This window comes from Lepidochelys olivacea (genome assembly GCF_965140295.1).
Source record: "Lepidochelys olivacea isolate rLepOli2 genome assembly, chromosome: 7".
Taxonomy (NCBI): Eukaryota; Metazoa; Chordata; order Testudines; family Cheloniidae; genus Lepidochelys; species Lepidochelys olivacea.
In genome coordinates this window covers 105520191-105757638 of record NC_140417.1, presented here as the reverse complement: position 1 = coordinate 105757638, position 237448 = coordinate 105520191, and the positions used below count along the sequence as shown (strand labels likewise).

The window sequence follows — 237448 nt, the reverse complement described above, 5'->3', positions numbered from 1 at the left end:
CTGCACAATGTTGTTGTGGATTAAAGCAAAACTTCACATCTCAGCACCCATAAACCTTTGTAAGTTTGCTTTCCAGATCTATCCACTGAGACTTAAGTGGATCCTTACACTTTTTATCCACTATTTTACACTTTTTATCCACTACTTTAAACTTAATCATCACCGTAGTTTTCTTATTCTCCTCCCTCAGCAATTTCTTGACAACAGCTGTGATCCTCACTTCTGCTGCACACAGAGTTAGAGCTGGTAGGAAATTATTTACAAAAAAAAAAAAAGTCAACAGAAATGAAACAAAAATAATTTTCATTCATTTTGAAAATAATAATCCTATTTGAAAATTTGTATGTTTTCAGAGGAAAAAAAGTCTGAAAACCAATTGTTTTCATCCAAAAATGTGGCTTTTAGTTGCCAAAACCCAAAAGTTTTTCAGGTTTGAGTTTTCATGTGTTTAAGTGAAATATAAATTGGAAGCAATTGAAATTGCTTCATTTCACTGAAAAGGAATTGTCCATCACATAAAAGTTTTGAGGCAAAAATATTTAACCAGCTCGTCACAGGATGTATTTTTTTAACCAATCTGTTTGTCCCTAAAGCCATGATGATAAAAGGGCAGGTTGTGGGAGCTAACACCCCTGTACTTGGAAATGGTTATTTACATAGTAATTCCTGATTATCCTTCTTAATAACACCTTTTGTATCCAAAGGATGATCAACATCTGGATATCCCTCTTACTCCTGACTGATTTCACAGATGTTCTTACCTTGTTTTCTATTTCTAGTGTATCTACTACTCTACTCCCTTGGGCCTACACATCAGTTGGTGCAGATCTTTAGTCACAGAAAATGTGCATAATTTTACCACCATGAATTTCCTAACCTTTCTTGTAGAAGTTTCAGAGGTGTCCATAAATCTAATACAGGACAGAAATAGAGACACTTTCAGTTGTTGTACAATAGGGACAAATTTAATTGTTTTTTCCGTGTCAGCAATAAGGACCTCATTATTTCACTAACTAAATAAGTTTGAACTGCAATTATTTAATCACTGCAATTGACCAAAAAAAAAAAAAGATACTTTTACTGTATGTAAAAACTGAAGTGGATTTATACTTCCAGACATAACAAGATGGGAGTATTTTCTCAATATTTGGAGTCAAGGGTCTATTAAAGACCTGGATAATAGAATTTTTGGAATTTTACATTAGTAGCATTTAACAGCTTGAAAGGTGTACATTTCAGTACATTAGCTTCTCCCTCACATCATGAAGCACCCTTTTCTTATTTAAAAACTATTTTACTACAACATAAGTTTACTGATTTATTAATTCACCAAATATGTATTACAATGTGTAAATTTGAAAGAGGACCTGAATTTCAAAGCTGAGTGCATGTAATTGCATGTGTTCAATTGTATGCACCTAATTTGTACCTGCAAATACCATGTTTGTGTATACAAATACTCAATTTGCATATACACATCTATATCTACCTACCTTACGGTTTACCACAGTGCCCTTCTGTCATAAACATACAGCTAAGAGTAGCATAGAATCCCTCCTTTACCTGTAAGGGTTAAGAAACTCAAATAACCTGGTTGGCACCTGACCAAAAGGACCAATAAGGAAAGAAGATACTTTCAAATCTGTGGGGGGAGGTTTTGTGTGTGCTCTCTTTATTTGTTCTCTCTCTGGACGAGAGATGGACCAGGCAGGAAAAAACATCTCCTAAAAACCTACCTGAAATGAGCATCTAAGATTACAAAAATTGTAAGTAAAGGCAAGGAAAGGCATTAGATTATCTTTTGGTTTAGCTTGTGAATTTTCCCTATGCTAAGAGGGAGGTTTATTCCCGTTTTTGTAACTTTGAAGTTGAGCTAGAGGGGAATCCTCTGTGTTTTAAATCTTTTTATTATCCTGTAAAATTACCTACCATCCTGATTTTACAGAGGTGCTTCTTTTACTTTTTTCTTTATAATAAAGTTCTTCTTTTAAGAACCTGATTGATTTTCAGTGTCCTAAAAATAAAGAGTCTGGTCTGTACATTTATTAAAGGCAATTGGCTGGTATATTATTCTCAAGCTCCCACAGGACAGGGGGTGAAAGGGCCTGGAGGGATATTTTGGGAAAATAGGAATTTCAAGTGGTCCTTTTCCTGAATCTTTGTCTAAATCACTTGGTGATAGCAGCAATACATCCAAGGACAAGGAAAGGATTTGTGCCTTGGGGAAATTTTTAACCTAAGCTAGTAGAAATAAGCTTAGGGGAGCTTTCATGCGGGTTCCCACATCTGTACTCCAGAGTTCAGAGTGGGGAGGGAACCCTGACACCTTCACAGTGGTGTATATACATATATATATATATATATATATATATATATATATATATATATTCATGTACTTAACTGTCCATTAGTAAGTGCAAACATCTGATTTGAGCAGGCTATCACAGTACTTGCCTATGCAAATTAGGCACACTTAATAGTACACCGGTAATTGTGCTTACCTGGCTTTGAAAAAGACAGACCCAGACAGTGTTTTTTCCCCCAAATTCCTCAGTTTTTTTCTTATGCCCCACTGTTTCAGCTATTAATGGGATATTGCAGACTCCCAAATGGTACAGGCACCATCCACATTTCCTCATAGTAACGAACAACTGTTTTCCTTTTCATGTGCACACGCCTATCTCCCACTAACATTAATCACTGGATCTTATCTGCATGGAGAGGCTCATTTACCCAAACATCTATATCTCTTGTGTATTTTTATTTACTTTTTCTCATAGTTCAAATATTTCCTGTTATTCCATATATCCCATCTGGGAGAGAATAATCAAAAGGCGCAGTCCTAGTAATTCCATTCCTTTTAGAAATTGCTGTCACCCCCTAACTGCGTGCATACAGACATGTTGTCAGTTCCCTTTAGACCAAATTCTGCTTCTGAATATACACATACGGTTCTCATTGCAGTCAGATGGAGCTGTGCATGCACATCTCTGGGCAGAATGTATCCCTCTAACAGTATAGGGTGGTTGCAACTTGTTTAACAGGCAGGTTTTGTTTCAAAACAGAGTCCTAGGACCACACAATTTGCAGAACTTGAGCCAAATTTTGCTCCATAAAACCAGTCTGATTCTAGTGACATCAGTGAACTCACAATAGTGTAATTAAGAATGGAATGTACCTAAGACAGTTTCTACCTGTTTTACTTATAAAATGCCAGGACAATTTAAAATAATTGCAATTAATAAGAAATTAATATTTCCTTAAACCAACTACAACTAGCATGATCTTTACTATTGGAATGGAATTATTCCTCTTAATGATATGTAGATCACGCTAGACTGTATTTAAATCCTGGACCCACTGAAGTCAAATGCAAAAATCAGTTGAAAAGGTGCCGGGATATATTTGTAACAAGTATACGTTTAGAGATTATGGGCCTGCTTCTGATTTCACTAACACCAGTTTTACATCAGTGTAACTCAGATGTCCTCAGTGGAACTACTCTTGATTTACATCTTCTGTGGAGAACTGGATCCTATATGTTGCTGAGAGAGACAGAATGAATAGCTTTGCTTCTTCATAGCTAGTGTTCTGACAAACAGTTTTCTTTGGTCCTGATTCAGGAAAGTATCTCCCTATTCAGGAAGGCACATAAGCACATACTTATGCTTAAAGCTAAGCACATGTTCAGTGCTTTCCTGATTCTGGACCTTAATTTTTGTTTATATCAGACACTGTATGCTCCTATTTTTGGTATCACTTAATTATATTTTAAACCTCCGGGTGACCTTTATAACTTTTCTTTCTAATTATTTGTATTTTTTTTAAATTCACTAAAAAAAATAATCTTGTAATCGAAAAAAAAAAGCAGCCTTATTTTGCAAAAAGAAAAGGAGTACTTGTGGCACCTTAGAGACTAACCAATTTATTTGAGCATGAGCTTTCGTGAGCTACAGCTCACTTCATCGGATGCTGTAGCTCACGAAAGCTCATGCTCAAATAAATTGGTTAGTCTCTAAGGTGCCACAAGTACTCCTTTTCTTTTTGCGAATACAGACTAACACGGCTGTTACTCTGAAACCAGCCTTATTTCGTTACTATTCCACAGTAACTTTCTGAGATAGCACATAAGGTTTCTATATGCTTTGGAAACAAAACAATAACTGTTCTTCCATGCAGCAGGAAAGTGTGTGTCCCTTTACACTTAAGATGTGTAGTAAATCATGGACCATAAAATGAAGTAAATGGAAGTAATTCCCCCTTCCTCCCCCACCCACCCACACATATATAAACCATTTTACTCCTACTGTCAACAGGGGCAAAATATATCACCATAGGAAAGGGAAACCTTAAAGTGCTATTGGAAAATACAAAGTAAGCTGCATCAGGGCCAGCTCTAGGTTTTTTGCCGCCCCAAGCAAAACATTTGCCACCCCAAGCTCAGGTGGGGCTGGGGCTCGCAGGGGGCGCTGGAAGCAGAGGGAGTGATGTCACCTTCTCCCAGAGCCTGCAGGGGCTTTACCCCCTCCCCCGCCCGGCCACGCAGAGAAGCCTTGGTATAAGGGGTGGCACAAGGCAGCGCAGCAGCCAGTGCGCAGATGAGGTGGCACAGCCCCGGCTCCCCGGCAGGACTCGCCCTCTCCTCCCCAGGTAGCGGCTGGGCCCTGGCAGCTCAGCATCCTGGGGCTGGGGCTTCCCCTTTCCGCTGCAGCCCTGTCTAAGTGGCGCAGCTCCAAGAGCACAACTTCCCTTAAAAGAAAAGGACGGCCGGAATGCCGCCCCTGGAAATGTGCTGCCCCATGCACGTGCTTGCTTTGCTGGTGCCTAGAGCCGGTCCTGAGCTGCATTTAAATTTTGGAACCATGCCTCTTACAAGCCTGTCTTCAAACGGTGGCTGGACATTGAAAATGACCTCATATTAGCCCATTTTATTCATTTAAAGTGGGTTCTTAGTATAAACAGAATTTCATGGTTTTGCCAAGTGGAGGCTGCCAAAAATATTAGACACCTTCTCTTTATACCTTGAGCACATCAGAAGCTGTTGCAAATCTGAACTACAACTAAGAATAGCCATTAATGCTCCCTTTGCTCAAGAAAAGTTGCTATTTCCTCTAGGAAAGCAATGTCTAAAATAGTCAGATGACATTAATTAAGACAATTTCCTTTAGAAATCACTTATTTGAATCATTTAAGAAATGGAGCACAACTCTCAAGTAGAGCAAATAGCACTGTGCTTTCTCTATCTTTTCTGGTAAAAAATAACATGACCTTCACAAGATCATTCTTTGTACTTGTGTGAATGAGTAAGGAGCTCAAATTGCCATGGAAACTAAAGGTTCCTCATTATCTAATACTTCCCCCAGGCTATGATTTCATGATCATCACATGAACCCATTTTTGGCTAGAGATGGTCCTGAGCTGCACAGTTTAGATCTGGATTTTGTGCCCTCAAAATTGTCTGGGCTTTTGGCTCAGTCCACAATAGAAATATTTTGGAATTGAATCAGAGTTTGGATCCCAGAACTCCCTACCCCTCCAGCGCAGGGGTGTTTGTACTGGACATCTTTGGTCAGTCCCATCTCTATTCTTGAGGGTGTATATTCTTCCTTTTTTTTTTTTTTTTTTTAATGCTCCATTCCTTAAGGGGAGACAGATCAGGAGAAATGGAATGGAAAGGAAGCAGGTTAGACAGTATCAACCAATGTCTCTGTGACATGTTCAGAAAGCTGTAAACATGGTGAAAAGTATTTTCTGGTACTTTTAAAAACAATACTGATGGCAACCAAATTCCTCCAGGCCCCAGCATGACTGGTAGTTTTAATGCTGACACCACACTGGCTTGGCATTTGGCAATCACATTCCAGGATTCATACTAGTAGGAGCCTAACTAGGAAGGAGGACTGAAGAGATTCACAGGTGCTCCAAACATTTGTAAAACTGGCTGGCTGAAGGAAGAGGAGCTACTTACTAAGATTAATTTATTGACATTTTTGCATTTGAAAGACTGTAGCTCTGACTTAATGATTGGTTTAAGTGATGTGATTTTGACATTTGCATTAATCAAAACAGATAAATATGTTGCAAATTGGGGGAATAGGCTGGACAACACAGATCCTACATAACTTTGAGAAACAACGGGACAGAATGGTCTCACTATCTATAAACAAAACCTGAAAATGGTGTGTAAATAAAACGCCCTTCAAATTCTAAATTCAATGTCCCTCTAATTTGTTGCAAACAAAAAACACCTGCTTCCAGCAAGTTCCCAATAAACTCACCAATTTACACTTACACTGTCCAGTTATTCCCAGCGCCATACAGATTATAGGGCTGTTTTTATAGCAAGAGAAGGAAATAGTGTTTCCCTCAGATATACTAGAGTATTAGTTGAACAGCTGACTGTCACATGGGTTAAAGTGCACCTTATGGTAATACTTTTATTGGGATCCTTATGCCTTTGTATGCCTGGCACACAAAGAAGAGAAGCTTTGTCCAAATATGAACTGACATAATTTATGGAGGCTGCATTATTTACAGCCAATTCATTTGTTTGAAGGTGGAAATACCTGATTTTGTTAACCTTCATAATCATGTAATTTTGGACAATAATACTCCACTAAACTTAATATATACTAAATTCCATCAATAACAACATTTCACTTATAAAAACAGTGAAGAACCTGAATGATTCATAAAGAACATAGTCAGTAAAATGAATTCTAACTTGTCATACAGCAAGCATCAAAGACTCATGACAGATTTTTACCTTACTCATTATGACAATATAGTTTCACAGGTATGTAATAAACTTGTTTCTACCTGACTTGTAGTCATTAAACATGGGTTTGTGCTGGCATGTTAGATAATGCTGTTTAAAAGGTGAAGTGATAAAATCTCTTTGCATCTTTAGCGTCTAAAGATAGGAGATGATTATTAATATGTAGTTTAATGCACATTATGTAGCTCTGGAATTTCTGCAATACAATATCACCGTTTCGATCTATGCAAAATGCATGTGTGACGGGGAGTGGGGGGCACACTGAGATTACTCAATTAGGGCAAACTGCAAAGAATGGGGCAGACAATCCCCAAAGCTGGTGGATAGCCCAATACTTAGATTTACCAAGCCTTCTACAGGATTCAGAGTAGCAGCCCTGTTAGTCTGTATCCGCAAAAAGAAAAGGAGGACTTGTGGCACCTTAGAGATTAACAAATTTATTTGAGCATAAGCTTCTACAATACCTTTGACCAGAAGCCAAAACACAGTTCCCTTATAGCAACCCAGCCTTGGGCTTCTACCCAGTCACTCAAGTCAGATATGATGAAGATTACGGAAAATCTTATTCATCATATAAGAAAGTTCTACCAATCCCAAGGGATCAGACACATTACCTCCCAAGTTAATGAATATTTCAGATCTTACCCAAATACATGCATACAGCCAATTCTTATTAACTAAATTAAAATGTATTAAAAAAGAAAAGAGAGAAGGTATTGGTTAAAAGATCAGTATACATGCAGACATGAGTACAGTTCTCAGATGAGCTTTGTAGTAGAGGTGAGCTTTGTATTTGCAAAGCTCAGAATTAGACCATAGGTTATAGTCCAATGTTCATATTCAGGGTGATCCAGGTGGGACTGGAGATCTCAAGTCTTACAACTCAAAAGTTCCCCTGCATAAAGCATCTAGCAGATCTGAGATAAAAATGATCAGGACCGAAGGGTTTTTTATACAGTTTCAGGCCTTCTCTTGACAGCTCGGTGTTCTTAGGTGAACAACAGGCAATAATTGAAACTCTGAAGCAGACCTATTTCCTAATCATCATGGGTAATTAGCGACATAGATGCATCCGATTAAGTGAGCTGTAGCTCACGAAAGCTTATGCTCAAATAAATTGGTTAGTCTCTAAGGTGCCACAAGTCCTCCTTTTCTTTTTGCAAATACAGACTAACACGGCTGCTACTCTGAAACCACAGATTAACATAAGGCAAATTGCCTGTTTTCCACCATTTGCAGACAATCAATATGAAGACAGTGATATCACTATATTTAGAGTTCATTTAAATATTAAGATCTCCTTTTGACCTCTGAATTAAAAAAATACAGCATAGACAGGAAATGTTTGATTACATTGTTAACCTCTAACAATATATATGTAAACACACAAAAACACAAACGTTATCTACCAATGTGTCCCTCAAGGTTGAATTGGGTAATTTATCCTGCAGGATGCTTAACCCTTTCTGGTCATGACTCACAACATGCAATTAACAGATTTGGACAAATTGAAGGCTTAGTGCTAACTGTAATGTGAGAGAGCATGGTTTAGGACAGGGGTGGGCAAACTTTTTGGGCCGAAGGCCACATCTGGGTGGGGAAATTGTACGCAGGGCCGGGGCAGGGGGTTGGGGCGCCGGAGGGAGTGCGGGGTGTGGGAAGGGGTGAGGTGTGCAGGAACAGGCTCAGGGCAAGGGATTGGGGCAGAAGAGGGGTGTGGGGTATATGAGGGGGCTCAGGGCAGCAGGTTGGGGCGCAGGAAGTGTGCAGGATGCGACATGGGGCTCAGGTCAGGGGGCTGGGGTGCAGGAGTGGTGCAGAGTACAGCAGAGGCACAGAGCAGGGGTTGGGGTGCAAGAGGGGTGCAGGAGGGGTTCAGGCTGCAGCCCAGCGCCGCCTACCTAAAGCAGCGCTGCTTACCTAAAGCAGCTCCGGGGTGGCAGCGGCATGCACTGGGGCCAGGGCAGGCTCCCTCCCTGCCTGCCCTGGCCCCATACCACGTCGCTCCAGGAAGTGGCCGGAACCACGTTCCTGTGCGGCCCCTGGAGTAGGGGGGGCACAGGGCTTGGCGCACTGCCTTTGCCACGCCTCCAGGTGCCTTCCCCGAAGCTCTCATTGGTTCCCTGTTCCCGATCAATGGGAGCTGCTGGGGGGGGGAGGCGGAGCCTGGAGGCAAGGGCAATGCATGGAGCCCTCTCCCCTCCTCCCCCCAGGCCACAGGCACCAGGGAGGGCAATCCCGGGGGTCGGCTCCAAAGCCCTGAGGGGTCGGATTCACCCTGTGAGCCATAGTTTGCCCACCCCTGATTTAGGAGACAGAGCACTGGACTGGGAATCAGGAAACCTGGGCTCTGCCACTGATCGGCTATGTGTTTTTAGGTGATTCTCTTCATCTGTTTCTTCTCTCATCTTCCTTTTGACTTGTCTATTTAGATTGTGAGCTCTTAAAGGAAGGGTCTGTTTCTTACTACCTTTGTGTTCAGTGACAAGCACAATGGGACCCTGATCTCAGCTGGGGCTTCTAGGCACCACTGTAATGAAAATAATACGAATATTGACTTTAGTGGAGTTATATTAAGGCGGTAATGGAACAAGATAACACTCATAATAGACTCAGCTGAAGCAGCAGCAAGATTTATTCCAAGAACACAACACAGCACCTTGCGGGTAAGGAGCCAGGCAGCCACTGTGTTGAGCAGACTGACTGGCACTTGCTGAGTTCTTAAACAGCCGGCATTGGGTGGCTTCCAGTGGGCATCAACCAGTGGTGGGGGTAAGCTATACTAAATCAATTACAAGCCTTGCATAGGCTGCATGAGTTCCTTACAAAAGATGAGTTTGGCCCCCTGAGTCTGAATGTTTGGAAACACTAAAGCTTAGACAAAAACACACACAGAAGTATATTTGAATAGTTTTTCTTGAAGTTTTCTGCTAATTTAACCCAAGCAAAATCTCACTAACTCTTCTAACGAAGAAAAGGAATGTGAAAAATGTTTTCAGAGGCCCTGTCCTGAGAATATAAACAGTTTATCCCACCCTTAGAAACATTAAATAATATTAAAGTGATACGTAAATCACTTGTTTGACTCCAAAAAAGGAAATGTTGGTTCTTTTTGAACATAGTCCAATCAGGCAGTTTTCTTTTTTACCATTGTCATTTAAATTGATAAACAAAACCTGTATAAAGAAAGATCTAATTTTTCCTGTCATTTTGTAATGGTGTTATGTAATATTATTACCTAGGACCTCTGCTACCATCCCACCCATCCACCCACGCCTCTGGATCTGCTTCCCTTTTCTTGGATTTGACATCAGGGTATCCAGATGTCTAACAGAATGAAGCATCAACTTTTATGTTGTTTCCTCAGATACCTAGCTAAACAGGCTCCCTATTCTTCAGTGTCACTTTCACAGCTTTAAGACCTATGTTCATATTGAGACTTGCTTTCGCACCTGTGATTGTACCATGCTTCATTGCTCCACAGTCTCATGGTTCTGTTTCATAAGAATTCTCATAAGATTTGTGATGATGGATGAATCAGGTCATTAGAACTTCTGTCTGAAATAAACAAGAACAGGTGGTAATCCCACTGGAAATCAGAGAGGGAAACTCAGAAAAAATGATGTAAAATATGCTGTACTGATGCAAGCTAGGAGTCAGAACTTATGTCAAGGTCAAGAATCAGGCTCAGGGTCAGAGAGAGACAGAGTCAAAATCAGGCCAAGGGTTAGTAGGAGGGTCAGTGTTGGTGTTCCAGGAGTTGATTGGGGTTCAGTATCCAAGTGAGAGCTGAGGTAAATACTAGGAATTCAGAAGCAGAACAGTCACAGCAGCTACTTAGAAATCCATATGGTTGCCTGGACACTTCCTTATATGCCCTATGGGTTTATATAGGATCAAGGAGCCAATCATCAATCACCAAGACAACTGTCAGCCAGATCAGTCAAGGTGGAACTTTCTGTAGTGTGCATCTTCCACAGATTGTGGGTTTCAGGGAGCAGCCAGGTTACCACTTATTGTGTGGAGATGTTGGCTGCCTAGGAGCCCTGCAAGGCTCTGACTTGCTCTCTCGGTATCTTTTGAATCTGCTTGTGCCGAATGGTAGAACATAAGAGAATTGTAGTTAAGTGACAGGTTAAAAAAAGGCCAACATTCAGAGAGAAATAAATAAATACTCAGAGGGCTTGCACTATGTAGTGAATAAAACGGGACAAGGCACATTCCTTCTTCCTGTAAGGATTTCCCAAGGGATCAATAAGTGATTATATTACACAATTCCAAGAAATGTAAATAAGTTTAAAAAAGGATGTTTCTATTCAGCCTTTGGAGATTTTGAATTTGTCATTTATAGCCTGGTTGTGTATACAATGGTGACTTTTTGGCATGATTATGACTTTCAAATGGATGTTTAGAAATACAAAAAAATGACCTCATTTTAACCGTAGATCTCAGTTAAAATATACATCAAGTGTCCTTGGAACCAACAGACAGCCCTCAACATTAATAAGTAATCAAAATCTCTGGCTGCTTTGCACAGTTCTCTGGAGTGGAAGAAAATGCATCTCCACCCTTGCCCTGTTAGCTGGGTAAGAACCACTAAGTGAGATTCCCTGTGAGTTCTGTTGGAAGTTTGTCCAGAATGTGTAAATTAGAGATGGTGAATGGGTCTGAATATGCTTATTTGTATTCAGAAATGGCATAATTTTTATACAGTATCAAATCCATGAATCATAGAAATGTAGGGCTGGAAGGGCCCTTGAGAGGTCACTAGTCCAGTCCCCTGGTCTGAAATAGAACCAAATCAACCTCGATCATCCCCGATAGTTGTTTGTCTAACCTGTTCTTAAAAATCACTGATGGGATTTCACAACTTCCCTTGGAAACCTGTTCCAGTGCTTAACTATCCCCTGTGACAAAGTCAGACCTAACAGCTATAAAAGAGTGGGGAATGCCAGATATGTAAGTCCTAGGATGGTGAAGGCCCTTTTACCTTTGAACTGAAAAGAGGTTACCTCAGATTAATTAGAGACACCTGAGTCCAATTAAGGGCTGCCAGTGACCTTTAAAAATCCCTCCTCTGTTGAGACAGTTGGAGCTATGAGAAGAAACAAATTGCAATAGGGTTAGAACCACCATGGAGTAAAGGCTTCTAAGTGGAGGCTGTTCTCCCTCTAGGGGCAACATTGAGTTTACTTCGGTTTTCGGGGAGGGCTGATAACCCGAAACCAGCATAATAAATCAGTGCTCTGGTGGGAGTAGGGAGATCTATTTATTTTGCATTGCAGGTTATTTTGATTCAGAGAACTACTTGGGCCTACCCTGAGGCCCACTTATAATAGTATAAATAAACCAAAGTTAAGAATTAAAAACCTCCAGAGTAGGACTGATTTCATTCAACCCTCCCCCTTGCCCCACCACCAGAGGGGAAAACACAGAGGCTGATGTGGCAAGAAGAGGTGCCTTTCCACACCTCGTAGTCAGAAAGTTTTTTGATACCTAACCTAAATCTAATTTGCTGCAGATTAAACCAATTACTACTTGTCCTATCTTTAGTGGACATGGAGAACTGTCTTCTTTATAACAGCCCTTAACATATTTGAACACTGTATCATGTCCCCCCTCAGTCTTCTTTTCTTTTTCTTTTTTCAAGACTAAACATGGAATAATACATCAGTCATCTTAACTTCAGTTCCAGGAAAGACAATAGGGCAAAAAAATCAACCAACCAGTTTTTAAGCATCTAGAAGATAAGGTGATAAGTAACAGTCAAGATGGATTTGTCAAGAACTAATATCCTTTTTTGACAGGGTAACAAGCCATGTGGATAGGGGGGAAGCAGTAGATAGGATATCTTAACTTTAGTAAGGCTTTTGTTATTGTTTCACATGTCCTTCTCATAAATAAACTAGGGAAATATAGCCAGATGAAACTACTATAAGGTGGGTGCACAACTGGTTGGAAAACCTACTCAGAGTAGTTACAATGGTTTACAGCCAAACTGGAAGGGTATATTGAGTGAGGTCCCACAGGGATCTGTCTTGGGTCCAATCCTATTCAATATAGTCATAAATTATTTGGATGATTGCATAGTTTGTGAATGATACCAAGCTGGGAGGGGTTACAGACACTTTGAATGACAGGATTAGACTTCAAAAGGATCTTGACAAACTGGAGAAATGGTGTGAAATAAATAGGATGAAATTCAATAAGGACAAATGTCAAGCTCTACCCTTAAAAAGGAATAATCAATTGCACAAATACAAAGTGGAAAATGACAGCCTAGGAAGGAGTACTGCAGAAAAGGTTCGGAAGGTTAGACTGGATCACAAACTAAATATGAGTCAACAATGTAATACTGTTGCAAAAAAAGCAAACATCATTCTGCAATGTATGAGCAGTGTTGGTAAGCAAGACACAAGAAGTAATTCTTCCACTCTACTCAGCACGGATAAGACCTCAGCTGGAGTACTGAGTCCAGTTCCGAGCACCACACTTCAGGAAAGATGTGGAAAAATTGGAGAAAGTCCAGAGTCCAAAAACAAAAACAAAACAAAAAAAAGATTAAAGGTCTAGAAAACATGACCTACAAGGAAAGATTGAAAAAAGTGGTTTTGTTTAGCCTAGAGAAGAGAAGACGAGGGGTGAGGGGGAACATAAGTCTTCAAGTACTTAAAAAGTTCTTATAAAGAGGAGGGTGATCATTTGTTGTCCTTATCCACTGAGAACAGGACAAGATATAATGGGCTTAAATTGCAGCAAGGGAGATTTAGGTTAGACATTATGAAAGTCTTCTTAATTGTCAGGGCAGTTAAGCACTGAAACAAATTACCGAGGGAGGTTGTGGAATTTTCATCATTGGAGGATTTTAAGAACAGGTTAGACAAACATCTGTCAGGGATGGTCTAGATAATACTTAGTCCTGCATCAGTGCAGGGATCTGGCCAAGATGATCTATCAAGGTACCTTCCAGTCCTACATTTCTGTGCCCATTTTTTTTTAACCTTTCCTTGTAGATCAGGTTTTATAAACTCTTATTTTTGTTGCTCTCCTCTGGACTCTCTGCAGTTTGTCGACATCTTTTCTCAAGTGTGGTGCCCAGAACTGGACATAGTACTCTATAAGTATTGGTAGGATTTGTAATGGCCACTGAATTTGCCATACATGGATTTTAAATCACAGCTAAGAACCTCAATGCTTTTTAAAGGCAGTTCATGTGTGCATTGGTCAGTTTTACAAACTAATACAGACATGACCTTAGGGAACTGATTCTCTCTCCTGAGTTCTTATAATGAACTAAACTACTGAGAGAGCTGTTTCTTCCTTTGAAACTACAGTTGTAACTATATGACTGCTTTCTTTTGCAAGATCTCTATGTATGGAACTCTCAGTGACTTCTATTTTGGGACTGCAGAACATTCTTCTGCTTTCATGCACTTTGTCTTCAATTTGCAAATGTAAGGGAAGAGATTTGAACCAGGAGAAAAAGGGAAAGGCATTCAATTATGCAAAAAGAGTGGCTCTGTAAGTGAGTTATGTGTTAGATTATGATTTCTTTAAATGGCTGAGAAAAGAATTGTGCTGAATAGAATAACTATTTCTGTCTGTGTATCTTTTTTGTAATTTAAGGTTTTGCCTAGAGGGGTTCTCTATGTTTTGGAATCTAATTACCCTGTAAGATATCTACCATCCTGATTTTACAGGGGGGATTTCTTTATTTCTATTTACTTCTATTTTTTATTAAAAGTCTTCTTGTAAAAAACTGAATGCTTTTTCATTGTTCTCAGATCCAAGGGTTTGGGTCTGTGGTCACCTATGCAAATTGGTGAGGCTTTTTACCAAACCTTGTCCAGGAAGTGGGGTGCAAGGTTTTGGGAAGTATTTTGGGGGGAAGGACGCGTCCAAACAGCTCTTCCCCAGTAACCAGTATTAGTTTGGTGGTGGTAGCGGCCAGTCCAAGGACAACGGGTGGAATATTTTGTACCTTGGGGAAGTTTTGACCTAAGCTGGTAAAGATAAGCTTAGGAGGTTTTTCATGCAGGTCCCCACATCTGTACCCTAGAGTTCAGAGTGAGGGAGGAACCTTGACAACATCTCTCCCTATGGTTCACTGGATGTCAGTATTAGTTATTCAAAGTATCCATGAATAGAAGGTGAAGTAAGCCCTTTTAAAGGTACATTTTTACAGATAAGCTGAACCTAGCAGTTGCGCTGTGTGTAGTCACACCAAATTGGAATACGTATAGTCAGTCACATTGGAGCCAGCTGGAATTCAACCCAGTTTGGTAGCTGTCAAGGCTCCTTCCCCACTCTGAACTCTAGGGTACAGATGTGGGGACCTGCATGAAAAACCCCCTAAGCTTATTTTTTACCAGCTTAAGTTAAAACTTCCCCAAGGTACAAACTATTTTACCTTTTGCCCGTGGACTTTATTGCTGCCATCTCCAAGCATCTAACAAATATATAACAGGGAAAGAGCCAGCTTGGAAACATCTTTCCCCCCAAAATCCTCCCCAAACCTTACACCCCCTTTCCTGGGGAAGGCTTGATAAAAATCCTCACCAATTTGCATAGGTGAACACAGACCCAAACCCTTGGATCTTAAGAACAATGAAAAAGCAATCAGGTTCTTAAAAGAAGAATTTTAATTGAAGAAAAAGTAAAAGAATCACCTCTGTAAAATCAGGATGGTAAATACCTTACAGGGTAATCAGATTCAAAACATAGAGAATCCCTCTAGGCAAAACCTTAAGCTACAAAAATACACAAAAACAGGAATATACATTCCATTCAGCACAGCTTATTTTATCCGCCATTTAAACAAAACAGAATCTAATGCATATCTAACTAGATTGCTTATTAGCCCTTTACAGGAGTTCTGACCTGCATTCCTGCTCTGGTCCTGGCAAAAAAAAACCACACACACACACACACACACACACACACAGTATCCTCCCCCGCCCCCCAGCTTTGAAAGTATCTTGTTTCCTCATTGGTCCTTTTTGTCAGATGCCAGCAAGGTTGTCTTAGCTTCTTAACCCTTTACAGGTGAAAGGGTTTTTCCTCTGGCCAGGAGGGATTTAAAGGTGTTTACCCTTCCCTTTATAGTTATGACATTAGTGATGGGCAAAATCACTACATCTGACAGCTATTCAGTGTGCAGTGAATTGGTATTCTCTGTCCATTTTTTAGGGTGAGATTGTGCCATTTAAGCATAGCACATGGAAAGGGGTGTGGAAAAGCTTTCCTTCCTCAGCAGGAGCACCAGGGGATATGTTACCTCAGAGAGACAGTATGACTCATGGGGCTGAAGGGCATGGCTGCTAATGCACCTCTTTGTAGTTTGTCCATGTCAAGGTTCCTCCCCCACTCTGAACTCTAGGATACAGATGTGGGGACCTGCATGAAAAACCTCCTAAGCTTATCTTTACCAGCTTAGGTCAAAACTTCCCCAAGGTACAAAATATTCCACCCGTTGTCCTGGGATTGGCCGCTACCACCACCAAACTAATACTGGTTACTGGGGAAGAGCTGTTTGGAAATGTCTTTCCCCCCAAAATACTTCCCAAAACCTTGCACCCCACTTCCTGGACAAGGTTTGGTAAAAAGCCTCACCAATTTGCCTAGGTGACTACAGACCCAGACTCTTGGATCTTAAGAGCAATGAACAATCCTCCCAACACTTGCACCCCCCCTTTCCTGGGAAATGTTGGATAAAAAGCCTCACCAATTTGCATAGGTGACCACAGACCCAAACCCTTGGATCTGAGAACAATGAAAAAGCATTCAGTTTTCTTACAAGAAGACTTTTAATAAAAATAGAAGTAAATAGAAATAAAGAAATCCCCCCTGTAAAATCAGGATGGTAGATATCTTACAGGGTAATTAGATTCAAAACATAGAGAACCCCTCTAGGCAAAACCTTAAGTTACAAAAAAGATACACAGACAGAAATAGTTATTCTATTCAGCACCAGTTCTTTTCTCAGCCATTTAAAGAAATCATAATCTAACACGTACCTAGCTAGATTACTTACTAAAAGTTCTAAGACTCCATTCCTGGTCTATCCCCAGTAAAGACCAGCATATAGACAGACACAGACCCTTTGTTTCTCTCCCTCCTCCCAGCTTTTGAAAGTATCTTGTCTCCTCATTGGTCATTTTGGTCAGGTGCCAGCGAGGTTACCTTTAGCTTCTTAACCCTTTACAGGTGAGAGGAGCTTTCCCCTGGCCAGGAGGGATTTCAAAGGGGTTTACCCTTCCCTTTATATTTATGACACGCCCCCCAAATCTCAGCTAGGGTGAAACACTGGCTGGGATTTCTTCCTGGAGCTCTAGGAAAAACAGAGTTAATAAGACACATGCATCTCTAAATATACTACCAAGTACGTGAAGACTAACAATATTTTCTACATCTCAAGGACAATTTTAACCAGTTAATTCTGGGAAACCTTCACGGGAGAGTGCATCAGCCACTTTGTTAGAAGCTCCTGAGATGTGTTGGATGTCGAAATCAAAATCTTGGAGAGCTAAACTCCACCGAAGAAGTTTTTTGTTAGTTTCTTTGACGGTGTGAAGCCACTTTAGTGCAGCATGGTCGGTTTGCAGGTGGAAACGCCGTCCCCAAACATATGGGCGTAGCTTTTCCAGAGTGTAGACAATGGCGTAACATTCTTTTTCAGTGACTGACCAGTGGCTTTCCCTCTCAGACAGTTTTTTGCTGAGAAACACTACAGGGTGGAATTCTTGATCAGGTCCTTTCTGCATTAAAACTGCTCCCACACCACGCTCGGACGCATCTGTGGTTACTAGGAACGGTTTGTCAAAGTCTGGGGCCCTTAGTACAGGGTCAGACATGAGTGTCGCTTTAAGCTTGTTAAAGGCCTTCTGACACTTTTCTGTCCACTGAACAGCATTTGGCTGTTTCTTTTTGGTTAGGTCTGTCAGTGGGGCGGCAATTTGGCTGTAGTGTGGTACAAATCGCGTGTAATAACCGGCCAAGCCTAAGAAGGATTGAACCTGTTTCTTTGACTTTCGGACGGGCCACTTTTGGATGGCATCCACTTTGGCCTGTAGGGGGCTGATAGTTCCTTGACCCACCTGGTGTCCAAGGTAAGTCACTCTGTTTAGGCCTATTTGACACTTCTTAGCCTTAACAGTTAGTCCTGCCTCCCTTATGCGCTCAAGGACATTTTGTAGATGTTCCAGGTGGTCTGCCCAGGAATCTGAAAATATGGCCACATCATCAAGGTAGGCGACTGCATATTCTCCTAATCCCGCTAGGAGACCATCTACAAGTCTTTGGAAAGTGGCGGGTGCATTTCGCAGCCCGAAAGGGAGTACATTAAATTCATACAGCCCGAGATGTGTGGTGAAGGCTGACCTTTCCTTGGCAGAGTCATCTAGCGGTACCTGCCAGTACCCCTTGGTTAAGTCCAAGGTAGAGATGAACTGGGCCCGTCCCAGTTTCTCTAATAGTTCATTTGTGCGTGGCATTGGATAGTTGTCTGGGTGAGTTACAGCATTTAGCTTACGGTAGTCCACGCAAAAACGTATTTCCCCATCTGGTTTGGGAACTTGAACCACTGGAGATGCCCATGCACTTTCAGAGGGGCGGATTACACCCATCTGTAACATATCCTGGATCTCTCGTTCTATAGCAGTTTTAGCTTGAGGAGACACCCAGTAAGGTTGGACCCTAATTGGGTGAGCATTACCTGTGTCAATGGAGTGGTATGCCTGTTCAGTCAGTCCTGGGGTGGCTGAGAACGTTGGCGCGTAGCTAGTGCACAGCTCCTGGATCTGCTGTCGCTGCATACGTCCAAGGGTCATGGAGAGGTTCACTTCTTCCACACCACCAGCACATTTCCCTTCATAGGAGACACCTTCAGGCCACTCAGCGTCGTCTCCTCCCTGGGCTGTAAACTGACAAACCTTTAATTCTCTGGAATAAAAGGGCTTTAGAGAATTAATATGGTACACCTTAGGCTTTCGGTTGGAGGTGGGGAATGCTATGAGATAATTAACAGCTCCCAGGCGCTCCTGGACCGTGAATGGCCCTTCCCACGATGCTTCCATTTTATGGTTCTGGAGCGCCTTTAAGACCATGACCTGGTCCCCTACTTTGAAGGAACGCTCTCTGGCATGTTTATCATACCAGGCTTTTTGCTCTTTTTGAGCATCCTGTAAGTTTTCTTTAGCAAGGGCTAAAGAGGTTCGGAGGGTGTTTTGTAGGTTGGTTACAAAGTCCAGAATGTTAGTTCCTGGAGAAGGTGTAAATCCCTCACCAACTGCAATGGCCCCTTAACCTCACGGCCATATACAAGTTCAAATGGGGAAAACCCTAAACTGGGGTGTGGTACAGCTCTGTAGGCAAAGAGCAACTGCTGCAACACTAGGTCCCAATCATTGGAGTGCTCATTTACGAATTTACGTATCATGGCCCCCAAAGTTCCATTAAACTTCTCCACCATGCCATTTGTTTGATGGTGGTAAGGAGTGGCAACCAAGTGATTTACCCCATGAGCTTCCCAAAGGTATTCCATAGTTCCTGCCAGGAAATTAGTCCCTGCATCTGTGAGGATGTCAGAGGGCCAACCTACCCTGGCAAAAATGTCCGCTAGTTCCTGGCACACACTTTTAGCCCTGGTGTTGCTTAGAGCTACTGCTTCCGGCCATCAGGTGGCAAAATCCATGAAAGTTAGTATGTACTGCTTTCCTCTGGGTGTCTTTTTCGGAAAAGGGCCCAGAATATCCACAGCTACTCGCTGAAATGGAACTTCAATGACGGGGAGTGGCTGGAGAGGGGCTTTGACCTGGTCTTGGGGTTTTCCCACTCTTTGGCACACCTCACAAGACTGGACATAGGTAGAAACATCCTTGCCCATTCCCTCCCAGTGGAATGACCCCCCCAAATGGTCTTTGGTCCTGTTCACCCCAGCGTGGCCACTAGGGTGATCATGGGCTAAGCTCAAGAGCTTGGCCCGGTATTTAGTTGGAACTACCAACTGTCTCTGAGGATGCCAGTCTTCCTGGTGTCCCTCAGAAAGAGTTTCCTTGTATAAAAGTCCTCTTTCTACAACAAACCTGGATCGATTAGAAGAGCTGAGAGGTGGTGGGTTGCTCCGTGCCGCTGTCCAAGCTCTCTGGAGGCTTTCATCTGCTTCCTGTTCGGTCTGGAACTGTTCCCTTGATGCTGGAGACATCAGTTCCTCACTGGATTGGGGACATAGGCTTGGTCCCTCTGGAAGCGATATAGGGGATGGAGCTGTTTCTGTTGACTGAACCGCTCTCTGCTGGTGCACTATGTTGGGATTCAGGCTCCGGCTGAGCCTCTTGTGTAGGGTTATCGGCTGCTGCCAGTTCAGGTTCGGTGGGGCCCTCTGGTGTTGAGGTTGCAAGTACTGGATTCAGTGGTGACACTGGGTCTGGTGTTGGTTGTTCGGCTGGTTCCGGTTCTGGGACTGGTTCCATCTGGGTCTCTGGGACTGGATCCACTACTGCTGTTGCAGACATTGGCCTGGGGTCCGGGTCCATCACCTCTGACCGGGTCCTGATAGAAGTTTCCGGAACAGAGCTAGGCCTCACGGCTTGTTTAGCCTGGCTGTGGGTGACCGTTCCCACCCTCTTGGCCTGCTTCACATGATTGGCCAAGTCTTCCCCCAACAGCATGGGGATGGGATAATCATCATAGACTGCAAAAGTCCACGTTCCTGACCAGCCCTTGTACTGGACAGGCAACTTGGCTGTAGGCAAATTGAAAGAGTTGGACTTGAAGGGTTGAATCGTCACTTGGATCTCTGGGTTGATTAAATTGGGGTCCACTAAGGAAGCATGGATAGCTGACACTTGTGCTCCGGTGTCCCTCCACTCTCACAGTTTCCCTCTGCTCCAAGGGTATCTGGGCCTGCGGACCTCTGGTGTGATTCCGGTGCAATGAACTGTAATCTGTTGGGGTTCTTGGGGCAGTTGGCCTTTACATGCCCAGCTCGTTACATTTAAAACATCGTCCAGCTGACGGGTCACTGGGGCGAGGTGGGTTGCTGGAGAATGGGGTGGTGGGACGATAAGGGGTCTGGAGGGTTCTTTGCGAGGTAGGTGGGGCCTTGGGCGGCCCCCGGTAATAGGGTGTGGTCTGGGGTTGTCCCTTCTGGTCTCCGTTCCAACTGTGACCAGTTTTCTTCTTTTCTGCCACCTCCACTCATCTGGCTCCAATCTCTCCTGCCTCGATTACAGTTTTGGGCTTCCCATCTAGGATGTATCTTTCTATTTCCTCAGGAACACCCTCTAAGAATTGTTCCATTTGCATTAGGAAGGGCAAATTTACTGGAGATTCAACGCTTGCTCCTGATATCCAGGCTTCCCAATGTTTCACAATGTGGTAGGCATGTCGGGTAAATGACACATCTGGTTTCCACCTTAGGGCTCTGAACCTCCGACGAGACTGCTCGGGTGTTATCCCCATTCTGACTCTCGCCTTGGATTTAAACAGTTCATACTTGTTCATGTGTTCTTTAGGCATTTCAGCTGCCACCTCAGCTAAGGGTCCACTGAGCTGCAGCCTCAGCTCTACCATGTATTGGTCAGTAGAGATGTTGTACCCAAGGCAGGCCCTTTCGAAGTTTTCTAGGAAGGCCTCAGTATCATCGCCTCCCTTGTAGGTGGGGAACTTTCTGGGATGGGAAGTGGTACTTGGAGAAGGATTACTAGGGTTTGTTGGGATATTCTGCTGAGCCTTTATCTTCTCCATCTCCTCCACATACTTCCTCTCTTTTTCCTTCTCCTCCAGTTCTTTGTCCCTTGCTTCCATAGCTCTCCTGTGAGCAGCCGCTTGGTGTTGTTCTGCCTCTCTCGCTGCCTCCCTTTCTTGTTCCTTCTCCTCCTTCTTCAGCCGCATGAGTTCTATCTGTCTTTCATGTTCCCTTTGTCTTTCCTCAGCCTGAAATCTGGCTAATTCCAGCTTTAGTCGAGCCGTGGATTTTGTCATTCTAACCTCTCCGTTTTTAACTAACTTTACACCCGAGGTTTAGAAATAAACAAACAAAACTTGGCTGTAAAATTTTGCTGTGCTGGAATAGAATACCTATTCTCTGATAGTGATTGTCAGCCTACAGAAAAAGACAATTCCCTTGTCTCTGCTCTGGGCCCAAATCAAAGCAAAAAACCTCCAACTACTTGGAAATCTGCTTACCAGCAGCCCAAAGGGAAAAAAAAATCCTTTTTAAACTTGTGCTCCTTGTAAAAAATCAAAATCCTAAAAAAAAAAACCCCCCAAAAAAAACCCTGACCTTTTTGTCTCCAGGCAAATGGGTAGAACACCCCCCTCCCTATTTACTTTTAGGGAAAAAAAAAAAAAAAACCTCTGGGTTGGAAGACTGTGAATTTCCCTGCAGGAGTTAAGTTCCCTGCCTCCAGGCAAAGAAAACCTGCAATTCACAAAGATTTTGTCTCAGCTCTGGCTCCAAAGCAGAGAGAAAACAAGCTGCTTTTCTAGCAGCTACAAAGGAAAAAAAATTCCTTTTTAAAATCTGTATTTCTAGTTCAAAAAATCTCAACTGGATCTCAAAATGATTTCAGGTTAATCCCACCACTCTGCCACGATGTCAAGGTTCCTCCCCAACTCTGAACTCTAGGGTACAGATGTGGGGACCTCCATGAAAAACCTCCTAAGCTTATCTTTACCAGCTTAGGTCAAAACTTCCCCAAGGTACAAAATATTCCACCCTTTGTCCTTGGATTGGCCGCTACCACCACCAAACTAATACTGGTTACTGGGGAAGAGCTGTTTGGAAACGTCTTTTCCCCCAAAATACTTCCCAAAACCTTGCACCCCACTTCCTGGACAAGGTTTGGTAAAAAGCCTCCCCAATTTGCCTAGGTGACTACAGACCCAGACTCTTGGATCTTAAGAGCAATGAACAATCCTCCCAACACTTGCACCCCCCCTTTCCTGGGAAATGTTGGATAAAAAGCCTCACCAATTTGCATAGGTGACCACAAACCCAAACCCTTGGATCTGAGAACAATGAAAAAGCATTCAGTTTTCTTACAAGAAGACTTTTAATAAAAATAGAAGTAAATAGAAATAAAGAAATCCCCCCTGTAAAATCAGGATGGTAGATATCTTACAGGGTAATTAGATTCAAAACATAGAGAACCCCTCTAGGCAAAACCTTAAGTTACAAAAAAGATACACAGACAGAAATAGTTATTCTATTCAGCACCAGTTCTTTTCTCAGCCATTTAAAGAAATCATAATCTAACACGTACCTAGCTAGATTACTTACTAAAAGTTCTAAGACTCCATTCCTGGTCTATCCCCGGCAAAGACAGAATATAGACAGACCCACTGACCCTTTGTTTCTCTCCCTCCTCCCAGCTTTTGAAAGTATCTTGTTTCCTCATTGGTCATTTTGGTCAGGTGCCAGTGAGGTTACCTTTAGCTTCTTAACCCTTTACAGGTGAGAGGAGCTTTCCCCTGGCCAGGAGGGATTTCAAAGGGGTTTACCCTTCCCTTTATATTTATGACAGTCCAGTAGATGTCTCCATTCTCACTGAACATCCTCCTCTTTGTTCCTTCCATCCCTCTCTGGGACACTGTGCATTGGGATGGAGCAGCCTCTAAACTCCCCAGAATACGGGGGCTGCAATTTTGCTGGATCCTCACAAAGCCTATACAATGGGGAAGGTTCTTTACACCCTCCTCCTTCTTCAACATAAGCTCCAGGCAGAATCTGGTCCTTAGTGGACTAGTATCCATACCATCGTTGCCGGCACCCAGTGCCGAGAGGCTGAACAACAGCTTGAGTTGGTTCGTTACCCGGTGTGCTGCACCCAATAATCACAACGGGGTGGAGAAGCAGAAAAGTTTATTTGAAGCTTCAAAAAGGTACAGGGAGATTTGAATCTCAAATCCTGTACAACAGAGCAGGAAGTTACACAGGCTTTTATACATCCTTTTTCCCAGCATACTTATCCAATAGCAAGCTGCTCCAAGTATCCATATAGCCAGCCAATCCAGTTCCCAGCTAGTTCCCTGATTCTCTGTATCATTTGTTAAACTATACATAAAGCTGCTTTATTCAGCATTGTTCTTCCATATCTCCCCTGTTTGGCCTTGCTTAGTTTCAGGCAGTCTGACTCTGCAACATACTGTTGCAGATTCTCAGCATAACTGCTGTGTGTGCCTCCAGGCGGGGGGGCCAAGGACACTTGGGCCTAGCACGCAGAGCTGCTGCGAGTGCCTCCAGGCGGGGGGGGGGGCAAGGACACCGGGGCCTAGTGCGAGGGGGCTTCATCAACACTCGTGGTCTTCCATCCCCTCGAGTTACCTAGGGGCCATGCCCCAGTGTTCCCAACAACTCTCCCCTTTGAGAACACTCAACAGCCTTGGCTCTGAGTTTTCTCACTTGGCCTACTTATTTTTTACAATATGACTTTGCATAAGCACTTTGTGATAGCCCTGAAGAGAATGACTTATTAACTTTTGCAAAAGGGCCCTGACACATGATACCGCACAGCATAATACCAGTAATACAAGCAGTACAGGAAAGAGAAATTTCAATAGCAGGCTAAATAAACCACCAAGCCAAGACGACAAACCCCAGCCCGCTATTTGTGTCTTTTAAACAGTAGCTTTAGCCTGAGATCGTCACTAGATGAGGAGTCAGCAGGTTGGACGGTCCACTGTTCTGCTGACGAGGGGGCAGGTACGGCCTTCAGACGAGAGTGATGGATCCAGTTCTTGTGTCCCTCTATCTTTGCCGCTGTATGGGAGATCAGCAGGACGGTATAGGGTCCTTTCCACTTTTCCTGGAGAGGCTCGTCTTTCCAGGTGTGAACAAGCACAGAGTCACCGGGCTGTAAGGAGTGAACGGGAGAGTCCAAGGGGAGAGGCTGGGAATCCTTGGTATACCTGTGAAGAGACAAGAGAACAGCAGACAGGGAACACATATACTGTGACAAAAAAACATTACCCAACTCCCATTCCTCTGACAGAACCGGGGTGCCATTCATGGGCCATGCCCTTCCAAACATAATTTCAAAGGGACTGAGCCCTAATCTACCCTTTGGGAGAACGCGGATACGGAGTAGGACGAGGGGCAAAGCATCAGGCCATCGCAGTGAGGCTTCTTGGCACACTTTTGAGAGATGCCGTTTAAGGGTCTGATTGGTACGCTCCACTACCCCACTGGCTTGCGGTCTCCAGGGCGTATGGAGTTTCCAGGGGATCTGTAAGGCATGTGAGATGCTTTGAATGATTTTTGACGTGAAGTGTGTCCCATTGTCAGATTCCATCCACAGGGGGAGTCCAAAGCGAGGAATGAGCTCCTTAACAAACTTGAGGGCCACTGTCCTGGCAGTGCAGTTACGGCATGGGAAGGCTTCTGGCCATCCGCTGAACCGATCCACTATAACAAGGAGATATTTGAACCCTTGGGTCCGGGGAAACTTAGTAAAGTCTATTTGCCACACTTGTCCAGGGCCCGGAGTGGGTTCTAGGGCAGCTGGTGGCACAGGATGTCCCGGTCGGGGGTTATTCTTTTGGCAGACTAAGCAGTCCGCTTGTACCTGGGCAGCCAGGGGTTGGAGTCCGGAAGTGATAAAGTATTTTCCCATTAGCTGGATAAGTGCTTCCCTGCCAGCATGAGTGGTTTGATGTAGTTTCTGCAGCACTGGCCGGATTAGGCCCTTTGGTAAGAGGACCTTCCCTTCTGGGGAATGGAGCCATCCCTCCTTTTCCCAGAGACCGAGTTTGTCAGTTAGCTGTCTCTCCTCCCCAGAGTACTGAGGGGTTGGAAGCTCCCCTACTGATGGGATAAGGGCATGCATATGGGCGTTCTCAGCCTGAGGGGATGGCAGGGTGGCAGCATGCTTAGCCTCTCTATCTGCCTGGGCGTTACCTCTGGCCACATCTTGATCCTCCCTTTGATGGGCTTTACAGTGTACCACCGCCACTTCCGAGGGGAGTTGTACAGCTTCTAGGAGCCGGAGGATTTGGGGCCCGTACTTGACTGGGGAGCCTTGGGCTGTCAGCATTCCCCTTTGCTTCCATAGGCCAGCATGAGCATGCAGCACACCAAAAGCAAAAGCATCAGTAAAAATGTTGACCCGCTTTCCTTTTGACAGTTCAAGTGCACGGGTCAGGGCTATTAGTTCGGCAAGCTGGGCAGAGGTCCCCGCAGGCAAACCTTCAGCTTCCACAGTGTCATGGAGGGTCACAACAGCATAACCCGCCCTCCTTTGCCCATCTATTACAGTACTGCTACCATCAGTGTACCACTCATAATCTGCATTTGGGAGAGGTACATTCTTTAAATCCGGACGGCTGGAGTACTGGACATCTGTGATCTCTAAACAGTCATGTTTCTGTTCCTCTGTTTCTGGCAAGAGAGTGGCTGGGTTAAGGGAGGGGCAAGGCTGTAAGGTGACTTCAGAGTTCTCTAACAGCTTAGCCTGGTACCGAGCAATCCGAGCCTGGGTGAGCCAAAGCCCTCCCTTTGCATCCAATAAGGCTTGGACCATATGGGGAGTATAGATTTGCATAACCCCTCCCAATGTTAGCTTCTCGGCTTCCTCAAGCAATAGGGCAGTAGCTGCGACCGCCCGTAAACATGCCGGCCAACCCTTTGCAACCTGATCCAATTGCTTAGAAAAATAAGCCACAGGACGCTTCCATGCTCCTAACAGCTGTGTAAGCACTCCTAGGACCACCCCCCTTCGTTCATGTACATACAACTGAAACGGCTTAGAGAGATCTGGCAGGCCCAGAGCCGGGGCTTCCATCAATTTTCTTTTCAGGATTTTAAATGCCCTGTCAGCCTCTGGGGTCCAATAGAAGGGGTCATGATCTGCTCCTTTTACACAGTCGTACAGGGGTTTAGCCCACTGTCCAAACTCTGGGATCCATATCCTGCAAAAGCCTGCCATACCCAGAAATGCCCTGAGCCGCTCACAATTATTTGGAGAGGAACTTGACAGATAGATTCCTTTCGCTTGAACGCTGACGCTCCCCTTGCCTTAGCTGTAACCTGATCCCTCTCCACCTCAGACAACAGGGTTCTCAGGAGGATATTACAGTCGTCTCAATCGGCTTGTGACTACTGAGGCACCCCTTAAAGACTGAAATAAACCTGCTTGGGTTTGTTGAGAATTCCCAAGCCTGTGTTTTAAAAGCTGCTAAGTCTATTGGATTGAATGGCACATGGGTTTAAACGTGCATAGTGGTAGCCTGACGTCCATCTGCCCCTGGGCAGGCCACAACCGTCTCGGTAAGCAAAGGATAGAGTACCACCGAGGGGGCAATCTCTGTAACCCGAGGCATCCTACCCTTATACGGTGGAGGTGTGGGGGCCGAAGGGGACACCAGCTCTGCCATTACAGTGGGGGTGGGAGTCTGGGGACTAACATTAGCTGCTACCGAACCAGTTGGAGTCAGATTACAGCGCTGTAAAATATCTGGTCGAGTACATAAAGTCAGAAACAAATGCGCATACATATGTTCATTCCATTTCCTTGTTCTCTGACAGAACAGGAGTAACTGAAGGAACGTGTTGTAATTAATTGACCCTCCTGGTGGCCACCACTCCTGGTCCTCTAGTTGATATTGAGGCCAGTCAACTGTACAGAATCATTTTAATTGGCTCTTAGTCATCGGATCCGCACCAAATACCTTCCAGTTTGCTAGAATGCACTCTAGGGGCGTACACCGTGCCCTAACCTCTGAGCTCTGTCCCTGTCCCATACCTACAGGGTAACTCTGGGCGTCCCCAGGTTCCAACAGAGCATATAATCCGGATTTTAAAAGGTTCCTACCTTATCCAAGGGACCGGTTCTTCACCGCCGTCCTGTAGCTGCTCCTCCCCCACGTCTAAGGGACCGGTTCTTCACCGCCGTCCACAACAGCTTCTCCACTATATGAGTGCGTTGCACCGTTGTGCCCTCTGGGGTCGATCAAATCGCGTCTCCTCCGAGGCCCCCGATGAACTCACCGGTGCGCGCTGGGCGTCGGTTCTCGCCGCAATCCTCGACCTCCAGGAGGGGTCCGGGCAAGGCTAAATTGCAGCCTCGTCGCCCACCCAGGGACGCCAAAAGCTGTTGCCGGCACCCAGTGCCGAGAGGCTGAACAACAGCTTGAGTTGGTTCGTTACCCGGTGTGCTGCACCCAATAATCACAACGGGGTGGAGAAGCAGAAAAGTTTATTTGAAGCTTCAAAAAGGTACAGGGAGATTTGAATCTCAAATCCTGTACAGCAGAGCAGGAAGTTACACAGGCTTTTATACATCCTTTTTCCCAGCATACTTATCCAATAGCAAGCTGCTCCAAGTATCCATATAGCCAGCCAATCCAGTTCCCAGCTAGTTCCCTGATTCTCTGTATCATTTGTTAAACTATACATAAAGCTGCTTTATTCAGCATTGTTCTTCCATATCTCCCCTGTTTGGCCTTGCTTAGTTTCAGGCAATCTGACTCTGCAACATACTGTTGCAGATTCTCAGCATAACTGCTGTGTGTGCCTCCAGGCGGGGGGGCCAAGGACACTTGGGCCTAGCACGCAGAGCTGCTGCGAGTGCCTCCAGGCAGGAGGGGGGGGGGCAAGGACACCGGGGCCTAGTGCGAGGGGGCTTCATCGACACTCGTGGTCTTCCATCCCCTCGAGTTACCTAGTGGCCATGCCCCAGTGTTCCCAACACCATTAAACCTTAATAAGCATCCTTGATGAAAGTCTGAGCAGAGGCACCAAGGACAGGATGATCCCAGAAAGTGAACTACCCTTTCAGTCCTAATCATAGTCCTGCTACCTCAGGCCTGAGGCACCTGTGGGGAAATGCAAACAGCTGCAATCTGTTCTATGGATTAATAGAGAATGTCACTCTCCAGGATCGTTAATTCTGCATCTTTTGTGATTAGTAAATTTACTGCTAAAATATAAGAACATTTTGTGAGTTCCTCAAACAAATGTGGACACCTACACATATGTTAATACTTCTCAAAGCAGCATTAACTTCACATGTGCATCTACAACCCCTGAATAATGTGTGGGGGGGATTCCAGACACTGGCTGCAAAGTGACTTCATTGAATGATTCTGCCTGATGGGGGGGAGGAGGGGCACATAGATACCAGTAATAGGGCCTTGAGATACACAGCGATGGACTTGACTATCCTCATAGATCTGCACTCTACACAGGGTTTCTCAGCCACACCCTGTGCCCCCTCCTAATGCTACAAATCCCTCTGCTTTGAGAAGAAAATGCTGGTAAAACTCCATTAGGTCAAACTCATGGAGTTATTATTTTTTGTATAACTGCAGTGCCTAGGAGCCCAAGTCATAGACCAGGTCCCTGTTGCCCTAGGTGCTGTACAAATTCAGAACAAAAAGATAGTCCCTGCCCCAAGGACCTTGCAATCCAAGTATAAGACAAGAGACAACAGAATGATACAGACAAATGGGGTAGTACAAAAAAACAATGAGACCACATCAGTCAGCATGATAGGCAGTGGTGTCAGCTCACCAGCGGTCTAAATGTTGTCAGGTTTTTGTAGGCCTCACCACAGAATAGATATTTAAGGAGGGTTTTGAAGGAGGATAATGAGCTAGTTTCACAAATATTTACAGGGAGATCCTCCCAAGCATGAGGGACATGGGGAAAAGCATGAAGGTACTTGTTTGAAAATTTCATAAGTGAGTGACAGGCTGACATTGGAGGGGGTGAATATAGGCCATAACGCTTATTCAATATAGAAACATCTCTTTACTTCTCACAATATGTATCTTTGTATAGTATGTGTAACATGGTCCCTGTTATTCTCCTGTAGCTATTACACCTGCATAACTCCCACCAAATTCTGGACTGGGCCCTAAATAAGCTTTAAACAAACTGAGGGACAATATAACAAAGATAAAAGTGATATCCCTTAAGAGTTTACTACTATCACAGCTCTTATATTCACTTTTATAATGGAAAAAATCTGCTACTAAACTTAGGATCAAATATGGCAGATCACTTACAGCTGTTTTCTCCTCAGTTCATTTTTAATTACAATCTATCATACACGCCAGATTAATGGAACAAAGTGCAGTCACTTTACCATTAATCTTCCTTAAACTAGAAAAATTTGGTGATAATACTAAAATCATATTTCATACGTGATTTATTTGAGGAGGTCAAGCTTGGAATCGCAACAGGAACAATATTTCTTGTTATTATACCCAATCATGTGTAAACTCCTCTCTGCCTGCTTGTCTGTGGCTGTTACAGGCATGAAAAATACATATAAGGCCATGCTGAAATAGAATTGGAAAGCACTGGTAGCTCAGAACAGAAGTGTACTGAAGAAGCAAAGCAGGATTAACTAAATTCCACAAAACTAGCCAAATTCCACAGATAATCCTTAATATACTGGAAAATAATTAAAACCTTGCAGTTTCTGAGTAGATTATTGGACTTTGTTTTTTACCATGCTAAGTAACGCTCTTACTTTTCAAAACTTCAACCATGGGCCAATCTGGGTAAAAACACAAAATGCCTGTTAAAAAATAGCTCTGTGTGTGCATGGGAGGGTCAAATAGGCTATCACTTCAAGTTATATGCCTGGTCTTAAATGAACATATCCCTACTGCTCTCTACAACTGTGACCATGAAGAGATCAGCACTGAAGGCTGACCAAGAGTCTGACTTGCAAGGCTTAACAATCCAATTTATAACCCTACGTGGAATGTAAAGTCCACTCATTGTAAACTTTGTGCAAACAGAATTCTCAGCCCTAATTTATAAAGGTTTACTTTTGAAAAGCCTAATGGAACAGTGTTTACAGTATTTTTTACAAATGTGTACATACATTTTTCATGTCCGGTTGGATTTTAGGCCTAGATTCTCAGCTGCACCGAATGTGTGCTAAAGCTGTTAAAAGAGCGTGCCACAAAGTCATTATTTGTGGCTTCCCTTATCTTGGCTCCTGCTCTATGCCTGCCCAGGCTCTGGTCTCCTGTCTCTATGGGCACATTCCTCATGCAGATGTCGACCACAAGGGGGGAATGTCCAGCTCTGGGACTCCCCAGGCTCGGGAAGATCTGCAAGTGGTTGAATAAGCCTGGGTAGCAGAAGCAATGGCCAGTATCCTGGGCCAAAGTTTACAGATGTGCCTTGTAGCTTTTTCTGACAGAGCAACCCATAATGTCAACACAGGACACCATAGGAGGAACTCCACAAGGGGAGCCACGCAGAGAGCTCTTCCCATAGCACTCATCCTATGGATTTTTCCATGGGATGAGCTGATCCAGGCCAGCATTTGCAATATTTATCCAAACCAAACTTCCAGACTTTCTGAGGTGCTATTACAAGTTATAGTGTTACAGTGGAAGCCTCGTAGTGCAACAACATGGGACTAGATATCTTATACTTACTGTCTCCTAAATTAGGTTTGAATTAAAACAATGTACTTTGGGCTAGATCTGCAAAGGGATTTAGGTGCCTAAGTGCCACATTATGCTCCAGGTCCAAAAATTACATCTTCAAAATCCCTACTCCGCTGCTACCTAAATTTGCACCAGTGGTCCTATAGGTACCTACATTTTAGCTGGTTGGCATGTTCTAAGCCAGCTAATTCAGAAGAGCCCTCACCCCCACCCCCACCCCCCGATAGCCAGTATCTCAGGTGTTAGAGCACTCAAATTGCATGTAGGAAACACAATCCAGCTCTACTTTTTGCCTGATTTGGGTATAGACTTGAACCCAGATCTTCCATAGCCTAAGTGAAGGCCCTAACCATCAGGCTAGCAATGGGGTATTCTGGCACAAGATTCCCACTCTCACCTGTTCTCCTTTGGAACAAATATTTAAATATTCATTATACTGGAATTGGTCTCTAGGTGAGTGTCCTAACCACTGGTCATTCTGACTCTCTCTCTCTGCCCCAATAAATATTAAAGTATGTTATACAATGTAGAACCGCTTCAGCAGTAAAGCTGATGGAGACCCATGCCCAAGGTCCCCCACCAGGGAGGCAGGCAAGCTGGGTTCAGGTCACTGGTCTGAATTAGGTAGAGAGAAGACTAAAACCTGGGTTTCCCCACATCCTCCATGAGTGCTCTAACCACTAGGATATGTGGTGACACTACTACCACTATTTGTTAAGAAAGGGCTGACCTGGCTTAGGTGTCTAACTTCAGGAGAGGGTTTGGAGGTAGGCGTCTAACTCTGCCCCTCATTATTTTCTACTGGCTATCTTAAGCAGCTCCCTGCTCACCTTGCCGGCTTCCGTGAATCCCATTCTTTGGGCTTGTTTGCACAAACACTTACTATGCGGCAAACTGGGGTGTAAATCTACCCAATACTAGCTGCTATGCACTAAGTGTCTGGGTGGACTCTGGTATCTTTTAATAATCCCAGATTGAAACAGGATAGAGTAAAGCACACTCTGGAACTTTTTTAGTGTTCGGCACTTAGTACGCAGCAGGATAGCATGGGTTCATAGATTTAGACTTCAGCTTAGTGCAAGCAAATTATTTGTGTAGACAAGCCCTTAGATGCCTAACTCTCCCCCTGCAGTGTATAAGAAGTCTGAGCACCTAACTCAGGGTGAGGCATCCACTGGGTAGCAGGGTGTCAAAAGTTTGGTATTGCTACGCTCAGCCTGAGTCCCCTTTCTGTGATCTATCCCTTTGTGGTGTGATTTCTTCAGTACTAGCTCCAGAAGAGTTTTACTACCAGTGCAAGAGTTTCAAATGGCCCGTTAGCTGTCCAGCTTCTGCAGCTTTTGATTTTTCAAGTATATGATCGTGACAGAGCTTGTCCCCATTTGAAATACATTTTATTATCAGCTTAATCATCTTCTAGTGGGGTAGTCTCATTGTTACACCCCAATCTTTGCTGAGTATTTGGTTTGTCACTCTCTTTAGTTTAGCTGCCTGATACTGCGTATCAGTGATGCAAATAAAGGTTTAAAAATTCATGTTTATTATTTTGATTATTAGGGGATAGGGACTTTGATTGTGGTTCTAGAAATAAAATAGAAAACGTTACAGGTTTTGATCCTGCAGAGACAGAATCCCATGCTCAACTTTAGTATCACTGAGTTATTTCAGGGTCAGATGTAGGATTTCAGTGGTAAGAAGCCTCTATCCCTTAAGTTTCTCACTCAGCCACCCACTTTCTCCTTTTCCCCTTCCTAGCTATTTTCTTTCACAACAGACATGAGACAGTATGAGAGAGACAAGATAGGTGGTAATATTTTTATTGGACCAACTTCTGTTGATGAGAGAGACAACTCTCAAGCCACACAGAGCTCTTCTTACCTCAACTACCTTGTCTCTCTGATATCCTGTGACTGACACACCTACTACTACGCTACATGAGACAGTCTGGCTCAGAACAAAGGGCTAGAAAATAAAAGCCCTGTGTTTTACTTCTGGCGCTGTCACTGACTTGCTGTGTGAACTTGGCCCATCACTTAATCTTTCTGTGACTCAATTGCTTCATCTGCCAATGGGACCATGATTTATTCTCCTTTGTAAAAGTGCTTATCAAAGCACTAAGTATTATTTAAAGAAACTTCTCATCTCACAACTGGAACTGTACATTTCACATTATTAGATAGCTTTGCTCCAAAAACTTGGACCAGGCAGATTCATTAATATGTTCACTGACAGCAGCAACAATGATGGAAGTGTGTTGACAGCTGCTAAACGTGTGTCAACCTCCGATGAAGTGAGCTGTAGCTCACGAAAGCTTATGCTCAAATAAATTGGTTAGTCTCTAAGGTGCCACAAGTACTCCTTTTCTTTTTATGAATAACACGGCTGCTACTCTGAAACCTGTGATTCTGGTTGGTCAGTTCTCTACACCATTCTTCATCATGAACTTACAACTTATAAACTGCTAGCCAATCTTCTGACGATGCTTCTTATAAAGTGGATCCTGTTAGCATCCTTTCTGTTACCACCACCTTTTCTGTTGAAATGTATAAGCTGCACAATTGTCTTGAGGTCTTTTAACTCTGAAATTCCAGATAGGGTGTGGATTATCTGTTATCAAAACTGCAAATGACACATGGGACTCTCAAAAACACCTAAGGGAGGAAAGCCTAAGAAAAATCTCAGCCTGTGTCGACTAAGAAGCTTTGAATCTATTTCCTGAAAATTAGGGTATTTACTAAATTTGCACCAATTAAAGTAGAGTTACATCCAGAATAAATTTGACCCATTCTCTGTTTGCCTGTAATTTGAGTACAAACTATTTGTACCTATTTAATATAAAGGACATGGAATTTGTTTAGTAATCCAGTAATATTAGTATGGAATTTACTGGGGTTATACGGCTGTCAAAACTTTATGGCTAATTGTTATGTAATTGGTCATTGGCTACATTTGTGATTCAGGCTAATAGGAAATGCATTCAGCAATAGAACGTAGCTTGAGAGAGCAAGATGTTCCATATTTGCTAGGAAAACCACAGCCTAAAGGCTGCAGATTTAAAACAGTATTTACTAGGGGTCAAGAGACTAATGAAGAAGCCTTTTCTTGTGTAGTATAAAAACTTAAAGTTCTCATGCCTAAATAAATGGGATACCTCACAGAAAAGTAGTGACTGAGTTAGTGAAAAGTCCACAATGGAGCACTACCATTTCAGACACAAAATAGATCACTAAAAAGCTGCCCAGCAGTAGGAAGAAGTGTTTTCGTTGGCAAAACTGGCTTCCTATACCTTAATGACAGTTTTGTTTTAATGCAGTATTTTCCCATTAGATAGAGATGCTAATGCTCTCCCCTGTTTGGATTCAGACTAGGCTGACAGTACTGCTAATGAGAGTGGGTTTTTTTAAATGGGATCAGTGATGTGTTTGTGTATAGATAATGATATGTAACTTTCCCTTATAAAGGTCCAACGTGTTGCCACACTTCCTTGCAATATGTGCCATTTCTGAGGAATAGACCTATGATTTGGATAGTAAGAATTGATATTATTGAATATTTAGCCCTCTCTAGGTATACTCAGGGGAAACAAGTGTATTAAGACCAAAACGGCAATAATTCCCAGCGATGCCTTGTGACATTCGCTAAACAAAAACTTTTATGGAGTTTTTTTAATAAGTGTGACATGTAGGAGTGCTTGTAAGAGATTAATTAATCTTTATTTCCTAGTTGCCTGACATGCATTATGGTTGCAAAAGGTTAATACTACTAATACATACGGGGGTCACTCACCACTGGCGTAAGTAGCTACCATTCTATCTTTACCCACACCTGTTTTTTTTTTTTAAGCTAACTGCAAATAAAATACAATACCACTTAAAAAAAATCACACACAGCTGATCTAGCCATTTACTATTACACACAAACAGACACACACAGGGTAGAGTTTCTGAAGCCCTTGATATGAGATTATTCTCTGTCTTTGTGGGCATAAATCAGTAACTATAGTCTCTAGCCCTCAGTAGCTTTCTGGTCACATGGCCATTCATTGTTCTCAAAACAGTCCTTTCTGACCACAGAGCTGGATTCACCGCCAGGAGCCTGTGTTTTGTGAAATCCATGAGTTCTGTGCCTGCCCACAATGTTCTAGGATGGATAAGGATTTATTTAAAGTTTGGAGGCAATTGAGATGGGATTCCTATCAAAATCGACAGTATCCCTACCACTGATAAATGGATCACCCATGTGATAATAAATAGCTTTAAAAAAAAAGTTAGATTTCCTAGCCATAGGGGTATGATTTTTTTTTCAAATCTCCCATCACTGTTAAGCAGGAGTACTGCAATGACTGCTAGTTACACCAACATAAGAAAAGTCAGAACCAGGCCATAGGCTATAGTTTAGGTAGCAATATACAGAATACTTGGCTGTTATTTTGTAACTGCCCAGTGTATTGTATCATTTAAACAGGCAGTTAAGATTATAATTTGGGACTTATAGTAATGATTATGAATTTTTCATCTTTTTTTTCATCACCTTACGCACGATATACTAATGTGTTTTCGGACTATTGTATTATTTCTTTTATCAAACTATTTTGTGCGGGTGATCATGCAAACACTGCTGGCATAGAGCTTACACTCCAGCTGGTGTCCTACTGACATCAGTGGGACTATGCCCAGGTGCATGCAGTCAGATACCGCAATGATGAGTGTCCCTCTTCGATAGATATATTTGCATGATCAGGCCTATGGCTGCCACAAAACCAGGAAAACTAGAACAGAGACATTTAACATGACAACTCATGGCAAAGATTAAGGCAAGTCATTTTGCTGTTCAAGTGACATATATAATGAAAAAGGGAGAGAACACTGGGTGATTGTAACAGACTCAGGATGACAGTAGAACTACTCACATGCATAAAGTTAAGAATGTGCTTATGTGGTGGCAAGATTTGGGCCACAGATTGTAGTCCTGGGATCCTTTTTGGGTGTCAAGGGAAGGGGAGTATTTTGTTGCTATAAATCAGTGGTTCTCATACTTTTGTACTGGGGACCCCTTTCTCACAGCAAGCCTCTGAGTGTGACCCCTCTTATAAATTAAAAATACTTTAAAATATATGTAACACCATTATAAATGCTGAAGGCAAAGCAGGGTTTGGGATGGAGGCTGACAGCTTGCGACCCCCCATATAATAACCTCGCGACCCCCTAAGGGGTCATGACCCCCAGTTTGAGAACCCCTGCTATAAGTGATCATTATGCAGGTGAAATGACAGACATAAGTTAACTCAACTCACATTGTAACTGTAGATCCATGTAAAGAATTCTGTAATGATGCCATTGGTAATACAGGCTGAACCAAGGCCAGCTCTGTTCCTCTGTATGGCCTGAAGAAACCCTATTAGTTTGGGAATCTCAAATATTCTCTTAAAAAGCCACTCTTAATGTTTTGGATCAAATAAAAAATTACAGAAATTCCAGTTATAATTAATTAAGAATGCAGCTGCAAGAAACGTATGTGTTTAGTTACCCAGCCTTCAGTATACTTCATGCTGAGAACCACTGGTGCTGAGATATCTAAGTGTAGAGGGCATGCTGTTTTAAACGGATTAGTTAAATACGTGATGCACATCCACCAGTATATTGATATAAATCCAACACAGTAAAAATTAGTATTTCATTCTGGATGCCTATGTTTATCTGGAATGGGTAGAGGGCCAAATCCTGCTCCGATAGAGATCAATCACAAAATTCCTTGGGTTCAATGTTCAGCTGCACAAAGTTCATACTGGGTGTAGTCTGGAGGGAGAAAACCTGCTCTTTATCCTATCTGCAGCCAGCCACAGCTTCAGCACCAGCTCCTCTTTTCTGTCCCTATGTGCCCCTTACATGGAGAGGAGGAGGGACAGCACAGTGGACAGTGGGTGTGGCAAGCTCAGTCACCTAAGGTGTTTCCCTGTGTCAGGAGGAAACCTCACTTGCCTCTTTTGAGCAGCTTTATGGCTGCTCTGCACTGCAAAGTTATCAGAGCACCTGGAATGGGCCCCAAAGATTAAATCTCCTTACTCCAATGAAAGTAGGAGAGGGCCCAGATTCTGTTGTCTGAGTAAGAGTACAATAATACCAGGCAGGGGTGGCTCTACCCATTTTGCCACCCCAAGCAGTCACCGCCAAATCACCACCGCTGCAACAGTGGCGGAGCTGCCGCCGAATTGCCGCCGCGGGACACGGACTGCCGCCCCACTCTAAATGCCGCCCCTGAAAGCTGGTGCCTGGAGCCGGCCCTGCTACCAGGAGCTGGAACATAAATATCTTTCTTCGCTAATTTCCAAAGAATGTAATTAGGGAGTCTCAGCAAGTAACCAAATTTATTCCATAGAAGCTCTCTCCCCATATGAATGATTCTTCTCTGTAAAAGACATTTCCAAGTTTCCTTTTAGACAGAATCATTTTTTAAATTAGTGCTATAAAAATAGAGCTTTTGGAGTGTTTCAACCTTTTTACTGTTTTCCCAGTTTTCTATGAGTTCAGATAAAGGTTTGGTTCAGTTTTCCAACACTACAACCTTACTGCTATTTTTAACTTTGTTTCATTTCTCTCTTGTGGTCTGAATGTAGCGTGTGTGTCATGACATACCATCCAAGGAAATACATCACATAGTGTCCTCTCAAATAAAAGTGAAAGCTGCCACTTATATACTGCTGTTGCTGGCACTTTCCTGGTTTTGTCTAAGCAGAATGTAATACTCGGGGTAAGTATTTCTCCGGTCTGTAAATGTTTCAGACTGAAAACTGAGACTCTATGTTAAATCTGAAAGAGTGAGAAGTCATTTTAATTTCACCAGAGCTGAAATAGCAGTGTTTCAAACCACAACCCACACAATTGTTGTCAAATTGGAAAGGGTCCAGCTACAAGAAGGATTCCAGGCCTGGAAAAGCAACCAAGAGAAAATAAAGCAGCTCAATCTATTTAAGTTTATCCAAGAGGAGGTTAACAGGTGACCTGATCACAGCCCATAAGTACCCACACTGGGAGTAGATTTCTTACAGTAGAGAGCTCTTTAATTTACCAAACAAAGGCATAAAAAGATCCAATGGCTAGAACCTGAAGCTAGACAAATTCAGACTAGGAGTAAGCAGCACTGCTAAAAAATTGCACCTAATTAACGATTGGAACAATTTACCTAGGGATATGGTGGGTTCTCCATCACCTGAAGCCTGTAAGTCAAGTTTGGATGTCTTAGAATCAGAAGTGAAGGGCTGAGGGTGACCTCTTAGTCCACCCTCCCAAGTATACCTAGACCATCCCTGACAGGAGTTTGTTTAACCTGCTCTTCAAAACCTCCAAGGACAGGGAGTCCACCACCTCCCTTGGTAACCTATTCCAGTTAAAGAAAAGGAGTACTTGTGGCACCTGAGAGACTAACAAATTTATTTGAGCATTTAGTCTCTCAGGTGCCACAAGTACTCCTTTTCTTTTTGCGAATACAGACTAACATGGCTGCTACTCTGAAACCTATTCCAGTTAGTAATTATATAGTTAGAAAGATTTTCCTAATATTTAACCTAAATCTCCCTTGCTGAAGGTATATCCCTAGCTCAACACAAATGTATGGGCTTCAAGAAAGAATCATGCAGTGAAATTCTATGGGCTGTGTTATGCACGGTGCCAGACTAGAGGATTATAATAATTCCTTCTGGCCTAAAGTCTATGTAAACTTTCTACTCAAACCATGCAAGATGTCCTGAGCTCAGGACACAGGAGTGAGTGGGATTCTGATGATCATTCTGATTTGCATCTCTTTGCACTCCAACAGTTTCAGTTTGAATACAGTCATGAACATTTGGATATGCAGACATATCCTGCCATGACAATCCAAGCACCAAACCCCCATGACACTGAGAAAGCATTAACTGAGGACCTCTAATCTATAGAGCAATACTTCCAGAAATGGAGCCTCAAACCAAACCCTGGAAAAACAATAGTAAATTAATTTCATCTTGAAAACAGGAGTGCCCAAAACACATGGAAAGTAGCTTTCTGTGGTACAAATGTGTAATGTGACTACACCCCAACATACCTCAGAATTAAACTCAACCGCACCCTCATCTTCTATGATCACCTTGAGAAGGAAGCTGCAAAGATAAAAATGAGAGCCAACATAATCCAGAAACTAGCAGATACACCGTGGGGTGCATTGGCATCAGTGTTGTGAACATCTGCAATAGCACTTGTATATTCGGCAGATGAATATTGTACACCACTATGGAACAGATGCAGCCACATGCCCTTTTTGACACCCAGCTGAATACAGTGAAGTGGTGCATCACTAGAACCCTTAATGACAGGTTTCAGAGTAGCAGCTGTGTTAGTCTGTATTCGTAAAAAGAAAAGGAGTACTTGTGGCACCTTAGAGACTAACCAATTTATTTAAATGAGAGTATCCAGTTTTGAGAGCTCATTCTTAATCTTGGTTCTTAATTCAATTCTTAATTGGTTAGTCTCTAAGGTGCCTCTAGAACCCTTAAGTCGCCTCCAATACCATGGCTACCTGTTCTAACATCGTTCCCACACTGATACGCCAAACTGCCGTAACACTCCAAACCCCAGCAAATCCAGGAAAATAGAGGTCTTTCTATCCACCAATACCTTGACAACATCCCCTTCACCCTCACCCCCTCAGTGTCTTAAGTCCCACAAGACTTTCTGGGAACATTCGCTTAGCCTCATGCAATCAGTCTACATTCAGAAGGAGGCTTGGAAAGCAGATTGAGCTAAATAAGACTTTAAAAATAAGCACCTTGTGCCAGATCCCATGCAGAAGGTTCCTGGGTTTGACCTTCCACAGTCATCTTGGTTAACTCTGAACCAACCATGGTAGATGTGGACATCTAATGCACAAATGGAAAAATCAAGGACTCCTCGGCGTGTGACTCTGGCTCCCCATGACAGACCATCTAACATATCGCCACCTACTACCCAATTTATAAATACAAAGGAGGCATTTCTGCTACTCCTGATGTACCCATTTGGCTCAATCAACTTCTGGTGAAATTACAGTTGCTGCTCTACACCAGGCATACAAAGGAAGAAGTTTGAATACAGAAGTTTGTCCATAACTGCCGTGGTTTTGCCTGGTTTTAGATCAAAACCATGCAAGCCCACCAGTTTGTGCATGATTTCCAATCGAAGCCATAAGCTAACGCACATTGCTGAAATATTTCAGCAAGTCTATCCCAAGATTTGGGTTTGAAATAAAACTTACATTTAGGTGGAAGTATTGACTGTTTTGAGATTTTTAATGTGAAAGTTTTGCACTAGTAAGAACAGAAGAATGGCCATCCTGGGTCAGACCAAAGGTCCACCTAGCCCAGTATCCTGTCTTCTGACAGCGGCCAATGCCAGGTGTTTCAGAGGGAAGGAACAGAATAGTTAATCATCAAGTGATCCATCCCCTGTTGCCCATTCTCAGCTTCTGGGACTGCCAAGCCCAGATATAATCCTTTCTATGGATAACTTCATGAGTCTTGGGCTTTGGTTATTGACAATTTATAACAGAGTTGACTAGCTCGGGATAGGCAGAGTGAGCAATAGCTTCCCTGATTTTCACTGGTCTGTTCACACCTCAGTGTGACTCAAATGACCGAAGAAAAGGGGTCTGGCCCAGAGATCATAGTAATATATTCTGTCAGTAGCACTGGTCACAACATTTTAAATTTCAAAATTTGATGCAAAGTAATTATAAAGAAGAAAAACCACCAACTTTATTGCTCAGCATGTCCCTGACCTGGCTGAAGATTGTAGATGCTACCACATTTTAAATAATACAGAACATCGCCCCATTCTCATCACTGGGACCCTACTGAGAGTTGCAGGTCTGCTGGTGGATTAAGGTGGAGTGAACAAAGAGGGTGAAGGGTTTACTAACTGAAGCCTCATACTGTTGCTCAGAGCATTGTGATGGTGTCCAAATGGTTGGGGTGAGACCTCCCCTATGCTATCAGGCATACTAGCCTTCTTCCACTCCAAAATTCTACTGGGACCAAAATTTTTGGTACACGCTCTGTCTAAACTATAAGCGACAAGAGTCAGAGTGAAATTTTAGAAACTGAGTTGCCACATCAATCCCAGCTCAAAACCTGAAATTAACATTTGCTATTTAATGTTATGAGAAAAATGCTCCTAAAATGAGTGAATAGTCTATTTTTAGTGTGTAACATGGCTTGTAAAATGGGAATACTGTTTTCTAATAATTTCTGCTATGCTAACAAGAAGAGATTATTATACGTGACACCACCATATGGAAATGGTACTTAATCTATGCACAATTGGAGTTCTGGCAATTAGAGGTTACTTTATTTATGATATTTTCATATCTGAGAACCCACCAAAAATGTCTGGTAGAAGCATGACTGTCACAGGCTCACCGGGCAATGCTCTGGAACTACTCCATATGAAGCCAGTCAGGACTCTGGGGGAGCATGCCTCCTCTCTGTGAGCAGGGCAAGAAGCTTACACAGCTTCCACCTTCCTGGGTCTGACCTCAGAGCATTCAGCATCTCCTTCCACACCATGCACTTCCCACAGCATGTCCACTCAGGTGGGGCTCCTGTGGAAGCCAAAGAGCCCTGCACCCCAGTTCTGCAGTCAGATGTGACTCTCTGCCAGCCAGTAAAACAGAACGTTTATTAGACGACAGGAACGCAGTCTAAAACAGAGCTTGTAGGTACCAAGAACAGGTCCCCTCAGTCAGGTCCATCTTGGGGGGCAGGGAGGCTAGAGCCCCATCTGGGCCTCCCTCCATTTCCCCAGCCAGCTCCAAACTAAAACTCTTCAGCCCCTCCTCCAGCCTTTGTCTCTTTCCTGGGCCAAGAGGCCACCTGATCTCTTTGTTCTCCAACACCTTCAGCTGGCATCTTTGCAGAGGAGAGGCCCAGGCCATCAGTTGCCAGGAGACAGGGTGTTGGACATTCTCTGTGCAGATGGCATCACACTGGCCCTCTTAGACTCTGCAACAATCACACAGCTTATCCCACCACCTAGATACTTAATAACTGCATAGAGGAAACTGAGGCACTCACACAGTATTCAGAGAAAACATTAAGAACATTCCCACTTCGTCACAAGGACATATACAGTGTCTCTTCATGAGACATGGAACACTTTAGCAGAAAAAAAATTGATAATACAGACATCTCTTCCAAATTCACGGACATATGTAAGATGTTAAGCCTCCTGACATACGCTTGCATCAATCACATGTTCTCGTGCACCATATAGCAAGATATTAGACATCATATCTTACCTCTCAGCATGGGGGGAAGCTTATTTTTAAGGGCTGTGGAGGACATATACAGCCAGAAAGAAAAGCGGTGACTTTCTTCTCAGTTAAGCCCATATTACACCAGTCTAACAGAATTGATTCGGAGCTGCCTTCAGTGAAAGAAGAATCTGGAACTGTGTATTTAATAAGCATTGCCTGCGAATTTGGATTAGACTTTTAGACCAATGATTCTCATCCTTTTGGATATTATCACCCTCTTTTCCATTCTGGAATCGACGTAGGTCCCCTCTTCCACTGAGCAGAGATCTAGCTAATCAAGTCACCGGTAACTTGCATGAGTGTAGAGCTTGCAAACTTGTTGTATAAATTTCGGCTAGTGTCTTCCAGCCTCTGATTCCTTCGCTACTTCTACCTACTCATTTCTCTTCTCCAGACCCTCATGTTTCTAAGTCTCACCTACCTTATTTTGCTTCTCTTATCGTTCCCCCCCTCCAAATACTGAAGAAAAGCTAAATTCCTTTGCTATTTAAAATCAAAGACACCATTATGTATCCTCACTGACAGATGACCCTAGAACCTTTTGTTTCAGTTCCTTTCCAGAAAACCTCACAGAACACAAAGGAAAAGGCAACTGAATTTCAAAATGCACCATTCAGACCTGTCTGCTCTTGTAATCCCTCTTTTGAATCCACAGTCTAAAGCAGTATCCATACTGATTGGTTAAAGATGTTAATGTGGTCAATAAACTTGGTCTGGTGTAACAGAGCACAACTTGGCTAACAGAATGGGTAAAATCATCAGTAGTGGCCATCTTTTAAACACTGGAGAACATGCTACATATATTCCAAACCTTAGCTTTTCCTAAAGTTTTCCCTGCCACTACATTAATACAGAATCAGAAAGAAGAAAAATATTAATGTAAGTTATCGTTTACAAGTGTAAGCATCACTGCTTTTCTCAAGGTACCTTCTTAGCCAGTTTGGGGTGAGAATAAAATTGCTTACAAATTGTGATTGACTGTAAGCAGAGTTGACTTGAATCATTCATGCTGTCTGGGTGATTAAAATTCTCCTGATGGATCTTTGAAATATAAAGGTCATATAATTGGTTTCCCTTTAACGAAGAAATTCTTTCTTCAGGGTCTACAGACTACATGCTATATGTGTAGAGAGAGACACACACTGTGTAGTTCAGTCTGGAGACTTTGTGCTGTAATTGTTCCCAGGTTAGAAGAGGTAGTCGAAGCCTGAACCACAACAGTCCATTCACTTTGTACTTACTACTGTATGATATTATTGCATTTCCCTGTCATTTCTTATGACCTGCATAAGAGCAGCAAAGGCCTTTATTATTAAGTTGCTAAATAAAAAGCTTAATGCTCTATGCTTAATTTCATTTTGTCTGCTCCTTTAATTCACTCTTTAAAGGGATCACGACCACCTCTAAGTTTTGGTTTATATTAACTACAGATGTATCGAGGGGAATAGAAAATATTCCTTTAAGAAGATGCCAGAGTGCACATTTTTAAAAAAAGATAAATAATGGAAAAACACTTTTGACAATAATGTTTAAAAAAATAAGGACAAATTAGAAAAGTAAAGGGTCCATTCTATTTTAAAACTTTATTTTTAACAGACATATTAAGTTATTTGGATTAGCTTGCTAGATGTTAGTCATCTGGTTTCTCCTTTTCCCTACTTCCACCCCCAATTGCCTCTCATATAATCACAGATGGTGAAGTTCACCCTGCACAGAGAACAAGCACAAGCCCGCAAAACAGACCTTAAGTGCAATTTCAGAGATGCATACTTGTGCGTGGCCATCTGCACAGGAGATGAATTTAATCTACAAACTGGAGACGTGATTAACCTGGCTTTGCTGCATTGTGAATGGAAGAGCGGTTGGGAAGAAAACAAGCACAGAAATATGCATCTGAAGCTTTGAAGAGAACTTGAGGGCAATAAGTCTGATACAGTCACTTCTCCCAGTGAGTCCTTAACTTCCCTGGGCTGGGCTCTCCTGTCTGAACGCAGCTCTTCCTAGTCTTCATCTGCCTTTGCAATGGGCTTCTCTAACTTTTCCAGCAATTTTCCCAGCTGAGCTGAAAAATTATTCCCAGCCACACTGAAAGACCAACTAGTCTCTACACCCCCTCAGCGGGCTGGATATTGCTCTTCTATTGAAATCTCTCTGCCCTCTGCTGGGGGCCCCAATGAACAGCCCTCCCTAGTGGTCCAATTTGGAACTAAATCTCCCATTTGAAGACTTCCCCTTTGAACAAAGCACTCAATTCAACATTGCTTTAAACATTCTAGAATATGAATATCACTATAAATATCAGTAGCAAAAATATGGCCCTATGGATCATTCTTACAGTGCAAAAAGTTGGTCCCTTACAGTACAGCATGTTCTCCAGTGCTTTGTCCAACCTAGCTATAAGTTAGTCATGGGACAGCTTAAAAAACTTGATTTTGGTGAACTAATCTACTGTTTAATGCTTCTCCATTAGATTGTTTCCATAAGGCTCAGACTAAATTGTCCTTTGCTCAAAGTCACCACTTAGTCCTAGCACCACCTCAAATTACTCTGACCCTTCAAATACTGGTAGATAATCATCGCTTTTTCCTCTCCACATTAGTCATAATCTTTTACCTTACAAATATTTATATTTTTCTTCATAGGTCGGCCACTCCAATCCTCTTTTTAGTTCCTCCTCTCTAAACTCCCCCAATTTGTTTACCTCTTACAGATAATGAAGTGCCTAGAATGGACTGCAATATCCTAGGTGAAACCTCACAAAAGCCACACACAAAAGGACTCCCAGTTCCATGACATGATGCCTTGGTATACACAGCCCCAAATCACATAAGCTTCTTTACTATCATATTCCATAGCAAGACTGTATGTTCTTCAGTCTCTCATCTATCATCTACTGTTGGGACATTAATGCTTGACAAGCAGCTCCTTCATATTGCATATCCATAATAGCATTGGTGATCCCCCTCTAGAGCCCCCCTTTTTAACAACACTAACATTGTCCCACATACCTACTAGCAGCTCAGTATGGAGCAACAGGTGTGTTCCTGCCCTAGTATGCTTTATTGGACATTAGTAAGTTCAGTGAGGTTTGTATATAGCCAATAGTACCCTTTCTAGTTTATTTAAGAAAGTCTTTTCCTGCAGTATCCTGGCAGGGTGTGTGTGTGGGGGGGTGATAATATTCCCCGCTCAGTCCAACAGACTCCTCTGTCCAGGCTGTTCACCAACAAGACCCGCCTGAGCAGGGATGCTCTTATGGAATCAGGTCTCCTGCCACCATCTGGGGAAGGGATCCTTCTCTAGATACTGAGCCCCTGCAAAAGTCAAACTGCTGCAGGTCTTCCCTAGAACAGCGTATTGCTCCTCCACTATGTGAACCTCTTGTTGCCTTCTAGTGAGGTCTTTTTGCAGAGACTGGGCCTTCCTAGCACTTTGCCACTACCAGCCCTTTTGGAATCTGTTCCCTCCAGGATCATCTTTTCTAGGTCCCCTTTTTCTGGTGACCTCATGAACGAGCTCAGCTGAAAAGTCTTTCCTCAAGAGCACTGTCTTCCTGATTGAACCCGTATGAGCTGTTATTGGGCCCAGGTGTTCCTTAACCAATTAACTGCTGCACAGCCACATAGGTAATTAGCTCCTCACTGGTGGATCTGGGTTAATTCATTCTCCTTTGCGGACTCAGGGGCCAGCTATCCTGTCTTATGTTTCAGATTATTTCCCACCCCGCACCTCCACCAATAATACTATTCTAAGTCATTAATAAAGATACCAAATAAAATCAACTACTGAGGCACCACACTGGGCACATCCCAGTATCTTGATCCATTAGCCATCTACCATAATCCTTTGTAATTCTTCAGCCAGTTTTCAATCCATTTGCCAGTGTTCACAACATGAATTTCTTTCTCCTATAAGATTTTGTGAGAAAATGGATCAAAAGCTTTATAAAAAGCCAGCTGTATTACATGACTGCATGCTCATCACCACTTAACTGTAAAAATGATCAAGATTGTCCAGCATGATTTGTTACATAAAAACTCCCCCAAAACACTTCTATTTGTTTATGGTTCTGATAGTCTATGATTTTTCCCCCTGGGCTGTCCCTTATTCATTTATTTCTCTAGAGTTTCTCACTTACCAAAATATCTTCATTCTCTTCTCCTGTTCCATGCTTTGCTTCTTGTGATTCTTTCTCATGTTTTCTTGGTGGAGAAAGAAGACTTGCAATGGAATTATCAAACTCCATCTAGAAGTGTCAGTGCTGGACAGAATCAGATACCACAGTCTACTTTCTTCCTTTTGTCCAATGTAAAGGTGTCAAGACCTACAGGCCTTGAACCTGGGTCCAGGGGAGCAGCCTGTTGGGAATTATGGACCCAGGACCCCCTGAAGCCCAGCCCCAGTTTGAAGCTCTTTCCCGATACCCTATTGGTAGAGTCCCAGAGCAGCCCATTGGCCTGCTAGCCCTATTTAAACCAGCAGTAGGGCCAGGAAGATGTCTGAACAACTGGGATCCATCAAGTGTATCTTGTGCCTGCTCCTTTACTTCCTAGCATCTTTTTGGCTTTGCTCTTAACCTCTGACTTGATCTGATCTCCACCTTGTCTCCTGCCTCTGATCCCCTGGTATCCTGACCCAGCCTGACTCTGGTTATTAGCTTGTGGGGTTCTGATCTCCTGGTATCCTCACTGTTGACTCTGGCTCTGACCATTAGGTTTGGCTGCCCACAATCTAGCCATGACAAAAGGAAAGATTTGAAGACATCCAAGTTTCCACTCTCTATTTTTCTTTAATGAATAGCAGGTCTCTACCATATGCCCTAAGCCTTTATAATCTTTGACTTTCAAGAATCATAGAATCATAGAATCATAGAATATCAGGGTTGGAAGGGACCCCAGAAGGTCATCTAGTCCAACCCCCTGCTCAAAGCAGGACCAATTCCCAGTTAAATCATCCCAGCCAGGGCTTTGTCAAGCCTGACCTTAAAAACCTCTAAGGAAGGAGATTCTACCACCTCCCTAGGTAACGCATTCCAGTGTTTCACCACCCTCTTAGTGAAAAAGTTTTTCCTAATATCCAATCTAAACCTCCCCCACTGCAACTTGAGACCATTACTCCTCGTTCTGTCATCTGCTACCATTGAGAACAGTCTAGAGCCATCCTCTTTGGAACCCCCTTTCAGGTAGTTGAAAGCAGCTATCAAATCCCCCCTCATTCTTCTCTTCTGCAGGCTAAACAATCCCAGCTCCCTCAGCCTCTCCTCATAACTCATGTGTTCCAGTCCCCTAATCATTTTTGTTGCCCTTCGCTGGACTCTCTCCAATTTATCCACATCCTTCTTGAAGTGTGGGGCCCAAAACTGGACACAGTACTCCAGATGAGGCCTCACCAATGTCGAATAGAGGGGAACGATCACGTCCCTCGATCTGCTCGCTATGCCCCTACTTATACATCCCAAAATGCCATTGGCCTTCTTGGCAACAAGGGCACACTGCTGACTCATATCCAGCTTCTCGTCCACTGTCACCCCTAGGTCCTTTTCTGCAGAACTGCTGCCTAGCCATTCGGTCCCTAGTCTGTAGCTGTGCATTGGGTTCTTCTGTCCTAAGTGCAGGACCCTGCACTTATCCTTATTGAACCTCATCAGATTCCTTTTGGCCCAATCTTCCAATTTGTCTAGGTCCTTCTGTATCCTATCCCTCCCCTCCAGCGTATCTACCACTCCTCCCAGTTTAGTATCATCCGCAAATTTGCTGAGAGTGCAATCCACACCATCCTCCAGATCATTTATGAAGATATTGAATAAAACCGGCCCCAGGACCAACCCTTGGGGCACTCCACTTGATACCGGCTGCCAACTAGACATGGAGCCATTGATCACTACCCGTTGACCCCGACAATTTAGCCAGCTTTCTACCCACCTTATAGTGCATTCATCCAGCCCATACTTCCTTAACTTGCTGACAAGAATACTATGGGAGACCGTGTCAAAAGCTTTGCTAAAGTCAAGAAACAATACATCCACTGCTTTCCCTTCATCCACAGAACTAGTAATCTCATCATAAAAGGCGATTAGATTAGTCAGGCATGACCTTCCCTTGGTGAATCCATGCTGGCTGTTCCTGATCACTTTCCTCTCATGCAAGTGCTTCAGGATTGATTCTTTGAGGACCTGCTCCATGATTTTTCCAGGGACTGAGGTGAGGCTGACTGGCCTGTAGTTCCCAGGATCTTCCTTCTTCCCTTTTTTAAAGATTGGCACTACATTAGCCTTTTTCCAGTCATCCGGGACTTCCCCGGTTCGCCACGAGTTTTCAAAGATAATGGCCAGTGGCTCTGCAATCACAGCCGCCAATTCCTTCAGCACACTCGGATGCAACTCGTCTGGCCCCATGGACTTGTGCACGTCCAGCTTTTCTAAATAGCCCCTAACCGCCTCTATCTCCACAGAGGGCTGGCCATCTCTTCCGCATTTTGTGATGCCCAGCGCAGCAGTCTGGGAGCTGACCTTGTTAGTGAAAACAGAGGCAAAAAAAGCATTGAGTACATTAGCTTTTTCCACATCCTCTGTCACTAGGTTGCCTCCCTCATTCAGTAAGGGGCCCACACATTCCTTGGCTTTCTTCTTGTTGCCAACATACCTGAAGAAACCCTTCTTGTTACTCTTGACATCTCTGGCTAGCTGCAGCTCCAGGTGCGATTTGGCCCTCCTGATAACATTCCTACATGCCCGAGCAATATTTTTATACTCTTCCCTGGTCATATGTCCAACCTTCCACTTCTTGTAAGCTTCTTTTTTATGTTTAAGATCCGCTAGGATTTCACCATTAAGCCAAGCTGGTCGCCTGCCATATTTACTATTTTTTCGACTCATCGGGATGGTTTGTCCCTGTAACCTCAACAGGGATTCCTTGAAATACAGCCAGCTCTCCTGGACTCCTTTCCCCTTCAAGTTAGTCCCCCAGGGGATCCTGGCCATCTGTTCCCTGAGGGAGTCGAAGTCTGCTTTCCTGAAGTCCAGGGTCTGTATCCTGCTGCTTACCTTTGTTCCCTGCGTCAGGATCCTGAACTCAACCAACTCATGGTCACTGCCTCCCAGATTCCCATCCACTTTTGCTTCCCCCACTAATTCTACCCGGTTTGTGAGCAGCAGGTCAAGAAAAGCACCCCCTAAAAGAACAGCCTTTAGAATCAGTACCTAGTGTTATATAACTTAATTAAAAATTCTGCTTAAGGAAACAGAAAAAATTGGGGCCAGATTCATCCTTGAGAGCACTCCAATCACTTCAGTGGAGTTCCATCAAGGATGAATTGGACCCCTTGTGTTTGGAAATTATTGCATTATATACTTTAATCTAATTGTACAGCCAAATACTAGGGGATATTTAGGGAAAGTGAAGTATTTCTTTATTCCACAAGACACAATGGAAGAATAAACATCTATGTAGAAAGTCAAAGGAATACGAGAGAACAAGCAGCCAGCTTCATATCATGAAAAGTTACGGGGAAGGTTATGCTGGCAAAGAAAACCAAAAATAAGCTCTTGGTCTTTTAAAATAAAAATAAAATTTCATGCAGCATTTCAGTCCACTATTCCCTACTGCAAACACCTAAGACTTACTTTAGAAGAGAGAGAATGAACTAAAGAGTGTCAATGTGCGGTAAAATATGAACAGTATTTTTATAAGCTAAATCGATCATTTTGCCAATTTCCTACCATATGCATAGTTTGTGAGATGCTTTTATGTAGAGCTAGAGTGTAATGTGCATGCTTGCTGTATTCATGATTGTGTCACAGGAAGGAGGAAGCCATCCCATAATGGGCAATTATGGAAGAATGTGCCTTTAGAAGTTTCTTTCCAAGGTGAGACTAGCCCACAGAGATGCTAAGAAATCTCCCATGTGGCCTCATGCCCCAGCCAGCCACTAATAAAAAAAAAATATTTTTCCTCTGTGCATTTAATGAAAGGCCAAGGGATCCTCCCCAGCACTCTGGAGAATTAGAAGTTCATCTAGATGTCTCATAAGATCAGCCCCCTCAAGTGGCTGCATGGTTCTCAGTATCCCCACTGTCAAGGTTCCTCCCCCACTCTGAACTCTAGGGTACAGATGTGGGGACCTGCATGAAAAAACCTCCTAAGCTTATCTTTACCAGCTTAGGTCAAAACTTCCCCAAGGTACAAAATATTCCCCCCGTTGTCCTTGGACTGGCCGCTACCACCACCAAACTAATACTGGTTACTGGGGAAGAGCTGTTTGGACGCGTCTTTCCCCCCAAAATACTTCCCAAAACCCTGCACCCCACTTCCTGGGGAAGGTTTGGTAAAAAGCCTCACCAATTTGCCTAGGTGACTACAGACCCAGACCCTTGGATCTGAGAACAATGAAAAAAGCATTCAGTTTTTACAAGAAGACTTTTAATAAAAAATAGAAGTAAATAGAAATAAAGAAATCCCCCCTGTAAAATCAGGATGGTAGATATCTTACAGGGTAATTAGATTCAAAAACATAGAGAACCCCTCTAGGCAAAACCTTAAGTTACAAAAAAGATACACAGACAGAAATAGTTATTCTATTCAGCACAGTTCTTTTCTCAGCCATTTAAAGAAATCATAATCTAACACATACCTAGCTAGATTACTTACTAAAAGTTCTAAGACTCCATTCCTGTTCTGTCCCTGGCAAGAGCAGCATACAGACAGACACAGACCCTTTGTTTCTCTCCCTCCTCCCAGCTTTTGAAAGTATCTTGTCTCCTCATTGGTCATTTTGGTCAGGTGCCAGCGAGGTTACCTTTAGCTTCTTAACCCTTTACAGGTGAGAGGAGCTTTCCCCTGGCCAGGAGGGATTTCAAAGGGGTTTACCCTTCCCTTTATATTTATGACACCCACTGATCACTGTTTCTAGTGCTCTAAGTCTATCCCCTATCCCCACTGTCTGTCAAAACTATAATCCCGAACCAGGAGTGGCCTCCTGTGTCTATGAAGAATGAGCCAACTCCTCTACCTCTCGGCTATCACTTCTTGTATTTGCCTCTGCAAAATACAGGCTCAGTCTTACACCTGCACATACACTAGTGAAGGCAGTGAAAACCCGGCTTCAGCTGTGTATTGCCTCTCTTCTCCCTGAGAAGCAAGCTAAAAATTGCTTCCCACTAATCATCTGCACTAACATAACCCTGGGCCGCCTTTGGAATATACTCATAAATTTAAACAGATACCAAAGCTGGAGTCTTGACTCCTGGAGAAAAACACATTTTTCATATTGCTAGTTTAGGGGCTGAATCACTGTCTGCTGACTAACATCTGGAGTATCAGAATTTTGTTAAGGAGAAGCATTCTAGAGGACTGTAAACTAATCCCCCTTGTTTTAATTTTACATTTCTAAAATGAATAATGGCTCGTATTGGATTTGCTCTGTCCCATGTTATGGCATTTAATGCAGTGGCTTATTTTTGATTGAATTACTATTGCTCCTCAGCCTGCTTTTGTTACTAATATTTCATATAAACGCATTTTAAGAATATTTTTAAACCTACCTACAAAAATAGGATACACAGCCACCAAGTCCCTTTTAATTTAAAGACCAGTTATCGGGAGACCCCAGGGGATAAATAGCAAACACCATAGTTGAGGAAGCAATGAGTTTAATAGGAATGTCCAAGTGCAAGAAGCCCTAGAAACCAGTGCTTTGAAAAGGGACCGGTGCCCACAAAAGAAAATCCCCTACAGGGATGTGGTAGGGGGAAGGAAGAGAGTACGAGGAGCCTCCCACACTCCAGGCCTGGGTATATGAGCTGGCCAAAACCCATAGGTGATCACACATCCTACTCTCTCTTAGTAGAGCCATGAGCTCCAGGTGTCAGAAATGGGGAGGGAAGGGATAGGCTGAGCCCTCATCTACACTCCAAACTTATGTCACAATAACTACATCGCTAAAGCGATAATCCACACCTCTGAGTGACATACCGGGGTAGACAGCACTTTGTTGATGGAAGGGCTTCTTCCGTCCATGTAGATCCTGCCTGTCGGGGAGGTGGAGTACCTACACTGATGAGAGAAGCCCTCCCACTGGCGTAGGTAGGGTCTTCACTAAGCACAACAGCTGCGCTGCTGCAGCGCTGTCAGGGTAGACAAGCCTTGAGTGTTGGGCCATTGCTTTGCCTCCCCTCCATGTAGCCTCCGCAGAGCTGATGGGAGGCGTAACCTGAAGGGTGGTATAACTGTCGTGTCAGTGGGCACAGCCTGGAAGCCCCCAGGGGGAATTTTGGCTGACTCAGCCGAAGTTACCCCCAGGCATTCCAGCTGCTGTGTCTGGTGGTGCCTGGGGCACTATCTATTCTAGCCTGTAGCAATCAGAGATCTGACGCATATAAAGCTAAAAAACACTTACAATTAAGCCAGTACAAATATAGAAAATAACATGAAGAATGAGATTCATTAATCTCACTATTAAACTCATTTTAACAGAAATGCTTAGCTAAGGTCTAGGCTCATTTCCTGAAAATGTCTAGTTTGTTTCCACTTCAGTTTCTCAGTTTGGTTCTGATCCTGCACAATGCTGGGCAGCCCCTTGGAGGGCTGGAGCATTCACAATTCCTATGGACTTCAGTGGGAGAAGAAGGAACTCAGCACCTTACCAGATGAATCCCTTAGTCCTGTGTTATGCTTTCACTGCAGTTTTTACCCTGCAGGCAGATTCTGACAATCTGTCTGTCAGCCCATCCAGTTGGGAATAATATATAATTATTAACACTGTAAGTATCATGAGCTCATCGGATACAACACCAGAAGGCCCCAGGGACCCTCCTGGAGTCAGCCAGTACAGTAGAAACTAGCAACTATTGTCACAGGAGCATTATATTCATACTAGTCATGTATATCAGGCTTTGTTCATTGCTAGCCTTAATGCCACTGTAATAATTCACAACTGGCAACACTTTAAAAACGCTTTGGAAACTTTCTGCAAAATTAAGAAAAAAAAGTAGCTCTTCCAAAACCCTCCCCCGACTTATAAAAGTCCCCACAGTTGTAAGGGCCAGAATCTGAGCAGATGTAGACACAGAAGACAGAGGGTGAAGGCTGTTATTCTCAACCGGTCCTGGGGTAACTTAGAGCAGCCTAAGGGCTATTGTAACTTACACAGCTGGGGTCACTAAGGAAAGTTGGTGGCCTGTAACTATCCTCTGCCGTGCACCCTCAGTATCCCTCTTAATGCTCCAAATAGTACCCTGTGACATCAGGCTGAAGGGGCAGTTAGTGAAGAAGCCAGCTCTGCCCACTTTATATCCCCTGAGAGCCCCCCTTCCCGCCCCCAACAGAGGAATTTTCAAACTGGTAGCTGCCGCCAGATTCTAGCCCCACTCAAATGGGGCAAAAGAGGATGGAGTCAGTGTAGAGAATCTCAGATAGCTGTCTCCTTTTTGCTGTTCCTCCAACAGTGACGTAGTCTAATAGTAGTACTGTGGCTGATGTAGAAAAGCTATTACCCTCTCACAAAGAGATTTCTCATCATAATCTGCCTTGTTGTGAGAGCTCAGTGCAGATTCCACTGGTGAATGGAAGGGAAATACTGATTGTACTAATGTTCTTTTATTTATGCATACTTTGGTTTGGTTTATGGGGCAGATTATACCTTAGCTATAAAATCTTGCATGACAGTCTGATAATATGAGGTCCTCTTAATAAATTAATGACTGAACAGGGACTTTTTATTTTCTTCCCCATTCCCCTCCACCCAAACTAAAATGCCCTTTCAACAAATTGAAGACTTCCATTTTGTTCTGTTTTTCAGACTCCTGTTAATGGCTTATAGGTATAGTAACATATTTACCAGTGGGCTGGATGAGCCAACATCTTGCAAACAATAGTTCTCTTTACAGGAGACTACATTGTAATTTGTAGGTACACCTGATCAAAATTTCAAGTATGATTGAACTTTTTTAATCAAAATTCAATTTTTCAATGGAAAACCCTCAAATTTTCAATACAAACATTAATAAAAATGTTAACTAGCTAAAAACCTTGTTGGAAGGTTTTGACCATTAAAAATTGACATACATACACACACACACAAAAGTAAAAACTTTCAAAAAATTTCCAGGAAATGTTTTACTGTGGGTTTGTTTTTGTGACAGTGCAAAAATAAAATAACACATGAAATTACATTGCTGATATATCTCATACACATGTACTATTGTGACTCAAAAGAAACAGAGAAAAATATCAATTCTGTTCTCATTGCTTATGATCTCAGTTATAACAGAGCAGCAAACCTGCTATAGTTAAGATTAAGATCAGGTTTCTGTTTAAAAGTCAACTCTTCTAAGTGCTGTAAAAGCTACATGGTTAAGGATTGCCTTGAAATTTGGTGTGCTTCCTGGGGGTGCAATGTTCTGCCAATGATCCAAATTTGGTGCCATTTGACCAAGAAGTTTCCAAGATACAGCCCCCAGAAAAAAACAGCTTTTCTAAAAGTTGAGAGATTCTGGCAACCTTTTTTTTTTTTGCTCATTAATAGAGAGCAAACAAGAGCTCAGATCACTGCACCTGAGGGCCAGCATTCAAGAGTTACCTCAACCAGCCCTTTGGGGGAAATCAAATTAAAATGTTATTTGAATAAGATTTTGCTTCTCCCTCATTTAGAGTGTCAGAAGCCTCATGCACTAAGTGACGTGCTAAAGGATTATACTGAGCATGTGGAGGGAGAGACATTAACTATGTGGTAAAAAACCTTTTTATTAAAGGAGCGCAGTGGTTTTGATGAACTGACATAGTCAGGCATTCTGAGCTTCTCACTAGGCACTCTGAGTTCAAATCCAATGCAGGGCAGAAATCTGAAGTTTAAAAAAAAAAAGAAAAAAAGCATGTTGCTTCAAATCTGTCTTTATTAAGGTAGGACTCCTATTGTGGGGAAATGTAATCTGAGTGAAGCAGAATATTCAGAAGGGTCTGGTGCTATTTTTTTTTAAAGAAAAATAAACTACACATGCAAACACTTACTGGGAAGGGAGGGTGATTGGGGTGGAAGAATAGGTGGGAATCAGGGGGAGGGGTTGGGGATTGGGACGGGCCCTGGGAATAGGAACATAGCGGTGAGTGACAGCAGAACTTGGGGGGAGAACAGTGGCAGGGGCACATAGCCCCACATTCCCCTCTCATGTGTGTGCCATGATCTGGGGCTCCCAGCCTACTTACAGGGATGTGATGCCCCCTGCTTCCCTGCCCCACCTCATATAAGGCAGGTTCTTGAGGAGGTTTTTAAAGCTGGGAAGCTATGAGCCCCACCCTCTACCCCCTTGCGTGAGCAGGGATCTGGGGTCCCTGCCCACCAGTGATGTCTGAACCCCACTCCTTACCCTGCCCCCTGTGTGTGTGCCAAGCTCTAGGGGGCCCTGCCAATCTGTGGGGTGTGACCCCCCCTTCCCTGCCCCACGTCATATGAGTCAGGTTCTGGAGGGGGCCTTGCCTATCTATCGGTGTCTGAGCCCCACTCCCTAACACCTTCACGTGAACTGGGACAGTGCTTGAGCCCTCAAGAAAAAAAGTGCCAGAACTCACTCCTCTCTTGGAGCCCTGTTGACACTGTGCCCAGTCTACAGGCTCAGGAAAAGAAAAAGAGGAGGCAGGGCAACTCATTCTCCACCATTCAATACAGATACTCTGAATGCAGTGTCTGCAGCTGGAATGCATGCAGATAATTCCCAGTGGCTAGTACCAGCTCCAGAGGGGAGGAGTTGAGGTTGTGCAGGTGTTTACCTGACCTCTGTATTTCTTGGTTTTCAGAAGGCTGAGTTTTGCTGAACTCGATGTTCCTGAAGGGCACGAACTATCATCGGGCAACCTTAACTCTGCATTGGTGACATTTTCTTTGCCATTAAATAGTCATTTAATATTTGCTAATGGGAGAAAAAGAAGAATAGTCCCAGGAGAAATAGCACATGTACCTTTGTGACAGATGTTCAGGCTTCTCAGAAATGGAAACTATATTCTGGCATGAGGCTGTGTATAACAATAGACCAATACCGATACTGTTTATATCATAGCAGGTAATAAGCCCCAGAGCTTAAATAACTATTGTAAGAATCATTAACCATCCCAATACAGAGCAACTATAACCAAATTAAAACTCAGAGTCCTTATTTGTTCTCTTATAAAGAATCCTCTTCCTGTTTAGATGCCAAAAATGTGTTCGCTTCATTATCGTGAAAAAACATATTACCCTCAAGTGACTCAGAGCTTTGCTGGGGAAAAAAAATGTTTTGTCTCCCTCATGTTAGTAAGATGACATCTCAATAAATTACACCATCTGGACTGTGCCTTACATGACTTATTGGGGAGCAAGTTTCGGGATATCAAAATCTTTCTTTAAAAAAACCAAACATGATAGAACCTGCTCTTTGTCTCCAGACGATAAGAAGGAAATACTGAAAGCTTTCAACCATGTAAGCATTGGTTTTTTTGGATTCTTGTTTCTAATTCCCAGACTAACACCTCCGGGGGAACCACATGGACATGAAAGGCTCTAGCCACCTGTGGGGGAAGAACAAATTCAGCTTCTAAAATTACTTCCAAGAACTACCAGATGCAGTTAATCAAGTCCATGACTTCCAAGCTTTCCTGTACTCATAAGATCAAAAGTTGTTTTAAACCCTAGAATTATTCTCTATTACGAGGTAGAATAGCATTGATGCTAATAAGCAGCCCAACAGAGCCATAAAGCTTTCCACTTCAAATGGCAGGACAGCAGCAACTTATGCAGAACGACACTCTCATAAGTTTCAGCAGACCTATCCCATTTGGATTTCTCTCTTTCCTGCCTCCACTCGATTCTCCTCTCACACTAATTTTGTACCAATGTAATGTCAGTGGAGTTACTCCTCATTTCTACTAGTGTGAGTGAAATCAAACTCAAGACGCATATGGACAAAAATATATTTCTAAAGAGTTCTCCCCCAATCTGAGACATTATCCCAAAGACAGCTTCTCTGGCTTGCTAAACAGCAATAGATTCACCAAGATCTGCAGATCCTTGACAGACATTCAAATGTGTTTTGTTGGTGGCAGCTGCCACTTTCTCTATGGGGGCGTTGGTGACATAACTTACCCAGGGAAATTCTCCAAATGAAGTGTAGAAACACAAGAAAGACCAGCTTGGTGAAGAAGTTGCTGGAGCACACACCCAAGCCAGAAGAATTCTGAACCATGATCACTGCTTATTCTCAAATCCCACATAAAGCTTGAGTAATCAGGCTTTATGAGACTGTCCTGCCTGGGGTCGGGGAGTGATGAGATCCACATACCCCTATTCTATTCCCACTTCACCCCACCCCATGCTTCAAACTTGGCGATAAACCCATCTAAGATCCTCTGCAGCAGAGACTTCTGTCTGTGGGCAGGAGAAGCAGCCACTGCCCCTCTTCATACCTGCCCCCTGCATTGTCATAAGCAAGGTTTTACACTTTCTTCTGGACCAGTGCACAGAAGATTCAACCCCTCTTCCTACCCCATTCCAGGGATCCTGCAAGGATTCTGCAGCATAGATGGCATTCCCCTGACCCTACAACAATGGGTGAATTTCACCCACAGCCCAAACATTTCTTTTAATGTTGGGTTTGCAGCCACATAGCACTACCTGCTAGCAAGGTGACTTTGGATCTAAGACATCTCATAATTAGATAAAGATGAAAGAGAATTTCTGGGCTGCCCTAGGATCTCCTCTGACTCAGAGCCAATTATTTTGTCTGTTCTCCCCAGAGAATGCAAGCTTACTGAGTCAGAGAAGCTACCATTTATTTAAGGAGAGAAGAATTGCTGCTGAGCTGTAAATTACACAATCAAAGAGAACATAAGGGTACTGCTCTGTACAGACTTATTGTTATCAAATCCTACACCAACTCCCCCCTCCCCCACACACATAGATCCATGATTACTCTTCCTTTTAAGGTCTATAGATTATGAACCAAATTCAGAAGTGACATTTAAAGTGGTGTCGGTGAAGACTCCATTACACTAAAATTAGATTCTCGTATACTTGGACTTCCTTATGTTTTTTGTAGAGTAGTTGTAAGCAGGTCTACGGGAGTCTGTGTGGGTATAAATTACATGCTGAGGAATCAAAAGAATATGTAAGAGGTGTAAATGAAAGCAGGTTGGTGATTCCTTTACCCCTTCTTCCAGCTCCTCAGTCTCTAAATTATACCGAGTTAGACTACCTTACAGCAGAGTGGATCTAAGTAGAGCTAAGAGAGTTTGAATGTAAAGGAGTCTAGTGTATGGGAGTCTATATTACATCACCTGGCCCTTTGGCTATAACAGCACAGTAATCTACAGTGTAAGAATAAGGTGCAATGGGTGAAACCTGGCCCCAGTGAAGTCAATGATAAAACGTCTGCTGACTTCACTGGACCAGGGTTTCACCCAATTTCACTCATTCTGCTACAAAAAAGTCATAATTCATTGTTCTGATCACTGAAAAATAGATTGATGATTAACCTTAGATTATGGTTCCTCAGTAAAATCAAATCACAACAGCACAAGATCTTCATCTCTCTCCAGGGGGGCTGTAACAAATCATTTTATTTTTTTCAAGAAAATACCTCCAAGGCTTTCAGTGGTAGTTAAAAGATTTTTTTAATGGATTTTCTTTTTTTAATTCTGACAATCACATGTTTTTCAAAAATAAGCAGCAGTGGGAAAAAGAAGGAAAAAATTGTATTATATTTCTAGTGTCTTAATGAGCCTCAATGGAATTATTGTCTTCGCAGGTGAGAGTATTAACAAGAATGTAATTTTATACTTGGCTACGTGTCAAGAGCAGCAGATTTATCTTCCTTTTTAAAATAATTACTACTTCAGTAATACTGTAATTAATAGAACAGTAAGTATTGTAGTACTTCACAAAGACAGTTTCCTTATCACTTCACTGATATATTTAACTAACCAACATCTGTGGGGCTAATAGGATATTGGCAACAAATGGGAAATTTTAACTTTGCATTTGTTAGTAGTAGTGGACACAGTCCTGCTCCAAAAGGTTGCACATCCTTAACCCCGGAAGCAGCAAACACTTACCACTGTGCATTTGCTTCAATACGCTGATTCCCTGCACAGTAGTATTGACAGGATCAAGCCCTAAGTGCCAAGAGCTCAGACAACAAAAGCCATCCTCACATAGCAGCTTTTTGGACCAGATTGTTATATTCTTACTCCTACTCAATAGCACTTTACTCAAGTGACGGCACTGAAATTAATTGAACCAATTGCAGTGCTAGCTACTTAGCATGAGTAAGGGCCCCACAGTCTTTCCCTTTGTTTTTAAATAGGATCAAAACCTAGGAGACGGACCAAAAGAAAGCCAATTTTATTTATTTTTAAAATCTCCTGTTTTTATGGATGGGTAACTCGTGTTTGATTTTTTTCACATTTGGGGTTGGCGACATGGCACACACAGTAGATGTTAGCACTCCCTTTCACTGAAACCTCAATTCACTGAAAATAGAGGTCTATCTATGACTTATGTCCCATAGAGCTTTTCTGGATTTTCACCATAGTCCAGGTTTTCCTGGAAATTTCCTCTCTTTTGATCTTCCATCCTCTGTCTGGGTGGATTTTTCAAATAAGAGGAAATGTCCGGAATTTGTGTGGATCAAACATTGCAGCTCAGAAAGAGCTCACTCTGCGTCCCAGTTGGTCCCTCCGCTGCAGCCACAGCTGACAGATACCACCCACCCAGGCCCCGGCTCCCAGCCCTGGGGAGAGGGAGAGCCAGGGAGGCACTGACAGATGGCAAGCGCTGTGTCTTGGGCCTGTGTCTGCCCCCCAACCACCATGACAGGAAGTGACACTGCCCCCTACCTCAGCAGTGAGGCCCCAGGTCCCCCTCCCAGTACACGCCCCTCCATCACCTCCCAAATACCCCTCCCAGTACACACACACCTCCCACACCTGCCAAATACCCTTCCTGCGCCCCCCAAATACCTCCTCCCAGTACAACCCCCTCCAGCACTCCCCAAATACTCCCTCCCACACACCTGCAAATACCCCCTCCCAGCACACACACTTTCCTCCAGCATCCCCCAAATACTCCTAGTAGACACACACCCCTCCTGCACCCCCCAAATACCCCCTCACCTGCCAAATACCCACTCCCAGTACACACACCCCTCTAGAACCCCCCAAATATTCCCTCTGAGTACACACCTTCCACTCCAACACTCCCCAAATACCCCATTCCAGCACCTCCCAACTGTACCTCCACCTCCCCCACTCTCTGGCAGTGCCCTTTGGGGGGGGGGCGGGATCTGAAAGATGGTAACCCAGATGATCAGCAAATCACCTCGACCTGCTCCAGAGTGGAGAACTTGAGTCTAAGGTTTTCAATGTGGGTAAGCAGCTTTCTAGCTAGTGTTTTCTTCATCACACTGTGTGGGTGAGACTTGATCTGGGGCCAGCTAGACGCTCTTCACTATGCTTCTGTGTTGGAGACCTGGAGCACAGTTCTTTCTGAACTGGCTGGCCAACTCTTCAGTTCATCTAAAATGCCAGCTTAAATGTTCCTTGAATCTGCAAATGAACCTATATTTAGTGTATGACAAATAGGATTGCTCAAGAACAGAGTATTACTTAGTAAAGGGTAGGTAGATGTTAATCTGCTTTGTGATAAAAAGAATAAAGCCCAGTTCAGATAGAGGAAATTAAACTGTCAAGTTTAAAGAACATTAAACTAATTTTAAACTGCATAAATTACCTGAGTGCAGTCCCCTAAAGATCAGCATAATAGGATCATATTTGCTTAATCTAGTTAATATCCTGGAAGTATTTTCTCCCATGTTTAACTCATCAAGATGGATTTTTGATCAGCCACTCAGCGTGAAGTTACAGTGTACAACAGGTCTATCCTTGAAAATACAAGGGTATGTGTCATACTGGCAGCAACACAGTCCTCCAAACAAGAAACAAAATGTGAATACAGCTCTTTCCTAGTTGATAGGAGACAGCTCTCACTGCAAGAGAAACACGATTATTAAATGAAGAAGCTGAATTTATAAATATCGCAAGATGTGGAGCCACATGGTTTTGGCGTAATGCTCTTCATTTCAAAAAAGAGAAATCATGTATTCTAATAATGTCCTGCAGAGGCCTGGAAATTAGCACTTTGATTATGCTGTGCTACGTTTTGTTCATAGATAGTTTGAAGACAACTATTCTTCGATAGCTGAGAAATACCTGCTCAATATCATAACCATGTATCCTTCATTGTACTCATGAAAAATACACCTGAGTATAATTATTTTGGAGATAATGATAATGATGTAAACCATATTTGAAAACAGTATCACCGTACCAATCAAAATTAAATTAAAAAAACACAATTGGTCTCATGCCGCATTGGTCCCAGGCCATTAGAGAGACATGGTGGGTGAGGTAAGATCCTTTATTGGACCAACTTATGTTGGCGAGAGAGACAAGCTTTCGAGACACACAGAGCTCTTCTTCAGATCTGGGAAAGATACTCCCCAGCATCCCAGCAACATGCAAGGAGGAATACATTGTTTAGCCTAAGCAGTTAGCACCTATTGTAAGGGACCATTCAAGGTAGAGTGGCCCATTAACACCTCTGCAGTCAGAGGATAAAAAGAGAGGCTTAGTGGGTTAGCAAAAAGAAAAGGAGGACTTGTGGCACCTTAGAGACTAACCAATTTATTAGAGCATAAGCTTTCGTGAGCTACAGCTCACTTCCTCAGATGCATATCGTGGAAACTGCAGCAGGCTTTATATATACACAGAGAATATGAAACAATACCTATTCCCACCCCACTGTCCTGCTGGTAATAGCTTATCTAAAGTGATTTCCAGCACAAATCCAGGTTTTCTCACCCTCCACCCCCCCACACAAATTCACTCTCCTGCTGGTGATAGCCCATCCAAAGTGACAACTCTTTACACAATGTGCATGACAATCAAGCTGGGCTATTTCCTGCATAAATCCTGGTTCTCACCCCCCCCCCACCCCCATACACACACAGACTCACTCTCCTGCTGGTAATAGCTCATCCAAACTGACCACTCTTCAAGTTAAAATCCAAGTTAGTGGGTTAGGCTATGCCTATATTAGCACTTTTGTCAGTTGGGGTGTGAAAAAAACACACCCCAATCAACATAAGTTTCACCAGACTTGCCAGTGTGGACAGCACTATGTCGGTGGGAGACACTCTCCCATTGATGCTCATTGGGGGTGGTTCTCTCCTGTCCGCATATAGCAGCTACACGAGAGACCTTACAGCGGTATAGTTGCAGCCGTACAGCTGTGCCACTGTTAGGTCTCTAGTGTAGACATAGCCTTACAGATTGTTGTAATAAGCCATAAATCCAGTATCTCTGTTCAGTCCATGATTTTTAGTGTCTAGCAGAGTTATGAATTTAAGCTCAGAGGCTCATCTTTTGAAAATGTTATGCAGGTTTCCTTTGAGGATGAGGACTAATAGAACTGGGAGCTTAAGTTAATTACACTGCTAGACACTAAAAATCATAGACTGAACAGAGATAGTGGCTTCTTACAACAATCTATAACCTACTAACCTCCTCTTTTTATCCTTTGACTGCAGAGTTAATAGGCCATAGCGAGGTGGCGTGGCCTCCCTCTGAGACTGACAGGAGGGACTACACACCGCTCCCCCAGTAGGTTGAGCCGAACCAATCATGCCCCCTCCCCACACCGGAAGCAGATGGGTGGGACAGGAAACTTAGAAGACAGGCTCAGTTTTGTGAGAGCTGTGGAAGGAAGCAGATGTCTCTCACCTGCGGCTGAGTCCTGTACCCGAGACTGAGCACTACAGTGCCAAAGACCCAGCAGAGTTGCCGGGAATGCCGACCGATGAGGACTCAGAGGAGTTGCTGGGACTACTGCTGGCCATGTACCCCGGAGACCAAGGAACCTCAGGGGCCAGAGGTACACCTAGAAAGGGTAGTAGGAAGTGGCCCAGGGAAACCAGGCAGTAGTCTGGTTGAGGTGTCAAAGTCTTCGTCAGTCTCAGTTTCGGTGGGACCCCCGCTGACCTAGTGGCAGAACCAGGGTTTAAATTCAACTGGAGCTGTCCAGGGTGAAGCTCTGGTAAATATTTTCAAACCCAGGGAGTTTTCATAGCATGTTGGGGGTGGGGACATACAGGGCTATGGGAAATACTCTATGAGAATTTAAGCCCTGGGCAGAACCCTCTGCCACTTTTAGGGCCCTGGACTGGGACCGAGTGAGTAGGGCGGGCCCGGGTCCCTCTATCCCCATGACCAACCCCACCCCTGGAGTGTCTGCCTACCTACCTTAGGCCAAGAGGCCTGTGTTTGCCTGATGTCTGCCTGAGTTAGGAGACTAGGCGAAGAACTATTGATTGCTCTGCCCCACCCACAGTGTCAGAGCCCTTAGACTGACAATTGCTGTCTGCCCAAGCTGGGAGGCCTTGGACTAAAGCCTGCTCATTGCTCTACCTCACCCAGAGGGTCAGGACACTAGACTGTGGATTGTTGCCTTCCTCAGCTAGGAGGCCAGGCCATAGACTGTGTGCGGCTCTGTTGACGGTGAATGGAGTGACCAGAGTCATGATGGTGGGGCCAGCCCTAGGCTAGCCTATCCTGACATTCTGGGATGAGACCAGCAGGGATTTGCCAGGGTCCTGTGTGCCGTGACCCTTTGGGCTCTCCCTGTGAGAATTTCACAACTACATCTATAAAGACATAAGTGTTTCCCAGCTGTGTCTATTGATAAGTGAGTTCCTACTGAACAGAAAACTATCAAACTAAACTTCCTTTTACATCCTCTAGGCTCTTCCCTTCCTCTGGAGGTGATAGATCAGATCACCTTTCTAACAGCCCCAGATTGCCTTATTTCAGTGTGACTAGTTTGGAATGTGAGGATGTGACCGTACGCTTCCCAGCTTATGGCTGCCTCTGCTGCTTGGCCAGAGATCTTAGCCTAAGAACAGGGCCTCAGACTGTCACAATAAGAGAAGACCCTTACACTGGCAGACAGTGATTTTGATTCTTTCTTTTATACCTCTATAACTAGCTAAGTGATAAAGAATACACCTAAATTCTTAGAGTATAGGCCTTTACAGACAGGCCTGAATATCTATATCCTAACAGAACTCCACCGGAGGGATCAGCTAATTCCAATGCTGTTGCTAGCCATCCGGGAACTTCCACAGTCTTCAACCAAATAGTTATTATATGGTCACCAGCCTTGGCAATTGCTAGACCTTATGCGAGAGACCTGGCAGCAAACACCATCTCCGTCCCAGGGCCTCTTGCAGTATCGCTTACCTATGCTGGTGACTTGGCAAAAGAAAACCTTCAAGCCACTCAGGGAATTCAGGGGTACACCTACAACAAAGGGACACCTATTGAAGTCCCAGGGGTTGAGCGGGCACAAGACCACCTACATCTGAAGGCCCCTATGCCAGCCTAAGAGGAGGAGCTACTAAACCCAGGCCTCAAGCAAGTTTGGGGGGCAACAAAGGATAAAACAGAGACAGGAGTGAGGCTCACAGGGTCATAAGCAGGGAGCCAGAGGGGGACACCGAGCACAGAACCCTGGACAACGTGCACTGCTCCTCAAAGGTACCTAGGGAGCTAGCAGATGTGGCCCAGAGGAACTCTGCCTGGATGCGTGATCGAAGGGAGTATCAGAAATAGGCCCCACAGTCGCAGAGCACCTTCTCATCCAACACCCTTCTCCTAGTATGATAGATGGCCACCTTGGCCAGCGCCAGAAGGAGGTTGCTGAGGAGATCTCGCCATTTCAAGGAGCCATGGATGGGATGTGCATAAAGTGTAGCCAAAACCTAAGGAGAAGGTTCTGGAGGAGCCAGAAAAGGAGCTGCAACCTCGTGCACTCAAGATATATGTGTGCCAGGATCTTCCTCTGGGCGGGGCAGAGCAATCTCTAGCCCAGCCTCCTGGCTAGGACAGACAGCAGATAGTCTATAGAGGGCTCTGACCCTCAAGGTGGCACTTAGCAATCAGTAGTCCTTCACCTGGTCTCCTCGCTCAGGAAGACAGCAGGCAAACACAGGCCTCTTGGTCTAAGATAGGTAGGTGGCCACTCCAGAGTGGGGTTGGTTGCAGGGAGAAGGGAGACCCGGGCCCATCCTACTCCACCGGGTCCCAGCCCAGAGTCCTAACAGTAACAGAGGGTTCCACCACTGGGTCAGCAGGGGTCCCACTGAAACATGCTGACCTAGACTCTGAGTACCCAACTGGACTACTATCTGGTTTCCAAGGGCTACTTCCTACTACCCCTTCTAACTCTGACCAGTCTTTAGCACTCAGCCCCTTATACAGCCCAGGTGCCCTCCTTTTAATCAATCAGTTAATAAATCTAGATGTACTGGCCCAAGTTCCCTTTTGAGGGGCCAGTCACCCTATGACAACCCTATATAAAACTCTTTCCACAGTAACTTGGATCCCAAAACCTAATTGCAGTTATATGAAACAAGTGACAAGAATGGCCACAAATTTCTCCAAAAGCTCAAATTCAAATGGCAGAGAACTTGTAGCTCTGAAATTAGGCAAGCTCCAAATATCCAAAGATAGTTTCATAAACAAAGAGATGACTGCAGCCATTTTTAGCTCTTGTATAAAAGCTGTCTAGTCTGAAGCCAAAAACAGGATATATGAAAGAAAAAAATTCTAGCTTAAATTTTGTAGAAATGCCAAAAATGAGCACTAGGAATTGATGTGGAAATAACATCCTGTACATCTGAAACAAACATTTCAAAAAAGATTTTAACTAGCAAATTGACCAGTTAAACAAAACAATTTGAAAACATTTGGAAAATCTCTGTCTCTCAAGCAGTCATGTATGGTACTAAAAATAAAAAGAAAGAATTGTAAGAGGAAGAAAAGGTGTACCACAGGACTAGAGGGCCATAGGATTCTGTTCATGAACATTCCTATGAAATGATGCTTTTCTATTCTCCATACATAGGGCTGGTCCTGGATAGCAAGAGAGCCTCAGGTTACTTCTACCCAGCAATGCAGGGGGTGGGAGTAACTTAAATGGGCAGACCTCCCAAAGCCGTTCAATCACAGGTACCAAGTGGGCACACACACAAAAAAAGGCGCTCTTTTGAAAAATTGGGCCTTACTCTCAAACTCGTATACATGTGACACATACATGAATTAGAGATGACCTCTATTACACTACTTCTTTGAGTTAGGGCAACTGCCGTTCACTGTACCCACATATCATACACGTACCCGGATTGACAGCCCAGTTTGGCACACTCACATTGCCAGCCCAACACTATTCAATTCACTGAGAAACATATGATGTTTCTTCCCAACATCAGTCTAAAATAAAAGGGTTTTCGGTCTTCCTTTGACTGACTTCCTCTGGACATTTCTCACCCCTCGCAAAATAAGCCATCAGTGGCAGCTACGTGGACAGTGAAGACTTTTTTGCTCTATCAAAAGGACTTGTATAAAAATATAGGTGTGTACGATTATAAATATGTTCTATATGGTGGGAATGATGTAAATGCATTTAAAGGTTGTAAATGCCATGGTCTCTTCGATTGGATAACAAATCAAGGTGTATAAAAGATCCTGCATGATGAAGTCACAATACCACTGGGTAAGTTACTTCTTTGCTAGCTGAATTCTTCCTCCTTCTTTCCACTACATTCCAGCCAGTCTTCAGCCAGATGCATCTGTGTCCTCTTGGCATGTTGTACAGGATACAGATACACAGGAAAACATTGTGCACTTTCCGTGGCTCCATCAGAACAGTTCCACAACTAGTGCCCAGTCACCACATCCTGCCTATCTGTCTGTCGGTCCGTCTGTTAATCTGTTTGTGTAGACACTTGTATCTAGCACATTACAGCATTATCTGAGCATCCTACAGAAATATATGGGTCCATGTTATACTTTGGGTGGAATTTTCAAAAGTGCCTATTGGCCAGATTTTCAAAGGCATTTAGGTGCCTAAAGTTGCAGATAGCTTCCTAGTGGGAGTAAGGCATCTAACCTGCTTAGGTGATCTTGAAAATCCCTCGATGTGCCTACGAATGCAGGAAGGCACATATCTGAATCTTAAGGCACCTAAATACCTTGGAAAATCTGGCCCAAAGTGACCTAGAAGCACAAATCCTATTTAAAATCAATGGGACGTGTGCTCCTAAATTACTTAGCTGCTTTTGAAAATTCCCATTCTTTCTCTAATCAATGACAATTGCTTGATTTTCCTGGCTCATCCTAGGTCACCTCTGTAAAAATCCCAAGTATCTGCTCTGTTATTACTCATAGTTTTGTGAAGGCCTCCTTATAAATCATTTCGAGGAAACACATATGGTATGCAGTATGGGGGTAATCACTTATAACAGTTATCTAGGCATTAAATACCCAACACATCTGATAAGAAATGAGACTCCCATTGACTTATGTGGACTTTGGAGCAAGTCTAAGAACTAAATAATTCCTTTATCTAATAAGATAATATAGAACACTACATTGTAAAGAAACTGAAGCTACATCCAAGATAGGTACCCTATATTTTAGAAAAAATTTACCACTTCAGGATCTTCGGTGCCACATGCAGATCCAGCATACACTGCATTGCCCAAGTCCATGCATTCCCCTATGTACTATCCTTTCCAGATTTCTGCATCTGCTCATTCAGCTCCACTTTTCTTCCAGAGGGGTTTGGTGTTTTAAGCTCAGGCAATAGCCGAATTCCAAGATGAGCCAATAGCTCTGTAAATGATATGCATCAGGACCCAAAAGGAAATGTAGAATGGTAAGTAGCATTCGTGCTTATAACAGATACACTTTAGTTTAGGAGGAGCTAACACATTAGACCAAACACATTATAAACGCCATTATAAATTATAAACATTAGACCAAACACATTATAAATGCCAGCCTTTCCCGTGTTTCCATTTTGTAAACTCTCAATGCTGATGAAACATGCATCAGTTCCCAGCAGCTTAGGACCACCTGGAGCAAATTAGCATCAGAGTGATTTAACAATTAGATCAGAATTTTTTCAATAACTAGTGAGATTTGAAACAGAAGATAATCTTGCCAAACCTTTTTAAGTACATGAGTTTCTGAAGAGACACCGTTTTCTGCACTCCAGCATTTCTAGATTTATGAGTACATTGGGTGCAATATATCTCATTCGTTTTGACCAGCAGCTCTGAAAAGTGTCACTAATCATAATGCTATTGTAAGAAGAGCACCTGTTTGTTGCCAAATTGTGTCTGAACTGAATCAAAGGAAGGGGCATACCATTTGCAGGAGGCCATGGGAGTATCCCATCCTAGGGAATTTAGGGCCTGATCCAAACCTTGTGAAACCTTAATTCAACCTCCTTGTGAGTATGCCTTATGATACAATCTTTAATTACATGATTAACAAGCTATGGTCACCTTGATGCAGAAATTATCAGTGAGGTTCTTTGGACTATGTTATGCCGGAGGTCAGACTAGATCATCATAATGGTCACTTCTGTCCTTAAAATCTATTTATCTGTGATCACATATTTTTTTTCCATAGGACCATCCCTCCTACCCCCTCTCTCTCCTCCTGGCTCTAGCTCATAGTCCCCTCCACCCCAGTCTATGGCCCCTGTGCTACCACCTTGCAGCTAGCTCTTCCCCACTCACATTTGTTACTGTTCTGCAGTGGTTCATAAAGTATGCCTCATGCCCCCCTAAGGGTCGCAGACAAACATTCAGAGGGGCACGTGGCAGGGCTGGGGCCAGCCCCCATGGGGAGGGAGCGCCATGCTTCCAACCCTGCTCCGCCCCCATGCCTGCTTCGCCTCCAACCCCATGCAGCCCCCAGTCCTGCTCCACCACCATGCCCAGCTCCACCCTCACTCCCTCTCCACCCCCAAACCAGCTCCAAGCCCAGTTGCAGCTTCGCCCCATCCCCAGACCAGCTCTTCCCTCTCTGTCCCCACCCAAAGCTCCACTTCGCCCCTTGCCCGACTCTGCCCCAGACTAGCTCTGCCTCTCGCCCCAGCTCCACTTTCAGCCAAGCTCCTCTGCTGAGGAAGCTTTGGTTGCGCAGTAATGGACAGGGGGCATGGACAGATTCCGTTACTGGCAAGAGAGGGCGTGACTGGAAAAGTTTGAGCACCACTGCCCTTGTGCATTACAGTAAGGCAGCTTCCTCCTTCACCTCCAGGCTGCTTGGGCAGCAGGTCGGAGAACATTAAGTCTACAGGAGAGAGAGTGTCCTAGTTCTCAGTTCCTGTGCCTGGTGCCACAGTGGCCTCTGGCACATGGGAGAAGCAACTACAGAGAAAAACCCTTTCAGCCCCTGCAGCCCTGGGACAGAGACTGCTCAGTTGGGCTGGAGGATGGCACATGCACAAGCCAGTTGGCACACAGGTGTTGTGAGGCGATGGAGCATGCTCAGTGCAGACAGAACCTCTGGATAATTTAGCTGCCAATGTCATGCTATCTGGAATGGCCCACAACTGTCATCCTCATGGCAGACTGTCAAAAAGCAGCGCAGACATCCCAATCTGGTGGCATGCTCTATAATTAGATTTCACCAACCCAGGAACAAGGGTGAACTCCTGAAGCACTATACCAGCCTTACTATGGACTCACAGACAGTCCCCTTGGGCACTCCAATATAGCTTACCACACAGGCAAAGTGGACTACATGATAGTCGATCGCCATATACAAAATATACAAAGATAACAAAAGAATCAAGTTGCTTCCAGTCCCAAGAGATCAGCCCACTTACCCCAGGTTAATTTGTACATCAGATCTCACATGATAACTAACACTTGTAGGCAATCCTATAATTAACTAACTAAGGATTTATTAACTAGAAAAAAGAAATGAATGAAATGAGGCATTTTAAAATGTTGCAACCAGTCCAAACACCTTATATCTGTACTTTAATCCGTATCTCAAAGATTTGAATCAAACTTTTAGTTCCTAAAAGCATTACTTTTTCTGTGTAGACAGACTGGCAAAATCTGCAAATTTGGCTCTCAACCCAGACTAAAGGCATATTTTTCTTTTCTTTTTTAGTTGAAAGGAAATATTATTTAATTTATCTAACAATTTTTTCTCCCAGAAAGAAAGTAGATAGGTCACACCAAGGGATCACACTTAATGGTATGATTTGTAATAATTGTTTCTGGAGATTTTGTTTGCTTGCAGTATCTGGACCCCAGGAATGAAGGAGGATTCCTTTGGAACCATAGAATAAAAATCTCACATTTCTGAGATTAGCAAATAGATAATATATATTTCCCCTCATCCTTTAATTACATTTCTGAGCTCTTATTTCTTTCCCTCATGTTTTTTTCTGTTAGACATCATTTCTGATGTCTTAAGCCATTTATGTGCCTGCAACAGTCTACAATTCTTGTTATAAGCACCAACATCCTACGGCTATATTAAAATTTGATGAGGCCTTATCTCATATGGGTTAAAAGATTCAGCATTTCACCTAAAAAAACCCAACCCTCTATTTAAATTAGTTTAGATCAGTCAGCCGTACAGTTCAGACAGTCTCCCCACAAGCTGTACTTTAGCTTTGAATTTGTTTGCTACTGAAAACCAGATTCCTACTCTGAAAAATGACTATGTAAAAATGAGAGACAAGATGGGCAGAGCGCTATCTTTTATTGCTTCTTGGTGAAAGAGACCAGCTTTCAAACTTATACAGAGCTCTTCTTCAGGTCTGGGAAAGGTACTCGGATTATCACAGCTAAATATAAGGTAGAACAGATTGTTAAACATAAGGAGATAACATACGTTGCAAAAGACCAGTCAGAGTGAAGTGGGCAGTTAACACTTCTGCAATCCAGGGACAAAGGAGGGTTAGTAGGTTATAGATTGTTGTAATGAGCTGTAACTCCAATGTAAAAATGACATCTTCTTACTTAGGAGAGCAGTTCCTGCTGTGTATTCAGAGTCAAAGCGGTATGTGTTCACTTAGGCCCAGTTTGTGCTTCGCCAGTGCCAAGTGGAATAGAGGGTGTAAGAAGCCTTCCCCTGCCCTGGCACATCCTCCATAAGGGCCAAGTAAAATTACAGTCACTGTGCGCTGGGAAGCACAAGAACTGCTCCATCCCTACTCCAGCGCAGTGAATGGTGTTCCAAAGGCATAGGAAGCAGCTACCCCTTTGCCCCACTCTACACACTGTCCATACAGGGGGAAGACAATTGTGTTCCACATACAGAGACTGCACACCTAGGAGCTCTGGGAGCCATTCTGCCTTCTTGAGGGATTATGCCTCCTGCTACTCCCTCTGGGGCACTATAGCTCTGCATCCCTTTTTCCTATGGGTTCTGTGCAAATGCAAATAAGACTTGACTACTTTTTACTCCTGTTAGCCATGCAGAGCCCATACACCTACAAAAGACTGAGCTGGATTCAGTTCCTTCTTGTGCATCATCAACAGAATTGTTCACTGAATTCTAATTAAATTTAGGGACAGAGGAAGGTAGGGGAAGCCTGAGAGAGAGAGATGGAGAGAAACAGAGTCTGTGAGTAAACCAAGAGAAACAGGGTGAGGGGAGAGGCCAGCCAGAGGAATGGAGGAAAACCAGGACTGTGTAAAACCAAGAATAAGTTAGAGACTGAGGCTGAACAGGACAGACAGACATGCAGAACACGGTCTCTTCAGTTTACAGCTGAGTGGTCACATCAGTCCATCTTTGAGGGCGTGTTCCGGAGCATCAATTCCTGCTTGTTCCTGATCATCGGTTCTGGTGGTCTCCTACGACTGATACATGTGGTCCCAGAGATCCGGAACAGTAGAACCAAAGGTCATTCATATCCAGTGAGTCTGGTCTACTGTGCCCCGTTTCAAGCAAGCATCACTAGAGTCGAGTCCATCTCTTCAGGAAATCATAAGAAGCACTTGTGACTCAAAAGACTGACTTGGGCATTTGACAGTACCCAGTGAGATATTTGGGGAGAGGAACCTTGAACTAAAATAATAATAATAATAACAACAACCTATAAGATAATAGCCTGTGCTTACAGAGATAGATATCTATATTTCTTTATGTAGAGGGTTACCTATTGGGTAAATTATACCACCGATGTGATGGACCATTACTAAGATTCTGTCTACACTACGAACCTTAAAGTGGCACAACGGCTCTTCCAGGGGCATAATTAAACCACACCCAACAAGCGCAGGTAGCTATGTCAGCGGGAGAGCATCTCCCACTGACATAGTGCTGTCCACACTGGTGCTTTTGTCAGCAAAACTTATGTTGGTCAGGGGGTGTTTTTTTTCCAACACTCCTGACCGACAAAAGTTTTGCCAACAAAAGTACTAGTGTAGACAAAGCCTTAATCTTGGCTGGTAGTTTTGGGACAGGATGACCCTCAGATGTATTTCAAATTATAACACAATAACCTTATTCTGAGAGGTCTGTTTACAACTACCCCGAGAAGATAAACCAGCTGAAGACTGGAACATAAGCCTGTGGTCCAGAATTTCATTGGTTAAAATTATTACAATTCAAGATGGGTTGGACCATTTGGGTGGGCCCCAGAGTTCTCTGTAACAATTACACTTTCCTGTAAGACTATTGTGAAGCTGAACCATCCATTACATAAGTACCATAGATACTGCAAGTGAAAAAGAATGATAAACAAACAGCAGCAGCTCTTGGGAAATGACGCCAGCTAAATGGATTTTCCCATGGCTCAGAATAAAAGCATAACTAAGGGATTGTTTGGATTAGACAGCCTGCTTGACATTAATGGTTCTTATCACATTTTCAGTCACTCTTTCGGAAAGGCATGGTAGCATCTCACTGAAACGTACAAGATGGTTTTATGTTTATATTTTAAAGTATATGCCTCACAGAACCTTACAGTGCCCCATGCAGACCAGCTTAAATGGATATACATAGCTAAAGTACAATATTTTGTCTCAAAAGAATATCTACTGCAGTACATGATTGTTTCTGTAATTCCTGTTTCCAAAAAAAACTTGCAAATAATTTGTATTGGTTTCAATATGCAGTAAATTATCATAAAAACAAGATGTTTGACAAGTAAAAATCCATTACTTCTGTTACTATACATTTTAAATAGATTTTGAATATTTGAAGGAATTTTTAAACTGCAGTAAATGTTACTCCACATATCTTTTCAGGATTTAATTTTTCTCTTATGACGAATTCACAGAACTTGTTACTGAGCAATAATTCCTGGGTTTGTATCTCAGTGTATACATTCTAAGCATGCAATAACTGAAGGACATCAATGCTAAAATATGATATTGTTTTGGTCTGTAATTTTGTTGATGTGTTATACAGTGCTACCAAGGGTCTAAGGATCATACCATATGAAATTAAATGCTACTTTAACCTTCATTTGTAATTCTGAAAGTCTAAACTCATTCTTCTTCTTGACTTTTAGAAACACTGGACTGTGATCTCATAATTTACCATAGGCTAAGCACATTGGGTCTGATCAGTAAAAGGCCAGGAGGCCTCTATGAAAAACAATGGCACAGCAGGAAATGGAACTGGTGATTCAGTAGATGACATTCTCCCTCTGAGTCAGTGTTGAACCAATGTCCCATCATGGCATTATCTGGCTCAGTGCACCTGGAGACATCAGTGCGCGGTGAGATGGGCAGTGGTATAGAGGCAGATGAGATGCTCCAGTTCCCCTCCCAGCCTTGGAACAGAGCAAGTTAGAGCATCCTCAAGACTGTTCTAGCTTGCACCTGGCTTCAGTGGCCTCCAAGGAGCTTGTCTGGCAGTCAGGAATCACTGGAGCACAATGAGACGCTGGCCACACCTCCCTTATTCAACTGGCGTCTGCAAGTACAATAGAACCATCTATGCCAGCCCTACAATATCTGGGCATTCCCCTAGATCAGTGTTTCTCAAACTATCTGATGTGGCGAACCGGCAATTTTTTTTCCAATGTGCTAGGGTCCGGTACCATATTTGCCAGGGACTGGTACCATATTTGTGCCATATTATTATCATATTCGCATAGGCACGCAGCACATCAGATCAGAAAATCTAACATTCTTCACTGTATTAATTGGAATGGGAGTGTGGCGTACTCGCAGAGATTTTCCCATTTAAATACATTGAAGATGGACTGAAAGGCTGTGCGTCTGTGCAGATAGTATAAAATGACTATTATTCGTTTACGATCCAAGAAAATATTATTTGAACATTCGTAGTAATATTAATTTATTATACTCATTATATTGTTTCCGATATAAAAGTTGGCAGACATTTTTAAGGGGGCTTATCCGCTCCCACCCGACAACCTGCTGCAGTGTCTTTTTCCTCCACCAGCTCCACTGATCAGTGCAGATGCCGTCAAATTTCACGGAGCAACACCACCAACAATAATAATTAATCTGCCTCTCCCCAAACCTGCGCTAAACTATCTTCCAACATCACGGGGCTCCTTTTTTTTTTTTTGGAGTGGGGTGGAGGGGTGAGGAAAGGAGAGGGGGTGGCAGCCAAGCCCAAGAAATTGCCAGAGATTAATGAGTCTTCTCCTTATGAGTGTGTCCATGGGCTCTGTCTGCTCGGGGCTGGGCGGGGGGCAGCATGAATGGATGGCATAATGTGCAGGAAACACACACATACATTACACATGCTGCAGCTCGGGCAGCGCCTCTCCCACTCTGAGGCGTAAGGGTGGGGGTCGGGGGAGGCGACCCGGCCAATGGCAGCGGCCGCAGCAGAGTCGCTGGCAGCTGTTGCTGCGGTGGCCGGGGTCGAGCCAGCATGAGCCGGGTCAGCGCGCGTGGCCCACCACTTTGAGTAGCACGGCCCTAAAGTAGGCGAGATTAGGGATCACGGTTAAAACATAACATGCAGTACACAGAAGATTTTATTAAAGCATTAGTAAACCACATGGGGAAATGGCTCCCATTTAATTAGTTTCAGAGATGCACAGATTGGTGTAGAACTTGCTCACAGGGTTTTTGTGGATATATTATGTCTATTCATTGTCTAAATTACATTCTGCAGTGTCAGTCTGGGTCAAATTTATCATTGCTCTTCATGCAATATATCTTGCAGAGCTTGATACACATATATCTGTAGATACTAACTGAAAATTGAATTTAAGAGGATAATTCGGAATTGTTTGGTATTTTACTCAACTACCCTAAGTTATTATTGAGATATTTATTATTTATTGTTCTTTGCAAACATTTATAAGGCTGCCAAACCAGGGTATTTGGACACATTTTAAATGGTAGCCTTTCTCGTTATATTTGGGTAAAGTTTAAATACATCACTACCCATACCCCACTCTTGTCCCCTGCTCCAGCAGGACAATGTATCAAAAGCAATGATTCAAACAAACCTAGGAGGTTTAAGTTTACACTGGATATGCTCAGAAACTTAATATAGTCACTCCCTCATTAACATTACATCATCTCTTTAAGCGTATTCACTCCCACACTAGTAACGTAATACTGTTTCTTACATCTTTCAGAGTGCAAAGCATAGCCCTGCTCTTTTCTCAAATATTTCCCTGCAGCGTATGAGGAAGCATGGTTACAGAAAGAATCATGTATCTGTAGAGACAGAAGGGATGATTAGCTTTTTTGGTTCACTTTTCAAACATATGGAGTAATACATAATTGTGTGTTTATTTAATTTTCTACATACTCAGCACAGCTAATATTAACAGCAAGGGGTAGGAATGCAAGCCAAAATAGGGAAAGAACAGCTTAAAGAATATTTAAATAAGTTAGATGTACTCAAGTTGGCAGGACTTGATGAAATTCATCCTAGGGTACAAAAGGATCTAGCTGAAGCAATCTCAGAACCATTTGCAATTATCTTTAAGAACTACTGGAGGAAGAGTAAGGTCCCAGAGGACTGGAGAAGAGCAAACATAGTACCTACCTTTAAAGGGGGGAACAAAGAGGACACCAGGAATTATAGACCAGTCAGCCTAACTTTGATTCCTGGAAAGATACCGGAACAAATTATTAATCAATCAGTTTGTAAGCACCTAGAGGATAACAGGGCTACAAGGAATAGACAGCATGTGTAATGCCGACAGACCCTGGTCATTGGCGGGATCGAACCGGACACCTCTGGAGCTTCGCGCATGAGCCTCTAGAGCATGAACTAAAAGCTAACTAGCTGTTAGCTAGGGCTGTAGAGCAGACTTACTTAACTCTCTCTAAGGGTATGTCTACACTACCTGCAGGATCAGTGGGCAGCAATCGATCCAGTGGGGATCGATTTATTGCGTCTAGTCTAGACACGATAAATCGACCCCCGAGCTCTCTTCCGTCGACTCCTGTACTCCAGCTCAGCGAGAGGCGCAGGCAGAGTCAACGGGGGAGCGGCAGCGGTCGACTCACCATAGTGAAGACACCGTGGTAAGTCAATCTAAGTACGTCGACTTCAGCTACATCATTCACGTAGTTGAAGTTCTGTAACTTAGATCCAACCCCCCGCCCGACCCCCACAATGTAGACTAGGCATGAGTGGTCTCGGTGCTACTAGATGGGGCAAAACACCACACACTGGGTTACACATGGATGTGTCAAGAACAAATCATGCCAAACCAACCTAATTTCCTTCTTTGACCGAGTTACTGGCCTAGTGGATGAGGGAAATCTGTAGACATGATATATCTTGATTTTAGTATGGCTTTTTACACAGTCTCTTGTGACAGTCTCATAAGCAAATGTGGGAAATGCAGTCGAGATGAAATTTCTATAAGGTGGGTGCACAACTGGTTGAAAATGTAATTATCAGTGGTTCACTGTCAAACTGGGGGGATGTAACTAGTGGCATCCCACAGGGGTCAGTTCTGGGCCTGGCACTATTAGATATTTTCACTAATGACTTGGATGAAGTGGCAAGTATGCTTATAAAATTTGTGGATAACACCAACCTAGGAGAACAGCACTTTGGAGGACAGGATTAAAATTCAGAATAATCTTGACAAGTTGTAGAATCAGTCTGAATGCAACATGATGCAATTCAATAAAAGATAAGTTCAAAGTATTTCACTTAGGAAGGAAAAAACAAATGTACAACTACAGGATGGGGAATAACTAGCTAAGTGGTTTTACTTCTGAAAAGCATCTGTGGTTATAGTGGATCACAAATTGAATGAGAGTCAACAATGTCAGGCAGTTGTGAAAAAGGCTAATATCACTCTGGGGTGTATTAGCAGGAATTTTTCCATGTAAGATATGGGAACTAACTGTCCCATGCTACTTGGCACTAGTAAGGCCTCAGCTGGAGTACTGGGTCCAGTTTTGGGTTCCACCCTTTAGCAAAGATGTGGACAAATTGGAAAGAGTCTAGAAGCGAGCAACAGAATTAAAAAAAGTTTAGAAAAACCTGATCTATGAGGAAATGTTTTAAAAAAAAACCCTGGATATATTTAGTCTTGAGAAAAAAAAGACTGAGGTAGGACCTGATGCCAGGCTTCAAATAGAGCTGTTAGAAAGAAGAGGGTGATCAATGGTTCTTGAGGTCCACTGAAGGTAGAACAAGAAGTAATGGGTTTAATCACAGCAAGGGAGATTTAGGTAAGATATTAGGCAAAACTTTCTAACTATAAGGATAGTTAAGCATTGGACTAGATTTCCAAGGGAGGTTGTGGAATCCCCATCACTGGAGACTGGGTTGGACAAACATCTGACAGGGATGGTTCAGGTTTACGTGCTCCTGCCTCAGTAGAGGGGGCTAGACTTGATTACTTCTTAAGGTCCCCTCGTGATGTCCTGTACCTTTAAATGTTTGAGCACTCTTCCCCTCCCCAGTGAAATGCATCAGTTTCCTGCTGGCTTCAATTGTGAACAATTAACATTTCCACAGCAGGTAGCTGTGCTTAAATGAGCTCCTCTGTGTCTGAATCACCTTCTCTACTGGGTCCAGAGAGAACACCTTCTATCCCTACCTTTCTATGCTTGTATGATTTACATGGAGCTTCACGGAAGTGACTCATTATATAGTGGAATAATGTTCTTATGGTGGAGCACTCAGTTTGGACTTAGGAGAGGTGTGTTCAAAGCCTGACTCCACTATGGAGTTCCTGTGTGAATTTGGGCAAGTCATTTAATCCCTTGGTGACTAATTTTCCCTGTATATCATGGGGATATGTTAATATCCCCATCCTCTGTCTTGTATATTCAGACTGTAACTTCTTTGGGAGAGGGATTGTCCTCCTATGCGTATGTACAGTACCTGGTATACTAGGGATCCAATCTTGACCTCTACGCACTACAATAATAATTATTCTTATATATCTTATAAATAAAACATATAGATGTAGTGACTGATACACATGATGAACAGAGGGGTAAATATTGATTGCACCCACAGGAAATCGCACAGCTAAATCGGACATTAAGAATCTCCTACAGTCATGAAAAGCTAAATTTTCAGCTGGGTTTCACTAAAGTCACCATTGGCAGCCTCCATTTCAAGAAAACGTTTCGCAACCCCCTAATTTTGTTGCTACGTGTGTGTGTGTGTGTGTGTGTGTGTGTGTGTGCATGCAAATGAATTCCAAGCACAAACCCTAAGCATTAAATAGAGAAGTACACTACGTATTTAGCTAATACTTGTGTTTGTAAATTTTGTGGGTGGCAAAAAGTACGGGTTGAAATCGTGGTTACAAAAGAAAGGCCATTAAAACTAGTAGAAAAATTCTAAATTTAAAAATTCTTTAACAAATAAAAGGACTTATCTTTGGGCAAAATTTCACAACTAGCTCTGGAAGCTAACCTTTTGAAAACATAGGCTGAGATGTCATATTAGGGTGAAAGTGAGCAAAAAATTACAATAACCCTCTGTGCACAAAGCATGAGGACTTACTGTGGTCATCTAGACTCTATAAATAACTAAATATAAGGAAAGCAAAGGAAACTCTGAGCCCAACTGCGAAGATTATTCATGATGATTTATTCATTTCAGATGTAGCTTCCACATGCACCTACATCAGTCTAACCTGCAAACCTGATGCTTTGTTATCTGTATCAGTTCTGCTCATTAAAACAAGGCTAGTGTGAAAGATGCTTTGAAGATCACAAGGAACAAAAGTCTGCTTATCATGGTGGACTCAGGTGGGCTGCAGAAATGAAAATCTATAGAACTCGTCCAGGTTTCAGTCACTTTGAGGAAAACTAGGACAAAAGTATAACGGCAAAATGGGACTAAGTGCAAATTAATAAAATACAATACTTTCTTTGTAGTTGAAATACCTTAGACTAACAATAAATTCTATACAGCCTAAATAAATTAGAAATTTTGCTCGTTAGATACTCCCATAGACATAGTACCAAACAGAAGTTAAACAAGGCCTCCTAAAAGAGCAATAGCACACAAAAGAAAGTTCATAGGCCTTTGTTAATCTTGCTGACATGCTCTAGGGAAAATGTGAGGTACTGCACTGGTAACCTGTGCTGTTAATTGAAACATTCTAAGCCCTGAAAGCAGGGAAGTTGATATCTGCTATGGACATTGCTCCATTGCGTTGAGTACTGTTACTGCTTTCTGACTGTTTGAAGCATTAGTACAGAAGACTCATATCTTCGGAGGGGAGGGATAGCTCAGTGGTTTGAGCATTGGCCTGCTAAACCCAGGATTGTGAGTTCAATCCTTGAGGGGGCCATTTAGAGATCTGGGGCAAAAATTGGGGATTGGTCCTGCTTTGAGCAGGGGGTTGGACTAGATGACCTCCTGAGGTCCCTTCCAACTCTGATAGTCTATGATTCTGTTTGCAATTATTCCATACAAGATAAATAATGGATATATAATAAAAAATATTCAGTAAGAAACTAGGCTCAATTGCATGTCTATCAACCACATGACTCCTTTGGGAGAGGGAAAAACTGTGTGTAAAATGACAGTTAAGAAAAGAAAAGTATGTTTATCTTCTCTGGACAGAAATTTGATAAAGCAGCCAAAATGGTTTCATTACCCTTAGCTTCAAAGACACACAGTAGCTGGCTGCTTTCAGATTGTTATACTGTTGTACCCCTACTGTGTGAAAAAGTCTAATTTTAAAAGGACATGGTGAAGTATTTGAAGCCCAGCTTGAATATATTTTTCAAGTTGCATAGTTTAAAGGGTTTTTCTGTTCGTCATATTACACTGCAATATTGTTGGTTTTAAGTCCATTGATCCAGCAGGAAACAAGCTGGTCATTTGCAGCAGTAAAATTTCTCCCGACATTACCCCATACCACAGGCCTTACAAAGCTAGGCTAGGCTCTCTGAAAGCAGACTTTGCTTTTCTCTGAGGCATCTGACTTTGTGCTTGTACAGCCCCCTATTAGAGCAGAATCTCAACACCTGAAAAATGGTCATGAATTCTGCCTCACAACACCCCATGTGTGGGAGGGAACTTTTATTGTCTCTGCAGATGGGGAACCAGGGCACAGAGAGAATTCCTGGCATGCCCAAGATCCCATAGGAAGTGTGTGACAGAAGCAGGAATTGAACCTCCCTCTCCTGAGTCCTAATGTAGTGTGTCAGCTGCAAGACCCTCTTTCCCCTGCGTTAGTTACTGGCTACTGCCTACACAGTTGATTCGCTGGAGCAAATCTCTGATCTAACAAGGCACTTAATAAAAATTAAGAAAATTTAAACAAAAACATGTGCATATAGCACCACATGTTCAATAGAGCTCAGGGCCACATTTTCAAGCACTCGGCATTCACCACTGGGGACACCGTCAGCTTCACTATTATATATTATAAAATAGTTTAAATTAAAAATCATCAGTTAAAGCGACATAGCTTTAGATCGAAGCTAATTTACCTTGGACTATAGCAGGTCTTGTGGGGATACCATGTAAATGCCCCTGGTTGGCACACTTACAGTTTCAACCATTCTAATCTCTGAGTCTCAACCCAGGATCATTTCTTAATTCCCTGAAGCCAAGTGAGGACAAGCAGCAGCCCATATTTTTCGAATGAAGAATTTTTCAGTTCTCTTTACAACACAGCCAAACTATTCCGGCGTGCTGGTGGAATCCCACTGGAACAAAGTGGCCTCTGCTGCATACTAGAGCTGTATCTGGCCCTTTCATGGGTCTGGATCTTAAATCTTCTACTCCTTCAAGTTCCTGAACCTCACTACTAAAACCGTAAACTTCCTGCCTCCTACAGCTCCTGTCTCCTAAAAGTTTTATCACACCCAAATTCTTAATGCTCAGAGTCTTCTGGATGCAGAAGCTTCTGATTTTGATTGATTGCTGAGTTGTTCTCTTTCAAACACCCTTCTTAGTTCATGTTGTGTTTCTTTCAGCCCCCACCTCAGCTTACATAAAAATGCTCCCTTACAGGTATGTTAATTTCTGTTTAAGTAATACAGACTTCTATACTCATAAGAATAAAGACCTTTTAAAAACATTTCAGATGAATGCAAGCACATGAAAACATTCCATCACAAATACAATAATCATAAATCATTACAAAAGTTATATTGTCCTTAAACCAAAGTTAAACTGCTCAGGACTGCCATCTAGTGACACTAAGGGGTACATTTAACATACAATCAAACTTCCAGAGCTGCCATAATAAGAGTTATAATTATCCTTGTAGACAGCATGGCTACTTAGCTTTGTGTTTGGAATAAAAGCTTGGGGAACGATCCTGTTCTGTGATACACAGCGCTAACCAAATCTTTCCTGGTACATGCCTATGCAAGGATGGGGACCTTAAGTGTCTTTTGGGGAATTATTTAAGTTGGTTTTTAAAGTGTATTTACTTCTGCGGCATGGTAAAACTGAAACCTGCAAAAGATAAACAATCATTTCTTATTTTAATGTACAAATGTAAAGCCAAAATATGTTTGGGACCTTAATACCAGACACATTTGGTATATGACTTTGCTGGAAAATAAAAATTTTAAATACCTTTAAATAATTCTGTAAAGTCATAAGCTGATGGCTTTATATAAACACCAATGTGTTACAGAATAAATGCATCTGTGAAGTAGATATATATAACAGATGTGTCAGTAGGGATGATGTGTATGTCTTTTTTCTGTTATACGATGCTGTGGGATATATAAATAATGCATCTGAATAATAAACTGACAGAAGTAAGGCTGTCAGATTTAGGTTTGCCTCCAATATTGCCTGGCATCATAGGAAAATGAAGTTGTCACTTAGTGCCATCTAAATACTGTAATTTATTGTGTACAGATTTGGGGCCAGATTCTTCAGTGCACTGGATTGGAGTTATGTTTAATTTATACTGGTGTAGTTGAATGGCCAGAATGTGGCTGTTGCTCTGTATATCAATTTGCCTTTCAAGTGATCGACGAGTGTATGTGTTATGTATGAGAGAAACAGGGGAAAAATCATAGCTAATGTAAATATCTATGTTTGGATACAGTCAATACTAGGTCAAGTCTCTCAGGCCTTACACTAAAAACCCAGAGACTAATGCTGTTCAAGTTCTTTTGTTTTTGTCTTTTCCACAACTCTCCCAAGGAACTTTTTATGTTGGTGAAATTGAATCTTCAAGTCGAGGAAAGGAAAGTAATAAATGTAACTGAAGTTGCCCCTCATGCTTTCCTTTGGGGCTTTCAGTCAAAACCAAAAGAATGTGAATTCACAACACTCTCATCTCATTTTTGTGGCCCAGGTTGTCTTCCAACATTACCCTCATGGAGAATCCCCCTCCCCACCGCTATCCAAGGATCCCATTTTTCCACACAGAATATATTTGGTGGGGAAGAGAGTCCCCTATAGCACCATTCCCTTTCCCAGGATGTCACAGAGCTAACAGTGTGACGGAGGAATGGGTGGGGCATAAAGTGGAAGGCTGGGGTGGGCAACTGGACTTCAGAAAAGCAGACTTTGACTCCCTCAGGGAACTGATGGGCAGGATCCCCTGGGAGAATAACATAAGGGGGAAAGGAGTCCAGCAGAGCTGGCTGTATTTTAAAGAATCCTTCTTGAGGTTACAGGGACAAACCATCCCGATGTGTAGAAAGAATAGTAAATATGGCAGGCGACCAGCTTGGCTTAACAGTGAAATCCTTGATGATCTTAAACACAAAAAAGAAGTTTACAAGAAGTGGAAGATTGGACAAATGACCAGGGATGAGTATAAAAATATTGCTCGGGCATGCAGGAGTGAAATCAGGAAGGCCAAATCACACCTGGAGTTGCAGTTAGCAAGAGATGTTAAGAGTAACAAGAAGGGTTTCTTCAGGTATGTTAGCAACAAGAAGAAAGTCATGGAAAGTGTGGGCCCCTTACTGAATGAGGGAGGCAACCTAGTGACAGAGGATGTGGAAAAAGCTAATGTACTCAATGCTTTTTTTGCCTCTGTCTTCATGAACAAGGTCAGCTCCCAGACTACTGCACTGGGCAGCACAGCATGGGGAGGAGGTGACCAGCCCTCTGTGGAGAAAGAAGTGGTTCGGGACTATTTAGAAATGCTGGACGAGCACAAGTCCATGGGGCCAGATGCGCTGCATCCGAGAGTGCTAAAGGAGTTGGCGGATGTGATTGCAGAGCCATTGTCCATTATCTTTGAAAACTCATGGCGATCGGGGGAAGTCCCGGATGACTGGAAAAAGGCTAATGTAGTGCCCATCTTTAAAAAAAGGGAAGGAGGAGGATCCTGGGAACTACAGGCCAGTCAGCCTCACCTCAGTCCCTAGAAAAATCATGGAGCAGGTACTCAAGGAATCAATTCTGAAGCACTTAGAGGAGAGGAAAGTGATCAGGAACAGTCAGCATGGATTCACCAAGGGCAAGTCATGCCTGACTAATCTAATTGCTTGCTATGATGAGATAACTGGTTCTGTGGACGTGTTGTTCCTGACTTTAGCAAAGCTTTTGACACTGTCTCCCACAGTATTCTTGCCAGCAAGTTAAAGAAGTATGGGCTGGATGAATGGACTATAAGGTGGGTAGAAAGTTGGCTAGATTGTCGGGCTCAACGGGTAGTGATCAATGGCTCCATGTCTAGTTGACAGCCGGTATCAAATGGAGTGCCCCAAGGGTCGGTCCTCGGGCTGGTTTTGTTCAATATCTTCATTAATGATCTGGAGGATGGTGTGGATTGCACCCTCAGCAAGTTTGCAGATGACACTAAACTGGGAGGAGAGGTAGATACGCTGGAGGGTAGGGATAGGATACAGAGGGCCCGAGACAAATTAGAAGATTGGGCCAAAAGAAATCTGATGAGGTTCAACAAGGACAAGTGCAGAGTCCTGCACTTAGGATGGAAGAATCCTATGCACTGCTACAGACTAGGGACCGAATGGCTAGGCAGCAGTTCTGCAGAAAAGGACCTAGGGGTTACAGTGGACGAGAAGCTGGATATGAGTCAACAGTGTGCCGTTGTTGCCAAGGCAGCCAATGGCATTTTGGGATGTATAAGTAGGGGCATTGCCAGCAGATCGAGGAACGTGATCGTTCCCCTCTATTCGACACTGGTGAGGCCTCATCTGGAGTACTGTGTCCAGTTTGGGGCCCCACAGTACAAGAAGGATGTGGAAAAATTGGAAAGAGTCCAGCGGAGGGCAACAGAAATGATTAGGGGACTGGAACACATGACTTATGAGGAGAGGCTGAGGGAACTGGGATTGTTTAGTCTGCGGAAGAGAAGAATGAGGGGGGATTTGATAGCTGCTTTCAACTACCTGAAAGGGGGTTCCAAAGAGGATGGATCTAGACTGTTCTCAGTGGTAGCTGATGACACAACAAAGAGTAATGGTCTCAAGTTGCAGTGGGGGAGGTTTAGGTTGGATATTAGGAAAAACTTTTTCACTAGGAGGGTGTTGAAACACTGGAATGCGTTACCTAGGGAGGTGGTGGAATCTCCTTCCTAGACATTTTTAAGGTCAGGCTTGACAAAGCTTTGGCTGGGATGATTTAGTTGGGGATTGGTCCTGCTTTGAGCAGGGGGTTGGACTGGATGACCTCCTGAGGTCCCTTCCAATCCTGATAGTCTATGATTCTATGATAATAGAACATGCATTCCCAAGGCCCTCAGAAAAGTCAGCAGAGATTCAGTGCTGCTTGGGGGTTCATTAAAAGATCCACCACAGTCCTCTGCACTGGGGAAACCTTTACAGAGGTGTGTGTGTCCTGCATGGTGGCAGCTGGGGGAAGGACTAGAAGTTCAGTGCCACTGGAACTATGCTCTTAGGGTGCCAAGGAGAGCTACATGGGGTCTTGGAGACAGTGGGGAAAGCCCCTGTAATGTGCAACAGAACCACTGCTCATTTTTTAGAAGGGAGGAGCAGAACCCATCCTCAACCCTCTCCAGAAGAAATGACTCAAGGCAAATTCCATGATGGAATCTTCCCAGAGATTTCTTCTCCCATGCATACTTCCATGTCAGGTTATGACCAGTTCAGTTTGATTAGCCATGAACTCATAGTAAAGTAACTTTCCAAATGCCATTCCTTTCCCTCACATTCCTTCCATCAGAAAGGGACCCAATGAAATCCACCAGCAGCAGCATCACTCTGGTATTAGCCTGTGCTGAACTTTCTCTAGTTCTTCCATTAATGAGTCATTTCTGATACTGCTAAATTTCCAGGTGTATCCTGCCCTTTTGTGGTACTTTGTTTTGTTAATCCTACACAAGTCCTCAATGATACTGTAAAGGTACCAGAAGTTTTAAAACTCTAAGCTATATTTGTGTGCATAGGGGAGATGGATCATTGACCATCCTTGCTGTCAATTAAGAACATTGCTTTGAAAGGCCCTGTAAGATGCAGCAGGCTGTTAGAAATTACATTTTTGTAATTTCCGCCTCCAGGCCCAGCATCCCATCATTTCCATCAACAGCTTCAAATTGGGAAATCCAAAATTGTGAGGATAGCCTTTAAAATAAAAATTAAAACCTTCTTTTTGGCATCTGAAAATCCACAGTGTTCCAACTTCCCCCAATCAGAACCTGCTTCTCTTGAACAGCTACATCACTGAAATGTCTCTATCTATGAGTCAGGACAGAGAGTCACCTGAAAAAACTACCGGCATGGACCATAAAACAATGCCAATCTGAGTAAGGTCATACAATCTAGCCCTTCCATGTGGAGTAGGGTGGTACCAACCCTACAACAGTCACAGGACAAAACCATCCTTCTGGTGCTGGGCAGAATGGCTCAAGATGGACAGCAGCAGCAGCACTCGCTGCTGGTAGAGCTGGGAGAGAAATAGTTTTCCCATCCCACAAAACTTTTCAAGATTTCAACAATTTTCCCATTGCACATCAAGACAAAGCCAACACCTTCCAAAGTTCTCCACCAACACGCGCACGCACACACACACACACAGAATAGCCAGCAACCCATTGGTCATGCACTCCATTAAATATTCATTGGGCCAAAGAGCTAGGATGACTGACTCTATAGCCCAGTGGGTAGGTCACTCATTTAGGATGTAGGAGACCTAGGGTCAAGTTCCTGCTCCAATGAACATTTATTTATACAAAGTGGAATAGCTCCACCAGGGAAGACTGAGAAAGCACCCACTCCATAATAGCCAATAGTCTGGTGGTTAGGGAACTGTGACCCAAAGACCTCTTGGCACCAGAGGGCAAAGCAGGGCAGTGAAAGGGTGACAGGGATCCCCTGGGTCTGGCATCTACATACTAGTTCACCAAAGGATGTCATATAAGGTCTGTACTGAAAGCCTGTGTCACACTGGTCCTCATAATCATTGTGAAATGTACATATAAACATGAGCGAGCAGTTATGAATATATAAGACAAATTATGTTCTCTATGTCTGAGAGCTAAGGCAAGTCACCAAAAGGTGATCCACATACTCCTGTCAGGCAGGGGGGATGCTTCTCTCTCTCTGGCTGTTCCTGGACAAATAAAGTACAGTAGAATCTCAGAGTTACAAACACTTCGGGAATGGAGGTTTTTCATTATTCTGAAATGTTCATAACTCTGAACAAAACGTTATGGTTGTTCTTTCAAAAGTTTACAACTGAACATTGACTTACTACAGCTTTGAAACTTTACTATGCAAAAGAAGAATGCTGCTTTTAAGAATCTTCATTTAAATGAAACACTCACAGAAGCAGTTTCCTTACCTTGTCAAATCTTTTTTATAAACTTTCCCTTTTTTTAGTAGTTTACATTTAAGACAGTACTGTACTATATTTGCTTTTGTGTGTGTGTGTCCCTGCTGCTTCCTGATTGCATACTTCTGGTTCCAAATGAGGTATGTGGTTGACCCGTCAGTTTGTAATTCTGGTGTTCATAACTCTCTGAGGTTCACAGTAGATGCTTATTTACCAGCAGGCTACTGGCTATTCTGGTCTCTCTCTGTTTTTGACCAGACATTCCATCCTGTGCCTGAGAATTCTTTCCTGACAAAGTTTCGTAAAAACTGGCACATTCCCGCAAAAAGTTTTGATTTTGATAAATCGGCATTTTCCAATGAAAAAATGGTTTGTCAAGAAACTCGCTACCAGCTGTAACTACTGGTCTTCTGTAACAGTGCGCCCTGTGCTCCAACTAGCTTGATGGAAGCTTGCTTACAAACTGGTTGGCTAACTGGCTATGCTCCCTGAGCTGGACAACTGCACTCCTATAATGGCTTCTGACGTCTCAAGGAGTCCAGCTACATGGCAACATTTCACACCTGGTTTTCCAGTAGCTGTGGAGCTGCAGGGTGCTAAGAACAGCATGAGTACTAGTGCAGAGAGGGACCAGGTGTTTTTGTCATCATGTCATGGAATTCTGTGTCCTGTCTCCTCTGGCAGGAACACTGTGGCTAGCACTTTCAACCACCATAAGATCTGCCACATTATACGCCTTCACGGGGATCTTTCATGTAATCTCAATGAAGTGTCCACCATCACCACCAATGCCAAACACTGCCATTCAGTAAATATCTCCTCCAATGTTGTTGCAGCTGTGTTGGCCCCAGGATACAAGCATCCTGAAATAAATCTTTCCCAACTCCCCTCTTCTGGCCTTCAAACAAACCCTGAATCTCACTAAGCCCATCATCCAAAGCAAGTTCCCCACAGACCAGGACACTCCAACTCAAAGCAGCACCAGACCCCACCAGAAAAGCAGATGCAAAACCTGTAGACAATCTCCACTGCTACAATGATCAACACCCCCCACGACACACCTTTCAAGATTCATGGTTCTTACACATACCTATCAGACCATGTAGCATACCTCATGCAGTGCATCAAATGCCCCAATAACAACTGTGTTGGTGAAACCAAACAATCACTACATCCTTGAATGAACTCACTCAGAAAAATTATAAAAGACACCATATCATTTGTGGGTAAACATTTTTCACAAAGTGATCACTTCGTATTTGGTTGTTCAATACTCGTCCTCAAAGGAAACCAGCACAACACCTTCAAAATACAAGCCAGGAACTTAAATTCATAACTCTTCTAGACACCAAAAACCATGGACTTAACAGGAACACTGGTTTAATTTCTCATTATAACAATTTGTAACTCACCCCACTGCTTGACTCTTAATTGCTTACTTCATTTTAAATGGTTTCCTACAATGTTTCAACTCCTTATGCATAATCATCTAAATTATAATCCTCAGTTGCCCACTTCAACAAAGTGATTTATGCTTAACAATTTGTTCCAACTTGTATTTAGCTCAGACACGCTGATTTCCTTCCCCAGACCTGTAGAAGAGCTCTGTGCAGCCCAAAGTCTTGTCCCTTCCATCAAAAGAAGTTGGTCCAATAAAAGATATTACCTGACCCACCTTGTCTCTTCATCATAAATGGTAATACAGAAATACGAGAGAGAGGCCATGGCCTATTCTTTGAGTTAATAGCTTTACCCCTGCAATATTTGTTACCCAAATATTTGTCAGGCTCTTTACAATGATTTATAATAGTGACTTGTCTAGCTGACACTGTCCTTGATAGTTTTAAACTATATATTAAATAACTTGTGTAACAGTCACACAGAATATCTCTAACACCCACTCTTTCCTCTTCTTAAATTCATATGTAGATTTAGCCTCTCTCCAGAATTCTTAATACTACAGAATATCCCTTAATTGTGTTTTCCCACAGAGAATACAGATCAGAACTTTCTAACTCTTCATAATTTGTTCTTTTCCCAACTTGAATGTATACAGTGCTTATTAAAGTAAGGACATGAAAGCACTTGCTGGAAGCAGCTGTAATGCAGTTAGACTGTGTGCAAGAATTTCTAGGGACCCCTTTCTATCATGCCTCATTCCAGACCTGCACCTCCTTTGGTATTGTGTGGCCAACTCTTATGATTTTGTCATAAATCTCATTATAATTATTGTTTTCCTTAAAGCCCCAGCTCCTGAAGTCAAGTGGATATGTGATGATTTCAGTCTTCATTCTTAAAGAAAAAGTAAGTTTCTAGCCCTCATGGCTTTGGAGAAAGCTTCATAATGTGACCCCAGTGCACCCTAAAGGCTCAAAAAGCAGAAGGCAAATAAAAATAACACCAAATTTATTATTTTTACATAATCTCATGATTTTAAAGCCAATATCATGATTTTTTTTTGTGAGCCGGACTCATGGTTTTTGAATATGTGGAGTTGGGAAAACTGTTTGGTAGTTATTTCTGGGGCATTTCTGCAGTAGAGAATGACAGTGGTTCTGTGCAATGAACTGCAGAATGGTTTTGATATTCTCTGGGGGTCTAAAATGAAACCTCCAGGGCCATGTTCACATTGAGACTGAGGACCCAATTCATCCTTAAGTTATTCTATTATCAATATTTATTTGTATTACCAAAGGAACTAGGAGCCCTAGTCATGGCCCAAGACTCCATTGTGCTAGGCACTGTACAAACGCAGAACAAATTGACAGTCCCTGCCCCAAGGAATTTACAATCTACGTATAAAACAGGAGACAACAGACTGACAGACTGTGAGCGATGAGAACAAACTGCTGAGTATGATAGGCAGTGGTATCCGTGTACCAACAGCTTAACCGCTGTCAAGTTTGTTCTGGCATCCCAGCAAAGGAGAGTTTTGAGGAGGGATTTGAAGGTGAATAATGAGGCAGTTTTGCCGATGTCCAGAGTGAGCATCTCTCAAGCTGTTGGGCAGCATGGGAGAAAGCACAAAGGTACTTGTATGAAATTTAACAAATGATCAGAAGTGAGCACTGACAGCTCAATCACGAATGAGAGATGATAGATAGGGTGGGGATTAACCATCAAGGGCCTTGAAAATGAATGCAAGCAGCTTATATTTTATTCAATAGACAGCGGGGAGCCCCTGGAGGGTTTCAAAGAGAGAGGTAGCATGATCAAAGTGATGGGTTAGGAAAGTGATCTTTGCAATAGCTTTCTCAATGGACCTGAATGGGGAAAATTGCATTTGTCAAGGCCAGAAAGAAGGATATTTACGATAACATAGATGCAAGAGGATGAGAGCTTGGATAAGAGTTTTAACTGTACGGATAGACAGAATGGGTGTCTCTTAAAGATTTTATGCCGAAAGAATCTGCAAAATGTAGACATAATGAGGATCTAGAGGGAAGTCCAAGTCAAAGATAATGCCCAGGTTACTGATCTGGGGGACAGACAGATGGTGGTGTTGGCCATAGTGATCAAGTCTATCCCTATTCAGAAAAATCCTTAAGAATATGCTTAACCTTAAGTATGTGCTCAAGTCCCACTAAAGTCTGGGATTTAAGCACTTGCCAAAGGTTAATCATGCACTTAAGTGCTTTGCGGAATAAGGATGGATGACTGACTAGTTGGCAATAATTATTCTTTACTTAATAACCTTGTTCTGTTACCCTTTCTCCTAAATTGATGTCACATAAACCCTGAGAACCATGACCATGTACATAAATAATGTCAATATTACCTTTTTCCTCTGATGAACTGCTCCTATTCCACGTGTCCCAAGCTAAAGGAAAATTTTTATTAATACAAGGTTAGAATCCCAAATAATCACTTGAAATAATAAATCACAATACACCTCACTAAAATGTTATAAACGTAGGACCAGTGCCACTAAGGGCATTCCAACTACATCCATTTACAACACCCAGAGATATGGCATGTTTGATGTTATAAGGTTTTTGTTAGTTTGTTTTTTCTTCTTTCTTGCAGCCATTTCAGCTTATCAAAAATTCCATTTTTCTTTTTCCCACTTCCCCCCCTACAAAAAATAGGTCTTTACTCTTTTTCTTATTTCTGTCTGATTTCTTCTTTCTTCTTCTTCTTCTTCTTCTTCTTCTTTTTTTTTTTTTTTTTTTTTTGGCTACATCTCCTGGTTTTATTTTCCTCAGTGCAATTTTGACCTATCAATTTCTCTTACCACTCCAAGTTTTTATTTGGCTCAAGTGCATTTTTATGAGCTTGCTTTCTTCATTTTCACTCCTTTATGCTATTTTGTAAACGTTATATGTTGCATCTTTTTATTGCTCTTTTATTTAGAATTACACTGTTATTCCGTATACTTCAGGAGAGTTATTCTGCACTGTGTCCTCTTTATGCATAGCTGATATAACGTTGGGTAGTGCTTAGGGTTTGATTTTATGGAGGCCCATAATTATTTCTAACTCTCAAGTCAAGTATTTCAATGTGTACTTCATTTTTTCAGGTTTCAGAGTGGTAGCCGTGTTAGTCTGTATCAGCAAAAAGAACGAGGAGTTCTTGTGGCACCTTAGAAACTAACAAATTTATTTGAGCATAAATAACACTGACCCCTTTTATGCTCCTTCCATATCAGAATTTCACAGGTTAGGTTGAAAACTAGAGAGAATTTTTAAAAAATAATTCTCAACATTATTGCAAATGTTGACTACTGTACAAACTGATAAAAACCAAAACCGAAAAAAAAAGTGTTATAAAATATTTTAAATTTTTCCCCACAAATCATTTGTTTGAAATTTCAAAATCTGAAAACTTTTGACCACTCAACTCTTTGCAAACAATAATCAATTGGGACTCACAGTACCCCAGGATATAGGTAACCCCAACTATCTGATGGTCTCTGGGGAAATCCAAACATTTTGCACAATGACGGGGACTGACCAACAGGTTTTAAGTCTGATCCCTTAGAGTTGCATTTCCCTGGAGCTCATCCTTCAAATCCTGTTTACTGGCTTCCTTGGTAATATATATTGTGAGACAACTTCTTCAAGGCCACAAATAGCTAGGCTGTGAGAGTCCCCCTAGCTTAGAGTTCAGTGAACAGGATCCTCTGCAGCAATCTAGCAATGCTGGTTGTCACGGCTGGAGGAGACTGGAGCTGTGCTGTGGAAGGTGTGGAGCACAGTTGAGAGAGGATATATTGGCTTGGGAAGTAAAACAACCACCAAGACGCATAATCACGCTCTGGTTCACCATGTTGGTATTGTATTAATTCCTTTTTCACGGTAAAGAGAGGTTAGGTAATTTACCCAATATCAAAGTCAAATCCATGACACAGGAATAGAAAATTTGAAAATCTTGAGAACTAGTCTTTAGCTCTAATCCCTAGATGATACTGCAGTATAAGCGAGGTGAGGGTTGGGGAGAGGGTGGTTTGGCAGAGAAGAATCATACGCAAATATGTGGGCAACACCTGAAATTCACACAGGCAGTATCCTCATGAGTCACCATTTCTGTGTGTTATTAAGGCCTGATCCAAAGCCACGGAAGTCAATGGAAAGATCCCAGTTGATTTTAAATGGGCTTTGATCAGGGGCAGATAGCTCTTCCAAATGCCATAGGAGCTATTGTCACATCACAGCACTGACTCCCTGACTCCAACCCCTTCCCATCCAACTTCAAATGCAACGCTTCCCCTTTCTTAACATAGAGGGGAATATTTTTCAAAGTGTGCAGCACCCCAAATGTATTTCATTTAAAGAGAACATGTGACTTAAACCATATTATTTTGTGACACTAAGAAGCAGTGTTCTCTGAGAGCACATCTGTATTTTTCTTTAAAAACGTGTCATGTACAGTAGCTCTCAGATGCCACAAGTGCCATGTGATGAGTTACCAAAGCAGCAGTTGCTGTGGTAACAAATAGCCGGCTGAAAGCTCTTGTAGTTTGTACATGCTCTTTCATCATTTTCACCCTTGGTTTTCCATGTCTGTTATGCATAACCAAAAGGTAGCCACATAGTGTACCATGTAAGGGGAAGGGGAAGGAATTGGTAAGCTTCAGGAAATAGTAAATTGTGCTTAGAGCACGTTCTGTGCTCTCTAAGCTTCCCCCCACCCATTTCTGCAATCTACATGGAAAATAAGTCTTTTTCCTGGGAGGGAGTTTGGTGCAGGAGGGGGCTGAGGCAGGGGATTGGGTTGCAGGAGGAGGTGTGGGGTCTGGGGCAGGAGAGGGGGTGGAGTTTGGGTGCAGGAGGGGATTCTGAGCTGGGGTAGGGGGTTGGGATGCAGGAGGGGGTGCGAGGTGCAGGCTCCGGCTGGGAGGCGCTTACCACAAATGGCTCCCGGCTGGCGGTGCAGCAGGGGTCAGGCTGCCTGCCTGCCCGCCATAGCCCCACACTGCTCCTGGAAGCGTCTGGCTGCTGGCACGTCTCTGTGTGCCCCTTGGGGGGAGGGGGACAGCTGGTCTCCATACGCTGTGCCCACAAGCTGCAGGGATGGTGCTGGGGGCAGGGGCAGTGCACACAGCAGCCTCCCCTGCACTTGCCAGGGGCCACAGAGACGTGCCAGCAGCCAGCTGATTCAAGGAGCAGCGTGGGACTATCCTATTGGGATCCAGGAAGTGGATGCTGCTAAAGGATCCCCCTCCAGCCTAAGAGGGGGATCCACAGGACCTGGAAGGCAAATGAGTACGGGGGACAACTAATGAAATAACAGGGACAGGAGTGCGGTCAAAGGGTCAAACGAAGGGGAACTAGATGGGGGACTATGGCAGGCAGGTAGCCTGCCTGAGCACCCTTTTTAGTGGCCCAGAGATCGCTTCCTGTAATTTATTTTTGCGCCCCCCCCCCCTTGAGCGAGGGTCCTGGGCTGCAGTCCTAAAGCCCCTGCCTTAATCCAGCCCTGGCAGGGGGCTAGAAGAGATGGCTACCTCCCACCCAGACTTCACTGCAAAGATTAAAGGAGCAAAAATGCCATACATTTCTTATTTCTCCTTCAGTATGGTTCTGCTTATTTTCTGTGGCCTGAATTCCTTCTCTGCCCCCACTCCCCAACCATTGCCTGCCTTCCTGGAGCAACTTTAAGACAACCCCACAAAGCTGAGTTGTCAGTTTCAGAATATTTGAAATGCTGCTTTTGCTGTGTGACAGTCTAGTAAGCTAGAAAATAGCTCTTGTGCATGACCGTTGGAAACGCATTACAAATGAGAAGGGTTTTTGTTGTTTTGTAAAGTGAGCTTTTCCAATGTCACTTGAAATGGGAGCTACTCACCATTTCTCACATAAGACACTAACCAGCGAGCTGGGGCATTTTAGAGTACTTACAACACTATGGACCTGTTTTAGAGCCCACTGGAGTCAATGAAAATTCCCGTTGACTTAAATGAGCTTTGGACCAACCTGTACAAACTCAGGTTTAAACACTGCAGCTTTGCACCCCATGCTGGGCTGCTGCCTCTATATAATTTAGGCCAAGGAGCCCAGCTAAGTTATGGTAACCTCCTTGGGCTGCCTTACGGACTGCAGCACTGCTTGGAATCGCTCCAGCACTGTGTTGTGGCTCTGCTCCAGATATGCTCCTGTGTCAAATCACCTGCCCTAGCCTGCTCCCCCTACACTTGGGCTCCTGAGAGGATCCTCTGAGGTTAGCCTTATGGCTGCCTTCTGCAGTGCCTATGCAGGAAGAATCCTGCCTTGCCAATTCCAGAACACTGAGAGCCCCTTTCTGCTATTCCAGCCCTTTTACCCAGAAGTATCCTCCAGCACCGCAAAGTACACAGATCACAAATATCCTTGCCCCAGAGGATTAGCCTGTGCCTTGTACCTCAGAATCTGAACTATTTTTATTTTGTTTTACTTTGCCATATCAAAAAAGCCTAGCCCCCAAGAGCAAGTCGTTACAGTGAAATATATGCTTGCCCTGGAAGCAAGAGGTTGAGGACTAAGGGCCTCCAGTGGTGCTGAAATGCATACAGCTCACTACAACTCCCTGCCAAAGGTGTACTAGTAAGAGCAGCACTTGTTCTTATGAAATGTTTTTGCAGTGCATTTAACTGACTGAGGCATTAAGAAAATTATATGTACTTTACACAAGCAATTGTTTTTATTGAGCATATGGATACTAAAATGGCAAAAAATATCTCCTTCCTGTGAAATGTAATGTGGTGATTACCGCTTGGATCTTTTAAAAAAATTATTTCTGTTAAATGCAGCTTAATATATACACTGCAGGATCCTAATGCTGTACCGCAAACTTGAGCCTGGCAGTCATTAGACCCCTGCCGTGCAGATTTGACCAATAATCATTTTAAATGCCTTTGTATTGATTGATGCAGAGCAGAGAGCAGAGTTTTTACGAAAGTTGATATTTAAGAACAGAGGTTCCCTGCAGAAGCTTACCAGTGCTGAAATCAACTGAGGCTAGTATCTGTCAAAGGATTGCACATGTGGGGCCTGATTCAACGCTCAAAGACTTATACTGTAGTCTTTAAGGCCAGAAGAGACCATCCTAATCATCTAGGCTGACCTGCCCATCGCAGGACATAGAACCTCACCACCCACTCCTGCAATAGGCTCATAACCTGGCTGAGTTACTGAAGCCCTCAAATCTTGATTTAAAGAATTCAGGTAACAGAGAATCCACCATTTACTCAAGTTCAAACCAGCTAGTGGCCTGTGCCACACTCTACAGAGAAAAGTGACCCCCCACCCCAGGTCTCTGATTGGGGAAAATTCCTTCTGACCCACAATATGGCATTGTTAGCCCCTGAGCATATGGGCAAGACTCACCGGCTAGACACCTGGAAAAAATTCTCTATAGTATCTCAGAGCCCACCCCATCTAGTGTCCCATCTCCAGCCGTTGGAGATATTTGCTAATAGCAGTCACAGATAGGCCATATGATATTGCAGGTAATGTCATCACACCAGCCCCTTCGTAAATGTATCAAGCTCAATCTTTAAACAAATGGAGTCTTTCCATGGGCTTCAATGGATGTTGAATCAGGGTGATAAAGAACAATGTAGATTGCCAGTGGAAGTGTGACAGTCTCCTCACCAGAGCTGGCTTTAGGATTTTACACCACCACCCCCATAGCCACAAGAATATTTTTGGCAGCTGCTCTGCCCCACTCATTCTCCTCTGCCTAAGGGTAAGCACATCTACAAGTACTGATTACTATTACTAAGCAACAGACTTCACAGTCCTATGTTGAATTAAGACTTTTGGGTCCCTGGCACAGGTTTGGCAATTGCCAGAAGTTGGCTCTACCTTTAACTAGATCTGTGCTAATGAACCCTTCCATACAGAAGCTGACATTTTATCATAGTCTGTTATTTGAGCTACAGTAAAAAAGGATCTTTCAGAATGAGGCAACGGGGTCTAGAGCGTCAGTTTCCCCACTTCTATAATGGGGATTGCAATACTTTTCCTCTAAGAAGCATTGTGAAGAATAATTAGTCAGTGGACATAATCCTGAAAGCCAGACATACACGGAACTCCCACTGACTGTACAGGGGAGCTCGGTGAGTGTCAATTGCTGCCAATGTCAAAACTCCCACTGACTTAACTGGCGCTGGAACAAAGTCATGGTATTCTTACGGGATCAGGTCCTATATGTGAACAGTCCTCCATAAATGGTTCGGCTTGGGCTCACAGTGGATTGTACCAATGGAATCTTGGGGACAAGGACCTCTGGTGGGGGAAAGCCCACTTGGAAGGCATTTGTTGCAGCACAATGTGCTTGCAGTGACTTCTCTGAAGGGAACCACCCATGGACAGAAACAGACTGAGCTCACCTCCCAGACAGTATCTCCTGGCAGGGCTCAGAAGGAGCCTGAACTAAAATGTAAAGCTATCCTCACCCACGGTGGAGCCCCCAGGGAAGAGCAGCTGTGCAAATGCTGCACGTCATTCTCCAGTGCATGGTCTCCATTACTGGAAGGCTGTGCAATTTAAATCTTTCTGCACCAGCAGGGATGAATTAAATGCCTGAAATGTTCATCATTATTGTATCAAAGACTGAAAATGTATCCATGGAGTGGACATTAGCAAATATGCATAAGACCTTATGACAGTAATTAAAAAAGGTTTCGCACCTCCTTTTCCATCCCCTGCAGACACAGGGTTGAGAAATAAATTCCTGTTTTATACAGTAGGACAAATATTTGTGTAACTGAAATATTCTTATTTTACTCCTTAGAAGAAATAGAAGTTGGTTTATTGGACAAATAATATTTCCCCACATTGACCATAAGATGGCACTGCAACATAAGCATTTTTTCGTAAAGGAGGCACCATAATATTTCAAAACCATGACGAAACACAGTCACTCACACAGTACAGCATGTTAATATTCCACATGCCTGTATTAGATTTACATGTTGTATCTACGTGAATCACTTTCTGCCACACAGTTTTGTCTTGCCTGTTATAGCAGACCCTTTGGCTTAGTTGGAAATTATATTAATTCTTGGCAGGAAGACATTTTCAAAGCTGTAACAACTTCATTGTTTATCGCCAGTTTATTAAGCTGAAGCATACAAGCCTATATAGTGGAATCAATAGACAACAATGTATCATTTTCTATGTAAATAAGAAAGTCTGTTTATCTTGGTAAGAGGCTTTTGTTGTTGTGTTTTTACTTCTTTTTTTCCACCTATCAAAAATACTAAGATTTAATGCCGAGGGTCTTACAGAAAGCACATTTTGCATTCTTCTGCCGTGATGCTGAACTTTACTACAGTGGAGACAACATTTGGAAATGGCCCTTCCCTTAGTGACTCTGGGACCAGGGTATCTCCAGCTTTCCTGATTAAGTGAAAACAGTGGGTGAGACACATGTATTCTATGTATTTCAGGTTGTAAAGAGCCACTGACACACTCTGGCAAGCCTTAAAACACACTATACTGAAAATATATACATATTTTAAAGTGAAGTACCATTATGGGGGTGCTGGATGGCTCTGGGCTAGAGCAAACAGCACTACTACTTTTGCCTCCCCCACCTGGTTTACCTCTTAGAATCCAACCCCCACCCATAGTGTCCAACAGCTACCATCACTGAATTATTGTCCCGCAGAGGAACAAAGGGTCTTGGGAACTGAACTATCCATCTTCTGACCCACAGAGAGCTTCTTGCCAAGTCAGGCTTCAAGTCCCTGGATAGGCAGCACTGGGAAGCTTGCATGATGCCGCCCATACTATACCTGTTCTCTGGCTAAACAGAGGGTTTGGATCTCGAGAACTGTCAGCGTGGCATCTTTGAAGACTACTAATTTACCAAACGCTATTCTACTGAGAGAGACACTAGTTTGATATTTTCTTTCCAATCCTGGGAATCAACAGTGATATCTGCACATAAATGGAAAAAGTCCCACCTTACCAACCTGCTCCTGCTGTTTTACCCAGTGATGTCATAAACCTGTGTTATGATGCCGCAATTTGTCAAATTGTGATGTCACTTTTAGGCAGCACCTGAAGAGATGGGGCAATAAAAGCAGCCTAGTTAGAAAGAAGGTCACTTCCATTTTCCTAATGACTACAGTAACCTGAGAAATCAGTAATGATAATTTGCATTTGATAAAGTACAGAGTTTGTTGGAGCGCAGCAATACATCTTAAATGCAACCTTAGGACACAAAACCATGTATAAATGCATGATGATAACCTTAAAACATCCTAGCTCTTCTCAGATATTTCTCTTTGTTTTTACATTCAATGAAGGCAAACTTAGACAGAGATCTAGCCTGTGTACATTTAGCAGCACTTCTTTTGAGCACAAGTGAAATCTGATCTTTCCAAATCTTCAATCAATCATTTTTTGGAGTATACTAGTTTCCCCCCCCCCCCCCCCCCGTTTTCCATTTTTGAATCCATAACCTTTGTACCAATTATCAGCTGGCATCCTTCCGATATGTTGCTGTACATGATCTGGTTGTGACCCAATGGTCTCTGGCTGTGGTCCCATTATTGTCCAAACTTGAGTAGGAATCCTCCAACACAAAGTCAGGGTGCTCTGGGCAATAATGTTGGTGAACAGGTAGGATGTGTTCTTCTGTACCATGAGTTAGAATTGAGTAATGTCCCAGCATGGTGCTGGGGGCAAATAAGTCTTAATACAAAAGTGTTGATCGCTAAAGGTTAGACTGTGATTCGGGCTATGCCCCATAGACTGGAACTAGGGCAGGAAGCCTGGAACGCAGCGTTCCCCAAGGACTGACGACGGCCAGCTGGAATACAGAAGGAGGCAGGAAGCGACCCAGGGAAGCTGACTTGAGGCTGACACAAGATACCACAGGGTGAGTGAAGGTAGAACCTGGTGGAGCGGGAGGGCCCGTGTTCCTCTTCCTTCACCAAGAATTGTACCCATTCGGTGGAGCTGCTGCCTGGAAACTGAACCCACTAGGTGGGGTTGCCGCCAAAAACTGTATCCATTAGGCAAAGCTGCTGTTTGTGGACTGCACTCACAAGGCGAGGTTGTCACCAGAGATGAACCACTGGGTGTAACAGCCACCTGGGGCCCTAACTGCCTCCCGCCCACAACCCTTTGCAACCACTGAATTCAATGGGACTATTTATGTGAGCTAGCGCTGCTCAACATGGATGAATGCTGTACAATTCTAGCTCAATGCAATTTGATCACAGTCATTCCTGATACAAAGTGCTAACAAAAATATCTTTAGCATTTATCACTGGTGAATCTGTACCACCAGTTCAGGATCTGTGCTATTGACAACTGAATGGAAACCAGAGAAAACGAGCCAGTACAGTGAACTCCCACAGAAAAATGTTTTTGGTAGTTTTCATCCACCTTTCCTGACTACTGATTCTGGTATACAATAGGGCTGACCACATTATTCAATGTAAATAATATTTGTTGAAAGTTTAAACCTTATTTCTGTTCACAGAATGTTTGAATCAATTCTGATTTCAGCAAATGTGTCAAATATCATAAGTATTAATTGAATAGTTCTCATGAACAATTTTGAATATAAAATGTTTGTGACCTAAAGAAGAGCTCTGTTTAAGCTGGTCTCTTTCACTAGCAGAAGTTGGTCCAATAGAAGATATTACTTCTCCCAACTTGTCTCTAAACTATTAACATTTGCGCTGTGAGAATGGGTCACCTGAATCCCATGGTATTTTTTCTGCTCTCAGATTGGATGACTGAATCTTTTTAAACAGGAGATTTGCAAATAGTGAATACCCAATGATGAACTTCTGACATGAATTTTCATTTGTGAAATGTTCAGAATTTGTGAACAATTTCCACACTATGTGTCAGTCAAGGGAGAGGTGGTAAATAATAAATATGACTGCAGAGACAGCAATGCAGTGAAGTCAGTATAATTATTTGCAAATATGTTTGCGCATCTGTTTTTTATTATTATTATTCAGCCAGCTCTACTATGGACACAGGCACAAGAGCAAAATAACAGTATCCAAAAGTAAGAGCACAATATACTAGTTAGAACTGGTTCTTTGGACTTTGGTGCATCAGCTTTAGTTGATCCAGTTTGGAGTCATTTCAGTGAAGATATCACGCAGTCCTTGAGAGAAACTATACTGAAATAAGTGTCTTTATCTGGCTATAATCCACTCAAATTTTTTTTTAAAAATCAACTTTACAGTTCATATATGCTGGGCCAAATTCCACCTTCAATGAGATTCTGTGGGTGTAACTATAAAAAGTGAATATAGCTTGCTGTATTTTAAATAAAAAACATGAAATATTGCACAGCTGAACTTACTCTGAACAGGGAAACAAAGAATGTTGTGCAACTTCATCAGTTTATCTGCACCTATCCTACTAGAATGAAAGGCATTATATTGTCATGCATGATACTGTATGATACCAGTGTATGAATTTAGTGATTAAGTTTTAAATGGTTTCAGAAAATCAACATGTTTCTTTATAATGGAATACTACACAATAATTCATGTAGGGCCTGATCCAAATCCCACTGAAATAAAAGACTTCCACTGATATCACTGGACTTAACATGAGACCCATTATTGGTTTCTTGGGAAAATAGGTAGATGAGTGGACTCTACATATGTGCATTTAAATAAATAAAATTAAAAAAAATCAAATAGAAACTTGTGTATTTCTGTTATTCTATATTATGCCAAAAAGTGAATAGCTTTTTCTTTAACTTAATACTTTCAAATTACTCATTCTTGCACTGAATATGCAATTCTTCTCTTACTACAAACTGTAGCATATTGGAGGAGTTAATTAGGTTTGGGAATTACTTAAATGCAGTAATATATAAAAACATAACCAAGTGACTTTTCAATGTATCAGATTAGTTAATTAACGTAAGGTAATACCATTAATCTGGGTGATTCTGCACTGTGTTGATGCACTGTAGTTATAAAAAAAGAATTTTGGATTTAATTCAAATAAAGATTTTAATGGCTAATGGATATTTTTTATTACTTTGGAATGAATGAGGGGAGAACATACCTTGAAAGTGATGACATAAGTGTAGTTCTAAGAGACCAATGCTAATTATGTATTGTACTGTTTTAGAGAAGATTAAACTTCAAAACCACAGTCAGACAGCGTAAAAGAACTCCTTCATTCCAAGGCTATTTCCATACTGCTCTGTTGCTGGGGGGAAAGAAATGGCAAGAGATTGATAAACAGGATGTTTTACATTCTCACGAGGAAAATGTGATCTAGCTTCAGTGAAATATCGTATGCTAATGGAAGAGAACTCTCATCTCATTAGTTTTGCTTCTCCTTGAATGGATAAAATGTAAATGTGCACGCAAAAATAGACTTTAAAAAATAAAAACTCCTTAAAGCACTGTATTTGTGGAAGTGAATTTACATATTATGTCTTTTTCCATAAAAAAGCATCATCAAAAAGAACCTGCGCCAGTTTTGTATTAAAAGGCCTATAGAAGTCTCTTAGAATCGCCTTTGTTGTTGGTAACATGGGTCCCAGATTTCGGTCTTCAGGACGTCTAGTGTTTGAAGCAGGACTCTTTGTAATTAGAGCTTCTTGTTTCTCACTTATAGGCCCTGCAGTCAACAGAAAATTATTTTAATGTATTTCTTCCCAAAATGTTCATGGTAAAGAATGTAAATGGCCAAGTAAATAGGTTTGTCAAGAAAAGATTAATGGAATTTTGGTAGCAGTGGTTATGTTCCAGAATATTGGCTACGGGTTTAGTTTCGTAAAATACATCACAGTTAGAATACATGGAAATACTTTGTTTTCCTTTCATATCAATTAATCATCCATGCAATAAGCAACATAAATCATTTCTAGAGGTAGAGATGTGTTTTCAGAAAACAAATAGGACAGTAAAAATAACCATTGATGTGCATTCTTCGGTAACAATTATTTCATTTTATTTCCTAATTTTTGTTATGTTATGAAGGAGCCACCTGATACCTGTCAGGGTGAACTTCACCCAGTCAAACAGTGCAGCACTTATTTCTGACTGCAGTCCTCTTTAAGGACTTTGGTGGGATAGGTGGTGTTATGACGACTCTCAGTATAGGAGCAAACTTTACCCCTCCTGAGTGGTACTTGTGCACCGCAGGCCTGATAGTGCTAGCACTGACCTCTTTCAATGCAACTTAGATGAGAGGCGCAGGGGCCAGACTCCTTATCTGTCCAATCTGCTAAATCTAATTACCTAGACCAATGTTTGGACTCAACCAGGTTAATGTGCAGCCACATCTCCATCCTCCTCCTCCTCCTGTCTTCCCACTATCAGGCATTGTTCTGTCTGCCAATGTTGTTCTGACAATCAGCAACTGATGTCTCAGTCAATGACAGTCAAAACATATTCCCCAAGACCCTAGAAATGCTGCCTTTTAAAATACTCAGATTCTGGATTTGCTGATTTGGCAACAAAACACATCATACCATTGAAGCATTTCACCTGGCTGTCTAGATCACTTGGGCCAGCTCTTGCTCCTGCTGCAGTTCATGACAAAAACTCCCACTGACATTAACAGAAGTAGGATCAGGCCCTACATGCTCAAACACATGAACGAAGTACCAGGTTTCTGATTTTATAACATCGTTATTAATTCTTTGTACACTTTCTTGCACTGTCCTTACTCAGACAAAACTCCCATTGAAAACAATGCACGCTTTGGAACCAATGGTAATTTTGTTTGAGTTAGGACAGCACAATTTGCCCCTCTGTGAACACAGATGCACATCTTGGATGTTGTGTCTCCGTAAGCATTAACAATCCAGAATGTAAGCATGACTTTTGCACTTCACTCAAACCAGCTAGATGATGCCTACCTAAATCCAGAAACTGGAACACAATATGCATGGTGTATTTAACATTGGACGCATGATCCTCTAAGCGGAGAACTAGTATCTGACCCTTGTCAAAAACAGTCAGCCAGTCCAAGAGATATACAACATAAAGGCCAACCTGTAGCCTCACCTACAAAAAACAAAACAAAAAAGTTGAGTTAATTCATTGATTCTATCTTGTATCAAAATTAATGAATATTCATCCCACTGTTCTCCATGGGAAGGAAAATCTATTTTGGATTTGATCTAGAAGATTTAAAAAATATGATGCCTAGAAAAAATTTAAACCTTGATCATGTAGCTCTTATGCATGAAGCAGTGCTATTGACTTCAGTTGGGCTACTTACATAATTAAATCCTTCAGAGTTGGATCCCTAGATTTGTAAAATTATATCTCAATTCAGTAAGGGCCTGAGCCCAGGTGCTTAGGGCCCTGTCTTGCTAAGTGCTGAGCACTCTGACCCTCAACCATTGAACTGAATAGGTATTCATGGAGATGTTTAAAGCTAAACATATGTACAAGTACACTCACCTTCATCAGGGCCAAAAGGTGCAGATCTGTGCACAATGGTAGCTGAAGGCACTCAGCACCTTTCAGAAATGTCTTACAAACCTTATGATGTATTGGGGTTGCAATTCATTCCTCTTATCTTATCAAACATGCATTCTGTAAGGATACTTTATACTCACAGAATATACCAAAGAGAAAATACTTCCATAAAACCTCTTCGGTTTTGATATGATCAAAGTATCTGCACCACCCTTCAGCTGTTGGACTATTCCGTAGAATGGCATGAATTACTATGGCACAAGCCTCATTTTTTCAAGCCAATTAGAATCTGTTATCTTTTGCTTGATGAAGAATGATCACCGGACAGTTGGGCCTGGCAGATTCAACCTCACAAATGTCCAGAAGGAAAAGGTCACCAACCTTATCTTAAAATGAAGATGGCGAAGGACTTGTGTACTATTAAACTATACTCCTGTTAGTCAATATTAGTAATTCCTAGAGAACCAAACTAAAGTTAGGGGCATGGCATAAATACCTAGATAGATTTAGTAGTACACCGGCTAACTGTTCAACAGAAGACTTATACTGTATTATACTGTAGAGGAAAATATGATCCTTCTCTTTTATGTGAAGGGACAAATTTTCAGTCTGACATTAACCTGGTCTCCATTTTTGCTCGATTTTGCACGAACATTTAAGGGTGCAGTTTAGGCTTCTTAAAACTCCAAGTTCCTGTTTGTACCTGTGTTTGTTTCTTTTTTACCCGTTCAGACACAGAAACAGAAAAGAGGATGTGAAAACCTGCCTTTGATAAAAGAAGCTTGGTACATCTTGGAGTCACAGTCAGCATAGAATTGACAAAAGCAGACAACTATGTCTTGTGCTCTTTTAGTTGACTTGAGTAATTGCAGTTATGACCTAAATACTGCTGAAAGAAGTCAAGTTTTGAATCATTACTACAGCAATGGAGAGATTATTATAATTAATCTATAAAACAACCTACACTTCCTGTTTATTGATGTGATTTGAAAAGAAACACTCTGCTTTCTGAATTGCCAGTAAAGCATAGAAGGAACATTAATCTGATCCAACTATTATCAGATCATTGTTATTAAATTACAATTACAAATCAAGAACATAAATGGAATATTTTGGTTTCTACTTTATGAGATGATGACAAGTAGAGAAACTAATCTATTCAACCTGACTCAAAATCTATTCAAACTTAAAGAGCCAATTTTCCAAAGCAATCTCTGCATATGCACTTTCAAAACTGCACATCTACATTTTTGGGCACTTAAGTTTTAATACCTGAGTTTTTGCAAGCCGAAAAACTTTTAATTTGCATTAGAGTAGCTGTTTGTACATACAAAACAGTCTTTGGGCACACAGATTTAGAAACTGACATTCAAAAGTTCTCTCAACAAATTCAGTCCTTACTCTTGGCTCAGATGTTATGTGGACTATTTCCTTTCTGAGTAAACAGTTCCCACAGTTTATTAACTCATTGTATTATTATTATTTATTTGTACCATATGTGACAAAGTTCCTCCTCTGCCTTGGTGGGTCCTGCGCTTATTGGTGGATTTGCTCGCCTCAGAGATTCATGGCAGCCCTCAGTTTGGCCACTTTTGCTATGGCTCAAACCTGCCGTCCACTCAGCTGACCTCATCACTGGCCAGCAGGGGAAAAAGGAAGGAGAACAATTTCTGCAGTCTCTGCTGGCCCACCTAGTGGGTCGGGGGGCAGGCCAGGGACCTTCCCCTCTGGTGGGACAGTCTAGGACAACTCCTCCTGTATCCAATAGGGAGTTGGGGGGATTGGGGGAACCTGGGTCCTCCCTCCACTCTGGGGTCCAGCCCAGGGTCCTGTGGATTGCAGCTGTCTACAGTGTTTTTTGTAACAGCTGTGTGACAGCTACAACTCCCTGGGCTACTTCCCCATGGCCTCTTCCCAATACCTTCTTTATCCTCACCACAGTACCTTCCTCCTGATATCTGATAATGCTTGTACTCCTCAGTCCTCCAGCAGTATGCTTTCTCGCTCTCAGCTCCTTGCGCCCTCTTGCGCACGCCTCACTAACTGAAGTGAGGTCCTTTTTAACCCAGGTGCTCTGATTAGCCTGCCTGTCCTAATTGATTCTAGTAGCTTCTTAATTGGTTCCAGGTGTCCTAATTAGCCTGCCTGCCATAATTGGTTCCAGCAACTTCCTGATTATTCTGGAACAGCCCATTATCTTACTCAGGGAAAAGGGACCTGCTTAACCTAGGGCTAATGTATCTACCTTCTATCACACTCCTGTAGCCATCTGACCTGACCCTGTCACAGACAGTAGTGCCCAGAGGTACAATCATGATCATTACAAACCATTATGCCAGGTACTGAACAAACATACAATAGAAGACAGTTCCTTTCCCCAAAATCTTACAATCTAATAATTATGGTTATCTTAGAAACTGTGACCTGACATTAGTTTTGGGCTGCTTGTGAGTTACAGGGTAACCTATGCAGCAAAATTCCTTAGGTACATATTGTATATAATGCAAAAATTTAGGAAAGTATCCCCACCACCACCATTACATGCCAGAGCTATAAGCTGTAAATAATTTATTTTAACTATTAGCCTCACATATTGCAGTATTACAGGATCAGAGCCACATTATTCTAGGCACTGTACAATCATACAGCAAATCATCTACGTGTATTCCTCATCTTTATTCCTCTTTCTCCCAACAGGATGGTACTGGGGCAAGTAAGAAACCAGTATCAGTTGTGTAATGTAGGTTGGGATACTGTATTTTATAGCATTACTGAGCTTCTACCCAAACAGAGAATTCTGGGATAGAATTAACACTCACTTAATCCAGTAAGAACTTCAAACATAAAGTCCCTTTGTTGCCCAGGATAGTCACCTTCACTTCTTTTTGGACATCTGAAAAAATGGCATGATATACAGGCCTGTGTTTTGCCACTGTTGTTCCAAAACAAAATCCCCTTTTCAGGAAAGTCATTTGCTTTCCCCCTATAAATTATGCAGTGCAACTGAGCATTTTCCAAAGAATCCTCCCTGACTGCAGTCTCTCCAATTTTAGTTTGACACCCCTGGCTCTCCTTCCCTTTCTTTGGTTAATATACTTTCTATTGATAGTAAGTGAAGATAAATTGACGAACGCCCCTTCTCTGTACAGAGGGTTACTTATCAGCAGTGGCAATCGCTATGCTACTTTTTCTTCTGGTCTCTTAGGAGTACTTTTTTTCTGCTGTAGTCACACAGCTACTGATCTAACATCCAAGGTCATAGAAAAAAAATCTAGTCTTTCAATATATAACAAATTACACATATATAGACTTTGCCAGCTATGCCTGAGAGGAAGCTGAAAAGTCCATTCAGGAGCCTAGCTGGCATTCCATGCTTTATTAAGGATACCCATTGGTAGCTTTCTGGAAATATAAATGATCTCAAAAGAAAGAACAATGAGTTAATTTTCAGAAGTACCTTCTTCAAGGTGCTGTCTAAGAAGAGGAATAAACTGTGGGACAAATGATGATGGTCTAGGCACCTGGGGGAATACGAGGGGTCTGAGCAAGTGTATTCATGCCACAATGCAACTACATTTGTGCAAGGGAGACAGTTGGCAAGCATTGCATTACAGTGATGCAATTCCCAGAGTGGGCATGATAGTCAGTCTCTGAGGAGGGAGGAGACTGTTGTAGCCAAAGATTTAAATTTTTTGTTCATTTATTGTGCGATGTTATGATTAACTAATATGTTATGTCATATATAATCATTGTATGCTAAATAGAGTTAAGTTGTAGGATTATAGAAGTACAAGATGGATCAGTAGTTAGAAGTGATAATTATGTATTAGGTATCTAAGTATGTAGGGCTGAAACACAAGGCCTACAGGCTGAGACCTGTAAGATGTCATCTTAGCCATACTAGGCCATAGGCTTAAGAAATGCTTGGCATAAGTAAGTGACCAAAGATACTGTGATACTGTGAAAAATTAACAGCAAAATGTTTTGCTTACAAGATACCCAGTAGTCATATTTTTCTAATACATGCCTTAGCTGCAGGGTACACTATGTGCATAAATACTAATGAGGTATAGTCAGAATCTCATTATAAAAAGAGGGTGTCCAGACCAGGAAAACTGAGCTCCCTATGGGAAAGCTCCAGCAGGAACCATCTCGCTACTAAATGATCAACTGGCAAGGCAGCCATCAGACCTTAAGAATATCATTAAGGATGTGAGTATAGCTATATTTATAACTTGTGCAGAGGTCTTTATAGAATTTTTATATGCATGAGTAATCATAACTTTAGTTTTAACTTGAATAAAATTTGTAAAACAGACTAGACCTTGTACTTGTAAATGTGGGAGTGGTCCAGATCCTTGGTCTTTATGTGTTCCTAGAGACTAAATCTGAAACAAGTAGCAGAGGTGACTTTCTTTCTGTTGAGCTTGAAACTGTAGCCACTAGAGCCGAACCCCTGCTGGTGTAATACCACATTACAAAATTCACTTTAGATAAAAAAAAAAAAAGGCTATTCTGTGTCTCTTTCAACTTCCATTTCTGGATGACGAGAACAGCAACAGTAAGGAACATGGGGCTTGATTCCCATTCCCAGTACTGGAAAGACTCTCACTGACTTCAATGGGCTTTGGCTTGGGCCTATGATACATGATTTCCTCTGAGGTTACTTTAGTAACGGGAGGAAATGATGATGAGATGAAATTTACTGTAATCTGGAGAGAGAGGAGGAGTAAAGTGTCCTTCCACCCAAATCAAGAAAATGGGAGGTAAAGGGCTAGATCACACACACCTGGTGCTTTACAAATGCATCCCATAGTAAACATGAGATACTGCTATGTATCTCTAGATAGATATAGATATTTGCAAAAACCCTTTTTTCACCCTCAAACAAAATATAGAAACAAATCAACACTAAAAATGTGGATTTTGGACCAAGCACACTGAGATTCAGCCCTTTTCTGCTGTGCACAGTTTTAAAAAAGCGTGAGAGAGAGCACATTTAATCTAGCTATCAATAGCCTTTTCCTGGGAAAAAAAAATCCAGCATAAATGATGTATTCTTACTTGCAGTTCGGAAATTGCCTTATCTTTGCCAGAGCTATTTTTTGGATAGGTTTGCAAGTGAAGATTAAACTGTAATCTTTGCTAAATGTGTTCTTCATGCTCCTGCCCACGAGAACCAATGTATTTTTACTGCTGGCGCTCATCAGGGAACAGACTGAAGAGACAGCTAAGCCAGCACATCAGTTTTTACATGTATGAATATATTTTTATGTCACCAACTTAAAAAAAAAAAAAAAAGGAGGAAAGTTTGTTGGTAGTCACAAACTGAACCACATCTTGATTATAATTATAATTATTATTAATAGTTTGCTAAGGATCCTGGTATTTTAATAATCCAGACAAAATGTTCTATTGTTAAGCAAGGAATCAAAATGTTACTGGAAATACATACAGGCATGGCATTGTTAAGAGTGTTGTTGTAGACACAGGCTCTCAGTGAGTAATCCAGCATGCAATTTTCAAACAGCTGCAGGGAATCTGCCACTTTTTCATGAAAGTCTTCTGCGGATTTATTCGCACTTGCAAAGTACAGATAATCCGAGTACAATCTGTGAATGAAATACATGTGTAAATGATGAATGAAATTCAAGAAAATCAATTTATATTATTGAAAATAAGATAGCAATGTTACTTGAGACAAGAGGGCCTGAATGTAACATTTACCCTTTAGTAGCTTATCCAAAACCTGCTGAAGTTGATTTCAGCGGGCTTCGGCTCAGACCTTAAGGGTCCAATCCTGTGAGTTGCTAAGCATCCTCCACTCTTATTAAAGTCAGCATCTAACAGGATTAGGCCCTAAGTAGTTAGGAGCCAATCCTTTTCTGAAGAGAAACTCTTGAAATATATCTTTGTTTATTTTGTATTAATTATTGTTATTCTGTATTGCAGTAATGCCTAGAAGCCCCAACTAAAAAGGGTCCTATTGTGCTAAGCTCTGAATGAACCCATAGTAAGAGACAGACCCTGCCTCAAAACAGCTTACTGTCTAAACAGACAAAATGGACAAAGAGTGGGAGAAGAAACTGAGGCAAAGAAAAGTAGAGTGACTTTTCCAAGACAGCGCGTAGGAGAGCTGGAAATAGAAACCAGGTTTCCTGAGTCCTAGTCCACACTGCCTCTCTGTATGCTTGGTATGCAACGTGATGAGGAGCTGTATCATGGCACAATCTGTGGTCTCACTCCTGCTGTCTCTATTCAGGCAAAGTTCCCATTTAGTTCAATAGGAGTTTTGCCTGAGTAAGAACTACAGCACCTACGGTCCACATATATACACAATACCAATATTATAAGCAACCATGCTGCAATACCTTGCTCTGCAGCTATTTACTAGCCATCTCGGCCATACAAATTTGAATTACGGTGCAAATGGCAGGGTGCACTGTGATTTCAAATATGAAATATTTGTGCAAATCATTTCAAACATTTATAGTTTCTTAAATATTACAAGACAAAGATGACAAATTCTGGTTCATTTGGATGGACATAAAAGTGTAAAATGAAATATTTATTTTATTTGTTTTTAATCCCTGGGACTCTGATTAGAATATCTAGATGTCAACATCATTTTAAAACCAAACATAAGGGAAATGCCAGGATGTGACAAACAAAAGATAGTTTATCACCCTTTGAATGAGATACATATGTCATTTTCACCTGTTTGGGGCTCATAAGATATATCCAGAGTCCTGAAAATTCTGCACCACTTCAGAGCCAATCTCTGCAGCAAGGGTGAGAGTACAGAAGTATTAGGAGCCCAAAGAATCCATTCTTGGACACAGAATTCGAGAGATCCTGAATACACTTCACTCTCCGTAAGAGCATACGTTTATGTAAATCATGATCTAAATGTAAAAGTGGATTTTATTTCACAGCTATAATGCCGGAGGAACACTGAATCCACTTCCATCTTCGATGCCCTTCCCATTTTTATTAAACCAAAAATATCAGGCTGGCCAGAGATTTCCACAGAAGCTTTAAAATACTACTTTTTATTTAGAGAGGTTAGGCCCTGTTTCAGCAAAGCACTCCGTACACGAGCACTCCCACTGGAGTCAAGCATGTGCTTCAGTGCTTTGGTGGATCAGGGCATTTATCACAGTATAAGTTTATGAACTCCTAACTCATCTAAAAAATGAAAAGACAGAAAGAAAGGACAAATGAAAGGGTGAGAGTAAGTAGAGGAGAGAGAGGTTGGAGGAATAAAAGGATAGCGTTTCATATAGACAGACTCTTAATTTCTGAACTTTTAGATTTGTTTTTAATTTCATTTTTACATATTCAAAAAACAGTACTGAAATCTTGAGAAAAATTGAGAAACTGATGATGAGACACTAAGGGCTCTGTGCAACCTTTTCTCAAACCAGTGAACATGGACTCATGCAAGTAGCCCTATTGACTTCAAAGAGTATGTCTACACTACAGCTGGAAGCGTGCCTCCCAGCCCAAGTAGATGGACTTGCACTTGGTCTGCTTGAGCTAGAGTGCTAAAAATAGCAGTGTGGACATTGCATGGGCAGCAGCTCAGGCTAGCCACCCAAATCCAAGCCCATCCAACACCCTGGATCTGAGCTCTGGTGGCTAGCCCAAGCCACTGCCCATCCCACAATGTCCACATTGCTATTTTTAGTATGCTAGCTGGAGCAGAGCTAGTGCAGGTCTGTCTATCCGGGCTGGGAGGCTCTCTCCTAGCTGCATTGTAGACATACATACCCGGTGCTCGCCTAAATAAGACTTCACCAATATGAATAAGGCTTGCACAATCAGATCCTTAGCTGGCAATGTCAGGAGGAAGGACATGATTTGTATTTTCTTCAAAAAGCAAAAGATAATCTGTAGCTGTCTGTCACCAGAGACCCAATTAAGAGCCCTGTCCAGTATGGTTTCTAATTTTTGGCCACTCCCCAGCCCAGCAATTCTGTTAGCAGATTGAAGAGAATTTCCATAGAGAAATATAGATCTTGTTTGGAAAATTTAACTGGTAGGCAGTCAGAGCCTTCTGTTATTACATTTCTGCTCCTTGGCAAAATTTCAAGTGTGCATCGATTCCTCTAGATTTATCTGCAGAAGTGATATGGGATTGGGCCTACATTAGTTGCATCTTTCTGTTTATGTACTGAAACAAAACTGGTTCACCTGTATTGTTGAAGTTAACAATTTTTAGCAATATTCTACTACAACAGGAGAGAGGATTAGAATTCAAAATGATCTTAAGTTGGATAATTAATCTGAAAACACTAATATGAAATTCAATAATGACAAGTGTAAAGTTCTGCACTTAGGAAGGAAAAATCAAATATACAAATACAACATGTAGTATGACTAGTTAGGCAGCGGTACTGCAGAAAAGGGGCTTTTAGTGGATTACAAATTAAATGAGAGTCAACAGTGTGATGCTGCTGGAAAAAAGGCAAATGTCACTCTGGGTTGTATTAACAGGTGTGCTATATTTAAGCCATGGGAAGTAATTGTTCCACTCTACTCGGCACTAGTGAGGCGTTAGCTGGAGAGTCCAGTTTTGGGTACCATACTTTCAGAAAGATGTGGACAACTGGAGACACTCCAGAGGAGAGCAAAAATAAAAAAAAATATAAGTAAACATAGGGAAAATGTGAAAGAATTAGGCTTGCTTAGTCTAGAGAAGAGAAGACTGAGAATGGATGTAACATCTTCAAATATGTAAAAGGTTGTTATAAAGAGGACAGAGATTAATCATTGTCCATGTCCACAGAAGGTAGGACAAGAAGTAATCAGTTTAGTTTGCAGCAAGGGAGATTTAAGTTAGATATTAGGAAAAACTTTCAAACCATAAGAATAGTTAACCACTGGACCAGGTTACCTAGGGAGGTTGTGGAATCCTTCTTGGAGCTTTTCACAAACAGGTTAGACACACATCTGTCAGGAATGATTTAGGTACACTTAACTCTGCCTTGACACAGAGGGATAGACTAGATGGCTTCATTAGGTGTCTTCTCGCCCTGCGTTTCTGACTGTGCACAGTCATAGACACATTTCAATGCTCTGTTTAAGGACTGCTTGTAAAATTTCTCATGGCCACCAATGGATTTAATCCTGTCCTGTTATTTTTGCTTATAGGAAATACTGATACTTTTTAAGTATCAAGCGCCTCAGCTTCTCTACTTCAAAATTATTCTTCTCTTTAAGGAGAAGGCCATAGAGTTTAAAGTAAGCAATAATTGTAACTGTATGATTCTCAAGCACATCACTCCAATCCAGTTGCAGAAACACCAGTTCTCTTAAGGAATGTGTTGACAAGATTCCATGATGAGAAGTGAAGGGAACAGGCTTTTGGCAGGAAAATCCTACTATCCATCCGGAAATTTCAATTCCCCCTTCTAGCACCTGAGGGAGAGAACCAAGGCTCTGCATATTTCCCATCCATCTGCAAAGGTGAGGAGGGAAATACCAGTTGAGCAGCCAAATGTTGGAGATGGATTCTAGGAAAGCCATGAAGATGTAGGAGGGTGGGGGATCTTACTCTCTTACAGGCCTCCATGCAGTCCTGTAGGGTCAGGCCACAACCTGCCCCTAAATAAACTGATTAGTGTAATCTGATTAAAAAAAAGTGTGGTAATTGTCAGAGTAGAAGGCACCAGCTTTTAGTGTTTGGCTGATGAAGGCAGGCAGGGAAATGTATGCCCCTTTAAGCCCCTACTCACTGACAAGAAACAGCCACTAAGTATTTGGCTGCCCGGATTATTTTGCTGCCTTAGGCATCTGTCTATTCTGGTGTATATGGAAGATCAGGCTGCAGAGTAGAGGATATGAGAAAAAGATGGGGGAGAAGCTGAGGGACATAAACAGCAGAGTTTAGTTATATGTGGCAGGCATTAAGCACGCAGCAGTATCTTCTCCTGGAAGTGCATAGTAATACATGGGCATGCAAAGACTGCTGTTTGGTAATGGCAAGTTAACAAAAACCCTAAATGAGGATCAGGCTGGAAGAATCTCTCTCCAGGAGAATAGGATCAGGCTGACAGTTCTTGCCATCCAGGGTACAGGAGAACTGGCGCTTGCAGGAGGAATGGAGCCAGCAAGAATCATTTTGAAGATGAGCCATAACTGCAGTTTGTTTAAAAGGTTTAATTTTTCTGATTATTTGTTCTAATCATCTAAAATAATGTTTTTTAAATTGAAGAGCTGCTGACACCTTATGGAAAGCATTTCTCTCTCTACTCAACCGCCTACATTTTCTATATTTTTTTCCATCTGTTTTTCAATTCTAGGAACAGCTGCATGAAAATAAAATCTTTGTTGATTAGGATTTCAGCTGCTCCTGGTACTTATTGCTCACTTGAAGTCATTATACTCAATCATAAGTTCACACAAGTAAATAACATGGCCATGACTGTTATGCCACCCACAAAGGATTATGAAACAAGTCAACCCTGATATAAGCACGTGCGACTCCAACTGAAACCAGTGGGACAATTTCTTATCTCAACTGCACTGGGAACTTTCCCATTGAATTCATTGGAAGCAGAATCAGGCCCTAAATGCAGAATGACTGTATTGAGCCAAAGACAGAATAAGGGGCTCCTGCAGTGTACTGGCTGTCCAAGGCCCATATGAGCCTTGCAGCAGCTGAAGACAAGCCTGGCCACACCCCTTCCCATAATTCTGACTGCACCAACACATTCCAGAATGCCCTCTGTACCAGCAGTCTCTTAATGTAATTGACAGCAGAATCTGGACCAATGAGAGTTGCAGCCTTTTATGACAGGGCTAAACTTGCTCCTATGATTTCAGATGAGGCACAAGCAAAAAGGGCAAATGAAATAAACAGACAGAATCTACTTCCTTGTAAATACCAAATTAGTGAAATGGAACCCACTTTTTGTCTCACCCATATTACAACTGGCAAAGTGAAACACCCGTATTACAGAGGATGGTAAAGTAATGAGAAAATTCTGGATAAGTAACATGAGGGAGGTACTTCAACCAGCTCTCTTGCATAAAATTACCATGTCTTAAACCCTAAGGTCAGGAGGAGCATTTAACAGTTGGGAAATGCTCTTCCTGTCCTCTGTGTCAGGAAACGCTGGCATGGCTCTTTACAGCTGACAAACAGGGAGGGACCACTCTGGCAGTTCCTGTTTTGCAAAGTCATGATGTCAGGAAATCTAGTCAAGGAGAAACCACAGCAGATGACCTGCCACCTAATACCATGCAACCTGACTGGATACGTAAGCATCATGATATGATGCTCCTGGGTTAAACATTTCAGTGCCAACTCCCACTCTCCTCCACCAGTGCAAATGGAAGGGATGTGCCCTGCTTTATTACGAAACATGTTCAGAAAGCCTGCCTGGGATGACTTCTTATTAAATATTTATATGTTGATTGATGTAAATTAAAGCAATTTAGATAACTGATTTTAATCATGATTTCAGATCAGCAAGCAGGAAACCTTGATTTAAGTCATGCTTTGCATTTGTACTTTAGTTATTTTTCTGAAGAGTTTGATTCTTATTGGTTGATACCAATAAACCATATTGATTGGCAATTAAATATAGCCTTCACACTAATTTTGGTGCTTCATTTGGCTCACAAGAAGGATACACTACACTACACACACACACTTATTTAAGTAGTTATATCACTTATTTATTAAAATTCCTAAATTTTATATTTTTAATTTGTTATAAAATGGTGAATGATGCATTCTTTATTTATTAAAAGGCAATTAATTTTTACTTGAGATTTGTGTCAAGTTATATTTTGATGGAAATTCAATTAAATATGCACAACACTAGCATTTTAAGGTCTTTTTATTGAATAAAACTACTGTAAAAGTGCTGGATAAATAAGGAAAAAAATTATCTAGAAGCTTATCAAAACATGTTTTGCATTTAAAACTAACTGATTTATTATACAAAAGCAAGTATTATTGGTAGTTAGTGAATTGAATGGATTGTTCTGATTAATATGTCCTTCAAGATGTTAGGATTAGTAGATCTCATCCTCTCCAATTATTTTTTATTCATATGCTGGGAAAGGGAAGCAAGCATTCCTGCTTTTTCAACTCCCAATTGGTTTCTTAACTTTTAGTGAACTAGTCACTGAACTCAGCTTGTTGAATAAACTGAAATAAAGAAAATATTCTCTCTGCAGCTGCTGTTGTGAAAAGTCAGTTTTTCATTTCAACTAACTTTGTTTCTAGGTACTTATATAGTGGCTTCCACCAGTTCAATAGTTTGACTTTCTTTAAAATTTGGCAGCACACATGTGTTGCTTAATATTTTTTGTATTTAATTTAAATAACTTGGATAGATTATAATAAGTTTAGGCCTTAGCTTAGGTTGTCAATTTCCAATTGAATTTTAATTAAATTGTATTATGTTAGCACCCAAACGTCCCAATGGGGACCCATTGTGCTGGGCGCTACACAAACATACAAGAGACAATTCCTGCCCTGAAGGGCTAGTCTTCACCCATCACCTCCTTCCTCCAGATGTAGTTTAGTGCATGGTTTCTAGCACAGTACTGATAAAATAATTATCAAAATTTACAGGACAGGAGAGAAGATGGGTTTGCTCTTCCCTCTGTTGAGGAACTGAAATTTCACTGCTGACGTTTATCTCGGACTTAGTTAAAAATGGAATAAAACTCTGTAAGAGTGATAATGGGATCTCACCTTGTAATCACTCAATAACATTTAGCTAGTTCATGTAGATACAGGAACTGATTAAGACATAGGCACTATGGGTATGTCTACACTGCAATTAAACAGGCACGGCTGGCCCATATCACCCGACTCAGGCTCATGTTTAATTGTGGTGTAGACATTCAGGCTCAGGCCCCCAATTAAACAGCTCCTTAGCCCAAGCCACACGAGCCCATCAGCTTACATAGGCCAGCCATAGGTATTTAACTGCAGTGTAGACATATCCTATGGGGCCAATCCAATGCCAACCGAAGTCAATGGCAGTCTTCCCACTGGGTCAGTGGGTGTTGGATCAGACCTCAGAGGCACAAGCCTAGTGTCTCAGCTCAAGAGTTATGTGAGGACATCAACTGATGATCTGACTTTATATTTCTAAAAGCCTGAAAACGTGACCCAAGCGATATCAGTGCCTGAGTCCGTAGACAGCCTTTAACTATAGTTCTGCTCTCAAATGGGAGAGCTGCCCCATGCATTTTAATGGGTTATTAATTCAGCATACTGCTGTTCTGGGGGCCTCTGACAACACTCACTCACAGGGATAGTATGCGTGGGTAGCCCTTGCTGCCATCACCCTATAATGTTTTTTCTGGGGTGGTAACCTGCCCAAACAAACATGTTTGTGGACCCTACCAGCGTAGTAGATGCCTTTTCCGTGGGTGAGCCATGGCAGTGTGGCAGGGCACACTGAAACCCATGAAGCGTGTGTCTAGCGCTGGAATTATTTGGTGCAGCCCTGTTTTGGATAGCCTCGTTAGAATTATGTGCTTCCCCTCACCCCCATTTTTGTGGTCCTCAATATATTGCCTTTATCTTTGAAACTGTGTATTTGGCCAGATGTGTCTAGCTCAGTAGTAAAGGAGAACTAACGTCAAAAGTTCTCCAGTGCTATAAAAAATTGGAGGAAGTACACCACTGTAGATTCTTGCCACTTGTGTGTGGCATTAGAGGCTACCTAGAGAGGCATGGCCCACAACCACAAGCTACAGCATACATGGGAAACTTTGGCCCAAACTGTGTGGTCCTTATAACATCAGTGAAGACTATCTACTCTTCCACTAACCTCTCAGGTCCCCTCACCGCTTTCCTGTGCAAGGTAGGGACCTTTTACCGAAGACCTCGTCCTTGAAGGATGGTGAAGCCCTACCCTGCAGGTGGTTGAACTGCCCTGAAAATATATATTTGACAAAATGTGTTGTTGCCATGAAGGGACTGTGGATCATGCTGCACAGCTTCACTCTGCTCCTCAGGGCCTCTGTTCTTTGCCTTTGCTACCCTCTGCACCACAGTGCAAACGAGAGCACAGTACAAATCCCTCTCTACTGACAGCCTGCTAGGGCACAGCTGCCCATGGAAGAGCTAAAACATAAATGGAAAAAAACGCTGTTTGTGTCTAATACACAGGAAAAATAGTTCAAGAACAGTTTATCTTTGTAAAAGTTCAACCCCATACCACTGCCAAAGTCAGCAAGTCCAAGGATGACCTGTTAAGTAAGTGTTAGCTGTGGAAGTTAAATATGCCCCAGACATTTTAGCTTAGTACTTTACCAAGTCTTTCCAAGATTTTAACAAACAAACAAAAAAACCTTGTATAAAGAAAAGGAGGACTTGTGGCACCTTAGAGACTAACCAACTTATTTGAGCATAAGCTTTCATGAGCTACAGCTCACTTCATCGGATGCATTCAGTGGAAAATACAGTGGGGAGATTTATATACACAGAGAACATGAAACAATGGGTGTTACCATACACACTGTAACGAGAGTGATCAGGTAAGGTGAGCTATTACCAACAGGAGAGTGCGGGGTGGGGGAGGAGAGGAGGGAAGAAAATAACAGAACGCCACTAGCCATCACCTTCAGCCCCCAACTAAAACCTCTCCAACGCATCATCAAGGATCTACAACCTATCCTGACGGATGACCCATCACTCTCACAGATCTTGGGAGACAAGCCAGTCCTTGCTTACAGATAGCCCCTCAACCTGAAGCAAATACTCACCAGCAACCACACACCACACAACAGAACCACTAACCCAGGAACCTAACCTTGCAACAAAGCCCGTAGACAACTGTGTGTCCACATATCTATTCAGGGGACACCATTATAGGGCCTAATCACATCAGCCACACTATCAGAGGCTCGTTCACCTGCACATCTACCTGCACATCTGTGATATATGCCATCATGTGCCAGAAATGCCCCTCTGCCATGTACATTGGCCAAACTGGACAGTCTCTATGTAAAAGAATAAATGGACACAAATCAGATGTCAAGAATTATAACATTCATAAACCAGTCAGAGAACACTTCAATCTCTTTGGTCACTCGATTACAGACCTAAAAGTGGCAATTCTTCAACAAAAAACCTTCAGAAACAGACTCCAACGAGAGACTGCTGAATTGGAATTAATTTGAAAACTGGATACAATTAACTTAGGCTTGAATAAAGACTGGGAGTGGATGGGTCATTAAACAAAGTAAAACTATTTCCCCATGTTTATTCCCCCCAACTCTCCCGCTGTTCCTCAGACATTCTTGTCAACTGCTGGAAATGGCCCACCTTGATCGTCACTACAAAAGGTTCCCCCCGCTCCCCCACGGCTCTCCTGCTGGTAATAGCTCATCTTACCTGATTACTCTCGTTACAGTGTGTATGGTAACACCCATTGTTTCATGTTCTCTGTGTATATAAATCTCCCCACTGTATTTTCCACTGAATGCATCCAATGAAGTAAGTTGTAGCTCATGAAAGCTTATGCTCAAATAAATTGGTTAGTCTCTAAGCCCTGGTCTACACTAGGATTTTAGGTCGAATTTAGCAGCGTTAAATCGATGTAAACCTGCACCCATCCACACGATGAAGCCCTTTATTTCGACTTAAAGGGCTCTTAAAATCGCTTTCCTTACTCCACCCCTGACAAGTGGATTAGCGCTTAAATTGGCCTTGCTGGGTCAAATTTGGGGTAGTGTGGACACAATTCAACAGTATTGGCCTCCGGGATCTATCCCAGAGTGCTCCATTGTGACCGCTCTGGACAGCACTCTCAACTCAGATGCACTGGCCAGGTAGACAGGAAAAGAACCGCGAACTTTTGAATCTCATTTTCTGTTTGGCCAGCATGGCAAGCTGCAGGTGACCATGCAGAGCTCATCAGCAGAGGTGACCATGATGGAGTCCCAGAATCGCAAAAGAGCTCCAGCATGGACTGAACGGGAGGTATGGGATCTGATCGCTGTATGGGGACAGGAATCCGTGCTATCAGAACTCTGTTCCAGTTTTCGAAATGCCAAAACCTTTGTCAAAATCTCCCAGGGCATGAAGGACAGAGGCCATAACAGGGACCCGAAGCAGTGCTGCAACACTATGCGGTCCCACCAGTCTGTGCTTGTTTCCTGAGCCCAGAATCGGCATTCCACAGCATGAACCTGCCCCATTAGCACCATGATGCATGCATTGGCAGCGCCCATGCTTTCAGAGAAATCTGTGTCCATGTCCTGATCACTCATGTGACCGCGCTGACGTCGCCTCCTCGCCCGGTATCGCTCTGCCAGGTTCTGGTGCTGCATATACTGCTGGATAATGCGTGTGGTGTTTAACGTGCTCCTAATTGCCAAAGTGAGCTGAGCGGCCTCCATGCTTGCCTTGGTATGGCGTCCGCACAGACAAAAGGCGCGGAACGATTGTCTGCCGTTGCTCTGACGGAGGGACGGGTGACTGACGACATGGCTTACAGGGTTGGCTTACAGGGAATTAAAATCAACAAGGGGGTGGCTTTACATCAAGGAGTATTTCAGGCAGGACTTCACGGAGGGTTCCAATAAGAAATGGTGCACCTAAGTTATTGTTCTTATTGGAACAAGGAGGTTAGTTTGGCCTCTGATTGATACATGGCTAGATTTACCTCGCTGCACCTTCTCTGTGAGTGACTGCAGTGTGACCTAGAGGAAGGAGTCCCCTAGACAGGGGAGGGGGGGGAGCAAATGAGTACAAAACAAAGCTGGTCTATTTCTTGTTTTGATCCACTCCATCTATCTTTTACATCTTTGGCTGGCAGCAGACGGTGCAGAAGACTGCTAGCCATCCTCATCTCTTGCCTGCCCGGCAGAAGATGGTACAATAGGACTGCTAGCAATCCGTATAGCCTGCCTGCTCACCATAAGACGGTTCAATAGGACTGACTGCAGGACTAAAGAGAATGACCTGGTCAAGTCACTTCTAATGTAGTCCCTGCACCCATGTCTGCCCAGGCGCTCCTGGCCGACGTGACCAGGAGCACCTCGGACATGACGATGACGGCTACCAGTCCTATTGTACCGCATGCTGCCACAAGGCAATGGGTTGCTGCTGCTGTGTAGCAATGCAGTACCATGTCTGCCAGCACCCAGGAGACATACGGTGACGGTTACCTGAGCGGGCTCCATGCTTGCCGTGGTATGGCGTCTGCACAGGTAACTCAAGAAAAAAGGCGCGAAACGATTGTCTGCTGCTGCTTTCACGGAGGGAGGGAGGGAACGGGGGCCTGACGATATGTACCCAGAACCACCCGCGACAATGTTTTAGCCCCATCAGGCATTGGGATCTCAACCCAGAATTCCAATGGGCAGTGAAGACTGCGGGAACTGTGGGATAGCTACCCACAGTGCAACACTCCGGAAGTCGGCGCTTGCCTCGGTACTGTGGAAGCGAGTTAATGCACTTAGAGCATTTTCTGTGGGGGGACACACACTCAAATTTATAAAACCGATTTCTACAAAACAGACTTCTATAAATTCGATCTAATTTCGTAGTGTAGACATACCCTAAGGTGCCACAAGTCCTCCTTTTCTTTTTGCGGATACAGACTAACACGGCTGCTACTCTGAAACCTTGTATAATTTGCTTATTTGTGGGCCATTACCAATCTTCCTTTTAAATATTCTGCCCCTTTGGAGATGTAAACCCTACTACCCATTGTTCCTAATCTGAATTGAAGCACTACCCAGTGCCAGTTATTTTTTTTCAAATATTATTAAAATTGAAAATTTCAGAACACTTGGAATGAAGCCATAAATATTTACAAAATCTAAAGTTAATTATAAATCAATAAAGCTACAGGGATTTTACAAGTATTAACACTTATACCAGAAAAGAACTAGACCTTGGGCATATAAACAGTATAAGTACACTTATTACAGCTTAAAAAAAAAAACAACTCTTGTTTCTAGTGAGAAAGAATTCCACGCATTGCTTTATTGCTAACCTTTCAACAGGATCCCTTAGCATGACGATAAGTTTGGCATGGGGCTGGAAAGCATGGATGAAATCCTGGATTAAAAATGGAGGTTCTCCATCAGTACTGTTGTCATAGAAGAAAACCCAGGCATTGTTATCCCACATTGTAGAAGCACTGGCCTCTCCTAGAAATGAAAAGTATTTACAATGAGTATCTTTGACTAGTTTTTTTTCTTTACATTGGCACAAAAGATATAGATCCTGATCCTCAGCTGGTGTAAATCAGTCTGGCTTCATTGACTTTGATGGACTTAATGCTGATTTACACTGGCTGAAGATCTGGCCCATCTTTCTGCAGAATCAGGAAGCTCTTACTGTTTAAATGTAGTTATAGTTAGAGACATTTATATAATTACACAAATTATCACTATCATTATGCCAATATATTTAACTTTAAAAGGGTGTGATCAATTATATAATGGACAAAATTTGTACTCTAGTGGTACTATAACTATTTCCTACTGTCCAGACAGGAAGAACTTATATCCCATCAAGATTTTCAATTCCACCTTATCTTGAAGATACTTTCTAAGAGTTATTTTTAACACTTCCCTAATTGCAGGGAAGTAAGCCCTAAGTGAATGACATCATTTGTAACTGGCCAGCCAGATAAAAATGTAAAGAACCAGACCAGACCAATCAGTGTTGCTTAGCCCATGAACTGAGGATCTGAGAGATCCACAGGCAATGTGGGAATAAAAGCATCAGTCAGCTTTGCTGTGTTACAGTGTATTGAATCTTTCCTTCTCCTCGGTTATTATTGGAGCTTTATTGTACACCATAAGAGATACTGTACAATAGCATCATGTCCCATAGTCTCAAGTACAGATATGCACTTAAAAGGAAGACAAAATAAACTGATTTCACAATGAATAATAAAATACAGTTAAAGACCAGATTCTGATGTCTTTAGGTCAAGAAAAAATCTTACTCTGAAAGCAGTGTTATTTATTTTAATAGGACTACTCCTGGAGTAGGCTGCTACTCAGTAACTACTCAACTGAGTAAAGGATATCAGAATCTAGCCAATAGTGCCACATACTACATCTATCTTTTAAAACTGTACTGTCTCCTTCTGCTGAGTAACACTAAAATTTATGAGACAAAATTTGATTCAACAAAATGTACGCTTTAGCCTTTTTCAAGCTCTCTCTTTTTGCCAGTGTGGGAGGCACTAATTTCTGTTAATGAGTTTCTGAACCAAAAGGGATGAGGAAAAAAACACCTTGTAATTGATAGTTCTGTGATTTAATCATGTACAAGTACATATATGCAAATATATTCTTATTGTAAGGAATTTTCCTTTTCTCTTTCTTTGCCTCCTCTTCTTCTTTGCATTTGAATCCTCATTTTGGAAAAATCCAATCAAGTTTTTAAATTTAAAATAAAAATTGCCAAAGCCTTTATACTAAATAAGCATTTATCACTTTCTTTAGACTCCACTTTTACTTAATGTACTTCCCTAAAAGAGCCTGAAAGTCATTAGAGACCAGAATTATTTACTGATATTCTCATTCCCATTGTTTTGACAGGAGATGCTGGGGCTCTACAGTCTAAGACTGGAAGTCCAGAAGATCTTTGATTTCTCATTCCAAATCAATTATAAACACTATTACATGACCTTGAGCAGATTATCTGACATGTTAGTTCAGTAGCGGTCAGTTCAGCTCAAAAGCTGGATAAAGTGGAACCGCAAAAGACTAAATGCAGCATTGGAGCAAAATCCCCCCACCAAACCAGGAGTGAGAGTCTGTATTTGTATTAGCAGTGTAACAAACAAGGTCCAGTGCTGTAAATATGTGTGAAGGCATATGTGGAATATAAATCTTGCATGGACTGAATAAGAGCAGTGCATTTAGATATATGAGTACTCTGACAATCCAGATTGGCACAGCTTCACTGAAGTCTATGAATTACACCGATTTTAAAACAGAGAATTTCCCCCACAGCTCCAGCCAATTTAAGAGCTCTGTTAGGCCCCAGATGCATTGGAACTAATGTTGTCCTACTGTGTGGGAAGAGGGTAGGAAGTGAGGAATCCAGACAGACAGTGGGCTCCATCCATCCTATTGCACAGAGGTGTTTGGGGGGCCAAGCAGCTGTCCAGGGCACGGGTGCAGGCACAAGCATGAGTCCATATATTCATGAATCTACCCACCAAGGAAGCAGTGGGCAGCAGCTACAGAGGCTACAGTAACTGTGCCAGAAAGCCTCTGAAAATAATCAGCAGCCTTTCATCCATCTAGCCAGCCAGCTATCCCACAGACATAAGCGTGGTGTCTGAACAATTAAAATAGTCCTTCTCGCCTGCACTCATTTGGAACTCTTCTGCACAACAACCCACATAGGACCAGAATCTGCTGTCCTTACCTACAAGAATAAGAATAGTGGAGTCTAGTCCTTACTTTGCATGTGGATTTGGCCCACATGTTTACTTTTGTATACTTGCTCTCAGTTTACTCATTCAGGGGAGTGAACTTTAAGCTAAAGATGCTGGTTTTTGTGCTGTTAATTCAGTATAGCTTGTGTTCGGAACCAAAACAGGATGACTGTGAGGAGCTAAAAGGAAAAAGAAATTAATTCCTACTCATTTGACAGTGTCTCTTTACACCGAATACAGATCTAATATCTGTAAAGAGAGTACCCTATTCAACACATGTTGAATTAATCACTGTTATATCCCCTGCATTTATATATCAAATTATCATAGCACAATCAAATATATACCAATTTTTCCTATGGACTTAAAGCACATACTGTATGATTAAACTGCCTACTTTCATTAAAGAATAAATTTACACTGTCCTTATCTTGAGATTAATGGAATAAAATCATGTCATGTTTTCATAAAACATTCTTGTGAATTTATCAGATTAATGATTGTAAATAAAAAAGTCCTGCTTAGAATGCCTGAAGCTAGAATAGCAGTGTACTTTATAGGTCTTCTAAAGATCTACTGTTTTATTTGAGAAAATATATTACCCAATAAAGGTATGACTCAAAGATGGTTAGAATTTGAAAATACTGTTACATGACAAAAGTTAAAGGAATGTTTATAGTTTTAATTAAATTTCCCTTTTTAATAATCTGAAGTTTAACAATGCAGCATTCTAAGGAAACCGGATTTTCATGCATCATGTAGACTGTCTCTAGACTAGACTGTTTTTTACTGAGGTCATAAAAAACTGATTTAATGAGCATAATAATTCAGAACTTTTCCTGCAAACTTAACAAGGGCCAAAGTAACCTTAGCGATAAGGGAAACTGAGAATACAGAAAAAACATGAACTTTAGAAAAAGTTGTAACAAGAGGTAAAAGTACTTAAAAATGTACGCTGCTAATTTAAATAAGTGAACTGAATTTATCTAAGTGTTCAATACTGTGAAAGTATTGTAGACTGTAATATAAAAAGCAGGACTATCTGCAGATGTCCCTGATGGCAGAACTTCACAGGACCCAATACTGCAGTCTTGCCAGGCACAGCACATCCATTTAGGTAAATGAAAGCAACCTGCCTCCAGAGGAAAACAAATAATGCACCTATCTGTAGATGGGGGCCTTAACTGACATGAATGACCTCTGCTATGATTAACTTACCCCGGACACAAGACACTTTGATTAAGCTGATTTTACCATCACTATAAATGTTACAACTAATATAGTACCATTGACATATTTTCATAAGTAGTATTTGCAGTACCAATGATGATGTGGTTCATCTTGCTGTGCCCTTTTGTTACATCACTCTGTAACACACCCTGAATCTGATGTGCAGCCAAGTCAAACAGATCAAGGTAATCTTCCACTGGGTAGCGATCATGAAATCCATCCCTCAGACGAATTATTCCTAAAAACAAAACCCTAATGAGTAAAAAAAGAAGCTAGAAAATGAAACTCAAAAGCCAGATCCACAGTTGGAGTAAATCAGCAAAACTCCATTGACATCAATAAATCTACAGCATTTCACACCAGCAGAGAATTAAGCCAAGGAGCATAACATTAAGATAAAAAGCCAATTATGAAGTAGTTGTGATTCAAGATACTACAATACTAAGATATAAATTCATTCTGAGAGGAAATATTTTGAAGTGCTATGTTTTATAGACCCTGAATGAATAGCTTGAACTTTCTTCTAAGTTTAGCTTTTGAAATGAACATAGAGGGCCAGATTCTGCTCATTTACACCAGGGTAACTGGAGTCACTTGACTTTGGTTTACACTGGTGTGCCTGAGAGAAAAATCTGGCCCTGAATCTGTCAATTACACCCACATTTAACAAATCAGAAAATCAGCAGATTAACAACATGGACTGTCTTCCAAATTTGAAGCAAACAGCACCTTTCTGCAATTCTTGGCTTCGACAACAATTTTGCCTAAGGGTGAATGGATTTCACAGACACTTTCAAACAAGATGGGAAGGGGAATTAAAAAATCTGGAGGAGATGTTTTGTTTATTAATTCTTTTCACCTACCAATCTAATTAACAATAATAGTAAATTGAACTGGTAACAAGATTATTTCAAGGTATAATTCCTATTTTATTCTTTTGGGGTGGATCCAATTCCTATGAAAGCCAATAGCAAAACACTCCAATCCCTATGCTACTTTTTCCTCTATATTCACCTTGCAGTATCACCAGCCCTCATTCTTCATCTCCAGCATCACCGGCCCCTCTTAGGTATCCTCTGCTCCTTTTCCCTCTTTTGTGCCTGCTCTCTCCACTTGTTGCTGATCCTCTTCCCATTTCCCCATTCCCTCTTGTGTGTTCCCCCCAGTCTCTGCATTCCTGCTTCTTATTCTAGAGATTAGTAAGGCCCAGCTCTAAGAAGCTGCCCTTGCCTTACTTTGATTTACCCATCCTGGCTCTTCACTTGCAAATTACGCCAATTTAGATCTTTGGGAGTCTAAGTGCTAGGGAGTTTGTTAATGTAAGGAAATCTAATGTTACACTTTACCTCTGAATTTGGCCATCTCTCCCATATGCACCATCATGGCAGACACAATCAGCCGAGATGCTTTGGCTGACAAGCTCTACGTTTAAACATCTGGAGATTAGAAGCGGGGTATTCTCTGTGGAAGGTTCTAGGATCTGAAATTCACTCCCTCCATTGATCTGATAGAACTTGAGCCTATTAACCATCAGGTCATGATATATGGCTTATCATTTATTTCCAGGCTTTTGCCAGAAGGGCTGACTGTGAAGAATGAATTTGATTTTAATAGATTTTTAAGACTAGGCGAGAATGCATTATGATCATCTACTCTGACTTTCTGCTTTGTACAGCCCATAGAATTTCACCCAGTGATTCCTAAAGTAGAAGGAATTGTTTCTTTCCTATTATGTCTAATTTGGTGGGGGAAAATCTATTTGATTGTACTTGTGCTATACTGTGTGATTCCTAAATTATGACTGTGCACTCAAAATATCTGGTGGGCACATTTTAGAAATCTAAATATAATAATAAATTAAATACATTATTTATGGTAACAGACAAGGAAAAACTAATGTTGAAAAGGAGATATCTATCTATCCTTTCCTTCATTCATTTTGTTTCCCCGTATGTGTGTGAACACACACAAATATAAAATGTGTGTGTAAACAGATATAGATACCTCCTTTTCCATGTGTGCGGGGTCAAGATCTATATGTCTAACCAGAGAAATGCAGAGTGCCTCCAATCTCCGTTCAGCCAAATACTGAAATCCTAACTCAGGTTTTACTCAGTCTTCACTCAAGGATATTTATATAAATAAACCATTTGTGGTACATATATGAACATTACACAAAATATGACAGATGTTATTAGAAGTGAATCAGGAAAGTTGGGCTTTTCTAAAGTCTAGTCTACCCTACAGAGTTAGGTCAATGCAAGACAGCTTACATTGACCTAACTATGGAAGTGTCTACACTTAATTTCACTCCTGCTGACGTAACTGCCCTGCTATGCCGACTTAACTCCACCTCCATGAGCGGTGTACAGTCAAGGTCAATATAGTTAGGGCAACGCAGTGTCAGCGTAGACACTGCATTGCTTGTGTTGATTGTTACTAGCTTTCAGGAGCTATCCCACAATGCCCGACACTGACAGTACAATTGATACAAGTGCTCCCGGTGAGGATGTGCACCGCTGACATCAGGAGCAAACTGCAGACATGCACAAGCAATGTGATTACTGTGGTGACTGTATGCCAACATATGTTAAGTCAACTTAATTTTGTAGCGTAGGCATGGCCTAAGTCTGAGCCAACTTTCTACAGAGCTGCTGTTCCAGAAATGAAACACTGTTGTGTTTTCACTAAGGGCTACTTTTCAAGGGAGTTTAAAGAAGAAAACAAATAAAATCTAAAAAGGGCACGTAACAATTTCCCTGTGCAGGATATAAAATCCCAGCAAAATAAAAAGATAAAACACGTTAGCATATGCTAATGCAAAAAGTATATGCTTTTAAACCAAACTAAGGAATACAATCATAAAAATGTACAACTTGAAAGGACCTTGACATGTCATTTGGTCCTGTCCCCTGCATTGAAGCAGGACAAAGTACTACCCTGACAGGTGTTTGTCTAACCCTTTTCTTAAAAACCTCCAACGATAGAGACTCCCCAGCCTTTCTAAGTAATTTATTCCTGTGCTGAACTACCCTTACATTTAGGAAGTTTTTCCTAATGTCTAACCAAAATCTCCATTGCTGCAATTTAAGCCCATCGCTTCTTGTCCTGTCCTCAGTGGTTATAAAGAACAATTTATCACCCTCCTCTTTATAACAATTTTACATACTTGAAGATTTATGTCCCCCCTCAGTCTTCTCTTCCATAGACTAAACAAACTCAGTTTCTCCCTCGTAGGTCACTTTTTTTCATAGATATTAAGGTCAGAAGGGACCATTATGATCATCTAGTCCGACCTCCTGCACAACGCAGGCCACAGAATCTCACCCACCCACTCCCGCAAAAAACCTCTCACCTATGTCTGAGCTATTGAAGTCCGCAAATCATGGTTTAAAGACTTCAAGGAGCAGAGAATCCTCCAGCAAGTGACCCGTGCCCCATGCTACAGAGGAAGGCGAAAAACCTCCAAGGTCTCTTCCAATCTCCCCTGGAGGAAAATTCCTTCCCAAACCCAAATATGGCGATCAGCTAAACCCTGAGCATATGGGCAAGGTTCACCAGCCAAATACCCAGGAAAGAATTTTCTGTAGTAACTCAGATCCCACCCCATATAAAATCCCATCACAGGCCATTGGGCCTATTTACCATTAATATTTAAAGATCAATTAATTGCCAAAATCATGTTATCCCATCATACCATCTCCTCCATAAACTTATTGAGTTTAAACTTGAAGCCAGATAGGTCTTTTGCCCCCACTGCTTCCCTTGGAAGGCTGTTCCAGAACTTTACTCCTCTGATGGTTAGAAACCTTCGTCTAATTTCAAGTCTAAACTTCCCAATAGCCAGTTTATATCCATTTGTTCTTGTGTCCACATTGGTACTGAGCTTAAATAATTCCTCTCCCTCTCCGGTATTTATCCCTCTGATATATTTATAGAGAGCAATCATATCTCCCTTCAACCTTCTTTTAGTTAGGCTAAACAAGCCAAGCTCCTTGAGTCTCCTTTCATAAGACAGGTTTTCCATGCCTCGGATCATCCTCGTAGCCCCTCTCTGTATCTGTTCCAATTTGAATTCATCCTTCTTAAATATGGGAGACCAGAACTGCACACAGTATTCCAGGTGAGGTCTCACCAGTGCCTTGTATAACGGGACTAAAACCTCCTTATTTCTACTGGAAATACCTCGCCTGATGCATCCCAAGACCGCATTAGCTTTTCTCACGGCCGTATCACATTGGCAGCTCATAGTCATCCTCTGGTCAACCAATACTCCAAGGTCCTTCTCCTCCTCCGTTACTTCTAATTGATGCATCCCCAGCTTATAACTAAAATTCTTGTTATTAATCCCTAAATGCATGACCGTACACTTCTCACTATTACATTTCATCCTATTACTATTACTCCAGTTTACAAGGTCATCCAAATCTTCCTGTATGATATCCCGGTCTCTCTCTAAATTGGCAATACCTCCCAGCTTTATATCATCCACAAACTTTATTAGCACACTCCCACTTTTTGTGCTGAGGTCCCAAAACCGATCCCTGAGGAACTCCACCGGTAACCTCCCTCCAGCCTGACAGTAGGACCCGCTGTAGTCTCCCTGTTAACAAATTCCTTATCCACCTTTCAATTTTCATATTGATCCCCATCTTTTCCAATTTAACTAATAATTCCCCATGTGGAACAGTATCAAACGCCTTACTGAAATCTAGGTAAATTAGATCCACTGTGTTTTCTAGGCTTTTAATCATTTTTGTTGCTCTCTTCTAGGTTTTCTTCAATTTAGCTACATCTTTCCTGAAGTGTGGTGCTCAAAACTGGACACAATACACCAGCTGATGTCTTGTCAGTGCTGAGTATAGGGGGGAGAATTACTCCTCATGTCTTGCATGCAACACTCCTGCTAATACATCCCTGAACAATGTTCACTTTTTTTTGCAACAGTTTAACATTGTTGATTCATATTTAGTTCGTGATCCACTATAACCCCCAGACCCATTTCTGCAGTCCTTCTTCCTAGGCAGTCATTTCCCATTTGGTATTTGTGCAGTTGATATTCCTTCCTAAGTGGAGTAGTTCGCATTTGTCCTTATTGAATTTCATCATTAAATTCAGACCATGTCTCCAGTTTGTCAAAACCATATTGCATACTAATCCTGTCCTCTAAAGCACTTACAACCCCTTCTAGCTTAATATCAATTACAAATGTTATGAGTGTACTCTCTATGCCATTATCCACATCATTGGTGAAGAAAATGAATAGAACCAGACCCAGGACAGATCTCTGTGAGATCCCACTCAATATGGCCTTCCAGCTTGATTGTGAATAATTGATAACTATTCTCTGAATATGGTTTTCCAGTCAGTTGTGCATGCACCTTATAGTAGGTTCATCTTGGCTATATTTCTCTAGTTTGTTTACGAGAAGGTTATGTGAGACAGTACCAAAAGCCTTACTAAAGTCAAGATATAACACATCTACCGCTTCCCCCCGCATCCACAAGTCTTGTTACCCTGTCAAAGAAGGATATTAGGTTGGTTTTACATAATTTGTTCTTGACAAATTCATATTAACTGTTGCTTATTACCTTATTTTCTTCTAGGTGCTTGCAAACTGATTGTTTTATTTGCTCGATGATCTTTCTGGGTACTGAAATTAAGCTGACTAGTCTATAATTTCCTGGATTGTCCTTATTTCCCTTTTTTTAGATGCGTACTATATTTGCCCTTTTCCAGTTCTTTGGTATTTCTCCCCTCCTCCTCGGATATACTCCTCTATCATTTTATCAAAAGTTAATGGGGGACTTACTCATAATTTGAAAAGAAGGGACTACTCTTTGAAGAGTTATGCTTCCATTTCAGTAGCTGCACTTCTTTTGAAATGTTAGAATACATGTTTACTCACCAAATCGCTTTCTTGTCCACCAGTGTGGTTCTTTAATTGCTGAGAATCTAACGTCTGGGTGTAACCTGAGCCTGTCATAAAGATCAGTTGTTCCACATTTTGGCTGGCCTATTATGTAGAAATGAGGAAGACAGCGCAGCCGATAGTGCTTATCCTTATAATGATACAAGTGGTTCCAAAATACTTTTCTGAGGTAATCAAATATGGTCCGAAAACGCTTTGAATACAGTGCATATGAGTTTGTTGTGTAAGGATCTGTGGTAGTATTGCCTCTATATTCTTCATACCAACAAGGATTCTTGCTATTTGGAAGGAATTTATTAGGAATTACTGAAAACATCTGCAACATAAAGAACAGTAATTTCAGTCAAGGCAGCAGCAAAGTTTATAATCACACTTTCTTATTTAACACAATTAGTGAACACAATGCAACCACTATCATCATAATCTTTCTATTTTTTTTTTTTTTTTTTTTTTTGGCAATTGCACAGTAGAGATAAACCTCTCCTGCTGACCGAACTGGAGTCAGATCCTGCACAGCTGCATGAGGTGGAGAGAGGGTGCAGAGCTAGATGGAGAAAGGAGAATATTCATACACTCACTGGTTTTAAGGCCAGAAGAGACAACTATGATCATCTAGTTTGACTTCCTGCATAACATAAGCCATAGAATTTCACTCAGTAATTCCTACAGTGGAGGAATACTTCCTCCTGAATCCATAAGTGAATGTGATAAATCCCAGTAATTTACGGTCAAAGTACTGCACTTAATCAAGAGTCATACAATGCCTCTCACAGCTCCCCCGGAGAATATGCATCCCCGAACCACCCCAATGGCTGCTGGCACTTTTAGAGTCCAGCCCAATTCCTGTCGAAGACAATGGAAAGGCTCCCAGTGACATCAGTGGGGATTGGCTTAGGTCCTAAAGAAACAACTGAGTCCAGAAATATTTGAGAATAAAACTGAACAGATTTTCCATTGTATTGTATCACTTAATACCAGAAGTTTTGTTTTTGTTTTGTTTTGTTTTTTTTGAGGGGGGAGGGTCGCTGGGGGCGTTAATGAAGGAAAGATTGAGGACAAAATCAATGTAGTAAAAAACCGTCTTCTGCTGTTAGCTCTATCAGGTCTAACCAGAGGCACTGTATGATTCTTTCTTAAGTGCTGTACTTTGATGACAAATTGAGTGCTTCCAGCCTCCATTCAGCCAAATCCTGAAATCCTAACTCAAGTTTTACTCAGCCTTCACTCAGGGATAAATCCCATTTCTGATTTTACTGAAAGACTTCCCAATTTAGCCCATTGACTCCAGTGGGAGCTGAGATGCTCGGCCTTCTCAGGATCAGGCCTTATCTTTATGCTGCGAGCTCAGCTAAACTCTGTGGAGCCTGCTGGACTCTGCAGTGCTACTTAATTTATGGAATCCTTAAAATAAGCTTGCAAAGAATAATCATTAGGAACACTGATTTAGCCAAAGATAAAATACTCAGATCAAATTAACTTCCAGTTTTTAATTCTGAAATACAAGATTTGCATGAGTGATTGGAATACCAATTACTAGATTTCTGGGAAGGTACACTAGCATTCAGTTATTAAGGGAGGCTGTTTTTTATTTTATCAGTTAAATGTTTTGGCACATCTGACTAACTCCTCTGAATTATTTTGAATAAAACGACAAGGAATAAGTTCAATGTAATTATACTACTCTTGCAAGATTGTCAGACTTCTTGCCTCAGATGTTCAGATCATTTATATAATCCATCTCTTTTGCCTGTGGCTCAAATACAAATAATACATACATGCATGCATGCATACACACACACACAGAAATGTATATGGAATAACAGCAAATTATTGACTAAGGTGAAGATGCAAATTTACAAGACTTGTGTGCGGTCATCCCTGCTTTATGGTTCAGTAACGTGGACTACACATGCTAGGCACATAGGGAAATTGAACAGTTTCCACATGAGATGCCTGCACAAGGTCCCAAAAATAAAGTGTGAGGACAAAATACCAAACACAGAGGTGCTGGAGCATGCAGACTGACACACTTAGAAACCACTATCCAGAAGAAGAGGTTGCAAATGCTTGGTCATGTCAGGAGAATGGGAGAAGACTGTATCCTCAAGAATATTTTGTACGCTGAGATTCGAGCCAGCTCTAGAAAGTGGGGTCACCCTTTATGTGTTACAACGATGTGTGCAAAAATGACATGAAGTTGTTCAGCATCAATGTAGAAAGCTGGGAGGAGCGCACAGAATCCCAGTGCAGAATGTCTGGCACTGGATACAGCTCAACATGAAGCAGCTTTGATCTAGAGGATGGAAGCAAAGCAAGAAAGAAGAAAGCAGCGTGCTATAATCTTGGACTACAACTCAGACAACACATGAAACTGTGAAATTTGTAACAAGCTGTGTTGCTCTCGTTTTGGGCTTGTCAGCCATAAGCGGATTCATCAGGCACTTGATTAGACCGCTTATGCATATACCATGGTCCAGTGATTTGACAGTTGCATATTATAAATATACAGATGTATCTATCTGTAGAGACAAGTCTGCAGCAGTTGGTGTTCCAGATCCTCAGCTGGCATAAACTGGCATATCGACTTCAATTGAGCTATACTGTTTTACCTCATCTGAGGATCCAGCCCAGAATACTTGAAACAAACAAACAAACAAAAAAAACATACATCAGTTTCAGGGGGAGTTTAGTTTATACTTACATGCAGTTCTTGTTTCTTCAGGTCTTCTAAATCTGGACGTTGTCTGTTTATAAACTCAATCTTTGAAGTAATAGTGTCAATAATTAATTTAATGCTTGGATAATCCTTTACATATGAAATATTAATTTTAGAAGGCTGGTAATGGTCTTTCATTTCACTAAGGCTTTCATTGTCCATTAAGTTTGGATTGCCAGTAAAAGCTCCATAATGGAATGGCGAAGGTATTAGCAATAGGCCATGTTTGGCTCCAGTCAGTATGTATGATGCCATCACTAAAGTCATTATTATCAACCCAAATATCAAGCTGCATAGCTTCCCTTTCCTCAAGCAAAAAAATCCATTCCAGCTTTCATTATGATCAGTCCTTACTTCCAAAACTGCAAGCAAGCTCATCTGCTTACTATCCACATACAAAGGAATTATATTTTCTTGTTTGCACACAGGACACTTCTGGTTATTATGATTAGACCCACGGCATCTGAAACAGTGTTTGTGCAAGTCATTTGGTAATAACTGTATGCAACAATTAATGCAATGCCTCATATTAGTACCGTTAAACTGCTTATTAATGAGCCATGAATAGCCAGAAAATATTTCTGATGCATACAAATTATTTTCTGAAAACTTGAAATAATTTAATTCCTTGCATTATTATGATGTAGTAATTCAAAAAGCCAGGTTCAAACCAAAACACCTAAAATATGCTGAAATTAATACACTGCCTCAGTCACAAATGAAAAAAATACAAATAAAGGTACTGTGGACATGTTTCATAAAGATTTGGCTCCTTAAGGGAAATCTAGTAAAATAAAAAGCAACCACAAGTCTTGCTCAAGTTTTTCCCATTGAACAAAATGAGATGGAAGAAACTTCACTATATAGTGTGAAAGTACACAAAAAATAAAAAGACCTCATTGTCCTCTGATGTATTTAGGAGTAAGCAATATATGTAGCCCAGACAGAAGGTGCCTTGGAAAGTCCCATATGCTCTCAAAAAAGGTAGGTTCCAAAATGGAGTGCTGCTTCTGAAAGTTTCATCTACATAAAGGTAGCTTCAAAGATCTGTGTTGCATAACCTAAAATAAAACAAAACAAAATATATATATGGATATATGCCAATGGATAAGCCATTACATTAATCAGCTGCAATACAAGTACAATCTATAACTTGCAAACAAATTCTTAGTTAATTTAGCAACCTTAATTGAAATGTATCTTCTACTTAAAGACAAAAAAAGTATAGTTACAAAACTTAAACACACTGAAAATTTGGAAACTCAGCTAAAAGTTTCCAATCAACTATCACTCTCTTTAACCCGTAATTAGACTCAGATTGAGAGCCTTTTGCTCACTCTCTTGATCTGTTACTCGTGTTCAAGTTGCACCACTGTCTTCAATAATTGCTCACCACTGTAACTAAACAGTTTATAATCTGGCCCTTTCTTTGGAGACCTCTTCAATTGAATACATGAAGGCCCTTAGGCATCACAAACTAAAGTGTTAGGGCACCTAAAGTACCTAGAAAATCATAGGAACAACACTGTGATCCACAAACCTAGGCTCCCTATACGATGAATGGGAAGAGACAGGTGCCTTAGAATATGATTCACAAAAGAGAGCATGGTAGACGGCTCCTTACCTAAACCAGCCAATGGGAGATGCTGATGTGCTAAGGCCCACCCCTTTCTCAGAGATAAGCACCTAAATCCAGGCTGCAGGGAGGTGCCTACCTCTAATAGCTATCCACGAATAGGAACCCCTCTCCTAGCTTAGGTGCCTATATCATTTCTTGTAGGAACCAGTTAGGTGCCTGACTCACTCCATGTGAAACAGCCAGAGCCACAGACAGTAGGGGTTTTTCATAGAGTCATAGATTCCAAGGCCAGAAAGGACCACTGTGGTCATCAACGCTAACCTCTTGTATAACACACGCCATAGAATTTCCCCCAAAATAATTCCTACAGCATATCATTTAGAAAAACGTTCAATCTTGATTTACAAGATGTCAGTGACAGAGAATCCACATGACTCTTGGTAAATTGTTCCAATGGTTATTCTCACTGGTAAAAAAGTATGCCTTATTTCCAGTCTGAATTTGGCTAGCTTCAACTTTCCACCATTGGATCATACTATACCTTTCTCTGCCAGAATGAAGAGCCCCTTATCAAATATTTGTTTCCCAGGTAGGAACCTATAAGGTTAATCCAATTACACCTTAACCTTCTCTTTTATCCATCCATATTTATCCACCAATTGCCCAAAAGTCCTACAATGATTAACTGCAAATTCCTTTATGTATGATATGTATCCCCTGCATTTTCATTTCTCATGACATGAAGATTTCCCATCAACTCTAAATATAAAACCACTGTATAATGGTAAATATTTTGAATCAAAGATGAAAACTCCCAATACATTTATCATCCAAATACAACTGTGTAAGTCTATATGTCCCTTCATATAATATTGGCACTCCATTCACCTGAGGCTCTCCAAATGTTAATGAACAATGAAGCTTTACAACATCCCTCTGAGGTAGGAAAGTATTATATCCATTTTAGAGATGGGTAAACAAAAGCTTATTTATTTGGTAAAATAAACAGACTGAGTTCCTTGAGTTTAACAGTATACGGCAAATTTTCTAACCCTTTTTATCTTCCTGTGGTTTTCCTTTGAACCCTGTCCAATTTATCAACGTCCTTTTCGAATTGTAAACACCAGACCTGGAACAGTATTCCAGCGGGATTTACATCAGGGCCATCATGTCAGTGGTGATGACCTAATAACTTTTAGCCCAGTGGTTAGAGTACTCACCTGGGAAGTGGGAACCCCAGGTTCAATTCCCCCTTGCCTGGCAGAGGGGAGAAAAGATTTGAACATGGGTCTCCCGCCTCTCAGCAGAAGACTCTGGTGTCTGAGACTCCAGGATATTCTCATGGGGCTTCCCTCAGTCTGTCCTTTTGAATCTGCTTGACTGTACAATAATACTTAAACAGTCACTGGGCGACACACACACACACAAATAAAAGGACTCTGTAGCCCAGTGGTTAGGGCAGGGGTGGCCAACCTGAGCTTGAGAAGGAGCCAGAATTTACCAATGTGCATTGCCAAAGAGCTACAGTAACATATCAACAGCCCCCCGTCAGCTTCCCCCACCCCAGCACCGCTGATCAGCACCTAACCCGCCATCCCTGCGCCTCCCGCCTGCTGCGATCAGCAGTTTTGTGGTATACAGGAGGCTCGGGGAGGGGGAGGAGGAGGAGCAATGGCATGGCAGACTCAGGGGAAGGGGCAGGGACCTTTGGGGAAGGAGAAAGAGCTGCATGTGGCTCCAGAGCCACAGGTTGGCCACCCCTGGGGTAGGGCATCTACTTGGGGGGCAGGAAACCCTGGGTCAAGTCCCTCTGTTCCAATCACTCTTCATTTATCCACTGTGGAACAGTTTCAAGAGGACCATAATGAGGGACTTAGGCATCCAAAAAACAGAACTTATTTGCCTAAATCTGGGTTTATGCACTAAGTAGCATCCTGGATTCCACCCCTTCTGCTCAGTGTTCAAGAGTCTAATATGTGAATACCCAACCCTCTTCCTGTTCATGGAAACTGCCTCTATTATATTCCCAGATCAGAGACAGCATCAAACAAAAAGCAAACACACACAATTTGCACAAGCCCCTTTGCTGCTCAATCCTTTCACAGGGCACCCACTGCAACCAGAGCTGTCGCCTTTGACCTCCTCAGCAGACTGTCAATCCTTAAAGGAACAGAGCAGAGGTAAATCTAACCCTGATATTCCCTTATGAGTGCTACAAATCCATTTAACCAGAGGGGAGGGGTAATAGAAGCAGTGGCTCAAAAGGTTGGAAAGTGGTGTTTGACAGTTTCTTTCAACACTGCAGGGCCTTTTAAAGACAGAGTGGAGAGTCCAGTTGAGTGAAGGTTGTGGATGTGCTGGCAGTCAAGAGCAAGAACTCAAGATAGGAGCTCTGGTAGTTGGACTGGGTAGCTCTGGGATGTTGTGGGGGGCTACAGATGACCCATGATGTACAGAAAAGTCATTGAGAAACTTACCATTAGCAGTCAGTTTACATTTTGGAAAGGCAGTTTTGCAATGAAATGGTTAGGAATGTTGTGTTTCTTCAATAAAAATATATATTAGCAGTGTCATTTGAGAGCTAAGGCCCCAGCAAAAGCACTTAAGCACGTGCATATCTTTAAGTATGGGAGTAGTCCCACTGAAGTCATAGTAGACAGAGTTCCTTTGATCAGGGTAAAGGCTGGATACAGTATCTCATGCAAAGACTTCCAAGCACTGAAGTCTTCAATGGCACTACTCACAAGCTTAAGTTTACAGGTGCTTTAGTGTTTATTTAGATTGGGGCCTAAATCATTGCCATTTAAATACTTCACCACACAGGTGCTCCTGTAAAATCAGAGAGCAAAGTCATTAATAACTTCTTTATTTAAAAGCAGTTTTGTTTGAAATTACCCTACTACAGGAAGAATTCAGAGCAGAGAAATCAGAAGTGATAAATCCAAGCATTAGCTTCCCCAAAAGAGTTACATTCTTTTAACTAAGGCCAGAAACTTATTTTTTTAGTATCTTAACTCAAAATCAGATATGCTGATTTGCTTCAAAGCTTTTATTTTATTTATTCATTTAGTTATTATCTTCTTTTAAGTTTCCACATATTCAGGAAAAAAAATTAATTTGATTTGTTTTGTTTTCAACAAAGCTAGGAGGGCAGGGTGTCCAACACAGAGCTTTTGGGGTAACAAACAAAATATACTAGCCTCTGGTATATTTAACATCTAATAATCCTTTGGTTTGGGCAAAGTAAGCCAGAAAAGCTTTTAAAATAATTTTGGGGAAAAAAAAAAACAACACTACAGTGAATGTAAAGTGAGAGGGATAGCAAAATGATGAAGGAAGCCAAGGAGGAAAACAGCTGGGATGCATTGTTATCAATGGGTAATATTTAATTTTGTTTTTAATATACCAGTAAACTGTGTAAACGTCTCTGTTGAGGGGGATCTTATTGAAGTCTCTCCCTTTCTCACAGTCTTCAGAAAAAAAAAGATAATAAGAATCAAATACCCATAAGTTAGAACTTGGTACAAAGCCTACTGAAGACATTGGAAAGACTCCCACTGATTTCATTGGGCTTTGGGTCAGGACACTATGCAGTGGAGATGTGGACACTGAAAGAGTTACCACTCTGTAGCATGAAACAATACCAAAATTACAGTTCTGATTAAATGTATTTTGACATACAGCATGAAGCCAATTACGGCTTCACCACTCCTTAAAGAGCTGAAGATTAAAAGCTACTTAAATACTCAGTCTCCCTGCTAAGTGATACCATGACAAGAATGTGCACAACCTGAGTATATACAGTACTCCAAAGTAATCCAATGCTGGGCAAGAACAAAGATGCCTACTTCCAGAGGGTGAATATGCTTGGTCTGACCTAAGTGTTCTATGAAGCTGAATACAAAGTAACAATTGAAGACCTAATACCTCTTTACAAATCTCTGCTATTGAAGTATTTCTCCCTTGAGCCACTGTCACCATTGTCAGACAGGGGAATAACATGACTCACTTAAATAAAAAAATTGCACACTTAAGTAGGCAAAATGTGATTGATGAAGGAGAAATGGTTGAATCTGTGACAGTGCTTAAAAGCATATTTCCTATACAGGAGTCTCAAAAAGAATTACACATCAAGAGCCAAATGGCCTAAATAGGGAGCAGTGAGGTCCATCTTGTCCCATAGCGAGCTTTGGGGGAAGAGGTTGTCCTCATTTAGGAGGGTACATGCTCGCCCACATGCTTTTATGGAGTGAGGTAGGCACATGATCCTTTCTCCTTGCTTACCATCAGGTTCTGTAGGCTTCCAAGAGCACATCAAGGGCGTGCTCATTTTTTTTTCCTCCACTTTCCCTGTGCCATCCACACAATGGCCTGCCACAAACTGAGCTTCAACAAGGTTGCCATTTAGAGCAGTGATTTAACTGGATTTTACAAAACATCAATTGTCCCCGATAGCTAGTCCCTGAACTCAGAAAGGGATAACAGCCTCTGTTCTCCTCCAAAGTTCCATAACTGTGTTTTCTCTAGTCCTCTGTCTCACAGGACTAGAAAGAACAGTACAGTATTAACAGATTACATTTACCACCTAAGCAAAGAGAGTAGCTTGGGAAACTGCAGTTCTCAATACACACACACACAAAATAATTCAGCTAAGCAAGTTAGATAAGGAGGAAGGGGCATATGAGATGGAAGTATTGAATGCCTTATGGTCCCGAAATACAAGCCAAAACATCGTTATCTTGGTCCCTGTTTTTTATTTCCTTCTTCTTCGCACACATGAAAGGAGATGGCATTTACTCCGCATTGCTCTAGCACTTTCTAAGCCACATTGCATCGCCAATCATCATGCACCCTTCATACATAGTTTTTATTTCAAAATCAGACAGTTATGTTCCAAAATAGGAGCTGCAAGGAGAAAATGGAAACTAGAGGCTGAACCACAACGGTGGGTTGTGTTGGAGATGAGATAACTTCCACAGAAATAAAAAAGCATTCTATTTTCTAGTCTCTGTGAGGGCAGCCTCAATATTAACGTGAGCAACAGAAGGATCATTAGCAAACCATTTATAAAAATTTGTCATTGAGAAACCCTGCAGGTTAGATAATTGAAAGTCCCTTCCGTGCAAGATCAATAAAGGGCATCCAGCTTCCCCATAATAATCATAGGAAATTATTGCAGATAAAAGCTGAGATAGCAGAGAAGAGAGAGCGTGAAGAGTTCAAGAGAACATTAACTTTAATCCGGCGGGGGGAGAGAGAGAGAGACACACACTAGGTAATTAAATGATGGTTTTAATGCAATTAATCTATGGCCTTGACTAAGACAGAGAACCTTCTGCCAGCTTTTATGGTATCCCTAAAGGCTCAATACCATCTTCTGACTATTAAATGAAAATACATTTTTCAAGGAGCCTTAATCAAAATATGAAATAAAATAGATGTTTGGTTATTCATATTTAAGAAAAAATGATTCAATAATATCAGCATGGCATAGAAAATGTACTAAGGAATCGCTGTAATAAAAAGCAACATGTCACCTGCAAATAGGTCCAATTTACAAACAATGTCCTCAATACAGACATGCCTTGGTGAGCTCTGACTTCCAACTACTGTGATGGTCTCCCTGCTTCCCAACTTGCCACGGTCCATCAATCCAAAACGCTGTTGCTATGATCATCTTGCTTGCCTGCTGCTGCTATCACTACCCTTCTCCTAACCCTTTATTAGTTTCTTTTACTACCAAGATCTCATCCTCATTTTAAAGGCCCCGTACAACTTTTTCTGCTTGACTTCCAAACATCTTTGTTCTCTCTTCTTCCTTCATTCTATCACAGATTCCAGCCTAATTCATCCTTTTGTTTCCTTTTCTCACTATTGCCTTCCTCCATGCTAACCATTATGACTAGTTTCAGAGTAACAGCCATGTTAGTCTGTATTCGCAAAAAGAAAAGGTGTACTTGTGGCACCTTAGAGACTAACCAATTTATCTGAGCATGAGCTTTCGTGAGCTACAGCTCACTTACTCTGAAACCTTTTCTCATTATGACTAGGAATCACTTCCTCTGCTGACACATCAAGAAACCACCACTTCTTTCAAATCCCACCATAATACAATTTTCCCACAAAGCTTATTACTGTTAATCCACCAAGGAAAGAAGGGTCACAAAAAAATTGCTATATTTTAAATCTATATAAATATATATGTACACACATTTATAAAGTGCACATTTTGCACTACTTTAAGATAAACCTACCTTCTGATCATCTAATGTATTATTTCTTATTACTGATGTGTCATAACGTACGAGTCCTGGCACTTAAAAATAACAGGTCCCTACCTTGAGGGATATGAAATCTAACTAAAATATTCCACAGCAAGGAATGACAATACACAAAGGGTGGAGAAAAGGGTGAGAGAGGACATGGGTGAAAGAGCCTGAGATATACTTGCTTTCAAGTATGTTTCTTGAAAAATCTATTTTTGTTTCTGATTTTAAAAACCTGTATATATTTATCTTAAACAATACATATTGAAACTCAAAGCAGTGTCCAGAATGAAGTCTAAGGTGAAGGTCAGTGATGAAACTAAGTTCTGAAGAGGGTTATGTCAACACTGCAATGAAAGACCCATGGCAGTGAGTCTCAGAGACTGGGTCAACTAACTTGGACTTGTGGGGTTCCACCTGCGGGTCTAAAAACAGCAGTGAAGATGTTTGGGCTCAGGCTAGAGCCCAGGCTCTGAAATGCAGTGAGGGAGGTGGGTCTCAGAGCCTAGCATCCAGCCCGAGACTGAACATCTAGACTGCTGTTTTTAGCTCTGCAGCCGCAGGCCCAAATCAATTGATCTGGACTATAAGACTCGCTTCCACCTGTTTTTTATTGCAGTATAGACATACACTCTGATGCTGCATGTTACACAGGGTTAGGAGGTGGTGTTTCAGGCATAGGAGCAACATACGAAAACAATAATTAACAGGCGCTTTAAAACCCCAAACCCCATAATATAAGAACTAGGGGCCACCAAATGAAATTAATGGGTAGCAGGTTTAAAACAAATAAAAGGAGGAGTTCTTCACACAGCACACAGTCAACTTCTGGAACTCCTTGCCTGAGGAGGTTGTGAAGGCTAGGACTATAACAGGGTTTAAAAGAGAACTAGATAAATTCATGGAGGTTAAGTCCATTAATGGCTATTAGCCAGGATGGGTAAAGAATGGTGTCCCTAGCTTCTGTTTGTCAGAGGGTGGAGACGGATGGCAGGAGAGAGATCACTTCATCATTACCTGTTAGGTTCACTCCCTCTGGGGCACCTAGCATTGGCCATTGTCAGCAGACAGGATACTGGGCTGGATGGACCTTTGGTCTGACCCAGTATGGCCGTTCTTATGTACAAAACCAATAATTAACAGGGGCTTTAAAACCCCAAACTCAGAATGATATTACAGATGAAAACGTGCACCTTGGGATGAATAAATGATCACAATAATACTAAATTGTGACTGAAGGGACAGCAGTGGTGTCCTGGGGTGGGGGGAAATAGGCTTGATCTCATCTAACTAGAATGATTAACTTATCTAGGTGTAGTCTGCACTTGGATGGTTGACTAGAGAATGAAAAAGTGGAGTTATTATAGGGTCTTCTGCTCTGGTCATTAAATGTAATTAACTAATACTGCTACTAATGATACAACTACTTTCCTATTTATAAGCATCATTGTCTTCTATTGTAGCAATAGCTATTTTTGCTGTTTAAAAAAATCCCTTAATCAGGATGCAGAGCAACTACTACAGAACAGAAGTAATCTCTCTCATATTACATATAAATAACCCAAATTCATAGCAACGTTGGCACTGCAGCAATCCAGGCAAGTACCAATTGCAGCCATATAACAATAGCCAGGAAGATAGTAACTAATGCAGGATCTGAAGTGAGATGTGATTAAATACTTTTATAAGCTCCCCAAAGGAATTCTACAACTTCCAAATATGTCTCCCAGTTAACAGCAGTTGTGTTTGGGTAGCTCCTACATCCAATCTAAGTAAGCAGATGAGAGGTCCAACTGGCCCAATACCCACAGGCTGGAAGAGAGGTATATGTTTTTCCAAAAATTCCAGAATTAAAATGGCCAGAGAACAAAATACAAGGCAGGTTGGCCTGCTGCTTTTAATACCTTTGGAATTTGCTGTGATTCATTAGTGATGCCTTGCAGAGATCCAGTAAAATCTCCTCAAGATCTCGTTTAAAAAAAAGAAACATAGGGATAAGAAAACTTAGGGTATTCATTCGCATTAAAACAAACATTTATACAATATCATGAATTTAAATGCTACTTCGAAAATATATATCCTACAACCCCTTATACAAGTGTTTAACGTTACTGACATGAGTGGCTTCACTGACCAACAGAATTCTTCAGGTAAATAAAGTTAAACACATACAGAAGCATTTGAGAGATCAGATCCTTAGTGAAAGACATGTTTCCTGCCCAAAGGAACTTACAGTCTCAATCAAACAAATCAAAGATAAGACAAAGCATAACCATTTATGGAAGACACCATGAGGAGATATGATTAAAGGGGGAAAAAAAGAGGAAAAAGCATTCCTGGAAGAAATTAGAGTTTTAATCCCTGTTCCAAACAGTGGTGTGGGTATGATTGTGATGGAAGGCTGAATGACTAGAAAGACCAAATCAGAGACTCAGCAGTATCATAGTATTATATATGATATATATACAAAATATACAAAATCAAGAAGTGTACTTTTGTAAACGCATAACAAAAATCCACAAAACAAAGAAATATCCAAAAGAAAAACGGAAAGCCTTGACAGAAGCAGATTACAAAAAAAAATCAAAGCAAGAGATGACCAAGGCACAGAGAGTTTTATCAGCAGAGAAAAGAGAGAAGGAGAGAGACGGTCCAAGGATTACACTAGGATTGTGACCCCAGGCTACGGGAAGGATAGTGGAGTAATCAACAGTTATAGAGAAGGGAGGCAAAGGGGAGGGTTCGGGACAAAATAAGTTCAATTTTGGCAAGACTAAGTTTCAGATAGTGATGGGGCATCTGAGAGAAGATGTCGGAGAGTGAGTTTAGGAGATGCGAGACTGGGCAGAAGAGGAGAAGTCAAGGGTAAGCAAGGCAGATTTGGGAATCTTTAGTGATAGAATACAGGAGATTGAAGCAGATGGGGTCCCCAAGCATGAATGGAGAGAAAGAGAAGAGGAGGGACCCTGACGGACACTAAAACATAAGAAGAAAAGGAGTACATGCGGCACCTTAGAGACTAACCAATTTATTTGAGCATAAGCTTTCGTGAGCTACAGCTCACTTCATCGGATGCATACTGTGGAAAGTGTAGAATACCTTTTTATACACACAAAGCATGGAGAGGGAGGAAGAAGAGCCACCAAAGGATACACTGATGGAGTGATCAAAACTGGGATACAAATAACTATGTGGCATACAGCATGTCTCTTCCCTATACAATATCCATACTAGAGTTAACTCCTCTGATTTCAGGAATCCTATATGTTAATGCAGTGTCAAGTGAATAGCTCTAATCTAGTCCCAGAACACTCTTCTTTAGCTCTTTTCCTTATATTCTCAGAAAGACCCCATGGCGTGTATTGCCTAAAGAGAAAGTTAATCAGATGTTATTTTCCAGTCCTTTGTTAAGAGATTTAGAGACTTGTCTTTTGATGCCATTAACTGAACAGATTTATCTGAGCCACCATTATCTGACCACTAAAGTCCTATATGAGAGGTATTTGACTGATATTAATTCTCATTCTTTTTTAAAAAGAGCTGTCAAAACTATACTATCCAATGCAGGGTTTGTGGGTCTTAGAGAAAGTACTGAAGGCTTCCAAATCCTATGGAATTAATGTCCCTATGTTAATAAAATGGACTAGAATTTATTGAACTCTTTTCAGGTGGAGAAACTTTTTACACAACTCGGATATAAATATTATGAACTGGAGGAGAAATAGTGCTAACTGCCTCTTTGATGGCTGAGGAAAATGCTTTAATAGGAAGTTGAAATATGCCCCCCCCCCAAAAAAAAACTATGCTAATACCACTGTAAGGTTGAGATTTAATCAAACAAGTAATGAAATTGAGAGTTGAAGGAGGTTCCGTCAGCAACCATAACTGCCAATCTGTGCATATGCATTACAAAAGGGCTTTTTATTACATGATCAATTTGAAGATCCACCACTGGGCAACATAAAAGACTACTCAGCAAACAGAATAAAAATAAACTAATTTTTTTGTAACTGTTAGATGCCTTTTATATTATTACACATTTGTCATGTTCATGTAATGAAATACCCATCTGTAGTGCACACATAAAAGGGTGGAGGTAATTCCTAAATATAATTATCTCCTCTTTCCTTGCCAAACAAGGATCTCAAATTTAATTAAGTTCATACCACAGTCTTTCACTACCCCATACAGAAAAAAAGTAGTCAAAACAAATGTTACAACTAATCTAGCAGCTCCATGTTATACAATAAGCCTTGGACTGTTTTTCTGATGTGACTTCATTATGTTTTCCTGCTACATATGGATGCCTTCCTTCAATATGTATCTTATATTCTGAGATCTAACATTTAGCACTTCCAATACACAGCCCTGATCACAGATATACTTTCAGCTTTTACGTTTGCTATATTTCAGGAATGAAAGTAGGATATGACTTGAAGAAGGATGTGAATTTTAACCAGAAGAAAGACCATGAAACATTTGAGTTAGAAATAAACAATTTTGTGTATTTTTTTGTTTTTAAGTTCCCAGTTCTAAAACTTCAGCCAGAATATTACTTGATTTACGTAAGGAGCAATTTATTTGGCTATTCTTGAATAACAGCATGTAATTTCCCGCTGTTGAAATGAATGGTACATTATTTATGGCCATCCCCATACAGCATTTGACAATTGTATATAAACGTATACCAGTCTTAACCTAGTTCACCAGTCTTTGAGATTCAATATCAAACTTTTGCAGTCCCCTTGGCCAGCAAGCGGTCCTCTTCATAAAATAAAGGAGGAGCTGAGACTTTAGACTGTAGGAAGCATGGATTGGGTATAAGGAATGATGCAGAGGAGCAGAAAGGGGAAAAAAAGAACTAACTATTTTAAAGACACAACCCAATCTCACAGAAGTCTACGGGAATTGCTCCACTGATTTTGGTGGAAGGATCATGCTCCTGAAAACATCTGTTGGTAATGGGACAGTTTTCTCCAATTTCCCTTTCTACACTGCTTTCGCTGTCCTGTCATCCAGGGATGAATTGGGCAGAACAGGCAGCAGATACCAGAGAGACAAATGTGACAGGTAGTACTTATCTAAGGCAAGAAGCTAACAATGTATGGCAGATCTGCTGTGCCTAAGAACTTTGAGAGGAACATAGTAATGATCCTGGAACATCAACCAGCTTCTGCTCCAGAGCTATTTAATGTAACAAAAACTGGCCAAATCAGCAACATAAAACAAGTGAAATCATCTATAATTCCCATTTTTTTGTATTTTGGTATCTAGAAAGAAGATATTACAAGTTTCTATTTTTTAAAATTAAAAATCACAATAGCTCAAAGAATTCCCCCCCCCATTTTTCTCCTCTTCCATAAATGTAAAAGAAGCAGACTACAATAAATATATGGCTAATACAAATTGCTTTCATATGCTAATAACTAAATCACTCATCTATGTAATGGCAGGAGATAAAACAGATGGAGTAGTTCCCATTTTTCAAAACATGATAATATATTTCTTTTATTTTTCAGTTCACTGGTCTTAATATTTGATGCGTTATCTTTCATATAATTCTGTAAAATACAGATGTAACTGAAACTTATAAGACTTGCATTAGTCTTCTTTCCTGAACCCCACATTGTATACTGACTTCATTATTCTTAAGTAATTTCAACCTCCCTTAGTATCACATGAAAGCAGCATGCTTTTAACCTATTTTAAACATATTTAAAACATACCAAATTTATAGTTGGCCAAATCATCAACTGGCATAAATTAGGATCGCTCTTTTGATGTCAATGGAGCTACCTCACTTGACACCTCAGTGTCAGTCTAAATGATGATCTGGCCCCAAGACCTTTTAATAAGAAGAATCTCTTTTTGTGCATTTTAGGGCCATACACTCACCTGCCATGGAGAAGAGAACACACAAATATAAAATAAGCTAAAATCTAAATATGAAAGATAGAATTGAAGATGTCACATAGCACTCCACTTACCAACACCATGTAGCAGATCTTGTTTAAAATCCAGCCCCAACTCTGTGGCCAGAGATCCCATCAGCAGTGGAAACAATCTGGTGCTGCTGTGTAAGGGAGTGGCCTGGATTTGGATTGAGAATATACAGGGAGTGGGCAACCCAACTGCAGTGGGTTCCTGCTACAGAGTTAGGGGCTTCACAGGACTACTCCAGGCACAGAACTTAAGTAGTCTCCATGGAATGGTTGAGAAAGGGCTCTGTGGACTTGGGAAAATGATGCCTTGTCCTTTCTCCCAAGATGCTGGGCTTCTGCATTAGGTTGAGGACTTGGCATTTGATGTTGTTACTACAAGTGTTTGAAAAATGCGCTCTTTTCCAAGGAAAATTTTGATTTTTTTTTTCAGGAAAAAAATGAAAATTGAAAAATTTCCATATGGAAATACTGCCATGGTGCCTCATGCTCCCATTCTCCTCTAAAAGACAGGCTCTCTCACCAGACTATCTCCCATGATGCGCCATGGTCTCTGATTAAGGGGAGGTGAGATATCCCTGGCCATGAGTACATTTTTAGAAGATGCAGTCCAGCTGGGGGGTGTACTGCCCATGGAGGAGAATGGGGACATGAGGAAACCAAACTACACCTCCATGAGGCACCATGCCAAGTATATGAACAGAAATATTTAGGTTTTCAGGCTTTTGGTTTTTTGATGAAAAAAATCAAAATTTTCAACAGAAAGTTGATAGTTCCATGAAAAACCTCCTTGAGTCAAAAAACTCTTTTGATGGACAATTTTTGACCAGACCCAGTTTTATTTTATTCCACAGCTGCATTTTCTAGGCATGATAGGCCTGATCCAACTGTCACTGAAACCAACAGAAAGACTCCGACTGACATCAGTGGGAATTAGATTAGGCTCCTAACACCTTCGCCATACTTAGCCATCAGTATATCTTGTGTGAGATGAAACATTCCTGTTTCAGTCTGCTCAGTAGTTTCTATGGGAACAAATGGCCTCTAATATAATAAACCTAATGCCCTTCTTCAGGCCTAAAATAGGTTATTTTATCAATAGTTTTATAATTGTTATGAGTGATCTGGACAAATGTTTTCAATACCTGCTTGCTTTCCATGACAAATCAGGAAGATATATGCAATTCTCAACTGGGGCTAGTGTTAACATTTGTTTTGTTGAAGTCTTAAAAGTAAAGCAAACTTAACATACTCCACTACAGCAACTCAAAAATGCACCTCTTTTTTATTAATACGTTACCCTCAAGATACTGTGAATTCAATGTTGTAAGTAGTTTATAAAAAAGCTGTGGGTAGCCTTAAGCGAAAAAGCTATCTACAGCTATATAAGGATAAACTCTCTATTAATGTGAAGGCAAAAAAGGAAATAAGTTGTTTTTCTTAATTGAGACCTTTATAACATTATCAGTCCTTTAAAAGAGTTGAATTTCAGTATCCAGGCAGAACATCAATAATAATATAATTCCAGCTCCCACCCACTGCACTGCATTTCCAATTTACTGGATGCAACCTGGTTCAGGTTAGCAGCAACTTGCCTTGTCGTTGTCTGGTGATAATTCAACGGCATTTTTAAAATGAGTTGATGAACTCAGTTTTGCTGATAAGTGTAGTAAGAGACAAGTGTTAATAAAAAAAACCTGAACACCATCATCACTGACCCTTCCTAGCTAGTGATTTCAGCAGAAAGGGAAAGGATTGAATGGGAGTGGACACTGAATTATGTTCTCTCTAAAACAGGTTGAGTCATTTTGGCAGGTCAGTGTGGGGAAATTTACACTACTGCTGCACATGCTGTACCTGCTCAGTGAATAAACATATAAGCAATTAAAAAATCACCTTAAAGAGGAAAAATGGGGGGGGGAGGGAACAGAGGAGAACTAATTCTCCTTCTGCTGGATGATGAACATATTTGGCTTCTCACGTTAACCTTCTGATGATAAACTTTGCCTGAACTCACAGCTATTTACTTCTGAGTAATCAACTAATCTGCTCCTTTCCCAGCCACAAAAAACTAAATGACATAAGAAATTGTTGATCTCTGCAACTTCACCACAAAAACTTCTTGTAAGGGTTTTGAGAGCCCACATGACTCATTATGAAGGTCAGCAACCTTCTGCAAAAAGCTTACTTCCTTACCTGCTAAAAATGGTCAATCCACGGGGAAAAAAAATTACTGTTAAAAAAAAATGCTTGTCAAATGATTTCCTTAAGGGAAGCACTAACATATTCCTTTTGTCAAAAGCTAGAACATTTGGCAACAGTCAAAAGATTATATACACAGCTTGCATAACAGTTGTTCAGCTCTTATCTTGCCATAACTGTTTAAGGCCCCAATCTTGAAGTCTTTAGTAAAGCCGGAAAACTCCTACTGAAGTCAGTAGTTTTGACAGTAATAATGACTTCAGAATTGTTCCCTAACACTTAAAATTTGCCCTAACAGATTGAATCTAAACATGTTCCAATTCCTACTCACCAGCATACTTATATAAAAAGTGCACACACTGAGCCATATCCTCATTTTGTGTAAACCAGCAAGCTCCACTGAAGTAAATGGATCTACAGCAACTTAAACCAGCTGAGGACTGGGCCCAGACTTTTTGCATTTATTTCTTGAAAGAAGCTTGACAATTTTTGAGCCTGGTTCTCTTTTCACTTACACTGGATTTTAGAGCTGGTCAAAATCTGTGGGGAAGGAACCCCACAATTATATTCTGTTCTGAAATTTCCCATAAAAAAATTTAGTTACAGAGGGCATTCACAAGAAAAATTATTTTTTTAAAAACAAAACCCTACTTTTAAGTGTGAAATATTTTTGGTCAGAAAACTTTGCCCAGCTCTAGAGGTTTTACACCTGTGCTTCTCCAGTTTACTCCAGTGTATAAGTAGACTGTCCATTTCTATATTTTATTTTCAGAATAAAATTATTTCTAGTCAGAAAATACAGTAGAAATCTTGTGTACTGATGGGAATCAGGCCAATGGCTTCTCTGGTATTGACACTGAAGATAGGCTAAGAAAGATTTTAAGGCTTGCCTGGGAGTAAGACTCCCATGATGCTTTGCAATTAGATGAAGAAGTCTAACCAAGAATGGAATTTTACTGAACAGTAATCCTTAACCTACTTTGACAGCTGTTTTAAGACATATATTTTTATCATGTGCTAACCGCAAGATGTATAACCAATGAAATTATCCAAAAAGGACAAACACTGACTAACCATCAGGTGCTAAGACAGATGGAAAGTTGAGATGGGACAGGGAACCTTGGAAATAACAAATATGTATCAGAAAGAGGAAATCGATATGGATCAGAATGATACATAACAAGGGTAACAAGAGCACAACAGCCCCTAAATTACAGGGGAACTAAAATCAGCAGCAGACTGGATGCAAGCTGTCAAACTACAGGGAAGGTCTTCCACAGCTGTTGGCAATTATATGCTTCTCTGAGTATGTGCTGTCTTTGCTAACTGTTTGATTAATAAATTCAATCAACGTATCGGTGTTCTATTATTAAACTAAGCCGAACCGGAGAGAACACTCTCACTAAATGAATAATCACAGTTAAAATTCCTATCAATTCTTGATTTACAAATGATTGATAATTGATTGATTAGCCACACAGGTAAACACTGTGCTACATTAGAACCAGCTCCTTAAACTACCATTAGCATTTGGACTACATTGTTATTGATCTGTATTTGGGGTAGACAGATTGTGTATCTGGCTAACAACAAAAAAAGACCAACACAGGGGCCTTTCCCAAAACTGAATGCCATTTAATATTCACATCAAAGATTTTAGTAGGAGCAACAGAGCCTTGGGCAAGGGCTCTGCCCTGGAGTGAATTGGACCCATAGAATATTTCCAAAGAAAGGGAGGAAGAAAAAAAAAAGGCATTATTGACAGTTACCTGGCCCATGATACTATATATTTCAGATGATGAGAATGCTTTGACATATGTCAGAGCCCATTGCCAAGCTAGTATACCTGAGTCCTTCACCTCAAACACACAGGGTGAAATTCTGTTCCCACTCACACCTGAGGTGTAACAGAGCAGAATTTGGCCTATAATACCTCATCCTTTCAAACACTTTTAAAAAAACATTGTGGCCCCTGATGTGTAACATCTCTAGCCATTCATATTTTAATATAATTTAGTTTCTATGTGTATCACATATATTTTCACTCCAGAAACACTGACTCAGATTTATACTGAATAAGAAACAAATTGCACTTTAGTAAAATTTCATCTTTACATAAATTACTCCAGCACAAGTTTCCACAGAAGGAAACGCACAAAAATGGCCACACTTAGTACAAAGTTTCCAAAATTGATGTGTGGTCAAGTTTAATATAGCTTTTCCATTCTGATAGCTACTCTTAGCAAACCTCCCTATATTGTCCTTGAGGTCATACCACAAAACTAGAGATGGTCTAAAGGAGGCATTCCATTTGGATCACATTCTTTTCTCAAAACAGCAACTTGGAAACATATCTAAAACCACAGGTATTCAGAATAAAACTAGAAATCAAAGCAGTGTAGGATGCCTCCATTTGACTACTGCTGAAACAGTTCCATACCACAATTCCTCATTAGCAGGAATTAGGGATTGGGTCAATCAAGAAATGTCACAAATGCTACAAAATACCACTGTTTATAGTAATTAAGTTTCATCCATAATCAACAGAAAGCATATAGTATTCACTTGATGATCCAGAATGACAGCCAGCTTTCCAGTTACAGTAAAGGGACCACCTAAAAAGAAATTATACTCACATCAATTTGCACATTCACTGACATATTACCACTGAGGAATTTTCAAGTTGCATTTGCCATATTTATTTTTCTTTGGTTATATTACTAAAGGAAAAGAATCAGCTTTTCCCATGATAAGGACAAAAGCAGTCTCCAAAATGCAAGGCCAGTTGGAGCTAACAGTGTGACAAGTCCAACCCCACAGCAATTTATTTTAATTAATTTTAAAAGGATCTAACAATCAATATGCTTTTCTAAAGAATAAATCACACTATCATCCCATGTTAAAAGGAATAAAATAAAGGAGAGATTTAAAGTCCCAGTAAACATGAAAACAGATTCTGTTATGGAGCTCTTCCACTCAGGATATTTTTACCACCACAGTCTATGGCGTTTGGGGGTTGGCAGGCAGGAAAGACTATTGTGTATAAATATAGCTCCCCTATCATAGAATCATAGAATATCAGGGTTGGAAGGGACCTCAGGTGGTCATCTAGTCCAACCCCCTGCTCAAAAGCAGGCCCAATCCCCAATTAAATCATCCCAGCCAGGGCTTTGTCAAGCCTGACCTTAAAAACTTCTAAGGAAGGAGATTCCACCACCTCCCTAGGCAACGCATTCCAGTGTTTCACCACCCTCCTAGTGAAAAAGTTTTTCCTAATATCCAACCTAAACCTCCCCCACTGCAACTTGAGACCATTACTCCTTGTCCTGTCCTCTTCTACCACTGAGAATAGTCTAGAACCATCCTCTCTGGAACCACCTCTCAGGTAGTTGAAAGCAGCTATCAAATCCCCCCTCATTCTTCTCTTCTGCAGACTAAACAATCCCAGTTCCCTCAGCCTCTCCTCATAACTCATGTGTTCCAGACCCCTAATCATTTTTGTTGCCCTTCGCTGGACTCTCTCCAATTTATCCACATCCTTCTTGTAGTGTGGGGCCCAAAACTGGACACAGTACTCCAGATGAGGCCTCACCAATGTCAAATAGAGGGGGACGATCACGTCCCTCGATCTGCTCGCTATGCCCCAACTTATACATCCCAAAATGCCATTGGCCTTCTTGGCAACAAGGGCACACTGCTGACTCATATCCAGCTTCTCGTCCACTGTCACCCCTAGGTCCTTTTCCGCAGAACTGCTGCCTAGCCATTCGGTCCCTAGTCTGTAGCTGTGCATTGGGTTCTTCCGTCCTAAGTGCAGGACCCTGCACTTATCCTTATTGAACCTCATCAGATTTCTTTTGGCCCAATCCTCCAATTTGTCTAGGTCCCTCTGTATCCTATCCCTGCCCTCCAGCGTATCTACCACTCCTCCCAGTTTAGTATCATCCGCAAATTTGCTAAGAGTGCAATCCACACCATCCTCCAGATCATTTATGAAGATATTGAACAAAACCAGCCCCAGGACCGATGTCCTGCAGTCATGCTATAGTCAAAAATAAATAATGAGTACTTCTCTTGAGAAAACTCCAAAGGCAAAGAATTGGTCTAGTATTAACAGACTTCCCCTATCAAACACAGACTGTTTTTCATCATACATTTCTTTCTGACAGCTGAATGTCCCACTTTATTTTCAAGCTTCCAAGTCTCCTTCCTCATCTGAGTTTCTGGACAGATATTGCTTGTAATCATCTAAAGTAGCTCTTCTGCAGTACCTATTTCAAAAGAAGGGAAGGGTGTATTTCCCCATATTCAGATAAAGGAATGGGAACAAATGTATCTTCCTTCCCACCAAACTAAGTTTTAAATGGGGGAGGGGGGGAAGATACATTTGTTCCCATTCCTTTATCTGAATATAGGGAAATACACCGTCCCTGTTTGTTCTGTATGGCTGGGTTGCTTGGGTCTGCAGAAAAATAACATGCCAATCAACATTAATGTCCTTTATAGTTGTAGCTGACTGCAGCATTCAATACCTGCTGTGGGAATCTGGAAAGGATATAGTAACTCTGTCCCCCCTTCCCACGCGCCACACCAGGTTGCTGCTGGGAAGTTCTACTCATGTTCCTAAATGTTCTTTTTAAGACACATGAAGACTTCTTGAATAATTAGAGCCTAATTTTCAGAAATTCCGAGCACCCAAAACTCCAACTGAAGTCAATGGGAACACCAGGTGCTCAATATCTCTCAATACCAGTTGGCACCTCTTCCTCTGCAAAAGGAACTGAGAATTTAACTTTGCTTTCAAATGTATACATGCAGTTCTCATTTGAGACAGATGTAGTACTGGGCGCATATTTAACTGGTTGGGGCCAGATTGTGAGCCCCTTACCTACACTGGCAAGCCATTACTCATAGGAATAGTACTAGTGACCAATAACAGGCTCACAACCTGGTCTTTGGTTACTTCAGTAATAAGCATGATAGAAAGAGCTCTCGGAGGAGAATTTGATCTTAGTCTTTTTTCTTTTTGTATATATAAAAAGATCAAGAGAATGCAAACTACAACTGTGTCCTGATGCCCTAATTCCCTGGTGATGAGCATGTTGCAATAGCCTAGACAGGCTTCTTATTCATCCCTTGAGTGAATGTTGCAGAGGCTAAACACAATCTGGCCCTACAATGTTTAGAGATATATATAAAAAGTCTAGAAACAAAAGAAAAGATGCCATTTTCCCTGTCATTACTACTCTTGAGATGAATGAACATATTTTCCTACTTCTTTTTAGGAGTTTACTATAAGGTCCATCCTTCCTCTCAATTCACAGCAGATCTGAAAACACAACTGGTCGACCCTTAACTTTTCAATGCCAAAATGTTATAGAAAACAAAGGCTTCTTAATTACAGAGGTACATGAGCATAGATCATGATGCAATGTAATCTTCTATGATCTACTAAACTGCACTTCAACTCAAGAGTATGATTAATGTAGAAAGGGTAATAAAAACTGCATATTCTCATCTCCATCAAATTAACTTTTTGAATTGGAAACAGGAGATTAATTACAATTCTTCTTAAGTGGCACTTTGCTGCTGTAGCCTAATTTTCAACTGATATTCTTGTATCTGCCTGCATCAATCAAGAGTTATTCAAACAGACGTGTTCAGATTTCTTGGATCTGTTCAACTAAACTAGATCTACATCCAATCCAACATACTGTATTTGTAATATTTTGACTGGATATAAGGTTATTAAAACTCACATTCCAGGAACTTGTTTTGCAAGCAAAAAATCACATGAATTTAATGCCAGGAAAGCTTTTAAAATCTCAGTGTGAAAAACAAGGGAGAAACAGGAAAATACTGAAGAATTTACAACCTGGGTGCTATGTTGGAGTAAGGATTTCTGCATCTGGCCTTTAAAGAAATAAGGACCTGAACCAGTGAATGTTGAAATTAATGGAAAGACTCACCTTGACTTCAGTGGGTCCCAAGTGCTTAATTCACTAATACAGCTATAATTTCCACTACACTCTGTCTCCCTTCTTTGCTAATGGCAGAAAAATTCCCTTCATCCAGTCCTTCAGCCAATTTCCAGTTATCCACACATCATTACAAATTGTCCAAATAAGATCACTACTGCACTTTTTAACAATTCTGCAGGCACATTATCTATCCCTGGTGCTTCCTCAGGCTTCATTTTCATAATAGCATACATCACTTCCTCTCACAGGATCGATGGCTCCGGCTCCCATGCTCTCTTTTCTGTCATCCTCCATTATGAGTGGCTCTGGTAAGGCATACAGATTGGCACAATAATTTCAACACCTGAGTTTAATATCATCAGTGAGAATTCTGCCATCATGATCTCTTATTATGTCTGATCACAGGGAAAACCTTTCAGTAAGAAGTCTTACCACTGGGAACATACCTTTTGGATTATGACTCTACTTTAAAATTCTCAGATTCCATACTTTTTCGCTTCATATTTGTTCATCTCGCCTCTGACTCGGTGTGCTCACTTTCTTATATTCTCTCCTATGTTCTTCCATCTCCAAGTCATTCTCTTTCACTCTGTCACTTTTTTGCCAGTTCAAACACCTTCTCAGTTAACCACGATGCAGTCCAATGCTGACTTTTCAGAAAGTGTGCTTTGGTGGTTTCAACAACAACAGTTTTGATTTTATTCCACAGTTTGCAATCACATGTCAGCAAAGTTCTGCTCTCCATAATTCAGGATCTCAAGAAATGATGGGTACAGACAGAAGTATCACTGCAACAAACTGGTTTCAAAGAGGCTGAGGCATGCATGACCAAATAATGAATATCCATCACATCACTGAAGAATGTGGAGAGTACAATCACCCATTGATCATGGGCTTTATTGACTATTCAAAAGCATTTGATATTGTCCAATATGACCATCTTGGGAGGATACCGGCAGACATGAAGATTCCAAAGCATCTCACTGAACTCATGACAAGTCTCTACCACCAATAACAGACCACAGTAAGAACAGTAGTTGGAGACAGCGAGTGGTTTTCCACTGGTCAGGGTGTGAGACAAAAGCGTACTTTGTCCCCAAGCCTCTCTAACATGTATGCAGAATTTATTGAGAGACAAGCCTTGCAAGGTTTTGACAAAGTGGAAGGAGTTGGGATTTCCATGGTGGACACCTCTTAACTGACCTCATAAAGAATGTCATGTTATCAGCCTGTCTTACAACCACCAATAGAATGCAACATATATTGGAATATGTAAAAACAGTTAGTGAGGAACATGGACTATTCCTGACCGTGATGAAAACAAAATGCATGCATGTTGACATGACTACTAAAACAGAATGCAAGAAGACATAACGATTAATGGACAAACTTAGAGGCAGTGGGTTAATTTAACTATCTGGGATCATATATATCCAAACAAGGAGGCTGTTCCAAAGACGTCAGAAGACGACTAGGAATGGCTCATTCAGCTATGGCCTCCCTTAAGGAAGTGTGAAAAAAGTGATATCTGGAAATGTAGAAAGGTGTAACTGGTGAAAAGCCTAATTTTTTCCATTCATGGATGTGAATCCTGGAAAGGAAATGCTGCTGACAAAAAAAACCTGAAGTTTTTGAAATGTGGTGCTGGTGAAGACTCTTGCATATCTCCTGGATGGACAAAAAGGTGAATGCTTATTATTGGACAGAAGCAGACCCTGATGATGGAAATCAACACAAACTTATGTACTTTAGTCACATTAGGACTAGAGATGGAAATAATCTAGAGATAGTCATAATGCAAGGAATGGTGGTGTGTCATTGTTGTAGGTGTGGCTAGTAAGGAGATGGATGGATGGTGTGCAGCAGGTCACTGATAGATCACCTGCTGAGTGCTCAAAATTAGCAACAGATTATGAGGGCTTCTAAAAATTCTGCTGCAATATCACTGATATTTAGACATAAATAACTGGATTTACCTACTTAATTTCCATTAAAAACTGCCCTTGATACATTGCACAATATTATAGACTGACATTCTGCCCTTAGTTCCATCCATGCAAAACCACTGAAGCCATAGGAAGCTGTCATAGGTGGAACACAGGAGAGTTTAGCCCACTATATTAATAAGCAATGTAAAGTGAAAATGTTAAAGAGTTTTAAAAAAGGTTTAGAATCAAAGTGCGATAATTTCATGGCATGAATAATCTTGGATTGTCTATTTCTCACCCAAATCATTGTAAGAATATTGCATTGGCACTACTGTGGTAGCACCTTGTTACTGAAACTGGCAACGGTTAAATGTCAGGAGCGGTAGCTTCTTTAATAATATATATTTACAGGGGAGAGAACACCCTGTACCTTTTTGTCCGTGCTTCATTAACTGGGTAATGGAAAGAGTACAGGAATACACCCATGAAGAAGCCAGGTTAAACATGGCTCTAAGTCACATGTCCACAAGACTACTTCAGTTACGTCTGCCATAGATACAAGATGGAAGTTAAGCCAATTATGCAGTGATAGTAAGGTTTAATGAGCATGCTAGTAAAACAGAACAAAACTCTCACGGACTGACATCCTGTCTGCAGGATTAAAGATTTAGGCTGAATTACTGTTTACCAAAGATGTGTAACAGTAAGGAGGAATAAAGTATGTTGACCTCAGAAAGGTACAGAAATCATTCTGCTGGGACAGAAAAGCATGGTTTACGGCTGCTGACTAGCAAGGAGTCACTCCTCGATATTGTACCAAGAAAGAGTAGTGTTTATCCCCCCACACACACACTTTATTGCACGCTGAGTATAGGCTGAAGTAGGCAGTGACACACCGCCTGAACTCAAGGTGAAACTGTCACATTTCACTCCCTTTGGCTGCAATATGTAAGGGAAAAAGAACAATGGCAGGCCCCCAAGTCTAGCTCTACCATGAGTGTCAGATTACCATTCAGCCCTGCTATTTCAGCAATTAGAAGGTGAAGGTGTCCTTAATCTTAAAAATTGAAGTCAGTAAATGTTCCTAGTTTGTGCTAGACAAAAATCATTCCATTACTCTTCATTACAAGAGACATCAACTCCTCTTCGATATTAATTCACTTCTGTTCTACCGAGATATGAAAATGCAGCATAACATAGCTGAGATAGTAGAAAATGTTAACACTAAATCAGCCACTTTAAAAAGGGATTTCTCTCTCTCTTCTTGATTACCAATATAGGGCCATTGCTTGGAAAAATTTTGTCCTAAAGGTATTTGCACAGCCCGTGCCAAGCGTTTCTAGCTTGGCATATTGCAAAATGGTGGACATTTAAAAAAAAATCACATTATTTTGATTACCATGTTGTTCTTTTTCCACTTTAAGGCTTACATGATTTTTGCTAGCTGCTATCTCAAGAAAATTTAGACCTGGAAACCAGTTCTTTACACCATCTGAAAACTAGTGCTTTATGCCAGTTTTCAATGGCATAAAGCATTAATCGCTAACTGTAGATGTTTTTGAGTTATCAGCTGCTAACTTAAGGATTCTTTAGATGGATGAATACCATTATGAGTAAAAGGAATAAATGGAATGTGAATAACATAACATCGTCATTGTCTCTTTATTCTGTGCTTTGGTAAAACATGTTTTTGCATACAACCACATGCTTCACTGAAATAATGCAACAAAATGCTATCTACTAGAATCCATTTAACAATACTTTCCACTCTGCAATAAATCAGTGTTCTTGGTGTAGGGGGCTGTTTTAAGATAGATTCTTAATATTGGTATAATGTAGTTGTGACCAGAATCCCAGGGGAGCCAGCTGAGGTCACACAATTAGGGTGAACTGCAAAGAATGGGGCAGCCAATCCCCAAAGCTGGTGGATATTCCAATACTTAGATTTACCAAACCAACTTCTATTATACCTCACTGGTTACTCCGAAGTCAACAGTACAGTTTCCATTAAAGTAACCCAGCTGCAGGCCTCCACCTAGACACCCAAGTCAAAATGATGAGGATTACTGAAAATCTTATTCACCACATAAAAAAGGTTCTACCAATCCCAAAGGATCAGACACATTACTTCCCAGGTTAATGAATATTCCGGACCTTTCCCAAATACACACTTACAGCCAATTCTTATTAACTAAACTAAAATTTATTAAAAAAGAAAAAGAGAGAGAACTGGTTAAAAGATCAGTGTACATACAATCTTGAAACTCATTTTCAAAGCAGAGATGGAAAGCTTTGTAGATGCAAAGAGTTCTTTCAGAAATAGTTCATAGGTTATAGCCCAATGTTTGTATTCAGGGCGGTCCAGTCAGAACTGGGATCTCAGTCCTTATGGTTTAGGCTTCCCCTGCATGAAGCCTCAAGCAGATCCGAGACATACAGGATGAGGACCCAAACCATTTTTTATACAATTTCAGGCCTTCTTTGACAGGTTGGAGTCCCTTGGGGAACAACAGACACTCATTTCCTAAGCATCACCAGTAATTATTCACACAGATCAACATAAGTCAATAGCCAGTTTTTCTACCATTCGCAGGTGATTTGCTATACATTTCAAAGAGAGATGAATACAGCAATATCCTATAATTACGGTTCATTTAAATGTTAAGATGTTCTGTTGACCTCTGAATTAACAGAATACAGCATAGACAGGGACTGTCTGATTACACTGTTGACCTCTACATACATATACATATATATATATATATATACATATACATATACATATACATATACATATACATATACATATACATATATATATATATATATATATATATATATATATATATATATAAACAAACACACAAAAAAAACAAAACATTATCTCCCCTTATGTTTTTAAGGGTTGAATTTGAGTGATTTATCCTGCAGGATGCTTCTGGTCATCATCACAGTAGTATTTGTGTGACAATTCTAAATCCCCATTTATTTTAACAGCTGCCTACCTGATCATTACACTACAAGAAAAGGGATTTTCTCCACATCCTGAATTGATTTCTCTTAATAAATCTATTTGCCTAAACTCCACAACGAAATTAGATTTATCTTTATGAGTCAAATATGGAATCTTCTCTAAAAGACATGCGTTAAAAATGGGTGGAAAAAATGTATCTAGACTATACATGACTACTGTGTAAGTATTTTTTTCATGAATAGGGTACTTCATCTACTGCTGAGTGGGTGAAAAGAAACATACACAGCTGCATCCTGGAAAGACAAACTATTAGAGTCTGTCATTAAAGTTTCTTGTAAATTCAAACAAAAATTAGTCTACCAAAACTAATCACTGATAGCAAATGACAACTGTGGTTTTGCTTTAATAATTTAAAAAAAAAAGTGTTCCATGCTTAGCAATAACTTTTACAAATTTTCAACTTATGTTTTTAAAATATTAACACAAGGTATAAAAATCCATCTAATTAAAGCACTAAAGGATTACACACTCGTTCCATAGATAGATGGCTGATTAGTAAATTACAGTCCAGGGACAGGACAAAAGCAAGGTCTAAATATTCGTAAGAAAACACAGTAGGGAAGCCCCTGTTTTGGAAAGTAAAAGTAATGTGGCATCACTGGATGAAACCCAAACTTCCCGCAAATAACTTCTGGCTACAACCAGAAGCAAACCTTTCCTATGAAATATGTGGCTTCCGAAGTCCTAGACAACGTGTTTCTATTCCAGCAGTCATATGACGTTCATTTCCAGCGTCTCCTTCCCCATTCAACAACTACACACCAACGAATCTAAGGCTTGAACTCCATCACTTTTCTCTTATTCTTTCACCCATCCCTTAACAAGTGTAATAATTTTATTGACCACTTTATAAGATACTACTCCTCTCAATTGTCTCCATATGGACAAGCTTAGTTTGTGTCACAATTAGTATTTTTCTATGTGGCTTATGCAAGAACTGTCACTCACACTTGATATAGTACTTACGACACGTTCGTAATTCATAAAAACAAAATCAGAGTTTAAAAACTAATCACTACCTACATCATCCACTTCCACCAACACACACATGCACTATAACATACAACTCACCCTTTCTCCAGCCTGTCAGCATTTAGGAGTCTCCAATATAGGACTTAAATCACTATGGATATGTCTACACTGTAGCTGGGAGCAAGCCGCCCAGGCCAGGTAGACAGACTCGTGCTAGCAGGGCTCAAGCAGTGTGCTAAAAATAGCAGTGAGACCATTGTGGCTCGGGCTGCAGCTTGGGTTTTCAAGCCCACTCAACCCCTGAGACTTAAGAGCCTGAGCTGAAGCCCAAGCCGCAGCATCCACACTGCTATTTTTAGTGCAATATCAAACCTTGCTAGCATGACTCTGTCTACCCGGACTGCTCCCAGCTGCAATGTAGACATACCCTACGAGACCTGGTCTATCAACTTATAACTTGGTCAGGGGACCCAGTTACAACACAGCAAAATGTTGTAGCATACATGGGCCCTAACCAGGCCCCAGTAAATAGATTAAAACTCAGAGAAACACAGGACAGTCCACACCGCAGCTGTGTGACAAACTAAGACACTTGACTTTAATTGTACTTTTAGTACAGATCCTATCCTCAATCCTATCCTCAATACAAATGTGTGTGTGTTTAGTTTCAAACTCCTAACTTTGCACGTGGAAAGAATACAACCAATGATATCTGAACACAAATTATGATGTACATAACGTGCACTTTACATCAAACAAGTAAGATAAAAACCTCACATCTTTCCCCACCAAAAATTCACATGGAAAGAAACCAGGAAAAAACACCAATTTTGCATAGTCATTAATGAGTCAAGAAGAATTTGGCATGCACTCTCTCACTCTCTCTGCTGAAAAGGCAACATTTGCTATAGCACAACAGACAGTGTTAATTTGTAGTCATGAGCCAAACCAAAGCAAGTACCTCAATAGATTTTTATTATTTTTATTTTTCAACAGAGGTGTTAACCACTTAATTCTTCTCGTATTAGAAATATAGACTGGCTCAAACTAAACCCAATCTAAATTGTAAATTATAAAGGGCTCAAGGGTGCTTTTAAGGCCCAGTCTTGCATTGACGGGGTGGAGAATGGCACGCACCCTCCACCCCCACCAAAAAGCAGAATGTTTTCTGAAGCACCATAGGGTGAAAAGGAGCATGCCTGATGCTATGCTTCTTCAGGGCATTCTGTCTACTCCTCCAGCCTGCTAGCTGGTGAGCAGTAGGGAATGGGGCTGTGTCCCTGCCGGCACCCTATTCCCTTTAGGGTGTGTCTTGTGTCTCAGGGGACACATGGAGGAAGAAGTCATGGTGGGAAGTCACTGCAATTTTTCCCCAGTATCCCACAGAAGCACAGGACACAAATCTTTCTGCCCTCTAAAAAACGCCACATGCTCTGCAGAGCAGCAGGACACACTCTGGCCCAAAGTGAGCAGAGGAAATGGAATGATCTCAGGTGCTTATTCTTATATAATAGTTAACTGATCATCAGCTCTGTACAAACATATTGAGACATAGTCTCTTCCCCCCAGAAGTTGCAACTGAAATCAGACAGACACATATAATACGGAGTGTTTTCGTTCGACTAACAGAGAGATCACTTGCTGAAATGTTTCTCACGGGGAAATGTGTTTTAAGGAAAATGGAAAGAAAAAAAGATGATCATATTGTGAGCAGTCAAACATTTACATTTGATTAAATGACCCAAATTCTATCAATTACTGTTGGCAGCTAGCCTCTCTCAGAAACACAGGTAAAAGCTTGTCTGTTGGTAAGTATTCAGAAGCTGGCTGTTCTGTTGAAAAGGATTCCAATTACTAACAAATATAGGATCAATTTACCCATTTAAGGGCATCTCGTTCCCAGACATCCCTAAATTTAGTTGTTACATTTTCTTGTGAGATTTTGCTTCAACAGCAAAACACCAAAATATATGGAATGGGTTCAGTTTGTTGTAGCCACCCATGATTTCAGTCTCCACCCTACGGCATCAGCATGAGCAATATTCAAGGCCCACTGTCAACACAGTTTTATGAAAATCATCATGGACTCTCAAAGATTCAAGGAACTTCACCTCGGAGAACATAGTTTCACTTCTGATCAACTCCCTCAGCATTCACTGAAGGAGACATGGGACCCTTTCATGAAATATTCCATAGAGGAGAAACCAACAAAACAACCCCAAAATTTCAGTCCCTGATGCCAGAGTAATTGAGTTAGAACATTTGACCTAAAAGGCTCTATAGAGACCTAAATAAAAATCTCCAGAAAAATTCCAAGCAAATACCACCCAAGGTTCTATGAACCCAAACTTTAGTATTGTAAAAGTGTTTAATCCAAGAACCATCTTTGTTTAAAGGAATTCCTAAGTATTGGAAGTTAGCCCTCATTTTAGAGTACGGTCCCATTAAATATTTTGTGACCCATCAGAAATTTGCCTGTGTTGGTGGCAACATGGTGAGAGGGAATGCACTGGGTAGAGGGGGGAGGGTGTCTTTGGGAATATAGCTTGCTTTGCCACTTGCTGGAAGGCACTATGCATGTAGGTTTTCTTGTAATTATTTATTCTATTAAAGTAGCATCTAGAGACCCCAAACGAGGTCAGGGCCCCATTAAGCATTTCTCAAATGCCCCCAGAGGCTTTTCTTGTGACCACAGACTCCTGGGCTGTGATGTGGGGGAGGGCAGAAGCAGCAGCACCTCCCCATCCCTGTTGCTCCTGGATGCACCACTTTGGTGTTGGTTTCTGGGGCCACCAGCAGGGGTTAGGCCCTGCCTCCCTCTGGAGACATGTGGGGCACAATGCTGGAGGAACAGGCAGCCAGTGAGTTCCTCACCTTCCCAGGGGTGGGGGGGCTCAGGTTTTGGGCTTTAGCTCTGGTGTGGTGGCAGTCTCTGGCTGCTGGGCTTTGGGTTCCAGCCCCAGGGTCTGGCCACATGGCTTCGACCTCTGATCCTGGGCCCCAGTTGTGGGGCTTCAAGCTCCGGATCCCTCACGGCTCCCCCAGCCACCCACCCATCCCCACTGCCCCTAGTGCCCGCTGCCTCCCCAACACCTCTCATCCAGGGCTTAATTTGTCCCCAGACTTTCCAGGGCTGAGTAAGTCTGCTGTGAAAAGTGATACTTATGTGTTTGTTAATATCACTTTTCAAAACAGACTTATTAGCTAGAAATAAATAAACTACAATGATTTGTACGGCTATATGTGCATCTTTATTTGTTTTTCCTAAAGCTAATTAAGTATTTTAGGAAAAAGCGTGAGAGCAGGCCACAGGCACCAACTCCGTGGGGAAAAATTGGTGGGTGCACTCCCCGCCCCGCCCCATCCTGCCCCAGCTCACCTCCACCTCTTCCCCGAGCTCATCGCATCCCCACTTCTACTCCTAACTCCCAGCGCTTGCTGCCGTGAAACAACTATTTCATGGCGGCAAGCGCTGGGAGGAAGAGGGGAGGAGGGGGAACACGGCGCGCTCAGGGAAGAGGTGGGGCCCGGGATTTGGGGAAGGAGTCCAGTGGGGCGGGGGGGGCCGAGTTGGGGAAGGGGTTGGAATGGGGGCGGGGAAGGGGCAGGAGGCAGCGGAGCAGGGGTGGGGCCGGGGGCAGGTCGAGCACCAAACGGCCCCGGGAAAAGTTGGCACCTGTGAGAGCAGCCACCAGCAAGAGTTGGTGGCTGCACTCCAAGGCCACCAAATAATGTGTCCTAAGAACCCTTAGGGGTTGCACATATACATAGTAAGAGACTCTCCCAGCCCTGAAGACCTTATATTTTAAATTCATGACACAAAGGGTGAGGGAAAGGAAATGTTATTATCCCTATTGTACAGATGGGGAACTAAGATACAGAGAGATTAAGTGAATTGCCAAAGGTCACAGAAAGCCTGAGGCAGAGCAAGGAAACTGAAGCCAGGTCTCTTGTATTTCAGTTCAATGTCTTAATAGCAAGCTTATTCTTCTCTTTTGAAAATGTATATGGCAGTCAGCTAAAGATGACAAAACCAGCTATAAATAAAATATCTGTTTTTTCACGCAGACAATGCTATAAAAAATGAAAATGATATAAGTAAGGTATATGAAAGTTGACCAGTACTAATAAGAGTCCAGATAGTTAGTCACATTGCAATTCTATAGATGTTAGAAATGTGTTATTTTGGTAAGTGCCTCACAAGAGTAGAGAGGTTTGAAAAATGAATGCCATGTTGATTTGTTTCATAAGCAATACCACAATGATGTATGTGCCAATGTTTTTATGTGATATGAAGAGCACCCTTACAGTCACAGAAATATCTCTTCCCGCATCATGATAAAAACTCAACTTATTTTTATGCTCTTTTCTTTCCTTCTCAGGAATGCTCTTGTCCCTTTGATTGCGTATTTTACTGCACAACACAATGACTTTCATAGCAGCCTTACTTAACTGTTAGTTTCAACAGAGGGTCAACCTGGAATACCTTCAAAGCTAGTGGTTGTTGAGCCAATTATAGTCCCAAGTACCTCTGGCATGCTTCTGCATAAAACTGATCCTTGTAGCCCTTGAGAAACTTTAAAACAAAAAACAAAACAAGCTAACTTTTCCTGCAACTTTACGTAAACCAATTTCTCAGGGCTGTAAGGAACATTTTCTAAAAACAAAACAAAACAAAACAAAAACAACACAGACGCATTTGGGTAGATGAGGAGCTTAAGATAACAAACAACTTGTAAAGTAGCTCAGTCTGAGGCCAAATGGAGTTGACAGTGTCACTTTTACCAAACTTATTGAAGCTCTTAGGGATAGCAGCCACTGCTGCAGGGATGTTGATGTCTCCACAAACATGCTCCGTTTACCTGCAGAAGCAAGGAGGTAGTTCTTTTCCTCTCCTATTTTCTCTAAATAGATATAAATAATTTAAAAAATATATATGTTTGCACAAACACCACAGCAAACTACTATCAATCCCTCTGTGATGCAAATTATGATCTAGACAGAGAGCAAAGAAAATCTGTATTGGACAAAGTCACTTAGACCTCTACTCTATACTGTACTCTATTAAAAAAAAAAAATTCCGCAGCTTTGTCCATGGAGCTTCAATAGACCTTCTCAGACTCAGATCCAATGGAGCTTCATATGGATCCTAATGCAAGAGCCAATATTTTTGGCACTGTCCCCTTGGGACATCCCCAGCTTTTGGAAATCTCCTCTTTCTACTAATTCATCTCTTCCCACATGCCTTTAAAAGGAGAGCTGCATCTGATTCTTCTGTCACTTACACCAGTTTTCTACCACTGTAGCTCCAGTGCAGCAGTTCTTTATTTACTCTGCTGTAACTGAGATCAGAATCAAGCTCATGGCTGACTTTATAAGACTGACCGAACTGGACATGTTGAGAGAGAAAAAAGGAATCAGGATATAGAAAAGAGCTCTCGGATGCTGTTACAGGAAGGCCTTGCAGTAGATCAAATGGAAACATACTATTTCTGTCTTATATTTGGAGGGGGTATACCTAAAAGAGGTATTTTCAGGCTCCAGACTGTGACAGCCACAAACTGCTTCATCATTTCTTAATAGAGAGGGACCTGGAATGAGGTTAAGCTGCTGAAATTTTGCAAAGCGGGGGTTAGTAATGTGACTACAGTATAAGATTAATCCATAAAAAGAGGTTCAGGAGAGCTGGCAGTTTCTCAAGGAGACAATATTAAAGGCACAACAGCAAACCGTCCCGATGCAAAGGAAAGATGGGAAAAATAGTAAGAGGCCAATATGTCTCCATTAGGAGTTCTTTAATAACCTGAAAATCGAAAAGGAATCCTGCAAAAAGTGGAAACATGGACAAATTGCTAAGGAGGAGCACAAAAAAATAGCACAAGAATGTAGGAACAAAATCAGAAAGGCTAAGGCACAAAATGAGTTAAACCTAGCAAGGTATATAAAAGGCAATAAGTTGAGATTCTTTAAATACCTTAGGAGCAAGAGAAAGAGAAAGGAAAATCATAGGTTTCCTACTTAGTGGGGAAGGAGAGCCAATAACTTGATGACTTCAAGGTGGCTGGGGTACTTAATATCTATTTTGTGTGACTGTTCATTAAAAAAGGCCAATGGTAATCAGATACTCAACACAACTAATATTAACAAAAAGAGGGAAGAAACGCAAGCCAAAATAGGCAAAGAACAAATTAAAGCATATTCAGATAAATTAGATGTATTCAAGTCAGCAGGGCCTGATAAAATTCATCCTAGTGCACTCAAGGAACTAGCTGAAGCAATCTTGGAACTATTAGCAAGTATCTTCAAGAACTTATGCTACAGGAGAGGTCCAAGAGGGCTGGAGATGGGTAAATATAGTACCATTCTTTAAAAAGGGGAACAAAGAGGACCCTGGGAATTACAGGCCAATTAGTCTACCTGTAATACCTGGAAAGAGACTGGAACAAACGACTAAACAATCAATTTATAACCACCTCAAGGATAATAAGGACTAGCCAGCATGCATTTGTCAATAACAAATGTTGCCAAATCAAATGAATTTCCTTCTTCCATAGGGTTACTGACTTTGTAGAGGAAGAGAGGAGGAAGCAGTAGACATGATATATCTCAATTTTAGTAAGACTTTTGACACAGTCCCACATGACATTCTCCTAAGCAAACTAGTGAAATGCAGACTAGATGAATTTACTATAAGATGGGTGCATAACTGGTTGAAAGACTGTAAAAGTGTTATCAATGGTTCACTGTCTAACTAGGAGGATGTACCTAGTGGGGTCCTGTAGGAGTTAGTCCTGAATACTATTCAGTATTTTCATTAATAACTTGGATAATGGACTGAAGGCTGTTGCTTATACATTTTGCAGCTGACACTAAACTGGAAGGGATTCCAAGCACTCTGCAATACAGTATTAGAATTCAAAAGGACCTTGACAAACTGGAGAATTGGTCTGAATTTAACAAAATGAAATTCAATAAGGACAAATGCAAAGTACTACAACTTTGAAGGGAAAATCAAAAGCATTACTACAAAATGGGGAATAAGTGGCTAGGTGGTGGTACTGATGAAAAGGATCTGTCGATTATAGTGGATCACAAATGGAATATGGGTCAACAATATGATGCAGCTGCAAAATGCTAATTCTGGGATATATTAACAGGAGCGTTGTATGTAAGACACAACAGGCAATTGTCCTGCTCTACTCAGCCCTGGTAAGGCCTCAGCTGGAGTACTGTGTCCAGTTCTGGAAGCCACATGTTAGGAAAGATATGGACAAGCTGCAGAGAATCCAGAGGAGAGAAACAAAAATTATATAAAGTTTAGTAAACTTGACCTATGAGGAAAGGTTAAAAAATGGGCATTTAGTCTTGAGAAAAGACAACTGAGGAGGAACCTGATAACAGTCTTCAAATCTGGTAAGAGCTGTTATAAAGAGGACAGCAATCAATTGTTCTTCATGTCCACTTAAGGTCGGACAAGTGGTCATGGGCTTAATCTGCCACAAGGGAGATTTAAGTTAGATATTGGGAAAACCTTTCTAACTATAAGGGTAGTTAAACTCTGAAATGATTTCCAAGGGAGGTTATGGAATCCCCATCACTGGAGGTTTTTAAGAACAGGCTGGAAAAATGCCTGTCAGGGATGGTCCTGCCTTAGCATAGGGGGTTGGACTTGATAACTTCTCAAGATCTCTTCCAGCCCTACATGTCTATGATTCTATAAGCCTAGCTAAGTACACAGTTCTTTCCAAAATAAATCATATGCTGATAATATTTCTTTATTACGTGTCAGTATTATAAACGAGACTGATACTCAAACTCACAAAGAAATAAATCCATCAATTTTTATCTATATACACACACAATGTTTGGTTTTGAAGTTATATTTAGTTTAGTTTTCTTCCGATATTTGCATATAGTACATATACACGTTAGTTGGTCTACTGGAGCTAGTCTTCTGCACGAGAGCAAAGAACTCTTCTCAGTATCATCTAGTTTGGCACCCTTTCCCTGATTTCTATTTTAGATTTATCATATAACTGAGGGCAGGACTGTCTCCTCAGTAAAAGCAGTTGGAGGAAGTTCAGAAGGAGAAAAAATCAGCAAGGTCCTCCTTGAAGAGCTTCTCCTACATTATTCACCCTGAACCACAGATCTGGCCCCCAAACTCTGGGCTCCGCAGAGGAGGAATTTTGCCTCCATCCCAGATCTGGGATCCCAGCACTCTCCAGCAGCTCAGCTTCAATGTAGCCATCAACTGGGAAATTACCTCTTGGATCTCCAACATGAAGATACTGCATGGAACCGTACTACCTTCCTGCCTAAACTCTGTGAGACAACTACAGGCCCATCCATTTTCAGTCAGGTACCTGTCTCCTCCTCCCATGTGGAGATGGCTCTCCCTATCCATACCTTCCATGCAGATGGCAGGAGATCCATGATCTAGTTCATTCAATGTGTGAACCATGGACGTTTTATCAAGCCATGAGTGATTGTGTTGTGAAGCCTGGTGGTTCATGGGACTGTCAATGGGGCATAGAAATCTACAACATTAATCTAGCCCAGATCAGTAGTGAATAATACTTGTGTTCCGATGGGACAGACATCCCCATTTTTGTTTTATTTAGTTATTTTTCATTGATGGTGGGGTACATGGCACTTGAAACTAGCACATATTTGTATATTTTAAAAATCAAGATAAATAAATACAAACATCACCACCACCACCACCACGGCACTAAGCAATGCCCTTACAGGAAGTCAAACCTCAGAAGCCAAGGATTGAACAAGTCCTAAGAACTAAACTCCTGATTCTTAGAGGTGCTGACTTTGGCTCAGGGCTGAAGCATAAATGTGCAGTTTGCTCAGCCATTGCCCATGACTGGGCTCCAACTCTGACAGTATAGCACCTTTGGTAAGCAGCAACAAAAAATATATATATCATCAGTACTTAAAACACAGAGCCAGACTGATCCCCTCACTTCCCTTAGTGAGATGTCACACATAGGAGCAGTCTAAATGATTTAATTAACGATATTTATGTGAGTAACTGCTTACCAATATCAGTAAGGGGTTAAGAGTTTGTGCAAGTGACTGTTTTCCCACATTTCAGCTGCTTTTACAGTAATCATTCTTTTACTCTCTGAAGAATTAAAAATTGTGGATGAATGGCCATTAATTCAGAAGTGACCCTTCACTTCTCTACAGATACTATTTTTTTTTAGTCTTGCTTTCACTTGCTGTCAATATACTTGCTTTGTGTTATTTACCCAGTCCCATGTTAGTTTTTGTCTTATCTTGTTTCTTTTAACTTTCCTGGGGATGTATGCATATTTAAAATGCTATATTTATCTCTAATTCTTGGACATTTCATATGGTAAAGTTACGCAGGGCATAAAATGTCCTTTTATCCTTGTGAAAATTCAATGAGCCAATTATTTTTTAAAAATGAATGAATTTTAGAATGAATGTTATTGTCATTTAAGATTCTTAAAACATTCATCTCTCTTATCTATGAGAACTAAGTGGTATACACTCCAGTATGAATGCAGAACTCTTAACCCCCATTTTCCCTACTCTTTAGTAAAACTATCTTCCACTGTGAACAGATTTCTTAGAAAGATCCATGATAAATTAAAGAGATGTTCAAAAAGTAAAATAGATTAGCAGCATCCTGATCTAGATTTCTTGGTAAACTGGGTGCAAGCAAACAATATGTGTTTTAATATAACTAAACGTAAATGTATGCATCTGGGAACAAAGAAGGTAAGTCATACTTACAGGATGGTGGACTCTATCCTGGAAAGCAGTGACTCTGAGAAAGATTTGGGGGTCAGGGTTGATAATCTGCAGAACACGAGCTCCCACTGTGAAGCTGTTGCCAAAAGAGCTAATACAATCCTGGTGTGCATAAACAAGGGTATCTTCAGTAAGAGTAGACAGGTTATTTTACCTTTGTATTTGGTACTGGTGAACCGATACTGGAATACTGTGTCCATTTCTGGTGCCCACGATTCAAGAAGGATGTTGATAAATTGGAGACGGTTCAGAAAAGAGCCACAAGAATGATTAAAGGATTAGAAAACATCCTTATTGTGATAGATTCAATCTATTTAGCTTAACAAAAGAGAAGGCTATGGGGGACTTGATTACAGTCTATCAGTATCTGTATGGGGGAACAAATATTTAATAACAGGCTCTTCAGTCTAGCAGAGAAAGGTATAACATGAGCCAACAGCAGGAAAGAAGGCATACATTTTTAACGGTGAGTATAATTAACTATTGGAACAATTTACCAATGGTCATGGTGGAGTCTTGTAGCCAGACAGCCAGCCCCCCCCTCCCTCAGACCGGCACTGCTGGAAACACAGGAGGAAGCAGGAACAGGGCACTTAACATATATTCCAGCACAGCCTTTGAAGCTGTGAAAGCACAGGTGTGCTGCTACAATGTGCCTCTGGGAACAGATACAACGATTAAGCTCACAGCAGGCAGAGGCCCTGTGACAGACATGGCTCTTAGCCCTACTAAATAGCGTGATGCACACACCCCAACATCCTAGGTGGGAAAATATTTACCCTGATAAAAGAAATGTCCAGTAGTCGAAACTTATTGTTTCTCTCCCTTGCAAGTGTAAACTACTCTTGCGAAAGCTGGTGTCACCCAGACAGACCAGCCTCAATCTGGCATAAGAAAGGAGAAAGAGAAGAAAGGAGTCCAGAGGTATAAGTAGGGGACCTACAGCACCATGATTTTTGAGTGCTTTTCACTATCTATCTGCTGGTCAGATAAGTGACAGCCTCCCAAGGCTTCTGCAGCTAAGAGGGTCCCTACGCCTTGTCCCTTATTCGTCTTTCCGCGGAATTGAGTGACCGATCCTGGCTTGGCACCGCTGGAATCGAGAGATGCAAGGAGGGTAAGAAGCACCCACACCTGATCTCCTATCTTTAGTGTACACATATTTTGAAATAGAGCTCTATACTTTGTTTTCTTTCTTTGGGATTGTGGCTTCAGTTTTGTAACTTCTTTGTGTGTGTAACATCTCTACATTTAAATAAGTAGGCACTAGCAATTTTGTAACCACATGATTAGAATCTAGCTTAATAAATTTTGGTAACCATTTATGCATAAGCCTGACTTGTTTCTCTGGTTTACTGTAAAGCAGCCAACACAATTAAAGAACCTCAGCCATTTTGGCTCTAAAGCCTGGCCATTAGGTGAGAGTACTAAGAGCCTAGCGTTGAGTTGTGCCGCCTCCACGGGGCAAACTCTTGGGGCACCTGTCAGTCAATCCTGGCTGCCTGCTGCGAAGGAGCTCTGAGCTCTAGCAGTTAAAGTCACGGGTGTGGAGAGGCTCTTAGTGCTGCCATTGGGGCACCTGTCAGTCAGTATTGACTGCCCGCTGCGAAGGAGCTCTGAGCTCTAGCAGTTAAAGTCATGGGTGGTTAGGACCTTGGGGCATCCGTCAGCCTAGCCCGGGCTGCCCGCCGCGAAGGGACAGTGCGTCCTAGCGGTTAAAGTCACGGATGGTATAAACGGGCATAGCTGGCACCTCACCAAACATCCTTGGCCGTCGGCTAACAAGTCTCCATCACTGAGTTTTTAAATCAAGATTCGTTGTGTTTTCTAAAAGATATGCTTGAAGAATTATTTGGGAAAGTTCTATGGCCTGTGTTATACAGGAAGTCAAATAAGATAATCACAACGGTCCCTTCTGTCCCTAGAATCTATGACTATATGGAATCAGAGTCCAGCTTAAGGAGGAAATTTCCCCCCACACACACACAAAAACTACTACAAATTATAGACTAACGAATTGCCACACAGATTGAGTTTCAACTTTGTGTCCTTTGTTTACCTGGGGCACAAACTGCATGGAATTCTATACAGCATACAGAGACATCAAGTGGATGAATAATATACTGCTAATAAGTAGTTTCAAACCTAAACTTCAGACTACCTTTTTCTCTGGTTATTTTTAATTTGTTGCTTCTTAATAGAGACTTGTATATTTATATTTATCTTATTGTTAGGTACTATGATCCATGAGAATGGTGCCATCTAAAGCATACAATAGATATGGGAGTGACATATGCATATCGGGGGAAAATATGCGTCAGGTACACTTTCAAAGCATTACACAGGTTTAGCCAGGCAACTCCGATGAAAGTCAATGAGAGCAATGCAGCTAAAATTTCTGCATAGAAAATTTTGAAAATTTACCCCTGAATCATGCTTAAGGAATTTAATATCAATTCAGTGTTCTCAGAACATTATTTCTTTTCAGAGAACCCTCGTGCACAGATAAGAGTTATTCTTTTCATTCCGAGGTTAGGAGCACTGCAATCACCAGCGTGAATATTTAAACATGTTAAACAAGATCTTTGCTGTCTTCTTTTACTACTTCAACTGTGACTGCCTCTGGTCAGTGAAAGTCTTATTTTCCCAAACATGCACATCAAACATAAGACAATTAGCACTCAGCACCTATTATGGGATCAGGCTGAAATAAAATCCCTTGGAAAGCAAGATCTGTGCAGGATAATTAAGACTACACATATGGCCCAACCAAAACTAGAAGTACAAAACTTACAACACTGCAATTTCAAGGTTCATAATCATGGCTTCATCAGTAATAAGTATTTGGGTACACAGAATTTAATTCTATAAATATCATCCTTGTGGAAGGAAATGGAATATAAACACACTTGCTGCATTTAACCACACGAAAGTTCAAGGATATTCCTACTAAATAAAGAGGATGGCAAGCTACCTCTAAACAATGCAATGTTCTTATGAGGATGTGCTGGGAGAGACTTCATTTTAAGCTTGAAAAGGGGGAAGAAAGGTCACTTACATAGAAAGTCATGTTGCCAACAGGACAAAGCTAGGAATGTTGCCATGACTAGTTCTGAATACTGCTACTTAAAGAAGACTCTCAGAGCTACCACCAAGACCATGAAATAAAACAATATTTTTAGCAAAAAATTGAGACTTGGGAATTTCACACTTTGTAGGGCCTGACCCTCCTTAAAAATGCACAGCTCCCTCAGGATGCTCAACACCCTCAGCATCAAGGTGAACAAAAGATACTAAGTGCCTCCATGGTCTGCACTCCTTCTGCTAGGCAATTACTGATTTATTATTTCAAAAGAAAATATTACTTCATTCGTTTTCACACATTAACTACCATCCTGGTTGGTAGTATCTTCTGTTGAACACTTCCTGGATGATCTAAAGAGGAATGGGCAGCCCTCATTCCAGGCTCAGTAACTCATCAAGAGCTAAAACATTTCAAGTTTACCTCATTCTGAGAGTGAAATCCTGACCCCACTCAAGTCAACGGCAAAACTCACATAAACTTTAATCAGGCCAGGATTTCACCCTGAATGTTATCTGGAACACATCCCCCATACACAATACCTAACTTTAAATCCTATATTGCATCATTAAACACAACATTGCAAATAATAGTGCAATGGGAAATGAAAGCATTTTTTAAATGAAAGAAACAAAAGGTCATCATGTTGTACCAATAAAATAAAAACCAGCAGGATCTTATTAAAGGGAAAAAGGCAAAATACCACATTTATTGTGAATACAGAAAGAATCATAGTAAGCAGTTAGTTATAGTTATAACATTCCATTCAATCTCAAATTTATTCTCACATTCATTCATACAAACACACACACACACAGGTTCTGCAAGGTTGTTATCATAGTTACCAGCCTTAGAGTTGCTCATGCCAAGTCACTGGCCAGGTGGCCTGGACATGAGGAGGGAGCAGGGCCTTGTCAGATGCTCATCTGATGCTCCTGGAAGTTGGTTTGCAGAATCAGACCCCAAAGTTCTCACTTTTTAGAGTCTATTTTTATAGGAATTTCTTCCTATGCCAGTCTATGGGAATTGCTTCATCATGCTGTTGCTGAATCAATCAGCAGATAGCACATTCCTGACGGCTCCAAGATGTTATCTTGTTCTTTGGTTCTCCCATCCTTGAGGCTGTTGGGTGGATTCCAGTCTGCCCTCCGGGGGGGGGGTCCTCTGGTTATTTCCAATTGACGCCTTCTTCAGCCGATGGACACTGGATTCTTAGGCTGGCACCTCCCTGATCATTCAGTTATTATCCACACCAAGCATCCATCCACATCCATCCTCTATCTCTATTTTAATCACAATTGTTAATACAACAAAAGGGTGGGGAGTCTCTGGGTGCTGTTTCTGTTGTTAGAGTATTGCTTTGAGTCTCTCTCTGTGAATTGCTTTGAGAACAGACTCTGTCTTAGAATGTACTAACACAATTAGCAGCTTGCAAGTTTCATACATAGAGGAAGAGAAACAGTACCAAAAACCAAGAGACCTCTTCATTAGTAATACCCTGGAATTTAAACTACGGGGAACCAAACTCATTTGTGATTTTAATACAGAACTTCTTTAATATGATCCAACAATCAAAATAGTAACTTTTTAATTATTTCTATTATTTGAAAAAAAATAAATTTGGAGAATTTCTTGATTCAATAATACGAAGGTCTTTAAAAATGAACAAACAGAAATTGTCATCAAGTTTCCATTTATTCAGGTTTCCATTTATTCTCTAGCTGTGAAATAGCTTTTTAATAAAAAGAATCAAATTAATCTGGCAAAATATCTAAAGGGGTGTGGGATACCTACATGAGCACTTGTATTTCTACAGTACGTTCTTAAATGTTTTTGTCATTTATTAAGCAATGTGCCATGGCTGAAGAAGAGCCTAAAAGGCTCGATAACTTACTATATTCACTTAAAGGGTACCATTAAAAAAACTATTAAAAGCCAGCAGAAGCTTTTTACACATTTCATTGTATAATTCCAGAACAACTTATTGTAACATTTAAAAAAGTATATATTATCAGCAAGAACACTCTGAAGTGCTAAAACTGTGTCTAGCAATCATCAATGAGTGACTTTGAAAAAATATTTCAATCATAAAATGACCTTAATCTGATTTAACAAAACTAAATAGCAGTGACATTAAGTTAAAAGCTACTCATTACTGAGATCTAGCAGCATAAAAGTACTAGACAGTTACAGTAGACTGTTTCTTATGTTTTTACTACCTTACCTGGAAAAGGATATGCCTTATTCATATGTATCCTACAATACTGCTTAAACCACTCCTTTGTAGGCTGGCAAGGTGAGTCAGAGTATCACGGGTCCTTTACGTCCTAGGTCAGCAGATGTGGGCATTCCACAAGTGTACAGAATGGAGGGCTGAATGCCACTGCTGGTACTTGACCTAGGTGGCTATATAAAAATCTAAGACATAGATGTGACATCCCCGAAGGTGTGACCTGAACCACTGAACTACTGTCATATTAATTCTCCAGACCAGGGTGTCTTACACTGCTCTCCTACTGAAAAGCAGCCTCTCCAGGACCGGCTCACACCGTCATTAGCACACAACCAGAAAAGTTACATGAATGCTCTCCCTGCCACTCATGAACTACGCACAGGGAAACCCCAGTCAGTTCTCTAGTTCCAGACTTGCATCTCGAGAAATATGCATCTCGCACTGCCCAGTTCACTCACTATGTAGCCTAAGCTCATATAAAGTTCATCACTCCATTAAAGGGTAATGAATATGGAACAGCCTTTGTTAATCTGAGTAAAGATTCCCCAGACACTTCAATCAAGAACATATTGGTTTAGATAAAACATTAAAACAAGTTTATTAATGAGAGAAAGATAAATTTTAAGTGATTCTAAGTGATAACGGCATACAGGTCAGAATTGGTTATGAAAAAATAAATACACAAGCTATTTCCTAAACTTTATCAAGGTTAATAGTTCTAAAAGCAAAACAGGCTGTCTCACCATAAGCAGCAATACATTTCACAGACTGTCTCTTTCCATCCTGGGACCACCCATCCCACAGTTCAATGATGGTTCCTTTTGTCTTCCAAATGCTCTTGTCACCGCGTGTAGAGATGGGGGAGGAGAGGTGATGGGGAACCCACTGTCTCTTATTTTATAGGCTCCTCTTCTCAGTGAGTAATACGTCCTTTCGCCCTCGCCACCGCCCCCTAACCACCCCGGCCAGGGTGCAGACAATCAGTCTGTGGTGTACATGAGATTTGAAGCATCTTTCAAGTGTCTTCTGCTCTTCTCCAAAAAACAGGAAACTACTCTCTCGCAGATATGCTCATATTCGGTGCTTAACAATACTGAGCAACATAATTATATGCCACCGAAAGAAAGGACAGATACTCTCCCATTTTCACCAGTGCAAATTCAGAGTAACTCTAGCAACTTCAGTTGAGCTAAACCTGATTTACTGAGGTGCAATAGAGATCCAAACTTGACTTAAAGATGCCAATATATATCTCTCTCTCAGACGAAATATTCTCAATTTTTGCTGCTATACTTGGTAAGGTTCAAAGTCTTCTCTGCAAAGAACATAATGTGATGGGTTCAATCACAGAAACCCCCTTAGGACTGTCACCTGATGTGTGATGTGTTGAGACTCCTTCTAAGCCACTTTCTCTGCCAGTTTGGGCCTCCAGAACCCTGCCTCGTTGAGCCATACACACCAGTCTGCTCCAACACAGACCCAGCATCTGAACCACGCACCCCAAAGCTGCAGACGTAACTGAAAACAGCTTAAGAAGTGCTCCTGTCTCGAGCACCCAGACACACAGCTTCCAAAGGGATTCAAACCCCAAATGAATCCGTTTTACTCTGTATAAAAGCTTATACAGGATAAACTCAAATTGTCCACCCTCTATAACACTGACAAATATGCACATCTGTTTGCTCCTCCAGGTATTACTTACTTACTCTGGGTTAATTAATAAGCAAATGTGATTTTATTAAGTATTAAAAGTAGGATTTAAGTGGTTCCAAGTAATAACAGACAGAACAAAGTAAGTTAAAAAGCAAAATAAAATGAAACACGCACATCTAAGCCTAATATATTAAGAAACTGATTACAGATAAAATCTCACCCTAAGAGATGTTCCAATAAGCATCTTTCACAGACTGGACTCCTTCCTAGTCTGGGCCCAATCCTTTCCCCGGTACAGTTCTTGTTAGCACCAGCTCAGGTGGTAACTAGGGGATTTCTCATGACTGGAACCTCCTTTGTTCTGTTCCACCCCATTATATAGCTTTGGCACAAGACAGGAATCTTTTGTCTCTCTGGGTCCCCACCCCTCCTTCTAAATGGAAAAGCACCAGGTTTAAGATGGATTCCAGAACCAGGTGACATGGTCACATGTCCTGTGAGACCCCAAGCCTTCGTTCTTCCTGGCATGACTCACAGGAAGGCTTGCAAGTAAACAGAGCCATTTACAACCAATTGTCCTAGTTGACGGGAGCCATCAAGACTCCAAACCACCATTAATGGCCCACACTTTGCATAATTACAATAGGACCTCAGAATTATATTTCATATTTCTAGTTTCAGATACAAGAATGATACATTTATTCAAATAGGATGACCACACTCAGTAGATTATAAGCTTTGTAATGATACCTTACAAGAGACCTTTTGCATGAAGCATATTCCAGTTACATTATATTCACACTCATTAACATATTTTCATAAAATCATATGGAGTGCAACATTACACCCTCCTCCTGAACTTATTGCCAGAGACTTGGACACTGTCCATGGTGAATGCAGTATACCTAAAATTCCTCTTTGAGCTCCCCTCTGGGTCAGACACACCTGTGTCTCCCAAAAGGGAAGATGACCCTGATCCAGCTACCAGCTATGACAGACCATTCACTGGCCAGAAAAATTGCCCTCTTTCACTCAAGTTGGGCTTGCTTCCAACAACAGAGTCCTTGGGGTCTGTTCCCACCGCAGCAGTCACCAGGACCCCAACTTCCACTCTGTGCACCTCTTCCACTCCAATACAGCCAGTTCATGCTTCTGGGTCTCAATTTGTGCTGGTCTCTGGGCCTCAATTTCTTCGTCTTTTAAATCCAGGGTTTGCTTGTGGGCAGCCTTTTCTTTTTCCAGGGCAGCCTTTTGTGCTTCAATTTGAGCCTGTTTCTGGGCCTCAAATTCTTTGTCTTTTAAGTCCAGGGCTTGCTGGCTCTCTCTCTCTTTCCTTCTTAGGAATTTGTAACCTGTGCAGTTCTAGCTTCTTCCGAGCTTAACCTATTTTGCTGATTTTCCTGCCTCAATTTCCCTTACCCGAAATAAGCAAACAGAAAATAACAAACCAGTAACCACTTTGTCTGTTCTCCAGCCACCACACTCAAAACTCACTTAAAACCACTACCAGTGTCTCAAAGCAATCAGTTGTGCACAGACCCTGCTTGACTACACCTCTGTGATGGGTTTGGTCACACAAGTATTTAAAATAGTCTGGTAGTGTGCAAGTGAATGTTTTCCCTTTCTAATAATGGGACTCATTTAGTTTAGATACACCTTCTCACATCTAATTTCTTGTTTAAACTATTTTGAAGCTGGTATAAATAGCTTTGCAAAGAAATTCTAACACTAAATGTCAAAAGTGATTGTGGTTTCATCTTGACTTATTCTTCTATATTCCCCAGGCAGATTAATCCTCAACCTGAGGTACTTAACTGTTTTATAGCATTATTATTTATAAAATTTCTCACTTTTATTTTTTTTAAACTTCAGGAAAGGCTCCAATGAGACACTCAGAACCCAGACCAGTAATACTCAACCTTGAATAGCTGCTTTGATATGGAAGAGAGTTGCAAAAAAAAAAAAAAAATCACACCATAATTGTGAAGTGATGATCCTTGTATTACAATGTTGTTTTTTCCCAGTGAAGTTGAGTCATTGTGACCGATCTTTATATATGCAATAAATAGAAAGCCATGACACAACGATCATCACGTAATCTCAGGCAATCACTCTGATTTATTGGCTTTCTAGAGCCCCAATACCAAATCAGGGTCTGCTGGCATAGATCCATGCTCCTGTGCAGAGTCCAATTGACATCAACGATGCAGGGATCCAGCTGCTGATCCCAATGCACAAAGAGAAGGTTACTCACCCTGTGCAGTAACTGAGGTTCTTCAAGATAGTTGTCCCTGTGGGTTCTCCACTTTAGGTGAACCTAAATCCCTGCACCTGTGATCGGAGAATTTCAGTAGGAGTGCCTGTTTTGGTCGCACATGCGCTGTCCCTATCTTGTGCCACATCGGTCGGCTACATAGCGCTGTGCGAACAAACCCCGCTCAGTTCCTTTTCTACCACAGAGTCACTAGCAAAAAATGCCTCTGAAGTAGAGGGGAGGAAGGTGGGTAGTGGAGCACCCACAGAGACAACCATCCCAAAGAACCTCAGTTACTGCACAGGGTGAGTAACCTTCCCTGGGGGTGCTCCACTTCAGGTGACTGTAGAACAGTGCCCTTCGTTGGAAGGAAGGGGCTTCAGAGTTGAATTTGTGAAGGATGATAAGACAGTAAAGTCCAAGCAGAGCATCTGATGTCAAGTCCTGCTCTATTGCATAATACTCTGTGAACCTATGGGCTGATGCCCAGGTTGCTCCTTTACAGATATCCATGATGGGTACATTGTTAAGATAGGCTATCGACGTAGAAAATGACCTGGTGGAGCGTGTGCAAGTACCTGGTGGGGCTGTAGATGCTCTTGGTGATAGCAAAGGTCAATGTATACAGACCATGAAAAGCAATCTTGGATGAAGCTGATGTTTGTAAAATGTCCCACAGCTTGTGTTGAAACTCTGAAACTTCTTCTAATGGTATTTCTAATGAGTTTGCATCCTCTAAACTCCTCTTGGAATTGTTTTAAATCATCACCCATCATGGTTGGAGGCGTGATGGCTTCGTCCAGAGACGAGGAGGAGAAATTGTAGGTGGGGTAACCTCCTGATCAGAAGTTTCCTCCAGCTCTTTGAATGCCTCTTCCAGGAGGTCAGAGGGTCCAGGTATTGAGGGTGATGAAGAATGTCTCAAACTATCCCTGTGGGTAAGTGGAGGCTTAGAATACTGCTGTCGCTACGCCACCCACAGATCCCAGTGGGGCTGAAATGGCATTGGTAGTGGTATCCGTGGATGTCTATGCCACCCATGGGTTTTGGCCCTGGGTTGTTATCCAGGTTGTTCAGGTGGACCCAGTCTGGTGGCTGTCTGGATGGGCAAGGAGTGACATGATGAGTAGATCTCCCCATCCTCACTGGAGAAAGGAGGAGCTGATCTGGATGGTGGTGTAACTTAGTGTGGTACCAAGCATGCTGCAGTAACGTTGGTACTGAGGAAGGGAGATTCTGGTGCTGAAGAGACCAGGAGGTCTTTGTGTTTCAGTACCAAGAGCATCGGTATCTAGGAGAGCATTGTTGGCGGTGCCGATGGAATTACAGCAATTGTCAGTACCAATGATTGAGCGCTATGCACTATCAAGGCAGAAGGTGGGGACATAGACTGTAGCGCTGCTCAGTGCTACATGTTTGAGCAGCTCCGGGGGAACCAAGGAATGGAGCATAAGTTGCCCTTTGCTGCTTCTCTCTGAGCCTGCCCACTTGGGTCTTTGGCTGTCACGGTACCCATGGTACTGGAGGGTCCTGCCACCCCAGAGGTAGTCGGCCTCAGTGAGGTCGGTACCGAGAGTATCTGACAGGTTGGGGATAGTCTCTTTTTAGCTGATTCCCATAAAGAAGAGGTCATAGCCTGTTTTTTGGCCACCTTTTTGCAGGAGTGATCTTTCCTCTGTGAGGGTGATGGGGAATGTCTGTCAGATGACATTACTGGAGACTATTGTCCAGAAGGGGTCCACAATCCTGGACTGGAAGCCAGGTGCAGGACTTCTCCATCAAGAGAAGTTTTAGCTTAAGATCCCTTGCTCTTCTGGTGCGGATTTTAAGATTATGGCAATGAGAGCACTTTTGCGGAATGTGTCTCTCACTGAGACAGTGGACAAACTGAGTGTGTCGTCAGGGACCGGGATTGATTCCTGTCAAGTTAAGCAGTGTTTAAAACCCAGGGATCCAGGCATGCCACTTAGAATAAAGTTTCTCCCAAGGGAAGGTATCTATACTCTGCTAAAGAATATAATAAGAAATGATACTTAGTCTAATAAAAAAAATTCTTCTAAATAAAGAAAAATAAATGAGGGAGAGAAGGGTAACTAAGCTAAATAACTGGCTTCTAAAATTACTAACTCCAAATCTACATTTTAAGATAAAGGCAAACTTGGAGGCACTGCTGATTGCTCCATCTCAAGCCAAGGGCAGCAGACAAGGAACTGGGGCAGGGGAGTGGTCACACTGTGATACATAGCCGCCAGAGGTAGCGCGAGATGGGGACAGCACATGTTCGACCCAAATAGGCACTCCTACTGAAATTCTCTGATCGCAGGTGCAGGGATGCAGATTCACCTAAAGTGGAGCACCCACAGGGACACTTCTTGAAGAATAGGGCCTATTACTCCTCTAGTTTAACAAATTGGTACCCATCCAAGAAACTGCATGATTAGTAGTTCCAAAAACTCTCTCATACCTCAGCCAGCAAGCCAGACTTGATTACTTGTGGGATGAGCAGTCAAGTTGTCTATAGTCCTACAAATATAAGTCACTATTGGCATGAGGGGATTTGACCTGAGGGGCTCTCCCGGAAAATCTGTGAGGAATATCTACCAAATTCCTTAAACAGTTGACACTCCTTGGGGAAATGCTATCTAAAGTATAAATCAGTTGAATGAAAAGCTTACAAAAGTAGAACTTGATTAGATATTAGAATCAAAGAAGTCAGAGATGGATAATATCCTTAGATCATTCATTTTATATTCATGCAAAAGTGCGTTACTCATAGGACATTTTCTAGTATTTTGTCCAGTCTACTTTAAGAATTCCGAAGGAATGAAGCTTCCACCAGTTCCTTTGGGAAGCTACTCCAAAGCCAAGCACATTGCACCATCTGGCATATTTTCCTAATATTCAGCCTAAATTGTTCCTCTTTTAATGTAATCCCATTTCTAGAACTATCTATACTGTACCACACAAAATAGAGACTCCTCTTCTGCTTGGGATGATTTAGATAGTGTTGGTCCTGCTTTGAGCAGGGGATTGAACTAGATGACCTCCTGAGGTCTCTTCCAACCCTAGTATTCTGTGATTCTATAATTGGTGTTAACACCTTCAAGAACAGATATTTGTAAATCATTGTCATGCCCTGCTTAAGTCACTGATGAGTTTAATATTAAATATAAAATCAACTTTCCTCACACACTAATTCAAATTTTCTAGAACCCAAACAATTTGTTGCTTTCCCTGAACTCCCTCCAGTTTGGTGCAAAAATTAAACACAATATTCCTGGTCCAATCAACCACAGCTATGTTGAGACAGACTATTCCTACTTGCTCCATGAAAGAGATATGCAGCATACAATGGCATTCGTTTTTTTTTCTGAACCCATATCACATTACACCTCATGTTTAATTTGCTGTCCAATATCTCTCCTAGCTCCTTCAGTATTCCCCCATCTCTTCCTTCTCCTAGATGAATGCATTTCAAATAATTCTCCTGTTGTTTTAAGTTTCTTGCTATTTTTCCCCCAGATGTCTTACAGAAACTTGCATTTTTCAAAGGCAAATCTTATTTTGGTACTTTCTACTCATGTTTCTTATCTCTATATTTCTGTGTATTATTTCTTTGATCTCACAGCTCCTTCCTCTTTGGGATAGACTGGGTCATCACAGTTGTCCAAATTTAACCAAAAGGATTTTAATTAGACTACATGCACTCTGTAGACTCTGGTAAGGGATCATATCTATGTATTTGTACAGTACAAGCATAATGGGATGCTGATCAAATACATGTAATAAGTAACAATATTGAAGAGGCCTTCTGCAATCTTATTAGCTTTGTTAAGCAGTAATCTTGGCATAAGGTTAAGTTATATTTAAAATGACTATTTTCTACAAGATGAAGATGGAAGTCTTTGTTAAATGTATATTTCTTCATACTGAAAAGTATGAATAGAGTAAAAAAAATCTCAGTTTTAATGAGTTTCTGTTAAAAACATATGTTGCAGACTCTGTATATCACAGAGAAACAGTATACTTAAAATGCAGACAATGTACAACAAAATAGAAATATTTATAAAATTAAGTATGTGCATTATAAATCCAAAGGCTTGTAAATTAGCTTATAAAAGACACTCTGTATATACTGCACACTGTCAAATATAAGAGAACATCTATCATCCAGTAACTGCAAATGCGGTGTGGTTTCAAATCATTGGGCCCCATTCTGCAATTCTTAGTCAGCCAAAACTCCAGTTGGAATCATCATAATGGTGTTATTTTGAAGTAAACAGGAGTTCTGCTTAACTAAAGCTACAGAGTTGGGCCCATAATGCAGTAACTGAGATTTGAGGGACATTAGCTTTTATATTTCAGCTTGCTTTTGACCCACCTGCATCTGTCTAATTTTGCACATTTTGGCCCCTGAGCAGTTACAGTCAATGAATTCTTGATCAACTGCGGAACATTACTGCTGACCATCTTCATTAACACTGACCACCACAAAAACGAACAGCAATTTTTTTTTTTTTTTTTTTAAGTACATCAGAAGCAGGAAGCCTGCCAAACAATCAGTGAATGATCTGGAAAGCTGGGGAAAAGCTGTGAGGTTGCAAAGTTTGCAGTTGATAAAGTTACTCCAGCTAGTTAAGTCCAAAGCAGACTACAAAGAGTTACCGAGGGATCTCACAAAACTGGGTGACTGGGCAACAAAATGGCAGATGAAATTCACTGTTGATAAGTGCAAAGTAATGCACATTGGAAAACATAATCCCAACTATACGTACAAAATGATGGGGTCTAAATTAATTCTTACCACTCAAGAAAAATATCTTGAAGTCATCATAGATCGTTCTCTACAACATCTACTCAAATGTGCAGCAGCAGTCAAAAAAGCTAACAATGTTAGGAACCAGTAGGAAAAGTACAGACAATACGGCAAAAAATATCATAATGCCACCACCTAAATCCATGATATGCCTACACTTTGAATACTCTGTGAAGTTCTGGTCACCCCATCTCCAAAATATATATTAGCAATGGAAAAGGCATAGAGAAGGACAACAACAATTGTGTGCAAGTGTGTGGAACAGCTTCCTTTGGAGGAGAGACTAAAAAGACTGACTGTTCATCTCTTAGAAAAGAGATGACGGGGGAGGGGAGAGGATATGATAGACATCTATAAAATCATGGCTGGGGTGGAGAAAGTGAATAGGGAAATATTATTTCCCCCTTCATATAACACAAGAACCAGGGGTCACCCAATGAAATCAATAGGCAGCAGGTTTAAAACAAACAAAAGGAAGTACTATTTCACACAATGCACGGTCAACCTGTAGAACTCATTGCCAGGGGATGCTGTGAAGGCCAAAAGTATAACTTGGTTCAAAAAAGAATTAGATAAATTCATGGAGGATAGGTCCATCAAAGGCTCTTAGCGAAGACGGTCATGGACACACCCCCATTCTCTGGATGTCCTTACACCTCTGACTGCCAGAAGCTGGGACTGGAGGACATGAGATGGATCGCTCAATAATTGCCATGTTCCATTCATTACCTCTGAAACATCTGGCATTGGCCACTGTTGAAAAACAGGACACTGGGCTAGATGGACCATTGGTCTGACCCAATATGACTGTTCTTATGTTGTTTCACAGACACAATCTACTTGGGATTTACATCAATTTCACACAACAACTTCTGGCAGACACACTGACTATGTACGAGAAACACTGGGTGGGAGGCCCAATAATGTTGTGTTTGTTTTTATTAACATTCACACTACCATTTTAATTAATGTTCACAATCATATTTTGGATTCCTAGCCTCTGGCCAGAGTGGAATGAGCACAACTACACTGTTTCTCTCCTTATCAGCAACCATTATTACTTGGCATCTTAATTCTGTTTGTTCTTGCTAAGAATCATGTGCTAGAAGTTCTCTATTTTATGATCATTATCTAAACTATCATGAAGGATGGTATGGTCCTTAAAGCTAGCATTTATAAGCAGTGTTCAACAGAGGCTAGAAACTAGGCATAATATAAATGAATATTCCATGCAAAAGCCACATTAACCCTTTGCCCCTAAAGTGCCATTCATTGCCTACAATGGCTATGTAAGCAAAGACTTGCAGTGCTCTCATTGCACTCAAGTTCCCAGATAGCCTGCCTCTCCTGTTCATTATGTAAAAATCAGATCAAGCAACCAGTCCAAAATCATGATCACATTTTCAGTTATTTGGACAAAACACACAAGTGAAATGGTCATAAGGACAAATAACTAGCGTGGCTGTAAAACATACCCTTAATTAAAAAGAAACATTACGGTCTACCATACATACACTAGACTGAATTAACAATCTGTACATAACTGTGCAATACCGATAAATGTTCAATCTTATGGACACATCAATGGAATCTCTAGACTTTGGGTTGCATGGAGATTTGCACTTTAAAGCACTATTAAAATCTCTCAGTTTCACACTTTAATTGTTGAATTTTATTTCCAATTTTGCTACAATAACCCTTCAGACGACAATGGAATTTTAGTTTTTATTTAGTAAAACATTCAATTTAGTATATTTTTTGTAAAATAAACTAAATTTGGACAGGATATATTTTTTAATGCTCCCGATTGAAAATGTCTTCATTTTCCCCCATATTTCATTAGGCTCCTCTAGCTAAATAACCAGAGTCCCCATCAAGGAACATGATAGGACTCCAAGTCATTCGTCAGCTGTTCAGGATGAGGGGAAAATAGGTGGACTATGTGTGTGGTGGAGGGAGGCACTGAAGACTGAGAAGGGGAACTGATGAGTGCAATATAAATGGGAGACAAACCCTCAGCTGATGTACTTTGTTGTATCTATGACAAATTACACCAAAGAATCTGCCCTGGAGTTTTGAATCACTTAACTGCATATTTCCTTGAAGTTCTGATCCATAGGCTATAAAGTCTAGTAACCTTAATGTTAATGAAGATTCTTGTCTGAGAATGTAAAGGCACATATTTTAGGTCTGGTTCTTTTCTGCTGAGTTGATGTATCTGTACAGAAGGAGTTAAACATGTGGCTGTTCTAACTTCCTAAATCAATATATCATTAAGGCAAGTACAGTTCATTGGTGTTAGTTTAAATCTAAAGAAAGCACATCGGACATTATTAAAGTGAACAATGGAATTGCAATGAAAACCTAAATACATTGCTAAGTACAAGATCTACAACTTTGTTTTTTATCTGATTCATACACAAATGTGAGGAAGCACTTAATAATGCATGGTTTGTTTAAGAATTAATAGGCTATATTTACACCTGTTTAGCAGAGAAATTTTGGTAAGATCTGCAGTTATTTTTTAATATTTGTGTATTATTTTTTCTTCAATGTGGAAGGGCTAACACTCCATCCACTTAACAACCTGGTCTTAAATATAAATAAATCCTTAGAGAAATGTATGAGTGTTGTTAGGAACATCGATCATCATTGGAAAAAAACCCTGCACATGTAATTTTGCTGCAAATGTAACTTTCAAAAACAGAGGCACATTTTCCCCCAGTTTCTGCCATATGCTGCCTAGTGGCACCAGTATTAAAAAAAAATCCCCCATATTTTACAGTATTTACAATCATTTAAAGGACACTTTGTGGTTATTGTGGGGTGGAGATTAAATGACACGTCAATTGATTTTGAAACTGTCTACGTACGTCAAGCTGATTGGTTTCACAACTGGTTTTGAACTCTGAATAATATAAAGTTACATTTTTTGTTGAGAAACAAAATCTGCAAGGTAGACAGAAAATGTACCTCCAGCTTTAATTACGCTTCAGACGTTACTTTTACTTAGTGTTCCACATTTTCAGTTTCCTTTTATCAATCCACTCAGTATTTTTGGGATACTTATTTTTGTTAGACACTAAATCTTTATGTGATTGTTGTGTCCTGCAGCTCTGAAGCAGTTCCACGGTGTAAAACACAGAACACATACTAAGTGGAGGTCGGAAAACTAAACAACGTTAATATCGTGCTATGATTGGCTCACAAGGAGACGCTGCCCGCCTATCTCTTTGTGTCTGTTTAGTTTGAATTTAAACAATCAATCCTCCACAGATAAAGATATGTAATGTCCCCTATCCACCCAGTTGCTTCCTTTATTGCCAATCTTCTAATGGGTTTGGATGGATGGGCAAGGGTTCTTCTGGATCCCCACACAGCCAGTCCTGTCCTTTCTGTGGCTGGGTCCAGATTACTCCCAAAATGGCTTCTCCCCCCTCCAGGGCTCCCAGGGGCAGGCTTCTCACTCCCTATTGATCTGGCTAGCTCTTCTTCCTGGGCTTTCCCTTGTCAATGATGTGACTGTGCCCCTTCATCTGAGCTGGCACGCCCGCAATCCTTCCCCAAACCAACAGAGGCCCCCGTTGTTCTACATAATGTCTCTCCTCTCTTCCTCTGGGTTGCCTAGCAGACTGAGTCTGCCCTTGGCTCCCCCTTGCTACCTGGGATTGTGTGCCTCTCCCTGAACTATCAGCATGCAGAGCCCTAGGAACGTAGGTAAGCTCCTTGGGGTTACAGATAGATACAGTAAAACGGTAAATATGCAAATCTTTCAAGAAAATCAGTGGTTAGAAATTTGCAAGAAAAGTAAAGATGGGAGTGATGCATTGTGCTACAAATACTGCAGCATTGAGGTCAGTGATCGCACTGACAGAATAAAGGAGCATATTGAAAGCAAGCAACACAAGTAGCTTAAGGAAGAAAGTGGGCTTCAGCATAAACAGACAATATAAGGAGCTTTCACCAGAGCTTTAATGAAAGAGAGGACATAGCACAACTGTGTCAATGAATTTGTGTGTGTTCTTTGTTTTACCAGGTAGCCACTGTTAATAGTAGAGGGGTCTATTGGTGACTTAGTGCATCAATAATGTCCAGCATCAAAAACCCTTCCTAATGAGACTTACCAGTGAGGTTGTATCTGAAAGAAAAAGAAAATGTTTTAGTATCTAAGCTGATGGAAATATGGTGTCTAGTCTGATTTTTTGATGAGTCTCCTGATGCTTTGGACCGTCCGATTCTTGGCCTTTTGCTTTCTTTTTTTTATTTCAAAGTGAATAAACCTACATTGTTTTGTGCTGATATGACAGTCATCCCCTCCGCTGACAGACATTTTCTCAACACAGCAATAACTGACATGTTTGAGATGTACCAACTAACTTGGGAAAATGTGGCCATAACTAACACAGATTCTGCTTCCTACAAGGCTAAGTTTTCCCAGGAGATTACACTCAATCAGAAACCGGCACTGCTAAGTATTACCTGTCCTGCTCATCTAATTAACTTTGCACTGTCAGCAGCTACTGCTACAGAAGAAATGAAAGACGTGAAATCTTTATAATTGGATTTGGGGCTGTTTTCAAGCATGCAAACAAGTCAAAGGCTTTGTTTAACACAGAGCGAGATGAGTGCAGATTACCTACCCCTGTTGTGCCACACCTGTGGATGAGCTTGTACTTCACTGACTGTCATGTAAATAACACGCGGACTATGCTGATGTGTCTCCTAGATCATCCTGAGTTTGTTGGTTCTAAAGCACAAACTCTGAAGGGACTGGCAAATCCAAAATAACTGCCAGATACTCAGCACCAAGGTAATGTTAATTGCTGAAAACCTGGAATCATTATGTGACATGCAGAAAACACTGGCGTTTTCTCTAACTACTGCCCACATGTTTGCCAATATAGATGTTTACCGGATCTTGACAACCAAAATCTCAACTGAACTGAGCACAAAAACTGAAGGAGAAACACACGGTGAGAAAACTCAGCTGTTTCTGGAAATCTTTCCCACTCTGAAACATGCAAAAACCAAAAAACCATTCAAAACCTTCAAACACAACACTCAGAAATGAGAAATGACCGTGGCTCATAATCTGAATTCCCCAAGTGTTTGGTGCCAAAAATATATTTTAGAATGCCCAGGTGTTGCACTTCTTCCTCAGGGTGAAATCTGCAGCAGACTATGGTCTTTACGCCACTGTGTTTCAACCATTTGCCACTAAAGAAGAAATTTCAAATCTGAAAGGGGAGTTTACTACATACATGAACTTGCCTAATCCTGACAATGCAAAACTGGATGTGCTGGTTTTTTGGAACAGTCATCAAGACACACTTCTCAGCTCCAGCAAAGCAGCACATCAAGCTTTGAGTGTACCCCCTGGATCTGTTGAGGCAGAGTGCATATTTTCAAAGTTGGACTACCTCCAAGCAGCAAGAGGCTCAACATGAGTGAGGATACTTTGAAGAAAATTATGCGTGCGTATGCAAACCAGGATTTCTGGAAAAACAACTAGCTCTGAGAGAGACAAAATATACCTTTGTACATTAAAAAAAAAAGTTTCAATTATACAGTAATAAAATGCGTATATTACAAAAGTTTTTTTTGTTTTTCTTTTCCCCAACCCCAATTCCCCCCCCCCTTTTTTTAAAAAAAATTTGAACCTGATTTCATCCCAGTTTTAATGTTTGGAAAGAAAACACTGAAAAAAATCCCAATTTTTTTTTTTTTTTTACAAATAAAAACTGAAAACATGAAACAGTACTTTTATTTTAAAATTACCAGCCTGTCTCTAGCAAACAAATTAAGATCTGAGCAGTTTCCAATTTCTATCTGGACAGTAATTTTAGGAACACCTAATGTCAAAAATGAACAGGTAAGAAAAGCAACTGTCAAATTTTGCTGCACTAAACTATTTAAGCAAATTGCCTATATTGATTAAATGAACTTTAAAAAGTATCAATAATATATGATGCATATATACAGTACTGGACTATGCATCTATAACGAGAGTCTTGTTAGTACTTGTGGTAGACTGTCTAGTCCAGTCCTTGTATTTAGCCACATGAAATAACTGAAATATCAACATTCTGCTTTTATCTCCTCCTTTGTACACTTTCCAACCATTGTAGTTTTAGCTTAGTGAAGATAATTAAGTCCATTATAGCATCTTCAGTTATACCAGCAGAATTATACGTATTTTGTAATGCAAATTTCAACTGGTTAGCCACATTCCTCTTATAAACCCTCATGTAAAACATTTTTCATTTGTAACTGGATTTTCTATCACAATTCTTGAATCATAAAATCAGTTTGTGGTTGACTTCAGAATATGGCACTGGACTCGATGTTGACAGGATTTACAAACACAAGTATGTTGTTCTGGATCCCCAAGGTTCCAGTATCATCAAAAAACTGGTAGTGTTCACTGACCTTTCATACAAGTTGTTCCTTCTTCTCAGCATTTAAATTCATTTTCTTTTTCTTGGCATGTGAAGAGCTAATTGACTACTCTGACTCAATGCTCAGGAGTGTGAAGTGGCACCAGCAGCAGAGAATACGAAAGGAGCTCTCGTGGCATCAGAGGTGACACCATTTGCATCACTAACATGAACAGAACATTTAAAAAGAAAAGGAGTACTTGTGGCACCTTAGAGACTAACCAATTTATTTGAGCATAAGCTTTCATGAGCTACAGCTCACTTCATCGGATGCATACTGTGAAAACTGCAGAAGACATTATATACACAGAGACCATGAAACAATACCTCCTCCCACCCCACTCTCCTGCTGGTAATAGCTTATCTAAAGTGATCACTCTCCTTACAATGTGTATGATAATCAAGTTGGGCCATTTCCAGCACAAACTACCCCCCCCCAGACGTTCTGGTTAAACTTGGATTTATGCTGGAAATGGCCCACCTTGATTTTCATGCACATTGTAGGGAGAGTGGTCACTCTGGATAAGCTATTACCAGCAGGAGAGTGAGTTTGTGGGGGCGGGGGGTGAGAAAACCTGGATTTCTGTTGGAAATGGCCCACCTGGATTATCATACACATTGTAAAGAGAGTGGTCACTTTGGATGGGCTATTACCAGCAGGAGAGTGAGTTTGTGTGGGGGGGGGGGGCGGAGGGTGAGAAAACCTGGATTTGTGCTGAAAATGGCCCAACTTGATTATCATACACATTGTAAGGAGAGTGATCACTTTAGATAAGCTATTACCAGCAGGAGAGTGGGGTGGGAGGAGGTATTGTTTCATGGTCTCTGTGTATATAATGTCTTCTGCAGTTTCCACAGTATGCATCCGATGAAGTGAGCTGTAGCTCACAAAAGCTTATGCTCAAATAAATCGGTTAGTCTCTAAGGTGCCACAAGTACTCCTTTTCTTTTTGCGAATACAGACTAACACGGCTGTTACTCTGAAACAGAACACTTAAAGACAGTTATACCACAGTACAGAGTGAAAAATACCAATTTTTACTATTACTGGTTTAAGGAGAATGTCCCCTTTTTGGCAAAAATCAAAAGTAGTGTATAGTCAGCATTAAGCCAAGTACTATTCGATTAGACAGTTGTTGACACAAATGAGTAAACGAGGGCATTTTTCAGCTACCCCTTCAAAATATTTACTCTTCATGAGTAATTCCAATGAATACAGGGCTTTGAATTTCAGCCTCTAATCTGTTCTTTTGATTACTCTATTTTATAAGTAGATCATTTTCTGGACACAAAACAAAAGGTGTATGTTGGAGCTGCATCAGATGATAAAGATCTTCCATGGCTAATCATTCCAACTGATTCTATTTTAATTCCACATTTACAAGCAAACTAAAGCAGTGTCTCCAAATCAAGGGTTACAGAATGAAATCTATATCTGAAGGTTTCATAACTATGTAGACAGTACCATGCTAAAATACTGTCCTGTTAACCTACAATTCAAACTGTGATCCCTGCAGAGCAAGGCTGTAGTATTATGATAAAACAAGGAGTACAGCAAAAGGAAGATCACATGTGACATCTCCAAAGTTCAGACTGATTCATAGCTTAAAAGAGTCAACCACAAGCGGTCACTAAACCTTGACTACATTCTCAATAAATGCATACTATGAAGCTATTTTTAATTGTCAACAGCTTGCCCTTAAGAAACATCTTTCAGCATCTAAAAATATGCATAACTGAATGACAATAGCCATCCACAACTTTATTCAAGGTACGCGCACGCTGAGTTAACTGAAGGAAAACGCTCCAGATAAAAGCTGTTTTACAAATAAAACTACTGTAATTAGCCAACTGGTAGTTCTTAGGCAGACAGGCATCAACCCAATAGGCAGCCCAGAACAATGACAGCAAAAATTGCATTATTGAAATACAGTAATTATGCATTTCTTCCAAGGCCTCGCTACAGCCGGCTAACATTTTCACATTTTAAAAAAGTCAAGTACTCCCGATCTGTTTACAGAATGGAAATGCTGAATAGCTCAGCATCCAGGCTAAATCCCTGAGCATGCATATTAAGAAATGACTAACCAAGAATGTACATAAAGAAGAGTAGATTACACACCTTAGCATGTTACCTAGTATTTGCCCAGAGGGGGTTTAACACTTGTCTGTTAAGGCCTCAGAGGTAGTCCCTGCTCAATCAAGGATGCTGGTCCTGCTGTCTTTGATGCAAAGATATTCTGGGCAGTTACAGTCATATTTCACTTTACAATGTGGGGGAGGGGAAAAAAGTTAAAGCATCTTGCCATCACCAGCAGTTGCTACTGAAAATTGTCAGCAAGAACCACCAGCACATGACAAAAATCTCTTTTTCTCCTTCTGTATGGAGAGTGTGACCAACACAAAGAGCATCAAGCCCAACAAGAATGGATACTTACAGACCTCTCTCAAAGCAAATAAAACACAAACTCTTTCTAGCAAGAAATCTGATCACACAAATCTACATACCTGCACACAGAAACCCAACTCCCCTACAAGTACCCCATAACCCTCTGTTATAGACACAGCCCATCCTCCCTAATTCCTGTATATCTACATCCCAACACACATTCGCATACACACCCCTGTACGAGCACTCTCTCAACCCCCTATGCATGCACACCTTTAACCCCTCCCCCAGCAGATCTTATTACATACTTTACTACAATACATAAAGTAATAGCTAAGCTGATCTTAATGTAAAGGTTGAACGATCACAGTATCAGCAAGTCATTTCTGTAACAAAGCAAAAAACCGCTACCTCACAGCTGTGTGTGGTTGCACGTCCTTCGGGCAGTAAACAGGAAACGCAGACCTCTAAATAGCGAATGCAGTAATGAAACAGATATGCAGAAACGTGTGGATGGTTAGGTTAAATGCCTGCTTTACACACCTCATTGTGTATGTTCCACGGGTAAAATTCCTGCTCAGCCCTCATGAGTCCCGTGTGTGTGTGTGTTGTGCAGGTACAGTGCCCGCTCTGCGCTCCTCAGAGAGTGTGTGTGTGTGTTGTGCAGGTACAATGCCCGCTCTGCGCTCCTCAGAGAGTGTGTGTGTGTGTTGTGCAGGTACAATGCCCGCTCTGCGCTCCTCAGAGAGTGTGTGTGTGTGTTGTGCAGGTACAATGCCCGCTCTGCGCTCCTCAGAGAGTGTGTGTGTCTGTGTGTGTGGTGTGTGTGTGTGGTGCAGGTACAATGCCCGCTCTGCGCTCCTCAGAGAGTGTGTGTGTGTCTGTGTGTGTGTTGTGTGTGTGTGTGGTGCAGGCAGGCTGCTGGGTCTGCACTCAGTGTGTGTTGTGCAGGCAGTACGATGCCTGCTCTAGCACGCCGGCTGCGAGGGCAGCGGCAGCCCTTCTGCAGAAGTTCCCGGCGCGTCTCCTCTCAACGCGGGGCGCTCCTCTGCTGGTCGCTAAGAAATGCAAGTCGGGTCCCTGCCTCCCCCCTGCCCCGCCCGCAAGCCCTGAGGCAGCAACTTCTCCAAGCGGAGCCGGCCAGAGACCGGAGCCGCTGCCGCCGCATCCCTCCTGCCGCCCGCTGCACCCTCCCGAGCTCTCCGGGCTGCAGCCGCCCGCCGGCTCCTTCCCACCCCACCCCACCCCGCTCCGGCCGGCCGGCAGAGCGTGGCACTCACCGCTTCCCCGCCTCTCGCCGGTCTCCTCGCCACACTTGCCCCCGGAGGCGAGCCTGCCCGGCTCCGCTCGGTTTCCAGCCCCGCAGCCGCGAGGCGGGCAGCGCGGTGGGTCCGCCTGGTCTGCAGAGCCAGCCCGCTCCGGCCGGCCAGACGCCGCCGCCGCCCGCCAGTCCCCAGCCGCGGCGGCTACGAGCCCAGCCGGCACTGAGGAGCCAGGCAGCGGCGGCCACGTGAAGCGGCGGCGGCAGGCCGGGGCTTGCCAAGCGTGCGGCCGCCGCGGGGAGCGGGCGTTACCCCGCCGCGCCCCTTCCCCCGGCCTGGGCTAGGGCAGGGGGCGGAAGTCTGGCTCGTTTGTTGGCGCTTGGAGAGGAGCTGCGAAGCCCCGGCCGAGCGCTGTGCAGCCCACGCGAGACTCCCTCGCCCTGGCCCGGGTATAGCGCCCTGCGTGTGCCGCGCCAGGGGACTCCCACGCCCAGCCAGACGGGCAGCCCGCCTGCAGGCAGCGGCCCGCTACAGAGCCAAGGCAGAAAGCCGCTGCTGAGGGGCTGCTCCAACCACTGCAGCTGCTGGCCCTTCCACTGGACCTCCTCTCCCCCAGCACGCACCCCACGCCCAACAGACTCTGCTTCCCCACCTGCCCCCTCCCAGCCATTTGCACTGTGCTCTTCAGTGGGACAGACTGAGCAAGGTTAGGAGAAGAATGATCTGGACCCAGGCCCTTGCCCATCCTTTTCCAGTAGAGGAAGGCTTCAGCCCTACTGCGCAGCATGCGAAGACAACCTGGCTGCAGCTGCCCCCTCAGCTCCCATCACTGTGCTTGTTCAGGTTGGGCTGGGAAGGCCCCAGTTCCATTGCATAGGCCAGGTGCGCTGGGGAGGACCAGAAGCCTAGCTGCTGCCACCCACTTTAAGTCCTGGGGAGACAAAAGGCAGTATCTGGAGCTCATCCAAACAGTCCTCTTCCTCTCCAAGGTTAGAAAGGTCCCAACCTCACTGCTTGGTCTAGGGACCTGAGAGGTAACACGGCTTTCATTGTCAGCTCAGCTTTCATTGCTAGTATCTCAGAAACAGGCCCATCACATAGTCCAGGGAAAGGATAGGCCATGAAGGACCTTCAAACCAGCAGCAACATCAGCTCCTGGGGAGGGCTCTATTACCCTTGTGAACAGATGGGCCTTGCCCAGAAAATGTGGCTGCTTTGGGTGCAGGTTAAAACAAACATCTTAAATTTTAACTGGAAGCCAGAAAGTTGCCTGAGCAATTGATGGAGCACAGGTGTGATATGCTCCTGGGAAGAGGCTCTACTCCCCCAGCAAGCAGCCACATTTTGCAATTGCTTCCAAATGGACAAAGGAGATGCTGTTGTCATCATGAATAGGTCGGAATATGAACAAGAGGCTGCTCGGCAGCTCTCCAACACCACTTTCTACAAGCCATTACCCTCTGATCCCACTGGCAGTTACCAAAAGAAACTACAGCATTTGCTCAAGAAACTCCCTGAAAAAGCACAAGATCAAATCTGCATAGACACACCCCTGGAACCCCGACCTGGGATATTCTGTCTACTACCCAAGATCCATAAACCTGGAAATCCTGGGCGCCCCATCATCTCAGGCATTGGCACCCTGACAGCAGGATTGTCTGGCTATGTAGACCTCCTCCTCGGGCCCTACGCTACCAGCACTCCCAGCTATCTTCGAGACACCACTGACTTCCTGAGGAAACTACAATCCATCGGTGATCTTCCTGATAACACCATTCTGGCCACTATGGAAGTAGAAGCCCTCTACACCAACATTCCACACAAAGATGGACTACAAGCCGTCAAGAACACTATCCCCGATAATGTCACGGCTAACCTTGTGGCTGAACTTTGTGACTTTGTCCTTACCCATAACTATTTTACATTTGGGGACAATGTATACCTTCAGATCAGCGGCACTGCTATGGGTACCTGCATGGCCCCACAGTATGCCAACATTTTTATGGCTGATTTAGAACAACGCTTCCTCAGCTCTCGTCCCCTAATGCCCCTACTCTACTTGCGCTATATTGATGACATCTTCATCATCTGGACCCATGGAAAAGAAGCCCTTGAGGAATTCCACCATGATTTCAACAATTTCCATCCCACCATCAACCTCAGCCTGGTCCAGTCCACACAAGAGATCCACTTCCTGGACACTACGGTGCTAATAAACGATGGTCACATAAACACCACCCTATACCGGAAACCTACTGACCGCTATTCCTACATGCCTCCAGCTTTCACCCTGACCACACCACACGATCCATCGTCTACAGCCAAGCTCTGCGATACAACTGCATTTGCTCCAACCCCTCAGACAGAGACAAACACCTACAAGATCTCTATCAAGCATTCTTACAACTACAATACCCACCTGCGGAAGTGAAGAAACAGATTGATAGAGCCAGAAGAGTTCCCAGAAGTCACCTACTACAGGACAGGCCTAACAAAGAAAATAACAGAACGCCACTAGCCATCACCTTCAGCCCCCAACTAAAACCCCTCCAATGCATTATTAAGGATCTACAACCTATCCTGAAGGATGACCCAACACTCTCACAAATCTTGGGAGACAGGCCAGTTCTTGCCTACAGTCAGCCCCCCAACCTGAAGCAAATACTCACCAGCAACCACATACCACACAACAGAACCACTAACCTAGGAACCTATCCTTGCAACAAAGCCCGTTGCCAACTGTGCCCACATATCTATTCAGGGGACACTATCACAGGGCCTAATAACATCAGCCACACTATCAGAGGCTCGTTCACCTGCACATCCACCAATGTGATATATGCCATCATGTGCCAGCAATGCCCCTCTGCCATGTACATTGGTCAAACTGGACAGTCTCTACATGAAAGAATAAATGGACAAATCAGATGTCAAGAATTATAACATTCATAAACCAGTCGGAGAACACTTCAATCTCTCTGGTCACGCGATTACAGACATGAAAGTTGCGATATTACAACAAAAAAACTTCAAATCCAGACTCCAGCGAGAAACTGTTGAATTGGAATTCATTTGCAAATTGGGTACAATTAACTTAGGCTTGAATAGAGACTGGGAGTGGCTAAGTCATTATGCAAGGTAACTTATTTCCCCTTGTTTTTTCCTACCCCCCCCCCCCCGATGTTCTTGTTAAACCCTGGATTTGTGCTGGAAATGGCCCACCTTGATTATCATACACATTGTAAGGAGAGTGATCACTTTAGATAAGCTATTATCAGCAGGAGGGTGGGGTTGGGGGGAGGTATTTTTTCATGCTTTGTGTGTATAAAAGGATCTTCTACACTTTCCACAGTATGCATCTGATGAAGTGAGCTGTAGCTCACGAAAGCTTATGCTCAAAGAAATTGGTTAGTCTCTAAGGTGCCACAAGTACTCCTTTTCTTTTTGCGAATACAGACTAACACGGCTGTTACTCTGAAACCTGTCAAATGGAGTTACTTGTAGACTCACACCAAAGGGAACATTGCAATGGTTAATGTTGAGGTCACAAAGGCACAGATGCCAGTAGCGAGAGCTGTGTCCAAACTCAAAGGCTGTACCCCTCCTGTCAAGTATAAATGCGGGGGAAGGCGGAAAGCTACTTTGGCCATCACTTCTCCTTAGTCATCCAAATGTAGTTGTTAGTCCAGCTAGGCACTTAGATTATCTACTGGTCAGTAATGGCAGGCAGACACCTCCATCATCGGCTCCAGTATAATCTTTCACAGCTTTATTCTCCCAACCCACCAACAGCACCTCTTTTTTATCATTTTGCTCTTTTCAGTGTCCATCAAACCTTAGCTCAGTTACTCTTGCTAGTCCATCAAGATGAAGACGCAAAGCTATGTGTCATCCGAATACAGAAAATAACTAAACTTCTGCAGCTTAATCTCCCTGCATATTCCTGAAGGCATCAAACCACAAACAGATAGATATAGCACAGTGTCAGAAGATGGAGACAACTCAAATGACAAAAAGCTGTTTGTGCATCTAACAAGAGATAATTCTATCCCTTCTGGCAAATCTTTCCTAAAAAGGAAATTCCCGTGTTCTTATATCCGATCATTTGTAATATCTTAGAGAAAGCATCTTTGCAATTATGTCCTTTCAAGGGAAGAAAGTCATTATTTCCCTCATTCTTGAGTAGATGAATGACCATTAAAATCTTTTAAGATGTGTTTAGGTTCAGAGGATGGACTTTACTCCTTTCCTAAATCCTGTTGTTCCAGGATGGTGCCCCAAAAACTTACTTTCACTTGGAACGTGACCAGCTGAAAAAGCAAAACTAAACATTAAGACACCTGCAGTATGATGCTTACATTTTAGAGGGAAAATACGAACCGCATGATAGGATTCATAGCAGCCTAAATGAGAGCCAAATGCCTTCAGCAGTACCAGTCCAATCAGGTAGATTTGCATGCAGTCCTAGGATTGGGGCCCCAGAAAAAGGTTTAGCAGCCAATTTAAATTCTGCCCAATGTGGGGAAGAGGGAGATGTCTGACCAGCTTCTGGAGAGATCACAGATTTATCCATTAAGGCCCACCACATAGAAGGATTTGGGCTGTGTAGATGCAGCCCAATCTCAGCCATCACTAATGTAGTAAAAAAACAGTTATTCTCAGAGCATGGTGATTAGAACATTCAAACTCAGATTGGAGCACTCATCTTTTGGTTCATGTGCATTTTTCTCTTCTACTGTGGGCTACATGCTGGGCCAGTCTTATCGGAGCAGCAAAAGAAAAGGAAGTTATGCCCATACTTCTGTCATTTATAAGGGAAAGAAATTTCATAGGGAGTAGACCAGAGATTGACAGACTGCCATGAGGATGGGATGGTTATATTGTACCCAATTAATATATATATATATATATGCTGCTGGTGTATATACCAGCAGCAAAATAAATGTTGAGAAAACATTTTGCTATTCTGCTGAGCAATAAAGGCAAGAATAGCTCTCAGTCCAAAGCCTCCTGCCTTGATTAACAAATCACAATGGAGGAGAGGCTTGTTACTGGATTATTCACGCAATGTAACCAGGCACATTGTCTGGGTTGTAGACAGTAGAGTTTCCTTTAAAAAGCATTAATCACCAAAAGTTGTGGTGTTGCTGTGAGTTGCATGTGCTTTGCAGAGGCTGCATGTTACCAGAATGGGAACTGTAGCCCTTTGCATTTCTTTCCCAATAGTGATGTGCTCAGTGATTAGCTTTAATGTGCATGTTCAATATTCTATAATGTTAGAGTTAACATTTCATTTACTTGTAGCTAAGTGCAAAGCTGGTGAATACTACATCCTAGGGATATCTAAATTTGTGGGGGTTTCTTTTGAAGTGAAATCATTTTTGGTATAATAAAATGCAAAGCAGAATGTTTCTATTATTATGATGATGACGGAATCATCACTGGGAGCCAAGCAATTTAAGTATTTCCAATGCGTGATTATTCACCCACAAAACTAAGTTTAACTCTAAAGGGCTGATTTAAACCCATAGCTGCCTACAAATTCAGTTTTAAGGCCATTCCTGTGCACATATGGCTCTGGGTGTATCAGACAGTCTCATTCCATGTCAGATGTAAATTTCTCCTAACCCTAAGATTAAAAAAAGGTTTAAACAACAGATTCCAGTTCACCACAACTGATTTTAAGACATCTCCCTGGGTAAAACACCTGGGTAGATACATGATACAGCCTGTAATTTTAAAAAGTTACATATTCTGTGTTCCTATTCTGGGTTAAATATGACCTGCTTATGCCTCAAGGACTCTGGACATCATTCTGCTTAGCAAGAATTTTGCATAATCATATTTTCAGACTTTTTTCTGTCTTTTTTTATTGGTGTTTTAATATCTAAGACATTGCCATAAAAACAGGATTCATCTGCTCACATGGCTTACTCCCCACGAAAGTCATAGGGGCAGATCCTCACCTAGTATAAATTAGCATAGTTCCACTGACTTCAGATTTACACCAACTGAGGATCTGTCCTGTAATCGATGTAGGGGCCTGATTCTGTTCCCACTGAAGTCAACAGGAGTTGGATAAGTTCCTAGGTTCTAACAGTACTAGCAAATAGGTACTCCATAATGGTAGTCTTATCACTCCACAAATGTGAATGAATTTATGTTTGCAATACTGCAGTGAGGTAGAGTAGAAAAAAATATAAACCTTCTGTGACATAATAAATCACCTCTATAGCAATTAATTGTGATGTCACAGAACATTATGGCTTCAGAAGGGAAATAAACAGCAGGAGCAAATGAGTTCTTTAAAACCAAGATCCTGTTCTCACACAAATGAATCATTATTAAAAGAAGGAAGGGAGGAGAGATTTATACTGAGTATCAGTATAACCGTCTCTAAATAGATTGATTTTCATAAGACATCAGCTGGTGGCCCCCCTCTCTGTAAATATAATGCATCACTAGTTCCCACGTGCACCTTCCCCAGCACACAAAGATGAAGTCACTTTTCAAACAAGTTTGTTCATATTGCTTGGCTCTGGGCAGGTTTATCTGCTGGGAAAAGATAATGGAAAACTCTTTACTGATGTTGATGAAAAGAAGGCATGTAACTGGCAGCATCAGTGTGTGGGTTCTAAGGGGTGTTTTATACACATGTACTTCCCATTGATATTAATTGGACTTAAGTGTGCACATCTGGAGAAGAAAATAGACCCCTTAACTTGGCAATCAGCAGTACAGAGTCTTGATAGCCAGATTTGTCAATTTTAAAATTAAGGTCAGTGTTTGTGCACAGCTGTAATGGGATTCTGATTTTGGGGGTGGGAGTGAAGGTCTGTTGTTCTGTTTGCCTATTATATTGTTAGGGTCTCTAAGTTATTCCCACACACAGATAGAAATTTGGGAGTTTCTGCCTTGTCATTTTTTTCAGAAGATGGAGATTCAGAGAGAAAAAAGTTCAATCTCTCAAAGCTGCACTACTCAGGAGATCCACTGAAGGTCTGGTCCATCCATGCTGTACCTTATGCTTCTTTCTACATCACATCCCAGTCTCACCTGCCTCAATGGTAGCATTGGCCACTGTCTCACAAAACCTTACTCATGGGATTTTGCTATAAGATAAGAGGACCAGCATAAATTAATGCAGATAAAGGCAACACTCACTTACACCTACACTTCCGGTGTGTGTAGAGAGGAGGGGACATAATACCTCCAAAGCATGTGAGTCCTCTGGCCTGTCCCCACCCCACAACACACAAAGCCCATTGTCTTTGGAGCACCTCTGCAGATGGAGGAAAATGTGGGGGAAGGGGTATGTTGTCAATGAGGCTGCACTTTCCCTCCCGAGAGTCCTTGAGTAGTATCTACCTGAACAAGCATCTCACAGCTCATGGAAGCAAAGAGATAACTGGGAGGGGAAATAAAGTTACTACTAAATGCATCCGATGAAGTGAGCTGTAGCTCACAAAAGCTTATGCTCAAATTTGTTAGTCTCTAGGGTGCCACAAGTACTCCTTTTCTTTTTACTAAACAGTAGTTCCTTCCAACAGGTGGAGATCTCTGAATGGGAGTTTTCATGTGGTGGATCCAAAAAATGCAATGTGCTGTAAATTACGCTCCTGAGATTCCCACAACACCACTGATCTATAGCCCCCCGAACAGAAGTTGTGCATGCCCCTGGTGTCCAGCAAAGCTCAGCTTTACGGGGGCACTAACTGCTGCTGCACGTAGTGTCTCTTTTGGGCAAGCAGGGGTGAGGAACACCAGCAGCCCAATAACCACAGAGGATACTCCAGCCCTTAGTCTGAGTTATCAAGCTGGGCTCTGAGGAAGGATATAGTGCTGTGGGAAGTTAAAGGAAATGATATTCTCCTTAATAGTCTGTTCTCCCCTTAGTACTATTGCGTATGTCTCATTTAAACTAATAGGAGAGAAGTATGCTGCTGAGGATAAGCTGTTGATTTTGTTATTACCATGGTGACAAGCACACTGACAGATAGACCACTCACTTTAATTCTGGGGAACAGGAAGATGATCTCTTAAAGCTTGAAAACAGATTTTGCTGTTTTCCTTACAAAGTTGTCCTTGGGAATGATGCTTATAGGCACATAAACTCCTGGACCATACCTGGAGTCCTTTACTTTGTCTGAATTCTCATTGAAAATAATGGGAGTTTTGTCTGAATAAGAACAGAGTCAGAATTGAGTAAACATGTCAGCATTTGGCCTATCTGAAAATACATCCCCAGCCTTCAAATGTTCAGATTCAGTTTTTTATTCCTAATGGTACATCCTTGTAATACCCTTCAAGAAATACTTGAAGGACAAACATCAGCGAGGCAAAGGAATTATTTAGGGTATAATTTCCCCTAGTCATTATTTAGCCAAGTTATACATATTTTGTTCCTTTAATCTTTCTTCAAAAGTCAATCTCTTCAGCCCCTTAATTATTTTTATTGCTGTTCTATTAATTCCCCTCCATTTGTCTACAGTTCTCTGGTGCCCAGATCTGAATGCAGAATTTTATATGTGATCTCACCACAGCAGCACAGAGAGGGGATATTACCTCCCTGCTACCTTTATCACCAATAACTTATTGGAATCATGGAGAGCCAGAAATTGATTCAAATAGCTTTAAACGGATAGAGGGTTCAAAAATATTGTAACGCTTTTGTGGCACTGCTTACATCAAGCCAAACATCAAGCCAAGTTTAGCATGCTAATTTACTACAAATGTACAACATTTTAAATGCTTGGGGAAATTAAGGCATTAAAACCTGACTCAAGCACAACCATGTGATTCTCTAAAGGAATATGAATAAAGAGTTACACCATTTAGAAGACAAATGAATAGGGTTCAAAGTAGTACTAGAAATAGCTCACACATGCACATTAGAATCATAGAATATCAGGGCTGGAAGGGACCTCAGGAGGTCATCTAGTCCAACCCCCTGCTCAAAGCAGGACCAATCCCCAATTTTTGCCCCAGATCCCTAAATGGCCCCCTCAAGGATTGAACTCACAACCCTGGGTTTAGCAGGCCAAAGCTCAAACGTCCTGAGGGTTTCCATTACTGCACATTCTATAATTCACAGGTACATGACAGATCAATCAAAGATGACTCGGAGTAACAGACCAGCTGGAGTGACAAGACTATGTCTATTAGGAACAAGGACAAGACTATGTCTATTAGGAACTGGGCCTGGCATTAGGGCTGGTGCAGAGCTGCTCTACCTGAGGAAGAGCATGTGTATCTCAGGATGGCAGAGTTTCCAAGAGTGCAGGGGGTGGGTGCACACAATTAGAGTACAGCATGCCTCCCATGAGCTCGCTGTCTAAGCACACCTGGCTAACTGGGAAGGAGCAAGCAAGGCCATTGCCTCATCTCCTGCCCAACCTTTTCGGGTGACTAGCACCCCAACAGGCACTTGGAGGAAGCAATTCCTGTGCTAAGTGTGCTCAATACCCGGAGTTAGTCTGATGCCAAAGTATGGGGTGGGCACGGAGCTCAGAATTCTAAGAAGGCTAGAGGGAATTAAAGAACTACTTACCTTCCTCATGAGGAGGAACCCCCGTAACAGTGAGACCAAGAAGCTTGCAGATATTCTATGAGCTAGCAGCCAGAGGGGTTAAATTTGATTGGATCAAGCCCTTATTTGCATTGAACTTTTTAACATGGCAGAAAAGTCTGCAGAAAACCTCCTGTTAAATGCATGACAATATACAGCACATGAAAAGATGGGAGTTCATGTGCTGTATATTTATACCTACTTACTGTATTTTCTACTCCATACATGTGATGAAGTGGGTTATAGCCCATGAAAGTTTATGCCCAAATAAATTTGTTAATCTCTAAGGTGCCACAAGGACTCCTTGTTAGGGGGCTTATTCCTTCACCGCTTACTTCCCTGGTCCTTCTCGCGTGAACAGAGAGCAACAATACCCAAAGTCCAAAGGTGCAAACACTTCAATGTTTATTGGGGTGAACTTCCAGCAAGCATGATTCCAGTTTCCTTCCTTAGTATCCTCCTTCCCAGCTCTGACACTACAGAGCCTTACACCTGTGTCCCTGTTCCCATTCCTGCCCTTAGCCAAACATGATTCCAATTTCCTTACCCCCATTCCCTGTTCCCATTTCCCCCTTTAGCAAAACATGATTCCAATCTCCCCCACCCGCACCCACCCACCCACTCACTTCCTGATTGACTGCAGGCTATATAAATTTGAGTTCTGCTTTGCTATACCTTAACCAATCATTTTCCTGAAATTTAACTAACCAATCCTAACATATTGTAACATGATTATGTAACCAATTATATCCCACCACCTTAATTTGTTTACACCCAGCAAAATTAATTATACAGCAGAAAGGAACAATCACAGAACCAGACAGAGATTATACAGACAAACAACAGCAAAGTGGGAACTATAATGACAAGACAACACAGAAGTGAGGATTTCACATCCCAGCTATTGATAAGTGAGTTCTTGCCAGACAGGATGCTATCAAACTAAGTTTCCTTTTACATTTTCTAGGCACTTCCCTTTCTCTGGAGGTGATAGGAATACAATCCTGTCCTGATAGTGCCTAACAGCCCAATAGCACCTTATTTCAGTGTGACTAGTTTGGAATGTGAGGATGTGACTGTTGGCTTCCTAGCTTATGGCTGCCTCTGCTGCTTAGCCAAAGGCCTTAGCCTAAGCACAGGGCCTCAGACTGTCACAGTAAGAGAAGGCCGTTACACCAGCAGACAGTGATTTTGATTCTTTCTTTTATACCTCTAGAACTAGCCAAGTGATAAGAATACACCTAAATTCTTAAAGTACAGGCCTTTGCAGACAGGCCTGAATATCTATATCCTAACACTCCTCATTGTTTTTACTGATACAGACTAACACAGCTACAACTCTGACACTTATTCTAAGCAGTCTGTTCCACTTTACATTTAGCTGTGAGCCTTGAAGTACCTTTCCCAGACCTGAAGAAGAGCTCTGTGTGGCTCAGAAGCTTGTCTCTATCAACAGAAGTTGGTCCAATAAAAGATATTACTTCATATACACACACACACACACACACACCCCTCTCTAATATCCTGGGACCAACATGGCTACAGCTATACTACATATTCCACTCTGTCATAGATGCAAAGACTATCACTTCCCAGAAACATTACATATGCTAATATATTTCATTGCTACAGATAAGGAATTGTAGGTCACTGGGCCATTTTGTATGCACTTCAGTGCTCAGCATAGCTTTTCTTTTCATGTCATTTATTATTCCTCCCCCAGCTCCTGACTACAAAATGCAGTGTTTAAAATTTGATCAGTGATGTATCCTAACTCGTCCTTGAATTATACATGTTTCTTATTTCTCTTTCCTTAACCCCTCTTTTCACCTTAACTACCTCAAGAGAAATCAGAATGAAGTTTATTTTACAAGCTGCATTCCCCTCATACAGTATTTTTCTATCCCTTACCTCTGTTACTCCTCAGTCAGAACCTGACCATGTGTTTCTTGCACACGCAAAGCCACCATTTACTTCAATGGAAGCTGTGGGTGTTCAAGAAGCATAGATCAGGCCCTTTATATACATACACATTCTCTCTTTTCAAGTGACTCATAAGAATTATTTATTCTGGACAAATATTTCCATGCTGCTGGACAAAAATTATGTCTCCGTAAGCCATAAATCAAAGATATTTTCAACTGTCCTAAGACCATTTGGTTAATATTGATTCAGCTGCTATAAGTGTACAGTTTATGGAACTTACATTGACTTCATCGGGATCTCTGTACAGAAAGGATGAGATTCATCCCTATGTAAAGAGCAAGCTTAAGGCCTGCTCAAAATGGGACTTAAATAGTCTTATGCAGTGCCTCTGTACGGGCTGAATTTTCCCTGGAGCACTTAACGGATCAAACTCTGTACCATATTCCAGGGGGGTGGGAGTTGCTCACTTTTAGGATATAAAAATACAGTCATTTGATTTACCAGACACCGTATGAAAATATGGAGATGGAGTACCTCTTGTTTCATTTTTTAAAAAAAAAAGGAATGAAAATCTCCCTGATACATACAAACTCATCTTTCCTGAACCAATAAACTGAATAATCCTCCTTTTTGGGGGGGGGGGGGGAAGAAGAGGTGGGGGAGGCAGGGGAATGGCTAGCTCAGCCTTCATCACAGAGTTGCTTCATTTTGCATAGTTTTCAATACATTTTAAAAGATAATTAAAAATACGTATCAACATCATCATTTTCAATTACTATCATAGTTGCAATGAAATTCTGGCTTCAGGAATATTAAAAGAAACATTGGGAAGTAGACAATAAAAGTTTAGGCCAAATTTACTCCATTGAGAAATAGGCCAGGAAAGTAGAGCTTAAGCAATGCAGAACACCTGGGCTAGCATTCTGTATAAGGGTGAATTTCATGCTAAGTGCACAAACCTTTGTTGTTACCCCATTATCAGTACATATGTTTCTATTCATAGGTTAAAATATTGGCATACTTGCCTTTGCATGAAGTCTCATCTTACCAGTAACTTTCTGCAGCCTGGTTCCTCAAAAACAGAAGTATAATAGAAGAGCTTCTTCACACAAGCTAATTTCTTGCTGACTCAGACAGTTTGGTGTGGAGCCAAATTTCTCCAACTTCTGTGGCTTTGCATCAGAAATTACTATTGTTGAAGAGATCTTTGCTTGTGACTTACAATATACTCCAAGAGCATCACAAGGTATTTTATACATTTTGCTACTTTTTGTACACGTATAATGCCTTCCTCTGAGATTTAGACAGGTTTTCCGTCTCTTATTCTCACCACTATTGGACTTATCAGGGCAGGAAGGAATTTAGAGGTAGTGTCTGTGAGTAACCTCATGCAGCTCATTTAAATTCTTTGTCTGAACTTCCTAGTTCACCCATTTGTACAATGGGGGTGATAAATAATAGTCATCATAATAAGCACTTAGTCTCTGACATCACACTCAAATACTCCCATTGATTCCAGTGGGACTACTCACATGTGTAGAGTTCAGCAGGTCTGTAAATGGCTGCAGGATCAGGGCCTTACCTACCATCCAATCATTTGTGTGAGGATGAATTAATCATTTAGTGTTTGAACAGTGCTTTGAATGTGTAAAATGCTATAGAAGTGTTATTAATTATCAGTATTGTTAGTCATTATTAGTGGTTAGATCAAGGAACTATGAGTCAGAATCCCTGGGTTTTATGGCCAGGTCTGCTTCTCACTGAGAGCTACGGAACAAAGAGCCATGAACAAGAGCTCTGTGTAGCCTGAAAGCTTTTCTCTTTCACCAACAGAAGTTGGTCCAGTAAAAGATATTACTTCACCCACCTTGTCTCTCTAATATCCTGGGACCAACAAAACTACAACACTGATCCTGAACAAGTCATTTAATTTCTCTGTGCTTCATTTTGCCTACCTCTGTGTGATGAGAAGTTTAATTATGTTTGGGAAGTGATTTGAGAACCTTGTATGAAAGGTGATATATAGATGCAAAGCATTATTATACAATAGACACAAACAGGTTATTTCACCTCTGTACAAAGAGTTAGCACTAGTCCTATGCACCATTTCATAGATAGTGGGGCTTTGCACTAGGTCTCTGTAGAGGGGTGAATTTCATCCACTAAGGAATGAGATACTGTGTGGAATTCTGGCTCAGTATGTGAGAGTCAAGGTCCATGCACTTTTGCATTTCATTTGGAAAACTTCTTTATGCAACTGCAGGAACTTCAGGACACTGGTATGCACAAATGGGGTATTTAATGATTTAAACATTCATTTCTGGGTATAAACGTGGAATTTGTATGTTAACTACAAAAGAATGCGGAAATAAAAATGAGCCTCTGTTCTAGAAAATCTCATGTACAGTATTCAATGTTACAGGTAGTCTTTGTGATGATTCTATGAATAAATCCACGTTAAGGATGATTTTAGTGTCCCCGTCTGAAAATTAATGTGCTTCGTGCATAAATATATTGACCCAATAAGTTCCACGTTCCATCATCAAAGTGTCCGCGACTATTTCTGATTTTCTGACAGTTATCAGATGATATATTTATTTTAATTGCATATTTCTGGAGACCTAAAGTTATGCTTTTGGTTCTGGACACTTGATACTCTAGTAGCTTGACACAGTTGTTTTCCCTAGTGCCATATTTGATCACATGGTTTTGGAACCTACCTACCTTTTTTCACAACTTGGGTTGCCGTGATAACCCATGGCAGTTTTTAATCTATTCAGCTCACTTTTTGTGCCTGAGAAACTGGCTGCTTGTTTCTGTCTGTTGGGAAAAGTTGCATTTGAACAAAATAAAGAATGCTGTCGGCATAAACCCCAGTAGAAGGTCTTTTCTGATTTTAAGGACCACTGTAAATCAGAATGGTTGATGAAGCAGCAACAGCACATTCAGAAAGTTGAGAGTACAAATATATTTAATGATATTTATGTCACATAATATGTATACATATATGATATAAAATGCATCTATTTATCGTTGCAATAATAGATACTAATAGTGATGCAAAGCAAATTTGACAAGTGGCCATTCTGAGAGCAACATAAAGCCCTCAGGACATATGTGACAATCCGACTGAAGTCACCGATGTAGTGAGTACACATTCAAATCCTCTTGATCCTTCCCCCACACACACTCCAAAGAAAGACAGGCGTAACTATTTGCAACTGTCACAACTGCCCAGCCCCAGGGACAAGTACTGTATCTTCTTCCAGCTTTAGGAGCTGTCAACTTTCAGCCTCAAGAAAACTGTCTTTTCCCAATGTAAAACCGATCTGGCTTCCCCCAGTGACATCCATACCCAAAATGTGTTGAACATGCTACCCTTAGATAGTACAGTACCATGCTCATGTATTTCATCATTTCTTCAGTCCCTTATTGTCACCTTCAATAAGTATGAATAATCCAGTAATGTAATCTACTATAAACTCTTGGGAAATTTGACCCACAGTGTTTCCCTGGAAGTTGCTGGGGGATATTAAAATGTTGACTCCTTCTCATTCCCCCCTACCCCCCACTTCTTCTTTCTTTACAAACACAATGACCCTAGGATAATGAAATGCAGAAACATACTATAATGCAATGTCATGGCTGAGCTTCTCACTGTGTTAAATGGGGCAATTTTAAAGTTCCTGACCACAACCATAGCTTGAGGGCTTTTGCCCATACTATATGAATTATTTTCCTATTACCATTTATGCTGTTAAATTTTCTGTATTAGTATATAAAATGTCTTTGAACTATAAAAAAAAATATATGAGCAGTGTGACAGAGTTCAGTGTGGTAGGAATAATAACTTTAAAATACCTGATTTTTGTACATTTAAAAGAAACAGTGCCTGCCCTTGAATAACTAGGTTTTTGCATTTAAAATATCTATGCTTGACATACTGGAAATATCCTTTGATTGCACTTTCAGTAGTTTGGCTTAACTTCCATATTTTTGATTGCTCTTTTTCATAATGGATTATGCTGTCATAATAGATTATGGAACATACTACTTGAGTATAATTGCTCATATAAGAGATTTTAGCTCAACAGGGTTTATAATAAACCTAAGCAAAAAGCATGCATGCCATTTCACACACTCATAAATTTTGAATTTGACCTTCAGATGAATGAACGGTAAATATTTTGGACATATGCTTAATTCCCTTATGCTTTAATATTTTAAGTATTTATTTGGAGAGGACAGTCTCTTTTGTTTAAAATAGACATGTGAAGGGGCCTGTGACAGAGCTCTCTACTCACTGCTAGGATGGTGCCTTCTGCTGCTGCAATGGGGATTAGCATCGCAAGGTCAACACTCCTTCCTGGGGTTGCACACTGACTCTCTGCTGTGCTCTCGTGGTTTGCAGCCCCTCACTTGCTCTACGAGCTGCTACTGCCTCTTTGTAACTCAGCCCTCCACCCAGGTCATTATATGCATTTTGTCTTCTGGGATACTAAAGTCTTCCTTCAGCAGTCCTAAGCAGTCTTCCCATATGCTGCCCGTTCACCAGCTACTCCATGTTTTGGCCCAGGGACCCTCTAGCCAGTAGTCAAGGTCTGTTCCCTCCTGGGTCTTACTGTCTTTCTTTATGGGGTGAACACCCCACCACAAGGTCTCTAATAGCACACCCTTACCACAAGGCTGCCCCATTTCCCCATGCCTGGACACAGCATTGCAAGGGGTCTTCATCATTGGTGACCCCTCAGAGACACTTCTTTGGCTCTGCAATGGCCTGTCTCTCTCTGTCTTTTCCCAACCATCTATCTGGGTGCTCCAGGGCTTGGCCCTTTAGCCAAGTCACATAAAAGTTCAGTCCCCTTTCATAGTAACAGAGATCCAACCATGAATTGGAATGTCATCCAGTTAATAATGTTGCAGCGCCTTTTGGGCTACACTGAAGTTCTCCATTTATTAGCCCCTGCAGAGCTTCCCATATACGACTTCCCCTAGCAGATTTTCCCCCCACTGCCTCCCCTCCCTAAGGCCTCTAGCAGCTTCCCTTCAGGGCTTTCCCTGCTCCTTGTAGGGCCGAGCTCAAGGATCCCCCACAAAAACCTACACAAATCTTAGGGGGTCTTCAAGCATGGTTTCCCCAGGTCTTTCCCCAAGAGACAGAGAGCTCTCCTTATTTCTTTCTCCTGAGTTTTTTCACCCAGACCAAGTTTATAGCTCTATCTAAGTAGTCCTGACTCTGATCCATGGCAGCTGGGATCTCTCCTTATAATTAAACTCCATCACACCCAGCGGGGATCACTAATGATCATTACATTAATACCTCACCAGTGTGGCTGAGGGATAGCTTCTAGGTCACAAGCAAGGCTGAGTCTTAAAGGGCCACCAGCCTGCAATAGGGCCCAATACAAGAAGGGAAATGCTGCTGTTAGATGAAATGTTACTGTGAGATACATACAGAGATACATGATTCATCATCTTTTACTCTGTTTTATTAGAAAAATTAGGACCAAATTCACTACTAGTGTAAGCTGGCACAGTTAAGTCAACAGATTTGTGCCTTCTTATGCCAGTGGTGAATCTGGCCTGCAAGGTTTGGACTAAACCTCCTGTAGCTGTATGTTGGCATACCAATTGCAAGGCAAATTTCTGCATGAAGAAAAGCTGTTAGCACTAAGGCTATTGGTCAGGAACAGTGAGTCAGTGTACAGTCATGGTGCAGCAGCAGAGGATACCACCTAGAGACCTGGCAGGCCTGGGTTCAATAGCAAGGTCCTTACAAAAATGTCTTCCATTACCATGGCTTCCTGACAGACTGGGGACCACAATTCTCGTGGGAATTTCTCAGACTCCTTGGTGTTGAGTCTCTCACTTTGTCTGCCTATAACCCACAGACCAGTGGGAAAACAGAGGCAGTCAAATTTTGGAGCAGTATCTTCACTGCTTTCTGAGTTACTGCCAGGATGACTGCCTCCCCCTGCTGTGCTATGCCAAATTAATATAGAACAATGCAATCTACGCCTCAACCCACCATCGTCCATTCTCACCAGCTGCTGAGAATTTAACCTTCCACATGCACTGAGAGCTCAAGAAACTCCTGCTGTCCATCAAAGAAACCTATAAATACCATGCAAACCAAGACTGTCAGGCTGCCCACAATTTGACAATAAGGTGTGGCTCTCTGCCCAGAACCTTAAATTAAGCCTCCCAACTGCCAGGCTAGACTAACAATACATGGGCCCCTTCAAGATTATAAAATGGGTAAAGCCAGTGGCCTTCTGATTGCAGCTGTCTGAATCCTTGGTGTACCTCAACTTTCATCTCTCTCTTTTAAAGCCCCACCCTGAGCGCACATACCCAAAGCACTACCCATAACAGTCTGTGGACAGGAGAAGTATTGGTCCACAGAATCTTCAAGTCTTATGAATTAAGGGAAGGCTCCAGTACTTTGTGTACTTGGAAGGCTACAGTCCAGACCTATTGCAAGAGTGCCACTGGAAGTATCCTGAGAAACTGGATCTGAGGCCTAGGAAGTGCCCTCAATCAGGGGGCACTGTCAGGAATCAGGGCCTGCAGCAAAGCCAGTCTCCAGGCCACCAAACAAGTACAGCTGGTGTGTAGTAGATTGCCTGGTTGGATACAGCTCCTGACTGGTGGGCCCACAAGCAATAGCTGCTGGACGGCTGCTCATAGCATTTGTCCATGGCTATAATAGCTCCCAAACCTGTTTGTTCCCAGCCCTGCTCCTGCCTTGCCTTCTCTCCAGGTAACCTGGCTTTGACCTTTGGCTCCAATTCCTCACTTCAGATTTCATATCTGACCCTGGTTCTGATTCCTGACTGCTGACTCCTGCCCCAACCATTAGACATGACTGCTCACATCCTGGTCTGTGATATGCTGGATTTGATGACCTCCCAAGGTCCCTTCCCACCCTTCATTTCTATGATTCTATGATTTTGAGGAATAACAAATTACCCATATTCCATGCATGTATATCTATTTGTTGCTTGTAAAGTCCAGCAAGAGAGAATCTAATGGCATAACGGTAGAAATAATAGACCAATACATTTATACTAGCAAGTTGCTATGAAACGTTCTGCCCATGAATATATTGGCCTCAATTCTCTACTCAGTGACACAATCTTTATGCCTGCGTAACTCCTCTAAGCCAGGGCCATGAAGTTTTCCCCTTATGCATTTTGATACTTCTAAACCATAGTTTCAGAAGCCTTTTTCAAATGTCTGGGAGGTGAAAAATCATGTCATTCTATTTTCTTTACGGCTGCATCAGCTATTTTGCATCGTATTATGTTTGCTTCTTGAACAGGCTTATGAATTCTCTAGCCAGTTCCTTAAATGTGTTTGTGTGATCCTTTGGAAAGCTACAGACATATCATTACAAAATATATTGTGATATGATAAATATGGCTTTCCAGCTGTACATAAAATTGAATTTTCCTCTTCTACTTGCAAAGATTTGTTGAGATAGTTTCAGATAAGGTGCATCATGGTTTATAGGCTCAATAACTACGTTGTCCTAATATAGTAAGACACTGGCTGATGCACAAAAAGTTTATAAACGCATGGTCTGAACGTATTATAATTACACTCTATGGGCCAGATCCTCAGATGGTGTAAATAACAGGCTCCCTTGATCTGGCCCATTATTTCTGTAGTACCAAATGAAAGAAGAAAACTGAAAAAAGAATTTTTTTCTCTTTCAAAACCATACTAGGACAAATATACAGTACTAGGGCTAAAAACTAGAGTTCTTAAGATCACCAATACCAGTATTCTGTGAAGCTATTATTGATTTATTTATTTATTCATTCATTCATTCATACCTATAGCCTGTGAGTCACTGATCTTCATGTCAAATAGATTGGCCATATTTGTTATAATCAGTTCCTGTTTACAAAATTCACAACTGGAGAGTGAGATCCGTCAGCTTTTAACTTGCTCTTTATTAATTACAGCTTGTTTGTCCATAGCAATTTCAAATGTATGCTGAAGACATTGCTCTACTAAATACTTTCTAAATTATGCTAATTTTAATTTAATATCTTTGGGTAATTCTCTCTGTCTTTTTCATACTTCAGTGAAAATAGATAATTTATATTTGAAATGCTACTTCACTTCTACATGAGAACAAGGACATTGTGGGAGACATGAAGGTGAAGAACCACAACTAAAAGAATATCTGTATTCTATGTCCCACATCCCTTTGCTTTTTTTCTTACTTTCTGAGTTCTGTTTTCCTTTCATATTATAGATTTGGCTTTGATCCACCCCAGTAGAATGAATGATCTTTTGTAAAAATTCTTTTGAGTGTGAACCCTTTTCATCCGATGAAGTGAGCTGAGGCTCACGAAAGCTTATGCTCAAATAAATTGGTTAGTCTCTAAGGTGCCACAAGTACTCCTTTTCTTTTTGCGAATACAGACTAACATGGCTGTTACTCTGAAACTTTTCAGGAAAGTGATAAGAAGTGAAATGATAAAGAAAGACGATTTAGATGGTTTATGTGACTAGACTATTGATCCCTCAGTTCAGTAAATGAAGAAAAATAAAAAGAATATGATTCTGAAGAACATGAACCTGACCAGGACAAGAATGGGTTTTAACAAACTAAATCATTGTAAGGGTTTGTTTTGTTTTTATTAATATGGAAACTTATCCTGTAGGAATGCAAACCGTTTTAGGAAATCAGGCTCAAAACTACAGGTGTTCTGTATGCAGAATTCTAGCTGAAGCCCCTGAGGAGCCCTGGTTGTCCACTTCCCCGCTTTTCTCACAAACATCTTTTGTGCTTCCTCCTTTGCTGTCCCTTTCACTTGTGAAGAACTTGCCACCAAAATTTGCAAAGCCACCAACTTACCCTCTTTTAGGCTCCATGGTGGTTAGCACATGCCTAATTTTTGAAGCACGGGAATGTCACAATTACCACTCTCTCACACTTAAAGTTAGGCACACATCTAAGTAGATTGCTGATCTGGGCCATAAATCCCCCTTTCAGACCTACCCTTGCTGTAATGCCTACAAATTGCTACCATCTGGACTTAGTTTGGCTGATGACCCTTTGTCATGACTACCACCTGTGGCCACTATGCCCTCCTCTGAGAATATGTACTAATGGAAATGCTCCTGTCCCTGCTGTTATTTGTCATGCCACCGGCTTCTACCTCATTTGTCTGTTTATTCACTAGTTGCAAGTTGTCTAAATCCTAGACAGTGAGCTGTGGGGCAGAGACTGTCTTTGTTATTTGTGCAGAGCCTAGGAAAACGGACCCTACTCCCTGTCTGAGGACAGTAGGTGTCACCACACTTTAAATAATTATTAAAAGAGACTGCAAGATTGGAATCTGTTGATCTCATCATGATCACTTTAGGTACTTACATTGCCCCCTTTGCTGTAGTGTCTGAGCCGAGTGTCTTTCTCCTAAAAATCTTCTAACCGGAGGTGGAACCCCCAACTCATTCTCAAAAATGCAAAAGTAGCTTCTAAAAGACAAGAACTAATAATACTTGGCATTTATACAGTGCTTTTCTGTTCAGTGTACAATCACTGACTGGTGTATATGTCCCATCCATCATGTAACCATAGTGTGTGGTGGTAATGTCTGTGTTCAGTATTAAGGGCACACAAGCCATCGTTTTGGTACCTATGTGCCCTTTTTTATTATGCTGCTTTTGGTTGTTCATTGTTCATGAGGTCAAAGCTTTTGGCTTCTGTTCTTTGTTGACAGTGCTCCTGATGGTTTTTTCCCTATCCTTCCCTGCCACTTTAAAAGTAGATACAACTTACCTGCCTGTATCCTTTCTTTTCCATTTCCTCAAAAACACCATTCTTGCCACCCTTGTTGGCTCTCAGTTTGCACTGAGTCCTAACTCAAATAACAGCCCCTGCACTGTCTGCCTCTTTGACACACCTGCTGGCCTCAATAGATTGGAATCCATTTACAAAGATTTCTCTAGGGACCATTCTGTGTGTTTTGTGCTGATGCCATGCCAGAGCTCCAATGTTTCTGCATGGATCTGGATACTGCTCCTCTGAATACACCATAGAGGAATACAAGGTAGGATAAACAAAAAACTTGTTTTTACCAATATCATCTACTTGTGTAGCATGGGTAGTAATATCTTCTGGTCTGCAAATGAAGATCCCATGCCCTTGGTATTCAATCACCTATACCTATCATACCCATATGCCAGTATCCAGTCTTCTACCCATTGGGTGAACTAGTCTACCCCAAATCAGTGCAATTAGGGATTGATCTGCACTGAGCACAGTGCACTTTTCTGAACCTTTTGCATTGATTTTTTCCTTCAGTAGAGAAAATATGCCCATTTCTGCCAGGATTTCAGGTGCATCTTACAGCTCATTGCCAACCACTTATCCCTTTCCCCTATCTGAAGTGAGAATTTGGCACATATTATTTTTGTATCAGATATGTGGAATCTTCTACATGTGAAACTAGAACTGGTCAAAGGCAGCTAAGGGATATTCTGCTTTCTCCAGGGGCAGTAAGGTCTTTTGCTATCTGCCTGTTAGTCCAAAAAAACAGGGAACACCCCAGTGTTTTTTACTTTATTCATACCATGGAGGGAAGCAGTATTGTGCTTCCTGAATTATACGGCACAATGGAAAATACTGGCTGGCTGATGCTGTGATGTCATCCCACAAAATCTGCTTCCCTTGTAGCTTTGCACCGATTGCTGCATGCCAAGTTCTGAGGGAAGATTTTAGGTGCCTTTATGACAGTGGACTGGTTTTTTTCTTTCTATCTTTTTTCACCCTAAAAATGTTCTTCTGTGCCCAGCCCCTACTTAGGAGTCTCATTAGTGACATGATGTAATTTAATTACCATTACTATATTGTGCCCTGGCTGACCTTTATCTGGCTCTCTTGCTCTCTCTTTGCCAGTGTATTTTGATGTCATAGGTCTGCAAGGTCAATGCTTCTTCCTCTGTGCATCGAAACTTCTCTGCATCTAGATGACAATTTTCTTGATCCTTTACTGAAACAAAACTGAACTATGGAAGGACTGTGAATTTTCAGCCCCAAGTGGCTCTTCATTAGGCAAATTTAAGCAACAGATACCATTCTACCTACTTTATATTATCCTCCCATTCGTTGCTATGGCATATAAGTTCCAGTCAGCTTGCACACCTAATGCATTCTAGATCAGTGTAAATTATATTAGTTTATTATTTATACCTGTTTTCTGATGATCTTTCACTGAACATATGAGCTACCCCACCATTTATGTTACTGCTGAATTTGGCCCAAGAATTTACATAATTTTTCCATAGCTCTGAATGTTTCCTGTGTGTATGTATTTTGATTTTAAAGGATGTGCCTATCCCTCACTCTAGAAGTATGTACTGTAAATAAAACCTCTTTGCTGCAGATTTTACCAGATATATCAGTAGGTCCAGATTCAGATCCCCTCCCCTCATTCATGTTGAATGACACCTTACACTATAAACAGTACCCCTGAAGTTAATGGGACTACTGATGGAGCAAGGTGCTATTCAACATAAGTAAGGGCATCAGAATGTGGCACTTTATTTTAATTCAGAAGCCTACAGTTATGGCTGTTCTTGTTTTCTAACCCAAACTAAGCTGGTCCATGAAATAAATCATTATTGTCTCAAAGATCAAGAGACTGATGTTGCTCTGAGATACACTCTTGTAAATCCAGAACAACTCCATTGGTTCTAGTGCAGTTACTATGGATTAACACAGATGTAAACTGAGACCACATTTTGACCTCACATAGTACTTGCGGGGTGGAGAAAGCTGCTTTTATACATTGGCTTGTGTAAGTGTTCTTGGATATACAGGTATACTTTTGTAATAATTTTATTCCCATCAGAAAATAAAGGTGCTTCTAGCCACAAAAAGTTTCAGATCACGGGCCAAATTTATCCTTAATGTAACTCCACTGAGAGCAGTATCATTACACTAGATTGAATCTGGCCAACTGGTAGCATGATGGGTTGCTCATAAGAAAGTATTTCTAGCTGTTTTTAGTTACTTTTTTGTAGTAAATATATGGGTCCTGCCATATTGTATTTTCAATTGTCAAGGTGCAGCTTGTATATACAAGCCCAGCACCAGGAAGTGTGCTGTAAAACACGTCTCTCTTTACCACTGAAGTGTAGTATTAAAACTGCTGCCCCATACATCGGAAATAGATAAGTCTCTCCATGTCATCTTGTAAAATAAGCAATTTTCTGCTACTAAGGAAACATTATTTTCCCTGAAATCACATCTAAACTCAGCCAAGATGTTGACAGACACAATATTACACCTAAGCTTGTTTCTGAGTGCTTCATACACTTCTAACAGCAAAAATCATGAATTTATGAGGCTTTTCATTTTAGAAAGATAGAGTCAAATGTGCTTTCAAGGTACCTATGAAGGCCATGTCTATACTACACTTTGTTTCCTAAAACTTCCCACAGCTGCTACCCCTGATTTAGTCCAGATGTCCAGAACTGGTGTGTGTGCGAATCAGGCGGAAGATGCTGATGATTAAAGGGATAGATCTCCTAAGCTCTCATGAGGCACCATAGAGTTGTCAGTCAGCGTGAAGCAGCTCATATTGCATACCTCAGACAGGGTTGGAGCACAAGCAGACAACTTCATGATAGCATATCAAACTGTCCCTGCTGAGATGGGACATCATAAGCCAAGGACTTCCCATGACTGCTAGTTCGACAGCATTCACTGAAACAGTCATCAGAGTGGTCTAAAAAGGACACATTCAAGGCTGTATGTACCATGGCAATTGCACTCCGTACTCGATAATAGAGCAGGTCAAAAAATTTCAGCTCAACAGTTTTCTGGCAGAAAATGGCAGTTTTATCAAAATTGAAACCTTTCATGGGAACTTCTCAATTTTCAACAACATTTTCTTATTTCATTTCAGTAATACTGGAACATTTCATTTTATTGTGGCAAAAATGTTTCATTTTGACTTTATCATTTCATGTTTTTGTTTTGACTTTTATAATATAATGAATATAATATAATAATGTATATATGGTAATGTTTTGACATTATCAAAATTAAATATTTCAGTGGTTCCAAATCCATTTTTTTGGAATTTCTGTTCTGCAGGAAATTTTTGAAGTTTCAGCCTTTCATTCCAATTTGATAACATTTGAAACGCTGGAATATCCTGCGGAACGTAAATTCCATTTTCTAACCCACTCTACTTAATAGCCAATAAGAGTGAAAATAAGATCCTATTTCCACCTGTTGCAAATGTGTATATATATATATGCATGTATTTAGACCTCTCTCTCTCTCTCAAAGTGAGATATGGTTGTTCTATGTATTTATTTATCACAAGGAGCTATTTCATTTCTCTCACTCCTTTTAATTTCTAGGACATTGCGGCTTGGGAGATAAACTTAATTACTAAGTGTTATTTTAATGCATTTCTCTCCATACAATGTATCTTTTGTGTAGTGAGCACTTGCCAACAAAGCGTTCAGCATCAACAGAGTTTACCAGATCCAAAATTGACCATAAATTTCAAACACAGACGTGTCCTTTTTTAATTATATAAAGTCAAATAAACTTTATATTATTGATCCTTCAAGAAGCAGCCTCCCCCTTACACATGTTGTATTAATTCAGATGGACTAAATGGGATAAGAGTTAACATTAACTTAGTTACTGTTTAACATTATACAGTGTTAAATAAGGTTTGGAGTTTGGTATACAGAGACTTTAGCCTACTTAATACTATGGCAAACACACTCATAAACATTTTTATCTGTGTATTAAAGACTCAGAACAGAAGAAAAAACCGTTAAAGTGTTTGAAATGTCAAATATGAAATAAGGCTTTTCTTTTAATGACATTTTTTTTCTTTTTTGTAGCTGAAGAGTTTTGAAGGAAACCAGTCTCTTAAATGGTATTAAACATGGCAATAACTGTCCTTTTGGGGAAAAGAGAAAAAGTTAGTGGAGATGGGCTGGAGCTGTTGTTGCTATAAGTCTACTATTATTTCATTCCAGGTGCTGTTTGGGATTCAGCTGGAGGCGATAGAGGTGGGGATGTCATCTGAGTCCCTCTCTTTGGACCACTGACAGCCAAAGGGATTTAGACTCGCAAGTGCCTAAATCAGTTTGAAAATTAGATCTGTGGTCCTAAGTTAGTTAGGCTTGCAACACTAAGTGCAACAACACCTAAATACCATTAAAAATCTGGGACTTTCCTCTTGCAAATTCTTATTGACTTCAGTGGGGGGTTAGCCATGCAAGAACTAAGTAAATGCTGGATAATGACCTCAATGAGTACTTCTAGGCTAAAAGTAAAATAACACATTTGCATAGTGAGTATTATTGTTAATTACAATTTATCCTGCAGTAGTGCCTAGGCGTCTCAGGCATGGATCAGAACCTTGTTGTGCAAGGTGCTATACAAACTCTGATATTGAAAGGTTTTTTCATCTGGTGCTCTGCATTGAAAACTAATTAGAGGGAGACCTTAAAGGCTGGGAGGCCTCAAAACTAATCTCCCTTTATTGTTGATTTTGGTTTATAAAGTTTACCATATGCTATTTTCCTTGTATCTTAAAATAAATGATTTCATCTTCCATTGTCCTCCCAGGAAGAACTCCCACAGTCCAGTGTACATGAGAAAATGCCTCGGTGTCGCCAAACCCTGAAAGGACAAGCAATTAAAACTCTTTAAGGAGAGAAAGTTAACTTTTCCAAAGGGTTATTATAAATAATGAGTAACAACAATGTTTTTAATCTGTGGGAAATACTCTGACAATGTCCTCTTCATCTTGATGTAAGTATTGCTCCTGTCATGCTGCCAAGGAACAGCCTAAGTTGTTTACTGCTGAAAAACCCATTCCCGTTCACGTCAATGGGCCTTAAGTATTATCCATAGTTAAGGTGGACATTTCATTTCTTCACTACTTGCCTATGAGCTGCACTCAAGAGCTCCAGGGGTTCACTGTGCATCTGGTCTAGCTCTCCTCTCTTCTCTTACTCCTCTGTAGCATTTCACTGATGACTACAGCAGGGATTAGGACAGCCTATTTATTTAGCTAACAAGAAATAACTTTATGAAGTGAACAGAATACTAATGATTCTGTTATGTCATCTGACTATATTCACTGCCACAGTTTCTGCAATTGGTTCCTGCCACAGTGTTTGAGGAAGTGAGGGAAAGTCAACAGGAAGTATGGAAGTAAATTGTGTTTTGAAGAATGTGAGTCAGCTTTAAGCTTCCTCTTGAAGCTTCACCCTTTGCAGCACTCTGTACACCTAACCCAGACTGGAAGGTGTAGCAGCTTTTCCTCTGTCTCTAGAACTTTTCATGAATAGATTCAATCAGCCTTTAATAGGAATGATTTAAGAAATAGAAAATAAGTGGTTCTGAAAAATAGCGAGTCAAAGTGGATACCCTGGAGGTATTTTCTGGTTCTATACTTTCCAAATTTATGAACTTGTGAAGTCAAAGATTTTGCATTATACAGATATAACTGTAGATAGTCCTGAACCAAACCCTCTATCTGAATTCCCCTGAATTTTGAGGATCCAGATCTAAGATTTGCATCTTAATCCAATCTCTAGTTAAAGTACAATAGTTAGGAGAATAACTCCACATCAGTGACATGGGAATATAGCTTTTGGGCACTTTTCCCAATGTGCACACTGATTTCAGTAAGTTCTAAAACCCTCCAGAACAGGACTTGTAATGTGCACAGAAGGTATCACTCACAATTCTACAGTACATTGTTTCTTTAAAGAAATTGGTTTTGCATACCAAATACAAGGAGTTCATTCCTATTGTAGATATTTTCAAGTGGTTTTGTGGTCACAAAAATCTTGAACATTAGAGTCATCTGAACATGCTTTCTGATGCCAAGGAATGGTGAATGCTGGGGAGCATTGTCTGCCAGGTAGCTTGCCATTATTCCATTACAGCCAATGCTTTCAGAGTCTCTGTTGAATAAATTAGTAGACATTTTAATGAGCAGAGCTGGTCTTATCACTTCTTCCTGGATAGCAGGGACTCAGACTTTAATGATGCTATATTTTTTTTCTCTTTTCCAAGTCTCTATTATTTGACCAGAAATAGAAAAAAATCCCCAAAAAACTAGAGTTATTGCTCACTACAACAATAAATGTGAAACTTTTTGATTAATTATAGATTTCAGTATGCATAATTGCAATCTATTTGGAGTGTATATAAATTTCAATATCTATACTGAAAAGACAAACCAGAGTAGCTAATAGTGCAAAAGTTGTCCAATGCATTTCTGTCTTTCTTGTCTTCACCATAGTCTCATTTATGACTAGTGTAATGTTCCTAAGACTTTCTCTCTAAATACATAAAAAGAGATAGTTTCATGTCCACTATCATTAAACTAGATACTCCATGGTAATTCTAGAATGATGCAGTAACAGGACAGCTGATATAGGTCTCAGTCCTACAATCACTTATACATGTGTGTAACTTTATTCGTGTAAAGTGTATTTCAGAAAGATGGGAGAATGTGGGCAGGTTAAAGTCAAACTGAGTAGGACTATTCATGTGAGTAACTATATTCAGGTACATAAGTGTTGCAGAACGACAAGAACTACAGACTAACATTGTATGGAACATTTCAATGTAAAAAACAGTGTGAAATCCGAACCAGGACCTTTACTCAATCTAAGCCTTCTGCTATGTGCTAGCAGTGGCATCATTTCTTGTTTGTGCCCATCACCATCGTATCGAGGCACCACCTCCACTAATAAGTTCATGTTAATTCAACTTTCCTGTGTTAAAGTTTACACTAAGTTTAGTCTATCAGAAGTGGCTATCCTCCATATCCAGCTGAGAACACTAATGAATAAAGTAAGATTGTTTTTGTTGTGGGGGGGGGGGAGGGACCTGCAGTATTGACATTGTGTCAAATGTTTATTAAACTGTCAGTAAAAATTTGCCCAGAATTGTAAATCAAGATGTCACATCACTGAATATTTCTTACTGAGGAGTAAATTCTCACCCCAGTGCCAATTAGAGAGACAATTTGATCTCCTGAAAGAATTTTCTAATGTCCCCTATAATTAAGCACTGACTTTACATTCCTGTTCAAATCCTACTTTGGATTTGAAATGATCTGAGTTTATTAGTTTCATCTGAGTCTCAGTGTCTGGCATAGTATTTGGTCAGGCTAGCAATATAAAAAGAGCTCTTTCCCTTGAGTGCTGTAGAAAAAGCCAGGAGCACAGAACTGCTAGCTTTCCGTCATAGGAGACAGATTATTTAAAGTGAACTGTTGATTTAAGAACAGTGAGCTGGTGAACAAAGTGGGAAATTTGGCCTGAATCACAGATGCTTATCCATCTACAAGTATCATTTGTACTTCTTGATGTATAAGGGATTTAACTTGGACCTATGTCGCACCTAAGGGATAGTGTCAAGGTTCCTTCCCCACTCTGAACTCTAGGGTACAGATGTGGGAGCCTGCATGAAAACCCCCTAAGCTTATTTTTACCAGCTTAGGTTAAAACTTCCCCAAGGTACAAACTATTTTACCTTTTGCCCTTGGACTTTATTGCTGCCACCACCAAGCGTCTAACAAATATATAACAGGGAAAGAGCCCGCTTGGAAACGTCTTTCCCCCCAAAATCCTCCCAAACCCTATACCCCTTTCCTGGGGAAGGCTTGATAAAAATCCTCACCAATTTGCATAGGTGAACACAGACCCAAACCCTTGGATCTTAAGAACAATGACAAAGCAATCCGGTTCTTAAAAGAAGAATTTTAATTGAAGAAAAAGTAAAAGAATCACCTCTGTAAAATCAGGATGGTAAATATCTTACAGGGTAATCAGATTCAAAACACAGAGAATCCCTCTAGGCAAAACCTTAAGTTACAAAAAGACACAAAAACAGGAATATACATTCCATTCAGCACAGCTTATTTTATCAGCCATTTAAACAAACAGAATCGAACACATATCTAGCTAGATTACTTACTAAGTTCTAAGACTCTATTCCTTTTCTGTTCCCGGCAAAAGCATCACACAGACAGAGAGAACCTTTGTTTCTCCCCCCTCCAGTTTTGAAAGTATCTTGTCTCCTCATTGGTCATTTTGGTCAGGTGCCAGCGAGGTTATCCTAGCTTCTTAACCCTTTACAGGTGAAAGGGTTTTTCCTCTGGCCAGGAGGGATTTTAAAGGTGTTTACCCTTCCCTTTATATTTATGACAGATAGATATCCATATGTATGACTAATTGAAATAGTTAAACTATTCTGTTTTTCACAGTTCTATTATTGCAGGAAAATGTAGTTTACATTCTAAATCCTGCAAACCAAACACTCTGAGATAGGCCTAAAAGAGACCGGTGTCTCTCATCCCATTCTAAGGGAATCTGGAAACACTCATATTTAAACTCTGTAAGAAATAACCATCCCTTCACTTCTCTTTCCTCCCCTTCCTATCTACTGTTCTCTCCCCACACTATTATTTCCTGTTTATTAGCTTCTTATCTTAAAAGCGAGTAAAAGAGTGACTTCAGTTAGCCTCAGTCCCTTCATAATGAGTTTGTTATGCATACAAGCACTTTGTTGTATTATTTCTATTTTAGACATGGCCTGCTACAAGATATTAATGGGTATGGAACTACCTCTTGTCATGATTATTATTTATATCTTCTATGCTTTTAACAAGCTCTGTGCTCTTTCCACATTCTTGAAACTTCTCTTTTGTATTTCAGCCTCCATAGTTAACCATCCCTTCTTAAACTAGATCGTCACTATGTTGCATGACTTACCTCAACTACAAGAAAATTATCTCTGTCTTGACTCATATCTCCTGCACTAAATGTAGAGAGGGGAACACATTAGCCTTAGAAGCACACAACTTGTACAAAGTCATGGTTAGCTTAATTATCCCCTCAGTCCATGGAACGAGCAGAGCCATAAAAACATGAGGATCCATGGGATGCCAAGTCCCTGAGCCCACAGATAACAACCAGCCATATAGAGAAATTCTCGCTATGAGTTTCTCAGTTGCTATAGTGGCATAACTGGGTTAATCAATAACCAGGCTGCTATTGACTGGACAGCCCACAGATGTCTTCTCTAAGCCTTCTAATAGGAGGGGGCAGTGGAGAATCACACAGTGCACAGGTGCTGCTTCAGTTTCTACTGTGTTATCTCTGGAGTTTTTCTAGGTGGATTTCTGCTTAGTGTGACTGTCCTGTGCAGCCACTCTCTGGCCCCTTCCCTACTTTCTATGGAATCCATTGGCAGCTTGGCTGCATTCTTGGAAGAGAATGAGGCAGTGATGGTGGAGATGGAGGTTGGTAGAAATGTTTCCCCTCTATGAAGTTCCCCCACAGTTTTCCATGGGTTTGACTCCCCTCCCTCCAGCAGTTATATCTCTTGTGGTTTGTCCTGAATATCAGCCTACAATCTGTCTTTTCAGCAACACGTCTCCATACTTCCAGCAATGCCAAAACCTTCTTTAACCTGTCCATTTTGGTTCTCCCACCCTTCTGAAATGCGCTGAAATATTGTTCCTTTCTTTTGCTTAGGAACATCACAGCAACGAGGATGGTTTTATGACTCTTAAATAGCCAAACAGCTCTTCCAGTAGAGGTTCCTTTGCCTGTCTTTCTCTCTCTTTTCCCCTAGTGTGTTCAAGGCTGTCAAGAACAGTAGCTATGCCTGGGGAAAAGAGAACTGAGCTGGAAGGGGCACCTGCTGGCTAAAACCCCACACCCTGTTCCCTCATTAGTGGGAAGGGGAGAGAATACAGTCCTCTCCTCAGCCTGCTGGGAAGAGGCAAACAGGGCTGGGGAAGAATGCTCATGCTCCCAGAGGAGAAGCAAGTTCCTGCTTCAAGTTCTTGTTCCTCTCCCTTGGCCTTGGGGAGTAATGTTCAGAGAATGGCTGAGTAGCTTCTGCAGGGTCTGGGAGACGGACACACAGAATGGACCCAGTACCCTAGACTTTGCGGCTGTCCTTATTTGCTTGCTCTACTTACCCACACCTGACTGGAGCACAGGCCCTTGCTTCTTAATCATCTGGTAAAGACATGAATATACAATAACTGGGGAGGAGGGAGCAGAATATTTTATAGAACTCAATTAAACAAGTTAGGAAAATAGGGATGGGGTCAAGGGGAGGGGGTTGTCTTGCTGGAAATCAGGGTGGTTTGGGGAAACGCAGTTTACATTGTTATACTGGGCTCTGGCTGGAGCAGCAGAGAGTGCAACAGCTGCCCATGGTGGGTGAGTTTCATGGGCTATGATATGTCTTCTTGTAAGTGTTCCCAGAAGGAAAAGGTGATTTTCTTGAAAGAGTGTGTTCTTTATGAGGGGATACAGTGCTTCCATTTGCTTAAAGAGGAAGTGGCTGGGTCTTTGCACTGACGCAAGGAAGTGCATTTAAAGAGGGTGATTGCTTTAGGGATGATGCAATGTACTTTCCCCATATTAATTGTAACCAGCTGTAAACAGACACGCTAAGGTTATTGACTGTCAGTGTGACTTTTCACCGGAAAATAGTGCTCCATATGTGGTCCTATTCAGTGCTTAAATTGTATTGAAAGAGGTGCTGGGGCTCAAGCAAGTTTTTTTTACCTTACTGTACTTTTTTACTTTCATAACTGACACAGCAAGCCCAGAGGTGCCAGGACTCAGTAGAAATTAAGCATTAGTTGTATCTATTATTAAAAAGCTACAGTTACTTTGTGTGTCATCCTGAAACATCTATAAGCATCATTACAATACAGCTGTTAAGCAAGCAGTCTCTTTTGCTGTGTGATAGCTACTGTACACTGAGTCAGTGAAAGCTAGCAGATAAGGCCATAGTGCAACTAATGATATCTCTGTTTGTCAGCTTATGTACAATAGCTATTCTTTCAAAGTGGTATGTGTGGCTTTTTGTTTTGCTGCATGATAGCTCCTGTTCGCACTAATGCTGAATTCTCAGTGTGTCACTTTAAAAAATTAAGGAGACAGCCACAATCCAGCGCTATCCACTTGTTGCTGTTGCCGTTGTTGCTGTTTAAGCCTTTGTTTATTATTCGTGTGGATGCAGATAGCACTTCTTTGTTAGCTGAAGAGTATGTGTAGTATCTGTTGTGTAGAATTTATTGTATTTTCGCAAAATGCAATATTTGTTCCATTCAATGTCTTTGATGTAGTAAGAAGTATCCAAAAGGAGACTGAATATATATGCTGGATAAGCTGCAGCTCAGCTGTCTGCACTATTCTGCCCTCTCAATGGCTTCCAATAAGGCAGAGCTTGTGGAGATGTATTGATGTCTGTCAGTCACGACTTGGGGGATTTTTTCAGACTCGAAAAAGGCCTTAAAGTGCCAAATCAAAGGTGCCTAAAGATCTAAACTGTTTTCCATATATCTTTATTTATCCCCTCGTGCCTGCTTTGTAAGTGCCACTCCCAGCACTTTCATGCCAACACTGTTGTGTGTGACACAGTGTGGATTTCCACACCTGGCTGCTCTAACCTGAGCTACCCTTGTTAAGTATCACCCACCGTTAGGAATGCAGCAAAGGGCCTTGTGGTGGAAGAGAGAGAGACAGTCACTCACTCATGTTAGGAGCCCACTTTTCAGATTGAGACGGCTGCCAAAATATAGTAACTGGCAAGTCTGTCAGACACTGTAGACTACCCATCCAGAATTCCAACCAGGAGGTGAAGCGTCTGGGTCTGCTTGTTTTCCTGGAGAGGGCAGGCTGCTATGCACACAAGTAAAATGCAGGCCTGTTGAGTCTCTGAAGCTGGAGTCATTAGAGAAACTTTCCAAGCATGAACTAACTCCCACTGGAGAACAAGCAGGAGCAGGAAGTCCACTGGATGACTAAAGAGCTGACTAGAAGAAAAGATCTCACAAGATCACTGTCATGGTGCAGACAGATGTCAAAACTTGGGTCAGGGGAAGAGATGAAGGGTCAAGAAAGAAAAGGAAGAGCTGTGAGAGAAGGAGAAAGAAATGAATGGATGTGAGAGCAGGAAAAAGAGGGAGAGGACAGAATAGAGGGAAAAATGGGAAAGACAACAAGAGGAAGGAACAGAATGGGGAAGGGAAAAAGAAAGAAGCAGGCATTCTCTAACTCATATCCTCTGTTTTATTGTTCATGTGGGAGCACAAAGGCTGTTGAATCTATCATTAATTGCTGAATTGGCTAACATAGTCTGAAGGGCACTCACAGTCTGCAGATCATTGGGCAACATGTTCCTCTTTCCCTGGAGCTTCCTTTTTCTTTTTAAATGTGTCATCATAAGTTACAACACAGCGTGTACGCATGAATATTTCCAGTGAAGTCATGCATCTGAGTGTGCAATTCTGTGCTGGTCAGCAATCTAGCCCTTAAGTTTTCCTTTTAGTAGTAGTCTTAACCTCATTGTCACATTTGATACTAATGCTTTCAGGATAGAAATCTCCCCACTTATGTCAGCACATAGGTTTTACAGGAGGGCTGGATTTAGGGGAGGAGATCTTCTCCTCCCCGCAAGCAAGAGGCAAGTTGTGGTGCATGTGAACCAGCAGCAACTATCCTGCTTGCTTCCCCCCGCCCCTCTCCACACACACACAGCTGGAGTTTGTGGCTAGTGTAAACGTACAGATTTTGGGCCCCTTGTTTCTGTTGCTGCTTCCCCAGCCTACCCATCCTCCTCCTCCCCTATGTCAGGCCCAGTAACTGGTTCCTTTTTGGATAATGATTCAAAATCTTTGTTCCATTGATTACAAGTGTTAGAGCTCACAGTAAACATCCCTAAGGGTTAGACCTCTGAGGTTCTCCAGCAAAATCAGAGGCCCACACAGCAGAGTTCAGGGGGATGCAGGCAGGGGTAGCAGGTTTGTAGAAATTTTGGTGATGCCCAGAACCCACGCCTCCCACCTGCCTAAGGCTCTGGGAGGGAGTTTGGGTGGGGGGAGGAGGTCTGGAGTGCAGGCCCTGGGCTGGAGCAGGGGATTGGGGTGTAGGAGGGGTGCAGGGTGCAGGCTCTGGGAGGGAGTTTGGGTGCAGAAGGGGTGAGAGATTGGGCTCTGGGAGGGAATTTGGGTGGGGGAGGGGGTCTGGGGTGCAGGCTCTGGGATGGACTTTGGTTGCTGGGTGCAGGCTCCAGGCTTGGGCAGCGGGGGGGTGTGCAGAAGGGGGTGAGGGGTGCAGACTCTGGGAAGGAGTTTGGGTGTGAGAGGGGGTGTGGAGGGAGGGGGTTCAGGGATGAGGGGTTTGGGGTGTGGGGTGAGGGCTGTGGGTGGGGATTGGGATGAGGAGTTCATGATGCAGAGGGGGCTCAGGCAGAGGATTAAGGTGCAGAGAAGATGAGGACTCTAGCTGGGGATGAGGGGTTTGGGAGGGGCTCAGGGCTAGGGCAGAGGGTAGTGGTGCGGAAGGGGATGAGGGCTCTGTCTGGGGCTGGGGATGAGGCATTTGGGGTGTTGGAGAGGCTCAGGGCTGGGGCAGAGGGTTGGGAAGTGGGGGGCGGGTGAGGGCTCTGGCTGGGGATGTGGGCTCTGGGGTGGGGCAGGGCTGGAGATGAGTTTGGGGTGCAGGCAGGCTGCCCCGGGGCTGGGGCCAAAAAGGAGGACTCCCCTCAGCCCTCTCCCCACCGGCAGCAGTGAGCTCTGGGGGAGGGGCCCCCTCTCCTCGCCCCCCCGGCAGTACACTCACCCCACACCACAGTCACTGCCTGTGCTCCTACGGCCCCTCTCAGGCCCAGGAAGCCCCCTTGGCTCCCCTGTGGTGGGTGCCGGGGGAGAGGGGGGGCTGCCATTATGTGTGTGCCTCTTTCCCTGCTGCTGCCCCTCACTGTAGCCTCACTGGGGGTGGGGGATGGGGCTGCCCCTTGCCCAGTGTGGGGCAGGAGCGGTGACTGTGGGTGGGGGGCCCCCTGTGCTGGTGGAGGGTCCTGCCAGAAAAAGGAAGGGTCTGAGGCAGAAGGGCAGGGTCAGGGCAGGGCAGGCTGGATGGGGATCAGTAGGACCCTGCAGCAGCAGTTGATGCCAGGAGCCAGCAGAGCAGAGTAAGCGTGGAGCGTGGCCACAGGAGATGTGTGGGGGAGGCAAGTGGGACACTTTTGTGAGGTACGTGGTGGTGGCAGGCGGAGCCGGGGGAGAGACCCAGCCCCAAACATTGGTGGAGCTGGGCCCCTAGGCCCTGAATATTGCTGAAGCCCGGGCACCACGGGCCCATGCAACTCACCGCCCCTGCTTTCTATGGCTTTTTCCACCATCTTGGGCCTCTTGTAGAAGAACTGTAGTGTTCTTGCTAGGTCTTTTCAATTTCCTCCCTGATCGGAAGGATTTTGTCCTCATTGATTACTTAGGACCAAATCTGTGACATCAGTGGAGGGGGACAAAGTAGAATTAGCATACACAGAGATGAATTTGTCCCCTGAAGTTTAAGTATCAGATTGTACCCTTATGACATGACATTGACAATTCTGTACAGTCTTTCATTAACTGAACATAAATGGACTATCTTTCATAAAAAAGACTCAGGACTCTAAGTATCAGACTCTTTGGTGTATGGCTTACTTACTATGTTTCAGTATGCCCTCTGATTAACTGAACATAAGCAAAAAGAAAAGGAGGACTTGTGGCACCTTAGAGACGAACAAATTTATTTGAGCATAAGCTTTTGTGAGCTACAGCTCACTTCATCCTGAAAGCGTATGCTCAAATAAATTTGTTCATCTCTAAGGTGCCACAAGTACTCCTTTTCTTTTTGTGGATACAGACTAACACAGCTGCTACTCTGAAACCTGAACATAAGCAGACTATATTCATGCTAATCAAATTGGGAGATGTGCATTCAATAATTTGTTTACATGTGAGACCAAAGAAAGCTGTGAAGCCCTGATATTTCTTTAAACAACTATGGTAGCATCTTGTTCAGGTTCTGTATAAGAAGCAGATGGTTAGGAATATAAGCCTTATTAAGTGTTAAAAGCACTTTGTATACAAAGCACTGTGTTAAGATGTTGCTTGCTATATTTAAGTTCTGAACATTGCTATGGTGTAAATTAAAAAAAAACTGCTTTTGCAAAATAATCCAATTTGTCATCTTGCTCTTAGTGTAACTGGAGATGAGCAATTTTAAAAGCAAACCATCTTACCTAATACATGATGTGGTGGTTTTAAAGGGGCAATATTGCCCTTATTAATTAGTCCATAATAGAACAGACCCTTTTTACAACAAACAATTGATTCCTGTCCTCATTCTTAGGAAGCCTTTCTACGGCGCAGGAATGGCAGTGGATTCTGTTTCCAGCTCTGCTGTAGATATATTGTGTGACCTCAGATAAATCTATTAATCTCTCCGTGCCTCAGTTTCCTCATTATAAATGGAGGATAATTCTTCCCTACTCCAGGGGACTTGTGAGGCTTAATTCATTGGGTGATCAGATATTAGAGGGATAGGAATGTCTATTAATTAAATCAAATCAGTAGATCCTGCACTCCATATTGTGGCAAAACTCCTTGTTGAAGTCAATGTATAAGAAATGCAGGAGGAGGACTTCTGTTTTGTCAATCAATAGAAATGGATGCATATAAGTTTGACTTTTTTTTCCAAGGGTCTGAAAAAAAAATCTTTGATGGTTTGTTTTCCATATTATACTTTAAAAGACTTATCCTCTGGTACTGAAAAGAGTGGCCCCCATTTATGTGGTTTCATTCAGTTACATAAAAGAAAATAAATATCAGTGGGAAAGATTGATGGACCCTCTGAATACAGAAGAGCGTGCCCTCTCCATTCCAAGAAGTGTGACATCTTGTCTTATAGTAGCAGAAATGCAGCTTTCATGGTGGTCTGGGTCTTTCATTGGTAGGCATGATTAATTTAACAAAATATTTTACAGTATCTACCCTTCTGACACAGTTAGCAAAAATATGGCTTATTATTTCAAGCATTAATGTATCTTACTGTTTGTTATGGTAGCACCTAAGCACCTAGTTGAGGATCAGGACAACCTTTGTGCAAGACACAGTGTAGACATGTAACAGACAGCCTCTGCACCAGAGCCCTCACGATCCAAATGACAGTCAGGACACTACATAAGGATGAAACAAAGAAGCTGGGTGGGAGTGGGCTGGGAGAATGAAATAGCAATAAAACAAGAACTTAGCAGGAAATATCATAACTTGCCTAATGAGTGCCAGACAGAAGTGATTTGCTGGCATCATGGCACAGATAGGCTTATAAATCCCTCCTGAGAGAGAAGAAGATCGCGTCTTTACAAATGTTGACCGGGGCATCATGGGAGAAAGCAAGGAGATGAAACAGGCAAAATAATCGAGGCTGACATCATTAGTGCAATAAACGCGGGAGACTGAGGGTTGACCGCTTGATAAGTAGATCTGCTAGATGGATCTTTTTAAACACAAAGGGCCTTAAAGGCAAGGACAGAAAAAACTTGTGTTGTGGTGGAGGAAGGATAGCCAGTGAAGTAAGTCACCAATGGGATATATGCCATCATGTGCCAGCAATGCCCCTCTGCCAGGTACATTGGCCAAACCGGACAGTCTCTATGCAAAAAAATAAATGGACACAAATCTGACATCAGGAATCATAACATTCCAAAACCAGTCAGAGAACACTTCAATCTCCCTGGTCACTTAATAACAGACCTAAAAGTGGCAATGCTTCAACAAAAAAACTTCAAAAACAGACTCCAATGTGAAACTGCAGAACTAGAATTAATTTGCAAACTGAACACCATCAAATTAGGCCTGAATAAAGACTGGGAGTGGTTGGGTCATTACAAAACCTAATTTCCCCCATACTAATTTCCCCCTACTGTTACTCACACCTTCTTGTCAACTGTTTGAAATGGGCTACTCTCATTACCACTACAAAAGTGATTTTTCCTCCCTTGATATCCTACTGTTTATTGAATTGTCTTGTTCACAGACTGACCTCTCACTTGGTAAGGCAACTCCCATCTTTTCATGTGCTCTGTATTTATACCTGCTACTGTATTTTCCACTCCATGCATCTGATGAAGTGGGTTCTAGATCACGAAAGCTTATGCCCAAATAAATGTGTTAGTCTCTAAGGTGCCACAAGGACTCCCCATTGTTTTTGCTGATACAGATTAACACTGCTTCCACTCTGAAACCTGAAGTAAGTGTGTGTGTTTAAAAAAAAAATGGGTGGGGGGAAGTCATGGTCAGAGTAGTGGCCTAGGAAGATGATCCTAGCAGCAGTGCTTTCAATGGACTGAGGGGAGCAATGGGTTGGTATCAAGGCTAGAGAGAAATGGATTATAGTAACAGAGGCATGAGATGATGAGGGCTTGAACAAGAGGCTGGGCAATCAAGACAGACAGAAAAAAACCCAATGTTTTTCACAATATTATGTAAATAGAAGCAACAAGACTTAGACATGGGCGGAGTATGTGAATAAAGTGAGAGGGCTGACTTGAAGATGACACCCAGATTACTGACCTGAGTGACTGGGAGGACATGGAAGATCCTTTAGATCATAAAAACATACATAGTGGGTCAGACCAGTCGTTCTCAACCAGGGGTACAAGTACCCCTGAGGGTACTCAGAGGTCCTGCAGGGTGTACATCAACTCATCTAGATACTTGCCTAGTTTTACAACAGGCTACATAAAAAAAACACTAGCAAAGTCAGTACCAACTAAAATTTCATACAGACAATGACTTGTTGATGCTGCTTTACACACTATACACTGAAATGTAAGTACAATATTTATATTCCAATTGATTTTATAATTATAGGGTAAAAATGAAAATTTAGGCAATTTTTCAGTTAGTGTGCAATCACACTTTTGCATTTTTATGTATGATTTTGTAAGCAAGTAGGTTTTTAAGTGAGGTGAAACTTGGGGGTACACAAAACAAATCAGACTCCTCAAGGAGTCCAGTAGTCTGGAAAGGTTGAGAACCACTGGTCTATCTAGCCCAGTATCCCATCTTCCAAGAGGGGCCAATACCAGATGCTTCAAAGAGAATGAACAGAACAGGGACATTATCAAGTGATAATGGGTTTATCATCCAGTCCCAGTTTCTGGCAGTCAGACGCTTAGGGACACCCACAGTAGGGTGTTACATCCCTGACCATCTTGACTAATAACCATTGATTGGACCTATCCTGCACAAACTCATCCAAATCTTTTTTTGAATCCATTTATAGTTTTGGCCTTTAACATTCCCTGGCAATAAGTTCCAAAAAAATAACTGTGAATTGTGTTAGGTACTTCTTTTGTTTGTTTTTAAACTTGCTGCCTATTAATTCATTGGGTGACCCCTGGTTCTTGTGTTATGTTAAGGGGTAAATAAAACTTTCTTATTCACATCCTCTGTATTATTCATGATTTTATAGATCTGTCATTTCTTTTCCAAGCTGAACAGTCTGTCTTTTTAATCTTTGCTCATATGGAAGCTGTTCCATACCCCTAATCAGTTTGTTGCCCTTCTCTGTACCTTTCCCATTTCTAATATATATACATACCCACATTTTGTTAGAGGGGGTGAGCAGAACTACCTGCAGTATTCAAGGTGTGGGCATACCATGGTATATATAGTGGCTTGTGCTATCTACTGTCTTATCTATCTCTTTCTTAATGGTCCCAAACATTGTTAGCTTTTTTGACTGCCGCTCACATTGAGCTGATGTTTTCAGAGAACTATCCAAGATGACTCTGTGATCTTTCTTTAGCGATAACAGCTAATTTAGGGCCCATCATTTTGTATGTGTAGTTGGGATTGTTTTCCCAATATGCATTACTTTGCATTTATCAACATTGAATTTCATCTGCCATTTTGATGCCTAGTCACCCAGTTTTGTGAGATCCCTCGGTAACTCTTTGTAGTCTGCTTTGGACTTAACTAGCTGGAGTCACTTTAGATCAACTGCAAACTTTGCAGCCTCACAGCTTTCTCCCCCATTTCCAGGTCATTTATGAACATGTTGAACAACACAGATCCCAGTACAGATCCCTGGGGGACAGAGCTATTTACCTCTCTCCTGACTGAAAACCAACCATTTATTCCTACCCTTTTTCCTGTCTTTTAACCAGTTACTGATCCAAGAAAGGACCTTCCATCTTATCCCATGACTGCTTACTTTGCTTAAGAGCCTTTGGTGAGGGACCTTGTCCCAGGCTTTCTTAAATTCAAAGTACACTATATCCACTGGATCACCGTTGTCCCCATGTTTAACCCCCTCAAAGAATTCTAAGGATTGGTGAGACACGATTTCCCTTTACAAAAGTCATGTTGACTCTGCCCCAACAAATTGGGTTAATCTGTGTGTCAGATAATTCTGTTCTTTACTACTGTTTCAACCAATTTGCCTGGTACCGAAGTTAGGCTTACTGGCCAGTAACTGCCAGGATTTTCTCTCAAGTATTTAAAAAAAAAAATTGGTGTCACATTCACTATCCTCCAGTCATCTGGTACAGAACTTTAC

At 41.7% G+C, this 237448-nt stretch overlaps 1 protein-coding gene across 5 annotated transcripts; it reads right to left on the bottom strand.

Moving 5' to 3' along the window:
• Positions 1-98061: 98061 nt before the first annotated feature.
• CHST15 (carbohydrate sulfotransferase 15) lies at positions 98062-196981 on the bottom strand. 5 transcript variants are annotated; one of them, XM_084635626.1, is made up of 8 exons: positions 196522-196981; positions 134667-135742; positions 131942-132281; positions 126125-126271; positions 122392-122548; positions 109860-110016; positions 103837-103984; positions 98062-102590 (listed from the first exon to the last, which is right to left on the bottom strand). In XM_084635626.1, the coding sequence occupies exons 2-8, from the start codon at positions 135207-135209 to the stop codon at positions 102400-102402; spliced, it is 1683 nt and encodes a 560-aa protein (XP_084491752.1). In that variant the 5' UTR covers positions 135210-135742; positions 196522-196981; the 3' UTR covers positions 98062-102399. The 5 variants fall into 5 exon arrangements, with proteins under 5 accessions (XP_084491752.1, XP_084491751.1, XP_084491754.1 ...); XM_084635625.1 differs by lacking the exon at positions 196522-196981 and adding an exon at positions 195653-196300; XM_084635628.1 differs by lacking the exon at positions 196522-196981 and adding an exon at positions 195785-196300.
• Between the last annotated feature and the right edge of the window lie 40467 nt (positions 196982-237448).

Excerpts from the sequence above, each read along its gene's own strand:
- CHST15 (XM_084635626.1), bottom strand. The coding sequence starts at position 135,209 with ATGAGGCATTGCATTAATTGTTGCATACAGTTATTACCAAATGACTTG. Across the intron at positions 122,549-126,124 it reads GATGAACCACATCATCATTG|GAGAGGCCAGTGCTTCTACA; the intron begins GTACTGCAAATA and ends TTTCATTTCTAG. Across the intron at positions 103,985-109,859 it reads CTCTTAACAATGCCATGCCT|GTGAGGCTACAGGTTGGCCT; the intron begins GTATGTATTTCC and ends TGTTTTTTGTAG.